This window comes from Peromyscus eremicus, chromosome 10 (assembly GCF_949786415.1).
Source record: "Peromyscus eremicus chromosome 10, PerEre_H2_v1, whole genome shotgun sequence".
In the NCBI taxonomy this organism is placed as follows: Eukaryota; Metazoa; Chordata; class Mammalia; order Rodentia; family Cricetidae; genus Peromyscus; species Peromyscus eremicus.
The window spans coordinates 56,047,246-56,335,603 of NC_081426.1; the positions used below are offsets into that span (position 1 = coordinate 56,047,246).

Here is a 288,358-nt window from a genome sequence, read left to right on the forward strand (position 1 = left end):
CAACCCTGCATTAATGATCAGCCTGGCTAGAGTCAGACTGTCATCCTCATTCACACCATCTTCCTTTAGTCTTCCACCTGTGAAGTAATGACCATAAAATACTCTATATACTCTCAAATGCTTCAGTGTACATGAAGCCTTTTCAAAGAAATTTTTTGCAGCTGGCACAAGAACATAGATTAGAAATGTTCAGTGTCTTCAATAGCCTCAAATAATACAGAATATCTTGGGATAACTATAACCAAGCAAAAGAAAGACTTGTATGATAAAAACTTCAAGTCCTTGAAGAAAATGTCAGAAGACAGAAAGAGCTCCGACGCTCATGGATCAGTAGGACTAACATAGTAAAAATGGCCATCCTACCAAAAGCAATCTACAGATTGAGTGCAAGCCCCATCAAAATTCCAACACAGTTCTTTACAGACCTTGAAAGGGCAATTCTCAACTTCATATGGAAAAACAAAACAACAGGATAGTTAAAACAATCCTGAAAAATAAAAGAACTTATTGAGGTCTCATGATTCCCAAGTTCAAGTTGTATTACAGAGCTATAGTCATAAAAAAAAAAAATGGTATTGGCATAAAAATAAACATGCTGATCAACAGAATCAAATTAAAGACCCAGATGTGATTTCAAACACATATGAACACCTGATGTTTTTATACAGAAGCCAGAAATACTCACTGGAAAAATGAATCTTCAACAAATGATGCTGGTCAAACAGGATGTCTGCATATAGAAGAATGCAAATGGATCCATACTTATCACTCCACATAAAATTCAAGTCCTGCCAGGAGGTTGTGGCTCACTCCTTTAATCTCAGCATTTGGAAGGCAGAGGTAAGCAAAACTCTGAGTTCAAGGCTAGCCTGGTCTACAGAGCAAATTCCAGGATGACCAGGGCTACACAGAGAAACCCCGTCTCAAAAGAAAAATCCTCAAGTCCAAGTCCAAGTGGATCAAAGACCTCAACATAAAATCAGATACCCTGAGTCTGATAGAGAAAGTTGGGAATAGCCTTGAACTCACTGGCACAGGAAAAGACTTTCTGAATAAAACACTGTTAGCTCAGGCACTAAGATCAACAATTAACAAATGGGACCTCATGAAACTGAAAAGCTTTTATAAGACAAAAGACACAAACAATTGGACAAAACAGCAGCCTATAGAATGGGAAAAGATTTTTACCAACTCCACATCTGATATGGGACTAATATTCAAAATATAGAAAGAACTCAGGAAACAATATTAAAACTCAAATAATCCAAATTAAAAAATAATGTACATATCTAAACATAGAATTCTCAACAGAGAAAACTCAAATGGATGAGAAATACTTAAAGAAACATTCAACATCCATAGCCATCAGGAAAATGCAAATTAAAACTACTCTGAGAGTCCATCCTACACCTGTCAAAATGATTAAGACCAATAACACAAGTGACAGTTCATGCTGGCTAGGATGTGGAGCAAGGCAAACATTCCTCCATTGCCAGTAGGAGTGCAAACTTGTACAGCCACTATGGAAATCAATATAGCAATTCCTCAGAAAGTTGGAAATAGATCTAAACTCAAGATCCAGCTATCCCACTCTTAGCAATATATCCAAAAGATGCTCCATCCTACCATAAGGACACTTGCTCAACCATGTTCATTGTGGCTTTATTCATAATAGCCAGAACCTGGAAACAACCTAGATGTCCCTCAACAGAATAATGGATAAAGGAAATGTGGTATATTTACACAATGGAATATTATTCAACTGTTTGAAAAAAATGACATCATGAAATTATTCAGGCAAATGGATGGAACTAGGAAAAAAATCATCCTGAGTGAGGTAACCCAGACTCAGAAAGATAAATATGGTATGTATTGGCTTATAAGTGGATATTATCCATTAAGCAAATGATAACCATACTATGATCCCTAGACTCAGAGAGGCTAGGTTAAAAGGAGGGTTTTGGGTGGGGGTGGGGGTGCATGGATCTCCCTGGAAGGTAGAAATAGAATAGATTTTATGGGCAGACCAGGGCCAGGTAGGGACAGGAGTGGGTGAATTAAGAGGGAGATGGGGTGTAGGGAGAGTGTGGGGAGAGACATCTGGAATTGGAGGGCATCTGGGGGTGAAAACCTAGCACAGTGAAAACTTCCTGGAATGTATGAAGGTGATCTTAATGAGGACTCCTTGTAATGGGGGACATCGACCCACATCTGGCCAATCTCTTGTCATCTGCCAAGTCTTCCATGGTCAGGACTGGGTTGCAATCAATTGAGTTGTTGATCAATAGAATCCCATGGAAAGCCCCAAGTATTCCAGGCTTTGCTAAGACAAAGGGTTGCACTCTGCAAACTGAAAGCAGGGCCCCATTGCTGAGGACAACACCCACACAACTCATTGAACATGGAGAAATTGAGCTAGTGCCTACATGGAGCCTTCACTCCCACGTTCTAGTCTCTTTGGTGCAGGAAGGTGCTCTGCAGGCTACCAAAAGAGAAACATGGACACCAACCCAGTCACAAAACCTTTGACCTACAATCTATTCTGACAGCAAAATATCCTAGGGCAATGGTGACACAGAACTTGTGGGAGTAGAAAACCATGTCAGATTTGACTTAAGATCCATTCTGTGAAGTTGCGGATGCCTTTAATTCCAGCATTTGGGAGGCAGAGCCATGTAGATCTTTGTAAGTCTGAGGCCAGCCTGGTCTACAGAGTGAGATCCAGGACAGGCACCAAAGCTACACAGAGAAACCCTGTCTTGAAAATAATAATAGTAATAATAATAATAATAATAATAATAATAATTAATAATAATAATAAATAAAAAGACCCATTCTGTGACACTGCTTGGGTAACCAAAAGCTAGAGACTAGGTAGCCCAGAGACCTAGGGTAAAACCAATCATTATTGGTCTATATATATTGATCCTAGTGATATTCTGCTGTTTTCATAGACCAGTGCCTTATCAAGTCATCACCAGAGAGGCATCCTCCAGTAGTAGGTGGGAACAGATGCAGCTACCCACATCCAGACATTACTCAGAAAGAGAGTCTAAATGGAAGGTCTCCATAAAATTCCTCCCCTCAGAGCTCAGGGAATCTCATGGAAGAGGAGGCAGAAAGATTGCAAGAGACAGAGGGGATGGAGGACACCAGAAGCTGAGCAAGGCCCTCTGAATCAGCTAAGTGAAACACAGATGAGCTCACAGGACTGAAGCAGCAAGCACAGGGCTTACATGGTTCTACAGCAGGTCCTCTGGGTACATATTATAGCTCTTATCGTAGTGTTTTTATGGGACTCCTGACTGTGAGAATAAGTGGGTCTCTGACTCTTGAGCCTGCCCTTGGGACTCTTCTCCTGTTGGGTTTCCATGTCCAACTCAGATATAATTGATAGTTTTTGCTTCGTCTTATTATATTTTATTTTATCATGTTTGGTTGTTAGCTCTCAGAAGCCTGTTCTTTTCTAATGAGAGACAGAAAGAAAGTGGATCAGAAGGGGATGGGAGGTGTGGAGGAACTATGAGGAGTAGAGAGAGGAGGAGGGTAAGCTATAATCAAGATATATTGTTTGAGAAAATAATTGATTTCAATAAAGAGGAAAAATGCTTGGTGTCTCAAGAACACCAAGGAATGTCCACCTTTCATTGCCAGATTTGATTTCTCAGTTGTAGATCCAAGACTCATTATGCTGCGATAACAGTCTATTGTGAGCACAGTAGGAAGAATTCATGGGTAAACATTGAAAATTTCTCACTTATTATATTTTTTTATTTTTTTTTATTTTTTATTTTTTTAAAGATTTATTTATTTATTATGTATACAGCGTATATGACTACAGGCCAGAAGAGGGCACCAGATCTCATTAAGATGGTTGTGAGCCACCATGTGGTTGCTGGAAATTGAACTCAGGACCTCTGGAAGAGCAGTCAGTGCTCTTAACCTCTGAGCCATCTCTCCAGCCCCCACTTATTATATTTTGACAACCCAAAATATCTTTCAAGTTATACCAAAATATTCACTATTCACTTATTATTCACTTCACTTATTATTAAATAATTCTTATGAAATAAAGTTATTTGTGACATCTAGAAAAGTCTTAAGAAGAGCACAGAGTTCATGCTACAGAATCCATACACCCTTGGGTCTCTAAAAAAGTTGGTTACATTTATAATATCAGCCTCCCCTAACACATTTCAAAGTGGTAATCTTTGTTTTCATACGTTTTTAGATTGGTCTTAAAGATTCTTATAGATTGTAAGTTCCTTTTATTTTACTCAATACTACTTAATTTTTATCATATTCAACTGCCTGATGAAGTAACTTTCATTCCAGATTATGCAGTGTTAATAGCAAAGTAAATGATGTATTTAATGAAAGGAGCATACATTAGCTTTGTGATTTGAATCCATGAACAAAAAAACTGTAGCTATCCTCTTTATCAAATAGGGACTCAGGAAATCATCTCTCTGGACCTCTATTTTCTTTACCATAAAACCAGGTCCGACACAGAAGCTGCCTGCAGCACAGTGCTCAGAGTTGAAGCTGGGTTCAAATCTCGCCTGTACACTCTCCAGTTGTGTTACCTGACATATCTCACTTCACGGTCTTTTCAACTGCAGTATCCTCTGTTGCTAAGTTCCCAGTGCTTTTGACTCTCCAAATTCTTGTGTGGAAATACTAATTCTTTGTCCAGGTGACAAGGACTAAAGAAAAAACTCACAAAGTAAACTTAGTGTCCTTCTGTAAGAGACCCCAGAGGATTCATCCTCCTTCCAATACTGGACATCGTCCCCAAAATGGCTGCCTTTAAAACAGTAAACGGCTCTCATAAGACAACAAACCCTCTAGACTTTTGGTCTTTGACAATTCAGCCTACAGAACTCTCGAAAATAAATTTCTATTGTTTAGATGCCTCTCAGTCTACGGTGTTTTGTTTCACTAACCCAAAAGGACTATGATGTATTACCAGATTAATGATTTGATGAAAATATTTTACCTCCATTTGTTGAATGTCATTTCAGAGTTTGACAGACATTAAAAACAAATTTTCACACATGTCTGTTATAGTTCAAGTAATTTGAAAGCTGCTTTCAGGACAAACTTATTCTGTCAAAATGAGAAAGCTAATACCAATGCCTCAGAGCTGTGATGAGAATGAACTTTGGTAATTATAAAAGCACTTTCAGCCGTGTGTGGCAAATAGTAAGGGCTTGATAAAAGGACTCTCAACGTATCTACAGTTTTCCTCTCATAAACCATGACATTTGATTTGCCTATTGGGGAGCATCATAAGATCCACACAAAAACTTGGAAATATCAGATATTTAAACTATAAACTCGTGATAACATTGATCAAATAAGAGACATTCAAAGCCAGGTATGAAAATGAGTCTCAAGACAGAAGTCCTGATGTGTGACACTAACTTTGAAAATTTAAGAACACATATTCATCCATGGGGCCACTGGAGATTTCACGAGTATTATTTTATGAAGGTAACATTAGTAATAATGCATTAGCTCACTGCTGTGGTTTGAATGTGTCTTCAATTTAGGTATCACCACTGTAATGATGTTGAAACCGAAGGCCTTCAAGAGATGATGAGGTCATGAAGCATCTTTCCTCACTAGTGGAACTGAAGCCTTATGAAGATGGCCTTACAACGTGGACTAGCTTACCCACCTGCCCTCTGTCTTCTGTCATATCAGGACAGAACGTGAAGACCATCACTAGACATCTGTTGCTGAAGCCTTTATCTTGGACTTCCAGCCCCCAGAAAGGGAAAAATAAATGTCTGTTCTTTATTAGTTATTCAATCTATGGAATTCTTTTATACGTATAGAAAAGAAAGACAAGTTAATTGAAACTTTAGAGGAGCTTTCATTTCAGAAAATATTGAAAATATTTTATTTCAGAAAATATCTCAAACAATGTTATCGGGAATAGTTCTGGCTCCATGTTTCTGCTTTCTTTCTTCAGGGAAACTCTCATGGTTGGAGACAGTTATCAACTCACAGGACCATGACTAGCATCATTATGATCCATGTGCTTAAAAGCATTTGATCAAGCCGGGCGGTGGTGGCGCACGCCTTTAATCCCAGCACTCGGGAGGCAAAGCCAGGCGGATCTCTGAGAGTTCGAGGCCAGCCTGGGCTACCAAGTGAGTCCCAGGAAAGGCGCAAAGCTACACAGAGAAACCCTGTCTCAAAAAACCAAAAAAAAAAAAAAAAAAAAAAAAAAAGCATGGAAACGTGATAGCTTTCTAGACCAGAGAGTCATATTATTGAACAGCTGATAATGTGGAAGGCGCATAATGAAATACACCAGTACACAGGCCATGCCAACTAGGAGCAGCTGGCCTGATGAGCAACAGCATGGTCATTTGAAGGTCTCTGGTACTACCTTTTGATGATACCTTTCAAATATGGAAGGCCACCTTCCAAGGCACTTTTTATAAACTACACCAACTCCTGGTTTTATTAGTTATTGAATCACATACAATGAAATATATGGATCAGGAAGCCAAAGAATGGTTCCATGAAGCCATCTAGAGAATCTGTGATTCAGTTCAACATCATAATTAGCTTCCATATGTAGAGAGGATCTGGTTCCCAGAAATTAAGAAGTTCCTATTCCTGCTTTAAGTTCTATAGGCCAAAGGTCTTGGTGTCTATAGTAAATTTTTCTAGTAGAAGAAAGAATGGAGTTCCAGTAAAGCTTTGAGCTCTGTTTTCTGTCTGGTTCTTCAAGTATTCTATGCCTGGAGATCCAAAGGCAAGAAAAAGAGACACTAAGTTATCAGGGTTAGATGTGAACAGCAATACAAACACCATGGGGCACAGAACAGAACACACTCTGCATCCATTCGGACATGGACATAGGAAAAAATATCTGTGGTCTGAGGTAGACATGGATTTCATGGAACAGAAAAGACGTATGTGAACACAGAATGTGTGGCAGAAGAAGCATATAAGGATGAGGATCCTGACCTTGAGATTCAGCTGCAGTGGTAAAAACTAAACTCCATCACACTAGACTTCCTGGAAGTTTCCCAAGCAAAAGAGATGTCCTGGAATCCTGTTGGCCTTGACCCAAGAGGACATAAAATTTCTCAGTGGAGCAAGTAGATCTAAGTGCTACCAAGGCGGATGCTGTGCTGTACTACCCAATTTCAGGTCCCCAAGGGGACTGGACTGACACTTGTTTGTTGTCACAGATGCTAGAAGAGCTCACTGTTGGTTTATGTCAGAAGTGACTCTCTTGGGGGCTTTCCTTCAACAGAGGAATCACCTCACTCAAGGTTGCCACTATTTGCTGCAGGAACAAGAGGGCTCCTGGCTTCAGTTCAGTATGAATGGTCACCTCACTACCAGAGCTCTCTGTGGGTTTCTGTAGCAAGCGCTCATATGATCCCTTCCTTGGCCTGGCTATGACAACCTCATTTTTTTATGTATTATGTTCCTGATATCATCCCCCAAACACCTCTTCCATGCAAGCCTTCATCTCAGAACCTGCTTTCCAAGGTCCCTTAATGAGACAGTCGCCGGGATATTTGGGATGCCTCCTGTGTGCTATGTACTTTACACTTGGTAGCTCACTGAATTGTCACAAAAAAATTACTTCTGTATGGCAGATAAGAACTTTTAGCTTTAGAGACGTTAAATCCTTATCTGTTAATGTCAACCAATTATAGGAAATATGTTTTACACTGTTACCTGATGGAAACACAGATGCAGATATACAAGATAAACCAAAGCTAAAATATCACCATCCAGTACATAACATCACAATATCATGCACTCAGTATTTTCCAACCATTTACATATTTTAAGCAGATTTCTCCAAACTATAGAGATTTCTTACTAAATTGTCACAGAAGTTGACACTCATCATCTAGTACCAGTATGATTTCATTTAAAAATTTGAAACTGTAACAACTGTGCAAAAACCCATCCTGTCATCTCATTTTTAAATAGTGAGGTACATAAATTAACAGTTATCTTAAGATTCTACAACTCATAACTGAGAAAACTAGAAGTTAAACAGATTAAACCACTAAATCATTTTATGTGTGTCCCAACATCTGGGTATCTAAGTGAAATGTTTTAAAAGAATGTAAGAAATGGGGGGGAGGTGAAAATGAAGGCATTTCCTTCATCCATTTTCTTTTCTCTCTCTCTCTCTCTCTCTCTCTCTCTCTCTCTATATATATATATATATATATATATATATATATATATATATATAGTATGCCATCTTTACATACCCTCAGTTGTGTCCAAAAACATTAGTCAAAATTCAGTGCAGACACTGATAACTGAAGCCAAACCATGACCATTTTGCACCTTACAATAATGTGTGGAATTCAGTGTATTGCTCAAGAAACCCTTTCTTCATATCGAGTTAGTTTCCCAATGTCTGAACAGCAAGGCATGGGTGTAAAGATGGTAGCTTTATCTTCTGGTTTTAGCATCATTGCCTCCTCTCCTCAAAAGCTAAAGAACTGTCAGGTCAATCAATCCACCTATTGATTGTTTTCTGAAAATCAATAGAAAGAACATCTGCTTGAATGTACCTTAGGATCTCATTCTAACTGGAATCTAACATCAATTTGAGTGTGCTGTGATGAGATTTCTGGGCATGGACAAGATTTTGTGTTTGCTTCGTGTTTGTGACAAACATAATTTTCCTCAGTCAGTTCCCTATTTCAACAGCAACACAACTGTGTGGTTAATGATCAGTGTCAAATAACTGTATTTGGAATCACCCAGGAGACACAGCTCTGGGTGTGCCTGCAGGGTGTTTCCAGAGAGGGATTAACTGGAAAGGGAAGAGCCATCCCACAAGCCATGGCCCCAGAGTGAATAAAACATTAAAAAAAGAGAAATTGAGTTGATCAAACACATTTGTCTCTCTATACTTCCAGGTTGTAGACACAAAAGGAGGCCTTCCCACCATGATGGACTCTCAAATCATCAACCAAAATAAATTTCTCCTCCATAAATTTTCAGGGGAGGGAGCCAGAGAGAGAAAGAAAGAAGAGAGAGAAAGGGAGAGGGCAGAAAATGGTCAGGAAAGGAAGAGAAGAGATAGCTGACTGGCAGCCTAATCCCAGAAGAGGGGCATTCAGGATGCCAGATAAGATACTTAGAACTTGAATTTCTCTTCTCTTCCTCCTGTGAGAAGACAGAAGCAAATAAGCCAAGGAAGAAAACCAAAGACCCTCCCAGAACCATGAATCTAATAACACATGCTGGCTTACTTATCAGTTATAAACATACTAAGAATTTACTGGCCTCTTCAGAAGGGTCACTGGAAGGAACAGGACGGGAACGTTTTCCAGGCTTTGAGTGATGCTGAAGGAGAGTGACAACAGTCCAGCCATACAACCCTGAACTCACAGGACGTCATGGTTGACATCTCTCTCTCTCTGAAACCTAAAGAGCAAAAGAAAGACAGGCAGAAATGTGGGGTGAAATGGGGTTGTACGAAAGAACAAATAACCGTTTGACCGCTACTGGGAGATCAGCCGAGGACCAGCACTCAGGCCCCTTTCTCTACTCAGGAAAGTGTTACCCACCTGCCACCACCATCGTCACAGTGACCACTAAAGGATATGATTGACTTTGTTCACAGAAACCAATCGATCCCCAAGTCAGAGCAGAGGCCAGGTTGAGGAAGTCACGGGCAGCCCAGCAGACAACAGGTGTGGACGCACACACTAACTAGTGGGGACTTAGGCCACAGTGGCTCCATGGCAGCACTGTAGCGCTGTCTCAGGTGCCCCTCTGCAAGGGAGAAGATTTTTGTCTGTCATGTTTTGGGACTCCTATAAGAAATGTAGTCCTATCAATTATAAGAGGTAGTCTATTGGCAGAGGGTTTCTTGATTATTAAAATTAAGTGAAAGCAGGTGTTTTTGATCAATTTTCATTACCTAATGTTATATGTCTCCCTATACAATTTTTATGAGCGTTATAAAATTCATGAGATGGCCATGGAAATTGACTCATTTTTCTTATGAAAGATGTAATGTAAAGAACCTTTGCCTAGGGCTTATGTATATTCTTATAAAGACAGGGACTTTGCAGTGAGAAGTTACCTTTGACCCTGCAGAAGATGATGGAGCTGGCAGTCAGGGAAGCATGAAGGACATGGAGTATTTCTAATTCAGTGTCAATACTAGCCAGGTTTTCTTCTCAAAGAATACCAGGTACACTTAGAAATAACATAATAAGGCTCATACCTGTATGGTCATCTTACCATTGCAGAACTGCTTGGCCCAAAACTAGACTTCTGCAGACATTTTGTCAACACATACATTTTTCTCTTCAAGTTATCCTTTTTATCCAATATATTGATAGATGAACATGTTAGCCCAAAAGATTAAGAATAATAGATCTATTGTTCTTTCAGATGAAATATTAACAGATATTACCCCTGGGAAAGCATGGAGCAGCCTCAGGCTTGGCCCTAACAGTGAAACATGTTAAACTGTGAAGTATATATCACTGAGCTTCTAACACAATAGCTGCCTGGTGCTCTTCTGTGCTTCTTGCTCCCATCTCTAATTCTTCCAGTCAGCAGACTGTTTGTCTCATTGGTGATTCTTTCTAAAGGAGTGATGTGCAGTGCATTCATTCTAGAGCAATGTTCGAGTTGCTCCTCTGGCATTTCTAATTCAGTGACTATGGAAGTTATTTCCTCAGGCATTGTGTATCTTTTTCCAATCCCTGAGAGGACGTTCAATACTGTATAAAGAGATCCGCAGCAAAATCTGCATGGAGAACTTCAAAACTCAGCCAGAAGTCCTGAACCACTGTCATCCATTCAGTACACTGCTATTGTTTCTACAATGTCCCAGGTACAGCTCTGTTTCCAGCATGTAGAGAGGTATGACACAGAGCTATTCTACCATGAAAGACACGTGTGTATAGATAACTGGCATACACTGTTGCCAAGAGAAATTTGCAAACAAACACTGCTAAGTGCTTACCTAATTTCAATACCCTTTGTCTTTCTTGATTTTAGTTACAAAAGCAATGAGTCAGACTTAAAAAAAAAAAAAGGCTTGATTTCCCAGAAGTCTGTGCCCACTGGTCTGTGCAATACATAAATGAAGTAAAAGGCAGAACCATGGAATGATCACTGTTCTTGGTGTGCCCCAGAACTTTATCTCCTTGCCCTATCTTTTCAAATCAAGAAGCACACCAGTGTGCACACAATGTCCCTCACCTAATCATAGCACAGTTGAAGAGTTAAAAATAGTAATATTCTTAATAATGCCACTGAAGAGCCCCATGTATGGCCCCTTCCAAGAACTTTAGTTGTATAAGACAAACCAAGATCAATTTAAGCCATTACTAACCAATATAGATTATGATAGAAGAATGTTCCATGTCCTAAAAACAGCTGCTAGATGTGTCCTGCAACAAATGCAGGGCAGAGACAGTGTGGCTGTCCCAGTAAGCACACTTCCACTGAAGGCTTCCACTGAACACTGATAAAATGCTTCCTTTTATCAAGTTTTCTGGATAGATCTCTATTATCAGTTAATTTACTCAGCTTTAAGAAGAGCAGATTTTAAAAATGTCTTTGCTTGCGTCTTAATATATGGGTTGAAAATTTCTCTCCCTATCAGATATGACCACAGATGGATGCCTGAATAGATTCCATGTTCCTTTTGGTGATTATCATCACTCCACCTGTGCCTCTCTTCTGTCACCTCCATCTTTCTGTCAGAGCCTTTAGGTCAATCCCTTTCTATACAGTTGTTTACTTCACATCAGCAAAGGTGTTTCCAACCCACTCCGATGTGCCACCTCCTTCTGAGACCACCCCACTAATATGATTTATTTGTAAAAGTACCTGGGAATTTGTTTTTATTCAGAGATTGTGAGGCCAACAAATTAGGAGACTATTGCAATACATAGGTACTCTGCTACAGATCTGAGAGTAGAGTTGACATACCATGTACCATGGTTCCTTTTATATATCAACATGATTAGACTGTGGCATGCACAAAATGCTGATGAACACAATTTCTGATGAGAGTATGAGAGTGTGTGGTGGAAACTGTTAGCATTTACATCGGTGAGCTACTAGGATAAATGGCTTCCTCCATGTGGAGACTTCAATTAAGCTTGTGAACACCTGCAGAAGTCTCTAAAAGAGAGAACATCTTGAATTTGCATGATACCTGTCTATTTACTCGAGTAGGGATATCATCGCCTCCTGCCCCCAATCTGAGGTTCTTGAGCCACGTGACAGTCTACACCATTGTCACTTTTGATCTTAGTATTTAAGTTACACCACTGGCTTTTCTGATTCTCTAGTTTGCAGGCTGTAGATTTGGAGATTTAGCTTTGTAACTACATGAACCAGTATGGAGCCGTCACAGGCAGATTGATGATAGATAGATAGATAGATAGATAGATAGATAGATAGATAGATAGATAAGTAGATATTCCTATATATTGTGTTTCTCTGAATAACTTTGATAATATGATATGACTGATATGCCACACAGAGTAATAACCATATTATGCAAGGCCACATGAGGAAGCACCAGGCCCAGAGGGAAGGCAGAAGTAGCAAAGAGAAAGGCTAAGTATGAGTATTCTGGGTTTTTTTTTAAGTTAAGGATGGTAAAACAGTAAGTTGTCTAGGTTTATCTTTAATTCACATAATTAAAATGGTAGAAAACAATGATCCCTAGTGGTATGGTGTAGCTAGAGTTTTCCTGCCTGGCCCACAGTCAGGACAAATCTCTCTCACCTGCCAGTCCCACAGCCGCTCAGACCCAACCAAGTAAACACAGAGACTTATATTGGTTACAAACTGTATGGCCGTGGCAGGCTTCTTACTAACTGTTCTTACAGCTGAAATTAATCCATTTCTATAAATCTATACCTTGCCATGTGGCTCGTGGCTTTGGACCTCCACATGTACACACATGCATGCATAGCTGCACATATATCTGGACCAGCATCTTCACATGCTGTTTGTCATCGTGGTGGCTGGCAGTGTCTCTGACTCAGCCTTCCACTTCCCAGCTTTATTCTCCTCCTTGTCCCGCCTATACTTCCTGCCTGGCCACTGGCCAATCAGTGATTTATTTATTGACCAATCAGCAACACACTTGATATACAGACCATCCCACAGCAGTATGGTGCCTGGCCCTGGAACAGTTGGGCCAGAAGAATATTATCTCATAACTTATGAAAGGCAGCGAGAGGAAGTGGTTCACAAACTGGGCTCCAGATCAGCTGTTTGGATTAACTACTGTATGCTCTCAGGCGAGTTGTTCCCAGGAAATAGCTAGTCCTGAGAAGGATGATATCTCCCTAAGGTCAGCGAGACCCAAGATGTTAAAGCATCACAAAACAGAAAGCATGACTTAGGCTACAGGGTTTTATTGAGTATAGTCTTTTCTCATGTGTATGTAAATGTGTCATACATGGGTCTCTGTGTATTTGTATGTGTAGGGGTCCAGATATATGGGCAGCTATGCATGCAGGTGTGTACATGTGGAGGTCCAAAGTTGCCAGATACTGTCCTCCTCCGTTATTCCCTATCTCACTCATTGAGTCAGAATCTCTCTAATGTGAGCTAGTAAACCTAACCAGCTTACACCACACATCTCTTGTCTTTACCTTCCAGTTACTGAAGTTACAGCTGTGAGACCATGCCCAATGTATACACAGGTTATAGGGACCCACCTTCAATTTCCATGCTTGTACTTTAACCATTGAGCCATCTTCCCTGTCCTGATTATAGTATTTCAATTGAATCTATTTTTAATTTTCTTCTGTGCCATGAGTGTCCATTTCTAATAGGTCACACTATTCAATATAAAATAATATGCGCTATTCAATATAAAATGATTCGAGTATTCTAACAATTTTAACTAGACTTTCTTCATGTTCTATTTTCCAGGTAATTGCTGTGGCTTTCCACTCTCCCTGACTCATGAGGAAGCATTAGTCAAGTCTTTGAATAGATGCTTTCTGGTTTACACTTAAGCAAAATTAATTATAGTGCCTACACAGTTTCTACAATTAGTCTGATATGTATAATTATTTTGTTATCATGCCACTATGTATTCAAATAGTGATTATCTCATTTTCTACAAATAATAGCATCTTTTTAAAGAAGTCATATTTTGGAGAATAAGTGAAGATAATCCTGAGATATTCTATTTTTCCAATAAAACATTGAAATTTTTTTAAATTCAATTTTATCTTCATTTTCTCTAAACTTGAATACACTCTGTAGACAGGAAGTATCTCTACCCTATATATTTCTCATTCCTAAAAACTAATTCAAGACTGTTATAAGTAGAAGATCAATAAATATTTTTGAAAGAGTAAAAAATACAGAAATTAATGTGAATGATTGAAACATAAATATGAGTATATTTTCCTCCTATAGGGAAGAAATTTCTAAATTATTCTGCTACTCAATTAAACCATTAGCATTTACACCTCCAATTCCTGTAGTCATATATATATATATATATATATATATATATATATATATATTATACATATATAACAATATTTACCAACATAGGACTCTAGATGGCCTTCAGTGTTCCCTACCAGTCCTTAGCCAATAGCCCTGAACCATAAATTCAGTTGTGCTCACGTAGTTTTTAAATTCCTGTGAGTAGAAACAACTCATTCAGTCTTTATAAACAACTGAGAGTCAAAAGGGACCAGTCCCTGACCCCATCAGTTCAGGCATTTTTTTAAATCATGACCCCAAATTATTTTGAGCCTTGAAAAGGGAAAAGAAGTAGGGCTGGTGAGATGGCTCAGCTTGCAAAAAGCTTCCACAAGCATGAGGTCTGAGTTCATCTAAGTGTAGTGGCATGGATCTTTAACTCTAGCTTTGGGGTTGGAGACAAACAGACCAAGGGGCTAGCTGGCCAGCTAGTCTAGCCAAAACCATGAGTTCCAGAGGAGACCCTGTCTCAAACCATAACCTGGAGAAGTAACTGGGGTAGACACCTAGCTCTAGTGTCTGGTCCCAGCATGACCATGTGGGCAAGCATATCTGTATAAATGCATATAGCATGTACACACATGTATCATACTGACCAAAAAAAGAAGATAGAAGGAAAGAAAAAGGAAGGAAGGAAGAAGGAGGGAAGGAAGGAAGGGAGAGATGGAGGGAGAAAGGGAGGAAGGGAGAGAGGAAGCCGGGAGGGAGAGAGGAAGGAGGATGAAATACAGCTCATCTAGAAGTGTAATGGCTATGTTAATTATCAACATGATAGAATCGAGAAGTAACTGAGAGCAGACCTCTGGGCTTGGCTGTGGGAGATTATCTTATTTATGTGAACTAAAATGTGAAGACTTGTCCATAACGGGTTGAACCATTCACAATGTGAGCTCCTGGATTACATCAGCAGAGGAAGGAGCTGAGCATCACTGTGCGTTTGTCTGTTTCTGCTTCTTGACCACAGATCCAATAGGAATAGCTCCTTCAAGCTCCGGCTGTGTGACTTCCCAAATATGGTGGACAGCAACCCAAAACGTGGAGCCAGAATAAACCTCTTCTCCCTTAAGTTGAATTTATCCAGATATTTGATCACAACAACTGGAAAAGAAATCAAGACAAGAAGTAATTAAAAATTTGAAGCTCATCATTGGATAATCCATTATGATATCACGCTTGGAAACGTACAATTTCAAAGATGGAATAAGCGGCTAAAATTACATAGTTCCATTATTATTGCCACAAAGAAGTCACTAAGGACTTGAGGTAATGAGGTCACCAAATACTCAAAGTTGGTCAGTATGGAACACATACATGTCCTGAACCTTCAGACTGCATCCCATAAACGTGTAGAATTGTATTGTGTCAATTAAAAATTAAAAATTAAATTTCAATTAAGTCAAAGAATGTGATGATTGATCTCAATTGTCAGCTGGACCGATGAAGACATATCCATGGGTGTGTCGATGAGAGTATTTCTGGAGAGGTTTAACAGAGGAAAAAGAGACACTCTGAATGCAGGCAACAGATCCCATGGCTTGAATAAAAATAGAAATAAAATGGAATAAAAATGGAAAAATGCAGAAAGCGTCTAAACAATAGCATTCAGCTGACTGTTCTTTGGGATGGCAGGCTGAGTACAAGCAGCTGCCATGCCTTTCTACCATGATGAGCACCCCAAACTGTGAGCCAAGCTCAACCCTCTCTTCCTTCCCTAAGTTGCTTTATGCTGGATATTCAATGACAGCCACAAGAAAAAATTAATATTAAAGAGGAAGATTTTTCTCTCTCAATTAAATAGCCACCAAAATGACATCTGGCACAGTGGCCCAAGTTCCAATGGGCTGCTTGGCTCAGCCCACTGGCTGAAGGAAGCCTGTCACAATTATCAACAACAAAACTTCTAATTTCAAATTCCTGGAAGTCACTGACATGATTATTTAGGTCTTTGGTGCCCACTCTGTCTTTCTCACCTTGAGGGATTCTGTTAGCTTCTTTCCACCCTCTAGATCTTTTGGAATGTAAACTAATAAACTAGATGGCTTCCAGGCAGTCGTATGCTGATAAATTATTTTAAACTGGCTTTCAAGCAATAACAATCCAGTTCTGTAGCATTTGCCAATTTCTGTGATATAAATAGTCCCACCCTGGCCAATTTTGAGAGTAGATGTCTTTAATAAAGGGATACAAAATTCCTGGAAAATTAACAGTTGCTGACTAAATCATGGACAAAGCTTCATTTATTACACTCTGCAAGGTGTGCGCATTCACAATATCAGTGATGTGCACAATTCCTTCTGCAGGAAGCATCACATCTCCTAGAAGATTTAATCTGAAGATTAAATACACCTGTCTGGACATACTTTGCTGATAATCTCCATGGTGTCCAGATCCAGTACACGAGGTAAACAGCTCCACTAGAAATCCAATGCTAAGGACAGCTTCTTCCCCCAGCAATATCAAGCATTATGAGAACTCATCTCTGCCCAAACAAACAACATATAAAAATGAATGTGGGGAAGGTAGTACACTCTCTCAGTTTTTGAAGTACTGGTTCCTATTTGGAGTCACTCAATTATTAAAGTCTAATTTTGAAATACTGAATAATGCCCCTTTACTAAATTCATTGAAAGTTGCTGGGTAACACTTTGGGGAGTTTTATCCCAAAAGAAACACTCTTTAAACTTACACATACGACATTAGCAATCTCACATTCGGAAATAGGTTGGTGATGAGACTATATTCTTTTGCACCGCTTTCTCTTTTTTAAAGGTTTACTTATTTTTAGTTTATTTGCATGTGTGAGTGCCTGCAAAGACCAAAGAGAGTGTCAGACCCTCTGGAGCTGCTGCTTCAGGCAGTTGTGAGCTGTCTGACCTGACTGCTTGGAACCAAACACAGGCCAAATACAAGAGCAGCAGTAACTGCTGAGTCGTTTCTCCAGTCCCCGTCACATACCTTAAACGTTTCATTTATGAACATATCTTGATTCTTTCACAGGCGGGTTCAAAATAAATAACATTTTCATGTTCTCCACAGGGAAGACAAGTGTAAAAATAATTCATTCTGTAAAAATATAAAACACAAGCAGCAAATCTCACTCTATGATCCCTAAATTTGCCAGACGGCTTCGAGGAGAAAAAGGACAAGTCATAATTAGGAAACTGTCCTGGCAGAAGCTTTGACATGTCCGCTCTAATTAAACAAGTGTGTCACATGTATTTGATAACTAGACGTGACAGAGAGTCTCCTGTGGCATATCAACCCCAAACTATTCAAATACACAAAGAACAATTTTCCTTTCAGACTTCAGGGCACTACATATTTTTTCTAAACCAGAGCATCTTTCTGAGTCTTCCTAAGAATTCCCCCTACAATGAAAGCAGCTCTGAGGTGGAACTAATATTGATGTCCATACAGTTTCATTTCCTACTTAAACAGGAATTCCATCTACCCTCCCATAGAAGAGCTGTCACCCTTCTCTGCTTGCATAGTTCCTGTGCTGATTTTGCCAGATGCCACAAAAAAAACAACAGCACTAAGGTATTGACTCTCCAACAGTTATAAAGAGGACTCTTGGGCTCCATTTTCAGAATCTTTTGTATCTTTTATTTTTTCTGAATTAAAAATAAAATCACCAAATATTCCTGGATGATCTTTTTTTTATATCCCTCTACTATCAGTAACAAAACAGTTATTTGGCAAGGGGGCTGTGGTTCAATAGAGCATTTGTTGGGCATGCACAAGTCTGTGGGTTTGATCGTGTATTGATAACTAGATGTGACAGAGAGTCTCCATGGCATATCAAGAGACATGTGCAGCAAGAGAAGAAGGAAAAAGAGGAGGAGGAGAAGGAAGAGAAGAAATGAGGAAGAAGAGGAAGAGAAGACAAAGAGAAGGAAAGGGAGGAGGAAAAGGAAGAGAGCTTCCCAAAGTTGTTGTGGAGGGAAGAAGACTTCTGCAAACATTAAAAAAAAAGTGAAAACCACCTTGATTTTAATATATGCTGCCTTCAAGTATCCTTTCCTCTTTCATTCAGAACATTGGTTTCTGAAAAACACAGACCATTGACTGGAGGCGATCACGCTTCTGTCCAACACTGCTGTCTTCTCTAACAATCCCGACCGCTGTTTCCTTCCTAACTCCTCCTCCTCTGGCTTTAAGATGCAGTCCTTTGCTGACTCTCACACACGTCTCAGGTTGGCACCTTGTAGTAACTGTCTTCTGACTCTCCTATTTTATCTGCTCCTTGAGATTTTCTCAAGCTCTCCCCTCCACTCTCTTCTTACTCCTAAGGGAGAGAGGGGTCTTTGGTAGATATGAGAACCCCATAAGGTCATTTTTTTATCTGTGTATGTACATAAACATATCATATAACTTTTATGTAAATGTATATATTCATTTTGCTAAGACTCAGTACTCTAGCTACTAACACTGTGCAGTGAAATTCTGCCTTACCTCCTGGGTAATCTCTTCCTCCCGTTCACCTTCATGAGGAAGATCTTGGTCTTTTCAACTGCCTCAAAGACAGCAATATAAAACAAATGATTATTTTGTCATCCCCTGTCCCTTATACAGTGTGTACTCTCTTCGTAATTTGCATCACTGTGCATCCAGTTGTCAAAAATGTAAACCAATGCCTACTCAAGAGCTCGTTCCTCTCTACTCTCCAAGAACAGATAAACATCACAACGAACACCGCGAGAACTTACTGTCTCTTCACTCTTACACAACCATCTTATTTCATGTGCCTTGCCATCTCATCATGAACCATAGTATTAAAAAGGTTCCTGGTCTCCCTAGCCTCCAAATTTCTATTCTCCAATTCTTCCTCTGTATTCTACTAAATAATGTATACTAAAGCCAAAATCTGATCTTAACTATTTTAAAGTCTAACTCTGGAATTGAGGCATAGTTTGGTCAGTAAAGTGCATAACACAAGCACAAGGACCCGAGTTCAATTCCCCAGTAGCTACCTAAGAAAGCCGACATGGCCGAACTGACCTACTCTGGTGATGGGATGGCCAAACACCCTAATTGTCGTGCTAGAAACCTCATCCAACTACTGAGGGATCTGGATGCAGAGATCCATGACTAGGCCCCGGGTGCATCTCTGGGAGTCCAATTAGCGAGAATGAGGAGGGTTTATATGAGCGAGAATTGTTGAGACCAAGGTCGGATAAAGCACAGAGACAAATAGCCAAACGAATGAAAACACATGAACTATGAACCAATGGCTGAGGGGTCCCCAACTGGATCAGGCCCTCTGAGTGGGTGAGACAGTTGATTGGCCTGATCTGTTTGGGAGGCATCCAGGCAGTGGGACCAGGTCCTGTGCTCATTGCATGAGTTGGCTGTTTGAAACCTGGGGCCTATGCAGGATCGCTTGGCTCGGCCTGGGAGGAGGGGACTGGACCTACCTGGACTGAGTCCACCAGGTTGATCTCAGTCTGTGGGGAAGGCTTTGCCCTGGAGGAGATTGGAATGGGGGGCGGGCTGGGGGGAAGGGGAGGGGGGGAGGGGGGAGAACAAGGGAATCTGTGGCTGATATGTAGAACTGAATTGTATTGCAAAAATAAAAATTAAAAAAAAAAAAAAAAAGAAAGCCGACATGGTAATACACAGCTGCCATCTGCACACAGGAGGACCAAGACAGACAGATCCCTGGAGATCAATGGCCAGCCAGCACAGCTGAATTAGCAAGCTCCAGGTCCCATTGAGAGACTCTATCTCAAAAAACAAGACCGACATCTCATAAGGAAAAAGAATGACAGCTGAGATTGACCTCTGACCTCCACATGCACACAGACATATGAATACACATATAAATTAAATAAAATAATCCTAAATCTTATTTAAAAACTTAAGTGTTCCTTTTATACAACTTTCAAGCATAGTCCATGTCTCTGAGAATATCGTGCCCTATTGCTGATTGATTATGCCTGAGTATCTAGCTAACCCTTTGCCATTTTTACCTCCCTTCTTTTATTCCCTTGTATCAGCTGTGGTGATATTTTATTTGTGCTGAAATGTGATATTTTACTTGTATGTTAATAAATAAAGTTTGCCTGGAGATCAGAGGTCATAGCGAGCCATAAACAGAAGTCAGGCGGTGGTGGCACACACCCTTAATCCGATCACATGGCAGGCAGAGTCTCTGTGTGTTCAAGGACATTGCCAAGCCTGGTGACACACGCCTTTAATCCTAGTACCAACCATAGAGACCTGGAGGTCTCTATAGACAGGCAGTGATGAGGAAGTGAGGTGGCTGGGCTTAGAGCCAATGAGAAGGCAGAACAGGAAGGCAATAAAGGCTCAGGTTAGACAGGAAGAGGCTCTCTTGGGAAGCTATGGCGAGGTGGTGAGCTAAGGTTAGTTGGCGGCTATTGCTCTGATCTCTACGGCTTGCACCCCTGTATTTGGCTCTGTGTTTCTTATTTAATAAGACTGTTTAGAAATTCATCTACAATCAGTTGTCCATTGCTCCCAGCATTTCCAGTCACATGGCTGATTCCTACATACTCTTCAAAGTGCAGCTTAGAAGTCACAGCCGTGTCTTCCACTGCTTTACTGTCCATTCAATAAATGTTAATTGGTGCAATCTCTCTTTTAAGTAACAAACTGAAAACAGTGAAGGAAAAAATATGGTTCCAACTCTTGTAACTTATGATGTGGCTGCAATAACATTTATACAAAACTATCAAACCAATCTAACTCTTCCATAAAAACCATAATAGGTGATTTTAAGGATAAAGGTAAGGTGTATTTAGAATACAAGTACAGTCCTATATATATTGGAGTACAAGGGAGGACACTTTTGTGAAGATTTAAACTGAGACCTGAAAGATTTGTGTATATTTCTGAGTGGAAAGGGAGAAGAAATCCAGGTGAAGGAAGCAGCATGTAGTCTGTGCAAAAGTCCTGAAGTAATAATAGTGATAATAATAATAATAATAATAATAATAATAATAATAATAATAATTTATTTTGAAGGAATGGAAGAATGTTCGTAGCTCAGAATGAAATAAATAAGGAGGCACACACTGAGCTACTAGCATACAAACGAGGCTGTGCAGGTTAGTTTTATGTTAACTTGACACAAGCTAGAGTCACTGAAGAGGAAGAGCCTCAGTTGAGAAAATGCCTTCATATGATCAGGCTGTAGACAGGCCTATAGGGCATGTTTCTAATTAGTGATTTATGGGGGAGGGCCCAGCCCATTGTAGGTGGGGCTACCCCTGGGCAGGTGGTCCCAGATTCTGTAAGAAAGAGGGCTGACCAAGGTCGGATAAAGCACAGAGACAAATAGCCAAACAAACGGAAACACATGAACTATGAACCAATGGCTGAGGGGTCACCAACTGGATCAGGCCCTCTGAGTGGGTGAGACAGTTGATTGGCCTGATCTGTTTGGGAGGCATCCAGGCAGTGGCGCTGGGTCCTGTGCTCAGTGCATGAGTTGGCTGTTTGAAACCTGGGGCCTATGCAGGGTCGCTTGGCTCAGCCTGGGAGGAGGGGACTGGACCTACCTGGACTGAGTCTACCAGGTTGATCTCAGTCTGTGGGGAAGGCTTTGCCCTGGAGGAGATTGGAATGGGGGGCGGGCTGGGGGGAAGGTGAGGGGGGCGTGAGGGGGGAGAACAAGGGAATCTGTGCCTGTATGTAGAACTTAATTGTATTGCAAAATAAAAATTTAAAAAAAAAAAAAGAAAAAAAAAGAAAGAGGGCTGGCCAAGCCATGGGGAGCAAGCCAGGAAGCAGCACCCCTCCATGCCCTCTGCATCAGTTTGTGCCTCCAGGTTCCTGCCCTGTTTGAGTTCCTGTCCTGACTTCCTTCAATGACGAACAGTGACATAGAAGTGTAAACCAAATAAACCCTTTCCTTCCCAAGTTGCTTTGGTCATGGTATTTTGTCACATCAATAGAAACCCTAAGGCTGAGACAATAACACTAAGATTTCAGAATCCTGTTTACTTGTAAATTTTGAATCACGATAGCAAAATACCTGAGGTAGCTGTCTCAGTTAGGGTTTCTATGACTATGAGAACACATCACTATCAAAGCAACTTCAGAAGGAAAGGGTTTATTTCAGCCTACAACTCCCAGGCAAGTCACGCTCCATCACTGGGGGAAATCAGGTCAAGAACTCAGGACAGGAATCTAGAGGCAGGAACTGAAGCAAAGACCATGGAGGGATGCTGCTTACAGGCTTGCTCTCCATGGCTTGCTCAGCCTGCTTTCTTATACTATTCAGGACTACAAGTGTAGGTGTGGCACTGCACCCAGTAGGATGGGCCCTCTTGCATCAATCATTAATCAAGAAAATGCCCCACAGAGTTGCCTATAGGCCAGTCTAATGGAGGCATTTTCTCAACTGAGGTTCCTTCTTCCCAAATGATTCTAACTTGTCTTAAGTTGACATAAAAACTAAACAACACAGCTGCCAAGTTTACAAAGCTAAAAATGTTGACTTAGCTCACAGTCTTAGAGATTCAAGGGCATGGCATCTTCATTAGCTCAGTCCTGGTAGTAGATTTCCCTGGCTATAAAGGAGCTTGTGTATTTTTGTATGTGTCTCTGGATGTATATATGAGTTTACATCCTCAAGTGGGAATTCAGAAAGTCATATTGAAGTCCCATAATCCTCTTCAGGGGTTCTGACATTGATGACCTCAGGACCTCTCCTTAGACTTCACTTCCCCCTTACTTCCCAACAAAGTCACCCTAGATACCAGGCCTTTAATCAAAATGGGCACTTGAAAACACACACCATGTTCACCTCTGCCACTTGATAGTGACTTGTGTCTAACTCTAAGAACAAGCAGCCTATAAATGGTTTGAAGGACACTCTCTCACCTTTAATCATTTTGATATTTGCTCACATATGAGATGATATAAATGGAGAGGGGAAATGCAAAAAAGAACTGGTGAAAACTAGCAGAGTAATTCGAGCAAGATCTGACGGTGAGTGTGTGTCAAAATTGCAGTTCCACATATGACAAGAGACAAATCTGGAAGTGGCCCAGAAATTAAAACTTGATGAGGATTTTCATGGTGATTCCAGGATATTACAGGTGAAAGCTATGCGTCTAGACTGCACAATAAGGAGGTTAACTATGCATTTACTAAGTAAGTTCAGAGAGGATGCTAAGTAAACAGATCTGGAGGCTAAACATGGTCATTTTAAGGTAAAGGGCATCAACTTAAAAGTCAATACATGAGAAGAGATGAAGTTCATACCTACACATGCATGTACACACACAAATGCAAAGAAGCAACAATACCAAATTGGAACAATGATGTTGGATGTGCCTGTGCCATGAAGTGTGTGTGGAGGTGAGAGGGCAGCTTTCAGGAGTCAGTCCTCACCTTCCACCACGGAGATCCTGGTTTAGGTTAGCAGGCTTGTCAGAAGTCACTCTAACCCATTAGCCATCTCCTTGGGCCCTTCTTTGTCTCTTTTTTAAAACGTATCTATGAAGGTATTCTCTAGTGTGACAAAAAGATGCAGCTTGCCATCTTTAAAAAAAAGAGTTATTTACAATGCTGATCCATGATCTGCTAAGTGTACTCTCAGCTATAAGAGAGGTCTATACACACACCGGCAATGATTTACAGTGAGTCAGAGCTGGCTCACCCATGCAACCCTCTAGTGTCCCTGCTAACTGTTGGCCACATCTATTGCTATATAAATAGGTTAACTGGAGATTCATGGAACATTTATGACAGAATCTGATGGTACATTCATTTAACTGACAATCCTCTCACATTCGTTTGTCCATGCAGACCAATTAAGATATTATTTAGGACACTGTTCCAACATTTACTAAAATACCAGACCCTACAAAACATGCTCTAATTTACATTCTACTCACAAGTTTTAACACAGACTTGCAATTAATTCAAGGATGGAATCATTACACAGATATGTTATATGATGTTATATTACATTAGACTATGTCATGAAGTTTCAAATATAAAAGTTTAAAATCCGTGCCTCAGAGTCACACCGTGATGCTAAAGATAAGAGTAAAATTAGAATATTGAGTCTCAAACACACTGTCCAAAACTTGGACTTTTATACACAGGTCCTTTCTTGGTGTTTAAAAAATGGAGAAGTCAGAGGTGTGGCTCAGTTGGTGGAGTGCTCACCTAACATGCACAAGGCCCTTACATCCATCCCCAGTACTATAAAAAGCCTGCCTTGGTGGAACTCACCCTTAGCCCCAGATCTAAGAAAGGGGGTGTCAGAAGAGAGGAAGTTCAAGATCTCCTTGAATTACATAAGAGTTCAAATCCAATCTGATCTAGAGACTCTGTCTCAAAAAAAATAAAAATAATGTTAAAATAAAAGTGCAGAAATCAAAATTCAAGTGAAGATCAGGAGATGGTTTCATTTTCATCCTTGGTATACTTTAAACTGGTTTATGAGCTGTTTGGAGGTACAAACACCCGCTGATTGCTTCTATATCTAGAAGACAATGTATCTAAAGTTGGTCCTTCTGGGGAGACAAGCACTGATAAGCAAAGCTGTTTCCTTGGAAACGTCTAAGCAACATCTGACATCTTGCTGAACATCTGAAATTCACAGTTGATCTTTGGTAGCCAGCACCTAGACAAGTTGACTTATGAGGAGGGAGTGGAAAGCTGGGGTGAGGAGCCAATTATGAATATTTGCTAGATAGAAAATGTGTCCCTTTCAGTCTTCTTCAAAGACATTTATGGCACTTTTTTCTTTTTTTTTAATATTTTTATTTTATAATTAATTTAATTTTACCTATCAGCCACAGATTCCCCTGTCCTCCCTCCTCCCAACCCCAGCCTTCCCCCCCCCAATCCATCCCCCATTCCCACCTCCTCCAGGGCAAGGTCTCCCCTGGGGAGTCAGCCCAGCCTGGTAGATTCAACTGAGGCAGGTCCAATCCCCTCCTCCCTACACCAGGGCTGAACAAAGTGTCTCAGCATAGGCCCTCAGTTCCAAAAAACTTATGGCACACTCTATTATCTTGGGATTCATTCAGTGACTGAAATATGAGATTTAAACTTTAATATATACTAAAATGTTTATTTATAAAATGATAAGACATTGCATCTTGTATATAGTTCTTAAAATACAATTGCTGGAATATGTTTCTTTTCTACCTATGTGATAAATGCCATGATCAAAATCAGCTTGTGGAGGGAAGGGTTCATTTGGCTTACATGTCCTAATCCCAGTCCATCATTAGGGAAGCCAGTCAGGGCAGGAACCTGGAGGCAGGAACTGAAGCAGAGACTATGGAGGGATGCTGCTAACAGGTTATTCCCCAAGGCTTACTTACTTTGCTTTCTTTTCCCCAAGACCACTTGACCAGTACCATCAGTGAGCTGGGCCTTCCCATATCAATTACTAATCAAGAAAGTACCCCACAGTGTTGTCTATAGGTCAGTGTGATGGAGGCATTTTGTCAATTGAGGTTTCCTCTTCCCAGATGACTCTGGCTTTTGTGTCAAGTTGGCAAAGAAAAAAAAAAAAAAACAGCACAGGGCCTAACGTCCTTCAAATGTGGAAGCCAGTCAGAATCCAATCAGAACAGATTTTTGGATGCTATTGAAATGGACATTTATCACTTTTACTTAATTTACCTTGTTTGAGAAAAAAAAAAAAAACAATTTAGTCCAGGAAGAACAAAAAGAATCATAATATATCCCAAGGCAAGTACTGTGTGTCAGCATACTGCTGTCCTGAGGAAGTGGAGATGTGTGCTAAACCAGCTTCATCAAGTGTTTCTCACACGACTTTATAAAGTGTTGCCTGTCCCGTCAACAACTTTGCCAAGCCTGTGACAAAGACAGTGTCAACTGCAGAGGTGATGTGCCTTTGAATAAGGAGGATATAAGTTTGAGTGATGACTACATGCCTGGCCAAATGGTCCTCACAATGTCATCGTTGGAACAGCAACAGGAGCACTCAGACACTTTTAGAAATACAATATTACAAATCTTGTTCCAGACCTGTAAGTCAGGAACTCTGAGGAATCCTTGGCCATTATGGTCTAACAATCCCTCTAGAGAAATGTGAGACAGACTCAATTCTAAGAGCCCCCGTTACAGTTAACGTAAGGTAGCCATTGTTGAACATGGTCTTTACAAGGACTGAGACCTGGAGTTACTGACTGCCTATAGGAGAAGTGGCCCTCCAAATTGGTCCTGGCCACTGCTGTGCCCTCAGATTTTGGCACCTAGAAAACAGGCTATCGCTCTCCAAGAAAGGGATTGTAGGATTTCCCACTGGCAATTCTAACTGCCCAAACAGACAAGATGGGCAGTTACTTGAAGGACCTCCAAAGAAGTATCATTCCCCAGCCAGACACCTCACAGTGAAACTCACCAGGCAACAAGATCTTGCTTCCAGATTAAATCTCTCCCTCAGTTTTGAAGGCAAGAAAATTCCAAACCATAAAATTTTAAGACCCTTTCCTTTTAAATATTCCTTTCCATGTGGTAATTTTCTAGATCTTTTGGTTGTGAGGACTCATTCACTGAATCACTTTGTCAGAACTTTACTGATGATTCAGTCCTGTCTGTAGATACGCCATAGATCCTTTTCTGGGGTATGAACTCCTAAATACCTACTTACTTAAACTCATATAATTGAAACATTTCTCATCCTTTTCAATGTTGCAACATTAAGAAATGTTTATCGAACCATAATACTTCACAAAAATTAATATTTACCTTTATTCTGCATTATATAACAAGTCCATTGGTATAAGCAACCCCTAATGTTCATAATCTTCCTAGTTCTTAATGGCTGGCACTTATTAAATTCATGTAAATAAATGTATGAATTCAAACTCATTTGATCTTTACAATTCCACAGGTGGGTAATATCAACTCAACTAATTTTTATTGAGTCCTGTTGCAACTTCTCTTGATACCCTTAAAACAGAGATGTGGTTATTAGCATCACAATTTTACAAATAAGATTTTTTTCTTTTTTTCTTTTTTTTAATTTAATTTTTTTAAATTTTTATTTTGCAATACAATTCAGTTCTACATATCAGCCACGGATTCCCTTGTTCTCCCCCCTCCCGCCCCCCTCACCTTCCCCCCAGCCCACCCTTCATTCCCACCTCCTCCAGGGCAAAGCCTTCCCTGCGGACTGAGATCAACCTGGTAGACTCAGTCCAGGTAGGTCCAGTCCCCTCCTCCCAGGCTGAGCCAAGCAATCCTGCATAGACCCCAGGTTTCAAACAGCTGACTCATGCAATGAGCACAGGACCTGGTCCCACTGCCTGGATGCCTCCCAAACAAATAAGAATTCAGATGCAGAAAAGTAAAATAACCTCAAAAAGAACATGTGGTGAGTAAAAAGTGAACTGGGATGTGAATCTGATTGTCTAGAACTGAAATTAAGTAACTAATCATGGTAACACAAAATCTGGAGTGCTGGTACCAATGTGTGAATAAAGATGATCCCAGAAGACAGAGATCTTTGAAAAAATAATGTGTTTATTGAAATGTAACTAACATACCATAAAATTTACCACTTTAAAATTATAAAATTAAATTATAATAAAATATAAAAATGGTTTTTCACAAATTCAAGATGCTGTTTAACCATCATTTCTATACAATTCCAGAACATTTTGTTCAAAAATAACGATAATCCTAATCTCAATATCAACCACTTTTCCAGACCCTGGTAACCACTAATCTAATTCTCTTTTGTATGAATTTTCCAGTTTGAACCACTTCATAGAAACTGTATCATCCAGTATGTGGCATTTTATGCGTAGATTCTTTCACTTAGCAAAAGGCTTCTCAGGTTCATTATAATAGCTAATCTTGGTTGCCCACTTGACAAACTTGGAAAGGGGGAACTTTAGTTGAGGAATTGCCTCCATCGGAATGGCCTGTGGTGAAGTCTGTGGGGAATTTTCTTGTTTGCTGACTGATGCAGGGGGTCCCAGCCCACTAAGGGCAATGTCGTCCCTAGGTAGGCAGACCCAGGCTGCATATGGAAGGTAAATGAGGAAGCCACATGAAGCAAGTGTGTAAGTAGAATTCCCCATGGTCTCTGCTTCATCTTTTAACTCTAGCTTCCTGCCCTGGCTTCCATGATGCTCTATGAGAAGGAATTATAAATCAAATAAACCCCTTCCTCCCCAAGTTATTTTTGGCCAGTGTTTTTATCACAGCAACAAAAAACAAACCAAGACTACATGTGTCAATATTTCATGCCTTTTTATAACTAATATCCCATTGTTCAGATATATCATTTTTTATCTATGTCTATATATGTATATCATACTCATATTTGAGAAATTATTGATAATGCTGTGAAAATTCATGTCCAAGACTCCACATATTTTAAGTTTACTTTGTCATATAAGTAGGACTGGAAGTATCAGGTCTTATGGTAGCTTTATGTGTAATACTCTGGAGAATTATTAAGTTGTTTTCCAAGGCGACTGCACCATTTTGCATCCCTACCAGCAAGTTCCTGTATGTTATTCTTGACAATTAGGATTGCTCATCTGTTTTATTATGGACATCCCTGTGGGTTATGTCACTCCTTTTAAGCCTTAGTTTTCTCATTTATCATAAAAATATCTGCTTCCTAGATTGGTTTGAGAATGTATAAACATCTGCTACCACAATACGTAGCAAAGTAATATTTTTTCAATCTGCCACTATTGTGCCTTTCTTCAACATTAGAAAAAACAGTTTATAATAGTTCTTAGAACTGATTTATGTCATGCATGCTTTATTTCTGCTTAGACGTAGCAAAATTGGCAAAGCAGAAATGGCATGCTTGTGTGTGGAAATAACTATTTCAGGCGAGTCACTTCAAAGAGTGAAGACACATTTTATCTGGTGTGTTGACTGCTATATGCCAGCACCTAAACATGTAATCTGCCAGTTTCTTAAGCAAATTAGTTATGATTACTAGGGAGATGCTGAACACCCAATCACAAAACATCTTATACTGTTGTAGCTATGGTAAACATCACACAAAGTTAGAAACTTTACATGTGTTGTTCAAGGTGGGGAAAAGTAGCTCCCTGGAAATTCAAAGGGAATGAAAAATTAATTGCCTCAAATGAAAGGTTTTTAGTTAAAGGTCTTTACTATCTTTATTTTAATCTTTCCACTGTCCTATGTAGAACTATGTAGGCTATAGATTTGGTCTCCTTCCTCCTCTAAATTACAACCCCTCTCAATTCAAATGATACATAATTTCAAGCAATTCTATTACCCTGGTAGCTTCTACAACTGACTTCTACTTGATGGTTGCTGTTTAAGAGATCTATCATATTCCTGCTTTGTTACCAAAAATATTACTTCCTGATTACCAAGAATAGTATTTTCTCCCTCTATGCCCTGTTTCTGATCACTGACTGTCCTAGCAATACAATTTTTGTGCAGCACAGAAACACACCTATATTTGGTTACAACTGAAGCAACAGACAGATAAAAGACGATCACTGCTTTGCCTCTCCATCCAAATAGCCTTCTCCACTCAGCAGTTTGTCAGGAAAGAATGAGCCCTAGTGCCTTGGGCAGATCAGATCTGTTCACACATTCTTACACACAATAATTTCTTTAAATGTCTGTGCAAACCAGATAGCAGGCATCAGCAGGCTGTCTTCGTGTGAGGAATTTCACAGGCTGAGTCACTAACAACTATTACCTCCCCTTATCGTCTCTCCCTATCATGAGATTCCTTAACTAGTATATAATAAATCCATGTTTTCCAAAAAGATTCTACTTCATTTTTATATAGACTGTATGAAAATATTCAAATAAAAAACTTCTAAAGATCAATTACGGAGTCTGAAGAGATGACTCATCAGTTAAGATTGCTTGCTGCTCTTCCAGAAGACCTGGGTTTGATTTGCAGCCTCCACATGGGGACTCACAATCACCTGTAACTCCAGTTCCAGAGGATCCAACATTGACTTCTGGCCTCCATGGACACCAGGCCCTCATTTAGTTCATGTACATTCATTCAGGCAAAACATACATACATAGACACAATTTTTTTTTTAACTTTTTGGTGAGTCTGCCGAATCCTCCCTTCCAAAAGAGCAATTGCAGGCACACACTTAACAGTCTATATTCTTTATAAACTTATAAAATCCTGTGATTATAATAAATAGTATTCAATAACATTCAATAACCTTCTGGCTTGGCACACCATCTCAAAACTGCTGTCTAGAAGTGTGGGAAGAGGAACGCTGCAAGAATTGAAACAACTGGACCAGACTGATGTTAACCATCCCCAGTGGTGCCACTTCCTCAGTTCCTTCTCCTCACTTGGAGGGTGTCACCGAAGAGAAGCCAGTCAACCAGTTACCTCAGTTCGTATCTTCAACAAGGAGAAGCCAGCAAGAAGGATGCTAACAGCAGCGCTACACGTGTTTCCTCTAATGGTCTGAGGTCAGCACTTTAGTATGTGGAAACAAAAACCTTCTCTGAAGCAAATGCCCATTAGATACACAAAACTTTTGGTAAAAGTAAAAATAGGACACGATCACTGAAAAACTCCTAGGAAAGTAATAAAAGGAAAAGAGAAGCACAGCAAGTATCCAAAGGTTCTGGAAGAAAGTCTTCAGGAAATTTTTGTCTATAAGCTTTTCACTGCATGAAAATACAACTTGGGAATGTGGCTTCACTAATTTAATCACAGTACACAATATTCTCATAATTTGTAAATTTATAGTCACTTGTGGTTTTGATTAATAATGCTGAAGTGAATATCCTTGGTGGTTACCCTTTACATCTCTGCCTTTTTCTTTGTGACAGAATTCCACAAACAAAATGGCTGACTAAAGGCATGGAACATTTCAGCCTTCTTTATACAGATACACAAACTGCTTTTCAGAGCCCATGGCTAGCAACTACTCCAATCAGCATCAGGCTTTTCCTCTACAACACTGATTAAAACCAGTTTTGAACCTTTGACAAATGGAACTGTAACTCGTCTACATGTTTGCTATCACAATTATTAGTAAATGGAGTGTTTTCTTATAGTAATTCATTCATTAGTTTAGTCATGTATTACTTTATCCATTTAAAGAGTCTTTCCGACTTTAGTTAGTGACTAGCTAGAATTTCAGTGTCAGCATCAACAGCATTCACGTTCAAATATCTTAGCTTATAATTTGTCACAAACTTAGGTGTTTATAAAATCTGAAGTATCAGATAACTTTATATAAATAATAGAACATGTGGATCTATTTATGTTTTACAAATATAATAGCTCTTCCTTTTTGGAGTTGTGACTTTTTCTGTGTATGAGTTACTTGAGTGTTGTTTGTTTGTTTGTTTGTTTGTTTGTTTGTTTGTTTAAGAGAGAGAAGGGGCATGGAGTCAAGTAGGTGGGGAGATGGGGAGAATCTGGATGGGGCTGAGGAAGAAGAAAAAGCATGATTAGAATATATTACATGAAAAAAATTTTAGTCAAAAAATTAAGAAAGAAATAGGTTGTAATCCTTTTTACAGACCACTCGTTGGTCTATTCCAGGAGGGTGTCTTGGATATTTAGTAAGTTCTTAACTTGTCATCTTTATTATCATAAATGAAATCATTTTCTGTGCTTCCATGTTAATTTTTGAATAGTACTTGTTTCTGCTCCAGTCGTTTGAAAGTTATGTACTTTTTAACCTTCTTAACTGTTTTGATAATGAATTCTTACCAAACATTTTTAACCAATATTTCAAGATTATCATCAAGAATGCAATAGCATGCTTTACTGCTTCAAAGTATAAGCTAGAAGTTTTATCCCATTTTTATTCACCTCCATGTGACATATCAATTTGCCATATAGCTTTACTTAATTTGAGGTAGAATTTGTATTTACTGTTTTGTAACTTTTGTTTCAAGACCACATTTTCACCCAGGTTTGCAGACTGATCAGTAACCAGGGAACTAACTGAATGATTACAAGAAGAAATTGTCCTAATCAGGGACAACTTGTCACACTGATTAGATGTTGGCTGTATGTGTCTACCTGTTTTGTAAGAGCATGTACATGTGTATGGACATGCCTGTGTATATACTTGCACGTGAACTTGGGTCTTGTTCTGGCTTCATTTCTGTTGCTGTGATAAAATATCCTGACAAAACATCAACTGAGCAGGGGAAGAGTTTATTCTGTTTACAATTCCAAGTACAGTCCATCATTTGAGGGAAGTCAAGGCAGGAGCTAAGGCAGCCAGTCACATCACCTCCACCCTCAAGAGCAATAAGAGAACATGTGCATTCTCCATTGCTTGTTCTCATCTAGCTCACTTCTCTCTTAAACTGTTCAGGAGTTCCTGGGTAGGGAATGGTGCCACCCGCAATGGACTAGGTCGTCCTATATCAATTAACAATCAAGACAATTACCAAAAGATATATACCCATGTGAGATAATTCCTTATGAATCCTCTTTTCTTGGGTGATTCTAGGTTGTTTCAAGTAGACTGTTAAAACTGACTAGCACAGATGTCTTTCTCAATGCCTCTCCATCTTATTTTTTGAAACAGAGTCTCTCACTGAGCATGGAGTTTTCTGATTAAGCTAGACTGGTGGGCCAGCGTGCCTGAGGAATCCTCCTCTGCTGTGTCTACCTCACAAGGGATAAGATTACAGGCGTGTACTGCCATGCCTGGCTTTTATGTGGATGTGGGGATCCAAACTCAGGTCCTTATTCTCGTGCAGCAAACAATCTACTGACTGAGTCCTCTCACTAGCCCTAGATACTGTTTTATTTTATTAAAGTATCATTCATTCAAAACGGATAGATATTCTTTTTGAGTCCAAATACTTTCTCAGTTTCACATCATGGCCCTCCCCTCCAACAATTCACAGCTGGAAAGCACATGCTTAAGTGGAGGTTATGCTGCCAATAGTTTGATATAGTCTCTGAGCCATCTGAACATGAGATATAAAGAAGAGCCCCAAACTAACAAGGGAACACTCTTCACACTATATGTCTTTCTATTTAAGAATTCAAAACCCTCAACACCCATGCAGTGTAATCCTCTCTTGATTTAACATCTGTTCTTCTGTTCATTAAAATATAGCATAACAAAAGAAAGGAAATTCGTTTAAAAGTTTTTAAAAAGGGTTTGACACCTGGTATTTTAAAAAGTTACTTAAAGTTTTCATTGTGATTTATCTTTCTCCTAGCTCTGTGTATCTTTGCTTCTAGGTAAAAGGGTGTTAGCAATCTAAAAGTCCTAACAATTTGTTTTGTTGTTCCCTGGGAAAGTTGTTGGTGCTATTGATAAAAGACAAGCCATGGAAATAGTGTCTAGATTTGCCATCAGTGTAAGAATCAAATAGAGATTAAGTTAACTATATAAAAGATAAATATATGTGCAAGAAATTGAAGGATGGGGAGAGGACACCTTACCTAAATATCACATAAGTCAAGTCCCAACAAGCCAGAGGAACACATGTAGAAGCTACTGCATACCATGTAATAGAGACGGCAAATAAGACAGCCATGGAGGGACAGAAGATGAAATACGGAGCCAAACTAAGCACTGAGGCCAAGAAACCAAGAAAACAAATGAATCTGATTATTAAAAGAAGTTGGTATGCTTTAGAAAAGTCAATGCAATGAGAAAGCTACAGTTCCATAAATCAAAATGAAGAAATTTTAATGCTGAACAAAAGGCCCCATCACCACTCCCTGCTTGCCATGTTGTCTTACCTCCATGTGCAGAAACAAAAAAAAAAGTTACTTGGAGACAAAATTACATGGAGCACCTCAACTTGGACATGGTGAGAATAAATATACTGTGGGGATCAGAAAATAACTTTTAACAGAGCTTCCTTCTCTCAGCAGTCACTTATCATCACATCACCTCATACAACCTGTTCTGAATCGTCGCCATGTGGATTTTGTGTTGGTACAAAAATGTCAGTGTGTCTAAAATCAAGTTTGTTTTCTCCCCTTTCTGAGTCTATGCACCCTGGATCTATGTTTTGCAAGTTGACCTTCCCAAACATCCACTTCCACAGACTAAAACCCAGTTTTTCCAGTCTTTCATCCTTCCCTTCCCTTCCTTTCCTTTCCTTTCCTTTCCTTCCTTCTTTCTTTCTTTCTTTCTTTCTTTCTTTCTTTCTTTCTTTCTTTCTTTCTTTCAACGCTTCACTTCACATCTGATCAGGTACCAGGTAGCAAACATTTTATGCTCAAATCATGTCTCAGACTTGTTCCCTCTTCTTTCCTCATGCTGTTTCTATCATCAAAAGAATCTATGATCTATCCATGTCTTCCTAGAGTTGAAAACAAAAATACTTTCTAAAAATAATTTGTCACTAAGCTTGACCAGTCAGAACAGACACAGCCTTAAGAGAAGCCAGGACCTTGGAAACAATCCAGCTGTTCTATTCTAGGTCTCTAGAGGCTCCACCAGATGGAAGGAGCTGTGAGAATGGAAGCGCTCAAGAGATCCAGGCACAGTTCCTCATTAACCAGTGTAGGGTGGTGTTTCCACACTTGGTTAAGAAGACTGTGCACTTCAGCAGCCGAATGGTTCTCAGTGTGCAGGAGAAAGGCCAGAAGTGGGTGTAGGCTTCCTCATCTATAGGGCATTCTCCGGAAGTGGCTCATTTGTCTTACGCCTGCTTTATTGCCTAGAACATAGCAACGAAGTCCCATGTACACCCACATGAAGCTTTGCAATTTCATCTTCACTTGTCAGCAATGTGTCCCCAACAAAATCTGAGGTATATTTTTACTAATGAGAAAAAAAGATAATAAATATGAAATGTAAATTGATGCTTCAAACATGAAACACAAATTTCTCCTTTTTGTCTGTATGATGTGCATAGGGGCAAAGGGAATTATGGAGGAACTGTTGGATTACAGGTCACAGTGAGTTTTCTGTTTCTTTATTATGGCTGTGTGTAGTCTTCTTTATTACAATCACTACTGCAGCACTTTAACAAAATCAAGCATCCAGATGATCACAGTGTCTCAGCCAACATACAACTCTTGCTGTTTTATGGGGTCACTATGTGGTGGGTCAGTTTATACACCTGTGTCTTGGAGAGAAATGAAGTCAACTTGATTTTTACTATTTTCCACTCTGATATGTAAAGCTTCTTCCCTACCAATAAAGTCCTCTTCTAAAAACACAGTTACCTTATCTATTTTCTAGATGTTGTGCATGGCACAAATGTGCATAGCACCAGAGTTCTCTGTAAGTTACACCTTCAGTTTTTTAGGTGGTTCATAACTTCTGCTGCTTGACTACATTTTTTTAAATGACATGCTAAGCCTGAACAGAAAAACATTTCAGTCAAAATGTGCATTCAATTTGCAAAACATCAATTATATTCTCAAACATTGCTCTCTTGGGCATAATAGTAAAGTCTATCAAACTTTCCATCTGGCCTCAAGTTAATAAACATTCTCTCCTTCTGCACTGAAGAAGACTTCAATAACACTAAGGTTAGGAAAGTGTAATAAGATACAATTATGAACTCTAAGTGTTTGGCTTGAAGCAATCACTCATTTTTTTTTGTATGAGAGGAGAGAAACTTTTGTTTATACTGCTGGGAGCTTTCCTTTCTGGACTACTGAGTATGAATTACTTCTGGAGGCTACACGTGTCCCTCAGTAAACATTTGAGCATGATTGAGGGCCAATTGGGCCAGCCTGCTCACATTAAGATTATTCTCTGGCGCAAAATTAAATTTAAACTAATAGCTTTTCATGACTCTCTGGATAATCCAAAAGTGGAGGCTTGCAAGTCAAAATGGCAGACTGCTCTCCTGTGCACCTGTAATGCTTCCCCCACCATATGTGGAGGCAGCTGCTTTACCCACCCCCACGACTCCATTCCAACCCTTACTGCCATGGTCAGAGGTCAGCACATACTAAAGTGATGGGGCCATGTTTACCAGTGTAATAGATTTTTCTAGGCTTCTTCTTTATGCAGTCTGCATAGAGGACTCCACTTTGGCTCTGTTTATCTGTTTGCCTCCTTTACTATCAGAAAAGTAACTTTGAAATGCAAGGAAAAGGCTAAAAGGAAGATAAGTACATAAAGACTTAGGTCAGAAGTCTTGGAGAGACTATGTACTGTGATAGATAGGATAAGCTGTATATTCAAAGGCAGTGGATGGCACAGGGAATGGGAAATGTTTGGGACCCAGTGGACAGTCTAAGAATCGTGATGTTTAGGAAATAAGAGAGGGTACATAAAAGACTGGGTTGCTCTAAAATTACTTTTTATTAGAATTTTGTTGTTGACTCTGGCATTGAAGAGACTGAATCCAGCTTATGAGTTTTACACCTATTTTTTTCCTCAGCACTCTCTTTCAAAATTAAAGGAAAGGGCCAATGTTGACATTGTATTTCTCCAGTATTTTCAACTCCTAATCTCAGCCTCCATCACTTTTTAAAGCACATTTAGAAGTGATTCAGAAAATGGCATCTCAGCGGGTTATATTGTATTTGGTGCTAAAATCTGCAGTCAACCATGAAAGTAGAGGCAAAGACATCTGAGCCAAGTAAGAAAAGCCTGCGTGTTGATGGGTGGAACAGAAAGGGCTAAGAGACAATTTGATCTTACATGAATTAGTTACATTTCCATATCCCTGTCCTCCTTAACTGCTCCAACTTCATACCTTTGCTGATGCTTTATAATTCTAAAAGCCAAAAAGTTCATGTAACTTTGTTTACATAGAGATATGATAGCAAGAAAAAAGGCCAATGGAAGTGGGTAGAGACACAGAATTTGTAATCATGATGAGCTGAGTTCAAACTGTGACTTGACCGTTTATTGACAGGGTTACTCTGAGGGTTAAAGGAGACAGCCGTGAAAAGCACTCAGTATAACCCCTGTGCTGAGCTGTTTACCTCTGCTATGAACACAATATCACAGGCTAAGTAAGACACTCAGAAAAGATGTTTATTTTGTCTCAGGTTCTAGTGCAAGGTTGTAGGGAAGTGTTTAGTGATGTCCTTCTAGAGTCACATAGGAAAAATGGAAGTGTGTATCTCCTGCTTTGTTTCTTTCTTTGGTTCACTGTGTGTAGGGATTGGATATGGGTGTGGATGTGCCCTGAGCATATATGTAGAGACCAGAGCAGGATGGCATGATGGCAGATGTTTTCCTCTGTTCTTCTTCTCGTTGCCTTGAGAATCTCTTACTGAACACAAAGCTTGGTATTTGGTCCAGGCTGGTTGGCTAGTGAACTCTAGGGTCTTCCTGACTCTATACATACACATACACACACACACACACACACACACACACACACACACACACACACACACACACATACACACACACACACACACACACACTGTTCTAGGGCTACAGATACACACAGTCATGCCCTGCTTTTTATATGCGTGCTGGGGATCAAGCTCAAGTCAATATGCTTACACAGAAAGTGCCCTTTCCCACTGAGACATCACCCCAGATACATCACTCTTATTACAAAGCCATCAGTATGCAATCCAAGGGGTCCCTCCATTACCTCACCTTATCCTATCTTATCTCCTGTGGAAAGCCATAGCTTTAGCCGCTATAGTCAAATGAAGCTTTCATGTTCTCAATAGCTCAAAGTGGGGATTAAATTTCACACAAGAAACTTTGGAATATACACTTACAGAATAGTTAAAGCACAGCAACCCTCCAGTTTACTATAACTGCTAAATAAATGCTAGCCATTGTTAAGACCATTTGTGTGTCATCGGAGGCCAGCATTGCTTAGGATCAATTATTGTCATCATACACCATCGGCCCCTAACCCTTCTTGCTCCTGTACTCTTGCCTTTTTTAAAGCTGTTGCCTGAACTCAATGTACCTGGCCGAACATGGGATGCTTTTTTTTGCCTGTTACCAACTTATCCAGCCACACTGAAAGGCTTTCAATAAGCCACCCTTCAGGTATCCGTCCTGCTTAATTGACATTAGTTGCCTGTCTGTCTGTCTGTCTGTTTTTTTCTCATAACATCCTGGAATCTCCATCTAACCTGAACTCACAGTTCTTTTCTGATATCACCAAGCATCCAGCAGCCAGAAAGAAAAAAAAGTCCAAAAACAAATCAAAGCATTTTCCCTGCACCCTAACCCAAGGAAACCCTTCCCCCCCCAAAAAAAAAGAGGGGAATGAATTCAAACATTGTCCTTTATCACATCGTTTTCTAAGGATTCCAAGAGACAGATTTTTCTTTTAAGTCAAATATTTTAATGGAGGATCATTCAGTTTAGAATATAAATTTTCAAAAGAGAACTTTTCTAGTCCTGAGCAATGTAGACTACTTTATCTACAACTAGTGTTCCTGCTGAGAAGAAGTACACAAACACTGGCAAATCTCAAGTTCCTCACCATTGTCTACCTTCCCAGAAATCTCGTGAGATAGATGCTGTCACCCTGAATTGCACAGATGGAAATACAGGTTTAAGAAAAGATGTCATTAGTCCACCCTACTGGAAAGTATCAAGATAGATCAGATGTATCTGACCTCAGAGACCATTGTGAAATAAAACATGGCTCTCTGCAGTAGAGTTAACCCAAGAGATGGGGCTGTTTCTTCCCCTTACTCATCCTTACTTCCTCACCACACTCCCTAAATACACATGATCACCCCCATAGAGTGCTATAGACAGACAACTATGTTTCATCAGCTAACGCGTCCATAGTCAGAAGCATTGACCCACTAGCATGGCAACAGCGTCTACATGGAGTCCATATGAAAGCCCTATGAAAAGTTCAAGTCATGCTCCAATTAAATTCTATTTACCAAACTCCCAGAGACTGTTTAAAAATGACTTTACTGGAGTTACAATCATGAGAAAACAAGTTATACAGAAGAACCTGAGGAGAAAGCAGCAAGAAAGTATCGCAAACAATTGCAGATCAGCAGCAGTGCTTCCTATTTCCTTTAGAATCACAGTAGGTTCAAAGTGTGGGGAAGGAAAATCAACTCTCACAGAGAATAACCATCGAGTGGATGAACACTATTCCAAGTTCCATAGTGTCTGGTCTCCCCTGCATCTATCATAGTGGCTTCCAAGTCCATTATTAGCAAAGCTCTTCTCTGTACCAATATCATCTAGGAAAAATGGGGGAGGAGGCGGTATTAGTCACTGTGTAAGATGCTGTGATTTACACATATTTTATCCAATTCTCTTCTTCGCTTTACCTGGTCATTTCATCAGAACATTATCCCTTTAGTCTTTAACTGACAGTTATCATCTCTGATGGATGAGACAGACATTAGCACTGCTAATCAAATCAAGGCTCCTCTTTGTAGATGTGGAGTGATTGTTCTCCTGTATGTCTTGAGGCTACTGGGACATGACAATTTGGTTTGTTCAATGAAATATGTGAAGATATAAAATGTGTCAGAGTACTGAATTTTACTCTCTGACCTCACTTCCTTCTCCTTCTCTGGTGATCATGGGAGCATATGTTAATATGAAATTGTCACAAGAGCCTAGAAGCTGTAAAGCTGAGCTAATTAAGACATGGATGTCAGCTCCCTAGAAAATGATCTGAAACCCCATGAGGAGAATTATGGGGAGGAAGCAAACTCATTTTATGTGTTACCACTGAGATTTCTAGGTTATTCATTTATTATAGCATAAGCCAGCCTGCCCTCTTGCTGAATAACATATCACTTGGATTTATGTTTGACCTGGGAAGAACAGTAAACTTCATTGCAATGGTTTAAACACGAGCCCTTCTTTGGTTACATCCTTAAAAGGCTCAAGGAAGGCGATCTTGGGCTGGTAGGAAGACTCAGTCATTTATTCCGAGATCTAGTCTCCTTCTGTTTTCTTATCTTGCCACCTCTCGTTGTAACACTGTTTCTCGGGCATTGTTGATAATTTCTACAGGTGCTGCATTTATGTAGGGAGAGAAAAAGGCAAAGCTCCCTGTTTTTGTAACAATGGAATGAACACACTAGATGGGTAGCAGACAACAAAAACTTTTTCTCGGAGTTGCACAGGTGGAGAAATCCAAGGTGGTGTTGATGACAGATCTAGTGTCTGGTGAAGGCATTCCCACTTTGCAAATGGCTATCTGCTCATCATATTCTCACATGGTCAAGTGCAATCAACCCTTTCAGATTTATTATCAAAGGGGTATTAATCTGATTAATGAAGGCACCATCCTCATGAACTAATCACTTCCTAAAAGCATCATACTGGTGAATAGGATTTCTACATATGGATTTGGTAGAGTACATAAACATTAAGTTTTATAATGAGACCCTCCTTGAAGAATTTTGCCATTATCTCATTATGGAAACCTGAGGAGATATTTCAGCTTCCTATTCTCTCTAGGAGAGGAGGGAAAAGGAGATTTAGGAGTAGCCAAAAGGCAGCTTCTTTAACTATATAATTATAAAGACAATCGAACCTTTTCAAGCAGAACTTAAAGGTAGATTGCTCATAAGAAGCTAATAGCTCACAACAAACTTCAAATATACCATTAATAAAATAATTTATACAATAAAAATGCTACATTACAGCAAAAATGTATGTATTTTTTGCATGGCTCAAAATATGTCCACTGCTCTGGACTCAAGGATAGTATCATAGATCAAAGACCTAACCAAAAAGATTAACAAAAGAACTCTGCATATCCACCAAGCCACTAACTTGACTTGTTACAGCCTGTAACTTGAACTTGGCAGAGCTTCCAGACATACACTGTCTAATTTCTATGTTAGTTTGATAGCCTGATGTGGCCATTGAAGGGTTATTATGTAATCACTTACTCCACAAACAATTGCTGACAACTGACTCTGGAGAGGAATTTCACTGTGTATGATACCTACGTTTCTGTGAAGTGATATGCAAATTATCTTCCAGGAACTCATAGCAGGAAACAAAGTAACAGGGTGCTTACAAAGTCCAGTTGTGGATATGAGGAAAAAAGACTCTTCATAGGCTGTATAGAAGACAGAGAAAGATTGAAGAACATTGCGTCTCAGCTGAGTGCTTAATTATTGAGCAGAAGCTTCCTCAGGAAGAATTGAAGAAGAGATCTTTCAAGCAAAGGAAACACCCAGTATCTTTTACAACATCACAAAACAGGAAGAGTTCTTGGCTCTTGCCTGGGTCCAGTGTCGCAGTTCAGCCCCAACTTATCGAAGGGTCCCTTGAAGGGGGAAGTGGGAAATTGGGAAATGCTAGATAGGAAATACAGAAGTAGATGAAAAAAAAATTGAGAGACACAGGATAGCTTCTGGAGGTTCCTGGGTCAATACCCAGCATCTTCAAGTTTATTTCTAGTAGGTTCTTTTATACAATAGCAAGGGGAGAGGCAAAAGACCTCCCCCTTTCAAGATCAAAGCACAACATACAACCAAGTACAGACCCTTCAAAACACCTGGTAACCATGCCCCATGGCAAAGCATCTCATGATTAGACCTTGAAATGTAAAACACCTGGTAACCAGGCCTTTGCACCCTATTATGCAGCCTTGGAGAGCAACGTAAACTCTGACTCTCTGACATTGAGTCAAACCACAAGTTGGAATCTTTGTGGGTTCCCCCAGGCTCTATGTAATTTACAGTGCCCACCTTAGACATTTTAGAAACTATTTCAGTTGTATGATGGAAAATTATATATGCCTAAAACCACTATATTTCCCTTCACAATAAGTTATTCAAAATGTCTAGGGAGAAATAAAACATACAGTCTTTGCTTGTAAGATACCTTCAAAAGTCTTTCCTCTCAAACATGCAGTTATGATATAGAAAGCCAATGTGCTTTTGCTCTTATATATGAACCCATAAAAGAAAGTGAAACAGAAGACCTATCTACAAAGGTAAGAAAGGGTTCTGTGAGAGTATGTGATGTAACTGGAAGTGCTGATACTTAACATTTGTTACTTGAGCCAGTTTTTAAATATCCTAAAGCAACTGAGCTCTTAAATGAGACTACCCTGCTTGTTTCCTGGTACCAACTTCTAGAACGTCGGGAGAGGGGCATCTATGGAAAATAAGGCATCAAATTGTCCAGTTATAGCAATTGAATCATACATAATAGATGGATGATTTTCTCACTACAGATTTAATTCATCCACACAAAATGTGGAGGCCTTGACCCTTCAGCTGAGCCAAAATCTGTAATGAGATGAACATTTCATCAGTGGTATGAGGACTTACCATGTTCTTTCAGCTTTGACAAGCTATTGTAACTAAAGTAGTGCATAGAGTACATGTATCATAAAAATTGATGGGCTAGTTGATTGAATTAGCTCATAAGTAAAACAAGAGAGTATAGAGTCCATGATAAAAATAGCAACATGTTATTTATTTCACTTATTTGAATTATAATATATTTTAGTTATTCCATAAACAAAGAAAATATAGGCTGTGCAACAATAGCAATATAGCATTTATTAAATGCCACACATGGGCTTTGTATGTACTAACTCATTTAGTGTTCTCAACAACTCCTCAGAAGTGTCTTTAATTCTAAGCTGAGATTAATTCACCCAAGCACATGTCCAGAAGGAGGGAACTTTGAATTCCCAATGGAAAAACGAGGTCTCTGAGTAATAGATGCTTGGGCAAAAGCCAAACACTGCCCACAGAATGAGTAAGATTGTCAAGTATGAGCCCACATCTTGTGCCTCCAACTGATGAGCGCTCACTACAACCTGCAACCCTCTTCCAAGAACAAAAGGCTATATGATGAGTCACTGATGCATTCACATGGATTCTCATTCACACAATAAATACTCCATTCAACTGATTTTGCAAAGTGGGGATATTATTGCTTTCTTTTCATAAACGAGGAACCCGTTTCAAAGATGTGTCTTACTGAAGTTACCTTATATAGCAGAGAGAGTTTCAGGAAAGAATTATTTCAATCATTGGAAGCTTCTTTTCCCCATGCAACACATTAAAGCTACTCTACTCTGCTCAATACATATATGGGAGATGGTTTACCACAATACCATTGGAAACATAAACATGCTCTCTCTCTCTTCTTAAATGTATTCTAAAGAATTATAAATCGGGGAGAATGTTTCGCTTTATATAGCTACAGGGGCTTAGAAAGTCTTTGAGGCTACGTTGTTATCTAACTTGAAGACCAAGCCATGAGAGGAAGCCCACGCCCAACCCTGCCTGGATAGCCAGGATCCAGAAGCTGGATGGCTCAGAGACCTAGGATAGAAGAACCAAATATGACAGAAAGAAAGAAAGAAAGAAAGAAAGAAAGAAAGAAAGAAAGAAAGAAAGAAAGAAAGATCAATGATTTTCTATCAATGATTGCTAATGATATTCTGCTATACTCATAGATCGGTGCCTATCCCAATCACCATTAGAGAGGCTTCCTCCAACAGCTAATGGGAGAAGATACAGAGACCCACAGCCAAACATTAGGTGGAGCTTGGGGAACCTCATAGAAGAGGAGGAAGGGATGTAGGAGACAGAGGGATCTAGAACACCAGGAGAACACAGCCCACAGAGTCATCTATGTAGGGCTTATAGGGGCTTACAGAGACAGAAATGGCAATCACGGAGCCTGCATAGGTCTGGGCTAGGCCATCCGCATACATATAATCTGTGGCTTGGTGTTTTTGTGGTGCTCCTGACAGTAGGAGTGGGTGTGTCTCTGATTATTTTGCCTGCTCTTGGGACTCTTTTCTTCCTACTGGGTTGCTGAATCCAGTCTTGGTGGTATGAGGGTTTATGCTTAGTTTTACTGCATCTTGTTGCTCTGTGTTTAGTTGATATCAATGAGGGTCCTGCTCTTTTCTGATGGGAAACAGGAGGAGTGGATCTGGGGGAGAGGGGAGGGAAAGGACTAGGAGGAGGAGTGGGAGACGAGAGAGGGGAGGCTTCAGTCAGGCTGTAATATATGAGAGAAGAATAAAGGAAAAGGACAAAAAGAAAAGAAAAGAAAGTCTTGAAGGAGAAAACTACCTGTGTTCCCAAATGTAAGCTATCTGAGCAGCGTACAGGTCACAGGGGATACCACACAGGAGATTCATAGTCAGTTCATCCATCAGACCCATGGAGATGAGACACTCAAAGCAAAGCGACTGCTCAGATTTCCTCTGAGCATCATGTGAAGAGCAGCCCTAACTGTAAGCCTGCATGAGCCTTAGCATCTGAGGAGAGCTATCCCCAAATCTAAGAGCAGGAAGACACACCCTTGGGCCTCCAGGTCTCTGTCCCTCTGTTCTCTAAAAGTCACTCTCCTTTACAAGTCTGTTAAAATTACTTTCTCTGAGTGCAAGCAAGTGCAGTGGGACAAGAAAAAAGGAGAACTGAATTAACAGCCTTTAATAGCAAGCCTCACCTCTCTTTTAATTTTAGGCTCTGTTTCTTCAGCAGTTATTCATCAAAGGTCTAGCATGTGGGAGGCATTTTCTAGTGCATATGAACACACACACACACACACACACACACACACACACACACACATCTGCCTTTGTAAGACCTACATTCTAGTGAACTTCATGTTCCTAGAGTTTTTGAGAAGCCAACTCAAACTGGTTAATACAAATCTTTAATTCTGAGCTATCATGAACAGACCTCTCCTCCCTCCCCAGCCCTGCCTCTCAACACAGCAAGCACAATGGTATTTTGAGAGCTAGAAAACAGCCTGTGTTCTAGCAGCTCTGTAAACACTTCCAAAGATGCTCCTTGAATGTCAGAAACTTCTGACTTAGTTGGAGGAAAAGTTGGGGAGCAGAGGACTATTCAATCATCACTATGCTGACACACACACACAAAAATTTAAGTGTAAAATAATTTGAAGTCATTAAATCAGACTCGAGATGTTTCAAAGAGAGGAGAATGGCGTCAAAGGTCCCAGTAGAAGCATGCCCCCCATTGAGGCAAAGTCAATCCTGAATTGTTTCATATAAAACTAACATGATGAATTTAGTGTCAGGGAACTTTGGGCTCACCATCTGTCAGTGCCCCCTAACAGACCTTGTCTAGACGTGGAGACCTGGTCAACTGTCTGGACCCCATCAGATCCAGGTTCTTAATCTGAACAGATGCCTCATTATACATGGTAATTAAGCATAATCAAGGAAAGAACTAGCCAAATGACTCAGTCATTTGTAATAAACAGAAGGACTTTCACTTGTAACGCCTACAAACAGGACCTCAAGTTTGGATACAGTCAGCTAATGACCACATTACCAATCACAAAAGACAGGGAGATAAATAATCTTTAATTCTTATAAACTCAAAGGATGAAATCTACTATATTCCTTAAATATGTCTTCAACATAACAACAGCATGTTGATAGTACAACATTTGCTGAGAGATGACTGTCATTTAGATAGAGTAAATACACAGTACAATTTATCCAGGTAAGGTAAATACAAAAAAAAAATAAAATAAAATAAAAGTGCCCCCCCCCAAAAAAAAACCCATAAAGTGAGAAGTGAAAGAAATTCAACACTTACCAAGTGACTCCTTTTCAGGAACTTTCTGTTTGATGCTCTAATAGCTACCATCAGAAAGAGAACTGAGACTGAGAGGGAAAGGAACCTGCAAAATTCACCCTTGGCCACAGTGGGAAAGATGGTGGATCTAAAATATGAAATCAGATTTTACTTCTCCATGTTCTTATACTTGCACAGTGATGTCAGGGCTGCCCCCAAAGGGCAACAGCTATAATCCCATGTTTGATGGGTTTATGGCTCCCTTAAGGAGGTAAAACACTCAGATATAGAAGCTATGTGTTATGGTGCCATTCATAGATTTTTGCGTTTACTGTTTCCAAAATGCACCTACTTATGGTAATTTCTTAATGGCCAAAAAGAGTTCTTGATACATATATTGCAGGAAGGAAATAGTTCCCTTCTTTGCTTAATATTGGCTATTTGACAGAGATTTAGGTTTATACTTGACTACAATATATTATACAGCCTGAAATACCAACCTGAATAATCTGTTCCTAAACATGGACAGAAATCAGAACATCTTAGAGCCACAGACTTCTCTGAGGAGAGTTACCAACTAAAAAATAAAGAGTAATAAATTGGATATCATTTTATGTGACCACAGACACGTGATAACAGCTAAAGCTTTAGAAAATTATGAAGAGAAAAATTTACTCTGAGAACGGCTCTCCCAGTGTTTTTCACCAACATTTCTGCAGATTTAAAGGTTTCCTTCTTAGGAAGGCTATACCTCCTAATAGTTCTATTACCTCCTCCAAAGAGTGCTATCAACTGGGCGCCAAATATTCAAATACCCACAGATACCCAACCAAGACTGAAGCAAAGACAAGTGACAGAGTTGATAGGGATATAAGTTTTCAGGAAAGAAAAATTCCAGAAAATTTTCACAGACAAAGCTGTGGGAATAGATGACAATATCCACCATGAGTTTCTGGTCTTATCTGGATGAGGCTTTTGCCTAAAATAGACTATTCAGTTTCCAACAATAACCATATAAGTAGATAGGATCATTAATCCACTTATAGACACGCAACCTTCAGCCTTGGGATAAGCAAAACTAGGGCTTTAGTCAAAGCACTAGAAGGTTGAAGAGCAGCCGGGCGGTGGTGGTGCACACCTTTAATCCCAGCACTCAGGAGGCAGAGGCAGGCGGATCTCTGTGAGTTCGAGGCCAGCCTAGGCTACCAAGTGAGTCCCAGGAAAGGCGCAAAGCTACACAGAGAAACCCTGTCTCGAAAAACCAAAAAAAAAAAAAAAAAGGTCAAAGAGTATCTCTTCTCATCTCAAGGTCATGATGTAAACCTGACTCATGAAAGAGGGAGAGGGAGGAAGGAGAAGAAGAAAGAGAAGGTTAAAAGTGATGCGACAGAAGGAACGCTAGACTAGTAGGCCATGAGGCTGTCAATTAGGAACCTTGGATTGTGACTCTGCAGTGTCCTATGACATTTGGGATCATTTTAAAAGTTCACTTGCCTTGACTTCAACATTTGTAAAACTGGATTACTGCTGCTTCCTCTTCCTTGATTACCTTTGTACCTCGGGAGAGGACAGGAACACTAACATGAGTCATGACCAGAGGCACTTACTTGGCTGTCAGAGAATGATAGATCTGTGTCATCTTTGCAAACATTTCAAATACTGCTGTCTTGAATGGGTTGAAAATTGTAATTGCCAGAGCTCTTGAGCTCTGGAAAGACAAGACTGGAAAGACAAGACCTGGGTGTAGGTGGACTGTCCTTCTTCCTGCAGCATCTAGACCTGCTAAAGAATTTCTTTCCAAGTTTGTGAACCTCATTGTGAAATACTCTTCCCAACTTACAAAGAAGCAGGTTTGGGGAGTTAAAAGCAGGCCCCTAAAAGCAAGGACAGGGTTGTCAAAGAGAAGGTCATTCTAATTGGCATCCAACCAGCCAGTGTGAGGCTTGAATCTAAGTCTTCCCTGGAAATCAAAACAGCCCGTGAATCATTCTGGGTGTGAAATACAAATGGCCTCTTCTCCAAGAACATCAATTTAACCCAATTTGTCTCCCCAGCCTTAAACTGGCTTCTTTTAGTTGAGAGAAAAATCTGTTGAGGAAGTTGGCCTCGGTGAGAAAGTTAATCTAAAGTTGTGTAAATCTTCACTTTCTCAGGAAACCATCTTTTAAGTAACTTGACACACAGACACTCCACAGCGTCTATAACAATTCCTTATTAGCCAGGGACTCTTCAACCCAAAGATAAAAATAAAAATAAAAATTTAGATCATCAGCCACAGGAAGCATTGAAACTTTCCATCCTATGTGCGCAGCCACATCCTTTCTTCTTCCTTCACTCTGTGATTTAAAATTATCCCTTGGTGACTTGGTGCTTTCCCTTCTAAACTTATTTGCTGGAAAGAATTGCAATATATGCTGTGGTTCAGGGTAATATATCAACTTTTGGTAAGAAGCACAAAATAGACACGGCAATTTCCACTCTCGTTTTTTGGAAAGCCTGGGCAGATCTGTGGAATGCTGATGTGGCCCACTTGTATCCTATTAGACTTTCCTTTTCCATGGATTGCTACATAAAAAACAATAGGCAAAAGCAATTTACAGAAAGGTGGTGTCAAGAATTTAAAAAGAAAATGTCATAAAAATAGATTGACTGACAGTTGGAAATTAGCTGCATTTTGTAACGAATCAATATGAATTATAAAAGCAAAATAAATCTGAGCACTTTGACAAGAAGTTAAAAACATCAGGAGATGGGGAGCATAATTTGTCATCCTATAATAGTTGCATAACTTAGTTCTAAAGGCTAAAATAAAATACATCTAGCAAATATTAGTGAAATTACCCTGTCTTTCATGATTCAATGTTTTTTTAAAGAGGGTGAAATTGGCCTTTGAAACTCTGCTTATCATTTTCTATATTCAAAACCATTTTAAAAAAAACTGTTAAGTACACTCTGTCCCAACGCCTAACTATCATGAGGTTAGTAAAGCAAAAGTGTTCCATTTCATGACTTCAATTGATTGGTTGTGGTTGCCTGTTAGGCTAGGCTGTTGAGGCAAAAATAAATTGGAAACTCAGCCTAGACTCAGTAGGTAATTCCTCTAGGGTTCATTAGTGATGTCTGTCTCAGATACTTGGAATTGGAGGGAAGGATGGCATAAAATAAGCCAAACAATTCCCATCTTTACTCTCAAGAGCATTGTGAAGCCATGAATTTGAAAGAGAGCCAGGAGGGGATGTGAGAGGTTTGGAAGGAAGAAAGTGAAGAAGAAGAAAGTGATATAACAATAATAATAAAAAAATTATAGGTCTGTTGAAGTTAAAGTCTCCTGAAGGAAGGAAAGGAAAGTGTATTTATAAAACTCTGCGATAGAGGATACCTCTCAACCAGAGTTTGAGTGGAGACACGTAGAGAACACTCGGTGCAGTGCCAGGGTGAAGGGTTGCCCTCCATTCAGGGATAAACTGGCTGAATTGATTCTAGCAACAGATCACAAAACTTAGGTATGATTATATGGCTAAGTGTATAACATGTGAATGAGGCAAGAATATCTGAACAGTTTTTATCTGAACTATATTATTATAGTAGACAAAAACAGATAGTATGGGTCAAATGAACTTCCTCTCATTGTTTGTCAAATTTATAAGTAACTTCTGTTAAGCTGAAATAGGACTTCAGAAATCTTTTCCTAGTCTCCAGATAGCCTCCACTGTCCCAGTTTCTCACTCTTTCTTAGTTTCTCTTGTCATTCTCAGAATAGCTATAGAATATGCTGGACGTGCACTATCCTGAGATAGAGAGATTCTGCATGAAACCTCCTAAGCTTTATTCCTTTCCTTGCTAAGGAATATAGCATCTTAAGTTAGAGAAGAGCTATTCAGGATAGCCCAGACCTTGTTCCCTGACCCTCTTGGAAGCAGGATGTCCTTCAACGCTTTACCACACAATCATGTTGTCCCTTGCTATAAAACCCTAGAGCCTAAATTATGAGCCCTTTCAGCCACAAAGGGGGGACACAGATAGTCATTACTCCAACCATCCCAGGCAACTTTCTTAAGCAGTGGAGAGGCATCCCATAAAGACTTTAGGCTGCTTTTGTTCTATCTGTCTCTCTGTAGGTCATCTATTTCGGGTAACTTGTTGCAGAGGAACAGAGGAGTGTATCCTGTCTCATCTGTTCCAGACAACTGGTAAACCTGCAGTCCAGGATGCAGTGGATAGAAGTGTCTGGACTCTGCTTCTGGTAGTTGTCATAGAGATGATCTTTGCTCTTTCACAGAGTAGGAAACGGCTCTTAGAACACCTGCTCCACATGCTGGTGCAAAAATAAAGGCAAATCTTTTTTCCAAACCACTTACTGCATGTAGAAGATTTTTGGGTGTGTATGTTGGCTAGACTTTTTTAAATATCATAATATAAAATATAAAGTAATAAATTCAAAGTGTATTCCCTTCTCAAATACACTGACGACTGCATCTTACAATGAGTTCTGAGTAATTTTTTTGTTTGTTTATTAATTTATTAATTCACTTATCCTATAATTTTTAATTAATTATTTGTAAATTGCACATCATGCACCCCAATCCCACTCATTTCCCAGTCCTTCCATATCTACCCTCCACCCTTGTAACCTCCCTGCAAAAGAAAATAGAAAACAATAGGCTCACTGTAGAAGTTGCAGTATGTCACATAGTATATCCTTTTGTCCAAACAGCTTTACTTGCAACTGTTTATCACACTGAGGCATTGATCTGGTTCCAGGCTTCTGGCTTCAGCTACACCATCAATACTGGACCCTCACAGAGACTTCTCTCTGGTATCCTGCTGTTGTCCTGTGTCATGGAGGTCCTGCAGCTTTGGTTCTGCAGGACTGGCTCCTTCGTGAACTGCTGTAGTTCATGGATGGATAGATGTTGGGGTGGGGCAGCTAAAAGCCCTGGATCTGGGCCTAGTTGGTAGCTGAGTTGGTCAGCCTGCCAGATCTCCCATGCCCAGCTACTGGGGCCAGCTCTTCTGCCCTGCCAATTTGAGAGGTGGAACCAGCTTTCCCATGCCCAAGCCACCAGGGCCAGCTCACCTGTACCCATGACATCAGGACCAGCTGTTCTGAGCTTTATAATTAAATAGCCAGACTCCTTGTTTTCCTCAACCTTAAAGAGGCTTTTTAAAATAAATTCCTTATTAGATTTATTACATTCCAATTTTTATTTCAGTATAATACAACTTTATGTTAGAATTTTATTTTTATGAAATATTGTGGAATTCATAGTTTCTTGCAAAGTCTCTGCTTTTAATTATCTATTATAAATAAGATGATGACTTCTCCTTAAAACTGGTACGCACAACATGAAATATTTTAGCTAATAGAAACAAAACTTCTCTAAAATTTTATGCTTAAAAGTTGTCATCAGACAGAAGACTACTACTTAAATGCTTGTTTCTAGAAAAATCCTCCGTAATTCTGCTTTTGTGGTGTCATATATCCCAGAGGTTTAGCCAGTAACGTGCTTTGCCTTCCATTGCATTTGATTTTCTGTAAATGGCATCATTTAGTTGGACTTTGCTTTGGTCCAGAAGAAATTTTATATCCATCTCCACAATTGCTCTTTGTGTCCTTGATATTCATAAGTGGAGATGTATGTGTTCATGTATATATTTATGGAGATGAGCCATTTTTCATCTATCAACTTAATATCAAAGACAGTATCATTATCCACATATCCAAAGAGCTAACAAGACCCAAAGCTTAAAATCAGAGCTACATACGAGCTGTCCTAAAGCAGATCTTCCATCTCAAGCCATCTGATGCCCACCTCCCAAATGACATTCATTACAGTGCAGCCTCTTCTCACACTGCCTTTGAATAGATCAGTGTGGCTCCTGCTCTTTTAAGGCTACAACTGAATCTGTTGTTAGCTTCCTTTAACCATATACACAGGCCCTACAAGGTGCTTTATTTAGTAAGAACTTTTTCCTATATAGCCCTTCACCACTACTCTAATTTCACTAGCCTCACAGTACCTTCTTAACTGTTATGAAGAAAAAGAGAAGACAGAAAAGACATTAATCCCAATCAAACCTAAAGTACAAAACTACTCAGTAGTTTTGATTTTGAATCAAGCAACTCTCCACTCTAAAACCAATGATAAATAGCATGGGTTGCCCAATTGGGATGTGGTCATTTATCATCTATTAGTAAACCTCCATTGTGAGTGTTTCAATAATGAGGAGAACAAACAATTCTTCCCAGTCTCTCTTTCTAATCTCTGCTGTGATTGTGAGCTACAAGGGGCAACTTACCAATTAGCAAAGCAAATCATGGTCTGGAATAGGTGAGTGATCCATAAACTGGGCTGAATGCCCAGGAATAAAGCTTCTCTGACCCTTTATTACTACTGTTACCACCATTACCTCTTGCTTTCAATTATTTAGACTTCCCTGATGTACAGACTGGATTCCTGCTGACAGTATTGTGGAGCTCACTCATTAATCACATTCCTGTCATTGTTCTCTGGAGGCTATGGGGGAGGGGATGCTCACTACTAAGAATAGAATGCCCTCCCCTCTCTGATAAATAGGAGAAAACTCTGTTATGAACATGTTAGCTTGTCATGGGCAATTCCTTCTGCAATTTTGAGAAGCAATATACAGTATTGGTGATGTGCCACTATACCTCATAGGCATAAAACACTGAAGATGTAAATAAATGCTAAATTAAAATGTGTGCTTTAAAAATAACTATCGAAACAATTTCTCAGCTTTGCTAATTATTCAGAGCCATGAAGCACTGATTTATGTAGGCAATAAATGGAGATCGTTTTATGTGAAGACTGACATTTGAGTATCATTTATATATATATATGAAAAAGACTAACAGACAAATAGCCCAACTCACATGTGAGTGTGTATACAGGAAAAAAATATTTCCTAACATGTGCTTGCAAATGTTATGCTGAATTTCAGCTCTTACAGACTTCTCTAAGAATGACATTGGGCACAAATTTTAAAATGGTGATAATGTCATGAAGCATCCTCAAAAACTATTCAGTTTCCTCTCTTTGTTATATAAACATATTTTTGATGCTCAGAAAATATTATACAAGAGCCCAGAGGTCCTTTTTGACCCATGCTGTAATATGAGTTGGGTCTATCTCCTAAGCCTTTGTGTCAGCCCACTCCTGCTCCTATACTGCCTTGCTGTGCATCCCCTGGGCTGCAGAAGGAAGTGGGGGAGCGGGGCTACAACTGACCATGCTTTTAACATCTGCTTTGCTCTCCTACTGCTTAATGAAAAGTGCTGTGCATGGGAAGAAACTTAGAGAAGTCTAGGTGGCTGTTGAGATCACTGAGCTGTTTAGAGACAACGGCTTCAGGACATCTAACTTCCAGAAGGAAGCAATGTTGCCATTCCCGGGTGTCAAATTTGACTCCCTTTCTCTTCTCCAACATGGACCAAATGTGCTGTGGGGTTTTGTTGTATCTGAAAATGATAGTGCTTGCCTTCATACAGACATCAGATGGGGGCTGAAAATGAAGAAGAGAGCCGTGACTCTGAACACTGGACACATCATTTGAAACACCGCTGCTGATGTCCTGCCAGTGTCCCTAGGGAGATCTCGGAGAATCCTTCTGGAGCTCTAGGCATAGTGGGTAGATAATCCTAGGAGAATTCCAATTCACTTTTCATTTCAACAATTGCTCTCTCTAATCTCTGCAAAATAACTCAATAAAAACAATCAGCTCTTGTGATTTCTAACATATTTATCTATGGATGAAAGGCATCAGTGTTTCAGTCATTTTATTGTATGTAAAGTGAAAATGACTGCGGGGATGGGATCCCTGGATGTGTTACCTTACAAAAAAAAAAGTTATGATGGAAACATCAGACAAACATTTGGTACAAGCTATACTTGGTACCGGCTATGTTAAACAATGGTTTCCTGCTGTCTTCTTACTTTCAACCATCCTTCCTTTCCTCTCATATTCTGTTAGTACTCTCTATTTTTCCTGCATCTTATGCTCAATTTAAGAAAGCCAAAAGCTAATTATTTCAATGAGGCTAAAGAAATGGCTCAGCAGGTAAGAGCACATGCTGTTCTTGCAGAGGATCCAGGTAGGCTCCCATGTAGGGCAGCTCACAACCGGAAACACTGGACTCGTTGTCACCTTCTGGACTTTCATGGGCATCTGTACTCACATTACATATACTCACACACATGCACACATATATACAAAATTTCAAAGTAAGTCTTCAAAACCTATTTTTTAATTTCCATTTTATATTGCCTAAATGAATAATTACCAGATGGCTCCATAGGCCTGGGTCTAAGACATGGCTCTGCACAAAGTAAGATTGCTGTAGGCTACTGTATTAGTCAGCATCCTCTAGAGAAACAGAACTGGCAGAATGAATATATAGTGAACATGATTTTTTAAATTGGCTTATATGATAGTATCCAAATAGTTCATCGAAGGCCGTGTGACATCAAAGTGGCCAATAACCCAGTAGTTGCTCAGTTCAGGAGCTTGAATGCCTCTGAAATCTCCTTCTGTCTCTAAAGGCCTAATGGACTTCTCAAGAACCGCTAGTCTTTAGTCTACACTAGAAACACAAAGAAGCCGGTTCTAATGTCAGAGAAGGAATCAAAAACAGCAGTAGGAGTGAAGACCAAGTGAGCAAAACTGTGAAGAGTTCTCTCTTCCATATCCTTTTATCTGGGCCACTATCAAAAGGCTGCCAATACATATGGTGGGTCTTTCCACATCGATTAAGATAACCCAGACAACCCCCCCAAAGACATAAGCACAGGCCAACCCAATGCAGGGAGTCTTTCATTAAAGCTTCCTTCTCAAGTAGTCTAGGTTGTGTAAAGCTGACAGTTAAAACAAGGCATCACAGATGCACACATCAGTCAGTTCTCTGAGGCTATTTGTTCGACTATGAACTTGATGTAGTCAGCATTATTGCAAAACACAACATTTGAAAGATTTTAGTAAACTGGGAAGTTCCTTACAAATGCAATTCTTTTTGATATTATTAGATTTTAATTCATTTCCAACCTTGTTCCACATGACAAGACAAAGTCAATGGACATTGTTCTATTGTTTAACGCTATGCTCTGCATATTCAAATGTTTTCTTTTAATATAACCTCTCATAGGAAATTTTGGCCAAAGTAACTAGAAAATTGACAAATTTGACACCAGAACCAAAATGTTAATAAAATAAATCACCTCGGCATGTAACTCAATTCACATCTCTGCTGATCCGCATGGAAAGAGAATCTGCTTGCAGAATGGAAGTGGAGATTAAGGAGAAAATGGACCCAAGTGTAAAATGTGTTTAGAAAGTTTATCTGCCATCACACCCTATCTAAACTTCAAGTAAAATTTATAGCCCTCTAGGTTTTACCAGCCCATCAATACACCAAGCCACATTGGCTATTCTTATCTCTGTGTGTCTTATCTGATTGACTATAGAGCAAGTGAGAAATTGTCTTCTACTTCCTGCTGTCCTATCTGCCTGGGCTCAAAGCATCTAGCCCTGGGCTGTCACCACCAGTGACTTCAGTCATTTGTCAAACACATCAGAATATATTTACTGTGTAGAGTTTCCCTGCAGAGTTTCTCTTGGAATCATCTTCAAAGAGTTTACAATCCTCCGACAAAAAATATTTTTGGAATAGGAGCATATCAGCATAAGCAAACGGCAGCTCATAACTCTGAGAGAACAGCAGGCACGAGGTCAAACACCAGCAGATGCAGACTGTGAATCCTCGAGGTAGGGCAATATTTGAAAGGAGATAGGTGGGAATGATGAAGATAAAAACAAGTACACCTAGAAGATTATGTGTGATGAATTTGGAAAAATGTCTGTTATTCATTGTTGTCTTCTTACTCTCATAAGGAAGTTCAAATCAATACATAAATCCTCAGGGAGAGAACAGGAACAAACACCTTCTATTATTAGTTCCTTATCCACTGCTCTACAGGAACCCACCTGTCTAAAGTTCCGTAACAATCTTCCTGCTCTACTGCTTTGCTCGTCCAGGAGTGGCCTTCTCCATCCTTTCAAACCCTTCTCCGCAGTTTCTCCCAAAGGCACTTTGTTGATCCATGAAACAAGCCTCCAAGGCCCTTTGACTAATTTCTCATGACCATAAAATTGGTAGTCAATGTATCAATGAGTTCACTTGACAATATCTCATCAATGGAGACAAAAATGTGCTTTGCAGACACACCTGGCACCGAACATATAAGGGTTTGCACACATATAAAGCACCTTCTTTCTTCCTTTCTGCTATAGTTTGGATCTTAAATGTTCCCAAGGGTCACATGTTAAAGTCTTAGTCACCAATCAGAGGTGTTATTGAGAATAGAAGAAATTTTAGAAGCTAAAGCTCTTAAAGGGAAAGCAGGTCATTAGGGGAATGTCCTTGAAGAGGATATTAGGATGATCCTGGCCCAGTATTTCTCTCTGGCTTCCTGGATACTCTATGAGGTGAACAACTTCCTCATCTACATAGCTGCACACTCTTGTGCTGCGGGGTGTCTTTCTGTATGCTGTGAGTATGCGTTGCTCTGATTAGTTGATAAATAAGGCTACATTGCCCTATGGCAGAGCAGGATGGAGCCAGGTGGGAAAATCCAAGAGAGATAGTGAGAGAAGAAAGGAGAGTGGGACAGACACTACTAGCCACTGCCAGGTGAAGCAAGATGTAAAGTACTGGTAAGCCACAAGCCACATGGCAAGGTATAGATTCATAGAAATGGGTTCATTTAAGATATAAGAGCTAGCTAGCAAGAGGCCTGCCATAGACCTTGCAATTGGCAATCAATATTTTGTCTCTAAATGATTATTTTATAAGCAGCTGCAGGACCACGGACTGGACGGGACCAGAGAAACGTGGACTGTGGGGCCCGGGTGGGACGGGAGAAAACATACAACTACACTCATAACAGTCCTAGAAGCACCGAAACCAACCAACCTTGTAATGGAAACTTCAAAACCATTATCCCCAAAAATGCCTTTCCCCTCTACAATTTTATCTCAAGGACTTGTTAGAATCATACAAAGTTTAGTTGGACACTTTCCTTTCTGCCTAGGGTACCTGTGTCACAGGCTTGTTCCTAGAGAGAGATGGGTCAGTAAAGCCAATGCCCGTAGTGTTACCAGCAATGAAATGTTACCAACAATGAAGGTGGAGAAATCACTGACATGAGCGTAAACTGATGAAGCTTAGATTGTATTCACTGTCTGCTCATGAGTCTATGTAATAATAAATGCTTATTATTAATCAAGGATTTCTGAATGATTTCACATAGACAGCATTTTTGCTCTAGGGCCCATCATTTCTTAGGCACAGCCCTGAGAGGAAGACATAGGTCAGTGCCAATCAGCAGAGTACATATTATTTTCTTTTTGTGGCCTAAGGGACTCTGCATCCTAATCTCCAAAGAGAAAGAAACCCATTAAAGAGACCTTATCTGCATTTAAGATTCAGATTTATTAGACATTTTCAATTTGATCTCGAGAGGCATCTATTTTAAAACAATGAATAATTAAAATTAATATTGAAAAGCATATTCTTCAATCATGTTGGAGGGCTGCCTTAGTTTTCTACTCTAGCATTTCATTATGATTTACAGCATGCAGCTATTCTGAACAGTAGGCATTGGAATCTAATGGTAACTTTAAGCTCTCATTACCTACTAGACTTCCAAACAAAAGTTAATTGGCAGGGGATTTTTTTTCTGTGTGTGTGATTTCCAATTGTAGTGGGAAAAGTGTCTACAAATACTGCCAATGAGTCAGAAACTGCACATTCTCTGGTAACACAATTGAGGAGCCAAGAACTTAGTGAACATTTCCATTTTCAAAGTGAGTCCAAACTATGGTTCCTGGTTTTCCTTCGGACCTGTCCACTGGACCAGAAACCTGCTCAAACTCACTCACAAATTTCACTTGATTTTTCTAGAAGAATTACATTATGCATATGATTCAGGTCCCATGTTGTGTTTTATGATTTGATGTTTATAGACAAGCCTCAACTAGGAATATTTTGAAGCCACCACCCTCAACCTTGATAAATGATCTCTCTTTCCCTATATTATCAACCTTAAAATTGCGTTGAATTGATAAAGGGTGTATTTAACAAAAAGAACTAGTCTTTTGGAAATGGAAAGTTAATAACCATTACTCATCTTTTGGCATCTGTGGAATGATGAAACACTGGATTACAGGCTATATAATGGCTAATTAGTCAGAAACATATCCCACAAGAGACCCTGCGCTATATCTGGCAACGACACTTCTGAACCCTGGATGTACTTTTGAAGCCACATACGCTGATTCTGGAATACACATGTCTCTGGGGCTGCCCTCATAGCAATAGGCTCTTCTTGACATCTGCTGTTTTCCATTACTGCCGTCCAAGTCTACAACTTATATGTGGCTGTGTGATTGACAGCAGTTACAGTGCATGTTTTTGCCATAACTGAAAAAAAAAAACTAGAAAAAAGAATTTTCAATAACTTCCATTGGAATATTCACAAACTCGAAGTAGGGAACTCCCTGATGGCGCCAGACTGCAGGAAAAATTAGCAAATGTGCACCTATTGGGTCCTTGGCAGGGATAGGGTGCTGAAATGCTGACTGAGTTGCAATACCAGCTGATGTTCTAGTTCAGAAAAGAGAAGGGGGTCAAGGAAATGTGTGAGGGACCTCTTGCCTTTGTTCTTGATTTGGAAGCTGAGTGTCCGGGAGCAGATTACTCAGTCTCTCCAGTTCAAACCATCAATCTGCCTAGAGTCCCTGATTCCCTTCCTGCTTGCCAATAACTCACTTCACAAATCAGCCAGCCTCTGCTTTTTATAACAGAAATTTGATGATGCAATTTAAGCTTTAAATCCCTCCAGTGACTCCCTAAACAGGTTACCACAGCCAACATCAACTCACAGGATTTACTCCCTGCCTAAATGCCCTTCACAGCCATCTTTAAGCCCACCATCATTGATTGTTCTTTGGTTCTTCTGGCACATTAGCACAGTCAAGACTCTTGGCTCAGGACTCCTGCGTTTACTGTCTGGAGTGTCCTTCCTCCAACCACAACAATCCTGAATCCTTGTCAACACTCTAGTTTCTGCACAGTAGTTACTTTTCCATACTTTCTCTGACCACCCTATCTACATTATACACTACTGAAAATGTTTTCATAATACCCTCATTTTAAAAATACCAGTGCGTATCAATGTCTCAACTACTTCACTGGTTTATTCACCAAGCTATTCTTTTCTGTCTTTTCCACTAAAAAAAAATGTGGGGTGTATGCTGATCTCTATACCCATGCAGCATTTACAATTGCTCCCAGACCATTAATCAATTTTATAAGCTGTGTGCCAAACTCCTGAGCTCCTGGCTCCATTCTTTCTCTCTTCTGCCTAATTTCAGGCTTCCCTTTGCCCCACTTCCTTGAAATTTGAGTTCCTTGTCATGTGTTTGAGCAGATGGGACCTCCCACTTCCCTGAAACAGATGGCATCCTGCATGGCTAGTGTAGGCAGAGTACGGCTAGCCTGCGAGTTGAGCACATGGTCAGAGTCTCCAGGGCTGTGAAGTTCAGGAGAAACTGAGTGGGAGAACGGGTATAAGAAAGATCAGACTCATCCGGTGGGCTAGAAGTCAAGTGAAGAATGGCACAACAGAGGTAACTATGGGTGAAAGCAAGCCAGCTAGTCAACTTGGTCTCATGAGCAGCTCATCCCAGCTGCCTCTCTGAAAGCAGATGGCAAACCCCTCCCCAGAGAAGTCCTATTACAATTGAGTTTCCTCTTGACCTTTAGCTAAACTGGCTCCTGTCAGTTAAAGTCAGGATGTCCTCAAACAGAAAACTAGCATCTACTAAGAATCCCTCAACACAGACCTTGACCTGAATGTGCTTATAGGTTAGGTAACAATCTGCAGTCTACTTTACTTTTAATTATCTAAACTATCTGGGTAATGGCTTGCATTTCATTTCACTGATGGAGACATAGGCATGGTCCTGTGAGCTGTGGTCTGGATTAGATTCAACACTTTGCTCTTGTAGTATCTGTTACCACGAGTTCTCTACTGCCCACGCAGGGAAGTTACTCCCCACTGACCTTATTTACATCTTGATGTAGAGAAAAATCTCTCTTTTTCTCCATTCCATAAAGAGGGACAGGTGTCCTACCATCTTTTGGAAGGACTCTCTAAGTCCCAGGACTGATGAAATGTTAGGTAGGTTATGTCAGTGGGCGGGCAAGGGATGTTCAACGTTGTAATCCTTCCACTGAGCCTAGTTCTTTGTAATTGATAGTCTGTACTCTACTCTTGTTTCTCCAAATCACTCTTCCTCCTTGATTTTAGAATAAGGTGCCCCCCCCCGCCCCGATCCCTTCACCATGCTTTTTTGAGACAGGGCTTCTCTGTGTAGTTTTGGTGCCTATCCTGGATCTTGCTCTGTAGACCAGACTGGCCTCGAACTCACAGAGATCCACCTGCCTCTGCCTCCCGAATGCTGGGATTAAAGGCGTGCGCCACTACTACCGCCCGGTGAAATTGTTTTTCACGTAGGTTGAAGACTCAATTATTGCTCTGCTTTAAGATGAGCTGCTGGAGAGGGATAGACCACTACCCCACCCCCTGATCAAGTGAGATATAAGAAATGATCAGATTATCACTTGGAGATACGACACTAATATAATTGCAAATAATAGAAATGCTCTGAGCTGCTTAGGCAAGTAAAGGAGAGTTCATTAGACAGAAATGCTTTTTCATGGAGCCAATGCTAGGAGACCTCAAAAAGAACCTGTGACATTGGTGTGAAAGTTGTATCTGGGCCTGACTGCCTCCTGTTTCTTGTCGTTGGGTAAACTGCAGCTAGAATATTTTCATACTGTTACCCCTCTTTTGCCATTAGCTCTTTGTCTACTTCTTAACCCTACTCAAACCTTCTGGGTCAACAGCTTCCTGTGTTTCTCACATCCCCTTGGAAGAAACATAACCAATGAGGCCTCCAGGCGTACCTGTTCCAGTCCCAGCTGCTCTTTCCCAGAGCAAAGATTTGACAACTCCACCTTTAAACTGAGCAATGGAGGAGAGATAGTCTAAAATGCAAAATAGCAGTCTTTTGATAGTATGATAGGAAGTCATGAGGTGACAGAGCAAGAGACAAGAGACAAGTACCACTTGCAATCTTGATCTACTGAGTCATTTACTTATAAGACATAGCAAAATGTCTTAAAATTTATACGTAAATATCTTATAATTTGTGAGTAAATTTATATACATCATACCAGTTGCCTAGTGGATTTTCATCTCTTTTGAGAACAAAGAATAACATTAGAAACACAGAAATAGTTGAAAGCCTTTCTGTCTATATAATAGAGACTTGAGACATTGCTATGAGCTCCATTTTCTGTATTAACTAAATACAGGAAATCGCACATACTATTTTATTTAAGTTAAATGTCTTGGTGCGCAGTGTGCTTGCCTACAGGATTTAGTGTTTTGTTCTACATTTTCAGCAGGTAGGGAGTCCTTTTCATATACTAGAATTCTGATGTCATTGAGTCAGATGGGAATAAGAAAATTGGAAAATAACAATGCATAAAGTAAACATCAACTGCTGTTAGCTTTTAAAGGCTATTTTTAGAACTAGAATCACAGTGTTTTCTTCCTTCCTCCCTCTCTCTGCTGCCTTAGGTATTTGTTTCAACACTCCCTATGCTATGATGACGTGGATAAGGTCCACAGAGCAAAAGGTAGAATGCTGAAGGTATTCACACTAAAAGATAGACACACTGAAGAAACATATATCTGTGTAAGCACTACAAGAGCATTAAGGCTTATCCTGCCATTTGCATCTGATGGAACAGACAAATAAGGAGGAGCTAAATCTTTAATTATGTGATAGTATACATCCAAAGTCATTTATGGAAATTTCTGGAGTTTTGGTCATTATTGCCTTTCCAACTCTGGGCTGTGAGGTTTTTTTTTTTCCTCCAGAATTAGCATAGGTGTGATCCCCTTAAGAGAAGCACTAACAATACTCTGTTCCACACATGGCAGTCTCACTGCCACCACAGGTGTGTGTTCGCTTACTACAGAAGCATAAAGGCTATTCTGCACATGTTCCAGGGATCGTTTGCAAGGTAGATGTTTCTTTCTAGAAGTATCCCTAAGTGTCTTTTCAGGATCACCTACTATACAATTCTAACAAATAAGAAACTAAAATAAATGTTCCTGAAAAAGATATTTTCCTTTTCACTATTAGTAGACATACTGTATATTTTCAAAATATTAACTATGGTGTAAATTGTAATTTCTGGTCGTTCAGTTGTTCCTGTTTCTACAATTGTTCTTATTCTCCTATTTCTTCTGCAACCTTTCGGGCATTTTTGAAAAGGGAACTGTGTTTCCATATCTTTGGGTTTGTTCTCCAAAATGAGATTTTTTTTTCATATATTAAGGGTATGTGTCTACTTTTCCTCCTTCTCTGCTGATGCTTAAATTTAAATCCTTACTGTTCTTTCCTGGTGAAAGAAATAAATGAATGGTTTCTTTTACCTCTTTGATGCTGATTGCTGACTGTTTCGTGTTTACCATCGTCTGTAAAGCAGTAGTGAGGATGTTCCCCTTGCAGTTAATCTGATCACACTCACAGCCACTACTGGAAATGGACACATTAAAACGGTTATGGAGGGAAAGTACTTTTCTGAAGAAATGAAATTGGTAATGACATAGGTCAAAGAATATGACGGAAATTGAGGTTTTGATTTCTGCCAGCTCACACAGCGGGAAAATCGTGCTTTCAAGTCCACAGAGAATGAAGGAATTAGCTGTGCTTCGAAACCCTTCTCAGATCTCCTTTTAATGGAACAACCTCTTCATAACATAACGTAACTCTGTGTGTATAACCGTTCCATCTAACGCACTGCTGGAGAGAAGGGGGTCTCTATTAAAGCATGTCAGTCAAACTCTGAATTCGTCAGAACATGGGATTCATCTCCAGACCGGCTCTTACGGCCTTATGCTCACCAGCTCCACACCATGGAGAACCCTTTGCTGCCTAACAGATTCTGAACACAAAGCGAATAATAGCTTTCATCCTAGATTTCTAATATGTTACACAGTTACATTTTACATTCTTTATTTGCAAAGGGAGAGTCAGGAGGTTTAAGTGATTCCAGGTCCTATTCTCTTCTGCCCTCATTAAGCTTGCAAAGTTCTGCCCAAGCCATATCTGGAAAGAAAACAAACTGTGACACAGATAACACTGTCCATCTGGGGCACTGCCGCAGTTCTCCGGGATCCATCTGTGCTGATACAAAGCATAGGGGCTGGGGATGCCGGCTACCTTGCTGTTGACAGTTGGGTTCACCTTGATCTCTTTTCTGAACTCCCACAATGCTTACCTTGCATCCCACACCAGGCTCTCCATCATTCACTGCTCCATGATATGATTCACTTTTTTGTTTGTTGTTCACTCGTTCAACTGACTCACAATTCTAAGACATTTGCTATGGGGAAAATATTAGTCTAGACTAGTATACGTATCCTTTTCCTTCTAAATCTTGCGTAGATTCTTCCATTTATTTAAAATGAAAAAGAGTAAGAACCTAAAGTCATCTAAGTGGACTTAAGGCCCATCCAATAGGAGGGTATTCATGCCTGAAGCTGTACACCTGGTCAATTACCTATGGCTGATGAAGTCATATCCCCTAAAGGAGAACCTAATACCGCCCCTTTCCTAAACCAGCATAATTCCTCACTGCATTCTAAATACTCACCCTTACACTCAGAGATAAATGAATCTGTTACCTCTCATTAAGGAAGCTCCTTTTTGCAGCAGAGAGAGGCCATTACAGAAAGCCACAACTGATCAAAATGCAGACAGCACCTGACCATGGCATGCCTAGACCCAACTGATACATCTACAACACGACCCATGTACCTAAGGCTGATGGAACATTGTAGAAGAGTAGTTGGAAAGGTTGTTAAGATCCAGAGCACCAGTGTCTGCAATGCAATAGTGTCTTCTGTATGTAACAGGGAAACTGCACCCATAAAATCTCAGTAGTATGATTGTCTGAACAAGACCTGCACAATAACAATACCATTTGACATGCCAGCATGGATGAGAGAAGTTTCACAAGACCCCATCCTTCAAAGAAGCACTACAGGGAATTTATAACTGCTGGGAAAAGGAGAATCTGTCTTCCTAAAGGATGAGCATACTAGTAGGTTATATAATTTCAAGTGGTGATTGCTAAGCACAGATACATACGAACAGCACTGAATGGACTCAGTAGGCTGTGTTTATATATTTATATGCATATATATATGTAAGAACAATAATCGAAGAGGTCACTAATTTTAGAGGAGGTCATGGGAGGATCTAGAGAAAGAGCAAATGGGGAAATGATGTAAATTCATCACTCATGGATGAAATGTTCAAAAAAGAAAAAAGAATGAATGAATTAAATGTGTGGGTTTCTTTTTTAAGGAAGGAAATATGAAATTTCTACTCTTAGTAAGTAAAACCTAGAAAAGAAGGCAAAAAGTATGGTATTTCAGATGGAGAAAAGCCCAAGGGGCTTTAATCCTGCACAAAGAACTACAGGTAAGTGAGCAAAACTGGGAGAAATGATGGAAGAACACAATTAGCTGTCCAGTGACAAGTGGTCAGCCCTGAGAACACATGTAGAAATAACATTATATGCACTTAGCAGGTTCCATTTAGGAATACACATGTATATATAAAAACACATGCATGTGATAACAATGAAAAAAGAGGCCATGAATTTGAAGATCAGGGAAGGAATATATGGAAGGTTCCGGCAGGAGGAAAGGGAAAGGAGAAATATTGTAGTTAAATTATCATCTCAAAAATAAAAAAGTGTGGTATTTATTAGAAGTACACAAATATTACAATTCTTCTCCAGGAAAATCATAGATTTTTGAATTATTCATATGCTCTGAAATTGACTGCGACCATGACTTCTTTTGGCCAATGAATATGAATTAAAGTAGGGTGTACTGCTTTCATTGGGGGAACATTTTAAGGATCAATAGGCAGTTCCCCATATTCTTTTGGTCATAGTTTAGTGATCATAAAGTATGTGGCTAACGTAGATCTGCTACCACCTGGCGTCACTGAGGATCCACTCACTGTACGCAGGAACTTTCTCCTCACCTTCAATGACTATGAAGCTTGAGACACAGACTGGCTTGATTATATCACTGTGATTTTCAAATCATTTCTGAAATCAATTCTCAATAGAAAATAAACAAAAATTCCTGCTTGAAGGGCACAGTTTGATGGATTCAGCATTTAATAAAGTTACGTAACAACCACCGCAACCTAATTTCCAAACATCTCAGAACAGCATCATTTAGTAGATTTCATCAAAGAGAAATCTGTAGCCATCAGCCGTCACTCCCCATCCCACTCTCATGCTCCAAACCTCCAGCAATCACTGATATTCTTTCTGTCTTTATTAATTTCTCAAGGCCAATTATTTCACACAGAGCTCACTCAATGTGTGGTTCATTGCAGCTGGCTTCTGTCACTAAACCATGATATTTGTAAGATTATTCTTGCCTCAGCATCCCTTTCAGTATTCATTCTAGTTTGAGTGTTATGTGACATGGACATGTACATATGGTTTATCTAGTCATCAATTTATGAACACGTCCACTGTTTTCACTTTAGGGTACTTATATTGCTGATACAAATATTTGTGCGATGTTACTGTGGAGGAAGAAATTTTCATTTTCCTTGGAACGGTTCTAGGAATAGAATTACTGGATGTTTTGTTAACTGAGTTAACAGTTTGAGGAGCTGCAAACTATTTCCCCATGTGACGACATCATCTTGCATTCCCAATGTGTGAATGTAACTGTGGAGGTTCTAGGTTTTTTTTTTTTTTTTCACATCCCCACTAACAATTTCTTAAGAATTTTTATTGTATGGCCTTTTTTATAGTAGTCTTTCAAATGCATATAAAATAGTGTCTCACTGTGGTTTTGACTTGTATTTCCCTAACGGATAATGAGATAGTCTTTCATACAGTTATTTGTCATTTGAAAATATTTTAGAGAAATTTCTACTAAAATTCTTTAATCGTTTATGTCAGCTTACTTGTCTTACTATTGAATTAAAAGAGTTCACTATATATAAATCATGTAAGTATTTTCTCATTCTGTATATTATATTTTCACTTTACTGATATAATGAAAATATTAGAAAACTATTTTTCTAATTTTTTCATATGTATGTGTGTATGTAGTGTGCCTGGGTATATGTATGTTTGCACATCCATGGGTGCCTGTGCACATATGTACACACACCTGTGAGTGTGGCGGCCCAGTTTTGATGTTAGGACTCTTCACTGCTCCCCACCTAACTCACTGAAGTACGGTCTGTCAGTTGAACCCAAAGCTCTCCCAGACAGCTGAGCCAGCTAGCCAGCTTGCTCTGGAGCTCCTCTGTCTCTGCCTTCTGGGAATTGGAATCACACACAGACTGACACACCCACTCAGTATTTCTGTTGGTTCTGGGGATCTGAACTCTGGTTCTCACACTTGTGTGGCAAGCCTTTTCACCACTGACCATTTCCCCATCCTTACCCCCTGGTTTTGTTTTATAGTTGTACTTGTGCTAGAGTTAAACAAATGTAGTCTAATCCAGGACCAAGGATATTTACCTCTCTGGCTTCCTCTAAGAGTTCCCATCGTTTGCTTACACTTGAGTCTCTCACTCCTTCTCAGTACTTTCTGGTGTGAGCATGGCCCCAAATCCATTCTTTCCAGTTGCTTCAGAACCACTTGCTGAGAATACTCCTCTTTCTTCCTTTGAATCATGCTGGTGCCTCTATGCAAAATCAATGTGTCACAAACATATGTCTCTATTTGTGGGCTTTTAATTCCATCTTCTCTCTTCTATTCTACATGTGCCTATCCACACGGCCATGCCACATTGTATTAGTTACTGTAGCTTTGTAAGAAGGTTTTAATATGCCATCACCCTTCTTACATTTTATTTGATCGTTCTGTGCCTTTGCATTTCCAAATGAAATTTATGATCAGTTGGTTAATTTTTTTTTAATGTCAGCCTGGCATTTCAGTGAGGATGATGTGAACTCCTCTGTTCCGTTTGAGGAGTATTATTACCATGCAATACACAGAGGTTTCTGGAATAAGACATCTTTCCTTTTACTTAGAATTTTAATTTTTTCCAATCATATTTTACTTTGGGGCGTACAATCTTTCTGCCTTTCTACTGTTTGTTCCTAAGCCTAGGGTTTCTGATACTACTGTGAATGAAATTCCCTTCTTAATTTCTTTTCTGTGTTGCTCACTGTCCAAATATAGAGCTACATTTGATGTACAATTGAATATAAAACTGCATCTCTGGAACTTGCATTCTATGACTCTGCCAAGGTCTTTTATGACTTCTAGTAGTTTTAGTGGACTCATTGAGATTTTCTACATGGAGGATCATGTTGTTAGTGAATAAAGACAGATTTACCAATCTAGTGTTTTTGCAATCTAAAGCCTTTTGTTTCTCTCCCTGTTCCCACCCCAGTTGCTCTAGGTGGAATTAAAAATGTAACACCCAAAGGATGAACTCCTGAGACTGAGGTTGGTATAACTTTACCTGTATATCAACCATTCGAATATTAAGAATATTGAGGTGAAAGCAGATCCTATTTCTCTCATTGACAAAATCAACATAGATTTTTGGGAGAGTAGAATGCACCAAGTCAGTATGAAAAGATGGAAGTGAAGTCACTTAGTATGAAAAAGTACAATATTAATTTCATACACAGATTTCATCAGAGTAAGTTGTAAAGAAGAGTGGAAGAAGAGATAGGGTTGTGTCTCAGCGGTAAAGCATTGGTCTAGCATAGGAACACACACACACACACACACACACACACACACACACGAACAGAAAAATAGAAAATGGAGTCTCAACTCTCCATCTCTTAACACCAAACAAAGCTTCCAGCACTGAAATTGGATTATATTCAATTGAGTTGTTGCCCAAAGAGGTCCCATGGAAATCCCCAAATGATCCAGACTGTTGCCAAGACAATAGGTTGCTCTCCACAAGTGACAGCAAGGTCACATTGCTGAAGCCAACACCTACACAGCTCATTGAACATAGAGAGATCAAGCTGGTGTCTGCATAGAACCTTCAGCCCTAAGTTCTAGTGTCTTTGGTATGGGAAGGTACTCTGCAGGCTGCCACAGAAAAACATAAACATGAAACCTTTGATTTATAATGCTGTCCTGCCTGCAAAATATGGTAGGGCAATGGTGGCACAAAGCCTGATTGGACTTAAGGCAGAGTCCAAAAGGTAGAACCCATATCTGACACTGCATAGGTGACCAAGATCCAGAGACTAAATAGCCCAGAGACATAGGGTAAAACCAAATACAACTGGTCTTTAAAAAAAAAAGTAGCCAGGCAGTGGTGGGGCACACCCTTAATCCTAGTACTTGAGAGGCAGAAGCAGCAGATCTCTGTGAGTTTAAGGCCAGCCTGGTCTACAGTGAGTTCCAGGATAGCCAAGGCTACACAAAGAAACCCTGTCTTGAAAAAAAACAATAGTGACTCCTATACTTCTAGATCAGTGCCTTATTCAGCCATCATCAGAAAAGCCTCCTCTTGTAGAAGATGGGAACAAGTACAGAGAACTACAGCCAGACACTGTGCAAAGAGAAAACTTGAAACACACGCCCCTGGATGATATTTCTCTATCAGATCCCTCTCCTCAGAGCTCAGGAACCCCACAGAAGAGGAGGCTGAAAGAGTTAACAACACATAGGGGATGAGGGACACCAGGAGATCAAGGCCCTCTAAAACAACTTGAGCAAAGCTCATATGAATTCAGAGACTGAAGCAGCAAGCCCAGAGCCTGTGCAGGTCTACACCCAGTCCTCTGAGTATATGTTATAACTTTCAGCCTAGCGTTTTTATAGGACTCCTAAGTGCATGAAGTAGTGAGTCTCTGATTCTTATGCCATCTCTGGCTCTTTTTCTCCCATTGGCTTGCCTTGTCCAACTTCAATGCGGTGGTTTTCATTTTATTTTATTACATTTCATTTTGTCATTATCTCTTAGGAGCTTGTTCTCTTCTAATGCAAGACAGAAAAGGTGATTGGGTTGGGAGGGGAGGGAGGTAGGGATTGGGAGGAGTAGAGAGAGGGGAACAGTAATCAGGATATGTGATATGAGAAAAGACTCTATTTTCAATAAAAAGGGGGAAAAGAAAATAAAAGTTAGGAACAAACATTTTCACAAGGTTGGGGAGTTGAAAATGTAAGTAGATCAATTAAAAGGGTCTTGAACGTGCCTAGAAAGGAAAGAGCAAGTGCCAGAACTTAGAAGCGATCACCACTGCCTATTCCCAGCCCCCTCCACTGTTCCCATTTAGAGTCTCCACAATACCTACACTCAGAGGAGCCAAGCTTCCACAGCCTGGGCTCCAAGCCAGAAAGTATTTACTAGCTGCTGAGCACAAAGCTAACTGTGAGCCTTACTCTTGTAGCCTCATTTTGATCTCGGGCAGCATGGTTCTTCTTTCCTTTTTAAGATTGCCTTCAATATTCTTCCACCTTTTCCTCTTTGCCACAACTCCAGGAGACTCAATTCGCTTCTCACAACCATTTCTGTACTGCTCTCAATTATTTAATGCTTACCCATTTCACATCTTGGCTAAAAGGTCTGCAAAGCAAACACCAGTGTCCTCGGCTCCCACTAGGAGTCTACCACTGCTATCCTAAATCGCTGAGTGGAGCATAGGGTTTGTGTGTGTGTGTGTGTGTGTGTGTGTGTGTGTGTGTGTGTGTGTGTGTGTGTGTAGTTCTGCTATGGTATTTCTTGACTTATTGCTGTGAACAATTGTTTCTCATTTCCAGCAGCATAGTTCTTAACAACAGCCCTTTACCCTCTTTTAATTCAATTTTTCTAATCTGTTGTCAACCAGGAAAACCCAAGTTGTTTGAATTGTGTGCTCACATACAGAGGTGAGTTTTTTCCTGCCATTGAAGTATGGAGACATAAAGGTTCATTGTCATAACTTAGAATGCAAGATTCATTTATCTTTTTTTCATGGTATCAAGTATTCTGAGTGGCATGAGAAAAAAGATAATGTGCTGTCCATTTGCTCAGAGGATGTGAGTGAATCTTGATAGCTCAGCTTTTGGAACTGCTTCTCTGTTGAGAGGATTCATGAACAGGCTGACACTTAGTACATGATGGGCTTCTACTCTCCCACGTTCCCTGAGCGCAGAAACCACAACGAAGGACAGACTGAGGCACCAGCACTGGCCTTGGTATGAGCCCAGTAGCAATGGCAACAAGATTAGTATACAGCAAGTGGAGCACATTGTGCTGTTCAGGACGTAACAGTACGTACAGAAAGGCTGCCCTAAGCTCTGTCCCACCAAGCTATCTTGGCAGGTTTCAGCCAGCAGACCACTTCTGGTCCCCTCCCATTTTCTAACCTCGGGTCTTCAGATCTCCCAGTAATCCTGTTATAAACCCATAATTTCCGTTAAATTGGTTATCAACTTAAGTAAACCAATCAAAATTTGCCAAAAGCTCTGAGTAGAGCAGGTCCATAGTTGCTTATTTTCCTATCTAAATCATACTTCATTTTGAAGGACTCTCTACTCATACACTGAATCATGCTCATCATCTCATCCTTATTAACACAATTATTCAGAGTAAGTGAAGAACTGTTTTAACGCTATTATAGCCCTTTCTATTTACTGTTATTGCCTACATTAATTACTTTTCTGTTGTTGCAATAAAACACCCTGAACAAAAGCAATTCACGGAGAAAAGTTGATTTGGGCTTATGGTTCCAGAGGGATTCGAATACACTGTGTCAGGAAGGCATGGCAGGAAGTGGCAGGCAACATGGTGAGGACAGGAAGCTGAGAGAGTACACCCTCCACAACAAACCCTAAGCAGAATGAGAGAGAACTGGAGATGGGGTGAGATTACAAACTCTCAACGTCCCCCCCCCCACACACACACACACTCATTGCCATATCTCCTCCAGCAAGACCCCACCTCTTAAACCACCCCAAACAGCACCACTATCTTGGAACTGAGTGTGCAAACACATGACCCTATGGGGAACATTTTTTTTCTCATTCAAACTACCATACTACCTAAGGATTTCAGAACCTAGAAAGGCCTTTACATTTTTTTTTTTAATAAGCAACCTGTGTTAGTTACTTTTCTTGTACCCCTAACAGAATAAATAACTAAACAACTGAAGAGAGGAAGGGCTTATTTAGGCTTAGAGCTTCTGTCATTTTGATCCACCATGGCAGAGAACACACAGCACAGTTGATGGCTGCAGGAGGGTATATGGAGTCTTGTCCCCTGTCGTGAGAGCAGTAGACAGAACACAGACAACAGGCCATAACACGGAATGAGTACCACCTTCAAAGGCCTGTCCTTAGTGATCTTTCTACTCATCAAGCCCCAACGTGAAATTAAAGATTTTTCTAGACATCCGAATGACACCCATTAAGCCCCAACATTTAGCAGACTTCAAAACTTGATCACAAGCTAGGGACCAAGCATTCAAAACACAAGAATATGGATGGAGATTTCGGATTCAAATCATAGCATACATGATAGTAAAAGATTTACAGAAGTATTCCTAAGGCACTGTCAGTTCAGAGGAACAGACATTATGGTGATCTTGGTGGTACAGAGTTTATGACAAGTATGTTTAGATAAAAGGGGGCAATTAGGTAATTTTACACTGCTTCCTAAAACAAGCTATTGTAAATTTGACTTAAGTGTTTGTGTACCTGTAAGGAAATTTCCCAGAAGTTTGGAAGGATAGACAGGCAAACATTTATGCAATATTAACATGAAATGTATTTATTCAATTACTTTACTGTGCACAGAGCTGGTCAGTCTTTCCCTGTGGCCTGAACTGTTGATCGTGTCTATTCCATCATGAGTATAAATATCAGAGACTTGAGAAAGATGGACATTCAAAACGCTGGAACAGACACAAGGGTGAGAAATAGAAAAACAAGAATATCTCTTTCCTAGAGGACATTCCCAGTTCCTGTCTCCAACTTTTCTAAATACTCAATTGGTTTTAGTTATCTATGAATTAAAATTTTTGGCTTATGCAGAAATAAGACAATATTTAGTGTATTTAATAATGTTATACATCCTTAGCAAGATGGGCTCTGTGGGAAAAGGTGCTTGATCTCAAGATAGATATAATACACATGATTATATTTACAATAAAATATATTACAATAAAATAATTATTGCAATATGTTTTATAATGAAAATCTGCACTGTATTTATTTGGGTTGGGTGGGAAAAACAAATCTTCTAAATTTTAAGTTTGTTCCATGGGATAGTAGAATATTTTTTTCTTATATTTAGCAAGAAGTGGCAAGAGTCTATTTAAAACCTGATTTTGAATCATTTCATTTATGTTTCTCAGCACTCCAAAGGAATTGTAACTGGCTGCCTATTCCCTTCTTCAAAGTGTAAATGACCTAACAATGTCTGCATTTGGGTTTTCTAAGTTTAGGACAGAGGATAATTTACATTTATAAAAGTAGATCCAGGAACACACATGGTGTTACTCTATTGCTAATACAAGCTAAAGACCTATGATTGGCTTATTATCTTGAGAACTCAATATTATTAAATAATGAACATAAAGCAGGATAAAATTAGGAAAGAAAAAGAAGATATTAAACCTATGAGATTTTTTTCCAGAAAATAGAACCCACAGAATTGTTATAAGAGAGATTTGCAGAATAATCACCCATATCATCTTGTTAAAATGAAAAATGGTCCATGTCAGTCACATGGGTTTTAATCCATAACTGTTGAACCTCTAGCTTTGCAGGCTACAGTCAAGCATCGTGGTCAGAAGCATATACTGGAGCAAGCTGCTCACATCCTGGCAAACCAGAAGTAGACATTGATGGAGTTCCTGTTTTTTTATCCATGTCCTGCCACTTAGATTAACTACTCATTCCATACTTTAAAGTGCTGTGACTTTTACATCCTTGGAGAGATGGTAGTAAGCTATAAACTATGGCAGAGGAGAAGAAGGAAGAGGAGAAACAAACGGCATTCAACTTTTATAGGATAAACATTTAAGAAAAACATTTGCTCCATCACAGATAAAAGTAAATTCAACACATAGTCAAGATTAACAAGTTTCTAATTGCATACATACAAGCATTTAAACAATGAGAAAAAAATATATAATAAGCGACCCGAGAAACATATTTAAAACGTGTAGGTCATGCCAGTATGAAACAGCTTAACTGGAACATTTTCTTACATTTTCTTATGGACTTGGCACTATATAACGAAAAGATATAATCTACTAGAATGGTGAGACTGATCTGAATCCCATTCTTGCCTGTGCTTACTATCTGTCTGCACTTAGACAAACCTGAATTCCCTCAACCAGCTGTGCCCACTGCTCCCACTTGGATTTGAAGAGTCTCCCAAACACCTGTTGGGTACAAGCTTGGTCCCGTTTTCATTATACAGTAAAAATTCTTGAGAGGTGGAGCCTAGGGAGGTTTTAGCATATTGGGATCATGCCCTTGCAGGAAGGCAGTCCCTTCTCCTGTTTCACATCCGGCATAAAGTGAGCAGCTTTGCCTCACAATGCTTTCCCATTCTCCACCATGATGTGCTGACCCTCAGAGACCCAAAAGCAACATGGCCAACCTCTTGATGACTTAAACCTCCAATCTGTGAGTCAATTAAACAAACCTTTGCTCTTCACCTCAGATGTCTACCATCCTAGAGGAAAGCTAAAACACCCATCTACCAGACCACGCTCTTGATAGAATCCAAGGATGAGGAAATTGGCTTCTGATCCATTAAAAAAAAAAGTAGGTAATGTAAATAGATGGTGTAGTGAGTACTGCCACCTAAGGAGAGTGTTTTACACTCCATGTGACTTAGTTTGCAGAACCATGGGCATGAATTTTATACAGCCACAAATGATTTTTCAACATGGCCAAATGGATCTTATCGGTTGGTGGCCAGGTAATATATCATCATTGATGTGTGGATTGGTTTTCAGAAATCTATTAAATTTGGTGACATTGCTAAATGTTTCTTGAGCTGCTTTTCCATACAGAAATTGAGGTGTGGAATATCTAATGCAGACCTTACCTCATGGGGTTAGAAATAAAGTGAATTAGCATGTATGAAAGTGCTTCATAAAAAAAAAAATACACAATTTTCCAAATAGGTGTCAGGTGATGGGAGAAGGTTTCTAAGGTGCATATTTGAGATTGTCATAAAGGAGAAATCCTGGCAGCTGTAAAGCAAAAATAAAACTTTTAATTTAGAAATATGAAATAATGGATTATTTTTAGCAAAAACTTACTTTCTTCTACTTTGGGTGGCATGCATAGTGCTCTCGTTGCAACGTGTTTAGAAGGTTGTAAGGAGACTGATCAAAAAATACATTAAACAGATTTGGAAGGGGTAGGTATAAAGTTAGAATTTCTGAGTCATGAAAACATCAAATAGCGCTTCCTGAAAGGTGTAACTTTATTTAAAACTCAGCCGCTGCATTTGCTACCATGGTGCAGACACCTCTGAATCAACCATCTATGTTGACAAATTGTTATGCTGACAAATTCTCACATCTACTGAAACTTTCGATTTTGTAAACAAGTAAGTGGGTTCTTGATGATCTAGCTCATATCCTGGGCTGGAACTTTGGGAACTAGAATCTTGGCTTGAGTGACCATGTATTATTCATTTCTCACATTAGCAAAGCAGAATCAAATATTTATCACCAAATCAGAAAGCCACTGGAAGCATGAATGTAATATTGTATCTAAGATCTTGCCTCAAGCTTGGGAAACACAAACAGTGCCTGCCGGGCTCCATTGGCTTGAGTCCCTGAGAAAGAATGGAAATATGTGTTTGTTTGGCTTTCTTCATAACACTAGGAACTTTAAAACTACCCCCACACCCACCAAGAGCACAAATACAGAACAGTAAACCAGTTTCCTGGTCAGAATATTTGATGTACACAGACATGAGTGAACCTGTAGGCACACATGTTGGGTCAAAACCAGTCATATAAGCTCTGACCCTGGGATATCCCACGGTAGTCCCTATCACACATGCAAAAGAAATGGACATGTGGCACAGCATAAGTCTGGGTAAAAATCACCAGCTATCACATAAAGGAAGTAGGTGAGTTATGTCTGTATATTGTGGACTGAAACAAGGAAAGCTCCAGTCGTCACAGGAAGACACATGAACTTTAAAACAGAGTACAAAGGGCATATGTCTAAAAGGCTTGACATCCTCCTCCACAGACACTTGCTCAGTCATGTTCAATGCTGCTCTAGTCACAATAGGCAGGAAATGAAAACAACCTAACCTTCCTTCAACAGATGAACGGATAATGAATGCGTGGTACACATGCGCAACAGAATACTCTTCAGCTGTAAGGGAAAATGCAGTCATGGAATTTTCAGGTAAATGGATGGGTGGATCTAGAAAAGGTTATATTGACTGAAGTAACCCAGACCCAGAAAGACAGAAGTCACACAGACTTGCTCATCTGTGATCCCCAGCTCTGAATCTTCAGGTGTGAGTATACAATATGGAGTGACTCGAGAAACCAGGAAAGTAGAAAGGAGCCATTAGGGGTGGTCTTGAGAGGGGGACAGCATGATGCAAGTGATACAGAACAGAGAAGGGGGTCCAACTGGGGAAGGTTGAGGGAGGCCAATGCAGAAGAGGAAAGAGGGATGTGGGTTGTTTGATAAAGCCTCAAGGAATCATATTATTTTGCATTTACCTAAAATTATACATAATACATATGTTTGTATATATACATATATATCATATGTATGTGTATATGCATCATCAAGGAAGATATACTACTTGGGCTGACAATGCTCTCCATAATAATCATGTACTTACAAAAAAAAAAAAAAATCTCAGTACCAGGCACAAGAAACCTCCTTTCTTTGGTCAGGATAATCCAAGTGACTCCCAAACCAATATAGATGATTGTTGTTGCCTTTGATTGCCTCTCAGAGACTGAAGAAAGCCCCTGTTGCTGAAGACTCCACACACAATGGTACAGGACTTGTATTATTTAAGAGGGATCTACTAAAAGCTTCCTCCCTGCAATCTACTTCCATGGTACCAAAAAATACTGCCAACCTGCCAAAGGAGGAAAGCAATCACTAGTACTACCCAGCTGCAGTGCCTATGAACTGCAACAAAGATCAGCATGGCAATATATCCCTAAATGTACAGTAACAGGCCCTCACATGCTGGCAGTAACCAACAGCTGTATAATTCGACTTAGGTCTACTCAACAGGAGGGAAATCATGTCTGGTACTAGAAACCAAGCCACCTTCCCAGAGATAGTGAAGTCATGTGTCTTAGAAGAGAATTCTACTACCACCATTTTGATAGACCAGCATAATTTCTAAATACATTCTGAGTCTTGCCCTTATACCCAAAGATAATTGTAGCTACCTCCCTGATGAAAGAAGCTTGTCTTTTCAGCAAATGGCAGCCATAACAAAAATCCACAACTAGATTCAAAGCAGTGATAATGTTGTGGGGAGCCCAGCCCCAGTGAATACATCTTCATCACAGCTCTTGCGTTTATGGCTCAGGGAATGCCATGGAAGAGGGGTGGAAAGGTTGTTAGAGCCAGAATACCAGAAAATCTTCTAGAAATGGGTGCGTAAATGAGACCAGAGACAATGGCAACACCAATAGACATGCTCACAGGACAAGAAAGGGGGGAATGTCATGGGGTCCCACCTAGACAAAGAATTACTGGCAACTAATGACTGCTGAGATGAGAATCAGTCTCTCCCAGGGATAAGGCCAACACAAAACGGTCAGCCCTGAAACCATACACACCCATATACACAGGCAAGAAAAAATGGACTCAGTGGGCTGTATTCAAATATTTATGCACGCTTACACATACATATATATGTAACAATAATGATTTTTTAAAAAGCTATCAGTTTGAGAAGGCAGGCATGGAAGAAGTTGGAGCAAAGCACTTGAGAGAAGCTGAAGGGGGAAATGGAAGGGGAAGCTATGTAGTCATATTTTATTTTTAAATGTATATAACATAAAAGTAAATAAATAACAACTTTAAACATGGCGTACAGGGGACAATAATGTCTAAGACAGGATGCCAGACTGGAGATAGGACATGCTAGGTGAAGACCCTTAACGCAGTATAATTAAGTGAGATACGAATTAAAGTTTACAACAGTGTGCACCATGCAGGCGGCGCTCACTATAGCACCAGGTATTAGTTTAATGGAATGACGATTTATTTCAGGGTCATTAACTTTTGTATCAAGGAGGATAGAGTCTATGAGCAAATGACTCTTTCCAGCCCAGTGAATGTATGGGACCTAACAGTGATCTTCTCCCAGGTCAGTATTATAAAGGGCTGGAGTGAGTGAGAGCAGAAAAGGAACTGCCTCATCAGCGTGGTCTTGGACCCATGTATCATGACTTCTTTTTCTTCCCATTTCTAGATACTTTAAATTCTCCTGTCTGCTTCTGGAATGGTATTGATTTCCCTGTGGAGTCAGGAAGTAAGAAGTCAGAAGAGTGTAGACCTGTGTGATCATCTTGAAAACAGGAGGGACAGCCTGCCTTCCGCATCTGTCCATGAGGTCTGGGCAGCCACTGTCCGGGTCGTTAAAAATCTCAGCCAGGGCCAGACTCGGGCAGGTAGAAAACAGATTTACTATGTTGCAACAGTCTTTGAGAAGAGCATTAATACCTTTATGCTATTAATGTATTAGATTTATTTTATTTATTAATTTATTAGCCAGGTATTCTGGCTCTACTATAGATTAATTATATGACCTTGTATTAGTAATTTACGTTTTTTTCAGCCTCTTTCTCTCATGTGAAAAAATGGAATAACACTTCTAATATTTACTGAAGAAGACAAAATGTTAAAACATTTTAAACAAAGACAAAAATTAAGTAACCTCCAAAATCTGGACTTTATGCAATGATCAATCAGTAATATAATTCCTCGAGCTGGGAAATTATAGGAATTAACACTAAAATCTCACCATGATGGCTAGCCTCTCTTTTGTGCCATCTGCATGCTGAGAAATTAGTCTTTGTTTTCAGACTGCTAAAAAGAGATGGATTGGGAGACCGTAGGAAGGGGTGGGGGTGGGGCGAGGGTAGGTGATTCTGTATATTTAAGCAGACGCCTGCCCACTCCTCAAAAGATGTTCAGTTCTAACTCCAGCCAAGGTGGCGATGTAGAAACCGCACTGCCAACAGTGACAAAGCTCTCCTCTGCAGACCAAGTCTGCAGTGACTCGGGCAGATGCTGAACTTCAGTCTGTCTAGAAGTTAATTAGGTTACAAAGGCTGCCAAAAATCCCAAAGTCATTCAAAGAAAATTCAACACCGAAGCCAGATCTGAAACAAAGGTCAGAAGACACAAACACTAATCTTGATTCTAAGAACAGAGACGTAAATAAGGGGGAGTGGGGGGTCTGGTAGGTGACAATCTGCAAACTTCTTATCCGTGTTTTATAACAGCTAGGAGATGAGGCTTAATGTGGTCCTGGCTCCTTTCCTGTCTGTGGTAGATATGTCTCCACAGGGGCTGGAACAGAGGCCAACACTCTTCGTTACCTGTTCTAGAATTCTCAGTACATAACCAAGGGACACGGAGGGGAGGGTGAGAATCTCGGACGCAGTTCCCGACTGAGCATCTTCCCACTTGGAAACCGTGATTCTGGAGAGATCATTCGCCACAGTGAATTAATCGAATAGATGGCTGGGTTACAGTCAGGGCTTCTTCGTGGGTTCCTTAAAATGATCACACAGTAGCCAGAGATGTCTGTTCCAGGCTCTCAGGGGTAGTTGGAGCCTTAAAAACCTAGAGACCCATTTCCTCCAAAGAGGTTACCCCAGAATATGTGTTGGGTGTGGGGTGCTCTAAGCCTATAAACAGCACTTCACTGCCACCAGCAGGACCCAGAGGAAGTGCAGGCGCTGGGGATGCCAGAGGACGCCTAGGAGTCTTCAGGTGAGAAACTAAACTTGTCATGGAGCAAACGTCGTTTGTTGTGTCCTTTTGTTTTGTTGAGACAGGACTTCACACCGTAGTTCAGGCTGGCCTGCCCCGGCAGTAGCAACAATCCTACTGCCTCGGTTTCTAAGAGCTGGTAATTTCAAACATGAGCCACCACGCCCAGCTAAGCTCTGCACCCACCCACCCATCCATCCTCTCCCCAGTCTCCGGGGAGTGTGTGTGTGTGTGTGTGGGGGGGGGGGTTCCCTCTCTCAAAGACTGGTGCTCCTGCCCCAAACTCAGAATGAGAGACTTGAAGCCTAGATTCCAACCCAGGCTCCAAATACTCCCTTCTCTCCTGCATTCCCACCCAACCCCCCCACAGAATCACACTTATTTCCTCTCTGGGCTTTGCAGGCTTTCAAAGGTGGCAGCAGTTTTACAACTGGACTGACTTATCTGCATCCCATACCTCTTGGGACCTGCAAAGTTCAGCTCCCACCCTTGCCCCTAGATGCACAGTCTGGGGCTGGCTGGAAGGTTCGCCTCAAGTGAAGCCGACCCAGGCTCCGGCACTGACTGGGTTAAGCAGCTTAAGTGCAAAGATCTCACAACCTCAGGCCAATTTTGATACCGGGACCCCAAACTGTGGCCACCCTGCACTTGGCAGGTGGTCTCCCTCTGGGTCGTAGCTTCCAGTGGGGCCAAAGCTCACACTCTCTGCGCGGGGCTCCCCACGTCCTGCAAGCCACCTGGCTCCTGAGCCCACAGGAGGGCGAACAGCCAGGGAAGGCATCTCAGCGGGAACAGGAAGGCTCCCCAGGGTCCTTTAGAGAACTAGAGAGAACTGCCCGCAGAGATTTGCTCCCAGAAAGGGTCCGCGACCACGCGGGGAGGACCACGTGAGCGTCGTGGCTTAGCTATAAAAATCCCCTGATTCGCACGAGCGTGGGGAGAGAGCGCAGAGGCGAGACACGGCCTCCCACGCCACGAGAGGCAGGGCGACTGTGACCCTCCTTCCTCAATGCCCGGAGCTCTGATGCTCCAGCCTTTCGTGGGGTGTCGAGGCGCGCTGAACTTTGGGGACTTGGCAAAGGCGTGCAGACGCCCGCGCGACTGGATTCCCGCAAACGCTCAGGGCTTGTTTGACCTTTAGGAGAGTTGGAGGGGGGGATAGCAGGAATCTCGGGCAGATCGATCTCCTGTCCTTCACTGAGGAAGCAGCCGGGAGCTCTGGAGCTTGTCTTCGGATGAAACCGGGAGGTCCCCGAGCTGCTCCCCCAGCCCGCGCATCCACACCGCAGCCGCCCCGTGAGCCGCGTTAATTCTGCGCTACGGGAGAGGCGAGTCCAGATCGACTCCCGCCGCCTTCTCCTAAACTTTGACCTGCTCGGGTCGCCCGCCGGGTCCCCGCGGAGGGCGCGCGCGGGCGGGGACATGGCTAAGAGCTCCAAGAGCCGAATGGGCTCTTCCCAGCGCAACCAGGCGCCGCCCGCGTAGCATCCTCTACGCTGACCTCTCGCGCTGCGGCGCCGAGCCCTGGGCAGGAGCCAAGGCAGTCCTCAGAGGTGCAGGAGGCGACGACAACCCCAGGACCCGAGGGTCCCTATGGCCACCGCCCGCGGGCGGCTGCTGAGCGCAACGGAGCTTGCGGGCTGCGCCCGGGGTTCCGAGCGGTTCTGAGCTGCGGCGCGGGCCGACCTCGCCCTCCTCGCGGGGCCGCGGAGGTTCAGGGAGCGGAGGAACAGAAGTGGTGGTGGCAGCTGATCCTCCCACAGGGCGATGTGGCCGGCCGGCGCGGGCACCAAGCTGCCCTGTCCCCGGGACTCCGCGCTCCGGCGGGCGGCGTTCTCCGGGAACCTCACCGCCCTGCCTTCTCACCTCGTCCCCGCTGGCCGCAGCGTCAGGGTCTTCATCAGCGCCAACCCTGAAGGTAAGTCCCTTGACCCTGTTTGTCCGTGGGTCGATCCTCGGATCGGTAAGGGGCCGAAAGTGTGTGGGGCCTCACAGCCGGGTGCCCTCTACGCTCCCTGCCTCCCGCTGCAGCCCGGAGCGCGTGGGAATTTCATTCCAATCACTTATTTTTCTTTAACTCATCCGCTTCCCTGTTGACTTCTAGGACATACTTGTCTTCCCCGAGTCAAATTAAGAGATAGCCGAGGCATTGTTAGTAGGCGCTTTCTAGAGGATCCGTTCTGCCTCTTCCACCCAAAACCTTTGCCTTTCTTCTATCCGTTTCCTTCGCCTGATAATCACAAACGGTAGCCGAATAGGGGCTACCTGCTGCCATATGTTCTCACCCAGGCCGCAAGCATGTTCCTTGGATCACAGGTCTTGCAGGTAGGAAGGCGGGTGGAAGTTGAGGGGACACAGACTCTTGGCGGTTCCGGGACCAAGTGGCACTCACCCCAGCATAGAATTAGTCCTGGAATGTTCAGAGGAGCTCAACTCTGCTGGGTCTCCTGGGTGGAGTTCCTGCTCCGGGTCACGCACCTGCTAGGTGCTCCATGGAAACTTGTTGGTTTGGGGCTTTTACAGTTACCATGACAGAAGGAGTCTTCAGTTCTTAAGGTTAATTTTCCTTCCCAGTGGGTGGTGGGAAAAGGGAAGATGCATTTAACAAATTGGGTAAGACTTTAGGAGGGAAAGAGGGTGGCCTTAAGAAGAGGTTTTTTTTAAGTTTATGTAAGACTGGTGTACTCTTACAAGCCTTGGGCCTAATTTAAAAAATAATAATAATAATAATAAAGTTTACACTGAACAGTTTGCTCCCTTAAACATTCAAGGCTCTGGTTGCCTGTAAATACACTCTAAGAAGACAGAAAAAGTAACTTTCTGGAAACAACCACTTCTAGAGGGGAGGGGTGCATTATTGTAAATTTCTGGTCAAGCTTTTGTGGTCACAATGGAATGAGGAAAGAATCAGATAAATAACACACCGTCATTAATAGGAGAGTTCTACACTTCGAGGGAGGAGGGCCTGACTGCCCTTCCCTGAATTTACAACTCGCTTTTCACAGAGCCTAATAAAGGGTGCTTTGAGAGACAACTGGCAACAATAAAAATCATTCTGTATCAGGTGTGCCACCCAGGACTTCGACATGAAATCTGAATCAAATAATCATAAATGGGGAGCTTCATTAAAGTTAGGGTTCGAGACATCTGCAAGTCCCAGCAACAATGTCTGAAGGAAGTGTATTAGACAGTGTTTAGTCTTGAAATTTTCAATTATCCAAGACTTTCTCAAATGCCATGTGAATTGTTTGCCCTGCGGTGGAACCCACTAGAGCATTGCCTTGTCCTTTGAGCAAACTGCTTCTAAAATACCACCCTGGGTGTTCTGTGAATGTTATCAGTGGGCAATTTGTTCCTTGCTTTAAATATGCATTTTCTAGGATTGCATGATAGTGAACTGATGTTATCAGCTTACTGTGGAAATGGAAGCAAGATTAATCTCATTTTTGTTACACCCTTGAGTGTGCATTACTCTCCAAACCCTCAACTTAGTGGCACTGAAAACTTTAACACACACCGAAGCACAGCTTTGAAAGCAAACACAAGGGAGGCATCAGCCATGCCTCTTGGTCACTGATTTTGCTGGATGGCTTCCAGGCTGATCTTAAAGGACCAGAAATGGGAAGCTTGCTTGAGAAGCAGGACTTTGAATTTTATCCAGACCGAAGAGCCAAGGGCATATTGAAAATAGGCAGAGATGGGCATTTTTAATGCTCTCAACCTGAAGCCTTAAAACTCTGGGAAGTGCTCCATCCGAGGAGGCAGCACTTTACCGTGGCATCTTTATGGATTCAATTTAGAAAGCAAATGCTTGTGTTTTGGTACCATCCAATATTAGATTCTTGGACAATACTAGAGATGAAGAGCCCTTCCACTGTCAAATAAAGACAAAGGACATTATCTCATTATTTCCTTTACAAGCAGAAGCCCAATTTGCATTCTGAATAAAAGCTGTTTTGTGTTGAAGCCATAGTAGTTTTGTTTCCTTCCGTTTTGTTTTGTTTTGAGAAACCCAACAAGACTCTTGCTGGGGTGATTGTTTTCAGTAGGTACTGCTTTACAAAGCTTGTGTGGAATTGGAATTTCCCCAGTCACAATGATGGCAATATGTGTCTTCAGAATGAGTAATTAGTTTCCCATGCATTAGCTCATGCAATTTTGAGCTCATCCTCCAACGCTTCTGAGAGTGGTAAGCAAAGGGATTCTTCCTATTCTACAGGTGAGACAACTCACTCAGGCTTTGTGCTATGAAGTACTTTTCTGGATCCATACAACAGAGTGAAACAGGCAGATCCCATAGAAAACTCAAAATACCTATTTTGCTGCTCTTTGCAAGTCTAGGCAGCATCCAGATCCCTGTTAATGCCTCATATCTGCATGGCCAAATATGATGGGTAAGTGCTGCCTGGAATCTTCTAGCTCCAAGAATATGAACAACTAAAAGGGAACACAACTGCCCCAACCCACTTGTTGATAGTCATGGGACGTAGAAGAGAATCTCAGAGCAAATTGAACTGTAATGGACTTGTACTTCTTCAAAAGTCTATCCACATCTGACCTGTCTTTACTATATGGACGATGCTGGATACTTACCAGGGGAGGCAATCGTGTCACTTAAATGGATGGACTTCACTTAGTCTCACTCCCATTCATCTGTGACATCTGTCTAAGTCCCTGGAAGTTTCCTAATCATGTAACTGCTGTCTCTCTGCCAGAACAACTTTTATTCTTCTTTGGAAACATGCCCCCAACTGGATCAGGCCCTCTGGATAAGTGTGACAGTTGATTAGCTTGAACTGTTTGGGAGGCTCCCAGGCAGTGGGACCGGGACCTGTCCTTAGTGCTTGAGCTGGCTTTTTGGAGCCTGGGGCCTATGCAGGGACACTTTTGCTCAGCCTGGGTAAAGGGAGGAGAGGACTGGACCCACCTGGACTGAATCTACCAGGCTGAGCTGAATCCCCAGGGGAGTCCTTGCCCTGAAGGAGATGGGAATGGGGGGTGGATTGGGGGGAAGGTGAGGGGGGCGGGAGGAGGGTGGACAAGGGAATCCATGGCTGATATGTAAAATTAAATTAAATTATAAAATTAAAAATAATAAAAAAATGTACAAAATTGGAAAGGAAAGGATCTTTCATGGGTCTCCCCAGTTATTAGTATGAAAGAGCTTTCATATCCCATGCACCCATTCTGAACCAGTTTAGCGTAAAGTAAGTAAAATCTTCATTCAGACAAAAGAGAAAATGTTGCCTTTGTTATTGGCAAAGGTTGATGCAGGCCCACAGCCCTTTAACTCATGACCTCCTGGATTAAATGTGAGTTGGTAATCTCTCCTGTTTTGGGGGAGGAAATGAGCATTTGCTATTAAATATGTGGGTTCTGGGCTAACAGCAATGCCATGTATGTGTCTATAAGAACTCACATCTTCACTTTAGTAAATGTTGTGCAGAGCTTTCCTAAATGCCAGAAATGTCTATTTACTCTGGTAACATTAGTCATGGGTGATGGTTGAGTACTAAACAGTGTGACTAAGAATCTAGATTTTATTCATTTTAATAAATTTAATGATACAAACATGACTATCATTTAGTGAATCTAATTATATACGCATGTGGCTACTAAGTCAGTGGTTCTCAACCTGTGGGTCACACCCCCTTTGGGGGTCACATATCAGATATCCTGAATATCAGATATTTACATTATGATTCAAAACAATAACAAAATTACAGTTATGAAGTAGCAATGAGATAATTTTATGGTTGGGATCACCACAGCATGAGGAGCTGTGTTAAAGGTCTCAGCATTAGTGAGGTTGAGAACCACTGCTCTAAGTAGATAAAGACAATAAGTAGCTTCATGTTAAATAAACTTTTAGTACTGACTTGTGGTCATTTTGGGCTATGCAATCACTCAAACTAGGAACAGTCTATTGTTCACTAGGGTTTGGGGATTTTGTACTTTATTGAAGAATGTGGTTTAAAGTATGCATATTGAGTTTCCCAAAATCAAATTCACAATTACACAGAGTTCCCCACTCCCAGATGAGGAACAAATAATTGTGCCTCTTGTCAAGGGCAGAGTTGACCCTTTTCAGATCTAAAATATGGATGAGAGCGGGGATTGCAGCTTTCCTGGAAATATTAAAAGAAGTTTCTGGGCTCCTGTGCTTACATTTTTCTCCCAAACAAAGCCACCCAATGAGGACAGAGTAAGTTATAGCGTTGTGTGTCCAGGGCTACTATGCTGGTACACCTCACTTCACATGTGAAAAGAAATTTAGAATAAAGAAGAAGTCATCAACATTCATTACTGTACACTTCCACTTAGATCTTCAAAGTGGTCATCTTTGAGTATTGTGTACTCATACCCAGCTTTGATGGCCAAATAATGCAAGAAATCCACAGGAGTCTGCTTGAGGAGTATAGGAAATTTACTAGGATATAAACTGAGGAAATACACTCATGAGTACAGAACCGAGTAGGCAGCTGAAGTCATCCTCTAATCTCAAGGGGAGCAAATTCACCTGGCAGTTCAATCATACCAGGAAGCGGGAAGCAGGGAGAAGGGACCTCGTGACTCCTCTCCCTTTCTTTTTAAGATGTCACATATAATTGCAAGAAGCACCACGTCCTTTGGGCTATATAGCCCAAGGTCATGGGCGGAGCAAATACCACTACAGTCAAGTATTTAGACCATTCCCATTTACTTTTCTTCAGTCAGTGTGACTTTATAGCTTCCCAGACTCTTCTTCATGGCTTAAGACTCTTAGTTGGAAATTTTGTCCTCCGTTTTGATAAAGGCGCAGAAAAGATGACATCCTGCCTCATGTCCGCGCAGCGTCCGCAACCACTGGCCACTTTCATTAGTTTGCATTTCTACCTCAAACAAAGAAAGATCTGGACCAAGATTCAGATGAGGCCTGCAAGAAGTCTTCATTACTTTTATTCTTACCTTTCTATCATCCTATCTCATGGCTCCCTTTTTTGCTATCTTTGTGCATTGACAAGAAAAAAACTGTAGCAAAAAGCGTATGTCCACATGTGCATCTGTATACATACAGACATCTTGATACCCCAAGAATACCTTTAAAAATAAAAAATAAAGAATATTAAATGAGAATATGCCAACTGTGCTACTTCATGATAAGCATACACGGGGCATTCATAATATATAGATGCTAAAAGTCTACTGGTTGTGGCTCCTTGGTCCTTAAGCAGACATTATTGGGGAAAGGGGGAGTATTAGTTACTAATAGACTTAGTAGGCTTATGAGCCAAGCTTTCTGGGTTTAAATTTCTAATTTGCTATTTAATAAACTATTTCTGAGCAACTCCTTTGTTTTGAACATTTAAAGAACTTTATTGGCGATTTGGTTTTCATCTTTTTTTTCTTTAGTTGTATTTTTTTTATTAAGAAATTTTCTATTCATTTTACATACCAACCACAGATCCTCCTCTCCTCCCTCCTCTGGCCCTCTAGCCTCCTCCCCCTATCCATGCCTCATCCCCCCCCATATCCCCAACCCATTCCCACCTCCTCCAAGGCAAGGCCTTCAATGGGGAGTCAGCAGAGCCTGGTACATTCAGTAGAGGCAGGTCCAAGTCTCTCCCCCTGCACCAAGGCTGTACAAGGTGTCCCACCATAGTCACTGGGCTCCAAAAAGCCAGCTCATGCACCAGGGATGGATCCTGATCGCACTGCCAGGGGCCCCTTGAGCAGACCAAGCTACACAACTGTCTAACTCCAGTCCCATGGAGGATCCACAGCTATTGGTCCATAGTTCATGAGTTCCTACTAGTTTGGTTTGGTTGTCTCTGTACGTTTCTCCATCATGATCTTAATGCCCCTTGCTCATAGAATCCCTCTTCCATTTCTTCCCCTGGACTCCTGGAGCGGCCTAGTGTTTGGCTGTGGATCTTTGCATCTACTCCCATCAGTTACTGGATGAAGGCTCTATGATGATGGTTAGGGTAGTCACCAATCTGATTACCAGAGTAGGCCAATTTAAGCACCCTCATCACTATTGGTAGTAGTGTAAAGTACAGTCATCCTTGTGGATTCCTGGGAACTTCTCTAGCACCGGGTTTCTCTCTATCCCCATGATGTCTCCCTCTATCATGGTGTCTCTTTCTTTGCTCTCCCACTCTGTCCCTGTTCCAGCTTGACCATCCCGTTCCCTTATGTTCTCATCCCCTATCTCCACCCTCCATTGGCCCTCCCTCACCCCCAGTTTCTGAGCAACTTCTTTAACTCTTTTGTTCTCAGTTTCCTAACTCGTGAAGGAAGATAACAGCCATAGCTGAGTGGGGTTAGAGAGGAGGGTGAATAATCGAATACACACAGCACTTACACAAGCGCTGGCCACATAGGAAACAATAAACATGGGCTATTTTTTCATTGTGTCATTTTCTAGTGATATCCAGGTAGTGTATAGGTGTAACTTTGACAGGAATGAGGTCTGTATCTGCCATTAGAGCTCAGAAAAAGGAACCTTTCCACTCCAGAGCTTTCATAGAATTGGGTGCTTCCAAAAAATCTTTGCAAAGTTTACAGAACAACAAATAAGGAGTACCACGAGGCATTTAAGTCCCATTGCAAAAAGCTGCCACCCAGAGGACAGAACGCTGTAGAAGTGCCCCGTGGACATCAAGTAGCCAACAACCGCTGCAAAATGACATGTCTGCTAAAAATCAGATGCCAAACGCCATAAGCAACAGCAGAAGAACTTCCCCGTTGTCTTCACGTCATATGCCATTCATCTCCAGGGAGTGATAGCACACTGGGCCAGGGCTACACTATCAGTGCATTGTTCTCCATGTGTGGAGAGACATATGGACAAAGAAAAAGAAATTCAGGATCCTTCACTGTGCGTTTCCACTTACATTTCTGCACTGGTCATCTTCAAGAGTTTTATTCTCATGCCCAGTTTTGATGGGCTGGTGTGGTGATATATTGTGTACCCTAATAAAATTTGCCTGAAGATCAGAGAACAGAACAAGCCACTAGATTAAACATAGAGTTCAGGATGGATCTCTGTGAGTTCAAACCCACCCTGGATTACATGAGGTTGCTTCAGACTAGGAGAGAAACAGAGCCAGACAGTAGTGGCACACATCTTTAATCCCAGCACTAAAAAGGAAGTCATATGGCAAGTCAGAGAAAGGTATATAAGGCATGAGGAAACAGGAACGAAAGGCTTTTTAGGCTGGAGCCTTTCGGGTGAGGACTCAGAGGATTTCAGTTAGAGGGTTCATGGAGTTGGCAATGTGAGACTTGGCATGGCAGTGGCTTATTCCTTTGTCTCTCTGATCGTCAGGCAAATTTTATTAGGGACACAATATATCACCACAGGCTGGAAATGCATATGGACACCTGCAACAGACAAGGCTAAGAATTTCCATGCTTCCAGCCCATACTCTACAATGGAGAGGATGGAAAGAAGGGGTAATGGATCCAAAAAAACACCAAAAAACAGTGTGGAGTCCAGGAAAAAGCAGACACATGCATTCCTTCAACCAAGGAAAGTACCTGAACATTCTATTCCATATGGATGCCATTCCAGTGCTTAACGCACAGCTGTAACCATACAGACCAGGTCTCTGCTCTTGTGGAGTTTATCTAAATACCATAATGTACATGATGAGTGTCATACTAAAGATACAAGCAAAGGAACATCCAAGATGCACTATGGAGAGTTGCATAGACCAGTTTTTTTTTGGGGGGGGCCGTGGGTCAGAGTGAGGAGCTGGCAGGTCTCCCCATGGGAATGGATAGAGCCAGAGTACAGAAACCATTCTACATGAAAATCAAATATGAGGCAAAGTGATGATGAGATCTCCACAGAGAACAGAAAGAAACACCCTTTGTTACTCAGCAAAGAGCTTCCAGCTCTTTGATTAGGAACAGAGCTGATATCTTGTGAAAACACTTAAAAGCATGACTTTGACCATAGAGGTACACTAGCTACAAATCGATCCTGACTTCATGGTTTTATATACCAGCTAACCAATCTTCCAGTATTCTTTTTATACCATGGTATTGGCCTTCTCATTTTCTATTTTAAAAGATGTCTGCACGTTTGGAGTCTCTGTTCCAGCTATCTGTTGCTATTAATCAACCCACTCCAAGACATAAAACCTTAAAACAATGGTTTACCGTTTTTCATACTTCTGTGATTGGGAACTCAGACAAGGCTCACTGTTCATGGGTGTTAACATGTGTTCTACCCCATAAAACATGAGTTTGAAGAAGGTAATGTATGCTCTCGGGGCACAGGTCAGCTCCCAAAGGGTAAGAGTGTGCTGGTGTGCTAAGATACCTGCATTAGTCTGCCCTGGGTTTGCAGTTGTGGAGAAGGGAAATGAGATACAGAGAGCTGAGGAGAGTCAGAGACCTTCCGGTTAGGATGGAGAACCACCTCCACTACCCAGAGTAGATATTTGTTTCCTTTTGAACATTCATATGCCATTACCCAAGACATGTTATGATTCACATTAGAGCTACAGTTTTAAACAGTACAGATTAAACACTGATGCGTAACAGAAGGCTGGGGTATAGCTCAGTGGCTTGGTGCTCACCTTGCAACGTAAGTCCTAGAATTCACACCCCAGCAGTGGAAAACTAATATAAAGAAGATAATGAGCCATCAAGAATGTAAGATAATTACACCAAGAACTACAAACAAATATCAAAATGTGTCTATAAAATGGGAGCTTGGCATGGCCTTGAGAATACTCATTCCATCTCTTTAAGTAACTGAAAAATAAAAATTTTAAAAAACTCACAAACATCTTTTTAAATGGCAAGTGTGAGAAGTTCTACACAATAACATGAATTAATTGAATTTAATAAAATAAGCCTAAGGGTTGATTTTTTTTTTTAAATCGGGCTGAGGACATTAGTATTTGTTGAAATGCTGGAAAATGCACTTGGTTGGAAAATTCCTAGCAAGAACTCACATGACAATACATATTTCACTGACTCAACAAGAAAACGTTCACAAGTAATCACTTTTGTGTCTGAATATTACATGAACTCAAATCCAAGGCATCCCAGAAGAGCAGTTATGCAGGCATTTGGACATCAAAGACTATCTGTTGTCAAGCATAGACCAAGAATAATAACTAATCCAGCTTCAGATTGCTTTCCACTAAAAATTTCTTTTAAATTTTTCTGTGTTGTCATGTGACTTAAGCAGATAGAAAGGGTGTGGGTTTGCTCAAAAGTCATGGAAGTGCTACATTGTAAAATATGTCTAGAAGAAATCAGGGTGATACTGGCATGGAGACACCTTGTATCACTTTACCTTTCCTAACAATAGTCTGTGGAAGTGAAAGAGTAATTCCTCAAATTAAAATGTGTTGGCTGATGCATAATTGGACAAAGAAGTTAGTGATAGAAACTTAATAAAAAGATCAGAAACTGCAGCTCAGAATGATAACAATACCCCCTTCTAATTAAATACTTCCTTGAAACCTCATTTTAAATCAAAACTATTTCAAAGACTGTGACAGGCATTCTGTTCAAAGTAAAGCAGGGGTGACAGGTGTCTCACTCCTATAGGGATTGCAGAAATGAAATCATCATAAAACACAAAGAGCATCCTTCACAATGCTGTCATTACAGCAGTATCTTTCAGAGATTCTTGCCACCAAATCCATTTCTTTCTAATGTTATCCCAAGTATCAGCTACAATGCTTTCTAGATTCCCATTGTGTCCCTGCATAGACACAGTTGGCATGGACAGTCACAAAAGAAACAGGAGATAGGTATTGCTGCCTTCATTTTTTAGACCCGTATGTCTAAGACACAGGGGAAGCACAACTGTCCAAAAACACAAACACTGCATTTGTAAAAGCCATGCTCACATGAGGAGGTTGACCGAAATGATTGGAAACAAGTGGTTGTATCTCATGTCTTCATTAAGCATGAGCCACTCACATTTAGTCAAAAGGAAAGACTCAGGTGAACTGAATCTAAGAACGGACAGTCTCCTCTAAACCGCAATGCAAGTGGTCTGGCTGCAGGTTAGGAGAACAAATGCAGATCAAGATAGGGGAGTTTTTCAAGACAATGTCAGTTCTAGAAATGCCAACAGAATCTAAGGCAACCAACAAGTGATCAAGGAATATGACAAAAGTTATTTAAATTTTCCTAAGTGTAAGACCCAGAATCACAGATTTTACTAAGACAGCCAAGACTCAAAAACTGCAAGTTATAATATGTCAAAAGTCCTGGAAACTAATTAAAAGGATTACATGGGAATGAGAATTACCTGAACGGCACCTTTACTATTGTTGTTATTGAATAAAATGGGCTTTGGGCACATAGGAAGCATAAAGGTGTTGGGAAATACTGTGCTTGACTCCCATAATAAAGTGAGGATAGGTAGAAAGGAACAAAAGCAGTAAGACCCCCATACTACAGAAACAAGGGAGGGCTGCCAGGATCGGCACCCACATGCAAGGTTATGGTGATATTCTGTGTATGCTCTAACTAATAAAGCTAGCCTGAAGATCAGAGGGCAAAGCCAGCCACTAGTCAGCCATAGAGGCCAGGCAGTGTTGGCTGGCACATACCTTTAATCCCAGCATTGGGATCTCATGCCTTTGCTCCCAGTACTTGGGAGGCACACATGCCTTTAATCCCAGCAGTAGGGAGGTTGAGAGAAGACATGATATGGGTGGGCAGAGGAAAGGAAATATAAGGCTGGAGGAGACAGGAGCTCAGTCCTTTTCCACTGAGGAGTTGGTGAGGTGAGAGGGGGCTGTGCTTTGTTCTTTTGTCTCTCTCATCTTTCAGCATTTAACCCAATATCTGGCTCCGGGTATTTATTAAGACCAATTAGGATTTATGCTACATGAGGTCATAACTGTTCCTTAGCAATGTGACCTGTGAGTCACAGAGAGCTGGGAAAAAAAAACAATGCTAAAAACTTCCTGGATAATTTTATGATTGGGCCAATATGCTGGGAACAGCCTCCATTTTACAGAGGAGGTTTGCTTCCAGATATGTCAGGGTGGATGTAGGAGTTGCTTCCTGGGAGGAATTATTCAGTAAAAATAAGTAATTGTGAGAGGTGAGAAGGGCCTAATTAATAGCCATCCCTGAAGAACAGTATACATACCCCAGAAGTGAAGTGTGCCTCACTTTTGAATCATCAGAGAAGAATCTGGGGCCATATTAAAGCTGAATGAAAAAGAAAGCAATGGTTGATTAGTAATGCCTGCCATGGAACGAAGACTAGCGTTTATCATTCATTATACTGTACAGTATATTTTTTAATGTAAACACTGTGGGGGAAGGGAAGAGGCAAAAAGAGCAGGAAAAAGAGAGAAAGTGTTCATTCTACTTCCTTTGGCCAAAGCAGAGAAAACAGGCATACAGAGGGGGGAATTATGCTGGTGGGGGAAAAAATAACTGGTAAGAAGTTCTTGCTCAGATGACAGAGCTGATAGAATCACAGCTTCCCAAAGGGAGAAAGATGTGTTGAAACTGTTAAATATACTGAAAATGTACTTGCGTCAAGTAGAACTTGCATGCCAGGCTGTTGCTAAGCAGAGTGGCTTCAGCCAAGGATCCTACTCAGTGGATGGCACTCTAGAAAACGCTAACTAAAATAAGATCCAGACGTTATTGAGGTCACTGTATAATAAGAAAATAAAGCTTCAAATGATGCAAAAATTCTTTTGTAAGAAAAGTCTTCTAGGAATGCCCAAAATACATGAAAATCCGGAGTTAATTTTTAAGCCCGCCTGCCCTATTCATAAACCTGAATAGTCTACTGCGTTAGATCATCTTCTGTTGCTACACAAAGTATCCTACACTGGAGTTTCTGGAGCTCATAGTTCTGGGAATCAGGAAACGTGGCACCCACATTTGTTTGTCTCTGATGAGGGTCTTCTGTCTACATCACACATGACCTGTCTATTCATGGCAGAAGCTTATGCAAGAGGGAGAAATCACACAGTGAAATAAGGAACCAGAGTGATCCATGGGCCGGGCTTGTGCATTTTACCATGACTCATTCTCTTGGGACCCAGTGATAACAGCATTAATTTCTTTTGAGGGTGGCACCCTAGTGACCTAGTGACTTAACTAGCTCCTGTCTCTTTAGGGGACTACAGTCTCTCAGCACCACCATACTGGGTCCTAAAGCTTCCAGCAAATCAACCCGTGGGAAACTGCTTTATACAAAAGCAATGTCGATAATATTGGGATTATGTAACAAAAAGGAAAATGATTCAGACCCATTCCCCCCCCCATGAAAATATTTTTCTGGTTTTCTTTTCTGCTGCTATGAGAAACATCATGACCAAAAGCAACTTGAGAAAGGAAGGATTTACTTCTGCTTACAGGTTACACAGCCCATTAGCAAAAGAAGTCGTAGCAGGAACTTGAGCAGGAACCGGGGACAGAAACCACTGAGGAGTACTGTCTCTTGTCTTGCTTTCTCACTCACATTCAGCTACCTTTATTATATGGCTTAGACCCACTGGACTAGGGATTTCATTGCCCACAGTGGCTGGTTCCTGTGACTCTGGCTCCATCTTTTCAGAACATGTCCCACAAAAAAGCCCACAGGCTGGTTTCACGGAGGCTGTTCTTCAGTTGAAGTTCCGTCTTCCCAGATGTGTTAACAACCAAGGATATCAGAAGTCCACCCTTTGTCAGCTTAATACACAAACACATTGCTGTTAAACCATAACAATTCCTTTTCTTCAAGGTCTCATGTTCTTTAAAAAGTTCAATACTTTGTAAGTCTAAGGTGTCTTTTAAAACGCAAGTCTCTTGTCTGTGGCCACCTGTAACATCAAAAACAAGAGCGAAGAATTGGGGAATAATTGCAGTCAGATAAAAGTGAAACTGAAGTCGAACAGGGTCTATCAATGGCCAACATCTGGGACTTATCCGTGATTTTCTGGTACCAAAAGGCTTGAGTAGCGCCATTTCTTCTCTGTCACCTGAAACACATGCAGCTTGTCTTACAACCTCAGGCTAGCTCCATACCTGCGGTGTCCTTGGTAGATATCCCATGCTCCTGACACCCCCAATATTCTGAGTTTCCACTGCAACTGAGATTGCACCTCCTTTTCTGGCCTCTCTTCAGGGACTCTGCACCCTACCACATGTTGCCAGGCCTCAGCTACTCTCCATGATCCCTCACTCTTGTCTCTCTCATGCCTTTAAAACTAGATGGGCAACTCTTAGACTTGGCCAAGTTCTGCTAGTAACTTGTTATGTAGCTTTGGTCTCTCCCAGCCTCTGTGTGCTAACCTTATGGGAATACTTCCCAGAAAGATTTCACCTGGATGATGATGCTGATCTCTTGCCAATTACAATTGACTCCTCAGCTGGCCAGAAGATTTCACTTCCACGGTGTCTTAATCCAAATTATCCCATGAATAGCCCTTATGGAGACTTTGCTTCCCCCATGCAACTTCACAAACCAGCCTCCATTGTCTTCATTTCTCTCAACATTGTTATTTACCAGGCTCCCACTTAGTAGCCCACTAAGCTCTGAGCATGGTTTTTCCATCTCAATGTTCTACTCTCAGTCATGGTCAGGTTCATGACAGTAACAATCCGCTCCACTTTCTGATGAAGCTTGTTTTTCTGCTGTTGTAGTAAACACCATGACAAGAAAAGCAACTTATTTCACCTTTCAGGTTACAGTCCATCATCAAGAGAAATTTGGGTAGGAACCTATAGTAGAAACTATGACGGAGCTGCTTCCTGCATTGGTCTCTGGCTTACATTCAGCTACCTTTGTTACTCAGACCAGACCCACATGCCTGAGAAATGCACTACCCACAGTGGGCTGGACCCTCCTACATTAATTAACAGTCAAGAAAATGCCCCCAAAGAAATACCCACAGGCCCCTCTGGTGAAGACAATTCTTCAATTAATGATCTCTTCTCAGATGTGTCAAGTTGACAACCAAGAATAATCATCAAAGCTACTACCATTTGCAGGGATCATCTTCAAGGTCATGAGAGAAAGAACATTCTTAAATTAGCCAGTTTTATAACTTAAGAAAAACTGCTGAACAAGAAGTTTTATAAAGTGTCAAGAGTTTTGCAAACAGGGCACATTAGGAGGTGAAGGCTGTGACTTCTTTTGCATTTGGATTCTGTTGACTGTTCCATCAGACAGAACACAAAAGAGGCACAGAACCAGTGTATGGGGGGCCTAGGCTTTTAGACACCAGCCATTTCCACAGTTATTCTTAGAACTTAGGACCCTGCCACCTAGTCCAGGGGCCTCGGTAGAGATCCACTAGCAGCCAATACCACCTTCTTCACAGGTAACATGTGCTACATTGGTAGTGGCTCTATATCCCAAGGCAAGATGACTGATGATATATGGGGAAAGACTGGACTTCCATCTCAACTCTCTGCAAACTGCAGATTCAACAAGAGAAGAGTGGTGGTTATTACACAGCAACATACAAGCGAGAGTAATAAAAATAAAGCAGATTCATGGACAGGCTAATAATAAAGAACTGGCCCCGGGGGGGGGGGGTGTCAAGATCCTGGTTTAAATCTCAAGATTTGTTATAAACTTGAGTACAGCATTTGGTCTTTTCCAGCTCCAATTCTCTTCTGAAAATGGGGGACAATAATAATCACCTTAAAAGGCAGTTGTGGAAAAGAAATGAATGTTGTATAGAGCATCTAAGCCAGTTCCTAAAACACAGTAAGGACTCAGAAATTATATAGCAGAGTGTGTTAAAAGCCCTAGAAGATAGCTAAATTGACTACAAGGGAATGAGGTTTACTTGAATAAATTCTTTCTCCCCCAACTTCTTTTAAATTGCAGCATGAAATAGGCTATTAGCCACCGCCTATATAATCATGAATGCTTTTAGCTGGAAGAGGCCACTTAAAGACATCATATTTTAAAAATATTGGTTTGAAACATAAATATGACTTCAACCCAAGCTGGGAGGTATTACATTAATAAGTTATTTCTCTACTAGAGCAGAAACTACCAACTTCCTTTAAAAAAAAATGGGCTGCCAAAAAAAAATTTAAAGAGACAAGTCTTTGAAATGATAGGTAGCAGACAGAGATCAATAGAATTACATTCAAAGAGAAAGAAAAGTTAGCACTTCCACTTTTTAAAGGAAAATGTGCTAATCTCTTCTTCTAAAAGGTATGATTCCTTTCACATGTAAAAACGGTCCCTTTAATGTGGCTTTAAGTCTACATAAAGACTTTTCTGATTTCTGTTAATCTTTTAAACCTTACTGCACAGTTTGATTACCACCGATGTTCTAAAGCTACGTTTTATGTGAGAAAGACTGTGCCTAATTAAAAAAAAAATGGCAGCCACCATTGTCTAAGAAGTTTTTATGCAAATCTCATGCAATATTGAAAAGCTATGTTAATTCCAAGTAGTTACTATTTCAAAAATAACCTAGTCAGTTCTTAATGAAAAGTGATTGTCCTCCTGTGCCTCTGATGGCTGCTGTAAGGCAATGTTGTTGTGACAGAAGAACATAACTTTTGTCACAGGTGTGCATGTTTAGGGGTACATGGACAGGGAATGGGGAGAGGGTTTATAGGCTGAATGTGACCAGGGTCTGCTCAGACACCTGATCATCGACTCTGCTTCGAAAAGTGAAAAGTGAATGAAGGAAGAAGACAGGGGCATTCAGGAATTGTGAAGCACAGAGCACTACTGCTTCTAGCTTTGGAGCTTGGTCTACTTTCAAGCATTGGAAATCGGAGGAGTCCAGCTGCTCTCACAGTCAGGCGGTCAACATGCCACATCAGCAGATCGTGAGCTCACTCTCCTGTGCAGGTGTGTGATACCTGAGGAAGAGGAAATGTAGAGCTTAGTCAGATGTGTTCATTTTTACTGAGTTTTTAAAAGATACTCAAACGTAGCAGCCGGTTACTTGTCCTGGGTTCTTGTTGTATAATCATTTTGTTTTTTTCTTTACCTGTTTCCTTCTGGAAAATTACTGAGTCTGTCTCCACTAAGAACTCTTACTGATCACATAAGTGAGATGGAACAGACCCCTGCTCCGAAGGCAGCTGCAATGGAACAGTCACAAGTGACCCAGTGAACACCCTGTTGTCCTCAAAATGGAGCATTTCCTCTCTGCTGGTGCCTACATGTGAAGAATGCCAGGGCATGAATTTTATCTGTTATCAGAGTATCCTGACTCTCAGCCCCAGGAATCTAGATTCAGTGTTTATCAGCCACGTGACCAAAAGCAGGTGCTAGAATATTCCTCAACAGCAAAACCCAAACCAAATGTGTGTGTTAGTTTCCTTCCTGTTGCTGTGTTCAAATACCCTGACAAGAGCAGCTTGCTGGAGAAAAAGCTGAGGCTGGCTCACCGTCCAAGGTGCAGTCAGCTGTGGTGGAGAAGGTAAGATTGCAGGAGCTTGGAGCAGTTAGTCAGTCAAGTGGCACCCATGGTCACGAAGAAGAAAGCAATGAACGTGTGTGCTCAGCTCACTTTTCCTATTTAAAAAAAAAAAAAAATACCTTTCAAGATAGTAGATATCCTCATGGAATTTTCAAACAAAGCATGTTTTTAAAAGAATCCACTTCTCCCTCATTTCCTTTGGATGCAAACCTGAATCCAAACCCTAGGAACAGTGCCACACACAGTAGGCACATCTTCCTACCTCAATGAATTCATCAAGATAAAAACCCCACAGACACGCTCAAAGGCTAACCTAACCTACACAATCCTTCACAGCTGTGCCCTGGGTAATCTAGATCCTTTCGAATTGACAATTGCCACTAACCATAATATGTAGCCTGTCTATCTGGTAGAGTTCTGAGAAGTAAATCCTAACACGGTGGATATGAACCCTAAATAAAAACAACGTAGGACTTTTGCTTGGCACTCTTCCAAATGCGTAGTACTTAAACTCATAAAATAAAAATAACTAATGAGATTACAGTTTAATTGATGAACTAATATCTACACACAAAATAGAAGCTAAGAAATGCTTGTTGGAATAGGATGAAAGCGTTTCCTTGAGACTTTATTCCGAGGCAGGCCCAGTCCTGCAGGCTCTACTGCACCAAGACCAACTCTAGCTAGAATGTCATCTCCCAACCCCTTCATGGCTAAGGAGTTCCTTGTCACTTTGCCCCAGGCTGACAGACCTTAGTGTAGCTTGAAATGTTCCCATTGATGTCTTTTTTTTGAAAGCCTGGTCCTTAACTGCTGTTGCTGTTTTAGAAGGTCCTGGAAATTTTAGGTGCTTGTGCTTTACTAGAGGAAGTAAGTGTTTTTGAAGGGTGTCTTAGTTACTTTTCTATTGCTGTGACAAAACACCATGACCAAGGCAACTTATGAAAGACAGTGCTAATGGAGCTTACGGTTTCTGTGGGCTAGAATCTGAATGGCCACGGGAAGCCATGGTAGCAGGAACAACGGAGAGACCACATCCTGATCCACAGGTAGGAGGCAAAGAGAGAGCACTGGCCATGATGAGCATCTTCTGAAACCTCAAATCCCATCCCCAGTGACACACCTCCTCCCATAAGACCACACCTCCTCATCCTTCCCAAGGAGCTCTCTCTGCCAACTGGGGACCAAGTATCCAAACATATGAGCCAATTCAATTGGCATTCTCAATTCAAACCACCGCAGAGGGTCTCGTGTTCTAATCCCTTCTTTTTCTCTCTTTGCATCTTAGCTGTAATAAAATAGGCTACTTCTCTCTGCCACACACTCTTTCCACCAGGAGGTTCTGCCTCACCACAAGACCACAGCTGACCATGACTGAATCTCCAAAACTATGAGTAAGATTTGTTGTTTAATCTCTCCTCTTGATTTGTTCTCAGGTGTGTTTCACAGAGATAAAGGAAAAAAAATCTGACTAACCAGGTCCCTAAAAGACAGCCAAAAATATTCAGCCTGAGAGTCTCTAACACACAGAAGCCATAACTCTCAGCCAGGCACATTCCATTCCATGGATGTAGCTTCCCAGTGCGCTGGAGTGGCCACAAGAGGAAGGGGACAATGGAAAGCAAAAAAAAAAAAAAAAAAAAGTCTTTGCACCACCCAAGGAAGCAGGGACTGAGAAATGAAGTGGTTATAAAATTATGCAGTCACAGTGAATATTAAATCCCATGAATTTCTTATAAAACAGAGAAAGATCAAGAGCTTCCAGTAAACAGCCTGATGACTTCGGGGACCAGTTGAGAACTCTGCTGCTCTCTGTAACATTATTATTATGAAACGCTTCATTCTGTGTTACGATAAAATCACGTACAATTGGGAAGAAGTTGGAGAAGTGACAGCATTTTTTTTTTCTCTAAGAGCTTTCTCCTTCTTTTCTCATAGCATTTGTACAGGTTTTATAACATTTTAATTAAGTGGAAGAGGCATGAAACCAATGACTTATACTTCTGGTTTGAACGTTAGCTCTGAACTGTGGGCATTCCCTCTGCATTTGTTTTTCTGCATCTGCAGAATGGAGGGGTTGAAAAGTGGAATCTCCAGGGCAACTTCCAACTGCAATGTTACATGACCCTGCTTCTGTGACAGCGGGGATCGCAGTTTTCTTTGTGGAGAGAAAGTGTGCCATCTACCTAACTCTGTCACACACTGTTGCTTGTCTGAAAACAGTAGCAGTGTTGCTCTCCTCCTGCTGCCTCAGATGTTCTGCCTGGTTATGGGTCAGGAGGTATGTAGTGGGTAGCCATTCCAGCTTTGATCTGGAAGTTCCAACCCCCATTGAGACTTCGGCAACTGTCACGCCTACAAGGCGGGGCCAAGGGAGGCGCCTGGGGACCCGAGATATGGATGATGGGCACTCTCTCTGTTCTGGGACCCTGGATGGTGGAGGTGGATCAAGCAGAGCTCCAGAGAACACTGCTGGACTGTGATACACCTTCCCCAGACCCCGCGACCTACCTATCCCTTAAATAAATCTCCTTTTAACTACGTGGAGTGGCCTTAATATTTACACCAATAGAGGTACCATAGAGACTACCAAGCAATAAGAGGTAAGATTGAGTTAGCGGAAAACATTGTTGGGGGCCGGGGGGCTTTCTTCATATTTCTGTGAGTAATCTAAATGTAAAGTTAGACCATGGAAACTAAGCACAGACAGTTCTTTCATTACCCCAATTACTGAGACTTTCATTGGGACTTGGAGTAAGGCAGTTCAACATAAACTCCCAGATAGAAGAGATTGTGAGGTGTAATCCATTATGAGAGAGCATACAATACTCAAGACACAAAGATTAGAGAATGCAGAGGCTGAGGGTCAGACTTGGAGTGAAAACGGGGTTGGAGGTCTTGTTGTGTGCCTTTTCTGATACAGGAGCCTAAAGAAAAGTCACTTATCTCGTTGAGTTCCCAACATCTTTGTCTTTGAAACTGAAAACATCATAGGCTTCCTACGAAGTTTAAATGACATGAAGCTTGTGACATGGGGTTAGCACAATAGACTGTGCCACGCGTTAACTAGATGGCTAAGCATTAATAGATACAATGCTACTGTAGGTCCCTTTCCTAGGATATGCTACAAGTCCAGCTAGAAAAAAGATGTCAAGCCTCAACCAACCAGCAGGCTTGAAATAGCCAGGCATCAGCTAGCGGTATCTTTGTGCTGTGCCCCATTGGGAAGAGAAAGGCATACAGTACAATGATACCTCGGAGGAACAATTCTAGTCTGTTTGTTTGCAATGCAACAGAATGTTTATTGTCACCTATCTATCAAAGATGACATCTTAAGAGACCATATTTACTACGAATACGTCTAAAGTGCCTTTGAAACTTCACCAGAAGAAGTAAGTTATAAACTACTGACGTAAGCATGTCAAACCCAAGTTTTAATGAAACATTCACAAGAGTCATTCAACAAGTATTTACTGGAGGCTTTCTGCATAAAAATTACTATTTCATACAGTTGGGGACTAGAGTTTATAAAGTTCTTTGTGTATTTAAAAATAACTAGAAAAGGTCAAAGGTTCACAGCACCATGAAAGGATAAATGTTTAAGGAGATGGAAATGATTTCAGCATTAGCATCAGGATCTTGAATTCAATATGTGTGGAACTATCACACCCTACCCTATAAATACACAATTGCTATGTGTCAGCTTTTAAATGGCACCATTAGAACACCTAGTGGTATAGAATGTAAGTGTGTAAATGGCCGCATTAGTAAACAAACATCTTTCTGGCTCCCACCTCACTGTGCTCACTGTCTGGTGAGTGGACAGTTCACAATGTTAATATACAAATACAATGAATTATGCAGTATTTGTAAAGATTTTGGAAGCAATAGTAAGTACAATAAAGAGAAATGGAATAAGATAGGGCAAATCATAGTGGGAAATGCTCTTCCCGCTTGTTAGGAAGTCAGGGAACGTCTGTCTGATGAGATGAAATTTGAACAGAGAGGTTAACAGTGATAGAGTCAGACAGAAAGATAGAAGACAAACATTTCTACCAAGGGGACTAGTGAATGCAAAACCCAGTTCAAGAACCATGTTTCAAAGTGTGGTCCCAGATGTTCAAGGAACAGTGAGATCAAATAGAGTAGATAGTAAGTGGAGATGTGGGTGATTTTCAAAAAATTTAATATCCTCAGAGGGCAGACATCAGCCAGCCAGAACAGATGCTATCTGTAAACATCCAGGAAGCTGTATCTGTATATGTCTGCCAGGTATCAGCTGAGATAGGAAATGAGATCAACGGACTAGTGGAGAGCAGATCATCTGAGGCCAGGATGCTATCGCACCATAATTATTAGACAGGCCCAACAGCCAGCTTTATTCACAAAAGATACAGATTTTAATGTTTCTGTAGAAAGTATATTCACCCATTAATTCAACTCAAATTATTTTATTGTGTTTTTCAAGACAGGGTTTCTCTGTGTAGCCTTGGCTATCCTGGAACTTGCTCTGCCAACCAGGCTGGCCTCGAACTTAAAGAGATCTGTCTTCCTCTGCCTCCCAAGTGCTAGGTTTAAAGTCATGCAACAGCACCTCCCAGGTTAGTTCAACTCAATTTTTAAAGTGATTCTAAGACAAGGTTCCACAATGGCTGAACCAATTCTCACTTCCAGCACAAAAAAAAGGTACTTCACTCTCTCCAATACTTACTTTCTCTGATAATGAAGCCATCCTAACAGATGTGCAGTGACACCTCACTGTGATTTTTTTTGCTTCACTTACGATAAGCCCAGATTGTGAGTGCATGCATGTACACACACACACACACACACACACACACACACACACACACACACACACACAGAGCCCAGAAATGCAACACTTCATTTCACTGTGTGGCCTCATAGCTGTTGAGATTTACCTCTCCCTGTAGATGCCAACCTTTATGAGCTCAAATAGAACCAGATAAATAACATAGTTTTATTTTTCAAAGAAGCAACAGGAAAGTTTCCCTCCAGAACTAGGCTGGAGTCATTGCTCAGTGGTTAAGAGCTCATAGTGCTCTTGAAGAAGACCCTAGCTTGGTTCCCTGCACTCATGTTGGGTGGCTCACCGTCATCTGTTTTCTATGACGTTTAGTGAGATGCAGAAAGCATTTAGCACTGTCCTGGCACATAGCTAGTTATTGTCGGCTATTTTCATGGAAGTAATATCATTGAGGGGAGGAGCGGGAACAGAGTGATAGGGAATAGAAGGAAGGGGAAGAAAGGAAGGAAAATATCTTGTGCTTTATAATCTTTAAAATCAGAGAACTGATTTACAGACAAGGGAGCCAAAGACTGCAATAGTCCCTGAATTATAGGAGGAAGGGAAATGGTTAAATGATGTTAAACCAGGGCTTCAGAAGACCACTGGAAGTAACTGGCTATTGCCTTCTTTCCTGAACATTGACAGAATGCCTTTGTAAGGCTGATGAAGAGCCTGTAAAGAGTGAAGTAAATACTTCCTGGACATCTCTGGGTCAAGGTAGCAAATTAGTGAAAGCACTAGAATGTGTGTGATAGTTACTCAGATGCAGATTCCAGTCACTGGCAGTAAACAGCTGCTCCATTTATTCTGTATGAGTCCGGAAACCCACTCTAACCAATGAAGACTTCGTACATGGGGTCTTTCAATCATCTGTCCACTCCCAATTGAGCGGTTAAATGTCAGCTTAACTTAGTGCCTGGATGAATTCAAATGGATGGGTGATGCTTTAAAGTCAGATCCTTCCTACGTAATAGGAAGATGTGAGGGATTTGAGTGGACTTCTGAAGGTTAAATAATGAGAATAAACCTCTGATGTGCCGAGCTTTTTAGAAGAGCTTGCCTTACTGTCCATGGATGTGCCATTTCCAAACTGCCAGTCCCTTGGTGGAAAGATGTTTTCTAGCCCCTTCCTCCTGAAGCTGTTCTGTTTATGATTTTGATTTTTGTAACCAGTTGACCTTTTTCCCTAAATAGGTCATTTTATTCCATAGCCGGTAAACTTGGTGTTCCGGAGATTTTTGCCTGAGGAAGTTGAATGTATTTATATCTGGATGTGTCCATATGTCAAACAGATATCTCAATCTGTACTTGAAAGCCATTGAGGCTATAGAACACTGTGAAATTCCCTGCTTCATAAAATCAAACAAAAACCAATGCTCTTGACATGTCACTGGATATTTTCAAAAGATCTAAAGTGAAATATTAAAAGTGAGGTTTTGTCTTATAAACTAAAGTCAGGAACAAAAACAGCAGCTGGACTTTTTCACCAATTTGTTTATATTTCAATAATTTGTTTATATGTCATACATATAAAAATGCTTTCCACTTAAGTTCTATAAAAGACTATCATATTTGTAGGGAAATTGTATTTTTTTAATATTTTAACAACATGATAATATTTTCTAGTCAAAATGACAACTATAAGATAGATAAACAAAATGTGAAATTTTACCTTTGGCATACTTTTTCACTGTACGATTGTGTTATCCAGCTATTCTGGAGAGTGCTTAATGTTGAATATGGAGGATGAGAGAAAACAGATGTCCCAGCCACTAAATGTATAAATTGTCATAAATTTCAACAATATTGAAAATAGATGATAAGAAATTATTATTGTATACCAAGCCCAACTCCAACTAGTTCTGTGACTTGATTGAAAAAATTTACAATCCCCCACAATTGTAGAAGGAAAGGAATAATACCTTGTGATAATAATGACAGCCATGCATAATTATTATTTTAATAAAAAGACCTGAAGATCTAGATGTAATGATGTCTAGCCATGTCACTTAAAGACAAGGATATGTTCTGACTAGATTAATGACGGATTGTGTCGTTGTATGAAAAATACAGAAACTAAGATGGTTATGTGTCACTAAGCTATGCATTCTTATGGAACCATCACCATATATGCATTCTTATGGAACCATTATCATATATGCATTCTGTTTGTCACTGACTGAAACATTAGTTTGAAGCATTAGTGCATTTATGGTTAGTGTGATAAATAATTGAGGTTCATTGATATACAAAGAAAAGTAGGTTACTTCCCAGGTTTGGTGACTCAAAGATACAAAGTATTGTGCTGGCTCTCAACTCCTTTCCCTCCACGACATCACGTTTTGGAGAGAGAGTTGAGAGATGACGTGAGCACATTGTAAGACAGAAGTCATAAAATGACTCATTCTGACAAGAGACACCTCGGAGTCCCACAGGAACTGCCTTAAAAGGGCAACACCCCTGCAAGATCAGATGATCTTCCATAACACTCCATTTCATAAAGATCTCACCACCTTTTAGCATGGTCACACTAAGGATCAAGCTTCCAAAACATAAGCCGTTGGTGAACAAATACCAAACCTCAGCAAGTATGATGTGACATATGACACAGCTTTCATAAGATAACCCTAAGTGAATTGTATCAGCTGGTAAGAGTCCGTGGACTTGTGCTACACAATCTCTATAGAAAGACACATGAAAATATGAAAAATGAGGTGTATGCAGTAGGATTGTTGACATTCTCATCTGCAAGGTTCAAAGCTAATTACTGAAACTAATAATACACAACAATAAATACTTTTCACTAGTTTCCTTCTGGCAATGACTGGTTACCAAAAGTTGAGTGGCTTACAGTGTGAGTGTATTGACTTGGGGAGGCCAGAAGCCTGAACTGCATTTTATTGGGCTGATACAAACTCAGTGGTAGGTCTGCATCACCTCCAGAAGATGTAAATCAGATCTGGGTCGCTGCCCTTTCTGTCTTCTTCACTCTGTCTGAAGTGCTTAGCTCATGTCTGCCTCCTCTACTCAAAGCCGGCAGCATAGCCTCCACCCTGTGACCTCTGCTCACACGTCATTCATCCCTGGTTCTGCTTTCATGATTTGCCTCCAGCTCTCACTCTGACCACTTTACATCCCCCAAATAATGCAGAACAGTTGTTGTTTTTTTTTTTTTTTTCTTTCCCTATGCAGATCACTAGTTTATTCAAATCCAACATGTCAGGTAACATTCAGAAATTTCAGAAATGAGGTTCTGGCTGATAGTTAGGTTACCATATATTGGATCCTTTAAAAAAAAATGAAAGAACATTTTCCACTTTAGAATCAAGGATTTGCAAGGATGGCCCAGACCTCCTCTTCACCTTCATTCCCTACCAGACTTCTAAGTCTATCCTTTCTGGCAAGAATGTCCCACTTTGCATCCTGTACTCAGGAAACTTCACTCTTCAGAATATTACCTCTCTTTTTAGACCAGTCTCAAAAGAAAAATGTGTTCTCCATTCAGTGAATCTCATGAATTTCTGTATTGGTTAGCTTTCCTGTTTCTGTGATTTAAAAAATAAAAACTATTCTGACCAAAAAGGACTTCAGGAGGAAAGGGTTTATTTGGCTTACACTTCTAGGTATCAGTCCGTTAATGAGATAATACAGAATATGGAGCAGGAGCTCAAGCCAGAACTAGAGCATGAACCACAGAGGAACACTGCTTCTGGCTCTCCCTGGCTTGCTCAGCTACCCTTCATATACAGCGTAGTCAAACTGTCTAGCAATGGTTCCACACCCAGAGCGATGGGCTTTCCCACATTAATCATCAATCAAGGCAATTCTTCACAAACATGGCCCCAGGCCAATCTGATTTGAGCAATCCCTCAATTGAGACAAAACACTCTAGATTGTCTCAAGGTGATATCTGAAACTAACAAGGACAGTGTCCAACTTGGACATTGCAATGACATTGTCATCTGCAAATGAGCTGGATCACATTCATAACTACCCTGGGACTTATGTAGCTTTCAGGCCTCATGTTAAACACACCTGGCTGGTTGCAGATGATGAAAACTCCAGTTACACTCAGTTAAACAAAGAGCTGGGGGATGCTATTCATTCAAGAGACTCAATGGTAAAGGATAAAGCAATACATGGCCTCAAAAGCAGCTACAGTCAGGAACTTGAAGGACTCACTATTGTCTTTATTTCTTTGAGAACACTGACAGAGAACACTGCTCTCAGACAGACTCTTTAGCAGAAGTGGACGTAGCCAGAGATCATTCTAAGCTCACAGTTTTATAGCTTTTAATGAAGTAAAAGGTATTGTCCCTCAGCTAGGACTTGAAGAAAATTCAGAAGAAAAAAATTGAGCTAGATGTATCCACTGGGACTGGTCCCCCATTAATCCACTGACCTCTGCGTTGTGTCTAGCTATGGTTTTATGTGATGGCCTCCATTTTCTGTAAAGAGACGCATCTTTGATGAGCAGTGGCAGCTACACTTAACTATGGGTATAAGGTTAAGATTTATATTGTGCTGGTCTAACAAATTGACAGCAGTGAATTATTTCCTAAAATTCGTGTCACTGGCTCCTGGAAGTTGGCTGGGTTTCTGGTACAAGGCATGACTTTCCCCCTGTTGAGTGGATGTTAATCCAATTAGACAGATGTTGGTTACCATCAACATGTGAGTGCCATTTCTTGCACCTTTATGCATCACAGCTCTTGTATCTCTGGCTCAGGGAACATCATGAAAGAGGCATCAGAAAGATTGTAAGAGCCAGAATACCAGGAAGTCTGCTGTGAAATGGCATCTCTGAGAAATGCCTACATAAACAAGACCAGAACAGTAGCAATAAAGATGGACATGTTAACATGGAAAGGGAAATTTGGGGGGTCCCAAACAGAGTCAAAGAACTACAGGCAATTATTGACTACTGGGAGAAGGAGAATTAGCCTGTACTGGGATAAGACTCATTTGTCCAGTGCAGAGTAGTCAGGCTTGAAACCATAATAAAATAAATAAAACTACATACACATAAACAACAAAAACAGATTTAGTAGGTTCTTTTTTATATATATTTATACATATGTACGTGCATGTGTGTGTGTGTTTGTGTGTGTGTGTGTGTGTGTGTGTAACAAATATAATCAATGAAAAAGAGGTTGTCAATATCGACTTGAAAGTGGGGGGAGTAGAAGGGGTTTAAGGAAGGGTAACTGAAAGAGACTGAAAGACTGAAGGGAGTGAAGAGAGGGATGAAATGATGAAAATCTATTTCAATTACAATCATTAAAAAACAAAATAACTTTAGCCTAGCCAAGTTCACATGTCCAAACTTTAGGTCAGTTGTCATGGCCAGATGATGATGTATGGAAGCTGGAGATGAGAAGTGGGAAGCACTGTATGACCAAAAAGAAAAAAAAAAAAAAAAACTCTGTAGCTATGAATTGGTGTGATATTTCACACCAACATTGCTGTGAATATCGCTCTGTATGCTGTGAATGTGTTGCTCTGATTGGTTAATAAATAAAGTGCTGATTGGCCAGTAGCCAGGCAAGAAGTATAGGCGGGACAAAGAGAGAGGAGAATTCTGGGAACAGGAAGGCTGAGTCAGAAGTTGCCAGCCAGACACAGAGAAGAAAGATATAAAGATACTGGTAAGCCACAAGCCAGGTGGCAAGGTATAGATTTATAGAAATGAGTTAATTTAAGATGTAAGATCTAGCAAGCAAGAAGCCTGAGCCATTAGGCCATACAGTTTTAATTAATATAAGCCTCTGTGTGTTTACTTGGGTCTGAGTGACTGCAGGACTGGTGGGTGAGAGAGATTTGTCCTGACTGCAGGCCAGGCAGGACACAGAAAAACTTCAGCTACACATTTATATTTGTCTTAATTTTTACCATTGTTTATTGTATCATATCATATTTATTTTATCTTTTCTATTTCTCTTTGATGGCAGTGATCATATTTTGCTTTATTTCACTCTACTGATGTGCTGAGTCCCTAAAGGATCTGCTTATATCTGTCCCCAGTGCTTCCACCCAGAACCTTGTGCTGTGCCATACTGATAGTAAAAATACAGTAAGTGCATTAAATTGGGTTGAAAAGAATATTTTAGCACAAGAGATATCTCAAGGCAGCTCAAGGTTAATTAAAATAAGTGTTAAAAATTCAGAGGAATTAGGTGCATTATGAAGCTTAATGAGTTGAGAAAATTTTATAGCTTAAGCTGGCACTTGAAAGATGAGTAGAATTCAGGTAGAAAGGAAAGACAGCAGAGGTAATAGTGTGTTCTAAAACCCATGAGGCAAAAAAGGAAACAGAAGAAACAGAAAACTGTAGTCTTGATAGAAGCAGCCTCCGTTCTGGAATCTCTGAGATAACTCTATTACTAGAAGTCATAAATATTTCATGTTCACATTAATTAAAAATTGTCATAGCAGAAGAGCAAATTTTCCATATTTTTCAATGATTCATTCAGTCATTCATTCACTTAATTACTTATCGAGGGTTTACTGTGCTTGTTTATGCAAATTAAGCGATATGATTCATATTGAACAACTTACTGATTTAAAGATGGCAAAGCAAAAAGATGAAGGAACAGAAAGCTGAGGTAGAACTAGCAGAAATCAGCACCACTCTAGCCACACCAGGTCCACCAGAGGCAGCAGGTCTTAAAAATGTGTAAGAGCCTGTCTGTCAGGACACAGGGGCAGCTTCCACCTCTTGTGCAGACCCTGTCTTTATCCTAACTGCCCCTTTTCTGGGCAAAATAGCATCTGTATGACAAGACAGTGGCCCTTGAGTTAAGAACTTAAGGATGTAACTTGCTGCATTCTGTAGGTCATTGAAATTAGAGGCTGAAAGCTTGAAATAATAAAACTCCCATGATCAGGGTCCTAAAACGTTTCTTGGACTTAAAGCAAACGTAAGTGTGAGTGCTTGTCAAGCACCAGGACTTGATATTCATATTGTGACAACATAATTAAAAACAGTAACTGATACAATCCTAACAATATGAAGAAGACTCTGCCTCTGGGGACCTCAAGTTTGATTTGGTTTGGTTCTGGTGTTATGGAGCCATGTCGCTGCTCTCAGTCTTCAGCCTTCAAACCTCACCCACTCCTTTCCCACCACTCTCCTTCCCAGACCTGTCACCTATCTGACTTCCTGTTGGCATCTTCTCAGTAGGGAAGAGTGATTTGTATTTGAAAAAAAAAAATGTTCCTTCTCAACCCAGAGTATCTCAGGACCCTCATCACCGGTGGGAGAAAGTCTGAACTCAAGAGTCTGAGGTTCCAAACCTTTCACAATTTGGCATTATCCTGCCAGATAGATGAGTTCTTTGTATCTGCCAAATATTCATCAAATTAAGCTTTTATGTTTCCGCTCCCTCTCCCAAAGTGTTCTCTTTACTCACTACTCATCAAAACCTGTGGATTTTTCACATTTCTAAGATCTACTTCCTGCCAGAAGTCATCCTGATTTAGCTGTGAAAATCACTGCTTAAGCAATGATTCTTAAACATAACCTTTCACTCTGTTTTTCCCTTTATATCTAGTGTCTATGCCTTGTTTCCAAATTCAGTAACTAATGAAGAGCTAGGACTCCACCGCATTCATTTTTAGATGATCTGCACCCTGGATAGAGCCCTGCCAGCAGGACTCCATAAATATGCAGTGCTGCTGGCAGCCAGGCTTGAATGTGAATGAGACAATTACACATACAGATTGAAATATGGCACCTTTGTGCAGTAAGATCGCTTATTGGGATTGGGGGATGTGCCCTGTCATTACTGAGAACCTTAAAAAGCTGTTTTGCAGTATTTACAGAGCAAAAAAAAAAAGCAAATAATTTTCATGAAGAAAACGATGCATTAAGAAAATTACTCTGGCAACCACATACATAGTGGGATAAGAGAGTAGGTAAGATAGGAGGCCAGAAAGAGTCACAAGGCAGATACAGTGAATCAGACATGACAGGTAAGTACCTGAGCCAGAGTTCTCTTAAACACCTAGCACAGTGTAATGGCATTAAAAATTATCTAAGTATCACTAAAGTTCACTTGACAAATTATATAAATCATCAGGCTGTCAGTGCAGTCAGGTCATATTTGTAAGAAGGAATTTCTGATTTCCCCCAGCTTTTAAGGAATCCCTTTGTTATTGCGGTTCTTGTTTTCATTAGTATTACGCATATGTGTTTAAGAATCAAATATTATACAATAATCAATGTGATAGCCTATACATTTGTCTATAGCAAAGAGGCCATCATTGCACTACAGTCACAAGAAAGTCTCTTAAATAAAAATCGAACATATTAAAAATGGCACCAGTTACAACTGGTTTGATTCAGGACATGCATGTGTTTGTCTCTGCCCATACTGCTCTCCATGGTTGCTTGTAATTTATTGCATGGGTGATGCAAGATTGATGTCTACATCAACAAATAGGATGTTAGTCCATAATCTCATAGCTAACAATCTTTTTATGAAATAATAAAATATGTAAATATGTGATTTGTCAGTTTTGAGAATACATTCACTTGAGTAATCAAATTCCAATGAAGCTGTAGATCACTTCCCTTACTCAGTCACTACCCAGGAGGTCTACACTTGCCTGGCCATCTTATACAAGGTGCAATCTTGTCATTTCTGTGCATATTGATTAGTTTTGGTTTTAAGCTTCATTCAAACAGATTGATGCAGTCAATAATATTGTCTTGATCCTGCCATAAAGTTTTCAATACTTACCTTTCTTTGCAGTCTATATCAGTGGCCCAATCATTTTATTACTGTGTTATGCCTAATGAACACACTGAAAACTATTTCCACATGATCCTATTAATTTACTTTTAGGTCATTTCTAGTTTGGGCTTTATAAATCTTTACATCAGGGTCAAATTTTTTGTTGGTTGTTGATTAAATGGCTATGACAGGAATTGTTGGCTCAGAAGGTGTATTTAAGCTTGAACCTGTCATTTTCCAAAACTCATTTGTCACCTGATACTCCCATCAAGATATATAAGGAATTCACGAGCCTTACATCATAAGGTGACAACCAGTCTTCCAGTGAGTAATGCCTTAATTCATATCACTATAAAAGGTACAAATATTATGTATCACTTCTGGTGCTTACCAGCCAATCGTCTATGTTTTTTGTGAAGTTATGGGCAAGTATTTAAAACATTTTTAAATAGATTGACTACCTGTATTACTAAATGGTAAATTTACTAAGTTATTAAAGAGTAGAATGTTAGTCCATAATGTCGTAACTAACAATCTTTCATAAAACAATAAAAAGCATAATTGTGTGATTTGATGAGTTTTCAGAATATATTAAAGGTATAAGTTCTGTGTCATGCATCCATGTCCATATTTTCATGCCCTTTTCATTCTCTAAGTGATACCTTTTGAGGAAAAGAAATTTTTCATTTTTGAAGAATAACTTCAATTTTCAGTGCATTTTATGTCCAGAGGACTCTTTTTCGACTTTGAAATAACTGTTATTCTCTTCTATGGCCTCCTGCGTTCACTTTTAGGTCTGTGATTCAGGTTGAGTCGATTAAGGTCAGAGGTAAAGATTTAAGTTCACTTTATGCATGTTGACCCATTTGTCTCTGTGCCACTCTTTGAAAAGACCTTCTCGCCTTCCCCCAAAACTGTTTCGATATCTTTCCTGAAGGTCACTTTACAGTGAATGTGTGGTTCTACGTCTGATTTCATCCTACTTCACTGATAACCTTGTCCTTACTCATACCACACTGCTTGATTACTACAGTAGAGCTAGTTCGCATTGACCTTAAAGATTTTTTTTATTTTTATGAAGATAGTTTTAATGGGTATAGAATTCTTGATTTGCAGGAAATTTTTATTAATGGCTCTTGTCATTTTGCTTGAAATATTCCACTGCCTCTGGCCTCCATTGTCTCTAAGAGAAGTCAGTAATGGTACTGATCTGGTAGGTGGAATTACCTGCTTTCCTTTCTGTGTTCAGTGTTTTCTTTTCTCGTTTTCATACTTTTGCTATGATTTGTCAAATGGTTAATCTGTTTGTACTTATCTTGCATCTTACTAAATTTCTGGAATTCATAAACTAATACGTTCCATCAGCTTTGGAAAGTGTTGTCTTATTTATCAGGAAAGAAAAGTTTTCTGCTCTTATCTCCCTTTCCCTCTTCTGGGACTCTCAAATTTGCTGCTGTAAATATTTCATGTAATATTTCTCAGGCTCTGTTCCATCTGCTTTTATTCTCAAGTCTTTAGTTTAGATAATAGCTACTGATACATCGTTCATGGATTCTTCTGATATCTCAAATTTGACACTAGACTTTCTAGTAAGTTTTATCCATTATTGTAATTGTCAACTCTGGAGATTTTAGATAATTTTGTCTCATAATATCTTGTATTTTCACTCCCATTTTTCATACTTTAATAATTCTTTAAACATCTTTACTTTTTTACCTTTGTACATACTAGCTTCTTTGAAGTCTTTGTTGTGACCCTGGAGAAAAAGGAAACAATTCTTTCTGACTATTTTCTCCCTGAAATATATTTCCTCGTACCTCTCAAAAATTTTATCCAAAACTGTATATTGTAGATAACATATTGCAGCAATGCTATAGTTTTCATCATCATGAAGATCATTGTTTTTGGCTTTATGTTTATTTAATTGCTTAGTAAACCATCTAAGTTAATCTTGTGAAACCTGTCTCCCTGCAGTGTGATTATGATATCATTGCTTCATTTGTAAACAAAGAGAGACAGACGTAGATATTTTATTTAAATATTAACTTTTATTTCCTAAGGGTCATCTTAACTGTGTTCATTGCTTGGTGCTGAGAGGTTATTTAGTCACCCCCTGCCCAGTATGTTCTCTGCCATCTGCTCATCCCTGCGTACATACAAGTATTTCATTTAAAGCTCAAGATATTTTAAATTTTGATCCACCTTTTCACCTCGAAGACCCCAACCTTGAATCTGGATCCTTTAAGGTCTTACTGAGTATAGGCATTCATACCCACTACATTCAGCTCTTTTGGACAATATAAAAAAATAATGACCACAAAAAAAAAAAAGATGTGGTGCAAAGGGGGGAGAAAAAAGCATAACTTAAATAAACAGTTGACAATTAGCCATATCTTAAAAACAGGAACCAATTTGACCTCTGGATTTTAGGTCTGTTTGTGACTAGGACACATATCATCACTCTGCTTTACAGTTTTCTGGTTCCATGTTCCTGTTGTATTCCCCTTCTCTTTTCAACATTTGTGCTTTTGAAAGCCAAAGTAAACTTTAGATGTGGAACAACGCTTTGATTTTTAAAATACTGCCTCACCAAATGGAAAGGTTAATTTATGAACAAAACCAACAAACAAACAAACAAAAACAGTTCTGTAATGGTACAGCTAGATCTGAAGAAGAAAACAAAACCAACAGAACTGGCGATTTGTTGTGATACAGCGCAGTAGCATCTTGAAAAATCAGAATTCCACTGTAGTATGTGTTTTGTAGTATAATAACTGGACTATATTGCAAGAAATGTGCAGTGTTCAGTGCTCAAAAGTAAAAACATTTCTATTAGTGTTATCTTGGAAATAACATTTACCCCATATTCTTTGTCAATTATATGCTGGTAAGCCTAAGTTTGTTTACTTATACACAGGAAATAAAATGAGTGGTTACAAAGTAAAATTTCTTCTGAAAAATGTACTGGTTTATATGCAGATTGTTTTTTACCTGTTGCTACCTTTAAAGTGTACTATAATTGGTTGAAACGATGCCTCTAAACTCCCACAAGTAAATCTAAAAATAAGAAAGACAAATAAACGAAGTGTTTTATGCTTATGTCTACAATTCTAACACTCAGGAAGGCAAGGCAAGAAGACTTCTGTGAGATCAAGATCAGCTTCGGCTATACAGCAAATGTCAAACCATTCATAGTGAGACCTTGTCTCCAGCAAAACAAAACAAGAAATAGGAAATTATACTTGTTGAGTCAGAGAGTTTTTTCATTTAAAAGAATTAATTCCTTGGAAGGTAAGAAAGGTGGCTGAGGGGCTAAAAGGCTTGCTGTGAAAAATGCGAAGACCAGAGTTCAGATCCCCAGAACTTACAAAAGTCAACTGCAGACGTGTGTGTCTGCAATCCTCGTGGTCCCAAAATGAGATGAGAAGTAGAGATAGGGGCTCAGGCCAGCTAGTCTGGCTTATGCAGCAGTGAACAAGAGACCCTGTCTCAAACAAGATGGAAGGCGAAGATGGACACCCAAGGTTGTCTGCTGACCTCCACAGTGTTCCATAGAATGTATGCACCTGCACACACACACACACACACACACGCACACGCACACGCACACGCACACGCACACGCACATGCACACACACACTGTAAACATAACAAGAATTCTTGAAGGACAAGAGTGAATTTAAAAAGTCTTTATCATTTCAGAATTCACAGAGGGATTTATAAGAACTTAGGAGAGAGCGTACCAAGCCCAAGTGAATAAAAAAAAAAGGAGGGGAACGTGGCGGAGGGGCTGCATAGCCAGAGGAAATGCAATGCTTGGCATGACTCCTCTTTGATCAGCAGTCCTTCAGAGTTCCAGCAGGAAAGGTAGGGCACAGAAAGGGCTGATTCTCGATGCTGTATGAAAGGGGACAGGCTATGTGATGAAGAGAAAGAAATGGTATAGTAAGAGTGCACAGTATAGCACACTACCCTAGGGATAACTGCTAACCAGCCACGCCAGGTCCCAAGGACCCAGAAGAAAGAGCATTCTCAACCCTAGAATGGAAGCCCCATCATAGGGCCTAGTACAGCCAGTCATAGTTAGACAGAATCTGGAGGATAAAACTATAACCACTCCTCTCTCTCCCTCCCTCTCTCCTGCTCTCTCTCCCTCTCCAATCCTCGCTGTGGCTCACAGTGTCTAAACATCGCAGGAAGCCAGAGGTCTTGGCACTCACGGATCTAGCTTGTGAAGGTCAGCATCCTAGCTGGTGGAGAGAGAATCAAAAGAGTAGGAGCTTGTCTGGAGAGGCAAGTGTCAGGAAGAAGGTCTGTGCTGTCTTAGAACTCACTGTTACAGACGTCAGTCCAGTGAGAGACGTGATTAAAACATCACTGCAGGTAAATGGGTACACCATGGAGTCAGATCACAGTGCCAGTTGCAGAACTCTGATCCAAGCTTTGTCCGTGGATCTCCATCTTCTGTGAACTTTCAGTGTGTCCTTATGGGACAGTCCATGGTCACTCTCTTGACCATGTAGTCTTCCTACAACATGCCCAGAAAGTTTAAAATAGAGTTAGACAATTTCTTTTTGATGAGCCGTTCTATGTCACAGAGTAAAAATATTCAATTCCAGCCTTCAAGCTCTTTCAAAGTCCCCATAGGGTAAATGGAACTAAGAACGCTCTTGAACTATGTCTTGTGAACTTGTTAATTAAGACTGTGGTGGACAAAGTGGGGTAAGGATAGAGGGATTGGCCTTCTTTCCACCCAACCCCTTCATTTATGAACCATTCATCTTGTACTCAACTGTAAAGCTATCACTTTAGGAGCTCCATTCTGTGTATGAGAAACATTGAGGCTCAGAAAACTTAATCTGCCCAGGCTCACATCCTAAGTAACTTTGGGGGGTGATATGTGGACTAGACATTGTGACTTTAGTCCCATAATGGTGGCTTCCCACATATGCACTAAATCCCAGTTAGCAGATGGTCCCAGCATTGCATTAGCCACTTTTGGATACTTTCTCTTACCCAGCAAGATTCTGCCCTAGACACCATTATGTTGCTGTGACAAACCACTCTGACCAAAGACAACTTGCAGAAAGAAAGGTTGATTGGCTTACAGGTAACATCTCATCAATGAGGGAAGTCAAAGCAGGAGCCTGGAGGCAGGAACTGAAGCAGAGACTGTGGAGAACGCAGCTCACTGGCTTGATTTCCAACACTTTCTCAGCTTGCTTTCTCATACCACTAGGGACCATCTGTTCAGGGTTGACACTGCCCACACTGGCCTAGGCCCTCCTCCGTCATCATTAACAGAGCAAATGTTCTACAGACATGTCCACAGGCCAAATAGATGGAGGCAACGCCTCTGCTGAGACTCCCTCTTCTAAGATGGCAAAAACCAGCACAGGGTCTTTCAATAGCAAAGCAGAAAGTACCTCTACCATAAAAGGGCATGGAGTAACGATGTTCTCCGTTCTCTCATACGATTTTCAAGAACATTTGGAAATAGGGACCCCCTGTCATCACACATGATATACAGTGAGAGTAAGCATTATTTAGAATTAGTAGCAACATTAAGTAACAAAATAGGCACAAAAGCTATCAATATGAAAGTATTTGTATTTCCTTATAGATTTTTATTCCATCCTATAGCATTGTAACCATCATAATTATTATGAAAACACTTAAGTTAAAAAATTATGGATATGAAATTATAAATAATTTAAACACCATTCTTTATACAAATACAATATCATTCTCATATCTAAAACAAGGTAGGGTGAGGAGACAGCCCAGTGGCAAAGCGCTTCCTGTACATGCAGAGAGAGGGAGAGAGAGAGAGAGAGAGAGAGAGAGAGAGAGAGAGAGAGAGAGAGAATAAAAATAAGTAAAGGTTTCCAGGTTCCTAACTCAACGTAACTTCATAGAACCTCCAAGACCATTTTGATTCCCCACAGAACAAAGAACAAGGTGTGTCTTTTCCAAACGGACCCCATCTTCTCTACAACGCATACTGTTTTACTTATCTCAGCCAGTATTTTTAGGGATTATGCATTAACCCTCAATATTTGACAATATTGCTAACTTCATAATTTTAAATATAGCATTTTTCCATAAAAGCAACAGCTCTTTTGACAGAAAGTTATTGAAAGCAAAAATCAAAAAACACACTGAGAATCTCTTGAGCATAGGCTATACGTTCTTCTCAGATTTAAAAAAAAAAAAACCTATTGTCAGAATGATTAAATAGTACTTGCATTTTATTTTTAATGTATAAAATATGGTACAGAACAATTTTTCTTCTCTCTTGAGCCTGTTTCACTTTCCAACCTTGAAGAAATTCAGCAGCTTAGAAAGTATTTTATACTATTAGTTTTCACTGATACCATTTCTTGCACAAAGAATGTCGTTTGTGGCTGTAAAAATAATGTCTCTTCTGGTAAACACCAGTAATTCAGTAAGTCCAACCATTGACCTTCAGATCCATAACAATCACTACACAGTCTGAGTTGTGAATAAAAACCTCAAATGCAGCTCTGTTATTCTCATTTACTCTCTGTTGGTTTGGCATCGGGATCTGGCTATTATTACACTAGACATGTTTGCAGAGTCTGTTGCTGGTTTTGAGTCGTTCAATTCCCCTTACCTGAGTCCCACTCTCAAGACACTTAATCAAGATAATGAGCCGGGCGGTGGTTGTGCACAACTTTAATCCCAGCACTCGGGAGGCAGAAGCAGGCATATCTCTGTGAGTTCAAGGCCAGCCTAGTCTATAGAGTGAGTTCCAGGATAGCCAGGGTTACACGGAGAAACCCCGTCTTGAAAAACAAACAAACAAAATAAGATGATAAGTAGGTCTACCATGAATGTCCTTGGAGAGTTTACTTAACCCTTGCAGGTCCCCATTTCCAGAAATGTCAAAGTAGTGGCATAGCTCTTCCCTTTAGAGTCATTGTTCATTAATGTCATCTGTCACTTACACAGGATGCATTGTGAGAAATGAATAACTGGGTAATTTTATCACAATGAGCAGGACATGATGCTTTTTAGCCATCTTCATTATGGTTTATAGTATGAGGAGTACCCACTAAAAGAAAGAACCCCATATTAATACATAATCCAGTAAAATGAACACTGGCTGTCCTTGTCAAGTCTTACATACTGTACATAATCTTGTGCTGGGCTTCTAAAGGAAAATCAGTACACTTTGAACACACCATCACCATCACAAGCACGTGAGGAATGTGTTACCACAGTATCACAATGGCCATAGTGCTATATGAATTCTTCAGCCCCATTAGAATCGAGGGCACCACAAAAAAAGAGCATCGTGCATGGATGACTGTAGTTTATAGATGTGAATACCAGGTAATATTTAATAGGCACCCAGGACCTCCCATAATTATTACTATTCACAGATTAGTCAGAAGGTGTAATTATGAGCCCTATTTTGCTGATGTGAAAACTGAAGCTTCTGGGTGTGGTGATTGCTGGGATTCATCTTCTATCTTCCCTGCCATCCCGACACTGGAGCTCCCAGTCATCAGCTGTACCAACTCAAAACTACTACAGCATTATCTCCTGTCACCAGTGAAAAGCTTTCTCCAACCCCAAATGTGGAAATGATCAGAGTTCAAATTGGTAATATTTTATTACGTTTTTACCTAATTATAGAAGAACAGTAGGCTCAATATGTAATGGGTATAAAAATCAAGCACTGAGTGGTGGTGGTGCATGCCTTTAATCCCAGCACTTTGGAGGCAGAGCTAGGCAGATCTCTGTGAGTTCAAGGCCAGCCTGGTCTACAGAGCGAGATCCAGGACAGGCACCAAAACCACACAGAGAAACCCTGTCTCGAAAAACAAACAAAAAAATCAGTCAAGCTTTTTTGACAGACAAATAATAATACTCTTCTCACTATGGAGATCAGTCAGCTAGGAAGTCAAAAATCAAAGTGCCCACAGATTTGGTGTCTGGTGATAACCCTTGTCTTCCCTCCCTCATGGCTGTCTTTATATTATATCCTCTTATGGTGGAGATGACAAGGGATGTCCCAAGGTCTCTAACATAAGGACAATCCCGTGCAGAAGAACTCTATATTCATGCCCTAATTATCTCCTGAAGGTTCTGACTCCTAATACCATCACCTGGGGAGCTGGAATTTCTGCATACTAATTTGAAAGAACATGAACATTCAGACTTTCACACATCCAGTCTGAAGCCCATAGCATTCCACTTGCCTCAGGACCTTGTAGCCCATCTTAAGGAATGTCATTCCTTAGCTACACGAGAGCACCCTAGAGTTTCAGAGAGTTTAGACATCCAGTTTCTCTTTCGTCTTGATGACCCCATATATCTGATTGTCCTGTCTCTACAGCCCATCTGTAAGAAACTTTCTTTAGCATTGTTTACATAAAACTAGGGGTGAAGGAAGACAGTTCAGTGTGGATGAGTAAAGCAGAGGTAGGGAGCACCTACCTCTATGCTGTAAGGTGCACCTACCTCTGTGCTGATCCATAAGGATATGATTCTGACAATGTAGTGGTTTGAATAAGAATGGCCCCTGTAGGCTCATAGATTTGAATGCTTGGTTATTAGGGAATGGCACTACTTGATAGAGAATAAGAGGTGTGGTCTTGTTGGAGTAGGTGTGGCCTCGTTGGAGGATGTGTGTCACTGAGGGTTAGATTTGGAGTTTCAAATGCTCAAGCCAGGCCCAGTGTCTCTCCCTCTTCCTGTTGCATGCCCATCCAGATGTAGAACTCTCAGCTACCTCTTCAGCACCATGCCTGCCTGCACACCATGTTTCCCATCATGATAATAATGGACTAAAGCTCTGAACTGTAAGCAAGCTCCAATTAAATGTTTTCCTTTTTAAGAGTTGCCATGCAGGGTGCTGGGGAGGCTCTCAGGAATCCACAAGGTTGACCCCACCTTGGTCTGCTGGCAGTGGTCCAGAGGGTGCCTGGACCGGTCTACTCTGGTGACCAGTCTAGCAAATAACCTAGCTGTTATCATAGAGCCTTTGTCCAGTGACAGATGGAGGCAGATACAGAGATCCACGGCCAGGCACCAGGCTGAGCTCCGGGAATCCAATTGATGAGAGAGAGGAGAGATACTGCAGGTGAGGGACGTGGAGATCATGATGGGAGGACGTGCAGAGATGACCAGCCACACTAGTGGAAACCCATGAACTGTAGACTGGTGGATGTGGAGCCCCCATGAGACTGGACTAGGCCCTCTGGATACGGAAGACGGTTGTTTGGCTCGAACTGTTTGGGGGGCACCCAGGCAGGGGGATCAGGATCTGTCCCTGGTCTATAGGTAGGCTTCTGGAACCTGGTGCCTGTGGTGTGACACCTTGCACAGCCTTGGTGCAGTGGGAAGGGGCTTGGACCTGCCTAGGCTCAGTGTGCTGGGCTCTGCTGACTCCCCATGGGAGACCTCGACTGGGGGATGTGGGGATGTGGGGTGGCTTGGGAAAGAGGGCTGGGGGTGGGAGGAGGGAGGATGGGGGAATCTGTGGATAGCATGTGGAGTGAGTAGAAAATTTCTTAATAAAGAAAAATGAAAAAAAAAAGAGTTGCCATGGTCATCATGTCTCTTCACAGAAATAAAACATTGACTAAGACAGACAGTATTGCCATAGCCATTTTGGATGACCGTCCCCTAGAGCCAAGATTGCACATCTGCACTGTGGTAGCTACATATTTTCACATGTCCCTTCAGTGGATGGAGTTAGAGAAGCTGGAAATGATGTGAGAGAGTTGTTGACACAAATGCTGAGGAAAGGCTGTAGCATTCATCACCTATTTGTCTTTAGAGGTGACACTGTCGTCATCATTTCACCAGGAAACTGTCACTCACAGCTCCACTCTGCCATAAGACACTCGCCTCCATGTTGAAGGATAGGTAGGACTGACCGGAATCTTAAAACTGTAAAAAAAAAAAAACAACAAAAAACTTGGATTGGATAATTTTAACAGTCCTTTTTATATTCCACTCTCCCCTCACTTTTCTGGTGAGGGACAAAAGCCTACTAGACACACTAGCTACCATCAGAACTTAAATTTGGTTTACCTGGTCCTTATCCTGATGAACTTTGCAGAATCATATGTAACGTTAATGGAAAGAGAACCATTTTGTAAATTACCTCTCCCATGTGTTTCCTGGAATCAAACAATTTTTGCCTGTTTTCTCACAACTCTTGAATTGTTAAAAGAAATCATAGGGCTGAAAAAACATATTTGTAAATAATTATCATAAATTTCCTATGTACTTTTAAGATAACTGATCTCTAAGGCCTTCTGGTAATACACAAAATATATTTATAATATATACATACATATATATAAATGTTTATAAGATAAAAAAGAATATACTACAACTACCCTGACCAATTATTTTTCTATCTACCCAAGAATCATAAAAAATACCATTAGGAATTGTTTTCACAAATTATATTCTTTTTTTTTTTTTTTTTTTTTGGTTTTTTGAGACAGGGTTTCTCTGTGTAGCTTTGCGCCTTTCCTGGAGCTCACTTGGTAGCCCAGGCTGGCCTCGAACTCACAGAGATCCGCCTGGCTCTGCCTCCCGAGTACTGGGATTAAAGGCGTGAGCCACCACCGCCCGGCACAAATTATATTCTTATTCTACCCTATTGAGTGCTTCCTATTCACATAAATGATGCCACTTCCTAATATTTACTTAATTTTCCTTGAGAAACCCTATAAACTTTTTGTTCCTTTGGGCTGGATAATACATACTCAGTGCTCTTGGGTTAACAATGTATTTTTACTTCACTTGGGGTTCTGGTTATAGTTCTGCAAACTTTGTCTTCACATGATTATGTTGAAACTTTTTATGTAAAAGATTATAATAGCTTCACTTCTTGATTGGACTTGTATTGTTTTTATTAGTAGTACATGTTTATTTGTGAAATAACATGTTTTATTATAACATTTTCATGCATGTATACGATGTGCTTTGATTGTATTCAGCACTAATACCTCCTCTTGCAACTCTCCCCCATAAAATGATCCTTTCCTTGTCCCAAATAATCTCCCTTCTACTTATGTGTCTTTTATATGCATATAGAAGAAGATTAGATATTTGTGGTTCTGAATTGGGCTTATTTCACTTAACAGCATAATATGCAATTTAATATATTTTCTTGCAAAAAATATTTTGACAATTTTCGTGGCTGAATAAAACTCCACTGTGTGTATATGCGGCATTATCTTTATCCATACATCTGTTAGTGAACATCTAGACTGATTCTATGATGTAACTTAATTTTTTATATCAAAAACATTTAGATGCTATGTTAATTACACTTTTCATTGCTCTCACAAAATATGTAGCAGGAGCAACAACTTGAGAGAGAAAGGACACATTTTGACCCTCCATCATCTCAGAGAATTCAGTCCACAGTCCTGGGTTCCAATGATTCGGGGTCCTGATGAGGCAGATCATGGCAGTGAGAGCACATGCCAGATGCTACTCCATCATGATCGACAGGAAATAGAAGAGGACCCTGCCTGAGACAGGACATGTCCACACGTCGTGACTCCCTTCCAGATCCCACTTTCTAAAGTGTGCAGCATCTCCCTCAGTAACACCTCAGGTTGGGGATAAAGCCCTTAAAACAGGAGTCTTTTGTGGGGAAGCTTCACACCCAAACTACAACCAGCATAAAATAATCTCCCCTTTGATGTTCACCTGGGTAAATTTTTCAATGCAGTAAGAGTTTATGCTATTCAGACTACTGCCCTTTAGACTGCTACAGTGTCACACTTAGATGGAAGAGAACTTTGCCCTGAATGGTTTTTAAATTATTTATTATTATTTTATGTGCACTGGTGTTTTGCCTGCAGGTATGTCCATGTGAGGGAGCTGGTTCGACTAAAATAGAGTTATAAACAGTTGTGAGCTGCCATGTGGGTGTTGGGAATTGAACCCAGGGTCCTCTAGAAGAGCAGCCAGTGTTCTTAACCTCTAAACCATCTCCCCAGCCCTGCCCTGAATTTTTTTAAAGATTCATCAGAAACATGAGTTTTTTGTTTTGTTTGTTTTGTTTTGTTTTTTGTTTGTTTGTTTTAACATCTTGGTGTTGAAATAATGGCAGTAACTGACCTTAAGCTGTATATATGTAGGTACCTTGAAAATTTTGACAACAGAAATCTATACAATTGTCTTCCGTGTTTAGTGGATGACACAAGATATGAACATTGCAGAGTATGGCCTACGATACATAATGGTTATTTTAAAATAAAATTTTATTGCCATCTGTAAAAAGAACTTAATTCTTTTATGTGACTGGGTATATGAATCATTTTTATGTGGTGTTCATGTTGTCTAGGATCAGCTATAGACATTCATCTTTATTTATCAGGCTTGTTAATGATAATAGTAGTGATGGTGAGATTCCCAAGATAGCATAGAATTGAAATACTATCCAAATTACCCTTGTGCTTGCTGAATCAGGATTCCCTTGGTGCCTGAGTTGACTTGGAGAAGAGCAATTATTGCCTTGCATCACTACATTGCAGTGAATGGGGCCGTGCAGTCCCAAAAATAAGTATACCTTCACATGACACTGACTTTCCAGACTCATCAGAGGTCCAGTTTTTACTGGAGTATGCAGGAGCAAGGACAACTTCGTGAAGCAATAAAAGGGTAAAGGATTAAGATCAATGTTTGGAGAGATAGAAAGAGCTTGGACTTTGGAGTACACGTACTAGATTAAATCAAGAACTGAGTAGCAGTGATATTTGTAAGCTTGGACAAGCTACTTAGTAGCTAAGATTCCTCAAGGGTAAAATGGAGTGCATCGGACAGCTTTCACACCGTCAGTGGGAGACGTAGTGAGTCAATGTATGTGAAGATACTGAGAAAGCACTGAGGAGGTTTTAAACATTAACTATGAATCTTTACACACAGACAAATGTTGAATATGATCATTATTCTCACAAAGCTTAACTTAGTGACCTTAAAAGAAAAAAAAAAGATCAATATGAAAAAGAGAGGCAGTGTTTTAGTGTGAAATGTTTTATGTGGAGCCTTTATGTCAACAGGAATAAAGCCAGAGCAAGGAAAATTAATTTCACACTTCGGCCTTCTGTGAATGCCTCTTGTTGCAGGAGCACTTTTAGCCAGTATCACTTAACCCCAAGGTGAAAATGAATACAGCAAGAGAGAGAGAAGCGGGTGTTAAATTTATTACAGTAGCCAAGCTATCAAATTAAACTTGTTATTTATAGTGTATCTAATTGTCAGCCTAATTTATGGATTAATATTTCAAGACAGTGTGTGCAGAAATTTAATCAGCAGACCATCACTTCCATGGAGCTTTAGTGGTTACATTCTAGAACCTCTGCTGCCTTCTCTCTTAGGGGCCACATACACAAGTGGGGGGACTGTAGAAGTGGCGATGTGACCCCAAGCTACCTGTTGGCCTCCATTTTTACTTCCTGAGCAATACAACTGGGTAGCTGACGGTTGGTGGACTTTCAGCAAAGTAACTGCATCCGAGTGCTTTGAGTTACGGGTGGGAATAGACCAGTTTCCCTAAATAATCATTTGAAAAATCAAATAAGGCTGAGCTCTAAGCAAAAGAGAAGAAAATTGACAATCTGGAAATGACTTGACATTAATTTTCATTATTTGTTAATTCCATCGATGTTTTACACTCAGCGTTTTAACTTTAACACAGTATCTTTTTGACCCCTGGGGTGTTTGTGATTTCATAGTGTGTTTTTGCAGCTTAAATCCTGCTGGAGTTTTGAACAAGTGCTCCACTTGGGTGGCATTATTCATAGTTTACTACACCAAATGTTCAGGTAGTCTGGAATGCTGTGGGTTGGGAATTTCCACATAACTTCTGCATTTTTTTTCCACAAGTCAGCAGCAGCAGCTCTTTGAAATGTATATGATCAACCTCTTTGCCCAGAGGCATCAGTTTGTCAAAAGTAAGCAATTTCACTATTTAATAAGCTAATTAAACCAAAGTGTTAGTGTGTGTCGGCACCTGTGGTACCAAGGAGCATTATTTCCAAACAATTCATCGTCTCGGGATATTGTTTCACATAAAGGAATAAGTCAATTTATCAGGTATATTTTTATTTTAACAACTCCTTTTCCCTTTCATTGCCTGCTCTTGGGAATGCATTCTAGAAAACTCCATATTGTCTGTTGTGAATTGATACCATTGGCACTCTCAAATTAATTTATTGGCTCTTTTTCTTTAGTTGTGAGAATTTTTAATTTGCAACAGCTTTTAAAACCCACAGGGGAAAAATCACTCCTAAATTTAATAATTGCTTTACCATAAATGCTTTAGAGTTTTTTTTTTTTAAAAAAAAAAAAAAAAAAAAAAAAGAAGAAGTCATTGTTTGTGCAGCATCCCAACTGTCACGCCCCCTCTCCTAGAGGATGCAGGCCCTCTATCCAGGGCCTTCAGTTGCAGCACAGAACTCTTCTGCTCCTTGCAGTTGGTGCATGCTGCCAGGGCGAACTGAAACATGAGATAAGAAAACCAAAGGCGCTGATTCTGCATTGGAAAGCATGTTAATATGCGATCATAAACTAAAAGCCATCTCAGCTGAAGATGTTATGCCAGAAGGCCATTGTCCTCCATTCCAGTGCCACAGTCCATTTAAAGCTGATGATATTATTCGTTATCCCCTTGATGTTATTATATTTATGTTACGTCTTTATAAGAAAAGTCTTGGTCCTGAAACAAATACAGAATTACAACCTTGTCTGCTGCTAATCCTCCCACTTCCACGGCTGAACCCTCTCCTGACCACCTTTTCTCTGAAATTATCCTGAAAAGCTACACTCCTAAAACATTAGACTTTTTCCTATGTTCTTCTGTTTTTGTTATTTATTTAAGATTTATTTTATTGTGTGTGTTTGTGTGTATGTGTGTGTATGCTTGTTCACACATGGGGGAGGGTACGTGTGGAGGGCATCAGCTAACCCTGGAGTTTGAGCTGCCCAATGTAGGTTTGGGAACTGAACTTGAGTCCGCCATAAGAGCAATACATGTTCCTAACCATAGCCCATTGTTGTTGTATGAGACATCATTTTCTGCATAAATGTAAATGTAGTCCTGAGATAACCTTGAACTCATGGTCTTCTGCCTCCTGTGTGCTCAGGCTGTAGTCTTGAAACACGACACATGACTCTTGGCTAATGTATTGTAGTCGATTTCTATACATTCGAGTAATTCGATAGGCATTCTCTGAATTAGTCAATTAACCCACCAATAAGAGATAACAGGATTTTCCTTGTTCTGACATTTTTAGAACCATTTCATCCTAACCCTTCGTTCATGATGGAAACTCTGATTATTTAAAGCTGAAGGGGAATTCAGCTCTTAGCATTTTGGTGCTAATGCACCTTCATCCAAATGAGGCTAAGCAATCATTTTTTATAACATTCTATGTTGAAGATTTTCCAACATCCATGAATGTTGAAAGAATTTTATGGCAATCACTTACATAACCTGCTACCCCGATTCCATAATTAACATTTTACATATTTGTTTTATCATAGGTCTATCTCTCTGTCCAATTTGTTTTTGTTAAATGTGTTTCGAAGCAAATTGCAATTATCACTACCCACTACATTTTGCATTTCCCTATGTTTATCATTAGAATTCCATGTACATTCATGGTTCTTGTTTGTGAAGTCAAATTTCATACAATGAAATATGCAACTCCTACGTATAAAACGTTTTGCCAAATGCTTACATCAGCATAACCCAAAACAGAATAGCCCAAAGCTAAGGATAGAACATCCTAATTGCCCCCAAATTCTTTCTGGTCTGTTGCCTGTGAGCCCTGTCCTCACTCTGAGGGATGGATAATCACTGTTCTGTTTCTTCCCAATGTTGATTAGTTTCAAGATACTAGCCTTCAGTTAGTGCTTTTTTGTTGCGTCTGCCTCGACCAGCAAGGAAGACACAACACCAGGCTCTTCTCCAAGCAGTTTATTCAGGAACCTTGAGACAATCTTCTGACCCCGGGGAGAGCCAACCCACAACCTAAATAGCCTCTGGGTAGCCTACCCCAGTCTGCCATGTGGGTACTGCGGATAGGTCCAGGTATGAGGAAGCAAGCCAGATCCTAGCCTTAGCCAAATAAGGAGTTGTTTATCTCAGAGAGCACTCACCATCGGGAGGGTGGAAGGCAGAAGCCAGCGCCATCTTTGAGGCATGGCTGCACACAGCTCTCTACACTTTTTCACGGAGTTATTGATTGTATTGATACACACCAAGGGTATCTTACCTAAAGACTGAGCAAATAAACCATTTTTTAATTCAAAAAATTTTTTATTATTTCATACATGAGCACTGTATTTGTAACATTTGTACTTCTTCTTATCCTTTCAACTTCTCTCATATAGTCCCACTACCCCTCCAACTTATACTCTCTTATTCTTTAATTAATATTGCTGCATACATATAAATTGTGTGTGTGTATCTGTGTGTGTGCATGTGTGTAACCAACTGAGTCTACTTAACATTGTTCACAGGTAAGTACTTCTATGGATGACCACTTGGGACAATAACCTATTGGATGGCTTGTCCCTAGAGAAGGCCGATTCTCTCTTTCTTGGGCAGCCATTGATACCTGTAGCTATTCAGTCTAATAATAGGACCTCATAAAGTTGGTATCAACATGCCATCCATGTTGAGGTGTCAACCAGTTTTGTCATTGTGACTGTCTTGTTAGCCAACCATATTGTTGAGATTTCATGAGTGTGACTTCTCTGTCATGTCTAGAAGACACTGCAGCAGCAGGCAGACATCCTGATCCTCTGCTACAATCTCTCCACTGCTTATTTCTCAATGTTCCTTGAGTCTTAGGTGTAAGGGTTTCATTGTAAATGTATCAAGTGGACCTGGGTACTCCATAATCACTTGTTCTCTATATTCTTGCCAGTTGTGGATATCTGTAATTGTCTCCTTCTGTTGCAAAAAAAAAAAAAAAAAAAACAGTTTATTTGATGAGGGGTAAGAGCTACACTTCTCTGTGAGCATAAGGATAAGTACTTAAAAATATAGTTAGAAATCGTATTGGTTTGGGAAAATGGCAGAAGGCTCTTCAAGTGTCTATGACATCTACAGCCATGATTAGTTAGTTAGGCCTACAGTACCAAGCATGAATTCCCTCCTTCCAAGTAGACCTTAAGTGCAACTAGGCAGCTGTCAGTTACTCCCAAGATAAGTGTCACTACTGTACAATTAGGAATATTGTGTCATGCTGGTTGTCTTAGTTACGTTTTATTGTTATGAAGAGACACCATAACCACAGCAACTCTTATATAGGAAAACATTTAACTAAGGCTGGCTTAAAGTTTCAGAGGCTTGGTCCATTATCATAGCAAGAAGCATACCAGCATGTAGGTAGATATGGTACTGGACAAGGAGCTGAAAGTTCTACATTTTGATCCACAGGCAGCAGAAGGAGACTGTGTCTCACATTGAGCATAGCTTGAGCATATGAAACCTCAAAGCCCACCCCCACAGTGACACACTTCTTCCAACAAAGCCACACCTACTCCAACAATGTCAAACCTACTAATAGTGCCACTCCCTATGGGCCAAGCATTCAAACACATAAGGCTATGGAGGACATACCTATTCAAACCACAACATTCCACTCCCTGGCCCCCCCATAAGCTTGTAGCCATAACATGATGCAAAATTCACTTAGTCCAACTTCAGAAGTACCCATGGTCTATAAAAGTCTCAAACTTGTTTTAAAGTCCAAAGTTCAAAGTCTCTTCTGAGATTCATGGAATCTCTTAATTATAATTCCCTATAAAATCAAAATCAAAAAACAGATCACATGCTTCCAACATATAATGACACAGGATATACATTACCATTCCAAAATGGAGGAAAGAGAGCATAGTAAAGAAATACTGGAACAAAGCAAGACTGAAAACCAGCTGGGCAAACTCCAAACTCTGCATCTCCACGTCTGATATCAAAATGCTCCAGATATCCAACTCCTTTCAGCTTTGCTGATTGCAACACATTTCTCTCTCTTGGGCTGATTCCACTCCCTGTTAGCAGCATTCCTTGGCAAGTATCCCACGACTCTGGTATCTCCAACATATTGAGGTCTCCAAGGCAGTCCAGGTTTCACCTTCATAGCTTCACACAATAGACTCTCTGAGCCTCTGTGCAGGGACACCCCTGCCACACACCTGACCTCAGTGACTTTCCTTAGTCACAGAGGGAGGTTCCATAACCCCCTTCTTCTATCCTTGACTCAAAAGCCAGAACCACATGACTGAAGCTCCCAAATTATGCTGCTTGCTGGGACTAGAACATGCCCCCCCCTTGTTCAATTACATCTTTGTTAGCTTCCTGATTTCAATGGTTTCCTTTACTGCCTAAATTTGGATGTCCTGAAACTTGCTCTGTAAACCAGTCTGGCCTTGAATTTAGAAATCCACCTTCTGAGTTCTGGATTTAATGGTATGTACCACCACACCCAGCTCTAAGCTTTTCTTTAATTCCCTTTCACAAGTTGGAAACTTGGATGGGTTGGGTCTTGTCCTGAAGTCACCACTCCATTTATTCCACTTAACATCTGACTCTTCTTTGATCTGTTAATCTTCTTTAATCTGTCTTGAACACAGACATCAGCTCCATTCCACTTCCTGGTGCCCCTTTTCTCCTCCGTCTGTACATTGTGTATTTTTCCTTGTTCAGCTTGCTCCTTTTCATTATACATCTTCCTAAGAGTGAACACTAGTAACCACATGACAGAATCTATATGAGACTGTTTTGAGATTTCTTTTGAGAAAGCAATTAATCCAAATCTCTTCACTTTAGCCTCAGGCAGACTCTTGGACAAGGGTAAAGAGCAGTCATATTTTTTACCAAAATATCCTAAGAATGATCTCTAGACAACAAACTAAAATTCTTCTCCTCTGAAACCTCTTGAGTCAGACCCCTACAGTACAAAACACCCTCAGATCCACTGTCTTCCATGCTTCTACTAGTATAGACCAATAAACCTCACTTAAAGTATTCAACTGCTTTTCTAGTCCAATGTCCCAAAGTCCAAATTCCTCCAAACAAAAACATGGCCAGGCCAAACACAGCAATACCCCAGTCCTTGATACCAACTTCTGTCTTAGGGTTTTATTGCTGTGAAGAGACACCATGACCAGTGCACCTCTTATAAATGAAAACATTTAACTGGGGCTGGCTTACAGTTTCAGAGGTTTAGTTCATTATCACCATTGCAGGAAGCACAGCAGCATGAAGGCAGACATGGTGTTGAAGAAGGAGCTGAAATTTCTACATCTTGATCCACAGACAACAGAAGGAGACTGTGTCTCAAATCGGGAATAGCTTGAGCATATGAAACCCCAAAGCCAATGCTCACAGTGACACATTTCCTCCAACAAGGCCACACCTACTCCAACAAGGCCATACCTCCCAATAGCACCACTCCCTAAGGACCAAGTTTTCAAACATATGAGTCTGGGGGGGGGGCATACCTATTCAAACAACCACACTGGTCGTCATTGTGGTTCACAAGCTTTACAGCTGGGTAGGATTATTGATTGCTTTTCTTCCCTCGGCAGCTTGCATAGTGCCTTCAGCTCCTATGGGAGCTAGTTCTCAGGGAGGAGACTTCCAGGTCAGTTCCATCTCAATTCTTCCAAGTCCTACGTTAAAGATGTGTGGTGTCTTCAGCAACAGGGCCTTCTCTTCATTTTCCAGGAAGGCAACGGGAATAGCTTACGCTTTGGGGAAGTGTTGTGAATCATCCTGACCAACAACTCAAAAGTAGGTTTCCTATGCCTAGAACTGGAGTTTGGGACATATAGTCTATGGTCCTTTCAGGAAGCATTATCACCCTGTGTGTGGTAACTCCATTTAAACTATAGACACACACACACACACACACACACACACACTTACATATACATACCTATGGATTCATTTTCTATTTTCACTTCAATGTAACTTTCTGAGCCTGTTTGTGGAGCTATTATAACAGCTTATATGCCTTTATCTCTTATAACCCAGCTACGTTCTAAAATTTTTCATGCAGGTGAAGGTGGGCAAAAGGCAAAGAATGCCCTCAAGTATCTTCATGCATACATGTTCTTGGGAAGCTTGATTGTTGATACACAACATTTCAGAAATAAATTCATCCAACATCTCTTAAACACTTACTGTATGCTAGGTTCTAGACTAGATACAGCATACCAAGACAATTAAGATGTGAACAAGGCAAAGTCTCCCCTGTGGGCTGAGATCAACCTGGTAGACTCAGTCCAGGCAGGTCCAGTCCCCTCCTCCTAGGCCGAGCCAAGCGACCCTGCATAGGCCCCCGGTTTCAAACAGCCAACTCATGCAATGAGCACAGGAGGTGGGAATGGGGGGTGGGCTGGGGGGAAGGTGAGGGGGGCCAGAGGGGGGAGAACAAGGGAATCCGTGGCTGATATGTAGAACTGAATTGTATTGCAAAATTAAAATTAAAATTAAAAAATAAATAAATAATAAATAAATAAATAAAAAATATAAAAAAAAGATGTGAACAAGTTCCAATAAAAAAAAAGAAAAGCACACAAGATAAAACTGTTAATGGAATAATATGTATTAAGCTGTATTTTGGCTAGCTTTCTACCACAGATTTTTGGGGAGGGATATTGCTCTGAGAAAGATGGGCATGATTCCTGTTCTCAAGAACTGCAGGCTGGAAATGATGGAGATGGTTGGTAGTTTTGAGTGCTCTGAGCAGCAGCACTTAACAGCAAGTGCAGTAATTGAGTTTATGTGGGCAGACATAATGCAAGCCACAGGGGTAACTGTATGTCTATGTTTATTGAAGTGCCATTTGTAGTAGCTAAGATATAGAATTAGCCTGGATGCCTGTCAGTGGATGACTGGAAGAAGGTAATGAAGTTTTACACACACACGAGGAGTGGGGGGAAGAGTATTATTCAGCCATAAAGAAGAATGAACTCATGAAAAATGAAATTAATATAGATTATTATCTTAAAAGAGGTAAGCCAGACTTAGACAAGCATCCCATATTTTAACTCTTTTGTAGAAAAAGAAAAAATATATATATAATATATATATATATATACATATATATGAAGGAGCTATAGCTATTAATGAATAGAGAGGGAACAAGGCAACAGAGAGGTACGTATAGGTAATAGAGATTATAAATATGGCCCAAGTGCCTTATACATATGTATGAAAATGTCATGATAAAACACACTACTGTATTTGATTAACATATGCCGATACAAATGATAGCATATTGGATCAATGGGAATAAAATGCATAGAAAGAGGAGAGAGGTGAATCTGCAGAGGGTGCTGGCTGGTCGAGAAGGTTCTACATTTCTGTCCAGAGGGTCAGTAGTCGAACATCATCATTTCCATGACTTAGAGAAATCCCTAACTTGGGATTAGCATCTGAATGTGACCCGATGTTGGTTGTGTTGTTGTTTCAATAAGAAGCAATTCTAGACTTAAGAAGCCTTAGAAGCAAGAATGTGGAACACATGACTCTGACATCATGGAAATTCATCCATCAGCACCTCAGGCTACACTGAAATCCTGAGGCCAAGCCTGAAAGGTACCCTGGGGAAACTGGGACCAAGTCCTGAAATCAGCACAAAGCATAAAGTGGGGACAAGCATATTCACAAGCAGGCCATCTCAGATGAGTTCAGTGACTCAAATGAATGTGGGGAGTTGAGGAGGTAGTTCAGGGGGAAAGTACTTGTATCACAAGTGAGAGGACTTCAGTTCAGATGCCCAGCATCCATGTAGAAGCCAAGTATGTTGGTGAATGTCTGTAACCCCAGTTCTGATGGAGTTGAGGGTGCAGAAAGACAAGCAGTTCCCTAGGGCCAATTCAACAAGCCTAGTCAAAGCATCAGTGAGCTCAAGGTTCCACAAGAGGCACTGTCTCAAAGAATGAAGTGACTAGCAATCAAGACAGCAGACATACAGCTCTGGCCTCCACAGGAGCACACACCTTCTCCAATACACACACACACATGCACACATGCACACATACACACACAGACCACATGCACACTCACACTAAAATCAAAGAATTACAAAATAAGTGTAGACAAATCCATTCTTACCTTGTATCTCTTTACTATTCTTAGGCTTTTAAAATAATTTGTGATAAAATTATTAATTAGCCCAAACAAAAAAATAATAGGCTTAAGAACAACTGTTGGAATTGAGAAAAAAATCAAAAACTTAAATGTTAGCATTTTGTTTATTCCAGATAAGATTATGTGAGGGAAAATCCACAGTGAACCAGCCACTGTTCACTGTGGCTGACATAATCTCCATTACCTTTTTGTAAATACATATTCTAATTACATCAGTCTAGTGGTCTACATGTAGATATTTACTTTTAGCATAATGGATTTTTAAGGGAAAATGCTCCATGAAAGCATTGAGTGTTGAATATTTTATTTGAAAGAAAATGCTAAAAGTATTTTTATATCATTCAATATTGATACTTTGGGGAAGGTGAGGTGAGAGCATCTTTTGATGGCTTAAGAGGAAACCTTTGCAACCTTTAGCTGTGAGTAGAATTTAGAAGTTCACACTGATAATAATATGTATTATTTATAAAGGCATTAGAGTGGAGAGCTTTACCAAAAATTTTGTTTGCTTTTGCTGTTTTCTTTTGTGCAAGACAGAACCAGTGTTCTTTTTTAAATTTTTTTTTAATTTCATTTTACATACCTACTACAGATCCCCCTCCCCTCCCTCCTCCCACTCCCCCCATCTGACCTACCCCCTCATCTCCTCCTCCAAAAGGGTGAGGGCTACCATGGAGGGACAGCTAAGCCTGGTATATTCAGTTGAGGCAGGACCAAGCCCCCCGCCCTGCATCAATTACATATGTAATTGTAAGATGAATTACTAAATGTTTTTATTAATAAAAAACCTGGAACCAGATATTGGGGTGAAAACTGAGAAATCAGAGGAATAGAACAAGCCACAGCCAACCTCACCTGATGCCAGCTCCTGAGCCTCCAGCAAGAGCTATTTCCCGTATACCCACGCCTATACGCCTTTCTGTCCCTGCCATCTTTCTTCCTCTCTCTGCCCTGCTACATCACTTCCTCTTTCCACCCAGCTCTATCACTTTCTGTCTGTCTATCCAAGCCTCCAGATGTCTATGGTTGACTAGCACTGGGATTAAAGGCATGTGCCACCATGCCTGGCTCTGTTCCCAGTGTGGCATTGAACTCACAGAGATCCAGATGAATCTCTGCCTCCCAAATGCTAGGATTAAAGGCATGTGCTACCACTGCCTGACCTCTATATTTAATATAGTGGCTGATATTTTCCTCTGATCCTTAGATAAGCTTTATTGGAGTACACAAATAAAATATCACTACAGGTAAATGGGATCCACAAAGCCAATTCATGCACCAGGGATAGATCCTGATCCCACTGCCAGGGGCCCCTCAAAGACACCCAGCTACACAACTGTCTCCCATATGCAGAGGGTCTAGTCCCATCCCATGCAGGCTCCATGGCTGTCGGTCTAAAGTCCATGGTTCCTATGAGCTTGGTTCAGTTGTCTCTGTAGATTTCCCCATCATGATCTTGACACCCCCTTGCTCATATAATCCCTCTTCCCTCTCTTCAGCTGGACTCCCTGAGCTCGGCCTAATGCTTGGCTGTGGATCTCTGCATCTGCTTCCATCAGTTAGGATGAAGACTCTATGATGACAGTTAGGGTATTCACCAATCTGATTACCAGGGTAGGTCAATTAAGGCACCCTCACCACTACTGCTAGTAGTCTAATATGGGGTCATCCTTGTGGATTACTGGGAATTTCCTTAGCACCAGGTTTCTCCCTAACCCCATAATGTCTCTCTGTATCAAAATATCTCTTTCATTGCTCTCCCACTTCGTCCCTCCCCCAGCTCAACTATCCCATTCCCTCATGTTCTCATCCACCATCCCCTCCCCTCTATTGCCTCCCTCTCATCCCCAGTTTACTCATGGAGATCTCCTCTGTTTCCTCTTCCCAAGGTGATCCATATGTCCTTCTTAGGATCCTCCTTTTTTCCTAGCTTCTCTGGAGCTGTGTACCAGTGTTCTTATGTGGTATATGATATGTATCAGGTGACTAGCTCTTCCTGGGTCGAAAACATCCATATATATGAATAAGGTGTTTAAAGTTGCCCTAAACATTAAAATTAAGGCACTGTAACTATATATAATACCTTCAATGATAACTTTAAAAATAAAAAAATAATAGACAAATTAAGGCACCATTATCATGCACCTTTGGTACAGGACACTTATTGAGGTTTACTGCAGTTTATGCCATTTTGTGAAGATATGAAAAAGACAGAAAGTGAGCAGACTCCTCAGACCCAGACATTTCTCTAAGAAAAAAGAATTTGATTGGCTAATTGTCTGAATCATCACATAGCATTCAGGGTTTTTTAATGTTGCTGAAGCCACACTTAATGATCCTTAAATAGGATGGGATCATCTTGGACTTTAATGAAGTTCCCCATAGTCCCACCTGCAAGTGTCTTCCCTCAGTAGACATACTTCCAGGACAGGTCCCCAGAGACCCTCAAGTCCCATGCAGGGAATTAAAGCCAGTGAATCTGGTGTGACTGTTAAATGCCCCCAAAACCACATATTGAGACTTCATCACCACTGTGACAGTCATAAAAGGTAGGACCTTTAGGAGGTGAATAAGTCATAAAGCCATTAGTGACCCTATAGAAATATCAAGAAAGTGCTTGGCATCTCTGACCTCTTCTTCTATGTGATCATGTAAAGACAGCTTAAGTGTGAAACAGAGAACAGGTCCTTACCGGTCCCTAAATCTATTGTCACCTTGACGATGGACCTCTTAGCCTCCAGACTATGAGAAACAACTTTCTAAAACTGGGGAAATGTTTCAATGGGTAAAACACCTGCTATGAAAGCGTGAGGACCTGAGTTTGAGTCCCCAGTATCTGCATGAAAGCTAGATGTGGAAAGCATCTGTAACCCCAGTGCCCCTTGGGGGAGGTGGAAGGCAGAGACAGGAAGACCCCTGGATGCATAAAGGCTAGCTGTCCTGGCATATGCATCAGTAAACGAGGAGACTCTGTCCAAAACAAGGTGGGAAACAAGCATCATCACTTGAGGCTGTCCTCCGACCTCCATATGGGTGGTGTGACACACATATGTCTGTACTCACACACATGAACCTGTCTGTACATGCATGTGCAACACACACACAATGTTCTGAAAAATAAGTAGCTTTCTATTATATCTTTCATTTTATTGTTTCTAAATTTTACCCCATCTAAGGTATCTTGTGCAGCACAAACGGACTAAGAATTTTAGCCAGCTCACCCTCTCCTCTAGGCTCCTATCAGAACAACTGTGCAGACAAAGAAGTTTCAAATTTCATTCTCTACGATTTCTATATCTAGTAAACATAGGAAATCTGGCATCTGAAAATATCATAAGCAGGTCAGTAGTTCACGGGTTGGCACAGGGACCAATATTTCATTGTTTTCACTAAATTGATTGTTTTGAACAAGAGCGTTTTTCTTTTGGTGTGTGGTGTGGAAGATGCATGAATGTAAGTGTATAAATGTAAGTGTTGCACACGCCCATGCAAAGGCCAGAGCAGAACACGGGGTACTTTCCTTTATCGCTTCCCACCTTATTCCCTTGAGACCTGGCCCTTCATTGAACCTGAAACTCACAGTTTCCTTTTGACTGGCTGGCCAGTGAGCTCTAGGAATCCACCTGTTCCTTGCCTACTCCCACACTGGGCTCACAGGCACCAAGTAGCCATGCTTGGCTTTTTATATGAGTGCTGTGGATTTGAATTCAGATCCTTACGCTTATACAAGTGTCCTTGATCACTGATCATCTCCCCAGCCCCTACAGTTCAATATTTACTGAGGGTTTTTTAATCCATTAAGTTTCCCCATTGAGTCAGTTTCAACCTTTCTCTCTCCATTAAAACCAATGACTTGGACACAGTGTGCATCTTTGCGTTAGATGCTGCTGAGCCTAACTGTGAAGACGAGGCAGATTTCTCAGGCCTCAGCTCTGCTAGGTCAGGACTTTTAATGTTGCAAGCATGCAAAGCACAATTGCTAATAATCTGATTTAACAAATTAAAGCCATGGTTGTTCCCCAAAGCAGTTGTTATAGAAACTATTTTAATGCCTATCTGTATCTTCTTCAGAACTATTTTTTTTCTAAGAACAGGAATGCCAAGTTTCATATCATCTCATTTGCCAATTTGTTAAAAAGCATTAACTGTGACATATGGACATTTACTATGTCAGAATTCATACTGCCAAAATGAATTAATTCCCTTTCCACTAGCTGGTGCAATATTTTATGTGAATTTCTTTAAAGTGCATCTCTAAGTAATCTACACGTTTCAGATCCTTTTGTAACTGATGGTGGGTGAATTATTTAATTAGACAATTGTGTTGACAATTGTGTAGCAAAATGAATTTACATAAAAATGAATTAACAATGTCTTCATTAACAATGTCAAGGTTCTAAAGTGCTTTCTTCTTAGTGTGGAAAAGTCATCCAGCTAATAGTCTTCCTGCCAGCCATTTAGTATTGGTTTATAATAACAAATGCTAAGCTCAAGATACTCGACATGTTAAACAATACTGGGCCTCACCTCACTCTCCCCTGTTGTTGGACATTTATTGAGTATTTCCAGTTGTAACCCCAGCAAAAGCAGTTTGTTTTAGGTAAATGATAGAAGACGGGTCAAAACTCTTGCACGAACCGGGCGTTGGTGGCCCACAGCTTTAATCCCAGGACTCGGGAGGCAGAGCCAGGCAAATCTCTGTGAGTTCGAGGCCAGCCTGGGCTACCAAGTGAGTTCCAGGAAAGGCACAAAGCTACACAGAGAAACCCTGTCGAGAACAACAACAACAACAAAAAAAAAAAAAAAAAAAAAAAAAACTCTTGCATGAATTGAAGGTTGCTTCAACCCCACCCACACACCTTATGAAGAGGATGTTTTCTGTGATGCTGAGTGAGGAAAAGTCATGGAAGACTCAGAGAGTAGGTGGGGTGTGACAGATGTGAGCATTAGTTATTGCCATCTTAATGTCACTTGGGCTTCCAACCACCATGAGAAGACCATGCATGCAATGGCTTAAGAACTGCCATTTGTTCTCTTGACATTTTTGTCTTCGGTGTGCCACTCATCAACAGTGGGTGCTAGGTTAGTTTAGAAAAATCATTAGAAGACGGCCAAGCAACTCAGCTCAGCACTTTCTGTACAAGCCAGGAGACCTCAGTTTGATTCCCCTGAACCACATAGGGTAGAAGGAAGAATCAACTCTTCAGAGTTATTCTCTGGTCTCTACACATGAGCCCTGGCACATGTGCCCTCCCCCAAACACACACACATACACACACACACTCATAATAATAATATTATTATTATTACATATTATATAATATATCAAACATTATTATAATTGTGTGGTTATACAATGTTATATCGTTTATTATTTATTTTATTTCTTAGAACAAAGAGCACAGCCTAGTGGGAATCCAGAATCACATTTTTCAGAAGTCCCACCCTTAAGCTCCAGTTGCTTATTGTCTAGCCTGGTAAGACTGGCTGTAGCTGCCATTGAAGCAGCTGGGAAGGGGGCATCACAGCCCTAAGTGTCCATCCACCTCCCACCTCTTACCCACTAATGAGATAATAGGAGGAGGAGAAAGGGGAAACACACTGCAGCTCTTGCCTTCTTTTGTTCCAGATACTGCAGTGGAACCAGCTTTGGTTTTATCTAGACAAACACTGGAAGCAAACTAAAAGGTTATACTATCTGGGTTTTTTACTATTTTAGTATTTTATTTTATTTGTGTTTTTCCTAAATGCATGTCTTGCACCACATATATATGGTGCCCACTGAGTCTATAAGAGGGCATTGAATCTCCTGGGACTGGCATTATTGATATTTGTGAGCTGCCATGTGGGTGCTTGGAATAGATCCCAGGTCCTCTGGAAGAGCAGCCAGTGCTCTTAACTGCTAAGCCATCTCTCCAGCCCTAGTCTTAATGTTTTTAACCTTTAGATTTTATTTTTTTATTTCATTTTTTATTAAGGAAATTTTTTATTCATTTTACATACCTATCACAGATTCCCCCTCCCCTCCCTCTTCCTGCCCTCCTGCCTCTTTTTTAAAGACAACATGAAAACTACTTCCGGAGTGATGACATATACCAAAATAATTTGCTAAGACACACAAGTAAAAGGTCATTAAAAAACAAGCAAAAAAAAAAATAGAATGATCATGTAGCCAAATATTCCTTTGATTTGATTTGAAATGCTTTGATTTCAGTAAGTAAGCTCGTACTCCACACATGAGTGTCTCTCAGGGCAGCAGAGACGTCTTTACAGAAGGAACCGACCTTCTGTAAAGCTCTTACTGTGGCATATTTTCCTCCCATTTCAGTTGGGGCGGTCTCATTGAGAACCATCTGACGCTGCCCTCAGCTCCCCACATATGTGCTTGAGAATCCATGCCAGGATGGAGGCAGGATATGCTGTGATCAGTTAATCACCTGTCCACCAGCTTTTGCCACTTCAAAGTCACAGGTGGCCAATAGCACAAACCCTACCCTTCAGCATGCTCCTTGGTGAAACAAAGTCGGGGTCCTGCGCTCACTGAAAAGAAGCAAAGAACACATCACATGGAACCAAGATGCATCTCACTGTGAGGTATTGGGGTGCACATGCTGGCGTTGGGCCTGTGTTTGGTTGTTTGAGGAAACCTCAAGGAAATATGGTTTACTCTACAGATGGTATGAGCAGATAATACACAATTTCATAGTTTCTCACTTCAGTTCTTATCGACCAGGTGAGAAGAGTAGAGAGAAATTAAACATACATCTGGTAAAGAAGAGAGAGGCACTGTGTCAGCCAGGAGAGATGGGTGTCTACCTAGTGGGTGTGCTTCATATGGTGTTCTTATTTCACTTTGGCCAGATGTGGCATGGAGTTGGCTTGGTTTTTTTTTTTTTTTTTTTTTTCACTCCACTGTCTTGGAGTGACCTTACTCGGTATTGCTGTTGCACGAAGTTGCATGACGCTGCAGTAGGAGAGCAGCGTCAGATAACTTTAGAGTCAAGTCCATTCAATGGTAGTCAGGAATTGATTCTTGTCATCTTGTTGGTTAGTTACCGTGGTTTTATTTTTCCCTCTTGTAACTGATTTAAAATCCCTACTGAAGTGGGTGCAAGGGCATGAATACATACAAGTAAGAGGATGGATAGACAAGTTGAAAGTAGGTCAGTTGATGGTAGAGAGCTCTTCATTACAATTTGAAGTTTGGTAAATATGAAAGAAATGGTAGAAATGAAAATTATTTGGCAACTTTCATAATTTGATCAGATGAGGATCATCAAGTAATGACTGAGAAGCAATAGCAATAGTTATAGCGTCCCAAACTCTGCAAAAATAAATATCAATTACAAGGAAAAATGGTTACAAGGAAAGCGTCCGCCAGTCTCATATGATGTTGGCTAGGACTGTGGGAGGGCAGCCACCCTTTGCCCAGAAGTTACATGTGGAATGCACTATAATGATATGATAATTATGATAATTGAGTGAAGTACAGGAAGTGGACATCTGCATAGGCTTATAAAGGCTTAGAAAGTAGTCCTGGACATTGGAATTATCCCATCCAAGGCTCAGGTAATATCACAGGAGAGGAAGCAGAAAGAATTTAAGAGCCAAAAGAAAAGGTGGAATGTTGTAGAACACTGTCTTCTGGTCATGGCATGGACCTTGTACCCTTGAACCCTCAGGAATTGTGATTACCTGCATACGACCTGCACAAGAATGGACCCATCAGCATCATTCCTTATAGGTTCTTTCCCTTCCTGGGGATTTATAGGCTAGTGATTGCTGGGTGATGGAATTGGGGAGAAGACATTTTCTTCAGTGGTATAGCCATTGGTAAGTTACCCAGTGTGCCTATAAATAATCCCTCACCCATATTCCTGTAAGTAATCCTAATGAAACCCAATGGTTCACACACCAAGAAAAAATGGTAGGAACTTTGTCATTAATTGTTCAGTCATCTTCTGTGCTGGCTAGTTTCATGTCAACTTGATACAAGCTAGAGTCATCAGAGAGGAAGGATCCTCAGCTGAGAAAATGTCTCTATCCAGTTGGGCTTTAGACAATCCTACAGCACATGTTCTCAATTAGTGATAGATGAGTGAGGGCTCAGCCTATTGTGTGTGATTCCACTCTGTGCTGGTGGTTCTGGGTTCCGTAAGAAAGCAGGCTGAGCAAACCATGGGGAGCAAGATAGTAAGCGGTGCTCCTCCATGACCTCTCTATCAGCCCCTACCTCCAGATTCCTCCCGTGTTTGAGTTCCTGTCCTGACTTCCTTTGATGATGAACTGTGATTTGGAAGTATAAGCCAAATAAACCCTTTCCTCTGCAACTGGATTTGGTCAAGGTATTTCATCATAGCAATAGTAAACCTCACTAAGACACCTTCCTACAAGCCATGCTACACCATCTCTTTCTTACTTCTTAGATCTACCACTTTTTTTTAGCTTTGAACTCATTTTGCTTTCTTTTTACACTTCTTAAGATGTACACCTACATTACTAGTTCTAGATTTTACATTTCTGGTGTATTTTGAAGTTCTAATTTTTATTTTTCTAGCCATTACTTTCTCTGCCTTTCATAGCCTTTGATGTGTGCTCTTATTTCATTGAATTCAAAATGTTGACCTTATCTCAAGTGTCCTGCTTTGATGTGTAGGTAATAGCATCAAGTATTTAGAAGTTTGTTGGAATATAGAAGTATTTTTTATTAATTTCCAACTTCCCAGAGTTTGAACTGTCAATTTCTATTTTAATTATGCTTGGAGGATGTACTTGCCATGATTTCAATACTGTTAAATTTATGAGGCTTGTTTGTAATGTAGCATATGGCCACCATGGGAAATGATCTGTGCGTACCAGACAGGAATGTGCTGTCCTTGAGTATCTTCTGGGTTATATGAGTGCCAGTTGCTTCATAAGCATCTACAAATGTTAGGTCATACTTCTAAACAGAATGACATTAAGTCTTCTCTGGCCATGTTGATTTAGAATTCCATTTTTTTGTTGTTGTTGTTGTTTTGTTTTTTTCACCAATGATTAAGAGTCAGCCATTACAGTTAGGTTACCAAGCTACCAGGCTGTTATTAGAATATTTGTTCCTCCTTTTAATTCCTTAACTTTTTTGCTTTTTATTTTTAAATCTTTTAAAACTTACATTTAGTTATGGGGTGGGGTTCACGCACATCTGTTCCTGCCACAGCACGTGTGTGTGGAGGTAAGAGGTCAACTCTAGGAGTCAGTTCTCTCCTTCCTACATGTTACCCTAGGAAATCAAATTCAGATCAGCAGGCTTGGCTGTAAGCTCTACCTGCTGAGCCATCTCACCAGCACAGTTTCTGTAGTTTAAATAGTTTAGAATTGTCTCTGTGAATGTGTATTCACTATAACTGCCATGTCACATGTCCTTTTGCTCTAGGAGTATGTATCAAAGCCTGTTTTGATAGTCCAGATAGCCAATCTGCTTTTAGGTAGTGAATACTGCATCTTTTCCATTTCTTTTTACTTTCAATTTCTGTTTCTGAACCCAAAGTGTATCTCTTATAGATTGCAGATAGTTATAGATTATATTAATAAGTTTTCAATTGGGAACCAAACCTTTCACACACAAGCCTCTGGTAAAACACTGTCTAAGCCACAGCTACACTATATTCTTTAAAACACATTAGATACTTGCTTTTTCTGAGTTCTTCATTTCTGTGCCCAGATTCATACTTGTGCCTAATGTTGCTTCCTTTCAGTTTATAGGCGTTTCTTTGGTTGACTTACTAAATTTTAAGTTGTTTTGGTGATAACATTGTCAAGTGTGATTATTGCTGATTAGAAGGAAGACCCACTGTGGTACTTGTGCTGCCATCTTATTGTCTACTTTGTCATATCAGCCCAGATCCATGAATGATTAATAATACCATCACTGTAACCTGCTATTACTCAGAAGTAACATGGGATTTTGATCTATGCTAACATTTCCAAGAAAAAAATTCTAGTTTATTTTAACATTCTTATTATAATAGCATCTATTTGTACAGTCATTTATCAAGTATTGATTGTGAGTTGGAATCTGCCCTAATTTCCATAATGTGAACATGAATGAGAAATTCGCTGTCTTTGAATTCACAGTTTAATGGAGGAATTAGCTAAAAATATTAATTATAGTAAATTATAAGAGATCAGTATGTGATGTCTTACAGGGTTAAGTAGAGTGCTGTGGGTACTCTGGAGAAGGTCTGTCTGACCCTAGCAAGAAGTAGCAAAGTGTGTTGTCTTTAACTGGTACTCACAAAGGCCAGCCACACAAAGAGGGTGTGATAGATACGAGCTTCTGAGCAGGAAAAGCAGCTTGTGTGAGGACAGAACTCAGGGTCAAGTAGCATGAAAGCATGTCTAGAAGACGCATGGTAAATGGCAGTAGAAAATGGAACTCAGCCAGAAGACACATTTCCAATTGCTAAGCATTCTGCTCTTCAGCCTCTGGACCACCAACGTTCATTAAGGTCTTAGATGATCAAAGTAGCTTTTGTTTTGCCTTGGGCTTTATCTCTGGTTGTTACATACTGCATTAGAAAGTGGTACCCAAAAAAATGCAGCTAACAGTTTAGAGACATGAGAGGCTTTGGATTCTTCAGGTTGAAAGAGGGAAGGTGTGGAACAGATGAAATTCAGAAGACATTTATGGCACAAAACTGACATGAGGTATTAACGGTGGCACAAGAAGGGCTGAGTGATGGCTTGGGTGTGGAGGATTTATTAGAAGGCCATCAAGAAAGAGCAGTCCTTGAGGAAGCTAATATAAACTTCCCTGAAGAATCACCAGCTAATGAGCTAGGATACAATAGAGAATCCAGGAAACAGCCTATGTACAGAGAGCTTGGAGATAGGAAAGCTTTGGTAACTCAGTGGTAGAATTCTCACCTGCCAGAAACATTGGAGCCAGGCCTTTCTTAGCCCAGTATGTGTGGTGGGTCCTGAACAGATATTCTGATCTCTGGCAGGGTTGGAAAAATGACCTGATCTAATGTCCTCGGACTCAAGATTGGATGAGGCAGGAACCATGTGAGGTTCCCATCCAGGATGGTCTTTTCAGCACTCAATAAGCCTGGAAATTAATCTTACCTCTTGTTGGGGTAAAATCAACATGGTCCAAAAATCATAAAACTTGATTAATAATTCTCCCCAACTAATGTGCTTCCTGTGGATAATTCAAACACTGCACATAGGCCTCTATTAGCTCCAGAATCACCCAGGAACTATTTAGAAAGCAGCTTCTCAAACCCTAATTGTTATTGGAGCCACAATATAAATGCAGCTTTTCAAAGAAGTGATGAACTGAGTAGAGGCCTAGGGAACCCAGTGACTATGTATGAAAAATAAGTCATAAAGCACCTTGTCACTGATCTACACTTTGAGGTCCCTTTTGATCCATGAGATTCTGTGAGTTCCTTTTTCCTGTCTGTGACATTCAAATATTTTTAATTACTAACCCTCCAGATTTGCTGTTGGTGTGAATAAGGGCCTTTTTATTTAATTAAGCGAGCTTATCTGTCAACCCTCATAATTAATCCATTCTATCTTAATTACTTTTCCATTTCCGGATTCAGTCATCATATATTAATATAAATGCAGGAAAATCTGAGTCATTTTAATGATAGAAGGATGTGGAATGCCTATTAGATACATTCACACACTTCCTTCACATATTTAGAAAGGTTCAAAATAACTTAGCAAAAACACATTCATATCCCACCAGAAACTCACAAATCAGAAAGGAAATCTGTATTTCAGTTTATTCATTTACCTGATGACATCAAATATTTAAACTCTGCCCTATAGTTTACAAAATTTCACATCCTGTTGCTTTTACATATGTCCCACGAAGACTTGTAGAGCAGAAAGGAAGCCTTTCTAGGGATAATCGCAGGGTCACGGTACCCATTAGTTTACTTTTGTGCTGATTTATGTGCGGATTCATAATCATAATCAGTTATAAATCACTGCAGAGATGAAGCAAAAGAACGTCCAAAGAATACACATTGGCGTCTGTAGTCCGTGCTCCAGGAATGCCTCTCTGAGGAGGGAGCATTGAGGCTGGCACTTAAACGACACAAGGGGTTATGAGCTGATCACAGGACCAGGCATTCCAGGACGCAGCACGAGCAAAGATCCAGTGTGGAAGTCTAACTCAGGGACAGTGAAGGCCAGCGCTGGGGGTGACATGAACGGAAGTGTTGGGAGATAAGCTTAGGGCAAGAAAGAGTATTCAACTGAAGAAGTGTGTCTTCCATCGTAGACATGTAATGTGAACTACACTTGAAAAGATCAGTCAGGAGACTGTGGTATATGTATCGGAGGATTCCAATATGGAAAATGGACAAAGTCCAAATGAGACTTGTAACCAGTACCAGGGGTGAGGAAAGTAGATTCACTGGGGCTTTAAGAGGAAACTAAGAGAGCTTACTAATGATCTGGTTGTTAGAGTATATCCTAGAGGGAAAAGAACTTTTTATTCTTTCATGTTCTCACTACATATGTGTGGACTATGACCATGGTCTTCACCATTGTCTTCCTCTCTCTCCCCTTTTTCTCCCACCAAACCCCTTCTTTTTCTCAAGTTTCCTTCCTGTTTTCATGTCTTTTTTATTTTTTATGACCCACTGTGTTTGCTTAGAGTTGGCATCCTGAGCGTGGGTGGGAATTTATTTGCTCGATCAAGAGAAACTTATCAATGGCTACCACTGAGGAATATCATACACATCCCCCAGCCCAACCATTAACTGCCTAAAGTTCCTAGGGATGAGTAGAGACTTACAAGCCCCTCCCTAACCAGTGATGGAATGCTGATGGACTCAGTCTTTCTTTATGTGTCTGAGTGTGTTGCCTGCAAGTATGTATGTGTACCACAAATATGCAAGGTGACCACACAAGTCAGAAGAGGCCGTTGGATCCCCTGGAAATGGAGTTATGGATGGTTGTGGACCACCATGTGGGTCCTGGGAACGAAACATGGGAGCTCTACAAGAGTAACAAGTGCTCTTAAATACTGAGACATCCCTCCAGCGCCAGATGGGCTGTCTTGTGCAGGTAGATACTGGCACTATGAGCTCATGAGTGCAACAGCCATGTCATGCTGAGAAAAAAGCACTTCATGGCCCTCCTTCTTACACTTTGGGTCCTCTGCTTTTTCTGCCCTCTCTGATGTTTCCCTGGTCTTTAGAAGGGATTATACAGATGTTCTGTTAAGGACTGAGAACTCAACAACCCCTTACTCGCAGGAGTTTCACCAGTTAGAAATCTCAGGATTAACTAAATTTCTACATCAAAAAGAAGCATCTCTGACCAAGGCTGAGAGCAGCGCTAATCCATCGGTATAAATATGAATCTTTAGAAGGCAGTTTGATATCGTGTCCATACAGCAAGACAACTGTGATAGACTCCTCCCTAGGACCTAGGACCTTCCCAGCCATGGGCTTTTGAGCAGGCTTCTAGTCCCATGCATGATTTTTTCCTTGGAATCAGGCCTGGAAAAACAGAAGCTTCAAGTTCTCATATGCAGATCTTAACTTCAAACTTTTAGATTTCTGTGTTTAACTTGGAGTGCCTATAGCAACCAGGAAGTTAAAAGAGAAGAGAGGAGGTCTTAAGGGAGAGAGGATAGTAGAACACAATGATATGGAAGTAGCTGTGAAACAGGGAAGATGGGGAGCATGGTTAGCCAACACTAAGGACATAGGAAAAAGCCATATGGAATCATACTATTTTGAACATTAATTTTAAAATACAACTTAAGGGCTAGAGAGATGGCCCCGCCCTTCAGATCACTTGTTGCTTATGCAGAGAACCTAGTTTTGATCCTCAGCATCCACATGATAGTTCACAACTGTCTATACCTCTAGTGTCAGGAGATCTAATGCTGTCTTCTGACTTCCATGGTCACCAGGCATGCACTGCACATGATATACAGACATACATGCAGGCAGCACACACACACACACACACACACACACACACGCACACACACGCACACACGCACACACACGCACACACGCATGCAAGCGCGCATGCGTGCGCACATACTTATACACACAAATAAATAAATAAATAAAAATCTAAAGAATACATACACAATACATATGTATAAAATGTTTTACATGTATATTTATATATATATATATATTATATATGTGTGTATATGTATATGTGCGTGTGTGTGTGTGTGTGTGTGTGTGTGTGTGTGTGTGTATGTAAGTTTGAAGAAAGGTACCCTGAGGACCATGGGTAGATGCTGCTGCTCCCAGAAGCTATAAGTTATTAAACAGTGCCAGGTATGAGATCCCTTCTAGTGAGGTATTGGTCAGTGAGCCTCCAGACTCCCTGAAAAACAGTACAGGCTGTTGTCATGGCTCTTGATTGCCCACTAGAATCAGATGGTAAGACCTTATTGCCAAAGACACTACATAGGACAGAGAAATCAAGCTGGAGCTGAGCTCAAAGGTTTCTCCCTGCCAGCTAGCTTTTACCATAACAAAAGTGATATGCAGGCTGCTGAGGGAGAAAAGTCATCAAGAGGACAACCAAACTATCACAAACTTATGGGTTACAACACCAGCCTGCCAAGCAAGATGAGACCACTGGTGTAATTAACACATAATAGTTACGGGGGTAACCAACCACTTTCTGGTTGGATTTTAGGCCTGCTGACTCCAAAAGAGAAAGTCATACTATAAACTTGACATTTTTTTACTGTTGTTCTTGGAGGGGCTGAGGATGAAACCAGGACCTTATTCATGGTAAGCAAGGTCTCTAACTTCAGTATTTTTTTTTATTTCACACCTCCCTTAACCATAACATAACGTACCACATGGATTATATTCAAAGGTTGATTCTTTTCACAGATGTCTATTACTGTAGTTAAAGCAAAGTTACCCTTGGTATGGCTGCTTGAATTCAAGTCTGTTTGACTACTTAAAGACCATCTAACCTAGGGCACCTTTCTTAACCCTTCTACCATTTGGTTTCTTCTAATTGAAAACAGGAAAACACACACATGTTACTTTTCCACAGAACCATCATTAGAAATTGCTTAAGAAAATGCACACAGAATTAGTCAGCACATTAACTGACTGTCATAAGCACTCAATAAATGTTAGTAAGTAGCTCCTACATTACTCTTTTCTTCCTGGCTATTGCACATCAAACTCTTAACACCAAGAAATAAGAATTACAATAACAGTTTTTTAATGTTCCTCATATGATACCATAATTATTTCATTCATCAAACATCAATATTTTAAATTTCATGGTGATAACCCTTCTTTAATAATAGCTCCAGACTTCCATGCACTGTAGTATTTGTTTATATTTTGGATTTGGGGCACAGGGTCTTCCTTTGTAGCCCTGGCTGTCCTGGAACTCTATGTGTAAAAAGATCATACTGGTCTTGAGTTCATAGAGGTCCACTTGCCTCTACCTCTCAAATGCAGGGATTAAAGGCATAGGCCACAAACCCAGCTAGGATTTATTTTTTAAAGTGACCTTTCAGTGATTTGATTTTTAAAATCTGCTAAGGCTTTTAAGAGATATTGACTATTATCAGCTTTATTACAAAGTTAATGTTTTCAGCTTTCAAAATAGGTCAAGGGATAGTGGGTTTCTGATCCCAAGATTACATAAATCATACAAAAGCTTAATGTGCTGCCTCCAGCAATGCTGTGACACCACAGGACTTGCTCAGTGTGGTCCTCCTGCGTTCTCTTTCTCTTTAGACTCTGGACCCCATTGGCTCTAAGGTGTGAAAAGACCCTCTTTGCCCAGGTCACAGTTTATCTGAAAACCTTGTATTCCTCTGCTTCAGGCTTCCCTGTAAAAACTGGCTTCTGCCATGTTGCAGAGCTACAGCTGCATTTTAGGCCCATAATTGGTTATTTGCTTCTCAAAATAGGCTTGAGAACAGTAGGAAAAATAGGGTAGGTCAGCACAGCATATGGCTGAGTTTTCATGGACAGATGTGCTGGAGAATAACAAGGATATTCTTTTAAATTATTATCTTTGTTATAAATGAGATGTGTGGACAGTTTGTATTGTAGCTGGGATTGAGGTACATTTAGCAAATATGCTTTCCATGAGATACCACATTAACCCAGTTCTTGAAGACTGTGGTTCTTGGGTTTACTGAAGTCAGGCAATCAAGCAACAGACTCTTGGCAGCAAGAATCTCAAGGAGGTCACCACTAATGGCAGAATTTTGGCATTTAGCAACACAGAAAGCTTTGGAATCTATGTATATATGTATCTATCTATCTATCTCTGTCTCTGTAAAATGTTTAAAATTAATCACATAATGCTTATTGAGCAACTCTTCTGGTTTCAGTTTCTCTATTGCTTCCTGCATTTTTTTAATAACTGAGAATAAAAATATTTTATTTCAGAGTTCTTTTGTGATATAGCATTTACAAAAACAGTTTCTGTCTGTGATACAACAGGACATCCCTAAGCTCTAGTGAGAGATGTCATCCTGTTAAACAGCTGGGCTACTGACTCTACAGACAGTGAGATCTGATAGTTGTTAATAGTGGTTTCCATCATGTATTATTCCTAAATATTGTACTGATTACATGAATGCTGCACTTAAGTGTGTAAAAAGCTGAATTATTTCTAAACACTATAGGAAATAATAGTATAGTCCAGATATTTGCATATTTATAACTAAACCAATGAATCTGTATATTTTTAAATGCTTGTGATGTATTAAGCTCACACATCTGTTAGCCCAACAATGCTTCCTTCTCCTTCCTCCAAAGACAGTAGGGCATGGATATGGAAAAGTGTAAACACCTACCTGGGCATGAACAATCACCTCTAAGTTCACAGCCTTGCTGGCCACACAGAGCTGGCAACTGAGGTTTTCATCCATCCCTTGGGGTTTCCTTGCACAGGCATAGCGGATGGATCTCTGTAGAAATAGTCCAGCAGCCAAAGATCACATCGCACCTGAGGCCCCCATCTTGATTGCATTTATATTATTGTTTAGTCCTTCATTTTCCAAGCAATATGTATTGGCATACTCATTTGTTTTTTGTTTTGTTTTGTTTTCTGTTATAGATACAGGAGCAGAGCGGCAGGCACTAAGAGAAACCGTGTATCCCAAACTGCGAGAATTCTGCAGAGAAAACTATGGGTTGGAATTTCAGGTAATGGTCACCTCTTTTTCTATCATCAGGATAGGCAATGTTTGCTTCTTATCACAGTGCAGGTGCTACAAAGACATATTTTTCTTTCTTTAAATATGAGAAAAGAAATGCATGAAAAATGGAAATGACTTAGTTAATTTTGACAGTTTCATATTTATGCATCTCTTTCTTGGACTCTGCCTGGTATTTCTCATATTTTTCTTCAAAGCATATTTTGTTGCTTTTTCCTAGTTTCTCTTCTTACCAACAAAGATGAAATTTGCTGAAACTTCCACCTTAAGCTAATGTCCACAGGAATATGTTGCATCTAAAATCAGGATCAACTTTTACAGTACTTCCTTTCAGCAAGCGGACGTCCCTCCCCTCCCTTATCCTGGCTCTCAGTTTGTGCTTGTGTGGGGATTGTCTTCTTCCCTACATATTTCATTGAGGTACCATTGGCCAAGCCCACCCCCTGTGTGTGTGTGTGTTGGTCCTTCAAAGACAGTAACTATGCACATAGTTACTAAATCTCACCGACCCTAGCAATTTTGTTTATTTTGCCGCATGATAGAAAAATGCTGGAAATATCTTGGATATTCAAAACCTAAAGTCGGTGTCTTCTAAAGCAAATAATATTACTTATTCAGAAATGTTCGGCCTCATTTACCATGGGAAGCTTAACTGTCAGGTGCTCTCAACTTCGTGTTTACGTGTCAGGTGATGAATATGTAACAGGGCTTCAAGGGAGAAGAGTACATCACATGCCATTGTTAGAGGCAGAAAATTTCACCCTCCATTTGTTACCTCCTGGATAAAGAGCTTATCTCAGTACACCTCATGATGATTTCAAATATGGTTTCGGAAGTAATCACCTCTGAATGGCTTCAATCTTGGTGAACATTGTCAGTCAGCAATGAGCCATTATGACACACACTGAGCAGTTACCCATAAGTCACCATTTCCTTGATAAATGGGAAACCTAAATTAAATCCTTTGACATGACTTCAGCAGTGCCTTCTCTGGGGATTCTGGCTGTACTGATAACAGCTCCCCACTCGTTACAAACGCCCCCAACTGTCAAGATTCCCAATGACTTAGGCATTCTTTGGGGGACTCAATTACTTCAGGGAGAGAAAAGTGTCTGGGCATGTTAACTGGGGCTTTGAGTTTGCAGTGCATCATTTCTGTCAGCAGAGGGAGGAAGGTGTTGAGTACGGAACAGCCTCCACAAAAAAAAAAAAAAAAAAAAAAACCCGAGGCACCAACTGGGATCAGCAAAGGAAGAAAATAAAAGGAATAAAAGTGTGTTTTGTAAATTAGGGCTAGCCATGGGCAGAAACTGAAGTAGCCAGAGGAAGACTTCAAAAGGACCCACAGTAAACTGATGGCTAGTGGGCTGCAGCCCTCAGTGAGGTGTGGGGTGGAAGTGAGTGCACACAGCAGTGAGCACAGAGCAGATGTGAACCCCAGAGCACCTTTGCCCGCCCATGCTAGAGTACCGCACCTACACCAGGCATGGGAACCGGGTACCTGTGAGATGGTGCTGAGCTTAGAGCCAAATACACGAAGTAGTGTCTGCTTCCCAGCTGCTAGCGTAGCAGAAGCCCAAACGCATGTTAGCTGAATCTTCCAAGAATGTACCTTGTGCCGCCACTCTCTGTGGGCAGTTAATTATACATCTTCTCCTGGAGGGTATGTTTTCTAGGGAACTGTTCTCTTTCCTCAACTGCAACAAGATACGGTCCCAGGGAATTCATGAGAAACTGGCTCTTCTTCAGTTATACAGTGAGCCTAGGAGAAACACAGCTCGGAGTCCATCAGACACGAAAGCCTCTTCTGCTCCCACGGTCCTCTGCTTTGGATGTTCTTTCCCCTGGCCATGTTTCTCTCCCACCCATTCCTCTTTCTTGGCTGCTTCTTCCCATCTTCGCCTGCTGGATCCTGCTCATTCTTAGGGCTCTTCCGATCTAATCTCAGATCTCTCTCCCCTGCTATCTGACTACAACTATACGTGCCACTTGTAGCTCTCAAACCTTGAAGACCACCCCCCTCTTAAGTTGGCCCTGGCTATGTTCTGTGCCATGAATTCCCACCCCTTCCTCTTCACAGGAATACTTTCTTACCATTCCTCTGCCTTCCACTTTTTAGAGGCACATACTTCAGGACCTAAAGTCAACCCCACATGTCCTTTTAAAGTCACATTATTTTAGCTCTCTACATAGTGTGTGCCACTATCAGATATTTTTCTCGTTTTCTTATAGATTGGCTTTCTTATCTCTTTCCAACTAGATTCTAAGTTCCACAGTAAGAAGCCCTTGCCTATCCTCATGGTGGCTTTACATCCCTCATCCTAGGATGGTGCCTGTTGTCAGGAAGACGCAATAGAAACTTCAGGCATAAATGTGAATGGAAAAAGAGGAAGTGTAAACTTCACCACCTTAAGAAAAACTTCTCAGCTCACCCCGACCCTGACAAAACATGCCACATATCCTCCCTGCAATCTTCTAAAACCCTGTGTGCTGTGGGATAATGCTGTCGTACACTGGTTTAATAAAACACTGATTGACCAGTAGCCAGGCAGGAAGTATAGCCGGGGCCAGCAGACTAAAGGAATGCTGGGAAGAGGAAGAGCAGACTCAGGAGTCGCCGGCCAGACACAGAGGAAGCAAGATGTGAAGGCAGAACTGAGAAAAGTTACTAAGCCACGTGGCTAAACATAGATAAGAATTATGGGCTAATTTAAGTACAAGAGCTAGTCAGTAATAAGCCTGAGCAAATGGCCAAGCAGTTATAATTAATATTAAGCCTCTGTGTGATTACTTTATAAAAGACTGCAGGACTGTGGGTGAGAGATTTGTCCTGACTGCAGGCCAAGTGGAACACAGAAAAACTTCCAGCTACACCTGTGCATAATAATCATGCATTGAATTCATTCAAAAGGAGTATATTGAACACTGTCCATGCACTGGTTGACCTTCTAAGTGCTAGAAATACAGAGACAGAGCAAACAATCCTCCCTCCATAGAAGGGCCAATATTGGTGAGGGAGGCAGGTGATTAGCAAATTCCAGGGGTAATAAATGCATCTTACTGAATTAAAGCTGTATGAAAAAAAATGAAGATGGCTTAGGGGACTTAGAGAAGGCCAGGTGGCCAGGAAGGACTTGGTGACAAGATGATATTTAAGCAAATATCTGCAGATAGTGACAGAGAAAATCATGCAGATGTCTGGAGGAGGAGTCCAGACATAGGGAACAAGAAACGAGGCCTCAAAAGGGATAGGGAATGTTTAGACTAGTCTATGAACAGTAAAGAGGATACGTGTGCCTGGAGTGGACTAATTCGAGAAGACATCAAAGTCAGATCATGGATGCTATGGGGCATGATCAAGGACTTGGAATTTTACTGCGGGAGTAAGAAAGGAAAGGTTCAGAGAAATGCCTCAGTGGGTAAAGGCACTTACCATCAAGGCTGGCAACTTGAGTTCGATCCCCAGAAAGCGCATGGTACAGGGAAAGGAATGGCTCCCACAAGGAGTCCTCTCACTGCCACCCGTGCACGTGGCATGTGTGTGCCCACATCCAAACATGCAAGCACATATATGAAGTGTAAATGACGACAGTAAAGGCAGCTGCGATGTGAGTTACTGTGAAGAGCTTTGCTCAGAGGTAAAGAGGATGGCAAAGGGAGATGGGGAAGAAGGAAGAAGGTAACACAAACAGCAATCACGGCAGGACCCACAGTAGCAGCAGAGAGAACAAGACTGCAGCCACTTAGATCAGTTCCTTCCATGGCTAGAAGGGCACCCAGCTTCCCCATGCTCAGGCAGGTAGCTCACCATAGTAAGCAATGGAGTAAAATCTTTGCTGCGATAGATTGATAGACCACGGGACTATGCTTTAAACAAGACAGAGGAAGATGGTAAGAATCTTCTATTTCTCTCCATGCCTTTTATCTGTCAGCCTATGGGGCAAGGTATTAGTTTTTTCATCTAAACTGAGATGTCTAACGTAAACGTAAAGTGTGTATCTAAACAGCCAGCTCATTGGATCTGTCAGCATTTGAGCGGTGCCATAAGCTACTGAAAACAGGGTGGATGCAACTGGAGAGAGGTGAACAGGGAGAAATACAGGCATGCTGGGACAAAAGTAAGTGCTGGGGACTCATGCTTCTGCAGGTGGACACTGCCTGTTCTCACTGTCACATCTCTCCACTCCCTCTGCTCCAACCCTGGTGTAACTCAGGAGTAAACAGCAAGCACCCTCTCAGGTCGCTTTTCTCCTTACCCTGAAGAGGTCAGAGGTCTTTGAGGAAGAGACTCACTCTTACTTGTTCTTTTGAGGTTTGCAGGATCTGTTCGACATGAATGGTGTTATCAGAAGTGCATGCCACAGAGCTACATGGTCATTCTCCTTGAGTGTATCTACGCACCGTCTGTACCTCTGTAAATGCCGTATTATTAACTCCTTTTTGCTTAAAGTTTTCAATGAACCTGTGGGGGTTCTCTCTTTAAATGGGCCCATCTCTCTCTTCAACTTCATCTCCCCTGCTTTCCAGTGAAGCAATCTCTTATGACTCCAAAACATTCCTCCCTGCTACTCTCTGAACTCATTTAAAGAATCCCACACCTCCCAGGCCTACTGAGCCAAAAATGAATCTGGCTATGTCAGGATCTCTGGAGGAGGTTTTTAATGGACCTGGGCACTGAGGGCAGTAAAAGGCAGGTTTCATGTGAATCCAGCCACTTAGCTTAGGATCACTCCTGAAGAATGTCTTCTGAAAGCCAATTTATTAGTGAACATCTGGTATTTCTCTTTCTTCACTGTAACAGCTGAAGTTCATAAACCACTGTTTCCAGTATGTCTACCATCCAGTACATGCCAAAGACTTGCCAAGTCTACCTCCTTAAATATTTCTCCAATCATGCTCCTTTGTTCAAGTCTGTGTGATTGACATCTTGAAATCTCCATAGCTACCAGGTTTGCCTCCAGCTCTTCCACCTATCTACCCACCTTACCCGCTTAATTAACATTCCACAGAGTCGCTACAGTGGTCACTCTGAAATGTAAATCTGACTCTTTCCCCTACAAGATACACACTACACTTCTTAGCAGGATGTTCAAGGTTTTTCCTCGCGTCCTGCCCACCCTGAAGCTTTGTCAGTCAGTTTTCCCCACTGACGGCCTATCCAGGCCTTTCTAAATTACATTCACTTCCCCAGACTCCTCCCAGAACATTCATACCTGCTATTCCTTCTGACTGCGTGCTCTGAAATTACCCCCTAGGAAAATGAGTAGAAAATGTGGATTGATTGATTGACAGTGTGCGTGTGCGTGTGTGTGTGTGTGTGTGTGTGTGTGTGTGTGTGTGTGTGTATGCGCGCGTGTGCACATGCGCACGTGCTCACATGTGCATGTGTGTACAATGCATATGTGTCAGAGGGTTGGCTACAATGCAGAGGCCAGAGAAGGACACTGAGTATCATACCTTCTTCTATTTCTCTCCATGTTACTTTTTGATATAGGGACTCTCATTGTCCTGATTAGCTTTTTGTCAACTTGAAAAAAGCTAGAGTTTGAGAAGGGAGAATCTCAACTGAAAAGATGCGCCCACCAGACTGATCCATAGGCAAGCCTGTGCGGCATTTTTGTTGATTGATAATGGATGTGTGAGGGCACAGACCACTGTGGGTGGTACCACACCTTCGTCAGGCAGGCCTGAGCTGTATAAGAAAGCAGACTGAGCAAGCCATGAGGAGAAAGTCAGCAAATAGCACTCCTGTATGGTCTCTGCTTCAGCTCCTGCCTCCAAATTCCTGCCCTGCATAAATTCCTGCCCTGCATAAGCTCCTGCCCTGATTCTCTTAGTGATAGACTTTATGTGGAAGTGTAAGTTGAAATAAACTCTTTCCTCCCCGTGTTATTTTGACCATGGTGTTTTAGCCCAACAATAGAAACCCTAATTAAGACACTCATTGAACCCAAAGCTCACCATCTCAGCTAGCCTGCCTGGCCAGCAAGCTCCCATGATACATCTGTCTTCACCCTACAATGGTCAAATTACAGGCATGCATGGTTGGCTCTCAGTCGGGTGCTGGGTACAAGAACTCAGGTCCTCTTGCTTTCACAGCAAGTGCTCTTAGCCACTCTCCAACCCAAGATCTATTCTTTAAGAAACAGAGAAAGCTCTTTTTTAGGGGTGTATAGTGCCTTGTACCTGACTTTTAATAGAATGTCACACATGAAACTTCAATCACTTTTGTAATTCCCCTCCTCCACTAGGTGGGAGCTCTCAGAAGCCAGCAACTGTGTTACTGGACCTTCATATTATCAACATCTCTTACAATATCTGGCTTATAAGGACTGTATAATAAATGCTGGTCGACTGAACTGAATATGTTGAGAAAAGGGTGAGACACAGAAATGGAGAATCTCTGCAGAGGTATAGAAAACAGGAGTCACCCTGTACATTTCCTGACAATCCTGATAATGTATTTAAGGCAGATAATGTATACTTAATATTATACTTGAAGCCAATATATTCAAAACATATTATCATTGTATAAAGTCTTTATGAGATACTTTACATAATATTTTTATCCTAAGTGTTGAATCCTAGTGTATAGTTTACACCAAGGCACATCCCAATTTGGACTGGCCTCTTATCAGGGGTTGGACAGTTACATATGGACAGTAGAGCTTCCAGGCTGGGCAGTGCATCTAGATGATAATGAGCTCCTGGTGGGATATCCTGACAGGAAGAGGTCAGGCTGCCCAGTGACAGGCTTCCGGCTGACAGCAACAAAGATAGCAATTAGGTAGATGAGCAATAGATGGAATGAAGCTCATTTATACTTGATAAGGATCCAGAAAATTATAAAGAAAATAATTGTCCACCAACCAAAATAGTAATTTAAAATTTCCCAATTCTGTTTGGTCATCACATTGATAGAACGTGTCATCTGAAGTGGTTGATGTAGTTAATTCGACTTTCAAAGACACTGTTCTGTCTTGACTCAGTGACTGTGGACCATGATGCAAAAAGACTAAAACCTTAGTGAGTCAGAGGCCTACAGGATTATTGCTTGAAATTATCTCAAGTCAAAAGAGGCACCTGGTGGTCACACTAGCCCCTCTTACTTCTAAATCTTAAGTTAATATCCCCTGTCTTATGAATGCCATTGGCTACCTTTTGCACTTTTACTAAACACTGCTGCCAAAGTAGTTTTCCCCACATGCCTTTGCCATTAAGTGGACTGATATGTTCTCCCAGAAGAATATATCTCCCCATGTGCTGGCTCTAGCCTTTCTTCACTTCCTGGGACCAGCTGGCTTCCCAAGAATGCTGGGAAATCATGAGTGGAGCCATCCCCTGCCAGCAGGGAGGTCTTCCCCCCATGCCTGCTTTTTGCCTGGAGATGACATTGGGCTGGCCCTCAAAGACACAAATGGAATGATGTTCATTCCTGGTGAAGGTTCCACCCTGGTGCCCCTGGCAGCACAGGTCTAGATCTGCCTTCTTGGTGGCCCTCTTTCCTCAATCTTTATCTCTTTAACCTTCTGTCAGCACAGAACTGTTTTTTTTTTTTTTTCACAGCATCATGCAAACCACCATGCGACCGTCCATAGTTGCATGAGGACGTTTCTGTTTTGAATGTTCTGTCTTCAAAACAGAACCCATTCTTTTTCTTTACCTAGTTTTCCAACTGCTACTATTTCCCAGTCTCTAAGACATAAACCCCTTGCTCATAGTCCGTCTACTCTTCTACCCTTCTAAGCCTAGCTCCAAGCTCATCTGCTGTGGTGCTCCCAGAAGCTCATCTTCTTTCCATTTCGGAAGTCCTTGCCTGGCTTAGGCGTGAAAGTCCAACAGCTTTTTTTTCCTGACCTCTCTCTGCCTTTGTCATTTTGTTGTTCGTGTCTGGACTGTACACAGCTGCTCAGACAATCTTCCTTGAAACAAACAATACTTACCAGATGTCATTGATTCTCAGATGCAGGGCTTTGCACATTTATGACATTTGAAATTAGAGTTCAAGACACACATAAATGCTGTAGCATCTTTTAACTGACAACACATTTCTTTGTTATTGACATACATGATTCCGGAGCTGCGTGCATTGATGCTACTGTGCAGTGCACAGCCCCGACTATCTGCATCTAGATATGCACTTGTCATCCACTGCAGCTGTGTTCAAGAACTCCCATTTTTTTCCCTTCAGGATGTGAGGCCCCCTGGATGTCATCTTAGTGAGCAACGTGGAAGTCAAGGCTTGCCACAAAGGCTCCATGAATGTGTCATTCTTAACTAAGTTTTAACAAGACAGAACTAAAAGCCCTCTTTATCCTACTAAAGCAGGGGATGGAGATTTGGGCAGGAAGCCCAAACTGGTTTTAAGCAAAGTAATTAAGCAGCACTGTCTATGTACATCAAAGTTGCAGGCTGCATTAAATTTTGTGAGCCTCGAGTTAGCATGGCCTTACAGATGCTTAATGTTTTTCTTCTCTTGCTTCCACATTCTCTCACCAAAGCCTTCAGGCTCCATCAAGCCAGTCTCTTCTACATACGTTTTTCTTGGTTTTTTTTTTTTTAACTATAAAACTATTTGTTCCATATACAACATTTATTTGATGTATCTTGGTCATATTCATCTCCTACTCTCTCCAGCCCCCCTTTACCCCCAGCATATCTCCTGTATCCTCCCCAACTTCATGTCTTTTAAAATAACCCACTAAATACAATTAGTTCTACCCATATGTTCTTGTGTATGGAACCAGGCACTGAAGCGTAGGAAACTGACTACCGGCCAGCCAGAAGAATTTCCTGATCCATCCAAGACTTATTTCTCTATGTCCTACAACCAGACGCATGGTGTCTTTAGCAATAAGTGGGCAATTTGGAGCAAGAGTAGAAGCCTGTCTTATTTGGGGTGACATCTTCATGTAATAACCCATGTCTTCAGGGATCAACGTTGTTTACACTCTGGTTGGGACATCTCTGCTCAAGCTCCTTCTTTTATAGTGCTTTAATTAGCTTAAAAACTCACGGGGTTTCACACAGCTTCTTCATACATCCTTAATGTTTGTGCATCTACCCCTGCCTCTCATTTCTCTCACCTCCTGTTCCCATCTCCACTTAAAACTTTAGCTCCCAATATTCACAGATGGTCTACTAACCTCTTTTATTATAATTTTTTTTTGCTTTGGTTGCAAGAGCATAGATTCCCATGTCGTTTCTTCATGCACACTTCATTGCTGTTAACCTCTCCCCATACCCCACCACCAACGGCCTGCTCCGGAATCTCAAGACGTGCTTTGTCCCCGGAGTCACCAGCATTCCTTGCAGGCTTTGTAAATGACACAATCTGTTACGGTGCCCTTGGTCTCCACTGCACCTTGTCAACTAATCACCTTTCTCTGTTTTCTATTTATCTAATGGATGCTTCTGTCTACCGGGAAATGCACAGCTCTTCACTGAATCGCACCGCTCCACTCAGGCCAGAGGTCTAATTTGTTTAGTCACTTCACATTTCGGTGGTGTCCATCAGCGCCGAGCCAGGCCTTCCCAAGTTGATATTCCCTGGGAGTATAAATGTGTTCCATCATCCATCTCCCGTCATCGCGAGAGAGCCAGCTTATTAAAGAGAAAATAAATAAGGATGGCAACAGGCAAGGGGAGAAGGAGGGTGTGTGCATGACCTTCAGTGTCTAGATTTAATCACAGTTTCTGCAGCACACAGTGGCTCCTCTGCATGGTCAAGCCTGACTTCTTATACAATATTATTACTGCTCATTTTTGTTTGTGCTCAGGGGCAATCTTGATATTTCTCCTAAACATAGAGTGGTGGCATTGTGGGAGATTCAGAAGAGCAGTTATTCCTTGCTAAGCATTAATTTCTATTAAACTGTGACTGACTCATTTATCCCCAGCAGTGGAAATCCCCCAAGAGAATTTGTCCTTCGGTAAGCAGAATGAGAAATAGTCCCCAATTTTCAGATGACATTTCAGTATCTCAATGGAATACACTCACCACAAAGCCTTCTGTAAATCCTAAACAGGTAGTCGCCATGTTTTCCATTGTTACTTTTTCTATATTTGCAGGAGGACACTTTAACAAACACTCAAAGAGTAAAAGGATAACTTGTATGAAAGGTTCACTTTGTCGATAACTAGGTAGAGACCACTGAGAAGCAGCTAACTCCACTTGGCTTACCTACAGAGTAAAGCATTGCTTCTACCTGATCCTTACGCTCTTCTGACCCCCCAAAGTTTATGTCATGATCTTAGTATCTGTACACAAGCAGGCTACCGCACAGACTTGTGTCTTTACATCACTGTCATGTGTATTAAAAAGTCCATTCAACCTCCAACCCTCTTTAGAGAAGAAGCTATGTAGCTGTCCTTTAAAGCCAAACACGCACACACACACACAATATATATATATGTGTATATATATATATATATATATATATATATATATATATATATATATCTGTATATTACCTCCTCGCAAATGTCTACTCTTGATCTCATGAATCAGGCTTGTTGGGGGGTCCTCAGAGCCCTATCCTCATACCTTTGGATACTTACTCTGATGATTAATATTGTCAACTTGAAAGAATCTAAAATCCCATAGGAGACAAATTCCCTAGGCATGCTTGTGAGGGATCTAGATTGGGTTAATTAACATGGAAAGATCTACTGTAACTGTGGGTGAACCCATTCTCTAGGCTACATTCCTGGACTACATAAAAAGGAGAAAAGCCTGCTGGGCACCAGCATTCATCTCTTCTTGCTAACTATGCATGCAATGTGAGCAGCTGTCTCAAGCTCCTGCGGTGATGGATTTCCCCCTGAATTGCAAGCAAAACTAAACCCTTCCTTCCTCCCTTCACTTGCTTCAGTCAGTTCTTCTGTCACAGCCACAAGACAAGTAACTAAGACCTTTAGTGAGCCCACACTGCCTCAGGAAGAGTGATGAGTATAGCAGTGCCAGTGTCGAACAGTGTCTGACCCAACGTCGCTGAATCTCACAGGGCATGTAGTCATGAGCTGGCACTGACCCATGTGAGACTGCCAGGGAGATTCAGGTGCTATGGGCATGCATCATAGGGGAAAGAGGCCAGTGCCTACTGTCTAGAATTATCAGAAAGGCCTGCCTATGTCAAATCCTAAAAGATGGATAGATGAGGAAGATAGAAAAATACTACAGAAAGAAGAAACACATTCTCATGGGCAAATTTGGAGAATTACACAGAGTTTATTACTTATCATGGACTCACCCTGTATGCTGTGCATTAATTTGCTTAATCCTTGCTAAGAGCCTGGACATAAATTCCATATTTCTTATATTTGGGTGAAGAAACCTAGAAATATGGACATAAATAACGACTGATGACCTGCTATAAATAAGAAGCGGAGTCAAGATTTAAACCAGTCGGGCCATGCTCTCTCTCCCTGTGCCCAGCAACCTCTCCCACCCTAACACTCATAGGAACTTGTGTATAAACCTACCTAAGTATACATGGAGTAGTTTGCCAAACATGTTAAGAGCCCCAGCTCAAATCCTATCTCCAACCCTTGCTACCTCTCTGACTCAACAAGTTTCTTAACTAATCTGTCTTTCCACTTTTCCTCTCCGAAGCAGGAAGCCGTTCTGTGCTGTGTGTGGTAACTACAGTTTGGATAAAAAATGCTGTGCTTTGATTTGTGTGCTTGAAAACTCGGCCTGTAGTCAGTGGGACTGCTTGAGGGAGGGTGTGGAACCTTTAGGAAGAAGAGCCTACATGGTAGATGTCTGCCACTAGCAATAGACTTTGAGAGCTATAGCATGTTACTCTCAGCCCCCTCCCCCAACCCACCCCCCTCTGTCTCTCACTGCCATTTAAGAAGCCACTGCAAGATCCTGCAGCCATAGGCTGACCCAATCCAATGTCTTCCCCACTACTGTGTCCCCTAGTCTGTGAGCCAAAGTAAACTTCCTCTCCTTTAAGCTGTTTCTGCCGGGTATTCTGTGACACTGACAAGAAAAACAGCCAATCAATGGCCGAGTCATGTGATTTTGATCCTCAAAAATTCATCTGCCTGTAGAATGGTCAGTGGGCTAGAGGGCGTGGTGGTGCAGAGGCAGGGAGAGAGCTTCGGGAGCTGCAGTGGTAAGGCAGGTGTTTGTACAGTCAGGCAGAGTCTATGGAAACCCCAATGGTGAGCAGGAACACAGCCAACTTTGGGTTTTCCTTTGGGGTATGTCGGTGTGATCCAATATCCTGCCATTTGAAGGAGACTAGTTCCTCCTTGCAACCAGCCTAACTTAGACACAGCACACATGCTTAAGAGCTCCCATTTTGTTCCTTCTCTAGCCCAAGAAAAGTCAAGTCTCTTGGCTGTTACCAGGTCCAAAGAGCTCTCACAGTTGTGGGCTTCTCAAGAGCTTAGGCAGAGTTCTTCTTAACACACACACTTACTAAAGCTGTCCGGAGGCTCCGCCCCTCAGGATGTGAGTGGTCTCTTTTGCCAAGAAGTTTTGATAGAAGTAGCCTCCACCCTCACATTGGTGAACTCTTTCTTTCTGGTAGTCACAGACACAGCCAATGGTGGGTAATAAGCTTAAATTTTGGAGCCTGCTTTTTTATAATCACCCATTTTTATCATTATAATATATGACCCTTAGTCACTTACCTCATGACCAAGAACATAATTGCATGTGGTGAAAAGTAAGTTTTCTCCATAGTTCTAGGAAGAGCAAAGCCATTGCTGGTAACCACCTCACATTGTCTTACAGCCACTGCAGCTACAAGTCATTCTACACAGAGAATTATTATGTAACTCATAACCCACCATCAACCCATCAAAACTCTCTTCTGCCTATTCTCCTCTGTGAAATAAGTACTCTGGAAATGGGACGTAACACGAAGCCAGCTCCAAACCATGTTGCCTCCCGCACTGTGGCTCTCCTAACATGGTAATGCTGGTCCCATTCAAACTTCTCACACCTGCTTTGTCTTCTTTTGAATACTTGAGTTGTGGCAAATGTTAATGCTTTTAAGAATAGATTTGTGTGTGTGTGTGTGTGTGTGTGTGTGTGTGTGTGTGCAGAGATCTTTTTAAGATGCTAACTTTTTAGTTAATATGGAATAATGGGTCTCATCATGCCATTTTCAAACGTATTTGCTCATATTTACCTTGTCATAACTCTCACTCTCATCTTCCTCCTACTTCCTCTCTTCAAATATTTCTGTTCCCATATCTCTCTCAGACACACAAACACACTTAGCAATATATATTGCTGAATCTAGATTCTACATGAGATAAAATATGCTATCTTCTCTTCATACCATTACTCTCTCTTGTTCCCCCTCCATTTCAACTCCCTCCACCTTGTGAGTTCATAAGATGACAAGTAGATAGATAGATAGATAGATAGATAGATAGATAGATAGATAGATAGATAGACAGATAGATAGATAGATAGATAGACGGACGGATGGATACATAGATAAATGATAGATAGATAGATAGATAGATAGATAGATAGATAGATAGATAGATAGATAGATGATGGATGGATGGATGGACAGATGGATACATAGATAAATGATAAATAAACAGATAGATAGATAGATAGATAGATAGATAAATGATAGATAGAGATAGAGAGATAGATTCTTCATCTCTCTATCTCTATATTTTTCATTTCTATGAAAAGAAACATAGAAACATGCAATAGTCAGCTTTGTGAGTCTGGCTTATTTCATTTAACATCACGATCTCTGGTTCCATTTTCCTAAAAATGACATAATTTCATCCTTTATAGAGGAATAAAACTATGTTATGTATGTATACCACATTTTCTTTGTTTGTTCTTCTGAGAATGAGAATCCCAGGCTGTTTCCCTATCTTGGCTGTAGTGGATAATGCAGCAGTAAACATGCATGGCTAAGTATTGCTGTGGTGCACCTGCCCAGCTTCCTTCAGTTGTATTCCCGTGACTGGTATAGCTGGATCATGTGCTAGTTCTGTCTTTCAGTTTTTGAGGAACCACCATACTGATTTCCAAGGTGGCTGTACAAGATTTAATTCCCAAAGACAGTGCACACAGATCTCCCTTTCTACACACCCTCACTTCCATGTGCCATTAGTTTCTTTGCCGTTCTGACTAAAGTGAGACAGAACTTCAATGTAGTTTTCCTTTACATTTCCCTGAGGTCTAGAAGGGCTGAGCACTTTCCCTAGTTTACTGGTCATTTGCATTTCTCCTTCTGAGACTGTCTATTCCCTTGAATTACTCAGTCATTGGTAGAGTGATCTGGGGAGTCTGGTCTTTAGTTTCTTAGTTCTTTCCAGGTTCAGGCACTGTCCCCTGTCTGATGTACAGTTGGCAAACATTTCCTCCCATCCCCTACACTGTTGGTTTCCTTTGCTGTGCAGAAGGTTTTTTAATTTCATGTGCTCCCATTTGCCAATTGCTGTAATTATTTCCTGAGCTCTTGGAGTCCTTAAAAAGAGATCCCTAGCCGGGCGGTGGTGGCACACGCCTTTAATCCCAGCACTCGGGAGGCAGAGCCAGGCGGATCTCTGTGAGTTCAAGGCCAGCCTGGGCTACCAAGTGAGTTCCAGGAAAGGCGCAAAGCTACACAGAGAAACCCTGTCTCGAAAAACCAAAAAAAAAAAAAAAATCCCTAAAAACTGTGTTTGCGTGTAAAGGCCAAGAAAGCTAGAGACATCCAATTTTAAAATCCAAACTAATTACAATGTAATAAGATTGCTTTTAAGTGTAAAATGACATCATTCCCAAGGAGGAAATGCCTGAAGCAATACAGAGCCACTAGATGAGTGGGGAGCCTCCTCCTATGACAAACAGCAACAGTTTTCCTTCAGTTTGGAATTTGTTTTAAAAATAATATAGGAATGGGAGACATGGCTCAGTGGGTCAGTGCAGGCATGAGGACCTGAGTTCAGATCCCAGCACCCACATTAAAAGCTGAGTGTAGCTACAAGCATGTCTATAATTCCAGTGCTGTAGTGGGCAGAGGCAGGAAAAGAAGCAAGGCTTACCGGCTGCCAGCCACCAGCCAGCTTAACCTCCCAATTCAGTGAGTGACCCTGTCTCAAGGGAACAAGCCAGGAGGAGTCCTCCACCGGTCTCCAGCCATGCACAGGTATGCACACCCACACATACTAACTCACACACACGCACACACAACACCATATACAAACAATATCAGTCACGTAATCTCTGACTTTTGTGTTTTATATCCAGATAACGCTCTATAATGTGGAGAGTTTTGTCAAGAAAACATTTTGGTGAACATTTTCTCAAAGGCTCTTTGCAAGTGACTGATAGTGTTAGGGCACTGTAAATTCAAATTTGATTGTTCTCCTTTGGAAGGTGGATGGCAGTTGAAACATCAGGTTACTCACTGTTTCTTACAAGTTGTTTGATAGTTTTGTAATGCTAATGTTTAAATTAATTTCGTCTTATTGCTGGGGAGGATTTTTAAGAGCTTTCTTGGCTGATTATTTTGTTTTCAGGTCAATTGAGTGTATTATAATTAGCAAGATAAATCAGCCTCCCTAAGAATTTTAAAAGCCAAATGAGATGGTTTTAAGTTAAAAAAAAATAAAATAAAATAAAAGTCGAATGACTTCTTTAAGTTTTCTACTTCAGTGATTCAATAAATAAAGGTACATAAACGTGCTGTTGACAAGGCAGTAGTGCAGCCAGTGCATTATGGGGGCTGCAGCACCTGGGCATTAAGCTCAAAGCTCAACTTAATTTTTTTAAGTGTATAATAAATCTTGTCTTGCTGAGCACTTTAGCTCCAAGTGGTTTTTCCCAGTTATTGATCATGTAGATAGATGGCAGATCTGTTTGCCCAAAGTGGAGTTTTGCATTGCATAAGCTCAATGTTTTCATGTATTTATTCCCACCCACCCCCATCTTCGAGGTTGCTTGATTTTATCTTTTGTTCATCAGTTAACGCCTATAAAGACGTATGGGAAAGCACAGTTTAATGGAGAAAAATTGGAGGCAGGAGAATATTTCAACAAAGCTACTGAAGTGAGAAGGCAGGCAGCTTGTGAAGGCCTAAAAGAGGGTACCAGTGAGCAGACCGTCAGGATAATAAATGCGAACACTGTGACAAAGACAAGGTGACACCTAAGTCATGGAATGCTCTACCTTCTACAAGGCATGAGACAATGAAAGGAAGACCCCTGTTGGACATTTTTATCCCGGCCATTTGCTCACACCTCCTTAGATCCTAATATTTATCCTTTAATATTCTGGGTGCTTGGCTTAAACATCTATTATTCTTGCACCCAACTACACTATGGCAGGGAATATAAAAACAGGAAAAAACTACAATGTAAGTAGATGCACAAAGAATCGTTTTGAAACAGCTTTATTGAGGTGCAGTCTTCAACTGTATGACTCGAATGAATGTTTTTGTATGTTCACAGCTGTGTGGCAATTAGAAAACCCAGTATTAGAACATTTATGTCACTCCAAACAAAACCCTGTGCCTATGATATAGGCCCACCTCTTCCCCCTCCCCACTGACCCTAGGGAACCACTCTTTTACATCCTATCTGTATATGCCAACTGTTCACATAAATGGGATCATGTAAACTGGAGCCAGTATAACTGGCCTCTTTCCGTTAACGTTTTCAAAGTTCACCTGCACTGTAGCCTCTAACCATATCTCATTGCTCCACTTGCTGCCCAACGATCATGTGGTAGAATGCCGGTTGTCTCTGCATTCTGGCTGCTGTAAAGAATGAATGATCCTAAAAACATCCAAGCATGAGTTCTCATGTGCACACATGTGGCCGCTATTCTTGGTTTGTTTCTCTGGATAGTGGGTCATGTGTTAACTCTGTTTGACTACTTCAGTAGTTGCTAGACCTTCACCGTGTCTAAGCCACTGTGTTTCCACCCAGAATGCACAGAGATTCCAGCCTCTCCTCATCTTCAGTCTTTTTGGTTACAGACACCCTACTAGATACATAATTGTGATCTTCTCTTGGATTTGACTTATGCTTCCCTGATAATAAATAATACCGAATATCTCTTTGTAATTGTCAGAAATGCATATATATTCTTTGGAGAAGCATCTACTCAGAATTTCTGCCCACATTTAATTATTGTTTTTCTATTGTTGTAGAGCCATCAACATTCTTTATATATTCTTGATATTCTGATTTATGATTTTCTTCTTTTGTGAGGTTATTATTTTTATTTCTTTGTTGTCTGTTGCTGTTTTCATTGGTGTGTAGTTATCATACACAGTACTGAGTTTTCCTAAGGATATTGTCACACAACCACATAATGTATCTGAACATATTGTCCCATATGCTCCCATCCTCCCCCTTTGTCCTCCCATCAGTAATTCCCACTCCCTAGATAGTTTTGCACATCATATATACATGTGTGCTGTGGGATGTCTTGTATGCTGTAAAAATATGTTGCTATGATTGATGGATAAATAAACGCTGATTGGCCAGTAGCCAGGCAGGAAGTATAGGATAGGCAGGACAAACAGAGAAGAGAGGCTGGGAGGTGGAAGCCTAAGGGAGACACCAGCCTGCCATCCAGAGAGCAACATGTAAAGGCAACAGGTAAAGCCACAGAACATGTGGCGACATATAGATTAACAGAAATGGGCTGAGTTACAGTGTAAGAGCTAGACAATGGTAAGCCTGAGCTAATGGCCAAGCAGTTCAATTAATATGAGCTTCTGAGAGATTATTTTATAAGCAGCTGTGGGGTCCATGGGGCTGGGCAGGACTGGAGAAAATATAAAAATAATCAAGTGGTCAGCCAGATGGCTCAGCAGGTAAAGGCATTTGCTGGACAAGTTTGGCAACACGTATTTGATCTCTGAAGTCCACATAGAAGTGGCAGGAGAGAAGAGACTCCACAAATGTGTCCTTGAATCTCCACACAAATACCATGGCATGCCCATGCCCATAGCCACCTTCTCATTTTAGCAGATTCCTCAGTATTTCATTAAACAAAAGTATGTCATGTGTATGCATTTTGTTTCTTTTCTAATTATCCTGGTAGATGCTCCAGTACAGTACTGAATAGAAGTGGTAAGTGTGGACATCTTCTCTTCTTTTTCATCACAAGAGGAAAACTTTCAGTTTTTCTCCATTAAGTACAATGTTGACTGTGGGGTTTTCACAAATGTGTTTTACCTAGTTGAGAAAGTCTGTTTCTGTTTTTACTGTTTTAGGTATTTTATCATGAAATGTACTTCAATTGCATCATTTTTTTCTCTGTCTATTGAGATGATCATTTTATTGAGATGATCATGTCCTTTATGCTGTTAATGTATTGCATTAGCCAGTTTGTCTAACATTTTAACCAACCTTGGGTTCCAAACAAACCTTACGTGGTTGTCTTGTATAACCACATTTCTATGCGACTAGGTTGGACTTTCTAATATTGTTTGTTGAGGATTTTTGCCTTTAGTCAGAAAAATATCAATCTATAATTTCCTTAGGATTTTCTGTCTGGTTTTTGTACTTGAGTCATACTGTACTTAGAAAGGGCCCCCTCTCCTTCATATTTTTGGAAATACTTGTGAAGAATTGATATTAATTCTTCTTTAAATGTTTGACAGACATTACCAGCATATCCATCTGGAGCTGGGCATTTCCTTTCAGCAATATTTAAAGCATTATTTACTATTTGATCCTTTTTAATTAATTAAATTTATTCATTTATTTTACATCCTAACCATAGTGTCCCATCCCTCCTCTCCTCTCATCCCCTCCCCCCACCTCCCCTCTGCCACCCCCAGAATCCTTTCCTCCTCTGTTTCTGTTCAGAAAGAGGCAGGCCTCCCATGAATATCAACAAAGCATGACATATCAAGTTGGGGTAGGACTAAGCTCCTCCCCTCATATTAAGTCTTGCTAAGGCAACCCAGTATGAGGAATAGGTTCCCAAAAGCCTGCCCAAGTGTCAGAGACAGGCCCTGCTTCCACTGTTAGGAGTCTCACAGATAGATCAAGCTACACAAGTGTCACACCTATGTAGAGGACCTAGATCAGTCCCATGCAGGCTCCTTAGCTGTCAGTCCAGTATCTGTGAGTTCCTATGAGCCCAGGTTAGCTGTTTCTGTGGGTTCCCTTGTGATAATCGTGAGTGCCCCACCCCAGCTTGTACAATCCTTCCTTTCTCTCTTCAACAGGATTCCCGGAGCTCTGCCCAGTGCTTGGCTGTGGATCTCTGCATCTGCTTCCATCCGTTACTGGACGAAAGCTCTCTGATGACAATTAGGGTAGTCACCAATCTGATTATAGGAGATGGCCAGTTCAGGCACCCTCTCCACTATTGCTACGAGTCTTAGCTGCGGTCATATTTGATCTCTTCTTAAAGATGCTTGTGCATTGTATATTCTGTCTGAGTCAGCTCTGCTAATTTGTGTCTCCTTGGCAATTTTCTCATTTCATCTCAGTTCTAACTTAATGACGCACAGTTAGTTGTTTCTAGTACACTCCTTTGTATTTGTTATTCATCTAGGTTGGGTAATAATAACATTCCACTTCTGGCACTAGTGCTTTGAGTCTCTTTCCTTTAGCATCATTGTAATTTTCACTAAAATTTTATTCCATTAACCTTTTCAATGACGCTTTATTTTGTTGATCTCCTCCATTTTTCTGGTTCCTAACTTCCCATGATGGGCTGTTCTTCCCTCTTTCTGATTGGTTACATTGTTCATGTTTGCTCTTCTTTTTTTAGTGCTTTCAAAGGGAAACTTAGCCACTGACTGGGGAGGTGAGGGAGGGAGAAGAGTGTGGGGGGAGCTGGGGTCAGGATGCATTGTGCGAGAGAAGAATCTGTTTTCAGTCTAAAAAAGAGAAAATTTTAATGTAGTTCTTCTTAGCTACAATTTTTTTCTCGGTGCTACGTCGACTGCCTCCCGTAACCTTAGTATGCTATGTCTTCATTTCCATTGTCTGAATTTTTTATTTCCGTCGGGATTTCCTCCTTGACCTGTGTGCCATTTAAAAGTACTGTCCTTCTCATGCGCCACCAATTTAGGGAGCTTTCTTACTAGTTATGTTATAGCATGTGCATCTCTACAGGGTCTGTCGTCCACTGTGACGTTGTCCTGTAGTGAATGACTTCATGTCCCGCCATCATCACATGGTCTATGTGTAATTGTTACGTTGTACATGGCACGATCAGGAGTATCATCCACACAGCAATGAATTTGAGTGCTTTTGATGCTTGATTGACTGATGGCTAAAAAGGCCCTGTCTTAGAGGCTGAGAGTTGACTCAACAACTGAGAGCACTCGTTGCTCTTGCAGAGGACCTGAGTTCAGTTTCCAGCACCCACACTGGCAGCTCACAAGCATCTGTTAGCTCCAATCCTTGGGAATCCAACACCCTCTTCTGACCTCAGTGGGCACCAGACATGCCTGTGGTACACCAACATACATTCAAGCAGAACACTCACACACAAAATAATAAACTTTAAAAGTAAATCAAAACCATTTTTAAAATTTCCTGTTTTGACATTTATATTATTTTATTTTATATATATTTATATGTAACAGTTTTTCATATTGTAACAGGTTTTTTGGCAACGGAAACTGATGTCTAAAAAAAGAGGAACTTTCTAAATCACACAGAAGGAATATGATCAAATTACTTATCAGTGACTGACTTTACAGCCCAGTCTGTCCTGTTTTCTTGACAGATGAATTCCGTGCCCTCCTGAAACTCAGTAACATACAGAACTGTTCTCTGGAATTTGGTGATGGGGCATGCTGTTTCTCCACTGCCCAGCCTAAGAGTCAGCAGCTGCAAGGAGCCAGAGAGCCCTTGAGAAACTGAACTTTACATCTTCATTTATTTGTCTTTAATTTCCAATACCCCCGGCTAGAGATTCTCCAATTGGTCAGTCGAGTTATCACCTCATTGCCAGCTATCCCCCGCTAACACTGCGTGGTTAAACCTTACAATGTAGTGTAAGTAGAAGAGTTCCCCAAGTCAGCACGGAAGTTTCAGATATGCTAGAGGTTCTGGAATAAACTATGGGAATTTCCTTTAAGATTTATTGTCTGTATGTCTTTCCGTGTGAGCTTTGGAACTGGAGGTACAGGTGTTGTGGCCCATGAGTCATGGTTGCTGGAATCCTAACTCTGTGGTCCTCTAACAGCAAGCATTCACCACCAATGAACCATCTCTCTGGATCACTCCCCCACCCTTTCTTCCTGGGAATGATTTTTAAAGATATTATCATGGGTCTATCAGGCCTTCTAAGTACTTAAATTCAAGAAGTCAGATCTCTAGTAGACGTCCAGGCTGTGTGGGAACTACAGCCAAGAACTGGGATGCACACATAGTTGCTGGAATCTGCCTGCATCACAGAGAACTGCCATTCTCCTGGCTGCCTCTCACCCGAGGCCAGCCAAACTACAAGGAAGGCAGGAAGTTTCTATTTCCCGATGTGAGGAACTAGAGAAGGGAAAAGCAGCGACCTTCCAAGCCTCAGGCAGGAATGGTTACATTATGCAGACAGTGCTGAGTAAAGGAAGTGAATCCCTGCTGCTCTCTGTGGATCTTTTCACAGAACTGCCTTCTGAAAGTTTTTACAGACTTACAGAATCTTCCCAGGGAGCGTTTGAAGTCGGGAAATAGAGGACCCTATTATCCTCATCTCTCAGGAAGGCACACCTTTCTGTTTTCCAATAAGGTTCTTCAGATATGTATTGATGAAAGCCAAATTGTTCACAGATAAAACAGACATAGCCACAATATCTATCCTCTGTAATAAAATGTGATATTAACAGAAGGGAGTTTTTTTAAGTTTCTTTTCCTTTTCTAAAGAAATAGCATGTTTGATGTCAGATCAGTATCTTTTCTTATATTAGCATGTACAGTAGATAATATTTTACAGTGTGATTTGTCATGAGTAATATGGTAAGTTTAATCCCAGATACATTCAGTTTTGCTGATTCAATGTAATTAAATCCTACACTCCAGAACCTCCTACATTCAGCATTTCCATTTCTCTGGGCTCATGTGATTCCTATATTAGAAAAAAATAAATTAAAAAATTACAATGCTCATTCCCAAACCATCACGGTATAAAAACGTATCGCTTTAGATAGATCTTGAAAATCGGTGTCCCCCTCTAAGGGAAAGCATGCAGTAAAGAGGAAAGTGGAAAGTCACATTAGCTTGACATTGTGAGCAAGACTGAAGCCTACAGGTAAATTTAATTTCCCTGCAAGGGAATTAAAGCTGCTTCATCCATTTGTCTGCAGGTCATAGATCTGTACTGGGGAGTTGATGAAGATGAATGGGACAGCCCCGAGCTGCAGAAGATGCGCATGAAGCTGCTGGAGGAGTGCTTGAAGACTTCTGCAGGTCCATGCTTTGTTGTGGGTATAAAAACACTAACGTTCTCTATTAAGTCGTAAGAATGTGAGAATAGTATGTGCTGATTTGTGGGGGTTAGGTTGTTTTTTCAGTGCCAAGGGAAAGACTTCTTAAATATTTATTTTAAAGAATTTTAACTGTCTCCTTACCCACGCCTGTGGGGAAAAATAAAATCTCTTCAGGTTTTCATGAGACACATTGCAAATTAACGATGGATATTTTGAAATGTTAATGGATGGAATGACTTGGAGTGGACCAATTTTCCAACTTGCAGTCATCAATGAGGATGACTGTCTCTGTCCTACAGTAACTAACATAGCTCTTTCCTCATCCAGCTATATGATGTATTCCATCAGCTTATCTTTTTATCCCCCAATATTAAATGTCTGGCATTTTTTTAAACACAATGGCGGAAACATTTGTTGTAAAGAAAACCAAATGTACTAGTCAAACCCAGTAGGAAATGGTGCTTCTTGAGAATATGTCTACAGTGATTTCCAGCCAGAGGCTCACTATAAACATCAAACATGTCAACAGGGTCTTTTCAAGAAGAACTTCACTATTAGCTAGGTGTGTTGCTCTGAAAATGGTACCTTCTTCTATGTGAGCACAGTGGAAGTGATGTAAGGGAACTGTTCTGTAGTGGGTGGTTGTGCAAAATCACTTCCACGCCTTTGTAAGAAAGCCATGTCTTGAATTCAAACCATGTCTACCCATCCGTGGGAGCTGAAACAGAGGATGTTCTGAGGAATGACCATCATGGTTGAAATGACCATGGCAGCAAGAAGGCAGATATGGTGTTGTAGAACTAGCTGAGAACTTACACATTGAGACAACAACCACAAGGAAAAAGAGAGAGCCGAATGGAATGGATGACGTTTTGAAATCTCAAAGTATAACCCCCCAAGTGACACACCTCCTCCAACAAGGCCACACCTCCTCCAGCAAGGCCACATCTCTAATCCTTCCCAAACTGTTCCAGCAACAGGGGACTAAGCAGTCAGACCTATGAGCCTATGAAGACCATTCTCATTCAAACTACCACTGCCGTATATGTATAAGAGAGTTTTTAAGTATAGTTTGCCTGTCCATTCTTACTCAGCTCCACATAGTAAGTCCTGCAGCAATGATTTCAGACCTGACTAACTGGTGAGACATTCTTCCCAAGGACAATAAATTAAATCAAGGTCTGTATGTATCATAGGCCACTCTTAGTGTTGGGCACGTGCCAGGGTATAAAGTGTGTGGCAGTGCCATTTGGGGTACCAGCTTCTCTTGATTCAACCTTTTTCAATGAGCTATGGCAATATATATTTCCTCACCCTCTTGGAGCTTGCATTCTTCTGTGGATGGAAGTGGAAAGGGGCATGCAAAATAAATAAAATAGGAAGTCAGATGATGATGAACACAATGGAGGAAATATTCAGGAAGAGGAGAGAGAATACACGAAAGGGGAGAGATTTGCTATGTGTAATGATAGGTGGCCATTAAAGGAAAATGGAGTGGATAACGGGGTGGGAAAGAACCGGGCAGATATTCTACATCAGAGCCCTCTAAGGAGTGGGTGCCCAAGCATGTCCTTGGCTTGTTCAGGGAACAGCAAGCAGGCCACTGTGCCTGGAAGAGTGGGAACAAAGGAGGATAGTGCAGGAGTGAGGAACACCTCTCAGGCCTTTGGAATTTATTTTCACATCATTATGGTCAAAGTAATTGGGAACTGTCAATTTTGGGAAGAAAATTTTACTAAAAGAAACAAATATTTCACTTTCACTCTGGGAAACAAAGGAAGTCAAAGAAAATATATTGAAGAATGGAAAGAAATGATCCTACTGGCATCTTAAGAACCATCTTGCTGTGGGTCCAGGGTGGGCCTGGGACATGCAAACCTTGGAGGGGGCTGCAGTAATACAGAGGAGAAGCATACCTGGTTTAGGGGTTTGCAGACTGATTACGAAAACAGTGACCTAAGTCTGGGGAAACATATCACCAGCTACACCATCATCGTGGTTCGAATGAGAAATGCCCCCCAAAGGCTCACTTGGCACCCTGTTGGTAGTGCTGTTTGGGGATGTTGTACAACTCTTGGGAGGTGGAGACTTGCTAGAGGAAATATGTCACTAAGAGCCATCTTTGAGGGTTCATAGCCTTAGCCTCCTTCCAGTTCACTTTCTCTGCTTCAGTGTGTGACTAAGATGTAGGTCCATAGCTGCCTGCTCCTATCACCCTGCCAACAACTCCTTGCTGCCATGACTCCCCACCAGGATAGATCTTCATCCCTCTGGAACCATAAGCCAAAATAAACTCTTTCTTCCTTAAGTTGTTCTTGGCCATGGTATTTTTCACAACAAAGTACCTAACATGGCTGTCCTCAGAGCAAATAACAGAAGCCTCTAAAGCAGGGGAGGTGTGAGAGAAATTCACACCCTGGAACAAAGCTCAGTCAAATTCCTTCATGCTCAGAAAGCTAGATTTGAGAAGCCCATGGCCATGTTCTCAACAGCTCTGTCTCAATCCAGCCTAGGAAATTCAGAAGTAACAGACATTCCGCGCCCCCTCCCCATTTCCTAACACTTTAGAATGTTGTGCCTAAACTAAAACTACTTGTAGCTGTTAGTTTCAACAAATTGCTAGTGGGAGAATGAATAATTTAAAGACTGGAAGTTCAGCAGGTTCTGAGAGCAAAAGTTGACTGACAGGACATCTTCAACAACATTCCTGGGTCTGAACCGATCATGCATCCCTCCTTCATTCTCCTGATACATATTTAAACTCACAGCAGCCGTGAGGAAGCCCTGCAGACAGGTGGAGGATTATTTACTCTAATGCTCCTGAATTATACAAGGCTGGCCTCCGTGTTTACAGGCGAGAACATCTCATAGCTTTTCCTGTTGTCACTATGGTAACTCCAGTGGTAACAACAGGCTTATGTCGCTCATAAGCTACAGTTTCTTTGCTTCATAGTTCCTTCAGATATCTCCACAAATCCTGGTGCCACTGTGGGACACAAAGCTTAACATGATAGTTCTCTGAGTGGTAAAGACTTTGTCGAGAAAATTTACCACTGTTGAATAAAGATGGTTTTGTATCTTCACAGGTACTAGCTTATGTGAAATACAGAAAAATCCAGGGCCAGGCAAAGCTTTCATTTGAAATAGCCAAGGACTGAGGAGGCCCAAGGGATAGGGGACTAAAATATCAAATGTGTTTGACTCTTTAAATTTTATGTCCCATTGACATGTAGGCTATGATTCTGATAGTAGATAGTCATTTTTATATATTTTTATTACAAAGAGAACAAGAGGCTAGAGTTGGAGGATTGAACCCAGGTCTGTTCCTGCCCTTAGAGATTAACTCAAAAGACACAGTAGAGAGCATACATCAGCGCTGAAGGAGACGGCATTCGCATAATGAGTCAAGGGGGAAACAGCCCCCAAAGCCCCAAAATTACATTTCCGCTGAGGTTCCCCTCTGGTTCAGACAGGTGAGCACAGGCCTCACTGTGTTTATTATCTCCATAAAAATGGGGAGGTAATAAGAGAAAGAATCAACTTCAAAGTTTTATGGTGAGGCTTAACTTGCTAATATTTAATGCCTGAATTCTTTGGAAAGTATAAAGCTTTACAGAGTCTATTATCAAACTCAGAGTTCATGTGTGGTGAACAATTATGTCATACTGAACATTTTTCTTTTTGAAGATGTTACTGATACACGGTATTTAGACTTTATTCCCAGGATGATTGTGTAGCTCACAAGGTCCATGGTTAATCCTTGCACCATAAAAGCAAACAAATGGAAGAAAAATTATATAGAGTAAAAGCAAGAATGGCAATGAGATTATATCAGATTAGAAGTTTCTGCACAGCAAAAGAAAGTAATAGAGAAAAGAGACTATGTACAGAATAATAGGAAAATGTTTCCCTGCTATTAATTCAATACAGGATTATCAGTCAGAACTCGATTTTAAAAATCAAGACAGTCCAAATAAAACGTTAAATGATCACAACAGATACTTCTTACGAGAAAAAAATTCACATGACTAATAAATACATGGAAATGCTCAAGACCATTAGCCACTAATGGGCACAAATCAAATCTACAGTGAAATTTCATCTTATCTCAGTTAAAATGTCTATTATCAAAAGTAAATAAATAAAATTACAAATGCTGGCATCGGCATGGAGAGGAAGGAAACTTAAATATTGTTAGTGGGAAAGTAAATAGGCCCAGCTACTAAGGAAACCGGCAAGGGAGTTCAGTTACAGGCAGCAGTGTGGAGGACTCCTAAAGAACTACAGACAGAGCTTTCATAGGTGATGTCTGCCTGAAGTGGGTTTCACACATAAAAGACTTATTAAAGTCCAATAAGATGTCTCCATTGGTAAAGCTCTTACTGCACAAGCCTGACTTCACATAGCTGTCCCCTGGCCTCCATACATGCATCATACTATGTGTGTGTCCATACGCATGTATCATATACATGTACATACAAGGGGCTAGTATTCAGTCAAAAAATGGGAACCTTGTCAGTTGCAACAAGATGAGTAAACCCGTTGGACGTTATGTCGAGGAAAATAAGCAAGATGCAGAAAAAACAAACCTCGCTCGTTTTCTTTCATATGAACAAATTTTAAAAATACAGAAAAACAGAGAAAGGAAGAGTATTTGAAGTAGAATGTGTTTACTACTGCCCTTGAAGGGGGAAAGGAGGAGACTAACATAAAAGAATAGATCAGTGTGACCATCTCACCATGTGTGCATGTATGGAAATATCAAAGCAACTTTCACTAATTCGTACTTTATAAATGTTAATTCTCATCACAAAATAGGACGCATCAAGTGGTGGCAAGATGTGTCAACAGGTAGAGGCAGTTGTCTTTAACCTGAGCGGGATTCCCAGAAGCCACATGGTGGATGGAGACAGCTGACTCCTGAAAGTTGCCCTCTGTCTTAGTTAGGGTTTCTATTGCTGTGAAGAGACACCGTGGCTGTGGCAACTATTACAAAGAAAACATTTAACTGGGGATGGCTTACAGTTTCAGAGGTTTAGTCCATTATCATCACGGCAGGGAACATGGTGGCATGCAGGCAGCCATGATGCTGGAGAGGTAGCAGCAGGAGTTCTACATCTTTATACGAAGGCAGCAGGAGACTGTATGCCACACTGGGTGTAGCTTGACTTTATGAGTCCGCCTCCACAGTGACACACTTCCTCTAACAAGGCCACACCTCCTAATTGTGCCACTCCCTATGGGCCTATGGAGGCCATTTTCTTTCAAACCCCCACATCCTCTGACCCTCACATGCAAGCTATAGCGTATACCAACACAATAAATAAATAAATGGTGTTCATGGGGTAGCATTCATTCTTATCTATTTGAAGAATGTAAAATATATGTAATAGATATGACTTTGCTAGGTATAAATTCACTGTATTTTTTTTATTTTTTTTATTTTATGTGTAAGAGTGTTTTGCTTGCATGTATACGTGTGCACCACATGCATGCCTGTTGCCTGTGGGAGTCAGAAGAGGGCATTGGGTCCCCTAGAACTAGAGGTAAGGATGGTTGTAAGTCACCACATGGGTGGTAGATTCCATATCTAGGTCCCCTGCAAGAGCAAGTAGTGAAGAGCACTCTCTCCAGCCCCGATTTACCAGATCTATGTAAAATCCCCGTGCCTCCACAGAGTGGTAGAGCTAACAGGGAGACAGCTCATAGCTGAGACCACATCTAGCATTTTCCTCAGCTTTTAAGGATAGAATAAATTGTTTTGCCTGTGCCAAGTGTGACACATTCAGCAAAACTTGTCCTCCCCCATCTATTCCACCCATAACAACATATCCTGTGGAAACAGGAGCGGAGGCCACACACTGCTAATAACTCACCCCTAGCCTTCTTCCTGGTATGCTTCCAGAGAGAGGGGGGAGTTTTCTTCTTGCCATCGTACAAACTTGGGGTAGCACCAAGAATTACTCACAGTGTTTCAATACTGACACTGGACCCCCACATCAGGACCAGCGTCTTAGCAAAATGAATGATTTAAATTCCCTCTCAAGATGCCAGGAAAGGAAGATGTACCAAACCAATGGAGATCAAAAGAACAAAAAACATAATTATCAACTGGAACAGACTTTTAAATACTTCCAGAAATTCTCTGCTTTATGTGTGTCCCGAAAAATACAGGGCTGATAGGAAAAGGCTGAGGTACTAAAACCAGATAGGACCTAAGCAGTTTACAAATCTTGATTTTACATAGATGGAAACTGAAATCCAAAGAAATAGAAGAAATCAGTCTTTCCCGAGTTCCTGCCGTATACTGGGTGCTATGTCGAGTTCCTTGCTAACCTTCTGAGGCTGTAGCTTTCCAGGTTTGTCATTGAGAATGCTGAGGTATAAGTGATTTTTGTAAAGAACTAATTAGGGATATAGCCAAGATCAAAAACCTCCCAGGTCTGGGGGGGGGGGGGCATGTATGCAAGTGCATATGTGTGTACACATGGAGACCAGAGGTTGATTTCAAGGTTCTCCCTCAATCATTTCTCTACCTTATTGTTGGAGACAAGGTCTCCCACTGTACTTGGAGTTGACCAATTCTGCTGGACTGGCCAGCAAATCTCAGGGACCCTCCCATTCCTACCTACCAGTAATGAGATTCCAGGTGTGTATTGCCACACCTGGTGTGCTGGCTCATTTTCTGTCAACTTTACACAAGCCAGAGTCATTGAGAATGAGGCATCCATGGTTGAGAAAGTGCCCCACCAGACTGGCCTGTGGGTACACCTGTGGCACATTTTTTTTGATTGATGGCTAATGTAGGAGGGCACAACTCACTGTGAGTGGTATCATCCCTGGGCTGGTGGTCCTGGGTGCTGTAAGAAAGTGGGCTGAACAAGCTATGAGGGGCAAGCTGGTAAGCAGCACTCCCCTATGGCTTCTGCTTTTGTTCCTGTCTCCAGGTTCCTGCCCTGCTAGTGTTCGGAAGGACTGTTGTCTGGAAATGTAAGACAAAATAAACCCTTTCCTCCCAGGTTGTTTTTTGGGTGGTTGTATTTATCATAATAGAAACTCTAATTAAGACATCCAGCCTTTGTGGGAGTTCTGGGAATCAAACTCATGTCCTCATAGTTGCACAGCAAACACTTTACCAATGTATCTATCTCCCCAGCTCCCACAACCTGGTCTCTTTAGTTTTTGTATGTGTGTAGTGTGTGTATGTGTATGTGTATATGCATGTTTGCATGTGTATGGGTCCACATGTGTGCAGGTGTGTATGTACCTGGAATCCTAAAGAAGGTTGATTGCCATGTATCTTTCATGATCACTCTCCACCTTATTCTTTGAAACACAATCTTTCCACTGAACTCAGAATTACAGGCGGGTCTCCATGCCCACCTAGCATTTATATGGGATCTGAATATTCAAATTCCAGACCTCATGCTAGGCAAGCACCTTATCCACTGAGCCATTTTTCCAGCCCTAACCAAAGTCTCTTCAACTCCAAAGCCCACATCTTCCTACTCCAAGTTCCTAATGGTTTAATGAGACTCTGTTTAGTTTCATAGCCCACATTCATTTCCAGCAATCTGCTGCTTCTTCCTCTACAGATGTATAGAAAGTTTATCATAATGTCCTGTCTCAGCTCACTTCGTGGTGTTCTCTCCCATACACTTGAATGATTTAGACAAAATATCCACTAGTCTAATGGACAAAATATCCTTCTCTAGTAGAAATTGAAGCTGTGTTGCCCATGGATTTATTAAGATTATTTGAGTCAATTATTACATTTCATAATTAACTTGGACATTTCCATCTAATGTCCCTGGGAAGAGAAACTTGAAGCTTCAAAAAACCTATGCTAGATAATGCCAGAGATTCAAATTACAAAAACATAGCAAAGATTTCTTATACATGCCCTACCCCAAACCCCTGCATACTTCCCTCGTATCTCCTTGCAAAACATAAGTCAACCAACCAGAAGTCTATATATGATTCTTGACAAACACATTACACAATGGTGTTCATTAAAACACAGTTGGTCGTATATAAGACCCTGTTCTCTGATCTAAAACCAAGTAGTATACTAAAGTCCTCTTATGCACTGGCTAAATGTAGAGGGAGTACGGATTGAAGTTAGTGGGATAATGCAGTGTTTTACTGATGCTGTGATGAAAAGTAGAGATTAAAAAATGTGTTCTGACTCCATAGTTCTGAGGATTCCCTAGAGGAACCAGAGCTTGCATTGATACTGAAAAGATTAAGAGCAAGCCCAGATCTGGAGCAGAAGGAAGGAAATATTGATTCTCCAAAGACCAGAAATTCCTGGATGGTGGAACATGAGACAAGAAACATAGTTTCAGGTCACTCCCTGTGTATTCGTTACTTTTCTGTTGCTCTGATAAACCCCATGATCAAGGCAGCTTATTGAAGAAAGAGTTGACTGAGCTTGGGTTCCAGAGGGATTAGAACCTATCACGGCAGGAAGGCATCACAGCCAGCGGCAGGCATGGCAGCAGACGCGGGAAGCTGAGAGATCACATCCCCAACAGTAATCAGGAAGCAGAGCGTGAACCCCAAGTAGGATGAGGCTGTGAACTCACACAGCCCACTGCCAGGGACATGTTTCCTCCAGCAAGGCCGCAGCTCCTACACCTCTCCTGACAGTGCCACCTGCTGGGGACTAAGAATTCCAATGCCTGAGCCTATGGGGACATTTCGAATTCAAACCAACACACCTCCTAAGGAAACGCCATCATCAGTTTGTAAAGTGGAAAAGCTGAAGGTGAGGGCCCTCACTGGGAACATTACCCATGTTCCCAAGCCACGGGCATGATCTCGTGGAATGACAAGAGCTGAAATAGAGAGGCAGGCACATATGAGAGACATTTCACAGAGAAAGCCAGTGAGAATTTAAATCTGGTTGAAAAGCTAAGGGTGAGTCAAGGAGGCCATGCTAATACCTCAGGCATTAGCCCTATCTCCCATCCCACCATCACAGATGCTTAAAACCACACCAAAGCATGTGTGGTGGCGTGAGTTGCAATTGAAAATTTATAAAACATAATTATTTGCTGAAAGTAAAGTCTATATTATCTGACATGAAGCATGCATAAGGTTCCTTACCGCTCACACTATCTGTGTTCTCTTCATTATTCTCTTGAATGAGAGGGAAGTGGAACCAGTGTGCAGAACTCCCCCGCCCCACCCAGTTCTGGTCCGTAGTTTGGGTCCTTTCTCTTTGGTTTCTGTATGACTTTCTTATTGCTGTAACAACATGCCTGACAGAAGCGAGTTGAGGATGGAAGAGTTTCTTCTGACTTATGGTTTGAGAGGACATAGTCTGTCATGCCAGGGGAAGTCATGGCAGTGTAAGCATGTAATAGCTGGTCATATTGTGTCTGCAGTCAGGAGGCCAAGAAAGATGAACGCTGGTGCTCTGTTGACTTCCTCATGAAGTATAGAAACCCATGAAGTATTCATAATACAAGCCTGAGTATAGTTCCATTGTTTTTTAACATTTTTCACATTTTTATGCAGTCCAGGATACTGATGCATAGGATGCTGTCCATTCAGGGTGAATCTTCCTTCCTCAACTAAACCTTTCAACACATGCCCAGAGGTGTATCTCCTAGGTGATTCCAAACCCGGTGCAGCTGACAATAACATCAGAGCTCTGTGTGTACTTTTCATAATCCCGTGAGGGTTTATGGACTCTCAGACCAAGAATAAAGCTTGAACCACATTAGACACTTGTGCCTACTGAAGTGGGTACACTATTGGTTTTGCTGTTCTTCTTTAAAACTCCAAGGAAGAAACAGTTTTGTGCATCCACATCATGGGTTCAGTGTGAAGAAAATGCTGGAGATGGAAGGCAGAGCAAGTGATCTCACCCTGGGGAAGTATGTACAAACAGGGTTTGGAGCTTGTGAGGCGTTCTTACCCTACAGACTTTTATTTAGAGCTGCCTGTAGAAGCCCCAGAGTGCTAAAAAGCCCCCCTTATCTTTCTGATCTCTCTCTTGCTTCTTGAGATAGCACATTGGTTGCACAGATACAACTGCAGGAATGCAAATGGCTCCCCACTTCTTTCTAGAGTCAGGGTGAGACGTCCGAGGCACCTGCACAGCCACTCTGTAGATATGAACTGAACAGTTCAAAGCAATTTGAATTTTTGAATGTTTTGCATTTCTTACCCCAAAGTTAGACCAGGCTCATGGATTTTTTTATCAGCCTTAAGAGAGACAGCTGAATAAGCATTTGGAAGAGTCTGGATTATATTCCTGTGAAAAGAGTCATTAATTGGCTCCCAACTTGAATCAGTTATAAATACAGAGGTGACCCTGATTAACCAACAGCAGGGAAGCAATTGTATCTTAATTGACTATGGCAGTCTCAGTGAAGTACTGTACTCAGCTTCCTCCATAATGTAGTAGATGAGACAAGCTTTAAAAGAATATCTATTAGTCATCATATCTGTCTCCTTACCTCATTTCTTCAAGACAGAAATAATAATGAGGCTAAATCCTGACAATACAGTGTTCAAGCTAACTTTCATTTTTACTTAGTTTTATAACTACATTGTCTGAAATGAACCTGCCACAAATTAAATTCAGGAGACGTCCCATTTTAGTCTACCTGTCTCTAATGGTGGGCACTACACAGTGTAAGCCATACCCAAGGTCTTGGGAACACATAACTGTCTACATAATCATTACACAACACAGTAGAATAACCCAGAAGCCCAAATTTACTGAAGGCCAGTGACTATACACACACACACACACACACACACACACACACACACGCGCGCGCGCTTGATATTGCAATCAATAAGTAAAGCTTTACTTTTTATCAATTTGTTTTCTAATCGCCTCTGACTATTTGACCAGTAAACTGTTAACTTGTTTTTTTAATAAAGTTCAAAAGCCAGAAGGCTATTCCTAAGAATTTTATCTGACACAGTGTGCCACCCTGCCCTTCTCGAATTAAGTCTGTTAGAGTTTCTTGGGAAAATAAGGAAACGGTGGGTCTCTTTTTTCTGCATAATCCATGAATACAGTGATACAAGCAAGCCCATGTCTCTGCTGCTACCAAACATCTCATTCAGTTCTCCTTTTGATATCACAGAAAAATGGAAAGAATTAAGTGTTATCTGCTTCTTTGCTCCAGTAGATAAAATGTAAAATGTATATTCAGTTTCTCTGAGTTTCCCTGCTGTGCAGAATAATGTTGTATTAAAAGTTTTCTTAGGGCAAAGAAATAAATTCTTACAATAGCAAGGTTTTTGTGTTTTAAGCATTTCCTTTTATAGTTAAATAGATTAGAAATCATGGCATTATACTCACAAAATACAAAAAAAAGGATTGCACATAAATTTTAGATCAACAGGTCATTTCTGCTTCTTGAAATGCTATGCATTTTACTAAGGCAATTAGGAATGTCATTATATAGCATATACTAAAATATAAAACGATGGAATCTTAAAATTACTGTAAGATTAAATTGAGTTTTGTCTGGATAATTGTGCATTTAAATACCTTTCATTCATATCTCATTTTATTTAGTACATTTATTATCTCTACCTCAACACTATATGAAAACTAAGCACACTTAATTTCTCTGATTCCTTCATTTAAAAGGAATTCTGGCTTCTCATGTTTGAAGTTCTGAGAATTTTTATAAACATAAAAAGTGAATGGACGGGCTGGAGAGATGGCTCAGTGGTTAAGAGCACCTACTGCTCTTCCAGAGGTCCTGAGTTCAATTCCCAGCAACCACAGGGTGGCTCACAACCACTTGTAATGAGATCTGGTGCCCTCTTCTGGCTCGCAGGGACACATGCAGGCAGAATACTGTATACATAATAAATAAAAATAAATCTTTAAAAAAAAGTGAATGGAACACTTACTTGGACTGTATTATGAATACTTTATGTTGATTAATTCATTTATTCCAATAATTTATGAGCAAGTTACTGTTGTAATTGCCAGTGCTGAGATAAAGTAACTATGTGGAAAGGAAGATTCCTGCCTCTTGTCAGTACCCACAGCTAATAAGAATTAGTTCAAGACATGATCCCAGGTAGTGTACTGCTAGGATTTACATAGTCACATGCTATAAAGTTGCTTCTCAATTCTTCACTCAACTTCTGTTTTCACTGGATTAAGATGTATTTATTTCAATATATGAAGTTCTCTGAGTCAATGTATCTTGATTTCTCTTTTGAGCAGCGATGTGTGTACTAGTAACTCACATATATAGAATGACTTCTCTCACGCATGGCAAAGTCAATGATACAGAAACTAAACACCAGGAGGTTTTTGATATGCAGAAAGAAATGGAAAATAAGAAACAATATAAACATAGGGGGAATCCAAACCTAGGATTGGCAGTTAATTCTATGAAGGGAAACACTATAGTCAGAAGCAGTAAATAAAGATACCTAGATGGCTCAGTGGGTAATGCCACTTGTTACCAAGACTGATGACCTGAGTTCAGTCCGCAGGGCTCATGGTAGAAGAAGAAAACTGACTTCCACAAATAGTGTTCTGACTTCTACATCCATGGCATGTACACACCACACCCCACATACACACACACACACACACACACACACACACACACACACACACACACACACTATAAAAGTAATTTTTAAGATACCTAGAGAAAGGAATCTAGACAACTTTTAATAATAATGAAGCATCACTGAAGAATCCAACAAAATAGAGGAAAACATATGAGCAAAATTGTAGGTAAAGGGGTTACTTAGCCAAAGCAACAGAAATAACATTGATAACACATACACCAATAACCATGCATCATCTGTCTAACTCAAATATATAGAATTTGAAACATGAAGTAAAGATGGCTTTGAAAATTATAAGAAAGTACCTACAAAACCCCATCCTGGGCAAGTTTCTAAGCCAAATGATATGAATGCATTTCTGAAAAATGTTAATTATCAAAGTCAGTTCAAGAAAATGTAGATAAATTGGTATTTGTAAAGGAAAGAAACGAAAGTCACCAGAGCATAGCTCTGAAATGTCAGCTTCCTTTTCTTTCCAAAATGCTGGCAGAGATTTTCCCTGTACGTTCTTAGTCTTTAGGTCAGATACGTAGTACTCCATTGCTTTGCTGTCGATATGGAACAAGAGAAGAGGGCCTGGAGAGGAGGCTCAGCAGTTGAGAGCACTCACTGTTCCTCCGAAAGATCCAGGTTTCATTCCCGGCACGTATCAGGCAGCTCACAGCCACCTGTAACTCCAGCTCCAGGGAATCTCATGCCCTCCAGCCTCCAAGGATGCTTGCGCACATCTGATGCACTTACACATTTACTTTGTTAAATAAACGACTCAAAAGAATATACACAAAATATACAAGGATTTAAGTGCTAATGTTTCCAGACAGAGCTCCATGCTTTTTTTTTTTTTCCACTTACCGAGAGTCTACACGGACTAATGCCAGAGCTCTACGTGCGCTTATCACGGTCCCATGAGGGGCTGTGAATCCTCAGAAGGGATTGTGTTTCTGTGCTCTATTCCATGACCAAGAAGAATAAAGCCTGAACTCTCTGAGATGCATGCGTCTGCTGTAGTGGGCTTGAATGTGAAGTTACTCAACTTCCAGAGGACATTTAGGGATGTGAGCTGGTACTCCATCCCAGTAGCCTCTAAAACGTATATTGTATACACATATATATGTATAATGGTAATTCTCCTGTTATAGAATTTGTGTCCTGTTTTATTGTTTCAGATTTTTCTAACAGGAAATTGAAATTTAGGTTCTTTTTTTAAAAGTATTACTTTTGTTTGTGCGTGTGTGTGTGTGTGTGTGTGTGTGTGTGTATGTGTGTGTGTATGTGTGTGTGTGTATGTGTGTGTGTATGTGTGTGTGTATGTGTGTGTGTATGTGTGTGTGTGTATGTGTGTGTATGTGTGTGTGTGTGTGTGTATGTGTGTGTGTGTGTATACCCCAGTGAGCATTCAGATGTCAGAGGACAACTTTCAGGAGTCCTCTCTTTCCACCATGTGGGTCCTGGGGATCCAACTCAGGCCATCCGCCTTGGCGGTGCCTTTACAAAGGCACTGAGCCCTCTTACCAGCCTGTCCCCAGTCTATAAATGAAATTTTCAGAGGTGTCTTTTTGCAATCTCTCAAGTGTTCACAGATAGTAAATGATGGAGCTGGGAAGTGAGCCCCGGCAGATGGAATTCAGAGCTTTGTCAACATTGCTCATCAAATCTGAGAAATGAGTTCAGACAGACAGTCCCCCGGGCCTTCATGGAACCCAGAAACTAAGGGCTCAGAGCAGGCCCTTCCTCGTCCAGCTTAAAATTCAAAATCATTTCAGGGGCAGATGCAGGAATCAGGGAGATGGAGATTAAATGCCACCTTTTCCATGATAAAGCTGTCATGGAAAATGGCTTAGAACCTACCCCAATCTAAAGTACTAAGTCCCAGAGAGAGAATGTCCCCCACAGCCATCCTACCCCCTCAGCCTGCCCTGCACCCCACAGCTAGAAATCTGCAGTGTGCCCTGTACAGGATGTGAGCTGACGGCTGTGTAGGCAGCCAGACCCAGAGAGAGGATGGCTGAGGGTGTATTCCCTCCTTTTCTCTCACATCACCAGTCAGTTGGGTGAGTCCAACCTACATGAAAAGACAGTAGGAGAAGGAAGGCAGGGCCTTGCTCTGTATGGTCCTGTTCGGGTGGGAGCTCCACCTCAACCCCCAGCACCCAGGCATCCCTATACCCAAAGAGTCTGAAATGTTCTGGTAGAAGATCCACCTCAACTCCCCTCCTCTCTCTATTTCTCCAAACCCGCCCCTTCAAAGCCCACCAAACACAGCTCCTCCCCAAGAGAGGCTCAAGGCCACTCCCACAGGATATATAAGCTGCATCCCAGAAAACAGACACATGGTTCTTCCAGCCTCTGGGCCGGTATCCTCTCTGAGGGGCCAGGAACCACCTGGGAATGCTTTACCCATTAAACCCGGGCTTTTCCTGATTCAGTCTGATTTGGTTTGCTGAGAGGACTTTAGGGTGAAAAAACTTATCAAGTCCCTCCAGACAGAAACACCCCAACTCACATCCATGGACTCAACTTCTTTGCTGACATCATGCCATGGAGATTCACTGAACTATTCTTTTTTTTAATCTTAATTTTCAAATAGACAGATATGAAGTCATGTGTACTTCATTTTCATATAACAAAACAGGAAACACTGCTTCCCTGAACTTGTGACTGTTAAGGGCTGAGGACCACTTCTCTGTGAAACTTCCCCTTTTTAGGGAGATGTGAGTGAATTTCTTCACAGTTTAACCTAAGCCTTAATTTCTTTCTTTTTCTAGTGCTCATGAGACTATCTCTGTTAATGAAATTTGGAAGGCATTTTCCTCTTCTCTTTATAATCAAAATAATTGGTTTCTAAGATACTTCTTTAGCTCTCATCATGCAAGAATGCCCCTGGTAAGAAATAGAAGTTCTTGACACACCAGCAACTTCTTGAACAAATCACAAATATCTCTAAGCTAGAGAATCCCACGTGTGTGACATTCTCCCATCAGAAACTGAGGATCCTGAGACGAGCTCCATCATTGTCCTGTCTGTCCACAGTCCACATCGCGACTCTGCCCTGTCTTAGAGTTTTAGTCTCATAAATTCTTTGAACAAAACCCTCAGAAAATAAGAAGTACTTGCATGCTGCCTTACATGTATCTGTCACTTGAATTTGCTAAGTATTTCATCTTGCTTTGGCCCATGCTTCCATCCACCCATGAAATCCAGCCCCCAATTTCATCCCCTATGAAATCCACCCACCAGTATGACTCCAATACTTTCTATTCCAACCCAAAGCATCAGAATATGGATGAGTGTGGCCTTCAAGCATTTTTTTATGTGTTTGCAGAACTTTTCTGGATTCTAGCATGCTTTGGTGGAGTGATTCTGAGGTCTTGCCTTCTGGTCTAGGTTAGATTCCATTGGCCCAGGTCAAATTTTCCGATCAAACAACAGTTGAAGGCCTTTCTCACTTTGCCAACATTCCTTTTAGGAGCAGGTGTACTCAGGCACATCTCATTTGTTCCATTTATGTCTCTTTGGGCCTTCAAAGATTGCGTGTCTGTCGTGACCTGTCTTCTAAGATGTCAGCCTATCTCTCTTGGAGACCTTTCTTTCCTACAGGTTTTGATGGGTTTGTCTTTGCTGATTTCCTTTCAATCTTCCCCTACCCTGATGAGGTTCTTAAAGTATATTCTTCACAGCCCTTGAGTTTCTCCTTCAATCCCTGATGCCTAGTGGTAGGACTTTGCATTTATAATATTTTGGTGAATTTTACTCTACCTCAACCTAAGAGGATATGGTATTGTATTCATTATATGTATGCTTATATTTCCATTTGTAGTTATTATGCAATCTCTCCAGGGGTGACTTTTCAGATACAAAATTATACAGTTATAACAAGTTACCATATTAATTCCCTTTTCTTAAAAGTCCATCCTGGATTCTGAGGCAATCAAAAATAATACTGCCTTCCTGAGCCTGGTAGATGAAAGTTAGAAGGTTGTGAATGGAACTCAGCAAAACCGGCTTTGCAACAGGCCAAACTGGAAAAAAATGGTGAGAAGTCATCAGCCAGCTGCTATTCATCCTTCCCCCAAAAGTAGACTGGAGTGTACTTTGCACATCTTGGATTCTATTTTGACACTCTTCTAAGACAGACAGCTGAAGCCCTGCCTACTCCTAGTTGTAGAGACATGGCCACTGACCTACAGACAAAACCACCATCAATCACAGGAGGATTCCCACGAGTTTCACACTTGCCAAAGACTGAAGCCTGCTCAGCCACACCAGTTAAAAGATAATAGCAAAGCCTCTAGAGACCAATTCCTCCACTTTGAGGAGGATTCATTGTTAAGTGTCAAAAGGGGCTAGAGATGGTTCAAAAGTTGAGGGCATTGGCTGCTCCTCAAGAGGACCAGGGTTCAGTTCCCAGCACTGACATGAGGACTCACAACCACTTGTAACTCCAGATCCATGAGATAAGACACCCTCTTCTGGTCTCTTCAGGGACTGCATACATGTGGTGCATAGATATACATGCAGACAAAACACCCATATATATAAAATTAAAATAAATAAAATTTCAAAAAAAATAAATAAAAGATGAAGAAACGAAGTATTACTTTGAGTCCTTCCACATGGAAACAACAGGAAGGAAATTTCCACCACTAAGTGGAGGACATAACCATACAAAGCTGCATGCCTGTCGTGAGAACAAAGGGACACTGGGAACAGCGCTGACATGTTGCCAATGACATAATGTTCTATTAGGAACTAGCCAGTTTGGGGAGGATATCTGATTTTATTAACAATGTCAAAAACTATCAGAATGGCTACCAAGGTGAGAAATATGTTGAGCAAGAACAGTAATAGTCTATGCTTTTATATTGCTCTTCATGTAGTTGGAAGAAGAGACACTAATACACACACACACACACACACACACACACACACACACACTAGCTACCAAGTGTGTCTCACATGCCAGGAACTCTCAATACATCCACTAATGCAGACGTACCCGACCACAGAATTTAAGCTCTCAGCTGTATGTCACTGGTCAGTGTGGTCCTAAAATGAGAGTCCTATTAAGAAACACTTCATTTGGGGCTTAAATGAAGCTTTAAAAATCTGAGAAACCTTCCCTTGTCTCCTTCTCCTCCTATCCAGGCAGTTGCCACAGAGATTGCACACCGGATTTCAAGAGGTTTTTTATCTTCTCTTGATGTTGGACATGTGGGGATTTGCTGAGATTCACCCATAGGACTTGCTCATCATACTCAGTTTTGTCATTTTCTGAATGAAGAAAGCTTTTCAGGGATTTCTGCAGCTTAACTGTGCTGTTTATACAGAAGGGGGAAAAAGTGATCCTCAGTAAGGATTGAAATAAAATGGGGTTCGCACACAAGAAAAACTAAAACACATGAATTCCACCAAGACATAAAGCCATAGGAACGTACAGATATTTCCCTAGGTTGATAATTGAACATGGAAATATTGGGTGGTATCTAAAACACTTATCCTCCCTTTCTGTCTTCTTCTGAATGGGGGGTCTTAGAGTTTACTCTCGGGTGCTGACTGGCGTCTCCCTAAATATATGCTCTCTAGAGACCCCTTGTAAACCAACTCTGCCACTCTGGGCATGGTAAGCCGCCTGAGCATCCCCGCCCCCCGCCCCACCCCCACCCCCCCGCCGCCGCCGCCGCCGCCAGCTCACAGCTCTGCCTTGATGTAGCTCTGCGTGGATGTCCTACAGGCATCTCTAATTCTGCCAATCCAATCCAGAACCTTTATTTTCATCCTCAGATGCACCTTTGCCCTGTCTTTCCCAATTCAGTAAACAAACTGTCATTAATTGCATTATTCAAGCGAGAACCCACATGTTATCCTAGCTTCACCCAGCCAATAGAAACGTGACAAGGAAGCATACCGGTCATTTATGTGTTTTCTAAAGGTTGCATTAAAAAAAATAAAGATTGAATTAATGTAATAGCATTTTGCATTTAAACCCCTCCCCGTGCAAAAAAAAAAAAAAAAAAAAAAAAAAACAAAACATGCTACATATACATAAAAATTGAGGATTGGTGAGATGGATCAGTGGGTAAAGTTACTTTCATCTAAGCCTGAGTTCAATCCCCAGGAATGTCGTGGTAGAATAAGAAACACTGCTGTAGGTTACCCTCTGACCTCTACATTCATGCCCTGGCAAGCCATACACACACACACACACACACACACACACACACACACACACACACACACACATTAAATAAATAGGAAAATGTTATAAAGATTTCTTTACTTGTTTTATGTGTATGTTTTGCCTGCACACATAGTTGTGGACCACATGCATGCATTGTCCTTGGAGACCAGAAGAGGGCATTGCATCCCCTTGAGACTGGAATTTCAGAGGGTTGTGAGCCACCGTGTGGGTGCCGGGAACCTAACCGGGGTCCTTTAGAAAAGCAGCCAGTGCTCTTACCTGCCAAGCTGTCTCTCCCAGCCCAATAAAAAAAAAACTACTCAAGTGAGATTTTACCTTCTTTGTATATGAAGTCTTAACATCCACAATATACTTTAGATTCAACAGCATGGTCTCAACTCATGAAATGTGGATGGAAATGGTACCACAGATGATCAAGACGTAACTCACTGTGCAAGAAACCCTGGACCACAAAGGGGACTGAAGTGACTGTGTGACCTATAAACATCATGCCCTTTACATAGTGAGTCCCTGGAGGACCTTCCACTTTAAATGACATAAGCACCATTCTCATCAAAGCCATAGTCCCAAGCCTCTTTGTCTCTTTCTTCTCCTAATTTTCCTTTCCTTTTTTTTTTCTTTAATTGCTTATATTTTGAATCTTACATTCACGGGAAAGAGAGAGAAAATATGTGTTCATTTTGTCCACATTGACCCATACTAATGTGATGAGCCTCAACTCTTACACCATGACTAGCAGCAAGCGCCCAATGCCTTGGGATTTAAGTTCTGCCTCCGTCTCTTCGGAATTCGGTGATTAGATTTGAGATGCATCCTTCCCTCGGCTGCCTCCACAGTGACAATGGCTGCACTTTTCTGAGTGCTTTACACGTTCCTCAACCTTCCTGGGACTCAGCTTCCTCAAGGGGAAAAAGGAAGAAATGCCTGCCTCGCGCGCGTGCGTGCGTGCGTGCGTGCGTGTGTGAGTGTGTGTGTGTGTGTGTGTGTGTGTGTGTGTGTGTGTTGGAGTCAAAGGAGAACCGATCTGAACAGGGGCTCACTACTACTGTTACTGAAATTCTCTCATTTCCAAAGGCCATGCCCTTTTCCTTGTAACATAAATGGCTCTTTGTCTGGGCGTAAAATTAACACTAAATAGATGCATGTTAAGTTTTACTGAGTTCAAAACCTAAGCTTGCATTCATTTTTTTCAAATGTGAGAGCGCCATCTAGTGGCCAGAGAGCAGAACATAAACCTGAGGCTAAGAAATGCTTTTCAATTTTGTGGATCATGAATTTAAATGGGGGCGGGGAGGTGTTTGAGGGAGATAGAAAAAGAAGAAGGAAGGAGGCATGGAAAAAGACAGACAGATTCCATGAGCTGATTTTGCTGAAATATTAAACTAAATGCAGGTGTGAGTGCATTGGAAGTGGTGTAAGGTCTGTTCTGAGTGGGTCGACATTAAAACACTCACGGCCCCTCTGTTCTGAGAAGCGTGGTGTGCAGTAAGCCATCATGGGCACTGGGCTTCATCTGAGCAGAACATCAGAAGTCCCTGAGCTGCGTCTTCCCTCTTCCAGAGATTCTGCCTTGTTGGACCAGAGGTGTCACCGGGGTCATTGTCTTAGAGCCTGCTCAGACGATGTTCTGTGTCACTAAGGCCCACAGCCACCAACACTTAGAACCAGAAAACATTGTAGAGGTGATGGCCAAACTCAGCTTCATCAATCGCTCACTAGAAACCTGACCGGTTGTCAGTAGAGAATCTTCATAAATGACTTCAAGACCATTTCAAATCCCGTCGGTACATATCTAGGTTCCGTACGTGGGTCACCTCATTAGTTGTGAGGCACTTCTGGCAAAGAAGAAAGGGGAAATGGTGGTTGTGTGGTGACTGCCTAATCTCTGGGCTGGTGATAAATTGTCCTTTTTAGTATTTGAGTCAAAGAGGACCGGTTTCCATTTGCAGTTAGTTAGAATCAGATTCTGGGCCAGTGTCACTGTTCTGTTCTGTTTCTTTTCCCAGTGTATAGTTTGGAGGTGTTTACTATTCCACCTCCAAGTACAATGAGATCATATTAGCCATTGTCACTTATTTAATCACAAACTGTGCCTGTGAGTTGTTGCTTGCTAGTAACAAGGAAAGCAATTCTAACTACCCGCCAAAATCCCACAGCCTGAAAACAGGATGATTAAGTGACATAGTATCCATGCTGAAGAACTCTGCAGTGTTCTAGGAGGGAAACCCGTGGAGTTTCACATGGAGAGGGAAAAAACCCAGAGCAGCAAGAATACACAGTAACCCTGCTTAACCACAGTTCTGCTTTCAAGGGGATTGGCTCACCTGCAGCCAACCACCAGCGGAAAATTTTAGTACCCATCCTGGTCCTTTGGAGAAAGAGGCCACTTTCATGTACCTTTGATGTGCGTTGTTATAACTGTCTTATCTGATTGCTGTTCCGTTGTTGTGCCCCATTTACAAATTAAACTTTATGGTAGGCATGTGCGCACATGAAAAGGCCGTGCATTAGAGGTTGGCTCTCTCATTGTTTTCAGGCTTCCCCCTGGAGATGAAACAGGTGGGGCTGCACTACAGCTTCATTCTGTTACTCTGTAATTTTAAAAAAAAAAAAAACATGCAGAAGCAACTTACAGGAGAGAGGGTGTATTTTCACCTCTCATTCCAGGTTAGATACAGTCTGTCACTGAAGAGAAGTCTAGGCAGCAGAAACCTGAAGGAATTAGTCACATCCACAGTCAAGAGCACAACGAGCATGAATTCATGCACTTTCTCCTTTTTCCAGACAGTCCAGGACTCAATCCTAGGGAATTGCACTACCCACAGTGGGCAGACCTTCCCATCTTAATGATGTAATGTAATCAAGTCAACCCCCTACAGACTTGTGCATAGACCAGCCTAATCTAGACTGTTCTTTCCTGGGACTCCCTTTCTATATCATTCTAGATTCTGTTGAGTTGACTATTAAACCAAACATGAATATGAAAAAGAGCAAGAAGGGGTATATGGGAAAGTTTGGAGGGAGGAGAGGGAGGGAAGAAATGGTGCAATTATATTATACTCTCAAAAAATAAAAAATACTTAAAAAAATAAAAACTAACCATGGCAGATTGTCCGTAAAGGGGTGGCCAGCTGCTGGTGGGATAATCTGCACGTACTGGAGCAGTGTATGTATTTTGGGTTAGGAAGATGAATTTTGAGTGGACAGAAGTGAAAGAGTTTAGATACTAATAAAGGCTTAAAATAAAGTTGACAATCATCTCATTTACATTAGAGTGAAAACTTTTTGTGATGAAAATGAGATTGCTGGGGAAGTATTTTAGTGGGTAGAAGAAAGGCAAAGTCATATTTGGTGAAAGCCTACAAATGAGTGAGCCATGTGCATGGTTCCTGCCACAAGATCTTACTGATAGACTGACAGAGCCCCCAAAACACTCAACATACACTGTCCTTCTCATTGAGAAATGAGGAGCCCGAATGATGGAGACCTCACCCAGCTTGCTCCCCTCATCCCCACAGTTTCTCCTTTCTTTCTGCTCAGGGTCTTCCCACAGCTAGGAAAGGCTCCTTCACTGTATTTCAGAGATGCAAAGATTATTCGACACATTATTTTCTTTCTTTTTTTTTTTTTTTTGCTTCTTTTTTTTGGTTTCTTTTTTTATTCATTTTACACACAAATCAAAGATCCCCCTCTTCCCTCCTCCCACCCCCTCAGCCTTCCCTTCCCAACCCATCCCTCACTTCTACCCATAGGAAAGCAAGGCCTCCCATGGGGAGGCTCATTCAGTGGAGGCAAGTCCAAGCCTTTCTGCCTGCCTCAAGGCTGCAAGAGGTGTCCCATCATAGGTAGTGGGCTCCAAAAGGCCCGCTCATGCACCAAAGATGAATTCTGATCCTACCTCCAGATCAAGCTACACAACTGTCTGGCCATACAAAGCGCCTAGTCCAGCCCCATGCAGGCTCCACAGCCATTGATCCAATTTTCATGAGTTCCCTCTAGTTTGGTTTGGTCGTCTCTGCAGGTTTCCCCATCATGATCCTGATGCACTTGTTCATAGAATCCCTCTTCTCTCTCTCCTACTGGACTCCTGAGATCTGTCTAGTGATTGGCTGTGGATCTCTGCATCTGCTTCCATCAGTCATTGGAGAAAAGTTCTGTGATGACAGTTAGGGTGTTCACCAGTCTGATCTCTGGGGCAAGCCAGTTCAGTTCAGGCACAATCTCCACTATTGTTAGTAGCCCAGGCTGGGGTCATCCATGTGGATTCCTGGCAACTTCCCTAGCACCAGATTTCTCTCTATCCCCATGATGTCTCCCTCTATCATGGTATCTCTTTCATTGCTCTCCCACTCCATTCCTGTTCCAATTCAACCATCCCATTCCCTTATGTTCTCATCTCCCATCCCCTACCCTCCATTGCCCACCCCTCATCCCCAGTTTACTCATGGAGATCTCATCTATTTCCCCTTCCCAGGTTGGTCCATGGAAATTAGGATACGATGAGAGGGGGAGATTCTCCCATTTCAATTAATAGCAAGGCTCTATACTAGTCAGAGCGCTGATATTAAGTGTTCTGCAATCATCACAAATTGACTTTTCACCTTCACTTACCTGAAAGATAATGCTGGAACAATCACAATAGTAAGTATGGATCTGGGAGTGTTCTCTCTGCCTTCATGCGCTCATTTCCTCGGAACACTATTACACAGAGTGGCTTGTGTTCCTCCAGCGAACCCTTTTAATTCTCCCCAGGCCCCTCCTCCTCCTCCTGGACTTTGTGGACAGAGATAGATTTTGTGATGACCGTCAGGTTGGTGGCTGCACATACGGGATTCAAAGGGCGCTCTCTTTTTAAATTTGCTTAGCTGGCACACTGAAGATGGTACCTCGGCGTCGGACATGTAAGGAAGGGATATGGGTTTGCATCATTACCTGTCAACATACTTTGCTGGGTTCCTTCTGCCACACCCTGGCATCTTTCACAGGGAAATCCTGTCATCACCTGCTCCTAAGTATCAGAAAGCCCAGGCCGTCACCCCCACATCCAGTCTACCTCTCACAGGTCCAGGCTCTCAGATCTGCCCTAGTGAAGGAGCCTGGACAATTCTTATGCTAGCCCCTGTGGTCTTCCTTCACCTACTCCTAGCTGCTGGTCCTCCTTGCTTCTGCATCCTTCAGATCAGAGAGGGAAATGGAGGGAACGGACCAGACACTGAAGAGCCTAAGCCAACCGCCCACCATCTTGTACTCATCCTGTCTGCTGACAAATAACGGCTCTTCCCTGGAGCTGATTGTGAAGAGCCCTCTTTCGGATTCTCCATTCGGACACAAGCAATGTTCTCTAGTGTCTTCACTGGAACTTCTGCCCCAATTCCTCTCTTCTACCCTCGTGTTCACATCATGTCCATTTACTAATAGAATCCCTGACTCTGGCAGCAGTGGGTACCCCGCAGACGACTAGAAATGGAGGACTATAACTAGAGATCAGAGGTACGGCACTTGCCCAGCACGTGTGGGACCCTACGAGTTGTCCCTGGCCCTACGCATGCATCCCTTGGTACTTGGGGGTTTTCAGTCTTTCTCTTAAGGTCCCCTGCCCACCATGTGACTGCTTGTCTACTGTGTAGCTGACCTCCATTCCTGCTTAACTCACATGACTTGATCATCTCCCTTCTCTGGACAGCTGTCAAGATTTAAAGCTTGTCTGCCCTGGGATTTGTCTTTTAAACTGTAATAAAATTGTCCTCAAGCTTAAAAAAAAAAAAAAAAAAAAAAAAAAAAAAAAAAAAAAAAGCTGCCTGGAGATGGGCTGCTTGTTGGAGCAATTTGTCTGAATACTGAATACTTACGCCCATGAGAAGCTCACACTTCCCATGTCCCTTACCATGTAATTGCCAGTCAGCAATCGCCAGTCACTGAGTATGTTGTGGTTTCCAGGCCTGTCCAGGACAGAGCTGTCCCCAGGCCACTGCCTTCACAAGGTCTCTAGAGTCACACAACCTTCCAGAGCTCCTGGGGCTACATCTGTTTCACCACCCCACCCCACCTCCACTCCCCACCACCTCCACCTCACCCACACCCACCGCTGCATTCATTTGAGAGGATTCTGGGAATTTCTTTAGCTCATCAGGTAATGAAACCTCCCCTTAGTCTCCACATGAAGTCTCTCCTGTGACTGAGTTGAAGTTGGGCATGGGGTGAGGGGGGGGCATTCCATTTGGGAAAGGAAAAAAGTGAAGGGACTTCTCCGGGTACCCACATACGCTCCCCACCAGCCAAAGTCCCTTTAGAATGTCTCATCCCCTATTAAGCTGGATGGATGGGAAAGGATGGAGATGATGGCGTTATCATTCAGGGCAGTGGCTGCATCATGTCCCAGGATCCAATTTCCCTTGCTGTGGGTCCCAGCAAAAATCCTGATATATCACAGAGATCTTGTAGTGTTTAGTTTTATGTGTCACACTGGCCAGGTCATAGCAAGCACAAGACGTTGATTCCGTTTCTTTTTTCTTTTTTTTTTTTCTAATGTACTGAACAAAGTACCGAAATATTTGTTCAAACAGTAGCCCAGCCATCATTATGAAGGTATTGTTTAAGTATAGGTAGCATTTAAGTCAATAGACCTTAAGTTCCACAAATTACCCTCCATAATTTGAGCCTCATGCATCAGCTGGGGCCTTGGAAGACAAAAAGCTGAGGCCCCCAAGGATATGAGGACCTGCCTTCAAATACCTCCTGAGCAAGCCAGCTCTTACCCCTTGGGGCTCCAGCCTGCCCACCCATCCTCTGGTTTTGCTGTCCCCCCAAATCCCACAATCGTGTTAGCCAATTTTTTTAAAAAAGATTTTTAAATACATGAATGTACACTTCCCATTTGTTTCTCGGGGGAACCTTGAGGATCGCAGCCCTATCAGCACTTCACATGAGCCCTTCCAAAGACTGGTTTTGCTCAGTGTAGGCACTGGTATTTACCTCAGGCAGGCAGCGGATTCCATCCATCATGAACAACATCCATTTATCAGTACCTGGTGTGTTTCTCGGGACTTGATAAATAAATCAGAGCTGCCACAGGGGGACAACACACAGGAATGAGGAGACTTTAAATACAGCCACATGCACTGTCCATCTGATTGTGAAAGGAGTCTCCAAGGTGCCCTCCCCAAATTGGAAATTAAATCTATCACGCTCAGTCCGGATTTCCTCTGGTGTCACCCAGACCTATAGTGTGGGCACAAGAGTAAAGTAGCTAGAGCTAGAGAAAGTGACTTCAGAGCCCTTATTACCAATTCCCCAACATCCGCAGTCTCTCACACTGTCTGAGGCTCACTGTAAGCACAGAGTATTTTCATTAACTGTTGTTTAAAGAAATTGTGATTCTCCAGCATGCTTTGCCAAATGTTTGTCCCTAGCAACCAGTTACCGTGGGAACAGTCTCTGCCTCATCGCCGTACTGTATCTTTCTTTTCCATTGCTTCTGTGTTGCACATGGGCCACGCTGTGGTCCTAGAAGGACCTCATTGCCAACATCCATCTGGTGAAAGCCTATCTTCCCAATTCATCCCAAATTGAAGATAGACTTCCCCTTACCCATAAGGACAGCCCGTGATAGAAGCACTCCTAAATGTAATTCCATAACTGAGTGAATGGCACAATTTCATCGCCACTGTGTCTAATTAAAGTAGTTCACATTTACTAAATGTTTGCTATGAGCCAGGCATTGTTCAGATCACTCCATTCAAAGTACTTAGTAATCCTCATAAGCCTTGAGAGACTGGTGAGGTACTGACGCCGCTACTGGGAAGATCTGGCACCAGGAGAGGCTGGCGATCAGCCAGGCCCACCCAGCCACTGCGGACAAGTTTCAGTTCCTAGCAATTTGGTTTCAAAGCCCATATTCTTTACCATGACATGTCACCCTCCCGAAAGAATAGCCTGTCTGGGAAGCTACCTTATCTTCATTGCCTGTACTTCTAGATTTTTTCAGTTTTTGGTTTTTTTGACTGATTAGCTGACACTAAAACAGACAAAAGCTTCCTGGCTAAACTACAAGATGCCGAAGGTGAATGACTATCTCAGATACATTCGAGGAATGTGCTCAGACTGGAGCTGAGAGTTGTTGTTTTTTTATTATTATTTAAAATTTTTTTATTCATTTTATATACCAATACAGATTTCCCTCTCTTCCTACTCCTGCTCCACTTCAGCTCCCTCTCCCCCCAACCCCGACCCACTCCTCATCCCCTCCTCCAAAAGGGTAAGTCCTCCCATGGTGAGTCAGCAAAGCCTGGTACATTCAGTTGAAGCAGGACCAAGCCCCTCCCCCCTGCATCAAGGGTGAGTAGGACTTCCGACCATAGGTAATGGGCTCCAGAAAGCCAGCTCATGCACCAGGGATGGATCCTGATCCTACTGCCAGGGGACCCTCAAACAGACCCAGCTACACAACTGTCCTCCGTACGCAGAGGGCCTAGTCCCATCCCATGCAGGTTCCACAGCTGTTGGTCTAAAGTTCATGAGTTCCTATGAGCTTGGTTCAGTTGTCTCTGTAGATTTCCTCATCATGATCTTGATTCCCATTGCTCATATAATCCCTCTTCCCTCTCTTCAACTGGACTCTCGGAGCTCAGCCTGATGCTTGGCTGTGGATCTCTGCATCTGCTTCCATCAGTTACTGAATGAAGGCTCTATGATGACAGTTAGGGTGTTCACCAATCAGATTACCGAGATAGGTCAGTTCAGGCACCCTCTCCACTATTGCTAGTAATCTAATCTGGGGTCATACTTGTGGATTCCTGGGAATTTTCCTAGCACCAGACTTCTCCTTTATCCCATAGTGTCTCCCTCTATCAAGATATCTCTTTCATTACTCTCTCTCTCCATCTCTCCCCCAGCTCGACCATCCTGTTCCCTCATGTTCTCATTCCCCATCCCCTCCTCTCTATTGCCCCACCTCATCCCCAGTTTACTCATGGAGATCTCATCTGTTTCCCCTTCCCAAGGCGATCCATGCATCCCTCTTAGAGGCCCTCGATCTACCCTCAAACTGTAGAATCCAATGCCCTGGGAACAGCTCTGCCAGAGATGCAGAGGCAGGAGCTACTTTGAGCATGCCTGCTCCAGGGTTGCCTCTCTCTAGCTTCAGGACACCTCTCTTCAGTCCCTTCCAGATCAGCATGTAATGGGTCACTGAAACTAAGCATGGTGCTAGAATCAATACCCTCAACCATCTCAAAGCTTGAACCTTGGAAATGGAATCTAAACAGACACATAGAGGCAAATTGCTTCTCATGAAGCTTTTATTGGTCTGCTTCCCATCTATTCTAACACTGCTGGCATTTGTCTCCAGACATGTTGCTCTCTGTCCTGTACATCTTACTCAGTGAAGAAGCCCAACGCTAACAATTCAATTTCCCTGCCAGTCCTTTCAGTGGGAAACAGAGAGAAATCACCTTTCTGGGTTGTGTTTTGGGGCATCGGGTTCATTCAGCAACAGATTTTTCCACTTTCCTTTGGCTCTTAACCAGAGCACAGCGGGAAGGAATTGAATTGTCCATCCATAGTCAGAAAACTGGAGTGGTGGCATTTGTTTCCTCCCTCAAATGGAAAAGAATTCTCCATCATCATCAATATCATCAATTCACTGGGAAGGACCTTTTTTTTTTTCAGTGAACATTCCTGATGCTTGCCAAGGTTTAGAAAGCTAGCTGAGAATGCTCAAACACTTCAACTGATTTCCCTGTGTGCTCCTTTTTGACAAATGGGCATTTCAAAGAAGCCCCCACGGGGTGTTTTTCTTTGTGACTATTAACGCATCATAAACACAGTGGGCTGTGCACGCAGTTAATCTCAGTCAGTTTGCATTTCTTGAAACGGAAATTAGAAAAAGTATGCCCTTCCCTAAAGAACAATAGCTTTAATTTTTTTATTATTATTATTACTTTATTTTTGCTGTTGTTCTGTTTCCTATAGCTACGCTTAAAAGTGGGACCATGAGCCTTCTAGAACAGAAGCCTGAAGGAGTCAGTGACCTGGACAGGTCTCATTAGCTGACTCGTACATCATCATCAAAAGATGGGCATTACACCTTTCAGAAGTGGTTGCCCTCATAACCCAGGCACCTTTTAGAGGCCCCTCCACCTCTCAGTGCCATTACATTGGGAACCCTCATTCAGGATGAGTGTTTGTGGAGGCAAACCATAGTCAAACATACCGGGATGCTTTCCCTCTTTATTGAGGAATGAAAGCCCAGTTTGCTGACAGTCTTAGTGTTAGGGAAAGCATAGACACTCACCAAAGACACCGCCTCGGCCTTGAGCAGTGCTAATTTGCTGAGAAAAATACAAAGTCCAGTGTCATCTTGCCATGCTTCTTGCTGCCTGTCAAAGGCACCTCCTGCTTCTCTGAAGTTTTGCTAAGCTACTGACTTTCACCTAACAGGTCTGTCTCCATCCCCAGGCCCACCCCAGCGGGCCCATTTAAATACTTCTCTGTAGTGGGTAGCCATTTCAGCTTTGATCTGGAAGTTCCAACCCCCACTGAGGCCTCGGTAACTGTCACGCCTACAAGGCGGGGCCGAGAGAGGACCCTGAAGACCCCAGATCCAGATGCGCCAGCTCTCTTGGTTCCTGGACCCTGGACACTGGAGGTAGACCGAGCAGAGTTCTCCAGAGAACACCACCGGACTGTGCTACACCTTTCCCAAACCCTGTTACCTATCCCTTCACTTGTAAGTTACCCCACAAAATAAACCTCCCTTTTAACTATGTGGAGTGGCCTTAATAATTTCACCAATACTTCTCATCCCATGAGGCTACTTCAAGTTTTACTTCTTTCCCCATCCTTCTTTCAGCGGAGTTCATTTCCCCACAGACAGCGTGACACTCCAGTGACTCCAGAATGTTCTTTGTCTCTAGTGGCTGCTTGTCTTTCCTCTCTTCTTTCCCACCCACACCTGCATCCCCACGGGTAACTATAATTATTCACGAATAAATGTGTGACATCCTGCTCACAGGGGGAAGCCTTGCTGGGGCCTCTTGCTCAAATCAGCCGGCTCTACCTCCAGGAGCCTATTCTTTGATCCCATCACTCCCTCCCAGTGCAGTTCACTGTGTGGCTGGGAGCAGAGGGCCACTTGCCTGCAGCAAACAGAACTGTAAGGGAGAAGCAATCTTAGGGGAGTGACTGTAGATCTCTGTAAGAGAGGTTTTGTCTTTGAAAGATTACACATTTTTGAACATGAAATCCTTTTTATCCAGCAGAGGCCAGTTCGTTTTGCAATCTAATAGCGGATCAAGAAATCACTCTAGCCTAGTGGATTGCCACCAGAATCTTTTTTATTCCATTAAAATGTAATTACATCATTTTCACCCTCCCTCTCCTCCTTCCCTTGCCCCATCCCTGATTTCCTCACAAATCTATAGCCTCCTCTTCTTTAACTAGTGTTTTTATCTATACATATAAATAAATAAATACATAAATACAACATGCTGAGTCAGCTCATTATTAACCGTACGTATATGCACAACCACAAAGACCTGAGTTCAAATCCTCAGAACCCATATACAAAATAAAATAGCTGGGCGGTGGTGGTGCACGCCTTTAATCCCAGCACTCGGGAGGCAGAGGCAGGCAGATCTTTGAGAATTTGAGGGCAGCATGGTCTACAAAGAGAGTTCCAGGACAGGTTCCAAAGCTACACCGAGAAACCCTGTCTCAAAAATAAAATAAAATAAAATAAAAAGGAGAGAGAGAGAGAGAGAGACAGACAGAGAGAGAGAGAGAGAGAGAGAGAGAGAGAGAGAGAGATTAAAACCATGGATCTCACCTTACAGGTGTCATTCACGTTCAGCCTCCAACCCTACAACGCTGGTATGTTGAGGTTCTCTTCCCCTGTTTGATCTTGTAATGGAAGACATCTAACGTGAACACAATGACAGAGGGGAGGGTGACAGCTCACAGCTTGACATTTATAGAACAAAAACAATGTACAAAAGAATTGGATCAACATATTATGCGGTAATAAATTATTGACTAAGTCATCAATAATAAAAAATAAAACGAGCCAGGTCCTACAGCATTTGTGCGTCGGTCTCCATTCTGAGTCTCTTGTTTGTTGAATCTGCCGATCCACGTTAGGACCCTCCACCTGGCTCTGTTGCCATCAGCCCATTGCAGATGAGGGCTCTGGAGGACAGAGTTGTTAAGCAGCTTGCCTAAGCTCACACGGCAGAGAGCTTTTAATTTAACCCCTGTAGGTACCACCTTGTTTGTGAGAGATGAACTATACCCAATGTCTTCTGCTTAAGAGACGGTACACAAGTGTCAGCATTAAAAAAAAAAAAAGAAAAAAAAAAAAAGGTTGGCATTTCTAAATAGAAATTCATTTTAAGTGTTCCCAGAGTGCATAAAGTGATCCATCATCTAGAGATCTCCCTAGAGAAAGGCTGGTCTGGAAGAGCTCAGACTTGAGAATGACAGAGATCTGGTTCTGCAACTAGCTCCATGCTTCACTACCTGTGGGTTCTCAGCTATGCTGCTGATCCTTAGAGATCTCAGTCTGATGTGTGAGCGGCAAATCACAGCCCTGTTATAAGGATCAAGTAAGTTAATGGTGTGTCCATAGTTCATAGCCTCCTCGTGGGGCAAGTCGAGAACAGCAGAGAAGTGGGTTGCTACTTTATAAATAGGCAGAAGATACTCAATATCCAGAACTCATAAATGTGAAATTCCAGTTGAAATTAGGTTTATGCTAAAGGGAACACTTGTCAATTGCAGCAGAACTTCGGGAGCCCTAGATGTAGTTAAGAATACCTTTTAGTAACACTGCTGTCATTGTTAAAGACAGTGAATACTTTATAAGCCAATTTTCCCTGTGCCAGGAAAAGCACAGAAAAGCCTTTCCCTCCGGGCCTGTATGATCCATACCTAGCTGCAAAGAAGAAAATTGCTCTAAGATCTGTGGACCAGCGTCATGCTTGGTCAATCCAACTTTCTGTTCAGCTTTCAAAGCAGTGAGATGGGCCCCCACAGCGCCCATACACACAGACCTGTTGAAAGAATCCTTACAAATGATGAACAGTGCTGACCCTTTAAGGCAGCAGGATGAGAAGCCAGAGCCTGCTGTGGGCCAGATGTGCCAGGAATCTGAGTAGGGATGACATGTGCCACATAATTGAACTAGGACAGGAAACTTCTCCAGCTAAAGAAGCCAGCTTCCATGGGCAAGAAGTCTATGCTAATATGTATGGAATTAGAAACCAGGATATAGTATAAGACTTCAATTTTGATGTCTGCTGGGTATGGTAGCTCATGCTTTTAATCCCAGCACTCGGGAGGCAGAGGCAGGCAGATCTCTATGAATTCAAGTCCAGCCAGCCTGGTCTACAGAGTGAACTTCAGGTCAGCCAAGGCTACATAGTGAGACTTTGTCCCAAAATAAACAAACTGAGGAGGATGTGGGGATGGAGGGGGTGGCCTGGGAGGGAGACTCTAACCATCATAGAGTCCCTGTTCCCATCTCCAAGAATAATTTTTGTTTGTTTTTTTAATTTTAAAAATCATCTGAAAATGCAACAAGATATTGAATTACCAAACTGGTCTATGGAGACATAGTAAATCTTTTCATTGATTTGTTTTGTTCTTTGGGGTTTTTTTTTAATTATTATTATTGTTGTTGTTTTGTTTCCTTTTTATTTTTTCTTTATTGTTTCATTTCCCAGAAATTAGAAAACTGCAAAACTCTGTCCCACAAACTCTGAGGGCTGTAATTACAGTGAACAATTTCCTCCCAGTTTTCTCATTTATAGCAAGTAGTAAATCAGAGCTCTCATAGAGTAAAGCCAAGATATAAGCTAAAAATTGTCTAACATGCTTGGACTCAAATCTGTACGCCATCAGTAAGATGAATTTCCAAAAGTAGAAATATATAGTGCCTGCCAAACTACATGCTCAATGTGGCTATACCCATTTCTATTAGCTCTCTCTCTCTCTCTCTCTCTCTCTCTCTCTCTCTCTCTCTCTCTCTCTCTCTCTCTCTCTCTCTCTCCCTTCCTGTTGCCTGGAAACCTCTAGGTATTCTCATTGTGTCCTCGGTTGACTTAATCATCACCATGATCCTGTCTTGCCAATGTTTTCATTTGCTGTGTTGTGGTTGCAAAGAGAGGTGACCATTATTATTTTTCCTGCTCATCGGAATTCTGTTTTGCTTGCACGAATGGTCTATTTACAGCATAGATCCATTTTTCTATTTCTTTGTTACCGTTCGGCCTCAGTTTTTTTCCGGTATTAGTTTTCTCTCTCATGTCCTCTACGAGACCCCTCCACTCTTTCTATGTGGCTACCACAGAGATTGCTAGCTCTGAGCCCTGCATCCGTGCCATTATCCCCCGCCTCAACTTTGGACTCTCAGTCTGTAGACGTAGTAACATGCAAAAGGAAAGGAATCATGGCGGTTCTGTTAGCATAGCCACCTGCCCTGGTGTGCCGGGATCTGAAGAGGATCCTGAAACTTCAGTGTTCAGACTAGGAGAACCCTGAGAAAACCAGAACTATCGGTCACCTGTAAGGTAAACGGCACCTTCAGTAAATATTCATTGAATAAATATTTTCTGGCTTCCAAGACTGCTTTTCTAGCCAGATTCCTCATCTGACCTACATTTCCACATTCCTAACTCCTTCCTGGGTGCACTTGAATCCACAGAGAGACTTTGCTTCTGATGTGTCCCGAGAGCTCTCTCCATGACCTCTCAAACACCTTGGCTCCTCGTTTATATCCACTTCCTTGATTATCTTTCTCTAAACTTTGGGATTTCAGTCATCCCCTGTCCTGCGGTTCTCCATGGCTAAGGTTAGGATTGTGAACTCGGTGATGGCTCCACCCCACATGGTTCTGTTAGCCAGCTCTTCCACCCTGTGGCCACTAAGTACCCTTCTTCTGATGCTCTTGAGAGCAAGAGCCGTTTTTAGCACTTTCCAAGGAATGAAGCTTCCTTCCAGACAAAAGCACCCTTCAACAAACAAGACACAGCAGAATAATTACTGATAAAAGTTGTTCCACAGTGAGTTGAAGTATGTAAATTTAATAACCATAATTAAGTGATGAATGTCAGCTTCCAGAAAGACTATCATGTGATTCTGAGAAAGCTAAGAATTGTTAGCTGTCAAAGAATCTTTATGGAAACATCAATTTAATTATTCTACTCTGCCAAATGTGTTAGCAAATCACTTAGTCTTTGACTTCGCTCCCATCAGGCTACAATTACCTAGCATGTTTCATCTTATGTTGACGCTTTCCTGTTCATTGTGTGCTTTGTGCCTGCATCACTCATGGCATGTGTGAGTGAATGTCTTTGTTTCTATTATCTTGTTTCAGGGAATTACATTGTGGCATGTGAACTCATAGGCTCTCACTATGTATAAATTGTAAAAAAAAAAAAAAAAAAAAAAAGATGAATTTTTTTGCTGTAGACAGTGACAGCAAATATGTAATCATTATAACTATCAAGCCCATGATGAATTACCAGTTATCTGGATGACAAAATACTTTGAAATGAAAAGTATGTACATTCATGTACTAAACATATCCAGTACTATCCATTCTTACATAGTTAATCTTCATTGCCATCCTGACTGGATTTAGAAGCAAATCCTCTGGGCATGGCTAGGAGAGTTTCCAAACAGGTTTTCCTGAGGAGCCAAGCAAGACCCAGCCTGAACGTGGGTGTCCCCATCCCATGGACTGGGCTTCTAAACTGAATGGAAAGGGAGAAGGAAGAAAGTAAACTGGGTAGCAGCATTCAACTCTTCCTGCTTCCTGACTGGGCACAATGTGACCAAATGCCCCCATGGTCAGACCCATTCTCACCACCACACGGTGCCTGCTCTGACGGACTATGTCCTCAAATCGTTAGCCAAAACAAACCCTGCCTTCCTTAAATGGCTTTTCTCAGTCATTTTGTCACACTAATAAGAACATGTAACACACTTCTGCATATGGAAAGATGGTTCAGCTATTAAGAGCTTGCACTGCCCTTGCAGAGAACCCAAATTTAGTTCCCAGCACCCATGACCAGCAGCTCACCACAGCTCCAGGAGATCTGACACCTCTGGCCTCTGCTGATACCTGTACTCACATGCACATGCACTCATGCAGACATACGTGCATACACATAATTAAAAATACATCTAAAAAAAAAAAGAAAAGAACTCTAATAATACAAATATGGACAACTTTCAAGACGTTATCCTTCTATCAATTGGTGCCTGTGGTAGTTGGAATGAAAGTGACCTCCAATGGCTCACGTTTGAAAACTTGGTCCCTAGTTGGTGGAACTGTTTAGGAAGGATTAAGAGAGGTAGCCTTGTTGGGAGAGGTATGTCACAGGGCGGGTGGGTCTTGAGATTTCAAAATCCCACAGCATTCGCAGTTAGCTTTCTCTGCCTAGTGATTGTGTCTAAAGATGTAAGCTCTCAGCTTCTGCTCCAGTGCTATTCCTGCCTTCCTGCTGTGCTCCCTGCCGTGATGGTCATGGACTCTCTCTTGAACTGTAAGCCCCAAGTTAAATGTTTTCTCTTACAGGTTGCCTCAATCGTGGTGTTTTGGCACAGCAATAGAAAAGTAACTGAGACGGTGATGGCAATCTGGCCTTTTTACAAGGTTACATCTAGATTGTCTTTAATGTGGACATGATTTAGTTTGTAACTAATTTTAGTCACTTGTCGTTACTTCCCAATTCACTGCCACTTTCCCACAACCCCTGTGCTAGTCACAATTCTCCAGAGAAACAGAATGAAGAGTGTGTGTGTAGTGTGTGTGTGTGTGTGTGTGTGTGTGTGTGTGTGTGTGGTTTACTATAAAGAATTGGCCCTTGTCTTGTAATTATGAAAGCTGAAAAGACTCACAGCTGCCATGTGTGAGCTTTGTGAAGCTCGGGAAAGTGGGTGGTGTGATTCTTGCCCAAATCTGAAGTTCTGAGATCCAGGAGAACCAATGTTGTAGGACCTAGCCCAAGGACAAAAGAAAGTCAGTGTCTCAGCTCAGGAGTTAGACCAGGAGAACAAATTCTCCTGTCTCTGCCGTTCAGTTCTCTTCAGTTCCTCAAAATACCAGGTGAGGCACACCTCGTTGGGAGAAGACAATCTGTGTCCATCAGTCTACCGATTCCAGTGTCAGCCTTGTCCAGATACACCCGTCCAGACACCCCCAGGAGTAATGCTTAGCCAGGTATCTCGGGTGCCTGTGATTCAGTCAAACTGACACCCAGAATTACCCATCCACTTACTTTTTCTTCTTGGGACCTATGACACTTTTAAAAAGTTTGAGTAAGCTATACTTCTTCTAAGCCTTATCTCTTATTAGAAATTTAAATTGTTGTGGAGATACTTTTCAATTTCGCCATCACTCAGAACATTACATTAAGAAGCTGCTGCTGGTAAGATTTGGTTTAATCCCAGCACTTGGAAGGCAGAGAGAGGCAGATCTCTGTGAGTTCAAGGCCAGCCTGGACAGGCACCAAAACTACACAGAAACCTTGTCTCAAAAAAAAAAAAAAAAAAAAAAAAAAAAGTTTGGTTGTTCCACAGTGAAGCACTAACAAGAAACATTAGTTGTGTGTGCCCGAGAACTCACCGTAACCACATTGTCCCAGCCCTCGACCGTATATTAGATTGAAAGAATACCAAATCCAAGGCCATAGACCTCATAGACTGTGCAGTGCACAGACCACACTGGGTGACCCCATGAAGGGCACTGGCTAGCAGAGCCATCACAAGGAAACAAACTAGTCAAAGTCACTCAGGGAAGGGAGAGCGTGCCTAAAGCTGGATGAACAGGAAGAATGGGGTTATTAAATGTAAAGTCCCCTGTGCAAACACTGGTACTACCGTGTCCTCCTGGAGAAGTGGTCTGGGGTGAACGACTTGAGGCCTGTGAACCCTGGGGATCCTTTCCAGCAACCCTCCCCAGCTTACAGCCTCAAATGCTAATGAGACCTCCTGGAAGGGAAAGTCATATTGAAAGTGGGAATTTTTCTCCTACGAAGGAGAAGAGACACTTATGAAGGAGGAGGTTTGTCTCACCAGTGGTGATTGAGGGGGGGAATAGGGCATTTGCAGAGTACGTGTTTTTGCCAGCACAGGGGTCAGGGTAGGGTAGACACCTCTCTTCTTCATTCCTGCTACTCTCCTGAGTGATGGCTCATGAACAGCAGCCCAGGGAACATCTGCTACCTCCCTATGAAGAATGAAGCCCATAACCCCATAATGAGTCTGTTTCCAGACACACAGTTCATCCAACCCTTCAAGGATCCTTCAGTCTCTCTACTGTCTGCTCCAGTAAAAACCACATACCCTCATACCCAGGCCCATACCCAAACGTGCTCAAGCCCAGACAGAGTGAATCATACATACAGAGCCAGGGGGAAGGGAGATCAATATTTGCCCAACGGAACAGAAAAAAATCAATCAATGGAGAGGAAAGAAAATGTTATCTCTAAGCCTTTGAAAGCGGTGGCTTAGATGTGTCCATACCGCCAGGTACAGAAGGAAAGGAAAGAAGAAAAAAGAAAACCTTTATTTTTATGCACTGAAGCTCATAGTCAGGAAGAGCTCAGTCTTCGGGGGACATTTCTTTCTCCTTTGTTACCTGAGATGAGATTCGCATAGCATAAAATGAGCCATGTAAGGGGGCTGGAGAGATGGCTCAGCAATTAAGAGCACTTGTCGCTCTTCTAGAGGACCAAAGTTCAGTTCCCAGCTTGCACATGGTGACTCACATCTATAATTTCATCTACAGGGTATCCAAGGCCTCTTCTGGCCTCCACAAGAATCAGACACACATGTGGTGCACATGCATGCATGCAAGCAAAACACTCGGGGACATAAAATTAAAATAAAATACTTTTAAAGGAGCCATTGTAAAGAAAACAATCCAGTGGCATCCGATACATTTCAGTGTTTTGTAATCACCACCTCCGACAAATGCCAAAACATCATGATATATTTCTTACACTAGAATTGCTTGTGCCAAAATTATGCCTGAAAGTGCTCAATTTATTTTTCTTACACTTTTCTAGATTGTATTTGAGCCACCAAAGTCTTGCTCCCCACCTGACTTACATAAGTTACCTTCAGTGTTTAAAAATGGACCAACATATATTCCACATTTGATGGGGTGGGAGAGAGAGGTGGTTATGGTGTTGTGCATGCAGGAAAAACTCATGTTCCTGTTCCTATGTATATGGACAGACTGCTTAAACAATGCAGTGAGAAACTAAAATTTATTTTCCTCCTATGCATTTCTTCTGCTTTGGGTTCCAGGCACATTCATTGCTAATAAAAATGCAAAATGACACGAAGTCCCTCGGTTCCTCAGCAAATGTTTATCTAGACAAAACAAACTTGGTGTTTGGAGCCAGAAGGATGTAGAACATGGGTAGTGGAAGGAGCCAGTAGGTAGAGAAGCTGCCTTCTGTTCATTGTGTCTGCAACTACCTCAAGGTCACTCGTGGGTATTTTCCATGGCTGCTTAATCACAAAAGAGTCTCACTGGGACTCCATTTTGCCAGAGTCTTCCTGCAAAGCTTGTGGATGTGATGTGGCTTCCTTGCCTGCTCTGCCCTATTGATCACATTAGACTTGGTAACTGTGTTAGGCTGGCACTCTACACCGAAGCTCTCCATCCCTGATAAACACCTGTGTTTTACAAACAACCTGTGTGTTACATTAGACCTAGAAATACAAAGAATCCAAAAAGTCTTCCTCAAAAATGTACCAGCAAAGTTCTTTTTTGCTGTCTCTCAAATAACAAGATAAAATGATGGTAGACTCTTGTCTTACATTCCTGAAAAAAATAACTAACTCGTGATTTATGAGCATTCCACCTAAAGGAATAATCAATAGATGAAAGGGACGAGGACAGAACAATCCAATAAGTAATTTTAGACCTATCCAGCCTGCTATTACTTCTATAAAGTTCTGTGTTACCACTAGGTAGTAGGCGCCCAATATACGCTTATTATTTGAACTGAATACGGAAATTTTTCCATTAGTCATCTTTATGGTGCATTTAGCCTTACTCTATTGATCAAATAACTATATTGTTTGGTGCCAGGTGCTCCACTCAAAGAAACAATTATTTTTAAATAGATTTCGATTTTTGTAATGATCCTCTCTGTTCCCAGCTCCTCTCCTTCAGCACCTGCCAAACATCATTCATGAGACCGTTAATACTCCCAGTGCACACAAGCACGGCTTCTTGAAACTGAGACTCACTTGAAAATTTGAGTTTTGGTAGGAGTCTTAGCTGGGGTCATCCTTGTGGATTCCTGGGAGTTTCTCTGGCACCAGGTTTTTCCCTAATCCCAAAATGGTCAGCTAAGACTCTTAGCAATGGTTGAGAGGGTGCCTGAACTGGCCATTTCCTGTAATCAGATTGGCGACTACCCTAATTGTCATCATAGAGCCTTCATCCAATAACTGATGGAAGCAGATGCAGAGATCCACAGGCGAGCACTGGGCTGAGCTCCGGGAATCCTGTTGAAGAGAGGAAGGAAAGATTATACAAGCCAAGAGGGTCAAGGTCATCACAAGGGAACCCACAGAAACAATTTATCTGGGCTCATAGGAGCAAACAAGACACTGGATCAACAGCTAGGGAGCTTGCATGGGACCGACCTAGGCTCTCTACATATGTGTGACAGTTGTGTAGCTTGATCTATTTGTAGGACTCCTAGAAGTGGGATCAGGGTCTGTCCCTAACCCATGAGCTGGATTTTGGGAGCTTATTCCTCATACTGGGTTGCCTTTCCTAGCCTTAATACAAAGGGAGGAGCTTAATCCTACCTTAACTTGATGTGTCATACTTTGTTGACACCCATGGGAGGCCTACCCCTTTCTGAACAGAAACAGAGGAGGAGTGGATGGGGGAGGCAGAGGGGAGGCGGGGAGGGAACAGGAGGAGAGGAGGGAGGGGAAACCGTGGTCAAAATGTAAAACAAATGAAAAAAATTAATTAATAAAAAAAAGAAAGAAAACGTGCGTTCTAGACTGGTTATCTTGAGAAGCCTGCCCTGCTCCAGGGTATGCGCTGCCATGTCTTTCTCCCACGCTTACCGCCTGTGCTTAAATTGAATTCCACATTAGTCTTTTCTTAATAAACTCTAGTTTTGCTTTTTAAAAAAATCCAAATTCCTGAACTTCCCCCACGTTCTCCTGCAATGTTTTATGTCTGAGAAGGGACTAGGAATCTCCATTTCAACAAGTATGCTGGGTGACGCTAAGGCACGTTATCTTCAGAGCAAACACTAGAAACTGATCCACGGATCTGACGGCTCTCAAGTCCGATGGGCGAGTCCTCGAGCCCAGGAAATCGTGGCTTACTTGACCTGTCCTTTTGCACTGCATGGTTATTTCTTGCCTTTGGATGGCACTAAGGGGATTTTTTGCTTATTTGTCTGTGGGGATTTTTGCCAGTTTATTAGGGGCAATGCTTTCTGTGTACATTTGAGTTGTATAGGAGGCTAGAAGTAGCACTGTCCCCCTGGTGGTGTGGATCTGGGGCGGAGAGTCACGCCATCATTCCTGGCAGAGCAATTCCTGTGTTGGAATTTTTTTTTCCCAACAATTCCTGTGTTTGAAACTTTTGTAAGGTTCAGCATGTTTCTTTGTCACCAACAAATATCAGCATAGAGCAGCTTTTGTCTTGTTATATAAACTGAAGAAATTGCCATAAAACGTTTGACTTTGTCATCCAACAGAATACGCAAACTAATTTTTCAGTATATTGAGTAACTTACTATACCTACAGTTGATCTAATTGTATTTGTGAAAACAAGTATACACCATGATGATAAGGAAGAAAAACCGACCTAACAATGTGTCTTGCTGCTTATTAATATCTCCTGAGTGTCCCCATGCTGTGGGTATAAAATGAACTTTCTTGTTGATACACAGGGACTTTTAGGTGAAAAATATGGGAACATTCGAATCCCGGGGGAAGTCGAAGCTTCAGAGTTTGAGATGATTTTGGATGCTGCTGTAGAGGCAAAGTTAGAGACGAAGTTACTGGAAGATTGGTACTGTCGGGATGAGAACTCGGTGCCAGCAGCGTATTACCTCAGACCCAGGCTAGAGGTAACGAGAAGCAACAAGAACTCAGTAAGTCCGCCTCCTCTGACTATCCCTCTAGGGTAATTTTCCTTCCCTCTGGAGTCTATCTACCATAAATTATACTAATGGAAGTCTATCAGTTACGAACTCTCTCAGGGGATAGGAGAACAGCATGATTTAAATTGCCCTGGTTGGCACATGTCATGCCTACCATCTGCAAGTTCACATACCCTATTAATTCTCAAAATGATTCCACCATTATCTTACCAAATGCTAACTCCCCTCTTTCCTCTCATCCTTGTTAGTTGGTATGGTCAACTTGGCCCAACCTAACATGGCCTGGAAAGAAGGAATCTCAATTGAAAGATGTGCCTCCATCAAATTGGCGTCGGTGCATATCTGTGGAGCATTGTTTTAATTGCTAGCCGATACTTGAGGGTTCCATGCACTGTGGACAATACCACCCTAGGCCAGGGACCCCAGGCTATGTAAGAAAGCTGGGGGCACAAGCCAGGGGGCAGCGTTCCTCGGTGGTTTCTGCTTCCGTTCTTGCCTCAGCTTCTGCCTTAATTTCCTTTGATGGTGGATTGCAACCTGGAAGCGTAAGCCAATTAAGCCCTTTCCTGCCCTAAGCTGCTTCTGGTCATGATGCTTGTCACAGCAACAGGACACACACTAGAGCACTTCATATTTCCCTTTCAGTTCCTCAATCAGATCTCCACAGGGCAGTCTCAGTCTGTCTCAGTATCTCAATTCTCCCTCACAGTGTTGCTTTCTCCCCTCTCTCCCTCCTGCTTTCCAGAAAAGTACCTCGGGTTTTTATTCCAATTTATTGATATTTTCTTCAGCTGTTTCTACTCTATCAACATACTGATTTCCAAATTCAACAGCTGTATTTTCTTTCATGAAAGTTTTGTGTGTGTGTGTTTGGTTTTTATTGTTCTTTGTGTGTTTGTTTCATGGATCCTTTTAAAAATATGCTTCACTATTTTATGGACCCTTTGATAGTACATTTTTAGTACATTTTTGATAGCACATTTTTAGTAAATTTTTGATGGTTTTCCTTGAACGGTTCCAAGAGTACATGTTCTCACAGCTTGTGTAGAATCATAGAGTAAACTGCTTTATGCCTCACTCTCTCCTCCTGTCCACCTTGGCTACTAAGTAGATCTATTATTTGTCTTTTAAAACTAAGCAAAGGACAAAGAGGGGCACAGTGAGTCTGTTCGTTCCTCTGAATGCTTAGGGGAATTTTAAGAAGACTCATATCCATCTGTCCTCCAAAGCGAGCATCCTGGATATGACTGGTACCCAGACAGCTTCAAGAGGAGAAGAGTGATAGGTTATCCATGGATCTTCGCTCTTGTGTGTTTGTCTTTCTGATATGGTCTTTGTGCTGAAGAAATCAGGTCAAAGTCCCTGATTTCCTCACATACACACTGCCATTACTTAACATAGCTATAACAACAGTGCTTTCCTAGATGGGGTTATTAGAGTAAACTCGTAGCATCCCAGAGCTGAATATACAGGAGTGAATGTAGAGAGCACGGACAGTGAAACCACAAGGAGCTGTTTGACACAGTGTTCTGGGGACACTTGCTCCTCTGTGACTATTTAATTGTTTGTTTACTTTGTTTCCGTCTACGGTCCTCCAGGGAAATGTAAATCAATCTCAAAATGTCCAAAGTTTTTTATGCATAAATCATTCATAATTATTGTTGAAGAAATAAATGTGTGAATGAGACTTTTAAATGTTTCGAGACTACATAAATATTTTTTTTCTTGTTAAACAGTCCTCCCACTTTCTTAGCCGATTATTAAAAAAAAAAAAGAAGCAAAAAAAAAAAAAACCCTAAAGACATATGGTGGCACACAGACTCCCCACCCCCTTAACGTTTCTTCTCTCCTCTTCAGAGGACATTATAAAGATTATATTGTAAAATAATAAAACCTGTCTTAGTCCTATTTACTGTTACTATCACAAAATAGTAAAATAAAGCCTGGCTGCTTTCTAAGGAAAAGAATTTCCTTTTAGCTCACAGTTTGGGGCTTTGAAAGTTCAAGGCAGACAGTGGACTTTGAAAGTCCAAGGTGAGCACCTCCATCTCCTCAGCTCCTGGTAAGGGACCTCTTGACTATATCACCACAGTAGGAGCTCATACAGATGAAACCATATGGTAAGACAAGAAACCAGAGAGCCTCAGAAGTTGGGCTGACCCTTGTTATAAGAACCCATGCCTTCATGTGACCAGGGAAAGTTTACATGTAACATAAGGATGATTTCTTACTTCAGGACTACAGAGGGAGGAGGAAGAGGAAGAGGAAATGAGGCATTGGAGAGACCAGCTCTCGTAGCATTGGCGGACCCAGTCTTGCCCTTAAATCCTGGCTGATCTTTCGTGAGTTTGAGACTAACTTTTCACTTTCAACTTTTCCTAGATGCAGCCTCCTGCCGGTCCTGAAAATGACAGGCCGTGGCAAGAAATATCAGACGAAATCAAAACAATATTTAAAGCTGCCGTCAAACTGCTCCACGAACAGGGTAAAATGAAGCACAGTCAGGCTAAGAGGTACCTGTTCTCAGGTAATTCTCATGTGTCTTCAGTCAATTAAGAAAAGGGTGAAACATGCACGCGTCTACGGCGTCTACAGGATTCTTTAAATTTAATCCCATTTGGTACCAAACAAAGTTAATTGGATAAGCATTTTTCCCATCCCAGAAACATGTGTTGACTCCTGGGAAACCCTTTCCTTAGCTTGTTGGCTTCTCTAGCGAATATGATTTTAAAAGACGTTCAGAGGTGGCTGGGTATAACAGCCAAGACTGTCATTGTTTCTCAGCGGAGCCTTCCTCCCCTCTTAGTCTCCCGGCAAGTGTGTGCGGACCTGTCTTGGTCAATTTGAGACAAGCTCTGGGGAGACAGCAACGGATAAGAAAAGTTACTGTTCTCCTAGAAACTGACAAGCAAGTTCTTTACAGAAACAAACTAACTTGTAACTTGAACAAAACACAGTTATATAGTAGTTATATAGTAGTAGCCAAGGAGGGATGCTGGGGCTGTGGGGTGGATACGGTGGGCTGAGATGATTTTTGAGAGAGAAGATGGGAGGAATCAGAGTTAGTAGCGTCATGACCGTCTAAGTGAAGAATCCCAGGCAGTGGGACTAGCTGGTTAGAATCCCTCAGAGGGAGTGGCCTGGGTGTCGGTACATAAGCATGGCCCTCAGCCAAGGGCCTAAGGGGCTTGTTTACTCTGGAACCAAATGTGAATGACCATGGCCTGGGAACACAGGTTCAGGTTACTCCAAATACTCTGTGTAACATGGTAGCAGGTTCCTGAAGCTTTTATAGTTACAGAACAAAAGAAAGCAATAAATCAAGGCATTTCCAGATACATTGGTAGAGACATCAGGTAGATAGATGGGTTACAGCCCAGCAGAGAATTCCCTGCTATAGGCATCAGATGCTGTCTGACAACATTCTTAGCCTGTAAATCAGTGGAAGCTAAGGGTCTGTTTGTATTTACATTCCAAAAAGATTTTCCCCAATAGCTGAAAAGATGTTCAGTTGATGCAGAGGTAGGCAGAAAAAAAAATGGTTATTCATGAGGCTAAAGGTAATCTAAGATAATTTAGCTCTGGACCTGCAACATTCCAGTTCCCCACAATCACAACATTCTAACCCATCAAGCCACCTCTTAGAATGTTCAACACGGGCAAGGCTTATTCTGGGAACTCTCATGAACAGCAAGAAAGTCAGGTTTGGAGAGGATGACAAGGAGGTCTGAAGGTAGCCATCTGAAGAGCTTTATACTAAGCAGTAGGTGACATGGGAATCCGGTGAGGAGGGTATGGGACTGGAGAAAAATGTGCCAAGACTCAATTTTATATTAAAATAACACACACACATACACACACTCACACATGCACACACAAACACATAGACACACTCACATACATATACTCACACACTCACACACACATACACACACTCACATACATACACTCTCATATATACACACCCATACACACACTCACAGACACACACACACACACACACACACACACACACACACACACACCTTCCAGCTCCTCATTACTGAGCAGTTTGTAGCCTTTCGCAGGCAGAGGAAGTCTCATCGTCAGAAACTGTAGGAAAGCCCAGATCTGAAGGAATAAGGCAGTCACAGTTTCGAGAGACCAAACACCACTGGGCAAAGGTTATCAGATATGCGGAATAGAACTTCTTTTTAAAGTTCATGATAAGAAATTGTTGAGGAAAAGCGATAATAATTGCACTTTCAGATTACTGTTTTGAATGCTATGGTCTGGTAACACAGATTCCCAATACCATGTTCCAATGTGGTGAAAGTATCAGGAAGCTTTTATAGTTACAGAGCAAAAATCATCTGTAAAAACTCAAAAAGCACTTGGCCCTCAACCACTGAATACACCTATACAAACAGCTTTTTCAAGCTGTCAGTCCAGTGGCGCAAGCGCAAAGACAGGAAGTAAAAACGGTGTCCAGTGAGGACAGGGGAAAGTTTGGAATATGTGTACATCAATATCAGGAATTCTATTCTGCAGCTTTCTGTTTCTATCACAACTGCTGAGGGGAGAAAAGTCTTCATTTTGGTTCCATCTTGGAACCTCCAGGCCATGATCAATCAATTAAATGCCCCATTGCCTTTGGGCCTGTGGTAAGGTCACATACCACGGCACTAGCTTGTGGCAAAACCATTCACCTCACTGTGAGTAATGAAAATGAGAAACAGTAGCCTAGAGTCCCATAAGTCCCTTATGGACATGCCCCATCAACCTGAGACCTCCCACTGGACCACAGCTACCTCCTAAAAGTTCAGCCACCTTCCATTAACTGACTCCAGGGAACACCCCTTTAGAACACACAGCATCTAAGGGTACTCCAGATCTAAACCACAGCAGGAGTTATGAACACAAGTTTCGCCTAAACTAAGAAGGTGCACGGTGCCTCCAAGATCTGGAGAATGGACTTCGTGTCACGTTGCTCCTTTATTCTGGTTTATTTATACTGTCACAGGCATTGCTGGCTTTTTCTCTTAGTCTTGCCTGCTTCCTCTCAACCAGCACTGCACACAACTAGCAGGATGTATAGCATATTAGCACATCGTAGTTGCTCAAGAAAGGTCAGTTTATGAAGAAGGAGCAAGGATAGCTGAAGAAAGGGATGGAGGGAGGAATGTAGTTGGTATTCTTTAATCTTTGGTTCTTTATTTTTGGGGGCCCACCACCCAGCTGTCAAATAAATATACGGAGACTTAACCTTTCTTATGAATGTCCAGTCTTATCTTGGCTTGTGTCTAGCCAGCTTTTCTAACTTAAATTATCCCATCTACCATTTGCCTCTGGGCTTTTATCTTTCTCTAGTCTATATAGCTTTCTTTCCTTCTTACTCCATTGCTGGTTGTGTAGCTGGGTGGCTGGCCCCTGATGTCCTCCTCTCCTCCTTTTCCCACTCCTCAATCCTGCTTCTTCTTTCTGTAATTGTTCTCTCTGCCTGGAAGCCCTGCCTATCCCTCTCCTGCCTTGTTATTGGCTGTTCAGCTCTTTATTAGACCAATCAGATGTTGTAGACAGGCAAAGTAACACAGCTTCACAGAGTTAAACAAATGCAACATAAAAGAATGCAATATGCTGGGCGGTGGTGGCACACGCCTTTAATCCCAGCACTTGGGAGGCAGAGGCAGGCGGATCTCTGTGAGTTCGAGGCCAGACTGGGCTACAGAGTGAGTTCCAGGAAAGGCGCCAAAGCTACACAGAGAAACCCTGTCTCGAAAAACAAAAAACAAAAAAACCCAAAGAATGCAATACATCTTTGCATCATTAAATAAATGATATTCCACAGCATAAACAAATATAACACATCTTCAACTAATATTCCACAACAACAGACTTATCTACAGGCCAATTGAGTGGAGGGGGCATTTTCTCCATTGAAGTTCCCTCTTCCCAGATGACCTGTGACTTGTGTCTAGCTGATAAAAAGTCTAACCAGGACCAGAGGGAAAAAAGGATGGAAGGGAGAGAGAGAGGGAGGGAGAGTAGGTGGAACTAAAAATGCATACTTTTTTCTGTACCTCTGTGTACTATAGGTCATACGTGGTTTAGTTCAGAAGAAATGATGTCCTATGCTAAGTCATTTTCTATACCTTTCTGAGACCATGGAATTGAGCAGTAGCGTGGAGCATTAACATTGATCAATATTCAGAGCATGGCTACATTTTATTTTAAGATGTGCTTTTTCATTTCTAGTTCAGCACATCTGTCTAGGGTACAATACATCTCAGATTAAATGATGATACCACACTGTAAAGGGTGGCCTGACAAGGAACCAGGAGCCTGACTATGTCACTTGGCTGCCTCCATGTTTCCTGGCCCTAAAGGGAGCCCGCTGTTTCCACATTTAAAAGGGTAAAGTTGGAGAGAGAAATTCAACTTAGAGCTTAGAGTCATCACTATGAACCCGGAATGCTTGCTTTATCAAGCTGTGTTCAACTTCTGCTTCCCATTGCAAGGGAAATAAAATATTTTATAAAAAACAAAATCTATTCTTCTGGGTCCTACCTACTTAGGAAAAGACTAGTGTGAACTTGGAAATCATCCCACAGGTTGCATCACTACAAATTATAAGCAAAATAATCTCCCCCAAAGTGACTAATAGCTACATATTAGGAATTAGGGCACATGGCTCCTTCATTTAAGGTAATAATCCCCATCTTAACTTTTTCCAGCTATCGAGGATGAGTTTGACTTTGCTCTAGGCAAGCAAACTCCAGCATTCCTGAAGAAGTGTGTGTGCTACATCAGGAAGATTGCTAACATCGAGCGCTTCGTGAAAATCCCGGAGATGGGAAAATACATGGACATAACTGGAACCGAGCCAAGAATCATCCGTGACCCAGAAGCTCAGGAGAAGCTGATAAAACTCAGGGATGAATTCATTCCTACCATCGTCGCATCCTCTAACCTGAGAGTATACACGTCTGTCACTCATTGTGACATGAAACTGGGCTATTCCCAAGAGATAGAAAATCATTACATAGAAGGACTCGGTAAGCAATTTTATGAGGACATGATTGACATAATTCAGGCAACAGTGCAGCAGAATTTTGACACAGAGACTGATACACTATACGATGAAATCCTTCAGCATTCTTCACTTTGTAAAACATACGCCTCCTTCTATGAATACAAATGCGAATCGCTAAACATCTTGCATAAGTACATCCTGCCGAGCAAAACCGGGCACATCAACCCTCTCGTTGTGTATGGTGGGCCATGCACTGGGAAGACTCTGCTGCTAGCCGAAGTGGCAAAAAAGGTAAAAACAAATAAATAATCTACTCTTTCTATGTTTGTGGAAATATTATTCTTCGGGGGAAAATAATAACTTAATCAAATTCAACTCTCATCTTCTGGTTGGCTATCTGAATTATAAGTAGACCTTTTGGCATGGATACATCTACATTTGTTTTTTGCTGGTGTAATGGCTGTGCTGTGAGAACAAGATGCATGGGATGTAACTATAAATCCATTTTCTTTTGTCACCCAGTATTCCGACTCATCTGCCTCACTTGCATGAAAAGGGGAACCAAGTCTTCAAAACTCTTCCCATCCTCGTCAGGCAAAAATAAGCCTTCTAGTTCCTCTAGTCACTAAGTCAGGCTCAGTTCAGCCGTAAGTGTGTCCAGTCTAAGGTGATAAGAAACACTTTGGTCTCTATTTTTCTCCTCCATCTGAGGCCTACCACAGTCAAGGCCCTCACTGTGAGTGTGGGAACATAGATGTCTTTGTAGACCTAGCGTGGGAACATAGATGTCTTTGTAGACCTAGCGCTTCTTCCTCCCTCCTTTCCTAGCCTCAGCCACATTTATGATCCCTACTGAGTGGTAGTCTAGTGGAGACAGGAAGATGACAACTGGGGAGTTCTTACATGACTCCCATGCTGCTGTAAAGGAATGCTGCACTTTTCTCTGAATAAGCATTCAAAGCCACCGACCATCTCTTCTGCATCCTGCCCATCATTTTCTGATCTTCCCCTCCTGCACCCCCAACCCCGAACCCACTGATCACTCACTGCAGCTCCCTAAGAGCAGGGCAGTGCATCCTTTCCTTGCTTATTGCTTTATCACTTCCTAGACACCCAATAACAAACTTCCAGAGTCTTTTAGGTAAGATCTTATCCAGGCAAACCCTGGGAGGCGGAAAGTACCCAAGCCTTACAATCTCAATGCTTCACATTGGATTCATGGGAAATACTCGGGTACTCTTTGGCCCTCAGAACCTAGACCCACAGCTCCAGCCCCAAATAACAGCCCTGTTTCACTCCTCCATCAGAGCTGTTAGCTAGCCTGTCACTCAGCCCTGTGCCTCTCAGATGTCAGCAGGCACCAGATGACCATGTCCACTGGCTTCACAGGGTCTCTACTCAAAAGTCTACTGAAGCCACCTTCTCTGGCTAGACGTGAAGAATGAGCATTGTTCTGCCTTCTCCTCTGAGGGTGAGGGGATGAGAGATCAGATCCATGGCCCCTTCATCTTCAACTTTTTCTTGACCCCACCCCCACCACCGCCACCGCCCCCAACCCTTTTTGCAGGCTAGCTGTGTGTTATCACTAAAGTGACTTCAGACTCCCTATTTCCCTACATGAGTATTTGTGACCTCGTTTTAAAATGTATTATCTATTATCTTGCCATGTCGGCCTAAACTGTACTAAACTAGATCATTTTAATTTCTGTTACACTTGGCGTTCAAGTGGAACGGCTTCTGTAAGTCTAATGATCACTCAGAACTGTCATGTCATTCTTCTGTACACTGCCTAGCAGAGCCTTCTCTAACTCTCTGAATATTCCTGTAGTCTGTAAGGGGCCACACAAAATCAAATTGATCATCCTGAATACAAAAAACAGGGTTGGCTGCATTGCACCTGTTATGGTGATTTGGTGCCAAATCAAATTTACAGGTGAGCATCAGGTATATCATTCTTACCCTAATTGGCTATCTTTTAGTAGATCACGTTCAGCTGCTTTAATTCTTTTGCTAGAGGATGCAACCATTTCTTTAGTTAAGCACCAGCTGAGGTAGAGACCTGACCTTAGGCACCATATCTTATCAAAATAAATTGAGAAAAAGACAGAGACAGCAAGACTTTAACTCTGGTTTGACTAGTTTGTATGTGTGTCTTCAAACTTTGGGATTATTTCTCACAGTCACACTGATGACACTGTGTGAGGCACATAAGAAGTCTGATGAGGATTTCCTTCCCGTGTAAGGAAGGATATAAGGAACAAATACTGTTGAACTGGTTGAGTAGAAGGTTCATGTGATGTGCCTACATGTGCATGAGAGGTCATAGATCTTATGAGACAGGCTGGTGTGCCCATACAGAGAAGCATCTCTACTCTGCAATGTGCTAGTCATTCGAAGTTGATCTTGAGTGACGGCTGGGCTCTATGTCTTCTGGAGACCTGGTCCGGTTGTGTGTATCCAGATACTCACAGTACAGGGTTCTTCTTATCAGTTTTCTCAGCCCTTCTTACCACTTGTCTTTCTGGGAGAGTGACTAGCTGTCGGCCAGCAACGACTTTCACTTGTTTCCAGCAGGATCTCATACTGTCTCCTGTGAACCCAGCTCATACTTACAGGGCAGTCTCCATAGACGCCACATGAACAGTAGCCTCAGCACATGAGCAACCAATGACAACCATTGTCAGACAGACAATGTTTGGGTTCTGATCAGCCACCAGCGCACGATGGGGCATGGCATTACTGTCATCTCTAAAACCAGCTTCCGACAACAAAACTAAGTAGCCAAATGCTCCTTAAGCGATGCCACCTACCAAACTGACATCCATAGATCTTAAATCTTACATTTTTCTTCATCTGAGCTATCTCAAAGATCAAAGTTTCCTAATTTATAGAAAAAAAAAACTGTATATAATGTGGGGCGTTTACCCACCAACCCCACAGTCCCCCAGAGTTTTCTTGAGTGCGAGCAGAAGGAATTACTAGATAGAAGATTTAGATTGTGGACATAAACAGAAAATATAGGATAGCCTCGAGAGGACCTGGAACCTATTCCAACGGGCCCTGACAGTCTCTGCCCCAGGGTATTTATAGAGACACCAAGGAGTAGAGCAAAAGACCTCCCCCACCCCCCAGCACAGCCAAGTGCAGACCATCTCAGACACCTGCACTCAGGCCTGTGGCCTTAATCATCCTCTATGCAGACCTGCTGGGTGAAGCCAAGAGGAACCTGAAAACGGGCTCCCACAATATAATAACTACAGAATTTATAGACTAACTCCTTATTTTCTAAAGAGTATTCTTGGTAATAGAATGGCTGAAAAGCTGTATCTCCCTAAAAATACTCTTTGGAGGGCTGTTTTGCACTTTGATCATATTTCTCCCAACTTTGACTTTACAGGAAAAAAAATACTACATTTCACTGGTCTCTATATACTTTCCCCCCTTAGCTCTACCAGGAAGAAAGGGAAGGGTCAGGAGAGGAAGGGAAAAGAGCATGTAGAATGGAAGTCAGATATGGTCTCTACTTCAATTTTGCTTCTAATGACCATTCAACTTGAAGCAAGTTAGTGATTTAGCCTGAGCTTTGGCTTTCCCTCCCACTAAATATCACAGTCAATCCATGTGCCCTTCATAGAGATCATGTGAAGTGATGACTACCTGTCTACACAGTGGAGTATTAAAACACACAGCAATTAATTAACCTCATAACCAGAACTATGTAGACTTTTTAAAGATTTATTTTTATTTTTAAATTATGTGTATTGTGTATGGGTCTGTGTGGGGGTATGTGAACTTGAATGCAAGTACCCTCAGAGGCCAGAAGAGGACGTCAGTCTCCTGGAGCTGGAGTTACAGGTCGTTGTGAGTCAACTGTTATGGGTGCTAATAAGATATTAAGAGCAGTTGCTCTTAATTGTGACCCTTATCTCTAGTCTCAAATTTTATAAATTTTTATGATAGAAGTAATAATTACAATGATGACCCTGTAGCATCACAAAACACCTCTTGGTTACAAAAGATTCTATTCAGCATAATATATTGATGACAAATATTTTATTACATTCTGATTAACTAGAAATTGGTCAGCCATGTATGAAATTATACATTCTCAATTAATGAAAACATTTACTAGATGTGATTTATAAATCATTACTTAAGTCAGCCATTAAACAAACACTAAGTATATACTGTGTGCTAACAGCTACCAAAAGTTAGGGATTTAGATGAAAAAATGATCAGACTGTGTATCCAGATTCATGGTTATTGAATACTCTGTAGTTTTTAGAATTCGAACAAATATTTTCTTAAGATTAAGAAGTACTGTTTCACTGCCTGTGAGTCTCACCTGAAGATCTGCACATTGTGGCAGCTTTGTGGCAGCACTTTGGCCCACCCAGATGGTTTGTGCATTTCTTGGATCAGGGCTTCTTTTTGCATGGCTGGTGTTGGTCTGAGCTCTAGGCGAGGAACCTCATGAATTATGATTGTGTTAAGGCACAGCACTGTTCTAAACTCTGCTTGTATGTTTTAGGCTTACGGCTGGCTACACGAAGACACAGGGCCAGACTCTGACCCGGTTGTCATTGTGAGATTTCTAGGGACGACAGACATGAGTGTTGATCTGAAGACACTCCTTCTAAGTGTTTGCGAACAGATGGCCGTCAGCTACAGGTGTCTGGTTCAAAGCTATCCTAAGAAGATCCATGACCTCCGTGACTTATTTATAAACCTGTTGAATGAGTCCTCACTGCAGAGGCCTCTGGTGATAATATTTGATGGCCTCGAGCAGCTCTCAGAGAACGATGATGCTAGGAAGCTCTGGTGGCTACCTGCTCACCTTCCCAGGTTCGTGCGGATCGCCCTCTCCACACTGCCCAACAAACATGGGATCCTGCAGAAACTAAGGTGCCTTATCCATGAAGAAGACAACTACATCGAGCTGATTCCTCGGGACAGAAAGATGTGCAGCCAGGTCCTCAAACACCAGCTGCTGAGGGTAAAAAGGAAGGTCACATCAGGCCAGCAGATTTATGTAAACAACGCATTCTCCAAGTGCACGCTGCCTATGTTTGTGAACCTGACTTTCAGGGAGGTGAGACATTGGAGATCTCACAAGGATGTGGATGAATCCTCCCTCTGTGTGACTGTCCATGAAAGTATAGAACAGTTATTCTGGTCCTTGGAGAAGAAGTGTGGTCAGAAACTGGTCTCCAGAGCTCTGGGTTACATCACCATGGCCAAAATGGGTTTGAGTGAGATGGAACTGGAGGATGTGTTAGCTCTAGACAACAGCGTTATGAATGAACTCAATGAGAACACCAGACCCAGCAATCCCCTGAGAGTACCTTACCTGTACATCGCAAGGCTCAAGGAGGGGCTCAATGGATATTTAATAGAAAGACACGTGAAGAACGTCACACTCTTAGTCTGGGCCAACAGACACCTGCAGCTCATAGCCCAGAAGCTCTATCTGCAGGAGGACAGAAACCTTCGTGAGATGCACACAATCCTGGCCGATTATTTTCTAGGGGTGTGGTCAGGAGGCAGGAGGAAGGCTTTCTGCCTGGAAGACCCCTACTTGAATGGCTGCCTCGACTTAGAGAATAGAAGCCTGCTCGAGGAAGAAAAGCATTTCATGGAACAAGCATCCTTTGACAGGCAGGCCCCTGACCAGCCCTGGGTTTTCCAGTGCAACCCACTAGAGCCTGACATCTTTTTTGTCAATCACAGGAAAATGTCTGAGCTCTTGTATCATCTGACAAGGTGTGGGAAAACCGATGACCTGCTTTACGGAATCATCATGAACTTCAGCTGGCTTTACACCATGATCAAAATTGGCCAGTTTGACAAAGTGCTCGCGGACATAGAACTGGCTTACAACTACTCACAAGAAAAGGAGCTAAAGTTCCTAGCCAGCACGCTCCGTGGCATCAGAAACAAGGTCATTACGTTCCCAGGCTCCCTTTCAGCAGAGCTCCAGCAGAGGCTGCTGCCTGTTGTGAGTTCCCTGCCCAAACTCAGACATCTTCTTTTAGAATGTGACAAAGACGGACCTAAATACTGTTCCATTGTTCCTCTTCACTCATCCATGGACGTGACGTACAGCCCCGAGCGTCTCCCCTTAGCAGCCAGTCACCTGCATGTTACGGAGATTCTGCCCACCTGTAACCCCAGCACTGTTCTCACGGCTTTAGAAAATGGTTCCATCAGCACATGGGATGTCGAAACTCGCCAGCTACTCAGGCAAATCACCACAGCCCAGTCTGTCATCCTGGGCATGAAGCTCACCAGTGATGAGAAGTACCTCGTCGTTGCTACAACAAACAACACTTTGCTGGTTTATGACAACGTCAATTCCTGTCTCCTGTCTGAGGTGGAGATCAAAGGGACCAAGCATGGAAGTGGCTCCACCTACATCAACGGATTTACACTCTCTGTCAATCATGCCCTTGCATGGCTGGAGGCCAGCAAAGATGTCACCGTCATTGATCTGCTCTATGGATGGCCCCTTTACCAGTTCCACTGCTGGTATGAAGTGACCTGTGTCCAATGCTCTCTGGATGGGGTCTATGCTTTCTGTGGCCAGTACCTCAACAACACAACCATTTTCCACTTAGGGAGTGGAGAAAAGCTGTGTACGGTGACATCAGAATTTTCAGGTGGCTTTGTAAAGTTTCTTCTCATCTTGGACACAGCCCAAGAGATGGTCATGGTAGACAGTGAGGGGAGCCTCTCTGTTTGGAATACAGAGGACATATCCAACCCCCAGCTGACCGAAGATTTTGACTGCCGAAAGGATGATAGCGAAGTGGTGAGCATTGAACTTTCTGAAGACCAAAGTGCAATTCTGATCTGTAAAGCTCTAAGCATTGAGCTCTTAGACACCGGCATATGGAAGGTCGCTGAGAAGTTCAGAGCAAGGCACAATGAACGATTTATATCTGCCGTGCTATCCAAAAATGGAGACTGCATCATTGCCACCATGGAGAACACCCCAGCGGTGTTCTTCTGGAGGCGGGACACAGGACAGTGCATGGCAAGCTTGCAGGAAGTCTCCGGAACCATAGTGAAGCTGGTCAAATCTAGTCACCACAATATGCTACTGTCTTTATCAACCAGCGGCGTTCTTTCCATCTGGGATATAGACATCATCACAGCTATGTCCAACATAGATAAAACTGGAAAACCCATCCAGAGTCTGGTGTTGCCTGCCAGAGGGGAAATCATTTACTCTCTCGATGGCTCTGATTGCGTTCATAAGTGGAACTTCAGCAGTGGGTTCATTGAAGCAGTATTTAAGCATGAAGGGATAGTTGAACACTGTGTGTTAACTTCTGCGGGAGACCTCATGGTGACATCAGATGACAAAAGCAGTCAATATGTCTGGCGTACCAGCAGTGGGGAAAACCTCTTCCGAATTAACGGGCAGAGGATATCTCAGCTGCTGATCACACATAATGACCAGTTTGTGGTCTCTCTGTGTGAGGAAAATGCCTCCAGGGTTTGGAGACTGGCCACAGGCCACAGAGTCTGCAACATCTTGACCACTTTGCAAAATGCCTTCATTACCTCTGCAAATACCTTCGTGGTTGGAATGACCAAAAGCAAAGTGCTGGCCGTCAGTCTTTGGACGGGAAGTATCACCAAGAAATTTTGCTGTGAAGATGGGATCACCATTGTGAATTTTAAGTTGATCCCCGACTGTCCTGACATCATCGTGTTTATCACATCAGCTGAGACGGTAAACATCTGGAGTCTGACTGACGAAGTGATCTGTCGACGCGTGCAGCTTCCAAGCAACTTCTTGAAAAACCTGGAGGACTTTGAAATCTCTCCTAATGGGAAGCTAGGCATTCTATCCCGGGGAGATGAAAACATCAATGTGCTAGATTTACACAGTGGAAAACTGCGGGTGGTTCACGCCTCTGGGGTCATCTGGAGGCAGAGACTCTCTCGAGACGGTCGCTACCTGGTATATATTTGTTTTCGGAATGGGGAGGAGGAGGAGGAGAACGATGCCACCTCTAGCTTAATTGTCATGAGACTGGCTGATGGCAAAAACATTGGTGCTTGTTCCCTTTACAAAACACCAACTTTCCTTGCACTCTCACAGAGACACCTGAACATCATTGTCGGCTTTGATGACGGGAGTATAGGAATATACACAGTTGTGGATCGTGTTGATGCTGCGCTGAAAATCAAAATTGCCACTTCAAACAGCAGGCAGATCTTCAACAATGCAACACAGACATCCAGGCCAAAGTCAAACAGTTACTCCTTTAAAGTGTCCGTGGACTGCCTATGGAGAGAGTCCACTGAGGTCTTTGCAAGAGACAGCCCCATCACCGTGAGTGACTCCTCAGAGTCCAACGAGGCAACACCCTCCAAGAAACACAACTCTTGTTATGATCGGGTGTGTGCTGCCCTTGAATCCCGGAGCCACAGCTATACACCAGATAACTGACATGATGTTTATCCTGCGCAAATGAAATACATAATCCACATACAACAGAAAAAAAGCAAAGTGAATCTTCTGCATCACAATGATAAGCTGCTCGTTTCTTCAAAGCAGGAAAGATGCTGGAATTCTCAATTGACTAATATCCTTGTGAAAAGAACAGAACTCTGAGACTTGACTTGGGTGCCATCTCTTTGTCCAAATGTGTTAGACAAATAGAGAGCTTCCATAAGTGATAGTGAAATGGCCATTTCACCTAGAAAAGAGAGGATAAAGTCTTTTAAATTTGCTGTATAATAAGAATCAGCACAATTCACTACACTGATTCAGATGAGAGAAGCTAGACTTATAGGTAGACCAGTTGGACTAGAAATAGTTCTACAGAAGCCAGTTGAAATCATGACGGCAAAGAATTATCTGTCTCTGAATGGTGGTGTGATAGCAAATTGCAGCCTTAATCTCTCTTTACGTTTCCCAATCCTGACAACTGTGTAAACTTAGTCTGCATACAAGAGGTCTAACGGTGCAAAATCATGTCTGAAAGATGTCTAGATGTGTTCCCGTTTCCCAAGACACCACATAAAATCTGAGATAGTGAACAGACTGGGAGGAGAACTAACTACCACTATTATAGGGCTACTGAACACGGAGAGTCAGTCTTCATCAAAATACACTCACAACAACTGCATGCAAAGGTTTCTGTGTCATGGAATATATCATTTTTAAACTGTTTCTTTCTTGGATTGCAAAAGAACCCACTTAATAAGAAACTGCAATCTTTTTACACCTTTTCTTGAGATGCATATTTGTGATGAGTGTAAAGAATTATAGAAAGGGCATTACAAACTTGGTCAAAACACCTGTTCATTTCTTTCATTGTACTAACAAGAGTCTGTACTCTTCAGTCAGCTGTTGGGAAGCCTAAGTTATTTCCCAGACCCCTGCAGTATCTCTTCATAGGAAGCAAGCTTTTTCAACACACCATCTCTGACACACTGATGACATTGCCTTACTCTCTCATTCCTTCTCTCTCCCGTGTAAAAGTGCAGATACACGACCAAATACTCTGGGACAAACTATATATGCCTGTCTCTGTGCTAAAATATCCCATATATCTTAAGGGTGTCCAAAGGTTCTTACCATCTCTGTTTGTAATCACTTTCTTACTTCTATACACTGTATGTATGCTTCTTTACCCGTTCCACTTCCAGACTGAGGACTTTCCTAGTCTAACCATTTCAAAGCAGAAACTATGAAATGGTATATATCTTTTTTTAAAAAAAAAAAAAAACGACTTTACCAATTTGAAGGAAAACACATCTCAGAAGGTGAAAGTGATTTTCTTCCTTCCATATCCTCCCCGTGGCATATCCGGGAAGAACTTTGAAGGGGTTCAGGAGCAATGGTTGGTTTGATTTTCTGGGAAAGTGGAAGTTCCTTAAATCAGGCCAGTGGACAAAGAACCGGCTTATTTTCGTCCCAGCTCCGCTGGGAACTCATCATGCTCCTGTACCTGACTTTTAACCTCACCAGTGTATTGCTTTTGTGGACTGCACAGGAAAGGAGGAGATGGTTTCTGCTCCAGCCTGTAGGCCTGGTGGGGATGCCAGGAGTACCATGAGAAACACGTCACTGCTGTGACGTACTGATTGCCGACACAAAGGGAAAAAAAAAAGTCTAAACCCATAGAGAATCCAAGTCAATTGTATTTCACCGGTGAAAAGGTTTAACATGTAAGCATTCGAAGGTGTCACTCAGATATCAACACCTTACTCCGTGGTGAAACACTTTTTTAGGTGTGTTCCTCGTAGTGTAGCTACCAGCCAGTAGGTGGAAGCCCAGGGAGGGCTAAGATCCATATACCCATCATCTGGAGCCCATACTTTTAGCTTTTCAGCCAACATGTTCTTATCACTGTCCTTATCAGTTGAACCTCCACGCCATACATTTCTAAGAATTAAATACCTAGATGGATTAAATGTAGTGTGTGAGTGTCCTGTGTAAAAACTAATAGAGTATATCAAGTGACCTGAGTGATTTTTTTCCTAACATGTTTGCAACTGATAGCTCATACTGAATGTTTTTATGTAAACTTTGTATTGTTGGGATGAACTACCCAATCAGAGATTTATATTTTCATAAATGTTACATTTAGTTAAATTTTGTTACAGAGTTGTTACACTAGACAATTATTTCAGTGTTCGAACAATATACGGTCTTGTGTATGTATTGTTTGTATGAATAAAAGATGAGCTACTTAGGCTTGAGTGCCGTTTATTTTTTCACCACTGAGGCTGGCCAGACATAGAAGACCTCAAGCACCAGTGATTATTCAAATTTACCAAAGGTACACTAGACCTGTTCCGGGAGTTTCCAGGCACACAGCCGTGCCATCTACACCACAGCCTCGTGAGTTTGGTACTATACCTACTCCACGTTTCTAGGGAGAAAGCTTAGACATAAAGACGGTGGGTGTGACCCCGGTGTACCGCCAGCATCTTGGTTAGCTTTCTCAACGCACATCAAAATACTCAGTACCCAGCAGTCACTCGGTGACGGTAACTTCTAAGATATTGACTAATGTGCAGGTGAGAGATTCGGCTAGTTTGTTAAAGATCACTGGAAGTTACCATAAATGCCTGGGTATGTTTTGTTGTTTTGTTTTCCTTTTCTCCAGTCTACAGGGAGAGTTGATGAACTCCGTCAACAAATATTTACCTAATCACAAATTTCACCAAGAACACAGAAGCCAGTAAAATAGCTCTTGCCTTCTAGAATTTCAGACTCAACAAGAACACAGGGAGGAAATAGGTTCTCTGTGTACATGTACAAGGGCACACAACTTCCTCTTGTGGCTGAAGAAGGGAAAGGTGGCAGCCAAGGACTGGAGCCACTCATAAATTCCGAAGTGAGTGAGCAAAACGTAGGAGAACGTTTCTGGATACCTTTGTATTACACACACACACACACACACACACACACACACACACACACCACATACACACACCACATACACACACACACCACATACACACCACACACACACACACATCACACACACCACATACACACACACATATACACACACCAAATACACACCACACACACACACACACACACACACACACACACACACACACACACACACACCTTTGGTCTCAGAATTCTCATATACACCCAAAAAAAAGGATATCTTTAAACATGGCAGTATTGGAAAGCTTCAGTGAAATAAACAATAATCAGATGAAACCTTGTATATAGTTCTCAACAAAGCAAACACTCTCAAAAAAAAGACAACTCAAAATTCAATGTTTAAAAGAAAACTAACTTTTCTTACCCTCATCTCTTTCTGGCTGAAACAAACCTCAAAGTTCCCACACACACACACACTGACTCCAACACCCAAAACAAATTCCAAAGTCTTTTTTGATCAGAATAACCTAATTCATATATAAATGGACCAGTAGCACCATGAATATTTCTGACAAGGCTGGAAATTGAACCTGAGAATCACTTATTGTGACAAGAATTTTTTCCTTCAAATCAATAAATAGCATTTAACAACGTATAAATTCCCTCAGAAATGTACCATTTAAAAGCGCACAGCTGTCTTAGTGCAAGAAAGGGCCGAAAATCATTACGTGTTCTCCCATAGAGCGTAGTAAATGCCTGTGAAGGGAGCAGGTATCTCGAACGCAAACACTCTGAGAAACTACCGGTCTTAAGGTCTTCGGGAAGTCCTCCCTCTGGTTCCTTCTCCAGCATTGTGTTTTATCCTCTTCAACTGCGAGGCTTGGAGCGTGGAGAGGAAGGCTAGTAAGCTAGATGGCGCAGTTGCTCAACACATTTCTTGGCAAGCTCCAGAGCCCTGGGCCAGGTGGAAAGAAGACTCAACCCTTAAACCGAATTTCAGGATTAAGCCACCAATTCTCCCGCCGTCCTAAGTAAAACTCCGTGAGTTTGATGGAGCGTCCCACATCCTGACACCCCCAAGGGAAGGGGTCTGGAACCGGGGTTCTTTCACTCCCGCCACTATAGCCTATCGGACCCAGGCAAGCTTGCAGCCCCTGGGAATGACCGTCGCAGCGGGGTCTGGGCTGTTTGTCCAGCCACTAGGCAAGGCGACCAGCAGTGCGCGCGAGCGCGCGCGCGCGATCTGGCAACTAACGCGGGCTGGCTCGCTGACCCCTCACTCAAGCCTGGATCCTGGGACGGTCCCCTGGTCCCTGCAGCCTGTGTCCGCCGGGACGGGGCGCAGGTAAAGGGTTACGCGTGGCTGGGAGGCTCGCTCGCTGCCCACCCACGTGACGCGCCGGCCCAATGACCGCGGCCCGGCTGCGGCTGCAGCGCGGCGGGCTCCCGGCGGCGGCACTGAGCCACACTCGCGTGTCCCAGCGCGGACGCCCGAAGCCCCCCCGAAGCCATGGGCGCCCCGACCCTGGAGACGCCGCCCCGCCGCAGGTAAGCAGCGTCCCGGCCCGCGTCGGGCTCCGCGGGGAGGCGGAGGAGGGCTGCTGGTCCTGGGCGGGAGTCACCGCTTCGTTCCTCGATCGCTCTCACGTCTCGGTTCCCCTTCTCCCGGAGGGACGCGGGGAGAAACGAGGCGAGGCGACCCGTGGTTTTGAGGACTTCGGGGAAAGTCACCGGAATTCAAGCAAGGCGCGGGCAGAGAGGCAACCTGGCGGGCGGCACGGTTCGGGTTCCCAAACTAAAGGCGTGCGTGCTGTGCTGATTGAGTAAAATGTTGGGGTTTTGAAAACTCCCAATTCATGAACTCCCAGCAGTGCCTGGGAACTTAAACTGGACAAGTTGCAAGAGATTTTTCCCATCTGCCTGTCTTCAGGGTTCACCATATTTTAGCATCGGGGGGCTTTTATTGAATAAAACGGGAAAGGGAATTTGACCGCCCCCCCTCCCCCTCCCTTTCTTGGAAATGCCCTTGGGTTCTGGGATTGGATCTAAGGCGATGGCGAGGGTGTGTGGAGGGACTGCCACACCGTGGTGCTCCGCAAGAGCCTGGGACTGGGAGAGTGGGCGCCAGATGCAAACGGTTAAAGGGTCTCACAGCTGTAAATATTTAAATAGGCAAGTGTCTCCCAGGTCAGTCACCTGGGGCTCCGTGGCCTGGGCAGTCCTGATGAAGTGATATTTTTCATAAAGTCGCCAATGAAGAATTTTCCAGTCATACCAGGCAGATAGCAGTGGGGCTTTTATCCCTTCCAGAGCCGTAATTACCCTTAAAAGCTAAACAAAATAACCCCATCTGCAGTGACTCCGAACGTTTTATTTTCCATCGTAGTGTGGACACTCGCGCGATGAATGTAGAGGAAGTGGCTGTTCTAGGATACGATTCAAATTAAAGAAAGTGAATCTCGTCTCCCCGTCGCTGTTGATGCGAACGTGTTGCTGGTGGCTTGTGGACGGATGCTTTGGGTGCTTGTAACTTAGCTATGGTGAAAAAAAAGAAGCCTGAAAAAGTGGACAAAAAAGAAATGGGAGTCGTTGTGTTTAGAGGTGATAGGTTCTATATTTGCTGGAGTTTTTTCCTCCCGTGTAATTTTCCAGTTAATACTATTTTAAGAAGGATACAATAGTATCTCCCACAAAAATTTCCAGCTAATTCTTTTTGTTTGTTTGTTTGTTTTTGTTTTGTTTTTTGTTTGTTTGTTTGTTTTTCAAGACAGGGTTTCTCTGTGTAACTTTGCGCCTTTCCTGGAACTCGCTTTGGAGACCAGGCTGGCCTCGAACTCACAGAGATCCACCTGGCTCTGCCTCCCGAGTGCTGGGATTAAAGGTGTGCACCACCACTGCCCGGCCCAGCTAATTCTATTTTAAGAAGGATACACTAGCCTCTACACCTAAGCACCAATGTTCCCTAAACACTGCGTTAGCCCCTTTGGTAAAAACCTCTGTCCCGGGGGAAGATCTCTGTAACAATAATATGGAGCTCCTATCATCGAGGAGAGTCCTGGGTTGTTTGTGTTTCTCCAAAGTGTGAAAACTCAGGAAACAGGCAGCTCCAAGGCCCACTGATGAGAAATAAAGGTGGCAGATCCAGGACAGTGACTTGTGATTCATTTCTCCCGCTCACCCACTCTGCCCATCTTTTGATCCTGTTCCTTGACTTATTCTACAAATAAATGTTTATTTTACGTCCCCAGAAACTTATTGTCCGTGAAGATTTTGATATCTGATAGTGTCCAAATTTAAATGTGGCCCATTTAAATGTGCTCACTACATTCCAAAGAGATTTTACACACCCGGATTTTGAAAGGAAACAGAACCTTGCTTATTGCTTGAGCATGTACTCTTTCCTAAAAGTGGAAGGAGTGCCTCACTTCTGACCCTGCCCTTCTCAGAGCTTGAAAACTGTGTTCTCTAAGTCGCGTGGCCAGGAGCCAGTCTCGGCCCAAGGGCAAAGCAGGTGCTGACCCCTTTCCCCTCAGAACGCCCGGTGGAGGTTCTCCAGGAGCCCATTGCCTGGGCTTCCTAGAAAGGACTCTGGTTTTCTACTAAGTGAATACTAACCTCCTCAAACCTAGTTTCCCCTCTCTAAACAGTGTCTCACATGTTCCTAGTTAGACAGTTTCCCAGTGACCCCGAATCTTGGGCTCTTTCAGGTTCTTGCTTAAAGAACCTATTTCGTTTCTAATGTGATCATTAGAGTGGTCGTCTGTTTAGTCTTCCTAGATAATTCAGAAAAGACGAGCTGGCAAGAGCTGACGAGACCATCGTAGGGGAAGGACAGGTGTGCAGCATTCCCTGTCTGCAGGTCAGATGGGGCGGGTGCCCAGTCATGGTCTTTTTAGTGCCTGCTCTTAACCCCAGAGCCATGCTGGCCTCTAGCTGAAACCTTTCTGACTCTGGTTATCTCCTGAATACTCCTGAAGAGAGCAAACTGAAAGTCAAATCGTTCATGTTTTCGCCATGATTGGGATCTTCAGAAAGATAAATGACCCTGTCTTAAAAACATACTTTAAACAATGAGCTGTGGATATGTGTTCTGAAGCAGATAATGAAATAGCTTAACCTATGATTCGGTGTTGTTAGAAACCCTAGACACTACTGAGCTGCAGTGAATGTTAACCGAGATCAGATAACGGGGCCCTTCGTTACATGGTTATACCTTGTTAGTGTGGTGTCTGACACTTCACCGTGAGCAATGAGCTCTACTCAGCACACAGGTGTCTCTCTAAAATCAAATGAACTCTATCTGGCCTGGCCTTAGAGATCACACGTGTGTGAACCCACTGACTCCAGGCCGTTGGCGGGGACACAGCTGCAGCCTCAAGAATCTAGTCTTGGGAGAATCCTTTGAAGCAAAGCCTATATCTGTTCTTCCAAGTTTCCTCTGGCTGCAGTGAGAAGGATGGCATGAGAGAGACCACGGACATGGCCGAAGGCAGCTGCTGCACAATTCACAGAAGAGTGGATGGAGAAGCCAATCAATTCAGAAGCTCTTTAGGCACCCACAGTCTTAACTGTGAGAAAGTTTTAGTGACTCTGGTCTTTGATGTTGGTTTGCATGCCCTTTCCAAATTAGTTCTCCCTACCCCCACCCCAGATTGGTAAACCTAAGCCTGGCTTCCATACAGTGCTCCTCCTATTGAGTACAGTGCTCCTCCTATCGAGCACAGTGCTCCTCCTATCGAGTACAGTGCTCCTCCTATCGAGTACAGTACTCCTCCTATCGAATACAGTGCTCCTCCTATTGAGTACAGTGCTCCTCCTATTGAGTACAGTCACCCTGCACTTGACATGGTTTGTTTCCATCACAGAAAGAAGGCCAGTGAGATAGATAATGAGGTGCATATTCTTAGCAACTTACTTCTTCTTTATGTAGACTTTGAAGTGTTAAGGCAAGATAAAATGAAGATAAACAATTGCCTCACATATACCCTCTCTTTCGTGTACCTGTAGGAATAAAAGTCTCCTGACTTTGAGTTGTTTACTCCCCAAGTTGGCCTGAACTTGGGCGGCTCTGTGTCGCAAAGAGGACAGACTGTGTTTGGAAGAGTATTAATGGTCTATGAAAAACCTTTCGTGCTGGGGAGGGGAGTCGTCTTCGTAGTTGACTCCCAGCTGTACACAATGTGTGCTGGTATACATTTTTAATATGTTTGGAAACTCACCGTTCATTAGCCACCAAAAGGATTGCTACAGAGAAGAATTTTGAAATTTCTTTTCATCTCGTTCTCCATGCCACCCCTACCCCATCTAATAGCTGAGTACCTAAACTGGTCATTCATGAGCAGGAAATGCAAAGATTTGGCTAGAGCTTATTGAGCGGTATACTTCTTGTCTCATGACTAGACTGCTGGCAATTATTGCTTCTCCCAAACATGTACTGCAACCTAGAAATGAATGCACAAAGTTGCCTTCCACCTGTAAATCATTGTCATCATTCTACAACCTTGGTTCTTCTCTGATCCCTGCTGAGCTTAGCTATTTGGGTCCATAGTCCACCAGGAACTTCCACCCTAGTGGTTCAATGTATGGCTATTATGGTAACAGTGAGATATTTTAGTCACCACCCACTGTGAGCCAGCAAAGAAGTCCAGGGAAGTTTGTCTGTGATCAAACTATCAAAAAGTAATAGGATGATTATTGTTATTATCAGAGTTCAGAACTGTCTTTTAGTAAATAAGTATTTTTGAAAAAAGAAACCTAAAGAGTCACTTCTTCTAAATAATTTACAGATGAGGAAAAAGGAAACTAGATCAAAGAGTTTGTCGAACAATATTATAGAAGTTCATACAGCTGCCCACTAGGTCCAGAGACCTGGTTCTTTGTGCTTCCTGCTACTGACTAACCAGCATACATTTTAGGATACAGAAATCCCATTTTCAATTGACCTTTGCCCTAACATAGTGTTAGCCTCTGTTTATTGAAAAATTGCTTGTATATCCAGCATTAGTTACCTTTTGCTGTGTAACAAATGAGCCCACGATTGTTAACGCATGTTTGTAACAAGCATAATGACCTCAAACAACCACTGTTGGTTGACTTTATGATCCTGTAGGTCAGCAGTTTGGGCTGAGTTGAGCTGGGTGAGTCTTGTCCAAGCTCTTTCATGTGTCTGTGCTCACCAAGGTGGCACTACCTGGAGTCTTAGCTGCCTATCGACTGAGTCACCTGGGGAGCATCTGAGCCTGAGTTCAGTGGTTCACAGACTGCTTACCTGTTGTCTCAACTTGGTGTCCGGGGGGAGAGAGAAGCAAGGCCCTGTGAGGCCTAGGCTCAGCTGATCCAACTCACTTTTTTTTTTTCTATGAGTGTACTTTGAAAAGCAAGTCAGGGAGCCAGTTCTAATTCAGGGGATGGGGAAACAGACCTCACTTCTTAATGGGAGAAGCTACAAAGTCACATTAAAAAAAAAAAAAAAAAAAAAAATCCGGGTTGGGGATTTAGCCCAGTGGTAGAGCGCTTGCCTGGCAAGCGCAAGGCCTTGGGTTCAGTCCTCAGCTCCGGAAAAAAAATAAAGAAATAAAAATCCTTGGATTCAAGGAGAGGTGGACACTTGTGGCCGTTTTCAAAGCCTGCCATATCAACACCACACTTCACGTCACTCACCAACTCCTGGCGCCTGTAGCTAAGGTAGAATTCTACCTTACAGGTAAGGAAGCTGAGAGCCAGACTTGTTAGTCAGGGTCAGGCAAAGGACATGGCTGCTGAGTGCTGGATCAGCCTTGGTTCCTAGATCTGACTGGAAACTACCATGGAACACTGGCTGTGTTCTGCCACAGTGGCAGGCACCGCAGTGTCTCACAGCTCACACTATTATGCTAAAAAGCCTTAAGAATGCTTGTGTTTAAAGAAAAACATTGCATAGGACTGCATCCTTTAAGAGCACATGCTTTAATTTCTCTGTATATGCACACACACACACACACACACACACACACACACACACACACACACTACTGAAGCAGCTCAGCCTCGGACTTGGGAGAAACTGGATGCTTGCATTATCAAAGAAGCTTAGTGGAGAAGGACAGGGAGCCAGGAGAAGTACAGAGTTGAAAAGAATACTTCTATTATTATCTCAAATTTCCTCACGTCTTTTTTTTTAAGTCTTGTTTATTTTATTTTACTTATTTATTAATTTTTTTTTTTTTTTTTTTTTTTTTTTTTGTACTTGAGAGGTCTCGCTGGATATTCCTGGCTGGCCTGAGACTTGTTTTGTAGATCAGGGTGGCCCGGAACTCACAGAGGCCCACCTCCCTCTGTCTCCTAAGTTCTCAGATTAAAAGCATGACATACTATGTGGTCGTATGCCTGACCTTTATGTCTTTCTTAAGTAACTCCGCTGAGGCTTCACAAATGTCCACAGGTGATAGAATCGTGACCAGAAGGGGTATTGAGGGGCCTCAACACTTCTCACTGTAGGTAAGCAAAACCCCAAAACAGCTAAGGGAAAGGTTCGAGGATATGCACAAGCCTGGGTCTCTGACCCAAAACTGTTGTGCAGTGACAGGTACTTCAGAGCAGTCCCTTCCAAGAATGGCTTCCTGGTGGGTTTTCTACCCCTGACGGGCAAGGTGAGGTAGCTGAGAGAACCCCCCTTTAAAGCTAAGGTGACCTGAATTTGAATCCTGGCTTGCTAACTCCCTGGCAGGTCACAAAATGCATTTAATGTTCTAGTCACTTCTAAAGGGAATCATAAAACAGAAATAATTGACCAGACAGTCAAGATTTGGTTCACAGAATGCAGTTTGTCTCTGTTCCCCCTTGAAACTTGACAGGACAAGTTTTATGGTTGGCACTAAGATTTGGTTTTGGTAAAGAGAGCCAAGTGTTCTGCGTGTGGATACAATAAAAGCTTCAGAGATCTGTCACGGCCCAGGCCAAGCCCACTCCGGGCCACCAGTGGAGGCCTGATTCCCAGGCCCACTCTGAGCTCAGGTTTTGCCGTGTGAGATGCTTGCTGTCTCCAGAGGGAAAAGGCCAGTGTTTCCTGATGCCAAAGCCAAGGCCTAAGCAGTGGCTCTGGGGAGGTGCACCTGAAAACCAGAAGGTAGCAAAGTCACAGCTCACTGGGGTGGAGCAAGCTAGAGGGTGGTTTTAATAATACTCCACCTTCATTCCAGGATTTAATGGTGGCAAAGGGAGTGTTAATTTTATGTGATCAAGAAAAAAAAAAAAAAGCCAAGTAGTTTGGGAGGGTGAAATTACCAAATTGAGACGCTTGTCAGACACCATCCTTCAACCCCTCAGTGAGAGCCAGATAGACCCAAAGCTGGTAGATTTACCACTAGAGCACTTTGCAAGACCACCAAAGGCGGGTGTGTCTAAGCGGGACACACATCATCCATCCATCAATCAGGAACCATCTCAGTCACTCCACACAGGGTACCATGTGCATGGTGAATGTGCTGTCCGCTTTAGCTCCCTCTGCCTACTCCTGCCCCCCCCCCACTTCTGTGGAAAGAAAACAGGGGAGCGGGGTTGCATTTTCTTCTATCACGAAGCATTTGTTCCACCTCGATTCTTGCTTGAGTCGCAGAAGAGCGTCTGGGACTGGCTGTCCCAGAGGAGACTGCACTGAACGAAGACTCATGCCTGCTGAGTGTCACCTCATGCCCTGGATTCCAGTCTCCTACCCTATATAACACCAGGACAGTGACTACTTGCTAGCAAAGTCTGCACAAGGCCATGCTTAGTGTATCCGAGCCTCAGCTTCGGTGACCTCAGTTTTCTGGAACCGTATGAGGCCTCTACCCCAGAGCAGCATTTTGAGTCTGGGATGGAAGGGGAGAGGGGAAGGGCTGTCAAGCTTGAAGTGTCTCAGCTCACCTCACTTTCACCCCTTTGTAAAGCCACACCATGAACTAGCAGGAACTGTCAAGCTTGAACACAAGGGACTTCCCTGTGTTTCTAACGACATATATTTCCTTATCGTGAAATTTCCTACTCAAATACCTGCCCGGGGATAGTTTTAAATGCTTCTAGTAATGACTCCAGGTTTGCATCTGTGCCAAGGGTGCCAAGGCTCCAGTGTGAGGAAAGAAAGTAAAGGCATTTCTTGAGAAAGCCAACCTGACTTTCCTGCCGGTTGGCTGTGGTAAGTGTGGAGACTAGAGAAAAATGGCAACATGGGGCAGCTCAAGAGCTCAGAAAAGTGACCCTGTCTTGATCCTCCTTTCCGTAAAGGGCTTTCACAATAAGTTGGCATTTGTAGCATTTAAAAGAGAGGGACATGGTCTCATTTTTGGTGTTTTGCATATTCTTCGTGTTTTAGTTTGGTTGGGTTTTTTTTTAAGATTTTATTTATTTATTATGTACATTGGGGTTTTGTCTGCATGGATGTCTGTGTGAGGATTCCCCTGGCATTGGAGTTACAGACAGTTATGAGCCGCCATGTGGGTGCTGGGAGTTGAACTCAGTCCTTTGGAAGAGCAGCCAGTGCTCTTAACCTCTGAGCCATCTCTCCAGCCCCTTGGTTGGGTTTTTAAGAAGAATATCATTATAGTTTGACTGTGGAGGGTGCATTCTGAGTTGGTGAAACTAGCAACTATAAAAATCAGTTTGAGTTTGGGGTTTTGCTTCTTTGCTTGACTGTTGGTTATTTTGCTAGTATTGCTGAATAACACTAATCTAAATGTTTTGTTTGTTCTTGTTTATTGAGCAAGCCCTATGCCAAGTGTTAGGAATATAAAGGTGATTAGCATGGGCCCAGACAGTCTCATAGGAGTAAGTAGTAAGAGAAACTATGCCCAAATTCCCGAATATACCAAGCTGGCAGGATGTGTCCAGTAAACATTGACAGCACACTGGGAGCTTGGCCTCGTAGGACAGATGCCGTAAACTGACCTCTGCAGGCGATCCAAGATTTCAGAGTTCTTAGTTGTTCTTGATGGATGTTCTGGTCTTTAGGGCTGTGTGGTGGGAAACAGCTCCTTCTTCTGGCCTCAACACTTGGTCTTAGATATGGTTCAGCCTTGCATTCCAACATGGAGTAAGAGTAGGCATAAACACAGATCCTGTTCTGAGCACTCATGAATTCCCTCCTGCCTGTTTGATTTCTCCACTAGCATGTTGTATAGAAGGTTCACTTGGGGACAAATGGGGCCCCTCTTGATGAGGGGTTGGGCTCGTCAAAGAGTTTAAGCAGTGAGAGTCCTTTGAACTAGATACTCACTCTCGCCGGGGCATTTTTCAGAAATAAGTACTGAGAGCTGCTAAGAAAGACACAGACTCCGAAAGCCACCAACCACCAAGGAGGTGTGGAAGCAGCCCCACGCTGCTGCCAGCCAGGGGCCACGCTCGCGTCACCAAAGCAAAACAACTACTCACATCCGTTTCTACTTCATAAAGTCCTTTGTGCTGATTGGAGATAAAGCAGTGAACAAAGCGTGCAAGCCGCCTCTGGGTTGCAGCCTGCCGATAACATTCTTGCTAGCCATCTCCAGAGGATGTAATTTAATCTCCATCCCAAAGTATAGGTTACAAACACACCCCAAAATCCCACACTGCTGTGCCTGCTTATCTCAAAGCACATTCTGGGTGAAAGACAGTATTGGTCGGTGAGAAACTGTCAAGGTTTTAAACTGGGGTGTACTAAGATATGCAAATGGATGGAGTGTAAGAAGCAAGAAGACAACTGGTGAGACATTGATGAGATTGAGGGGATGGCCCAGTTGGCAAAGTGCCTGTCTTAAAAGCACAGGACATGAGTCCAAGTCTCATAACTCACTTTTAAAAAACAGGTAGGATGTGGTGTTGTGCACTTGTATTCCCAGTGATGAGGAGGAAGAGATGGATAGATCCCTGGGACTTGCTGGTCGGCCAGTCTAGTGTACTTGGGAGTTCCAGACCACTGAGAGACCTTGTCTGAAAAAGTAGGTTGATGGCACCTGAGGAAAGGCACTTGGGGTTGTCCTCTGGCCTCCATGCGCGCGCGCGCGCGCGCGCGCGCGCGCGCACACACACACACACACACACACACACACACCAAGATGCTGTTGACTTTCTAGTTGAATAGAGGCAAGAAGTGGGTGGGCTCCTGTGATGTAGGATGAGATCACAAGTGTTGCCGTTGATTGGAAATGAAAAACAAAAGAGGAGGTGTCATGGTTGAATACAGGGACTTTTGTTGTGTTCAGAAACAATCAATCATATCAGGAAGTACCAGTTAAATAAACATTTGTAGGTGTCCTGTGACACTCGACACTGACTCAAAGCAGACAGGTGCCCACGTGATAGTCTTGATAGTCATGACAGTCTTGAATTCTAGAATTTTTATTGAAGACAAATAGTTTCATTTTAATAAATGAATGATTACGGGAACACCTAACAGAAAATATCAGGAAGAATCAATTCCAAACAGATAAGAGTGGGGGCCATAGGACCATTCAAAGTCTACATGAGCCGTTTCTGCACTCTGGACTCTGCAATTCTTACCTGTCGTTTGGTAATCAGAAAACAGACTTGGCAGAAAAATGAACCCGCTCTCCCACTTCTGCTGTGGAAACTTTTGTCACCCTATCCCCAAATGACTGTTCTCTCTTCTGAACCCAGATCTCATTCTAGAATGTTCAGTCCCAGCAGGTCTTTAGAGACCATTCGGTTCAATATCCCCCAACTCAAAGACAAGGAAACAGGTTCACTAGAGTTCATGGTTTGGCTAACCAGATGTGAGCCCAGACTCAATACCAAAACCCAGGTCCACTGACCTGGAGTCTCTGATTCTTTCTGCTGTGAGCTCAGTCCCCTTAGTCCCCAGTGTCTGGGAATCACTTGGCTTTTATTAGACTGTCTGAGTACATTAGCTTCTTTTCTCCTCCAGAAAATGATGAGCTCAAGCTCAGAGTGAGGATAATGTTTAACACAGCATAAGATGCTCGTTAGAACAAAAGGTAGACTTTACTGAGGCTTCAGAGCCAGGAAGCAAGACTACGTACAGTTCAGGAAAAATAGATTGCACCTAGCTTGTACTCACATAAATATAGCTCCCAGTATAATCCATATTCTCTTTCCTCCCCTCACCCCCCACCCCCACCCCCGTGTGTGTGTGTGTGTGTGTGTGTGTGTGTGTGTGTGTGTGTGTGTGTGTTGCACACAATAAAGAATTAGTTAGGAACACTCTAATTAGTTATCGTGGGGAAAGGGAAATGGACTTTGGATGCAAGGGTGTATCCATCCATAGGTAGGTACACTCCCCCTGCAGCATATATAATACTCCTTTCTCCCTAAAGGAAATGGCATTGCTGCTTAAGACACGCTTTTAATTTGTTGATAATCTGAGGGATCTCTACAGCTGTCTGCTGATCGCCTCTGACGTTCAGGGCCCCTTTTCACTGTGTGATTCAGGACTTAGTGTTTAACTCACAGAAACACAGCCCAACTGTCCCGACTGTGGTCCACGACTGTATTTCAGAGCATCAGCCCTCATACTGAGGGACTCAGCCATGTGGATGCTGCTAGGTCACCATCCATAGACCGGGGAGATCCTCCCAGAAAGCACCTCGGGCCACCTCGTTAGAGAGCACAGTTAGCTGGGGCAGGATAAGCTTTGGGGCCTTGCCAGGTCTGGAGGGCTGTGTTTGCTCTCTCACCTCTAGGGCCCAGCTCTTTTCTCCTCCTCCCCTGAAGCTAATCAGAGCACTTTTGTCTCTGCTCAGTTCCACCTGGCATCTGGCGCTCATCACCTAAATGAGCCACCGTCTTTAGGAAACTCTTGTGCTCGCTGCTCCCGCTTTACAAATTTGCCGAGCTTGTTTCCAGTGTTGTATTAATTTCTTTCAAGTGAACATTTTCCATATCCTAAACATTGCCATTTTTTTAATGTTGCCATCTGCTGGAGTCTTTAGACTGAATTACCCACTCATGTTTGTATGCGTCTATGGATTTTCATTTAAACACTTTCAACCCAGTTTTTATTGCTGCCATTGCTGATCTTGTGTGATCTGTGGGCTGTGGTGCTGTTGGTACCTAATATATAAGCCCATATAATGCACCACAATGTTGGAGGGATACAAAACAAGGTGTATAATTGATAAGCCTTCAAGTTGAGTAAACTAGTATTTTGACGCACGTTCCCCTTGGTCAGTTACAGGTTTGCCTTCTAAAAATTGATTGTTCTTTTCACAAATGCAAAAACTGTGTTCTCAGTAAAGTTACCAAATTCTTCTTGAATAACCTTACATCTAGGCTGCATGCGGTCAAGGGGGAAATGACAGGAAAGTGCAGCCCTTGCTTACAAATAGAACAGAAAAGAGTGGATTGAACCCTAACTCAACAGCTCTTAGAGGCAGAAATTCTGGATAACAGCAAAGAATTCCAAGATGGTGAGATTGTAGGACCCAAAGGCATTATTATGAGAGAGTTGTGTGTGTGGTGGTGGGGTGTGTGTGTGTGTGTGTATGTATATACCACCCAGGCCAGGTCTCCTGTGTGTGGCCACCTGTAGAAGTACTTGAAAGAACTGATGTTTCTCATTCTTTCCAGCTGTGCCCAAAGAGAGCCGTGAACTGACAAATCTTGATATGATTACTGAATTTTTCTCATAAAATGAAAAACATGTCAGATGGGCAACAGGATGCACTTTTTGAATCAGCCTGCCCTAAAATTTAAGATGGCAGCTGTCTGTAACGTTCCGCTCCATGTCAGCATAGATCCATCACAGGATCACTGATCATATTCGCTCCCAAACACAAAGAACCTACAAGCATTTCTAAGACACTGCCGTGCTGTGCCTCTTTAGGCGATACATTGCCTATGGCTGAGCATCATGGGGATGTTTTAGTTGTTCAGAAGGATATTCCATTAGAAATTGAAATTTCCAGGGCTGAAGGGCTGACTCAGTGAGCGAAGAGCTTGCTTCACAAGCGTGCGGATCTGTATTGTGGTCCCCAGCGTTCGTGTGAAAGTTGGTACAGCAACACACAACTGTAACCCCAGTACAGAAGACACAGGAGGGGTACTGGGGTGTGCATAGATGGGGTAATGGAGTGTGCAGGCATAAGTGGTTCCCAGGAGCTGACTGGCCCTCAATCTAGCCAAAATATCAAGCTCTAAGGTCACCGAAAGGGCCTACCTCAAATAACAAGGTGGAAAGTGATAGAGGAGATCTCCCAACATTGACCTCTGGCCTCTACATGTGCACACACATGGGTGCACTGCACACACACACACACACACACACACACACACACACACACACACACGAGAAATAAACAAAAACTGATATGTCCATGAGAGAGAACAGGTCTGTACATTGATCGTGTGGACTTCCTTGCATTTCTTAATATCCACAATCAACAAACAAGCAAATGTTTTCTGTACAGGCTTTTTGTTGTTGTTGTTGTTGTTGTTTTATAATAGTCTGAGAGTAAAGAATGGGAGAGTCAGAGAAGTCAGTTGCCTCACGATGTAGAGGAAAACACCCCTCTCTTGCCAGTCTCAGCTGGGACAGATCAAGAAACAGATCTTTCTGATGAAAAGCACAGAGGGAGCTGGAGGGTAGGAGGACCCTGTAGCTTTAAATCTGGAGATATTTTATAATTGTCCTCGACGCTTCTGTTTTCATTTGTTTGCTTTGGGTGTCACATGGAAAAATATTTGCCTACTGGACGATACTAATCTTCATGTGCTCGCAAATGACTTTCTCTCTAAAAAAGGTGGCAGCTAATTCATTGGTGCTGCGTGTTTGTTTTAAATGCTTGCAAATGAAGAAGGTTTTGCTCGGAAATTGGCATCGCGTTTTTTTATACCTGAGGGTCAGGTCTAAGAGAAGATGCACCTGGAAACCTTTAACAGCATGAAACTGTAGGAGTCAGATGCTGGATTTTGTAGTTATAAATCATCCCGGAGCTACCCTAGTCACGTGACTGCTGTTTTCCCTATAAAACCGTTTTCAAAGTTTGAATGAACCCTAATATTTCATTTAAATAACGTTGTTTGGAAACTCTGAACTTACTTGTCTAAATAAGCATTTTTAACGTTTGGACAATATCTCTAAATCGTTCTGAGTGGGTGAGCCAAAGTGTGTTTCTTTTCCCTAAAGAAATTAAAATTCCAATTTGAGAGTTGAAATTCTTATTCACTCAACAAATATGTATTAAACATTTCTTATATTTTGCATGGATTAGAATGTATGTCGGCCTCCTGAACCCCACCCACCCACCCACCCCACCCACCCACCCCCACCCCCCCGCCACCCCCCACCCCCCCCCACCCCCGCAATGGATTTCAAGTGCAGAATTTCAGTTTGCAAATAGAGTTCTTGAGTACTCTTCCTTCACATGTGCACTTGACATTTTTAAAAGTAAACCTTGGAAAATATCACTTCAACAAACTCTATTGGGAGCCAAGAAGAAGTTGCGAATTGGGCTACACTTTGAACCAGAAGATGAACAGTGAGGATTTTGTTCTTGGTGACGGTTTTGGTTTTGAGGCAGGATCTCATGTACCTCCGGCTAGCACCAGCTCACGATGTAGCCAGGACTAGCAAGCACTCTACCACCTGAGCTACATTCCCCAGTTTGGCCGTGGGGTTTTATTGGCTGAAATTAAAAGAAAAAAGAAAGAAAGAAAGAAAATAATGTGATTGGTGACACCCAGTGTTACAGGGGCATGCATTTATTAGTTGGCTTTCTCTGATTGGATGAAGCTGAAGTATTTATTATAAAATAAAATAAAAAACTCCGAAGAATTGTTTCCTTTGCTTTCTTACTTGTGCTATAGGTTGTTCTGTAGGAACTGAAAGTGTAAACACAGCCTCGAGCTGCTGGCCTCCTGGTTATTTTGAGTTAACAGTACATGAACGTAGACTTCCCGTTTCCTGCACACTAGCTACCTAAGCCTTGTGCTCTGCTGACCCGGATACAGAAGTAAACAGCCTTTGTATTCCTCACTGGGCTAATACAGTCCCCTGGGATAGAGAACTTTGAGTCACCCTCAAAATGGAGGGCAGATTGTACTACAGGGAGGGAGAGATGAAAGAGGTTACTAGAGCCCTTAGGGGTCACTGTATGCCAGGAAGGAAGGGGGCAGGACTTCTCAGAGAAGCTTGTGCTCAGTGCAGAAGAATGAGGAAGCCATGAGCGTGGAAAGAGGTGGAGAAAACTGATTATAAATATTTATATTTTGAAAAGCAGGGAAGATCAAGGACCCCATTTCTAGTAAGAGCTGCCAGTGACTGTTCTGGTACCTATGGAAGCCTTTGGCCTGACTTCTTTCCCTGAGAATCGGGGTTTCTTCTCTGGTCAGTGATTGATTACTATGAACTGTCCCCTTGAGGGGGTGCAGGCACATTTCAGGAGGCATTGGCCTCCTCACCCCTATCTGTCCTTTTGAGTGCTGGCCACATTTGGGCCTCGAGGCTGGGTAGCCACAACCTCCTACCCTACACAGGCCCACAGCTCACCCACACCTGTATCAGCCCTCCTACCTTCAGTCTGTCCGGGTGAGGCCTACCTGATTCCAGGTCAATCTTTTCTGTGTGGGTTCCTGCTGCCTCCTCATCCTCTGGGATAAAGCATCACCAACCCTCTCCTGAGTTTTTAAACTCTAGCAAATAATAGCAAAACGCAAACAGGAGTCAACTCTCAATAAACACCCATCTTTTTAAAAATGAAAATGAAGTACAGAATGAGCATGGTCTCTAATTTGGAATGGTTTGGCTGCCTCCTCGCTTGTTTTTCTTGTTCTTTATGTTTTTGTTTTATTAGTTCTTTGGGAGTTTCAATGTTTTGATCATATTCACTCCCTCCCAAATCCTCCCCAGTTCCCACACCCAACTTTGTGTTTTTTTTTTTTTTCATCTTTCAAAAGCAATTTGTGCTACCCCAATGTCCTTGGATGTATAGTCTTCTACTGGAGTGTAGTAGACTCATCAGGGGATAAACTCTTAGAGAAAACTCCCTCCCCCTCCCCGTTCCCTCTCTCATTCCTCCTCCTCCTCCTCCCCCTCCCTGTCTCTCAGTAGCTAACAGTTGCCAGTAGCTTGGAATTGTGTGCCCAGCTCCCCTCTCCATGGTCAGATGTGGTCTGACTTGAGCTCAAACAGATTTTTGTGTCCTGATTAGAAATCAAAATGAGGGGCTGAAGCTATGACTCAGTAGTAGAGCGCTTGCCTGTCATGTGTCAGCCCCACCCAGGTTTGGTGCTGCTGGGAAACTGTCCTTCCAGCTCCACACCCCTCCTTCACTCTTAATATCCGGATGTCCACTCACTCAGTTCTCCACACCGTGCCCTGGAAATTCCACTGATCATAGCTAATGATTATACTTCAGCCTGGGCCCTATAAACTTCCTCGATACATGTCCATCGCAGATCCTGATGACGCTTTCCGTGGAATCCGCTTTCCCTTTACTTCTGTGATGTGTGCTATATTAGCTCACATCCTTGACCCTACCTTGACCAGTCGCTGTTTCTCAACCACCCATCTTCAAATTATACCCTGAGGTTTTCGTCATGGAGACCAATACGTGGGTTCTGGGCACAACTATAAATGATCACTGTGCACAAGATAAGCTGTAGAGGACTCCAGAGTGATGTTGACAGTGAACAGATTCGTTGATTTGGGTCAGTTGGCTGGGTAGCTTTCGGGAGCTTGCAGAACTGAAGAGGACAAGAATTAGGTAATCTTATGAACACAGATACAAATAGTGGGCCCTTTTTAAGTTTACAGAGCCCCTGTTCAACCAAGTATATGGGAAGAAAACTCAATCCCGATTGCCTGATTACTCTGAGAAAATGTACTTAAGAAAGTAATACCAACACTCTTGGAAAAAGCAAGAATTTTCCCTACAAGATAATTTTCACAATTAAGTATAAACTTGATGAACCGAATAAAATACAAATTATACTTTTAGATAAGTTCATGGGCAAGTCTTTTAATACTTTAAACATTCATGACATTTAAGGCATTGTATTTATTAATGATTTAGTGTAGTCTTGTGAATTATAATTTAAAATGTCATTGAGTGGCTGATTTAGACTTCAATTTTTTTTTTCTTATAAAGAAAACATTTAGTTGGGAGGCTAACTTACAGTTTCAGAGGTTCAGTCCAGATGAAAACGTTGACGTAATTTTACTGCTCAAGACTATGTTGAAATGTTTAACAAAACTGAAGATTCATGAGTTTGAATCTTTTGTAGAGTAAGTACCGAGGAAAGGATTGTTTATTGGTCATAGCTCTGAATTGATTAAAAGGAAAACCAAATAGCAGTTGGTGAATACAGAGTTGATGGAGTCTTGTTATGTAGCCCAAGCCGGCCTCAAATCCAGTCTGCCTTCTCAGTCACCCAAATGCTACAGGTAAAGTCCGGCACTCCCTCACTTACTTTGTCATAGGGTAAAATGTCTGTTGCTGAATAATGATTTTCCAAAAGATTAGCAGAGGCATGATAGTACATGGTAGTATATGCCAGTGAACCCGGCACTTAGGAGATTGAGGCAGGAGGATCCTGAGTTGGAGGCTAGCCTGAACTATAGACTGAGACCCCATCTTAACAACAAAAAAATCTTAATTAACTACAAATAATGTCGTTGGGGGGTGCTAAGGGACATATCCAACCCTTTGTTACTACTCCTTATGCTTGAGTGCTTGCCTAGCATGCAGGAGGGCCTAGAGGCCCTGGCTTCAATCCACAGCACAAAAGCTGGGCAAAGTGTTGGACACCTGTGTTGCCAGCGCTCTGGAGGTGGAGGCGGTAGGATCTGAAGTTCAAGATCATCCTCAACTGCATAAGGAGTTGTTCAAAGCCACTATGGATTACATCGTACCCCATATTTAAAAAGAGAGGAAAAGAAACAGAAGGGAGGGAGAGGCAGGGGAAAGGAAGGGAAATAATGGGTTCTGAAATTGATTATGGTGGTGGCTGTGAAACTGAATAGGCAATGCTTACAAAAGTGACTATACAAACGTCCCAATGCCAGGCAATAGGTGTTTGGGTAACTCCAGTCACCTTCTATGCTTAATTGTTTTTCAGTCAGCCCAATAACTTTTAATCAGTTTCCTTACTCCATTCCAGTCATGCCCCAGAACCCCGGACTGTGACCTCCCAGAAGCTTTCATTAAAGGATCTCCCTGGCCTACGGAAGCAGTTTCACCAAGCGTGAAAACAAAAACAGCAACTTTGGTTTTTAATTTTTGAGGGGGTGTTTGATAGGTGGTGTCGTTCTGTAGGCTGTGAATATGTGTTGGGCAGGACACAGGAACACGTTCAGCTACAAGTATTCGCGCCCCCATCACGAAACTAATATGTACACATTGAGAAAAAGGAAAGTATAAATTCGAAGCATGAATTAACAGACACAAATGATCCTCAGATCTGAGAGAATATCCCTCCCTGACTCATTCCAAGGTAGAAAATCTCATTTGGAACTTGGAGCTTAGGGAATTATGTTCTCACGCCAACTACACATATGAACTGCTTCCTTCCAGAACCATCTCTGAAATAAACCCTGACATCTGAAGATCTCAACTTTCTGCAGATCCTTTTTTTATGTGGGTTTGATAATAACCAAACCAAGTAGATCCTTTTCTTTTAACTTTTGTTATTGTTGTTTTTATTTTTGAGACAGGGTCTAGTCCAATTTGCCTGGAACGTAGTATGTAGACTAGGCTGGCCTCTGCCTAGTGCTGGGATTAAAGTCCTGTGCACCATTCCTAACCTGTTTCTCTTTTAAAAGCACGCCCACACGCTTCCTTTACAGCACCATCAGTGGCCTCCATTACCCTGACGCACCACTGGCATGGCATTTTCTTCCTTTCTTATTATTATCTACTTCCAATTTCTCTAGCTTGAGCTGGCTCACTGGGACTCACACTCGGTCAAAGCTGCACTTCTAATGCATTTGTCCCGCTGAGTCAGGGCAAGAGGAGCCCATTCTTTGTTAAGAGAAAATAAATGGATTAGTTACTTGGTCTAAATCGCTCAAACTAAGACTGACCTTGAAAGGAACAGATGTGTTCCCTAGTCCCAGTAAGGAACTAAAATAATTGTCACTGTAACTTAGGTAAGGAATGAGGACCCTTTCCACTTCTGTTTATTCAAAACAGAAATGCTGATTTCTAATTTGCTGTTTGTAGTTCGTTTCTCCAGGTGGCCTTTTTGTCAAGGAAGTTAACTGGGAACATCTACCATTATCTCTCAGGAACCCGTGTGTATAACAAGGAATAAGATGAAATCTCATCTTCTCATGTCTCAGCTCAGTCTGGTTCCCCAGTTCAAACCTTATCACTTACTGTTCCTACTGGTTACTCCTTCATTCAGAGAAATAACCTTGTATCTGTGGTTAGTGATCTTTCAAACTGCGTGCTGTAGATGCTTTTATCCCACACAGTACCTGACATAAGGTTGAGCCCCAAATGCGTCTGGGTTTGTTGTTTGCCAACACACATGGCTGGGCTTCCTGCAATCTGGGCATGGGCGAGCTCATTCTTTCTTCTCTGGCCTTTCCAGTAGTCTAGTCAGAACTGTACCATCCACAGCAGAGCAGAAAAGCCAGGCCTGTGGAGTAGATATCTCAGAGCACGATAGATCATTAAGCAGTTCAGTTAAAGATGCACAGCTGTTCATTGTCTTTCAAGTCCTCTGTAGGCTGAACTTTTTCAAAGACATAAGCGTTTTGTTGTTTGTTTGTTTTTTTAAGAGCCAAATGCCCAAGGATATTTCTAGAGCTTAGACCCAACATCATATCCTTTCTATATTGACTTTGAGAGGTGGGTTGTTTCGTAGGGTAGCTATAGCAAACAATTGTCTCTAAAGACTTCTAACCTTTCCTGTTTGATCCTGTTCACATTCTTTCTTTGTTTAAAAAAAATATTTACACTGTGCTTCAGGTATGTCTTCGCTAACCCAAAGGAATGGATTAGTAGGCTAGATTGTCTCTCAGAAGATGGCCTACAAACTTAGAGGGATTTTTGTGTAGGTTGGCTAGAAGGTTTACCTCTGAAAGGTTTCACTGAATGATAATGCAAAAATGTACATTTTTCAATGCAGTGTCAATCAGGATTTGACCTAAGACGGAAGTAAAGTAAGGCATCCCTGGGAAGCTAGGAGGAGTTAACCAGGAAAAAAAAACTACAGCCTGAGTCAAAGCCCCGTGGTGGGCAGCAGCAAAACAATGTAGGTCTAAAAGAAGATGCATGAAACTGGAGCCCAGTGGGAAGGTAGTTCAAGGTCAGAGTGGAGAAAAGGGTAGAGAGCATCTCTTTTCCTACAAGGGGCCTCGGGAAGCTACTGAAATATTTTCTTCAAGCAGGGATCTGACAGAATCACACATGCGCTTGGGAAAGAGATGACTACATCTGTACTGTGGGTCATTGATTGGATAACACCCAGTGTGAGTAGGGATCAGATCCATCAGAAAGGCTTCGCTGAGGCCGTGTGCCTAGGACATCATGGCACCTCAATAGCAATGAACTCGTTCAAGGCAGATCTAGAATATAAAAATTCCGGGCATTCTTAGTGTAATCCATCTTTCAAAAGGGGAGTGGATAGACGTGAACACATCCAAAGCATAGTTAGAAGGGCTAGACATGGCGGAGCAGGTCAAGGCATTGATGACTTGAGGTCATTTGGATACTCCAAACATATACTGTAGATGAAGAGTTCCCACTCCCACAGGCTGTCCTCTGACCTCCTGACCTCCATACAAAAAAAATAAATAAATAAAAGTAATTCCCCCCCCCCTAAACATTAGAAAAGGTTTTCAGGAGCTTACAGGGGATTACAGGCGTAAGATAAGGACCAAGGAGGTACAGCCGATGGTATCAGGTTGGGTGAACTTTACTAATGAGACCTACACACACATATTCAGGCCACTGGGAAACCTTACAGCAGAGCCCAGGCTTACTATCTAATCCAGCATTGCTCAAGCTTGTTTGAACCCAGAAACCCCCCCCCGCCCCTTTATTTTTGTGGTAACAGAGACTAACTTTCCGGGGACACAACTGAGGCGAGTCAGAGGCAGCCCAAGCTTTTTATGAGCAACGCCAAACATTGCTCGCATTCTTTAAACCTCACATCCATCTTCAAGGGCTGCCAAGGAGAATGGCAGGAGCTCAAGCAAAGATGCTTCTGCTCCCGCAGAGGTGGAGGCTGGAAGTCCAAGATGGAGGGGTCTCCGTCTCGGGCTTGCAGGCCGCCGTCCTTCCACTGCCCGATTACATGGCTGTCCCTTGGCCTTGGGTGTTGTCTGTGTCCTGTTCTCCTTACATAGGACATCAGATTGGGTACCCTAACCATCTTGTTTTACCTTCCTCGCCTCTGTAAAGGCCCTGTCTCCAAATATAGTCCCATGCTAAGTGTACTGGCCAGTTTTCTATTGCCAAGAACACAGAAACACAGATTTAATAAGCTATTTTTAAAAAGTTTATTTTGGCCCCACAGTCCATGGTGAGGGTCTGTGTCTGGCAACATCTTGTGAGCAGAGACGCAAGACATCACATGGCACTTGATGAGAGGCAGAAAACATGTGGGGTGGGGTGGGGGGAATCCATCCAGGTCAGTGGTTCTCAACCTGTGGATCATGACCCCTTTGGAGATCGAACAATTCTTTCACAGGGGTCGCCTAAGACCATCGGAAAACACAGATATTTACATCACAATTCAGAACAGTAGCAAAATTACAGTTATGAAGTAGTAATGAAAATAATTTTATGGTTGGGGGTCACCACAACATGAGGAACTGTATCAATGGGTTGCAGCATTGGAAAGGTTTCGAACCACTGATCCAGGTTCTCTGATCTTTCTTCCTCTTCTTGTGATGTCAATTGTGTTCTGTCATGGGACTCCACCCAGTGACATTATCTAGCCCCAGCCACCTCCCAAAGATGTAAACACCATAGTGGATTAAGTTTCTACCTCTTAACAGCTAAGCAGGGGAGTGAACTACACTGAGTGTTGGGGAGAATAAGCCATAATCCCAAGGAATTAGATTAGACTGGTAGAAATTTTGAGGGGACAGAATTCAGCCCATAAGTGCTCCAGAGATAAAAACCTACTTACAACAGATACTATTACTGACAGTCCGCACACCATCCCACAGTCAAACTCCTAAGTCCAGTGTGAAGTAGAGCCAGCCATTCTACGATGTCTCTATCCTTAGTGCACACATGCCTGCAAGGCTAAGAACAAAAAGAACCGGCAACATTACTCCCAACCCCACACCTGGCTATAGCAAAGCTGGAGCTAAGGTTGGAGAAGATAACCTCCAGGTTATCCTGCAAATCCTGAAGGTGTAAATCCTGCAGATTCAGGTTGAAATCCTAAGCCCTGAAGTGAGATGGAGCTAAGGGTGGGTGCCTCCAGGAGGGGATTCTGTCGTTAGAGAAGCCCTCGTCAATAGCATGAGTGGGTGCCCTTACTCAAAAGAAGCAGCCCAGAGGGCTAGCTGGTTCTTTCTGCTACATGAATAGACAGTGGGAAAAGGTACCTTCTATAAACTAGAGACCCAAAATCTAATAGTGTTTTGATCTTGAATTTCTCATCCTCTGGAACTAAGAGGAATAAATTTCTGTTGTTTATAAGCCATTTGGTTGCCAGGTGTGGAGGTGCAGGACTCTGGAAGCAGACGCAGGCAGATCATTGTGAGTTCAAGGCCAGCCTGGTCTACAAAGTGAGTTCCAGGACTGCCAGGGCTGTTACACAGAGAAAACCCTGTCTCAGGGGGGAGAAAAAGCCATTTTGTTTGGGAGGTTTTGTTATAGCAGCCAGTGCATAGTAAGATGGATAGGAGGTAGTCAGGGCAGTATGGCCGTACTATCCAATCAGTCAGAGAACTCACCCAAGGCATGGCTGTTTTGTGTCGCATGCTATTTTATGTTTCTACACTTTCCACTGGCCCCAAAATGCATCTTCAGGTTTTGTATATTTCTAATTTCAGCCGTGCCTTTGAATGTCATCATATCATTGAGTCATGGGCCAATGAAAACCGCTGATTATTTGCTCATTGGATAAAATTATGTGAAAGAAAGAGAGAGCAGTTTGAGTTGTTTTGGGTTTTTTTTGTTTGCATTTTTTGTTTTTCCTAAATCCTACTTTATCTAAGAGTCTGTCCCCTGACTTTAGAGTTTGGATACTGCTGGATTTTTTTTTAAATGTCCCACTGTCTTGTTTGACATGGCAAACAGAAGATGCATAGCTTGCACTATGAGCTGTAGAAGCCACGATTCTGTCCTAATTGCAGCACAGGGAACTCCCTTCACTACCCTGGATCCACATGAGGCTTCTGGGGCCAGTTTGGTGCCATGAGGCTTGCTCTGGAACTAGCCAATAGGTAGACATGGTTGTATGAATCAGATTTGAACTGTGGTCTTTCTTAATAACAAAGACTCATTTGTCAGAGATAGATGTCTTCATTTGGGAGGAGTTAATAGCCTTTTCCTCTGGCTTCATCCGCTTTCCACATCTATGATTATACAGTCACAGAGTCAACCAACATAGGATTCAGAATATTCAGAAACAGAATGTCACTTTTTCCTTGTCATTATTCTAAGCAATATAGTATAACGAACTATCTATATAATGCTTACCTTGTTCTCCTGCCCCTGAGTATGAACCCTAGCACAGCAGTGTGTGTGTGTGTGTGTGTGTGTGTGTGTGTGTGTGTTTAATTCTATGGGATGTGCATGTATTCTATGCAAATATTTCACTGTATCAGGGTTTGGAGCATCCATGAATTGCATTGTCACCAGACGTCCTGGGACCATCCCCACAGATACTAAGGGACAGGAGAGCATTTACAGAGCTCATTCTTCCTAGTGCTGCCATCATGGTTACTGAGATCCCTGGTTTAAATGAAGTTTCCGCTACTTCAGCACATGTCTTGTTTTATCAGGGTTCGGCTGACATTCAGAGCTTCTACGGCCTGCTTTTAGGTGGCGATCTCCACAGCCACCAGCTCCTGCCTCCTCTCCTCATTACCCTGTTTACTCATCAGTTTCACACAAAACCGAACTAATTCCAGGCATGCCACCAGAAAGCTGCCCCGAAACCCCTTCTTTACTGACACTCAGAGAGGTTTTATCATTCTGCTGAGTAAGGAACACCTAGACCAACAGGAACAGCCCGGCCTCTCCGACACCTACGCTTGGTCAAAGGGTTATTGAGAAAGGAAAGCCACAAAAGAGCAGAAGGTGCCAAACTTGGGCAGTCTGTGTCACACCCACCTGCCAGGGGACAGTGTCATATTGCATCAAACATGATCTTAAAGGAGTGAAAAGGGGAAAGGAGCAAGCTTCTCTGTGTGTAAAGTCACTGTTCCTTTTGTGACTTATAGAGTGTGTCTGTCCTCTTTCTAAAATGTATTTTCCTTCTCCAGCTTCACTTTATTCTCCCTAAGACACACACACACACACAATCTCACACACACAATCACAGAAACACACACATTCATGTGCCCACACACAGATATATACATGCGCATAACATAGACAAACATGCACAAATATACATACATATATACAATCACAGAGACATACACACAGAGAGACAAGCTGACACACACATACAGACACACTCACTTATTCATGCAGACACACAGATATATACATACGCACAAATATACACAGACATACATATGCATGTAGATCCATATAAATATACATATGCACACAGATACACACACATACAAACACACATGCGAGTCCTCATGCCTTCACAGAAGGAGTGATTCAGTCTATTAAAAATACCCCTAGAAGCATATCTTCCTCTTGGACACCAGCTTGTTCTGGTTCTTGGATGTCTGGGGAGTTCGGTAGCTGTACCACAGCTTGAACTTTTTGTTAAAGGAAGAGCAAGAGGACGTGTTTTCATTGCATGACAGCATGCAAGAAGTAACCCGTGCAGTGCCTGACCCAGCCTGAGAAATGGTGTAGTCTGCAGTGGGAGTGAGTGATGGTTACCACTCAAATATGACACGGAGACCTGCATATTTAAAACAGCGCAAAGTCCTTAAGAAATACTTTGCATGTTTTGAAGTAGCCTTTTTTTTTTTTTTTTGCATATAGACTATTGAAATGCTTCAAAAAGGAAAAAGAGAGAAATTAACCCAATACACTGTGTAGGGGCCCACAGAGGCTCCCTAGTAAGGCCTTACTCAAGGTCAGAAAGTCTGAGCTTACTTTGCCCAGCTGGGCTGCATAATAGGATGATTTGGCCAAAGGCATGGTTACCAGGTGTTTTGAAGGGTCTACACTTGTTGATACTTTATACCCTGACCTTGAAAGGGGGAGGTCTTTTGCCCCTTCTTTTGCTGATGTATAAAAAGCCCATCATGAATAAACTCAGGGAGACTGAGTAGTGACCCAGGGCCCTCACAAAGCTATCCTGCATCTCTGTCTTTCTCTCCGTCTACGTCTATACTTCTTCCTATTATTTCTCAATTTCTCACTCCTCCTTCCAGGAACCCTTTGACAGGTCAGGGCTGGACCCTGACAACACTGTTTATCATTACAAACTATAGAATAGTTGAAAGAATTATATATGGCTCACACTTGCCAACTAGGCTTGGAGCATGCACGTGTGTGTGTGTGTGTGTGTGTGTGTGTGTGTGGTATCTGTTCAAGTGGACACTAGAGAACAGTCACAAGTGCCATTCTTCAGTCAACATCCACCTTTTTTGGAGGCAGAGTCTCTCACAGGCCTGATATACTTCACATAGGCTAGGCCACCTGGCTAATGAACCCCAGGGATTCACCTCTCCACCTCCCCAGGTCTGGGATTACATCAGCATTCAAAGCTTTATTTTATGTGGGCTATGGGGTTTGAACTCAGGTCCTCCCGCTTGCAAAGCAAGTGCTTTATTGATTGGGCTGTTCTCCAGGCCCTCCAGCCAGACTTCTCAGTGAAAACTTCACGTGTTTTCTGGGTCACAAGTCTACTCACAACTATGCATTAGTACGTCTTTTTAAAATCCAGTGCACACTTCGGAGGACAGTGCCAGCCTCGTGTAACTCCACCCCCAACACTTCATCGCATCAACAAGTTCAGTTTGGTTTTGATGATTGTTTTCTTTTTCTTGTCCTCTTTCCCCTCTTCCTGAGGCATAATTTACACACAGGGAAGTGTACAAATGTAAGCATCCTGTATGGTGAGTTTTGACAACCGCACACAGCTGTGTAAGGCACACGTCTCTGAGATACATGGAGAATGTGATCATGACTTGAACCCCCCTATCCCCCCTCCCAGGACATTCCTGTCTCCAGGCAGACGCTTTAATGATGTTTTAGATTTATCCTGCTGGAACCTTTATGGAAATGAGTCATGGGATGTGTCCTTGTTTGTGTAAAGCTTCTCTTACTCAGCGCCCTTTAGAGTTTCATCGTGTTGCTACATGGATCTTGATCGGTAGTGGTAGTTTTATTGTTCCGTCGCATTTCATGGTGAATATATTTTGAGGCAGTGTTTAATACTGTGGATGGACATTTGGTGTATTTCCAGTTGGGGACCATTATGAATCAGTTTACTTCTAATAACCCTGTGAAGTCTTTATGTGAATATGTCTTTATTTCTTCTTGTGGAAATATCTAGAAGCCAAATTGCCGGCTCATGGCATTGCTTTGTATCTTGCATCCTCTGGCCTGTTGGGCTCAGATTTCCTTGGAGAAGCAACTACAAATCCATTCACATTCAGAATAGTCTTTATGAGCATAAGCACTATTTGAGATGTGCTATAACTCTAGTGTCATATGAAACATGTTATTTCTACTGCAGGAAGTCACAGGAACTTTTGTTGATGGTGTAGTTTTTATACTTACTTTCAAAATGGAAGAAAATGCTAAATTTAGTTAGCAGTTACTGAAAATGGGGATAATGGCTTTTCCTTACTTTAGTTCAGTGACTCTAAATTCTACACATGAATTTGTTGGGTACTGTTATAATTCTAAATAAAAACTTATATATCTGAGGAAATACCAACACTAATCTTGCAGGCAATAGGAAGTCGACTGACTGTCACACTGAGTGAAGCTTGAGAAAAATAGACTTTAAAACCCGCCCCCACAGTGACACACTTCCTCCAACAAGGTCACATCTACTCCAACAAGGATACACCTTCTAATAGTGCAACTCTCTTTGGGGCCATTTTCTTTCAAGCCACCACAGATGGTGGTTATCAAAAATACAAGCAATAATAAGTGTTGGTGAGGACGTGGAATGTCATTGCTTGAATGTGAAATATCTCCCACAGGCTCTTATCTTGGATGCTATTGGAACTATTTGTGGAGGTTCTGAAATTTTTTTGGAGAAACTACACCACTAGGCATGTCATTTGGGGCTATATCTTGTCCTCATCCCCTCTCGGCTTCCTGGCTACCGCAATACAAGCAGCTCTTCTCTGCCACGCCCTCCATTCCATGGCAAGCTGACACCTTTGAAACCAGGAGCCGAAATAAACCTTTGCTCTCTGTTAGCCTCCTCCACAGGCTCAACTGTTTGGATATCTGCTTTCCAGCTGGTGATGCCATCTTGGAGGCTTGAAACCATTTGGACATGGGGTCTAGCTCACAAATACAGGACTCTAGAGGCAGGGTTTGAAAGCTCTACACCAGTCACACCTCCACCCAAGCACTGTGCCTTGGTCAGCACCATGAAACAAGGAGCCTGAAAACAGTTTGCCACTTTAGCTCCCAAAGTCATGCCTTCTTCACTGTGATGGTCTATAACCATTCAAACTGTGTAGCCCAAATCAATCTCTCCTCCCCAAAGTTGCTTTTATCGAGTATTATATCACAAGGAGGAGGGCAAAAACTAGCACAGTAGTGCTAAGTAGGAATTTTGGTCACAGCTACACAAAGTAACTAGCGTGGAAATCGAGCTCTTGAGTAGCTGCTGGTGGTGAATAGTATAGAGGTGTCACAAAGAATTAAACACAGAACCACTATATGACCCAAGAATGCCTTAGAAGGATATATCCAACAGACCCGGGATCTAGATCTGGGTGGCACACCCGCACTCCTGTGTTCCGTGCATTCACAGTCGCAGAGGTGAGGGAACAACCTGAGCGCTCATCAGTGGAGAACAGGTAAGGATGACAGTGTGTGCAGCCTGAGAGAGAAGAGGCCCCTGCCGCTTGTGATGGCGTGGATGGACACAGAAGATGTGCGAAGTAAAACAAGGAATATCAAGTGTTACTTGTTCCCTCTTACAAGAGATAGCAGAATCCTCAGAGTCACAGATACAGAAAGAATGGTGAGAACCAAGTAGTTCTTAGTTATGCAAAACAAGTAAATGCAGAGCTGGAGAGATGGCTTAGCCATTAAGAACACATACTGCTCTCCAGACCTGAGTTCGGTTCCCAGCACCCATGTCTGGCAGCTGACAACTCCCCAGTAGGATCTAACACCTTCTTCTGACCTCTATGGGTACTGCACTCATGCATGTACAAACATATACACAGGCATACAGACATGCATATACATAAAAATGAAATAAACCCTTTTTCAAAGATAAGTAAATGCATTGTGACTACACTGACAATACTGTGTTGAGCACATAAAGTTTGTTAAGAGGTTATCTTAGGCATATGTTAACATCATAATGAAATAAATAAAAGCCCTCTATTAGAAAGCCTATTCTGCGCTAGATTCCTACATATATTTTGGTCGGAGATCAGAAATGTTTGTTTGATGTCATTGTTATGTCTCTGTGCCAGATTTTGAGACAGTTTTAGGGGGAAAGAGCTCACCGCTTCAGAATACTGAATTCCCAAGACACTAGTCCTTATTGTTTTACGATTTTTCAAATGTAGATTACACATTTGATGTAATCTACATTTGTAACCATAAACCATTTTGTATAAAGGAATGTGAGAAAGCAGCTGCATTCTTGGATGATGGGAGCCAGCGTGAAACAAGGTGATAGAATTTGTAGGAGCGACACTGATTTCCTTTGCATTTGAACATTTATTGGCACCTTCTCGGGGCGACAGACATTGTCGAAGCCCTGTGAATGAGAGCGTGTCTCTAAGTCACCAGTTGGACTCGTCAACTTGGTACCAGCATGATTTTCCCACTAAGTCCAGAGTGTCAATTAAAGCCGGCACGCCAGGGAGAGAGAGCGTGAGCATCAGATCCAAAACGTCAGCACAAACAAACGCAGCTTGAAATGGCACCCAATGGGATCGTGATATTCAACACAGTGTGTCCCTTGACCTTTTGGAGATGGACTGGACAGAATCTGCCCTGGGAATTATCTCCTTGTCCTTGTCCGACGATTCTTAACACTGAGTTACATAATTTGCAAAAGGAGAGACAGCCAAGAGGGAGGGCATGCCGCGAAGCAACTCAAGCCCCTCCCCACCCCACCCCACCCCCCGCCCGTGAATCAGACCGGGTGCTGTGCTTCTGTCTTGAGGAAGCTGATGGCAAAGCTCCCATTTCAGCGTCCCACAGAAATGAGCACGTTATTCTCATAAACATGTGGAGTGGATTATCTTCAGTTGGTGGATAAGGAGCACTAGGCAGAGACTGCCTAACTGACCCACCCAAATCACAAAGTTGTAAATAATGGTCCGAACTGGGAAAAGCCCCATTTTCATCCTTTAGTTCAGAGCTCCTGCCCCACCCCTACCCACCCGACTCCAGCACTGGAGTTAATAAGGACAGTTCGAGTTCCTCCTTGGTGTGTCCTGGAGCTGCACAGTGGGGCTCTGGCTTGCTTGTGTTACCCAGAGTCACAGCCGAAGTCACACACACACACACACACACACACACACACACACACACGCCAGCTTTTGTGGTACTTCCTTTTCTTCATCTCCCTACCAGGGTTCTGAAGCAGAGCTTAGCTCGGGAGATGGGTAATTATTAACTTTCAAGTCAGCACTGCTTACGTCACAGGCCAGAGTCTAGGCAGCAGGGAACTTTGGCCTCCTCCCGCATCTCCTCTCGTGTGGACAGAGGCGGCCAGAAACATAGCCTCTTAACGCGTGTGTGGTTCCTCCACAAATCGGCAGGTGCTAGATTTGGATTGTGTCTTTAGTGGACACTCAGTTCCAACTGTCCAAGGAATTAAGGAATTTGCTTCTGTTATCAGATTTCTATGTGTCCATGTTCAAAAGGCCGGGCGTGTAAACAAATACCAGAAACAGATAGGTGAAGGTCAGGGACATGAGGAATTACCTAGTTCAAGTCGATTAACTTATGGAAAGGGAAACGGAACGTCCCAGAAATTATTTACTGAAATCACAGATGCTACTTCAATGAGACCTACTTTTGTATGTGTTCATAAGTGTGCATATGTGTGTGTGTGGTACAAGTGTATGGGCATGTGTATGTGGAAGCCAGAGGATACCCTCTAGTGTCATCCTCAGGCACCATGTACTTTTTGTTGTTGTTGCTGCTGCTGTTGAGACAAGGTCTCTCATTGGACTGAGATTCACCAAGTAAGCTGGACTGGCTGACCAAAGAGCACCAGGCGTCTGGAGCTAGGTCTGCAAATGTGTGCCACTCAAGGATTTGTTGTTGTTGTTGTTGTTGTTTTGTTTTTGAGACAGGGTTTCTCTGTAGTTTGGGTGCCTGTCCTGGATCTCGCTCTGTAGACCAGGCTGGCCTTAAACTCACAGAGTTCTGCCTGGCTCTGCCTCCCGAGTGCTGGGATTAAAGGCATGAGCCACCGCTGATGGCCCAAACTCAGGTTCTTTTGCTTGTAAAGCAAGCCTCTTACCAACTGAGCTATCTCCCCGGTCCCCAAAGCCTTCATTTTTGGCCCATCTCTATACCATTACACTTGAAATCATATCTAATAAGTTTGACCAGTTACATACTAGAATATATACTTTATGTTCTATAGCTGTACACTCTATATCTTGGGGTAAGAAGAGTCTCTAGGGACGGGCGGTGGTGGCGCACGCCTTTAATCCCAGCACTCGGGAGGCAGAGCCAGGCGGATCTCTGTGAGTTCGAGGCCAGCCTGGGCTACCAAGTGAGTTCCAGGAGAGGCGCAAAGCTACACAGAGAAACCCTGTCTCGAAAAACAAAAACAAAAACAAAAAAAAACAAAAAAAAAAAAAGAAGAGTCTCTAGGTTGTACAGGGCTTTTTTTTTAAAAAAAATATCCACTACATTTACATATTGATTTGTGTGTGCACAAGTGTGCTCTGATGTACCTGTACTGATCAACTTGAGGGAATCAGTGCTCTTCCCACTGTGTGTTGGACCTGATTGAACTCGGGGCATCAAGCTTGGAGGCAAGGACCTTTACCTTCTGAGCCATCTCACTGGCTCTAAAGTGCTTCTTAAGAAAGCCTCCAGCTCGCCTGATGCCTATTCCCTTCTCCAAACTCCTTGCCTGGCACTTAGATCGAGTACTTTGCTGTGCAGTATATACTTCTGCCTGCTGGTTGTTGGTTTGGGGGCAGTGTCCCCTATCTGTCCCCTGTGGGAGGTAAGGATGTCCTGTTCTCTGTCCATGCCATGTGAAATCTACTCTCACCCACACCTTGCAGGTACAACTTGGTTTCAGTCTACACTCTTGGCATCACAGGACTGGAGGCGATATTGTGAGATGGGGACATACCCTAAACTATTATTTTTCTTCTTGGCTTCCCATCACAACCTGCAGTAATGCTTTTGATTTTACTTGTATGGTTTTTGTCTATTTTCTCGGGCATGTTTTAAAATATGGGTCATTTTCATTGAATGCTGGGATACTTATTTGTCTCTTGTCTAAACAGTTTTTGAGGATGTTTAGAGTCCCTTTGTTCCCTGTCTGCTCTGAGTCTGCCCTACTTACCCCTGAGAGCTTCTGTCACCGGTTTTCCTGTGTTACAGTTCCTATCACTGGACCCTGTGTGTCTTAGAACATTTTCTGCAGCTGTAACAGAGCACCTGGCTGGGACATAGGTGAACAACAGAAGTGTGTTTGCCTCATGACTCTGAAGACTGGGAAGTCCAAGAGCATGGTTGAGGGTCTCTGTGCTGTATCAAACAACGCAGGGGGATGAGCAAACACAGACAAGACAGAAAAATCAGACAAACTGCTTTTACAGCAAATCCACTCTCATAACGAACCCACTCTCGTAGTTAGTCATTCATAAGGACAGCGCCTCCTAACAGTTCTTCTTCTTCTTACCTTTGCAGTGGGAATTACATTTCAGCAGGAGTTTTCAAAGGGACCTTCACACTGTAACATCCCAACTTCTTCTTGCTTGGCTTTTCCCTCCCTTTTTTGTAGACCACATCTGCTGCTGTCTTCCTAAGAAAAAGTATATGGCAGTAAAAATTAAGATCCCAGGAGCTGGAGAGATGACTCGTTGGTTAAGAGCTCTTGTGGCTCTTCCAGAGGACCTGGGCTCGATTCCCAGCACCCCCATAGTGTCTCACAATCATCTGTAACTCCAGTTCTAGGGGATCCCATGACTTCTTCTGGCATTTGCACAAATCAGGCACGTGCATGGTACACAGACATACATGTATGCCAAACACCCATTCATACTAAATAAAAAATAAATCCTTTAAAAACAATTTTAATTAAAAAGAACCCAGGCATCTGAAAGTAACTGCGTCCTGCCTTTCCACTTAACTTAAAGAGTGACCGTGAGTAGGGGCTACAAGATTTGAATGTTTTAGGAACTACAAGAATGTTGTCTGCTTGGTGCATCATCATGCTAATCCAGGGTGACTTTGGCTGTAATAACCTGGCTGAGCTAGTTGTCAGGCGCATAAAGGGTTCAGCATTTTTAGAACTCTCTTCCTGGGACAGTCAGATCCCCCTCAGAAAGCTCTTCCACACTTTGGGATGGAGGATGAAGGCCTGACTGGGGGGCTGTTGAGAGGAATCGCAGTGGGCTGTGGGCTGCCTGTTGGCTTAGTCTACCTGTTATGGGTTGACTGTAAAAAAAATCCCAAAAGCGGTTCTGTTAAAGTCTCCAGCTGGTGGCGCTGTTGAGAGGAGATGGGCTTATGAAGGCACTCACTTCCGAGGTAGATGAATCCCTTGAGGGGCTTGATTCTGCGTGGATGACTAGGGGGTGGAGACGATTAGAAGATACAGTTCAGGGGGTTATACCTTCAGAGAGTTATGCCTTGTCCCCAGACCCTTTCCCTCCGTCTCTGTCTTGACTTTCTGGCTGCCATGAGATAAGCAGCCATTCCCTCCATCACAGGTCCTTGGTGCTGGTAGATTTCCACCTCATCTTAAGCCCAAAGCAATGGAACCAGCCAGCTCTAGGCTCAAACCAAGAGCCAGAGTAACCCTTAAGATTGTTTCCCTCCCAGCGCTGAGGCAGCAGAACCGCACAATCAAGGCTAGTCTAGCTTAGTGAGTTCAAGGACAACCTTGGGCATCCTAGTGACAACCTATCTTTAAGAAAATAATAATAATCATTAAAGTGAAAGGGAGTCTGGGGCTAAAGTCCAACAGTGACTGATAACCTGGCACGCACTAGGCCCAAGGTTCAATCCTCAATCCCCACCCCAAAAAATCAATCATTCAAGTTTCTCCCAGGTATTTTGTCATAGTAACAGACAACAGTTACTGACCTTCAATACTGCTGATAGAGCCCCCACCTCAGAGGCCTTCTGGATTAGCTCTGACTACAAGATAAACTCCCAGACATCTGCTAGGACGGAGGAAGTGTAGTTGCCAATGGCTTACAGGAAGGGAAACAGAAGTGTGTCTACTGCTCTTGAACACAGTTCAACCCTCTGCATTAGGGCCCCACCCCCACCCGAGGCTGGCACTGATTGCACAGCCTTTGAGGATCTCTTTGGCACCCCGCCCTAGATCTAGCTCAGTCTTCGAAGGTCCACCGAGTGAGGAGCCACTTACCTACCTGCCTTCCGTTTTCTGTATCCGTAGTATCCGTAGACTGTTATCGTCTTCCCCAGTTCTGTTGATAGCGAGGAAGAGAGAGAGAGAAAGCAAGAAAGAGGCAGAGAGTCATTGCTTAGATATGAAGTAGCCCCCTGAAGTCTGACCCCAGCTACTAGATCAGATCATAAAACCGTGTCGCATCCTGAGGGGACCTAAGAAATGGATGCTGTGATGGATTAATTATGTGGCGGTATTTGAGATGGGAGTGGAAAACTAGAAAATTAGGGGCACAGTTGAAGGAAGTAAATCACTGTCACATCCTGGAAACCTGCCTGTCCCCACCCCTTCTTAGTTCTTTTGCTTGTCTGCCATCTCGGGAGCAGCTTGGTCCTCCATGGTATCTACCTCACTACAAGTGCAGGCCAAGCAGCCCTGACCGGAAATCTCTGAAACCAGGAGTAAAAAGGGGTCTTTCCTTCTTTTAAATGTTCTCCCTGAGCTATTTATTGTAAAAAGGAAAAAAAAATGGCCAACAGAATGTATGCGTATACACACATACATGCACACACAAACACACACACACACACACACACACACACATCTCATATACTAATTTGACTAAGATTTAGGAGAAGGCAAACATTGATTAACATGTTCAATCCATTGCATTTACTTGGTGTTCTACAATACACATGAAAATAAGAAAAATAAATAAGTAAATAAGGATGGTATTTATCAACATACATCCATGCAGGGGTCCAAGAATATTTACCTATTCGTTTTAATTAGTGGTAACTTTCAGGCTTCCAGTGTTACTTTAAGAATTATTGTTAGAAAATAATAATTCACTTGTGGGCATAAATAACATGAATACTATGTTTGTTATCTCCTATTCAGACACTTTTTTCTTCCATTTTCTCAGTAGGGTGCAATTGGCATTCTGAGGAAGAGAATTCTATGTAGTGCTAGGTGAACCCAAGCATTATAGTTTGATTAGGACATCACAATAAATGCCACTCATGTTTTCCTGTCATTAAGACACTAAAATTCAAGTCTTCTCTTATCATAGAAGTTGACTAAGGAGTCAGTGATAAGTTTTTTGCACCCTGAGAGGCCTCTCCAATGATGCAGCAATCCAAAACAGAAGGAATTAGAAAAGCCCCAGTTTAATGGGTAAAGCGTTCCGGGGCAGTTCTCCAGCCCCTCAGAGAGGAGACAGGGACCAGAGACCGGAAGAACCGCATGTCTGTTTCCTGGGATGCAGTTTATATACCCTGTGGGAGTGGTCTTGAGCCTTTCTGGGGGAGGAGCTGTGTTTGGCGGGCTTTGAAGGGGCGGGTTTGGGGAAAGAGAGAGAGGAGGGGAGTTAAGATGGATCTTCCACCAGAACTGTCAGACTCCTTTCTATCCAGGTCCTTGGTCTCATTAGTAACAGTACTAATAGACACATGGAGCAGGTCAGCCAGCCAAAGTTTTATTTAGAAGAGGAAGCAGAGTTAGATGAGGAAGTGAAAGCATACATGTGCGCAACCTCCCCCAGGACACCCCTGTTGGGTGCTCTGCTATGGTCTTGGAGAAGCTGATGAGCACAGAGTACTAGTAGGGACTGCACAGAGACGCTTCCAGATCAAACTCCTCTGGCTTGCAGCTTCCATGTTGGTGCTAATACCTGATTTCAGAACTGAGCAGAACTTCAAATCTACCTCTCCTTAGTGTTGCTGTTTGGTTTGGCTCCTTTTGGGGGTCCTGCCACCCAGCTCCCAAATAAACCACACACAGAGGTTTATTCCTACTTATCCATGCCTGGCCTTAGCTTGGCTTGTTTCTTGCCAGCTTTCCTTAACTTAAATTAGCCTACCTACCGTTTGTCTCTGGGCTTTTCCCATTCTCTTCTGTAAATCTTACTCTTAACTCCGTGGCTTGCTGTGTAGCTGGGTGGCTGGCCCCTGATGTCCTCCTCCTCTGGTTCCTAGATCTCTCCTCCCAGATTCCTCCTTCTGTTTATTCTCTCTGCCTGCCAGCCCTGCCTATCCTTTCTCCTGCCTTGCTGTTGGCAGTTCAGCTTTTTATTAGACCATCGGGTGTTTGAGACAAGCACAGTAACACAGCTTCACAGAGTTAAACAAATACAACAGAGACAAAAGTAACACACCTTAAAATAATATTCTACAACAGCTTAGCTGCTCTCAGTTGCTAAAAGATGTCAGGGAGTCTGCTTGGGCTGCTGTAACCGAATACCGCAAATCACATGACTTGAAGTACAGAAAGTTATTTTCTTACATTTCCAGAAGCTGGGAAGCCCAAGATCACAGTTCCAGGAGGTTTTAGTCTCAGTGGAAGCCTTTTCTCCCTAGCCTCCAGATGGCCCATCCTTGCTATGTCTTTGTATGGCCTTTCTTTTGTACAAGAGTTCTAGGTTTATAAGACACTAATCCTATTAGGGTCAGGGTCTCATCCTTACGACCCCCTTTAACCTTAGTTACCTCAATTAATAGTACATCTCTAAGTACAGCCCCACTGGGGGTTATTGTTGCAGTATATGCATGAAGGGGTCACAAATATTCATAACATTTCAGAGAGAATTAAGAACAGGTTGTTAAATTTAGATACAGAGAGCACAGCTTAACTTTTGCAGTTTTATTGTAGTGGTAGGACCAGAAAACATGGAGACAACAGAAGGATGGATTCTTGAAGAAAACATGGTCTTGGCCCATATCTACCAACAAGGAAGACTAGGGAGATGAAGGTCCATTGGGCATCCCTTCAGAGCTGAGAACGTACTAATCAAATAATGGTGTCAGAGCAGATAGGAGTCAACACATCCTACTGAATGGGGTGTTTCTGTTTGTTCCGTGCTATAAGAGAACCCCTGAGACAGTAACTTAGAATGAATTAAAACTTACTGGAATGTGGGAAGTCTAATATGAAGAAGCTTATATCTGCAATCTATGGGAAGGGGTCTTTCCTCCCTATCTTTTGACAGAAGGCAGGAAGGCAAGGAAGTTGTGGAGCTGTGCAGGGTGATCACCATTTTAACATTGAAGTCCAGCTCATAGGGGCAGAGTACTCAACCACATCTTTAATGTCGCAACTCATACCTGGTAGAATGATGGTTAAGTTTCAATATGACGCCGGGCGGTGGTGGCGCACACCTTTAATCCCAGCATTTGGGAGGCAGAGCCAGGCAGATCTCTGTGAGTTCGAGGCCAGCCTGGTCTACAGAGCGAGATCCAGGACAGGCACCAAAACTACACAGAGAAACCCTGTCTCGAAAAAAAAAAAAAGTTTCAATATGACTCTTAAAGGAGATACAGATTCAGGCCATGGGATCCTGCCTCTGACCCTAAAATGCATATTCTTCTCTTATGCAAAATATCCTCATTCCATCTCAGTAAGTCTTCACTGGATCAGCATCAACTCAAAAGTTCAGAGTCTCCTCTGATCAGATGTGGGTGAATCTCCTGGTGTACTTCATCCCGAGGCAAATCCCAAAGCCATGAGGCTGTGGAATCAAAAGAGGTCTATGCTGTCAAACTGCAGAGATGCAGAGTTGCAGGATGGACTTTGCCATTTCAGAAGAGAGAAATCTAGATGAATAAATATTTAAATAACAGGTCTGGGTGGGGGGAGTTGTGGGGGGTCCAGCTCCCACCTTTTGAGGCATTCTTAGGTAGAGGAGAGAGGAATTAAGAAATGATAGATAGAAAGAGCGACCTAGCCAATGAGAAGAAAGACAGAATAGCTTCAGGAGGGCCTGGGTCAATACCCAACAGCCTTGTCCTTTATTGAAAAGGGCTTTTTATAATATGGCAAGGGGAGAGGCAAAAGACCTCCCCCTTGCAAGATCAAAGCACACCGTACAGCCAAGTGTAGACCCTTCCAAACACCTGGTAAACATGCCCATGGCCAAATCATCTCTTTATGTAGCCCTGCTGGGTAAAACAAGTTCAGATTCTCTGACCCTGAGTAAGGTCTCACTAGAGAGTCTCTGTGGGCTCCCACAGGGAGTGGATAGTAGGAGAGAGGAACAGGAAACAATACTGAATTTTAAAGTTTGAGAATAACCTTTAACTCCATGTCTCACCCGCCAGATACAGAGGGCAGAGGTTGCCCCTCCCCAAGCCCTGCAGCTCCACCCCATGGCTTTTCTGGACTCTGCCTACACAGCTCTGGAGGAATAGCCTCTGGCTTTTTTTTCTGCCAACAGTAATTTCTTTCTCAAATGGTGGCAAGGCCACATCCTTGGTTCTCCTCTCCTGAACAAGTATTTTCATTTTCTCCGCAGGGCCATCCCGATAACCCCTTAAATCTTAACATTCTGGTTTCCTTCTGATGATCAATTCCATCTCGAAACACTTTCCTCTCACATTTCACTGTGTGCAGTTGAAAGAAGCAATGCAGAACCTTGAACGCTTCCCTGCTGGCATGTGCCATCATCACGCTGAGTTCTACTTCCGCAGAGCCCTGGAGCATGACACAATTCAGCCCGATTCTTTGCCACAGTGTAACAAGGATGCTCCAGTTTCCGGGGCCTTCCTCATTTCCATCTGAGGTCTCATCAGAGTGGCCCTTTCCATTCACATTTCTGCCAACATTCTAGTCACAGTCACATTAGCCCCTTCTAAATGGTCTCAGGCCTTCCCTGCCGCTCTTCTCTCCCAAGCCCTCGCCAGCATCTCCCTCCATTCACACTCCATTTATAGCAACCTAGGCTTTTCCAGACCGGCTCCCCTAACTCCTTCCAGCCTCTCCTCATCACCCCGTTCCAAAGCTTCTTTTGGATTTGCACCTTCACAGGTTTGCGATATCAACCTCACTCTCCGCTTCAGTTTCCAGGCTTCATCTATTTTGTGCTGCTATGGCCGATACCACAGGTTGGGTAACTTATCATGAACAGAAAGTTACTAAGACACCGTCCTTAAAACGGGGAAGTCCAAGAGTAAGAGAGTGGCGTCCAGCAGGGCCTTCTGGGTAGAACGTGCCGTGGCAAACAGGCAAGGTGGCAAGAGAGAGCAGGACGAGGACTGAACTTTCATAACAGCACCTGTCCCGCCCACAAGCCGGGTCCTGCTCCTAATCTCATCACGGTGGCAGTTCAATTTCAGCATAGCTTTAGAGGGAAAACAAAATTGTGACTCAAGATATCTAATTTTATTTCACGACTCTGTCTATTGGCCATAGATGGAGGGGCTTTTGAATCATCTCACCCCGTGATCCTCCCTATGACTCTGAGACATCCCCGCCCCCCAGTTAGAAAACACATTCACATCAACACCGGAGGTACACACCCATGTCTCAACCAGAAACAGATTCTTTTGAATCACACATTCTATCGATTGTGCAGGATTGTGCACATGTGACTGGCAGGATGACTCAGGATTCAGGTACCTGCCGATGCACCTGATAGCCTGACTTCAGCACCTCGAACCCACATGGTGGAGAGAGAGACTGACTCCCTCCAGTTGTTCTTGGATCTCCACATGCGTGCTATGGCTTGTGCGTGCACAGCACACGTACACCACATGCTTCCACATGCTCCAAGTTCAGTTCTAAAATAAACCACTTTAAAAATCGTTTGCTTTAGGAAAAAAAAAAATGCTCAAGTATCTACAACCAGGTAGGGCTAATGAGCCCTATGAAGGAAGCAGAGGACTTTGTGTGGTGCCCTGTCTCTCTGGTGGTGGTCTTGTGCTAGCCATCAGTGGAGTCAGTGAGGGCTGTGGGTCATGTGTTTTCCAGGCACGCCTTAGTTTCTAGGAAGGAAGGTAGAAATACGAGGCATCTTTATGACCTGACTTCAGAAAGCACTTCCTGTTTCATTTGCCGGTGCCGTGGACTGAACATTTGGCCTCCTTTCCAAAATGCCTGAACTCCTAACTCTGTGATCAGGTACTCGGAAGCAGGGCCTCTGAGTGGTGATTAGGTCATGAGTGTGGAACCCTCTCAAATGCCCTCAGTGCCCTCACTAACAAGGGTTTGCAGGGTTTCCTACTCTCTCTTTTCCTCTCCCGGCACCCTTATGAGGACACAGCCATCTGACATCTGGGAAATGTCCCTTAACCAGAACTGAGCTCTTGCGGCACTCCTGTCCCCTTCTTGCAACCTCCAGAACTGAGAGGGGTGTAAGTCTGTCCTGCTTTGCAGCCACCCAGTCAGCAAGAGCGTCACATAGACACGGTCTGTGGAAGGAGACAAAGACCCCGCCTCTCGGTGGACAAAACATCGCGTGACTGTGTGAGCAGAGTACACAGAATGGAAGCCAATGGGGGCGTCCATACAAAGTATGGTTTGCCGCACTAGCCTCCCTTGTCCTGAGCTGAGCAAGACTGCACCATCCCCCCAGCGTAGTGCCGCACAGGCAGCGAGGTTCCCAGAGATCCTCGTTTACTTTTTTTTTTTTTTAAATGCTGATTGATTACTCACTAAAATTGTGAGTAAAATACACACGGGCTCCCCAACCTCAGTTTGAAAAATACTATTCTGTTCAATTTTAAAATAGAAACAATGGCCAGAAAATATTTTGTACATTTAGAAAGTACTTTAATAATAACCGTGAGTGTTGCTGGAATGTAACGTAAAGGTTAAAACAAAAACCTTCTTGAAAATGAACTGTGAACTTTTGTTTTCTGGTAAGTGTTCTTTGGAACAAGAGTTGTCGATCTCTGCTGAGTTCATTTTCAACCGTGTCAAAAATCTTACATCAGTGGTTAAAACCAAAATGAAACAATCAATATAAACCATGATTCCTCCATCATTTTTAACAGAACGAAAAGAAATGTCTTTTTTTTTGGGGGGGCATGGTTGCACATGCCTTTCTTCCCAGACTCTGGAGGCTGACGCAGGGGATCTCTGAGTTCAAAGCCAGCCTGATCTATAGAGCTAGTTCCAGGGCAGCAGGGGTATATAGAGAAACCCTGTCTCAAAAGCCAAAAAACTAAGGAAAAGAAAAATAAATTAAAAAAGGGAGGGAGGGAGGGAGGGAGGGAAGGAAGGAGGAAGGAAGAGGGAGGGAGAGAGAGAGAGAAGAAAAAATGTTTTTTTTTTCAAGTTACATGTATCTGTGTATATAACCAAGAAATACCAAAAACAACACATTTAATTGCATTTGTTTTGTGCTTGTTCATATGGAGAAAGTATTTTGACTCTGGACAGTTAGTTCCTTGTGACCAGAGCACTAAGCAAACACCTAGTGCTAAAACATCGTCTAAGCCAGTGGTTCTCAACCTGTGGGTCGCTACCCATCTAGGGTCAATTGACCTTCTCACAGGGGTCACCTAAGACCATCCTGCATATCAGATGTTTACATTACAATCCATAACAGTAGAAAAATTACAGTTATGAAGTAGCAATGAAAATAATTTTATGGTTGGGAGTCACCACAGCGTAAAGGTTCACAGCATTCGGAAGGTTGAGAACCACTGTATTCTAAGTCTCTTCTGGACCAATTGCACTGGGTGGGTGGGGGGTTATCTCTTGAGAGTTTATTGAAAAGCAGAAGTTGATGTCACTTCTAAACCTGACACATCCACATTTTAATAAGATGCCTCAGTATGTTCTTGAAAACATTCAGATTTTGGTATGACAAGGTGTCAAATGGGAAATTACGGGCATAAAAATATAATAATACATTTTATACAGGAAATAAAGGTTTTTATAATCACTTGGTTGACGGTTCATTTTCGTCAGAGATGACTTCCAGATGAGCCTCATCCCACACTTAGATCTGAATTCAGAAACAAGTGAGAATAATAAAGATTTGAGACTTCTGGTTCACACAGCCAAGTGAGGGGCTGAAGTTTGGGTGCTGGCGACACAGACTGAAAATGTGCACGGGGAAGAACTGCTCTGAGACTGAGACCTTTCACCACACCCCAGCGGGGGCTCTGCTAGGAGGATAACTGCCTCTCACTGACCTCAGCTTCCCCAGGGCTGAGCTATCTGTGTTTTGTGCAACAGACTTTGATTTTTTCAATGCTCTAAAGACCTATTGTAATGTTTAGGGCCATCTTAGCCTTGACTGAATAGCTACATAGCGGTTGACGCTTGACTTTGTTGAGCAAACCGGAAGTCTCATATCTTTGATGCAGTCATCCTTAGTGTGTGCACAGGATTCGTGTTACAAGCCCTATGCATACCAAAAAAAAAAAAAAAATGGTGTTTAAGTCCTTTATGTAAAATGGCATTGCGCTGGGCGGTGGTGGCGCACACCTTTAATCCCAGCACTCGGGAGGCAGAGCCAGGCGGATCTCTGTGAGTTCGAGGCCAGCCTGGGCTACCAAGTGAGTCCCAGGAAAGGCGCAAAGCTACACAGAGAAACCTTGTCTCGAAAAAAACCAAAAAAAAAAAAAAAAAAAATGGCATTGCATGTATGAGCATCTTGTATACAGTGTAAGTGCAATGTGAGTAACTGTTAGAATTGTGTTGTTTAGAGGGTGCCAAGAAAAACAAATCTACACCTGTTTAGTACAGGCACAGTTGGAGCAGGGGACTTTGGTTTCCACAGATGTGGATATGGACCACTCTCTGTATTTCAGTCAGTCTGACAATATTCCAGACAGAGGATTCTGTTAGTCTCCTCTGCATCTGATACCAGACCCTGTCATCTGCTGGCAGATCACAGGACCAGGAATGCAGCCTCCAGACACACACCTGTGGGTCCTGGTGTGGCTCTACTAGATTCTTAATCCATTTCCTTAGAAGGCCAGAAAAGCGACTGGCGTCCCTGAATCCCACACAAGGAGTATCTATTTCCTAAACTGAATTTCCTGACTAGTAGGACTTTAATTTCATAAATGGAAAGCCGTTTCTGCCATTCATTAGTTCATAACTTAATCAGTCGATATCGGAGTTATCATTTAGTCAACCACTTCTGGCATGACCATCTTGATGAGAGACTATTTGAAGTGTGCATTTCTTACTATCCCTGGGGTGTGATAAACAAAACCCCACATTTGTATATACACCACGCGGCCACGGAATTATAAGGTAAACAAAGGAGGCCTGTGAATGAACTCAGAGAGTGTACATGGTGGGAGCTGAATGGGACACTGAGTTGCTGTTGAGGAGAATCTGGTGCCATGTTGTTCCAGTTTAGTTATCACCGAGTTGGTGTTCAAATTAAATTTGGAATTGGTGCTCACTAGACCCTTCTCAACCATTAAAATCTGCAACAATACCTTCTAAGATATTCTGTCCTCCAGATTAAATATTTACTATAAGATTCTACGGTATTTCAATAGTCTAAAAGCCTATGGACTGGAGAGATGGCTAAGGAAATAAAGTGCTTGCCACATAAGCATGAGGACTGAGTTTGAATCTCCGGAACCAGGCAAAGTAGCAGTAGCCCATGTCTGTAACCCCAGCACCCAAGATTGAAATGGGAGACAGACAGAGAGAAATCCCCAGAAGCTCACAGGCCAACTCACATGACGTACGCACCCTGGGAGCAAACAACAGAGACACACTGCCTCAAAGAAGAAGAGGACCAACAGCTGAGGATGCCCTCTGACCTCTACATGCCCACACATAGCACAGTGCAGACACACACACACAAACACACACACACACACACACACACACACACACACACGCATGCACACATGCACATGTGTGAATGAGCATGCTTTATTACTGTGTTTTTAAAAAAATCAATTTAGGCAATCTAGTTCGATGTTTATAATGAGAGTTTTAACTTGGACAACTTCACTATATTTTATCACATTTTTTTTCCATTTACAATGTTTTCTACCCCCAAAAAAATTTCAGCTTGATTTTTTTTTTAATGTGATGATGAAACAGGACTGAAATCTCTAAGTTTAACTGGAGCTAAATTTAACAGCACTTTATGTCCCTACACATTTAAAAGCTTCTGAGCTGAATTCTGCGAAGTCCACAGTAAGCACATAGTGAATTGTCTCTGATAATGTGTTGTGGAAACATTTTAGATCTAGATACGGTAAATTCTGTCCATTAACAATGTTTTAATATTTCTAGCTTTGAAAGTCACATGATTTCTTCCTTTATATTTTCTTCCAAATAATATGATTGCATATTGTTGATGCCCTACATATAATAAACGTATTTTATTTATTTATTTTTTCAAATAAGTAGTCAGGTAGACTCCTGGTGGTTCCTTTATTCCTTTTGTGCTTGAAGCTTCTACCATTTGCTGGAACTGTCCGGCTCATCAGTGAATCCTGGACATCCCGGAATAAGATCCATAAATATACATAAAATAAAGAACAAGTGAGAACGTAGAAGCTCTCATTCCCTTGAGCTTTAGTTTGGTTAATAACAGTTATAGGTGGGCTATTTTATTTGTTGTTTATTCTTCGACTGTGTTCTAGAAAAGAGAAATGGAATCAACTTGCTTCAAGTGCATGAGGCGGCCTCTTCATCCTCTGGGTTTGTCTATAATCGCCAGTCAACCTTGAGTTGATTTAAAGCAAAAAGAATGTATGTACTGCCTACCACGGGCCCATTGGGAGTTTACCCGACACATCCCATGACATAGCAAGACTATGTCAGACAGCCACAGCCCTGACTTCCCATGTTAATGTAAGCTTTTTTGTTTGTTTGTTTGTTTTTTTAATTGTTTTTCTTTGTTCCTTAAACCTGTGCCACAAAAACAAAAACTGGGATAAGAAAGGATTCAAAAAAGTCTGCAATCCCCACATTAATGATATCTGTAGCACAGGATACTTTTGAAAGTTTCAGAAACTCTTTAGTTTTTTGTTTGTTTTTTGTTGTGTTTTTGTTCGGTTGTTGGTTTTTTGTTTTTTTTTTTAAATCTAATTTGGATCCTGTTGCCTGTGCTGTCTACACAGAAAGCAACTGAATCATCTTTTGTGTTTAAAATTGAAAAAAAATAAAACTATGTGTATTCCTGTGTACCTGGGTGTATGTATGTTCACCACGCGGTCAGAAGAGGCTATTCCAGAATGTGCTGTTGACCTCTGAGCCATCCCTCCAAGCCTGCAGCTGAGTCTTCTCATCTTCCAGCATCTAATGGAAGCCCCTTGATCCCTACGTAAAATACTGATCCTGGGAAGTTACTCTTTGGATCTGTACTGAAACTCACCTATACATGCTCACTTCCCGGGAAAGAAAGAGATGAAATCAGTGACCCTGTGCGCCAGGTGTGAGAATTCCATGTACCAGGCTTTCCTCAGAATCATAGTTCAGTGAGGCACACCTGAAAACCACGTCTCTGTTTCAGGAGAGGCAGCAGCTCCCTGACTCACCCATGTATGACTAACATTGGATTCCTACATTTCTTCTGAGGTCTCAAGGCCGAGTGTATAGTTACTGAGCACAGGCTACATCTGAGGCACTATTCCAGCATCTTGGCATTCATCACCTCCCATCCCATGGCTACCCAGGAACTACATTCTGGCCATTCTCCTGTCTGCAGGAAAGGCAACTGAGGGCTTCCTCAAGGTCACGTGACCTAGAGTTGGTTTCCCCACTTGCTTTTCAACAACTGTTAACCTTCTCCTGGGAACATCCTACCCTCTTGAGACTGATTAACTCACAGCAGGGGGAGTCGGGCCTTAAGGTGACTGTTAATGGGAGGTTAGTGGCCTGTGGCTGAGGGAAAATTACCCGGGTAGTGCTTTTGTCCTTCAAGCACGAAACCCAGAAAGCTTGTGCTACAGCTAGCCAGGACTGGCTGTTGGGTTCTGGAATTTCAACAACTTGTTGAGATTTTTAATAACATTTACAATTGAATTATTTAAAAGTAGAATTAAATAAATTATATTTAAAAATAAAGTTAATAAAGACAAGAACCTCATCATTTCTGAAATGTTTTAACATTTCTACTTAGGGGTTTTGTGTCTGTCGAGCCTGTTGGGGGCAGTCTTCCAGAGTGGGGTGCTCTGTGTTGTCTTAAACTTTGTGTTCAGGAGCTCAACATGATAAGCTTCAAATCAGCCACCCCGGAAACATTTACACCACGAAAGTTGACAAATGCTGTGAATTAGGACTTGATTATTTTATTTTGTTGCCTGTCTGTGATTAGGAATGTAATGAAGAAAACATTTTATTTTAAATTAAACTTGAAAGTAGATTGAATCTATTGCCATGGAATGGGGAAAAATCCCCCCCCAAAAAAAAAATTGCATGAAAAAATTTTTCTTCTAATTTTTAAAAATGATTTGACTTGGGCTGGAGAGATGGCTCAGTGGTTAAGAACATTGGCTGCTCTTCCAAAGGTTCTGAGTTCAATTCCCAGCAACCACACGGTGGCTGACAAACATCTGTAATGAGATCTGGCGCCCTCTTCTGGCCTGCAGGCAAACATGGCAGCAGAATACTGTATACATAATAAATTAAATCTTTAAAAAATAAAAATGATCTGACTTAGCAAAGACTTGCTCATGTTATCAACAAGTGAGGTTTCCGCCTGTGGCCATTCTTTCTCTTTATTCTAAACTGTTCAATGGAAACACCAACCTACGTTCATGTCAGAACTACACCTGTTCTATCAGTTGTGGCCATGGGGTTGTGTGTGCACAGAAGAATGTGACAAAACCTTTCAATCATTTTATGAAGATTAAATCAGTGTGTGTGTGTGTGTGTGTATGTGTGTGTGTGTGTGTGTGTGTGTGTGTGTGTACATGTGTACATGGTTCTTGTGTATGTGTGAGCATGTGTACATGGTATGTGTGTGTATGTGTGTGTGTACATGGTACGTGTGTGTGTGTGTGTGTGTGTGTGTGTGTGTGTGTGTACATGTGTACATACACATGTGCGGGCGACATCCATGGCCATGCCTGGCTTTATGTGTGAGTGTTGGGGATCTAGACTCAGGAGGTCTTCATATTTGCATAGCAAGTGCTCTTTCCCTGTGCTGCGCCGCAGCCCCCAGTTTATTTTGTAGAAGTGTGTTTATAGTTGTGCACCATATGCTTTGTGCTCCTTATTTTTCTGTGTTTTTCTGTCAGACCAGTTGTTAAACATTTGCCAGCACACCACTGCCTGTAAAGTATAATTGCTTTGCAAGCTTTGTACCTGCCTGAGCCACAGAGTGAAAAACCTTTCCAATAGCATCACTTTGAATACAGTTGAAATAGCAATGTGGTTAAAAAAAAAAAAAAACTACAACAAACAAACAAACAAATATATGCCGGCTGTGTCTCATGTGGAACTTTCTATGTGTTTCCTCTATTAAGAGTGAATACTGCCAAGAGATCTACAAAGAACCCAAAAGCAGGTTGCAAAGAAGTCTTACGTTTTGTTGCAGTGTACACAGGCACCCCCAACATGAAGATTAGAGAATCCCTTTCCAGCCATCTCTGGCTTAAGGAATAGAATTTTCCCATGAAGAACAGTAAACGGATACACTTCACAAATTAGTGTGTTCCGCTAAGAAAATATTAAGGATTAAAATGTAGTCATTTTAGCTGTCCCTATGTTTACTGAGAGTGAACTAAAAAAAGAGCTTATCAGTTCCTAGATTTGGTTTGCTTTCACCATGAGCCACTTTCTGGAGGTGCCCTTGTGATCTGTGGGTTGCCATGCTTGTTTTTATATGCTAAGTGATGTGACTACTTTAATTCATTTTGAATGGTTCCCACAAACTGTTTCCGCATCCACATTCCACACCACACAAGGTGGGGCTATTGGTTGCTTTTCCCATATAAATAAGCAAATGTTCTTTGACCAGCAGAATTTTGAGAATTTCCCTCCTTCCCAGTTTGTACTTACAAAAATCTAGTATTTGTTATTAAGTGAAAGCGGGGGATGGAGTGGGCGTGGAGGCGGGGGGGGGGGGGGGGAGGGGGCGGGGGAAGAAGACGGGAGCGGGGAGAAAAGGAGATCAGTGGAGAGATAAACAGCCAGGAATTCGTGCAGTATTTTCTGGGAAATTGCTTTCCTTTCATGGGAGTTGAATTCTTAAGAGGGAGGGATAAAAATAATACCTGAGCAAGTTGTATTTGATTCAAGGATGATAGGCTTCTAATGGAGACAAATGTTGTGTGCAAAGCCCTTGGTCCCCTTAGAAAAGTAGAGAGTACTTACGGAGCACATTTTCCTACTGGTGATCAGGCAGAAGTTTTTGTCTTCAGGTTTTAAATATTCAGGTTATGTCAGGCTCTTTATTAGGACAGCCATTCTTGCCTAACTCATCACAAAGGATGCCAAAAGGCAACTTCAGTCAAGTTTTGATCTCTTGGGAGATCAAAAAATCTTGGGATTTTGCTATTGGAGAGGGGCATGCCATGTGAGATTTTTGTTTGTTTATGTGCTCCCCTGACATGGCATCTGAGATGAAATACTTGATCTGTACAAAAATGGAAAATTTTTTTATGTTTTGTTAGCATATATTAATTAGATAAGTGGCTTTTATTATGACGTTTCATAATTATACATAATATACTTTGATTGTATTTGCATACACATAACCTTACCCTTTCTTGTTCCTCTCCCATTCCCAGGAATCTTCTTCCTAAAATTGTTCTTCGACTTTCGTGAGGTGTTTTTTTTTGGGGGGGGGATAGAGAACTGCCACACATCAAATGCACATAGTATTGATAGCCCTATAGACTTTGAACTTGAAAGGTGCAAGAGCTTTACCAAAAATGAAAAGTTTCAAAAATGTCAGGCTCTAGAGAAGAATGGTTGATGAACTGGCTGGGAGTCACCCTTTGGAATAGTTTGTAGTTGCTTATAATATTCATTATCGCCATCATATGTTGTCAGAGAGATAGACAAACGTGTCATGTTGAATGGGGGTGGGGGGTAGGATATGAAGTCACTTATATATTATAAAAAAAAATTGACCTGCAATTAGACATAAAAATATACCATAATAGGAAATTTCCCCTCACAGGCTCGTGTGCTAAATGCTTGGTCCCCAATTGGTGGCCCTGTTTTGAGAGATTCTGGAAATTTTAGGAGGTAGGGTCTAGTTGGAAGAAGTAGGTCACAGAGGGAGGGTGTTTGGACGTTCTTCTTGGTTGTTTCCTCACTCTGTCCATTATGAGAAGATCAGCCTCTACCATACATCCACCAACATGATGCTCTGACCTAGCCGCCAGAGACTGAAGCCCCTGAAATTGCCAGCAAAATGTAGCCTTCTTCTCTGCACTTGTTCTCTCTGGGATTTTGGTCATGGCTTCATAAAAATTACATCATGGGGAGAAAATCGGGCACATATCACAAGATTAGCTTGCTATGACTAAGGCTAAGCCTTTTTTTTTTTTTTTGCTTTTTCCCAAACATTGTGTATTATGCATATGTGTATATGTATGTGTATATATGTCTATTTTATATGTATATTGGTTCTATCTATAAATATATACATATATTATTTTCGCTTTTTGAAGCAGGATGTTGCCATGTAACTCAAATAAGTTCTTTAAGACTTTTGACAAGATTTGAGATGTTTGGGAACAAAACAGAGGATTTTGTGCTTAAAAATATATGCATGTATGTATATATATTTGTTACTGGAGGAAGCCAAAGGAATGAGGAGGCACAAAAAAAAAAAAAAAAAAAAAAAAAAAAAAAAAAAAAAAAAAAAAAAAACACCCAGGCGCTCTGGGGCTGGCCAGCCTAGCCAATCAGGAAGCTCAGCAACCCGAGACCTGCTTCCAAGAGAAGTGGAGGATGGTAGAAGACACTGACATAAACCTCTAGCCTCCACACCCATGCACACATGAATGTATATTCACACACGTACACACACAAACACACATACACTCATACCACACACATGGACACAAGAAAAAAAAAAGACAGAAAATCCAATTGTACAAATACTGAGGACTAAACTTTTAATATCCATCAGAGATGGCTCAGCTGTTAAGGGTACTCGCTGCTCTTGCAGAGGACTAGGGTTTGGGTCTCACCCACATGGCAGCTCAGAACCATCCGGAACTCCACTTCCAGGGGCCCTGACTCCTCTTCTAGCTCCTCCAGGAATGGTGTGCGCATGTGGTGCACAAATACAGAACGCGGGCAAACACTCATACACACAAATTAAAAATAAATACATCTTAAAAAAATGCAATCCATCAGGAGATGAGTGAAAGGCAGGTTCCGGGTTGAGCCGATGGGGGCTCTGCTCTAGGAACAGGGCCCTTCTTTACACTGTAGCAATTCTAGATGTAAATCACCACTTTGTCCTCCTGCTCTCGCTCACGGGTCCTCTTTGATCATGACTTCACACCATGAAAAGATACTTCCTTGTGCGAGGCCAGTGGTTAGCTTCTCATAACCCCGGACAACAAAGGCCCCTCTGTGAGGACCAGGAATTCCTCTTGGAATACGGAGAAGGCCCCCAGCTGAACCGTATCCAAGGAAGATGTTGCAAAGCTTGCAAAGCTTGTTGGGAGAAAGGAGCCCTCCCTGCGTGAGATCTTTTCTTTCTGCTCAGATAATGACCTTGCTTAGGGGTGGGGGTGGGAAGCCATCAAAGGAAAACAGAGGCCCGACCTGAATGTGTTTGCCAATTACAAGGAAAAGCGCCTGGTGCCAACTCAGGCTTATCATGTTCAGAATTTAATGCCTTTTGGAAAGAAATCGGTTTCCCTCTCGTGAAGCGAACAGAAGGTTATAGAAAAAGACTGTCCACTTTGTGATCCAAACTGAGGCAAAAACCGATCTACAATTAAGTCACGCCTGGCTCAGCTCCCCTCTGTCATGCCCGCCAAGGAAGCCAGCATGGTGCTACCAGTTATAGACTGCCAAGTCTCGTGGCCTGGCACTCAAGGCCCCTCCTGACCTAACCTGAGTCCCTCTTCTAAATTTGAATGCTACCCAGCTTCCTTTTCGCCACCCACAAACCTTCTCCACGCACCATCCTCGCATCCTTCCACTCTCCCCAGGCCTTGTGGGGAGGGTCTATGGAAGGATGATACACTTCCTATGCGTGAGTCTGCCATGTCCCGGGCCTCTACTAAATGGTAGCTCTTCTTCCTTCGCCCTTCTTTAAGCAAAAATCCCCCTTCCTGTTACAAGTACTTGAGCTCTCTGGTAAGGACAAACACTTCATGAAAAAGCCAGAAAATTGGGTAGTGGTGAGCAGGAGAGGTAAGGAGTGCCACCCCTGTCCCAGAAGAGGGTCTGCTGGAAACCAACCTCTTCATTGCGTCAGCAAGGAACAGCAGCGGAAATGGTGGCTGCACCTTATCGCCTGCCAATCCTGAGTTGCCCGAGATCTGCATACCTCGACTGAGGGCGCAAAGGCCCAGAGAGGTTGGGAGATCTGCTCCAGGCAACACAGCTCGTTCGTGGTGAAGCTAAGATTCCAATTCAGAACTTTCTGCCTGTGGGGCTAGCCCCGTCTTTCCAAAGGAAAATGCCTTTTCAAAGATGTGCAGACTTGGAGCCACATTTGCCCTTGACATCCGTGGGGAGTCCAGCAGTGTCGGGGGAAAAGTAAGAAATACCTCTTCTGAGATCAGGTGTGGCTCCACCTGAGAACCAAAGAGCAAACGGCAAACAGCACAGATTCTATTCCGTGGGCAGTGGCTGGGGGAATTCCAAGCAATACAAAATGGTTTACCAACAGACAAGGGACGTGATACCTCTAGGGGTTTAATGTCCTCGAATGTGCTGGGAGAAAAAAAAAAATCACTAAAGGGGTTGGGGATTTAGCTCAGTGGTAGAGTGCTTGCCTAGCAAGCGCAAGGCCCTGGGTTCGGTCCTCAGCTCCAGGAAAAAAAAAAAAAAAAAAAAATCACTGAAGAGCTCTAGCCAGTAGAATATTCAATGTGCTTCGTCCCCAAAGGCTGGTATGTTAGCATCTACTCAACACACGTATTTTAAGAACATGCAAAGTGGTTGGGTGGTGCCGCCTGGGAACCAAGCATCTAACTACTTCATTCTCAGTAATTTAAATTAAAATAGCCATGTGTGGTCAGCAGTTATCATTATTGGACTGTGTAGCTCTGGAACATTCGGAAAGGTTGACAGCACTTTGCCAACAATCTGTATCACATCACCGGGTCTCACGCTGGTTTATTTATGTTTTGACTGTAAGCCTTATGTCTTGAAGTGTAAAGGGAATTTTTCAGGGTATTGATGGGCAAGGAGGCCCCGAAGGAAATGATATGTGTAAAAGGCTTGGAAGCCTTTGAAACACTGAACACACCAGGCTGACTGGAAACAGAATTAGAGTTTCAGAGGTTATTGGGGAAGCCGTGGGTGTTGTGTAATGGAGGCTCTGGTGGTAATGACTTGATGGGCAGTGCTGAGCCACCCAAGGCTCCCTGCCCGGAGGAGCTTGATGAGAACGTGCATTCCAAGACTGGTCTACCATGTGTTTGGATCCTGGCTTCAATCCATTTTTTTAAATGTTTTTATTCTTGTGAGTCGTGTGATGTATACGCTATGTGTGTGGAGGTGCCCATGGAAGCCAGAAGAGGGCATCAGACCAATCACCTAGAGCTGGTGTTTTAGGCCATAGTGAGATGCCCAATGTGGGTGCTGGGAACCCAGCTCCGGCCATCTGGATGGAAGAGCAGCCAAGCACTCTAACTGCTGAGCATCGCTGCAGCCCTTGTTAGTGCCAATGCTGCTCTCTCAAGGGGTCTGTCTATCCTTCGCTCAGACGGAAGCACACCTGTCAGTCAATCACTTCCAGCCATTTCCTGTGCCGTTCTGTCTCTGGTTGCAGTATCTGTCTACCCACCATGCGACATGCCCGGTGGTGGGTCCAGGAGAGTGACCCATTGACCTTTCATGTTTTCGGTCCTTAGCACCTGCTTGACTCAGTCACGTCTGACTGTACACCTGTGAGCACGGAAGAGTAGCCTCCAACAGATAGTTCCATATCTTTTTCAATGCAAAAGCATCAATTCCTCTGAGACAGCACACCAGGAAGTAAGGCTGGGGTCCTCGGCACTGAACCCCTGCTGGGTCCTCCTCTCAAACGTCCCCACTGCTCCTTCTGTTTCTTTGGCCCCAAACTTTCCGGTCCATCCAGGTAGAGGTGTCTTCCCTCTTATAACCTTTCTTCACGGAGTGTTGCAGACCTCCAAGTAAACCCTTGGCCTGCCCAGGCTTCTCACTGATTTGCTCTTTAAACATCAAGAATCCAGAATACTCATTCCTCCTCACAGGAGGTTGTTGCCTTAGAGAGCAAGCCGCAGAGTATTTACCGCAGCTTCCTGGTACCTAGACACAAAGCAGGAGTTCAGAATTCTTTGTTGGCTAAGTAAACAGCATCCGTTGCTTCCTCTTTGTCAAGCTCGGTCTGCCTAAAGGTCTTCCTGTCATAACTGGCCATCACTGGTTTCCCCGTCTGCCTGACTCAGAACCGTCAGCATCTCAGAGCTGCTTGGTGGTGCGGTCTCTCAGTGCTGAGCCTCTCCGGGATATGTTCAGTGTTATTTATTTTATGCACCACAGACCATCTGAGTTATGTGCGCTCTTGCCTTCTTGCTCTCCCAGTATAGGTGGATCGCTCCCTGAATGCATACACTTCACCTTACTCCTGCTGTGCTTACCAAGGAATATGTCCTCAACATGCTCATGATAAATAATGAGGAGTGCCGTAAAAATTAAGAACAATAGGATGAGGGATAGTCAATGAATGTTTACAAGTTTTAGGGAACTATTGCATAATAAAAAATAGATACTGACTGAAAAGACATGGCTAACAATATGAAATTGAATCACTGAATGTATGTAACCGTCTGGTGCTATATGGGAGGTTAGAGCTCATTATCTTATTAGTTACTTGAAAGTAGAATAAAAGCATGTCTTAAACATGTCTGTATATAGTGAAGTATTTTACTAAATAGAGAAGTGAAAATCTGAACATTTCTTTGCCTTCTAAATTCTATACATCATTTTCATTATAAGCAAAGATATTTTCTAAATTATGTATTTTATTCAATGGTTATACTTTTACTAGTTGAAACATTGCTTGATGTATCCCCAAAGAACAAATTCATTTAATCCTTTCCCTCCCTCTCTCCCTATCTCTCTTCCTTCTTTAACTGAAGCTGTGTCCATCAGAGTGGAGGCATATTGCTAAGCAGTGTTTATGGGCACTACCCACAAGAATGTTAATATGTTTAAGCTACTATAACAAAACACCCTAGACTAGGTGGTTTATAAACAACAGAAATATCTTTCTCACAGTTTTGGAGACTGGGAAGTCTAAGGCCCTAGCAAACTGGTCTCTGCTAAGTTCCTGTGTCCTTGATGTTCCTTGATGAAGGGCCAGAGGTGCTCCCAGGGCCTCTTTGTAGGAACTTGCCCTCATGATCCACTCACCTCCCAAAGCCCCATCTTTTGATGCTGGGGATTGTTTCAACATCTATCTGAATTCTGAAGGGAATGCAAGCATTCAGATCTTCAGATGTAGTCCAACATGCCCAGCGTATGATGAACAGTTTGTTTACATGTTATGCCGTTTAAATCTCATTACAATCTCATTTTATGAATGGGAACACTGAGATGTTAGTTAATTGTTGATTGATTGCTAAGTGCCCGGAGCTGGGCTGCCAAGTCAGGCCTAACAAACCTCAAACCTCTTGCTTGCCTGGGCTGTTTCAGGCCAGAAACCCCACGGCAACATCACTGCCCTGCGCCCCCTCGGGAAATGCTGTCTTCTGTCGTGTTCTCCACGCAGCCCCGCTGTGAAAATGTGGCAACAAGTATCCCTCAGTGTTCTTTCTGCTTTGTTTTGTTTCAGGAAGAGAAGTTAAACACCCAGAGAAGCCTAATGGACAAGCTCCCCAGCAGGTAAGTTGGCATTTTCTATTTTATGCTCTGTGGGGTGGTCTGTTCTTTATACTTTCCATTAATGTTATATCACTCAGCATAGAGATTTTCTTTTGCTTCCTGTAACATTGAAGCCAGCAGACAGAGCAAGTCCCCAAGTCTGTTTCTTTCTGGCTCGTTCAGATTTCAGTTCAATGATATGATTTAAAGTTTTTTTATGTTATTCTTGTTGTTTTAACATTTTTTTTAATTTTTCCTTTATTTTATATGTGTATATAAGATACATATACATTATATGTGCCTGTGTAGCAATCAAAAGACAACTTCTAGGAATTGGTTCTCTTTCTCCACCACATGAGGCCTGACCTGGGCCTTGAACTTGGGTCCTCAGTCATAACAAATGGTGCACTTACCTACTAAGCCATCTTGCCAGCTCCCCTCTGCAGCTCCTTGTGATTATTATTTTTTTTCTTTACTTTTACTGTTGGGAAGAGAATTTGAAATGTGTGTGATAAGACAGCAAACCAAATCTTCACAGTGAAAGATTTCCGCTTGCCCAAGGAGGTTGGAGCATCTCTAGTGACATTCACATCCCCCAGCACACTGGCTCTAAGTGTCAGTCATCCTAGACTGCAGCCTCAGCTACCTAGGAATCTGTCAGGAATGCATCTTATTTAGGCCTCACCCCAGACCCCTGAATTAGAAGCTACCCCCAATGCCCAGACCTCAGGTGACTCCGGTGTATCAGTCAGGTGAGGGACCAGGTCCTGGGTTACACCTTCTGCTACGGTTTGAATATGAAATGCGGCCCTCAGGTGTGTGTATT

General features: G+C 42.0%; 1 protein-coding gene across 1 annotated transcript; it reads left to right on the top strand.

Annotated features, from left to right (window-relative positions):
- The first annotated feature begins 80,805 nt into the window (after window positions 1–80,805).
- On the top strand, window positions 80,806–229,140 carry Nwd2 (NACHT and WD repeat domain containing 2). The gene is made up of 7 exons (XM_059274595.1): window positions 80,806–80,956; window positions 150,244–150,332; window positions 172,606–172,722; window positions 213,452–213,655; window positions 216,047–216,191; window positions 220,378–220,967; window positions 225,208–229,140. Exons 1-7 carry the CDS (start codon window positions 80,806–80,808, stop codon window positions 229,138–229,140), a joined length of 5,229 nt encoding a protein of 1,742 aa, XP_059130578.1.
- Window positions 229,141–288,358: the final 59,218 nt, after the last annotated feature.

What these genes read in the sequence shown, in the direction of transcription:
- Nwd2 (XM_059274595.1), top strand. Translation starts at nt 80,806, where the DNA reads ATGTGGCCGGCCGGCGCGGGCACCAAGCTGCCCTGTCCCCGGGACTCC. An exon ending in CTGCAGGTCCATGCTTTGTT is followed by an intron (nt 172,723 to 213,451) that starts GTGGGTATAAAA and finishes GTTGATACACAG; the next exon opens with GGACTTTTAGGTGAAAAATA. An exon ending in CGAGAAGCAACAAGAACTCA is followed by an intron (nt 213,656 to 216,046) that starts GTAAGTCCGCCT and finishes AACTTTTCCTAG; the next exon opens with ATGCAGCCTCCTGCCGGTCC.